General features: G+C 47.8%; 5 protein-coding genes and 2 pseudogenes across 10 annotated transcripts; 5 read left to right on the top strand and 2 right to left on the bottom strand.

Moving 5' to 3' along the window:
* Positions 1-11495: 11495 nt before the first annotated feature.
* Positions 11496-42190, bottom strand: SEC11A (SEC11 homolog A, signal peptidase complex subunit). Of its 2 annotated transcripts, XM_070400328.1 has the most exons (7): positions 41911-42190; positions 33697-33867; positions 31728-31837; positions 26274-26423; positions 18985-19104; positions 12504-12561; positions 11496-12016 (listed from the first exon to the last, which is right to left on the bottom strand). In XM_070400328.1, the coding sequence occupies exons 3-7, from the start codon at positions 31808-31810 to the stop codon at positions 11966-11968; spliced, it is 462 nt and encodes a 153-aa protein (XP_070256429.1). In that variant the 5' UTR covers positions 31811-31837; positions 33697-33867; positions 41911-42190; the 3' UTR covers positions 11496-11965. The 2 variants fall into 2 exon arrangements, with proteins under 2 accessions (XP_070256429.1, XP_070256427.1); XM_070400326.1 differs by lacking the exon at positions 33697-33867 and having other exon boundaries at positions 41911-42189.
* Positions 42191-70549: 28359 nt separating this feature from the next.
* On the top strand, positions 70550-121994 carry ZNF592 (zinc finger protein 592). Of its 2 annotated transcripts, XM_070400383.1 has the most exons (12): positions 70550-70619; positions 85141-85249; positions 91651-91733; positions 91984-92164; positions 100536-102816; positions 110880-111058; positions 116707-116883; positions 117158-117317; positions 117437-117724; positions 117928-118040; positions 118675-118810; positions 120680-121994. In XM_070400383.1, the coding sequence occupies exons 5-12, from the start codon at positions 100555-100557 to the stop codon at positions 121196-121198; spliced, it is 3834 nt and encodes a 1277-aa protein (XP_070256484.1). In that variant the 5' UTR covers positions 70550-70619; positions 85141-85249; positions 91651-91733; positions 91984-92164; positions 100536-100554; the 3' UTR covers positions 121199-121994. The 2 variants fall into 2 exon arrangements, with proteins under 2 accessions (XP_070256484.1, XP_070256482.1); XM_070400381.1 differs by lacking the exon at positions 91984-92164.
* A 6943-nt stretch (positions 121995-128937) lies between these two features.
* On the top strand, positions 128938-181263 carry ALPK3 (alpha kinase 3). Of its 2 annotated transcripts, XM_070400350.1 has the most exons (14): positions 128938-129122; positions 133756-133794; positions 137258-137379; positions 150445-150562; positions 151136-152366; positions 166027-168106; positions 169106-169253; positions 169631-169758; positions 169885-169920; positions 173482-173762; positions 174223-174311; positions 175040-175260; positions 177059-177107; positions 177710-181263. In XM_070400350.1, the coding sequence occupies exons 1-14, from the start codon at positions 128980-128982 to the stop codon at positions 178053-178055; spliced, it is 5031 nt and encodes a 1676-aa protein (XP_070256451.1). In that variant the 5' UTR covers positions 128938-128979; the 3' UTR covers positions 178056-181263. The 2 variants fall into 2 exon arrangements, with proteins under 2 accessions (XP_070256451.1, XP_070256452.1); XM_070400351.1 differs by lacking the exon at positions 133756-133794.
* Positions 178830-189634, bottom strand: LOC138998548 (pantothenate kinase 3 pseudogene; annotated as a pseudogene).
* A 3920-nt stretch (positions 189635-193554) lies between these two features.
* Positions 193555-236166, top strand: SLC28A1 (solute carrier family 28 member 1). Of its 3 annotated transcripts, none has more exons than XM_070400385.1 (18): positions 193555-194136; positions 195731-195818; positions 196652-196740; positions 197934-198025; positions 202130-202316; positions 203509-203650; positions 204354-204467; positions 205838-205915; positions 215478-215558; positions 216822-216902; positions 218511-218636; positions 224342-224472; positions 225910-226078; positions 226203-226400; positions 230361-230442; positions 231177-231275; positions 231405-231516; positions 231734-236166. In XM_070400385.1, exons 2-18 carry the CDS (start codon positions 195747-195749, stop codon positions 231795-231797), a joined length of 1917 nt encoding a protein of 638 aa, XP_070256486.1. In that variant the 5' UTR covers positions 193555-194136; positions 195731-195746; the 3' UTR covers positions 231798-236166. The 3 variants fall into 3 exon arrangements, with proteins under 3 accessions (XP_070256486.1, XP_070256487.1, XP_070256485.1); XM_070400386.1 differs by lacking the exon at positions 193555-194136 and adding an exon at positions 194143-194692 and having other exon boundaries at positions 197937-198025; XM_070400384.1 differs by lacking the exon at positions 193555-194136 and adding an exon at positions 194143-194692.
* Positions 236167-249674: 13508 nt separating this feature from the next.
* On the top strand, positions 249675-256187 carry LOC138998547 (uncharacterized). Its single transcript, XM_070400701.1, is given in 4 exon segments — positions 249675-249739; positions 251586-251727; positions 254368-254443; positions 254446-256187. Coding segments are annotated over 4 exon segments (2025 nt in total).
* Positions 252630-254198, top strand: LOC138998455 (uncharacterized; annotated as a pseudogene).
* Positions 256188-263795: the final 7608 nt, after the last annotated feature.

The raw sequence follows: 263795 nt of genomic DNA, 5'->3' as shown, positions 1-263795 counted from the left end.
TGAAGGAGGGGAAACAAAGATAATTACCTGGCCCAGCCACGGTGGCTCAGTGGTTGAGCATCGACCTATGAACCAGGAAGTCAGGGTTCTATTCCCAGTCAGGGCACATGCCCAGGTTGTGGGCTCATCCCCAGTGTGGGCGCGCAGGAGGCAGCCGATCAATGGTTCTCTCTCATCATTGATGTTTCTCTCTCTCTCCCTCTTCCTTCCTCTCTGAAATCAATAATAATAATTTTAAAAAAGATAATTCCCTTCTCCCAAGGGAGTCAACCATCTCATGGGAGAGACAAGTACACAGGAGGAGGGGGGTGCAGACCAACACCTGGACCCTGGATGCTTCCCTGAAACACTGCGCACTGTGGCTGTGACAGAACCTGCTCAATGATGACACTGCTGCCTGCTGGCTCTGTGAACCCCCCTGCTCCCCAAAGGGGAAGCATATATGAGAACCTGCTTGTCATGCTGAGCCCCCAGGAGCATGACACACAAGGCAGGGACACTCCACTTCTAACCCTGGCTTTCCCCCCCAGTCTCCTTGCTTCTCATCGCCCACCCTGGCATTTACACCTCTCGGCATTCTTGTCACTGCTTAGCCATGGTGTACAGACACAGCTCTTATCACCTCCCATAATAGTCATCCCCCTGCGGCCCCCTCCCTCTCATCAGCCACATGCCCACCCTATCTTCTCTGGTCCTCGGATGCAGTAATTGGTGGGCACACACAGGAGCTGGCAGAGTGCTTGAGGGAATCTTATCTGGTGGGTTTATTTCTCACGGTATAGCTGGAAACAGCTCAGGGGTTGAGCCACTCGCCCAGACATCACACTGGAATCAGACTTCGGGTCTGTCTGGACCTCTCACCCAGGACAGATGCAGCCTTGCCTAAACCATGCCCACTCTGTTTTACCATCTCAAGTTTAAACATCACGTTCCTTTAGACTTCCCAAGGGGAGAGGGAGCAGGCACTGAATTTCCAGTGTCACCTCTCCTCTGCAGGGGACCCTGGGATTCTGCTCTGACAGGTTCATGTACACTTAAGCCAAGCCTCCTCTGACACAGCCGGTTCACGGCTCCAACCACAGCCCTGAGACTGACCGCCGATGCCCTTGGGATCCTTTTGTCTGTCTGCCTAGAACAGGCAAGAAGGGCTCTGAGGACCCTGGAGAAAGCAGGGCGGCAGCTGCACAGCCAGCTACAAACACAGGAATGAGAAGCACCAGGCACAGCAGAGGGCGGCTTGGCCAAGACAGCACTTCTAAGTGGGATCTCCCGGTAGTACCAGGCTCTGGGTTTATTTTTTATTTATTTTCATTTTTTAAAAAACTTAAAAAAAATATTTTTATTGATTTCAGAGAGGAAAGGAGAGGAAGAGAGAGATAGACACCAGTGAGAGGGAATCATTGATCGGCTGCCTCCTGCATGTCCCCTACTGGGGATCGAGTCCACAACCCAGGCGTGTGCCCTTGATCGGACTCGAACCCAGGACCCTTCAGTCCACAGGCTGAGGCTCTATCCACTGGGCCAACCCGGCTAGGGCGAGGCTCTGGGTCTAGAACAAGGACGTCAGCTGCCCACAGCCTGTTCCCCAAGTCTACGATGATGGCAAGGGAAGTCCAAAGGCCTCCATCCATCCCACGGGGAAGACTGACAGTGAGTCACATGGAGGTGCAGGGGGAAGCTCTGAGCACTCTGGACCCTTCCCAGGTTTCTACAACATTCAAGGACATCCATGGACAATGCAAAGAAGATTCACAGGATAATCCAAGCTTCAAAAAAGGAGGAAAAGATACATGGCAAATCCCGTTATAACCGATAAAACATTTCAATTGCACCATGGCTATTTTTTGTTTTGTTTTGTTTAATCCTCACCTGAGGGTAGGTTCTTACTGATTTTTTTTGGGGGGGGGAGGGCATCGATTGGTTGCCTCTTGTAAGTGCCCCAACCAGGGACTGAACCCACAACCTAGTATGTGCCCTGACTGGGAATTAAGCCCCAAACATTTCAGTGTACGGCATGAGGCTCTACTAAATGAGCCGCCCGGCCAGGGTTGCACCATGGGTTTCAATCAAAGACTGCTTGAAATAAATGACATTTTTTGCTGTATTTTCATTACACTGGAATCCATTACAAGTAGCACCTTTCATAACTGAATCTTTGTTGCTTTCTAAAAGCACTTACACGCATGCTCCTTGGTCACCAACATGATTTTGATGTAGTAAAGACTACTACTGGGGTGGGGAGGGGGCAATGGGGGAATAAGGACACATATGTAATATCTTAATAAAGAAAAAAAAGACTACTATTATGCCCATTTTACAGATGAGTTAACTCATGCACAAGGCATTAATTGCAGAGTAACTAAACATATGGAGAAAACCAAAGTGTGGTGGTTTTCAAACACATGAAAGGTACAGAGGACAACAGAGAAAGTGAAAGCAGAAATTTTAAATTAGACATTTCTAATAAAAGAAATGACAACAAGCACAGAGCTGCTCAGAGTAGGGAAGTGTAAAGTCACTCTCCTGGCAAATTTCTGAGTACAGATCCCCATCTATGTGGGCTGGGGAGCTGGAGGGAGACATCCTGAGATATCTCAGGTCCTTCTCTTTAGTTTCAGAATAAGAAAGCCACTGTAGAGTCAGGAAAACAGCAGAATCTTTAAGGGAGGCTAAAGGGAGAATCAGGAATAGTTCATTCAGTTTCCCAGAGTCAGAGAGATTAGCTAGAAAATCAGAACATTAGTCATTAATAAGGGAATATTTCAGAAACTGAAACTGTCAAAATACTTTTTAAAAAATTTTTATTTTATTTTTTTACATGTTTTTATTGATTTCAGAGAGGAAGGGAAAGGGAGAAAGAGATAGAAACATCAATAATGATAAGAGAGAATCACTGATCGGCTGCCTCCTGCACCCCCCTACTAGGGATCAAGCCCACAACCCGGGCATGTGCCCCTGACTGGGAATCGAACCCGGAATCCTTCAGTCTGCAGGCTGATGCTCTATCCACTGAGCCAAACCAGCCAGGACCAAAATACTTATTTTTTTTAAAAAGGCAATATTCACAAAAGGAGAAAATATGGTCAGTGTGGCTTAGATGACTGAGTGTCGCCCCATGCTCCAAGAGGTCGCCCGTTCAATTCCCAGTCAGGGCACGTGCCAGGCTCAATCCTCTGTAGGGAGCCTGTTTCTCTCTCTCTCCCTCCCTCCCTCTCTCTTTAATGAGAAAGTGATGACAATCCTCATAGTGGCTAAGAAAGCTAAGCAGCTGCTCTCAGGGAAATGGCACAGATGGCTAGGGAAGGTATGGATATCTAAGGAAGCGAGATGCCCAGGCCCAGCCTTTGTAATTATTTGGGTTTGGGTATAATCGTCACGTGTTTCAGGAGGCATTTCAGTAGCTGAAGTAAATACTCTTTAAACCTCAAAGAGGTTTAAAGGCTTGGAAATCTGCCTGAGAATCTCACTATATCTAGATTGACTATTGTGAGCAAATCCAGAAAAGAACAACGCAGAGCCTCTACAGAACAACTCCCAGGGGCTTTGCAATGGTGGGGTTTATTCCAAATAAGAGTCTCAATAGACGCTCTAACAGTAGAAAATGGGTTACGACACCCAGCACTGTGACATGATAAAGAGACCGACTTCAAGCTCTGGCTCCATCTTCCACGAACCAGAAGATGCTGGGCAAAGCTCAACTTCCGGTTTCTCTTTTGTAAAATGGAGTTTATTTTGAGGACTAAATGAAAGAAAATATAAATCTATTATAAGCTCAAAAGCACTTAGCAGAGCACAGGGCAAATTCTACATCCTCAGTATTATTAGCTGGACCCCGGGGAAAGCAACGCCTGCTGTAAGCCTGAAGCCCGTTACGGGGCAAGGTTCCCTGGACAGCAGCGAAGGCCCTGGTGTTGACACAAAGTCAACAAAATGCCTTGGCAAATGCCTATTCACCATGAGCTTCTTGATAAACTAAAATGCTTGCATATCTACCTCTCTTTTGACCAATTCCAAGAAACAAGTTCTATACAAAGTTCTCTCTTTTTCACTTAACTAAGTTGCCAGGCTGACAGCTCTGATCAAACTTCATGCTAGTTGATTTAATTACTTGCCTGATGTAAGTCCTGAGAACAAATCCTTTAACTAGACTCCTGGAATTAAACGTGGAACCCAGCTAACCCATGTAAACAAACTGACCAACTGCAGGGAGGGCTCAAGAGAAATGATTCTTCATTGAGGCGTTCCAGAAACTCCCAAGGTTCGTAGAATAACAATCTACAGTTTAAGTCATATTCAATACAGTAACCTAATTGTATGGAAGAGGAATAACTGTTGTTTTATAACACAAACTTAAGAAAAAGCAGGACAAAATATTCTCAGCTGGTGAGGATAAGAGGTTGGCTGTAATAGACCTGAGGGGAATTTTATCAGAATGGAGAAGAGGTATGAAATGTTTATGTTTCTTAAAAGAGGCTATGAGTTTGAGAAGATTAGGAGCACTGCTTCACTGGAAAGCTAGAAGGCTCCTGGCTGATTAAGCGTGGAGCCGGTCTTCTGTCAGGTGGCTCTTGGCAGAGGCTGCAAACTATACCTACACTGAAGAAGCATCCTCTGAAACAGCTCAAACAAACATTAGGCTCAGTGGCTAGAGCATCGGCCTGAGGACTGACGAATCCCAGGTTCGATTCTGGTCAAGGGCATATGTCCGGGTTGTGGGTTCAATCCTAAGTAGGGAACATGCAGGAGGCAGCCGATCAATGACTCATCATCATTGATGTTTCTATCTCTCTCTCCCTCTCCCTTCCTCTCTGAAATCAATAAAAAATAATTAAAAAAACAAAACAAAACAGAACAAAAACAAACAAACATCAGGCTAATGAATACAGGGATTACAGAACAACAGCACACAGTGCCCTTGCAAGGAGGTCCCAGAAGAGAAATTTCTTGGTCCCCGATATCACTACAAGTTGTTGATTTTTAAAAAAAAAAAATATATATATTTTATTGATTTTTCACAGAGAGGAAAGGAAAGGGAGAGTTAGAAACATCGATCAGCTGCTTCCTGCACGCCCCCTACTGGGGATGTGCCTGCAACTGAGGTACATGCCCCTGACTGGAATCGAACCTGGGACCCTTCAGTCCGCAGGGTGACGCTCTAGCCACTGAGCCACACCGGTCAGGGCGAGCTGTTGATTTTCATTCATTGTGCCTATTCCATGAAGAACAGACATGATTATTTCCCTCTTTACATCAACCCCGAAGGAGCTGAGAACCAACCAGACAACAGAATCTTTCAACGTGTCTTACCAACTATGTTCTCATCCTTTCCTCTTCCCACACTATTTCAATCCCAAATGCTTCCATTATTTTATGTATCTCATCATATGCCTTATATATATAGCATCTTTGGGAGCCAGTCCAAATCCCTTTTGGAACAACGCAGGGTATAAATAAATCTAAACTGTGCAAAGCACTCTGACAAGGACCAGGGGACACACCAGGATAAATCAGAGGCTGGCCTAGCCTTAATGCCTGCAGGGAGCTGTCGGGAGACACACATCACACGGTATCACAGAGGAGCATGGACAAAGTCTGGCAGCACCGAGCAGGAAGCACTGTGCACTTGGGAGCTCAGCTGAGAAGAAAAGCACTGCTCTTTTGAGCTCCCCGTGCACCTCTCTACCACTGCACCTAGGATCCTATGTGGAAAAAATCTGTTTCGAGTTGCCTCTGTTAAGGCACTGGGTTCCTGGCAGAGGAGGGACCTGGTCTTACTCATTTTGCATCCCCAGGGCCTAGCCCAAAATCTGGCACAGAGTAGATGCGCAATAAATGTCTGCTGGATGAGAAAGCTTTTAGCAGGTAGAGCAGAGAGCTGACACTCCAGGGAAAACGACCAGCAGAAGCAAAGACTGGAGGGTCTGTACAAGTGAGACCAATGTCAAGGGTACAAGAGTATGGAATATGCTGAGAGCTGAGGGCTTAAGCATGACACTTTGGACACTTTAAGGCAATGTCTTCACTATTTTTTAAAAATATATTTTTACTGATTTCAGAGAGAAAGGGAGATGGAGAGATAGAAACATCAATGATCAGAGAGAATCATTGATTGGCTGCCTCTTGCACGCCCCCTCATGGAGGATCGAGCCTGCAACCCAGGCATGTGCCCCCGACCAGAATCGAACCTAGGACCCTTCGGTCCACAGGCTGATGCTGTATCCACTGAGCTAAACCGGCTAGGCTTCACTATTTTTTGATAGCACCTGCATATTCTAGTCTCTCACACTTCTTGGTCTGGGTACTCCTTACAGTCCTAGTAAACTAGAGAGGATAGTGACAGAGATAGACTCAGCCGGAAAAAAAAACCGCCTACACAGGCTGGCCCGACTGGAGGAGCACCTTGAGGGATGTGGACAATCCATTCAGCTGCTAGAATCAGCTAGATCATTTCTGAAGCTCAACAGAGTGACACGTGTCATAAGAAGGCTGCCTCAGATGCCGAGATACCCCAAGTTCTAAGGGGTCACTTGGACTTGAAAACAACTTGTGCAAATGACCAACAAATGCACTCAAGGATAACAGAGCCTTTATTCCAAGACCAGGTTCTCTCAGAAGCCTGAGACTCCCTAAGAAATCAAACCAGTACTCCTCCCATGGAGAAAGAGCACACAGAAGAGCCCATAGCACCACACAGAAGAAAACAGGATTAACATGAACAATTATGAGCAGGGAACATGCTGTTTAAACGGAACCATAGACAGGGAAAATTTTCAGATTCAAATTTGGCAAGACCAAGATAATGTATTTAGTAAATAACAGGGAAGTACAAATTGCTTTAATGATTCATATGCTCTGCCCCAGAATAACAGCTCAGTAATAATGCTACCCTAAGTTACTGCCTCTGGTTCCAACTCAATGTTATGCTGAACAGTTGGTCTATGCTGCTAGACGCTACAGGGAAAAAGAGAGCAGTATCTTAATATATATATATATATATATATATATATATATATATATATAAAAGATATATATATATATCTTTTATTGATTTCAGAGAGGAAGGGAGAGGGAGGGAAGGAGAAACATCCATTGTGAGAGACTGTCATTGACTGGCTGCCTCCTGCACGCCCCACACTGGGGATCGAGCCCGCAACCTGGGCATGTGCCCTGACTGGGAATCAAACCTGTGACCTCCTGGTTCATGGGTTGACGCTCAACCCCTGAGCCAGCCGGGTGAGAGCAGTATCTATAACAGTGATGGCGAACCTTTTGAGCTCGGCGTGTCAGCATTTTGAAAAACCCTAACTTAACTCTGGTGCTGTGTCACATATAGAAATGTTTTGATATTTGCAACCATAGTAAAACAAAGATTTATATTTTTGATATTTATTTTATATATTTGTTAAATGCCATTTAACAAAGAAAAATCAACCAAAAAAATGAGTTTGTGTGTTACCTCTGACACGCATGTCATAGGTTCGCCATCACTGATCTATAACATGCACTGGAGGAGCTCACAATGTGAGGGTGGAACTTGAGGCCATATCCAAAAACTTACTCCAGTAACACAGGCGGCAAATGCTGAGTGAGAGAGGAAGAACAACTGTGAAGAAAGCGAGACGCAGACAAGCAGAAATGAGAGTATGAGGTAAGTGGGAAAACAGCAGTACAGCCCAAGGGTGCTTCATGTTAGCTAAATTCCAAGTTTGAACTTCACACATAGGTAATACGTAGGGTAAACAAAATTTATAGTCCAAGTTTGGCTCAGTGGATAGAGTATCGGCCTGCAGTCCTGGGTTTGATTCCAGTCAAGGGCATGTACCTATGATGCAGGCTCCTCCCAGGCTCGGGCCCTGGTCGGGGCTCGTGCAGAAGGCAACCAATCGACGTATTTCTTTCACATTTATGTTTCTCTCTGTCTTTTCCTCGCTCTTCCACTCTCCCTAAAAACCAATGGAAAAATATTGAATGAGGATTAACAACAAAAAAGTATAGTCCAAAAGAGATACTTCTCAGAGTAATGGGGGTGCTGAAATAAAGTAACAGGTGGCAAAGGCCTAAAGGAGGCACAGACTGGCATGCTGCAGGGCAACAGTCACCCTAGTGACAGGGAGCCACTGGATGAGCTTCTGGATTAGGTGATGGCAGTGGCAATAGAAGGATGGGGGCAAATGCAGAACTAATAAGTGACTAAATGCAGTGGGAAAATGAAAACTCTATGTGAATGTGCCTTCAAAGAAAAGGTGAAATTGGCGGGGGAAGCTTGTAGGAACTGCTATGAGCGTAAGTTGAAAGATGGGCCAGTCAAGTGCAAATGACCAGTGCGACAGAGACCTGGGACCAGAACAGAGGACAGGCATTGAAAATACCATTTTGAGCCCTGGCTGGTTTGGCACAGTGGATAGAGCGCCGGTCTGAGGACTGAAAGGTCCCGGGTTCGATTCTGGTCAAGGGCACATGCCCGGGTTGCGAGCTCGATCCCCAGTAGGGGGTGTGCAGGAGGCAGCCGATCAATGATTCTCTCTCATCTTGATGTTTCTATCTTCCTCTCCCTTCCTCTTTGAAATCAATAAAAATATATTTAAAAAAATAAAATAAATAAAATACCATCTAGACCAGTGTTTCTCAACCTTCCTAATGCCATGACCCTTTAATACAGTTCCTCATGTTGTGGTGACCCCCAATTTCATTGTTACAAATTGAACATAATTAAAGCATAGTGACAAATCACAAAAACAATATGTAATTATATATGTGGTTTTTTTTTAGTTTTTTTTAAAATACATTTTATTGATTTTTTACAGAGAGGAAGGGAGAGAGACAGAGAGTCAGAAACATCGATGAGAGAGAAACATCGATCAGCTGCCTCCTGCACATCTCCCACTGGGTATGTGCCCGCAACCCAGGTACATGCCCTTGACCGGAATCGAACCTGGGACCCTTCAGTCTGCAGGCCGACGCTCTATCCACTGAGCCAAACCAGTCTCGGCTTATATATGTGTTTTCCGATGGTCTTAGGCGACCCCTGTGAAAGGGTCATTTGACCCCCAACGGGATCTTGACCCACAGGTGAGAACCACTGATCTAGACCCAATAGTTGGGGTGATGAAGTGGATGAGTAACAGCCAAGAGACGATCCCATTATCAAATTCTCATCTGAAGTTTTATCGATTCTTTTTTTTTTTATTAAAAATATATTTTATTGATTTTTTTTTACAGAGAGGAAGGGAGAGAGATAGAGAGTTAGAAACATCGATGAGAGAGAAACATCGATCAGCTGCCTCCTGCACATCTCCTACTGGGGATGTGCCCGCAACCCAGATACATGCCCTTCACCGGAATCGAACCTGGGACCCTTCAGTCCACAGGCCGACGCTCTATCCACTGAGCCAAACCGGTTTCGGCATATCGACTCTTATTCTTTTCAATTCTGTTCACTCGTAATGGATACTAATAAGCCTTCCCAGATCTCAGAGAACTTATAATTCCATTAAAACACTAAATTAAACATCTCTGGTAGTTCTTACATTTTCAAAGAGCTTTTACAATTCATTATACTTACAAATACAACCTCCCAGTTTTAAGTCCTATGCCTTAGCACTAAACTAGAGAATATAAAAACTGGGAAAAGAATACCTGTTGCCATACAAAAGATCTTTTTATTATTGGCTAGTAGAGCAATTCAAATATTAATACATGATTTGATTACTTTTCAGGGAAATGTAGTTGTTGCTTCCAACTACAGCATCCAGCAAAGGAGGAAAAACAGCCATTTCACAAAGCTGGGTGTGAAAGTATGCAAGTGAGAAAAAATATTAACGTTTTTTTCCCCATGAGTATATGAGGAGGAGAAAGCTGGATGGCTGAGGGTGAGAGGACAAGGTAGTTTACCCTCGGGCAGCTGGGGTCCCAGAGGAGTCCTTGGAGGGCTGGTTTGTAAACAGCCAGGGCACGAATGCTGGGAGCAGCTCCCCAGCCTCTGCAGGCCACAAGGAGGGAAAAGTGAGGGAAGTAGCCATTTTGTGCCATCCACACCCGGGGCTATTTTACGGCACTCTGCTCTGCTGGGCTCATGAGAAAACAGAAGCCTCCCAGACAGGTCCAAGGAAGCACTTGTTAGCTGCGACTTGCCAAGTTTCTCCCTCTGTTGGGCTCATTAAGAGCCCATATCCAAAGCTTGAAGGCTAAAGCCTTGTTAATGGCTTCAGGATGGCACTGTTCTCCACAGGGGAGGCCTTCAGAAGATCAATTGTCCCTATTCCCATTCCATTAGCATTCGAGTATGAACTGATTCCCACTTTAGTTGAACAAATAGAGAAAGAGTGCATTTAGCCCAACACAGAAAACTTGCTTACTTTGAGATTTCACATTAATATAAGAAGAAAACAAGGAGCCCTTAGCTGGTTTGGCTCAGTGGACAGAGCATCGGCCTGCAGACTAAAAGGTCCCAGGTTCGATTCCAGCCAAGGGCACATGCCTGGGTTGTGGGCTCAATCCCTCCCCAGTAGGGGGCATGCAGGAGGCAGCCACTCAATGATTCTCATCATTGATGTTTCTATCTCTATCTCTCTCCCTTCCTCTATGAAATCAGTAAATATATATATACTAGAGGCCCGGTGCACAAAATTCGTGCACAGGTAGGGTCCCTAGGCCTGGTCAGCAATTAGGGCCAATTGGGGCCTTCCTTCCCCAGCTGCCAGCTAGGGCCTTCCTTTGTTCCACGCCGCCCCCTGGTGGTCAGCGCACATCATAGCGAGTGATTGAACTCCTGGCCTTCCGGTCTAATAACTCCTGAGGGGACACTTTGCATATTAGCCTTTTATGTGTGTGTGTGTGTGTGTGTGTGTGTGTATATATATATATATATATATATATATATATATATATATATATAAAAGAATATTAAAAAAAAAGAGAAGAGAACAAGGAATTAAGAGTATTTTGTGATTCAAACACAATGGCTTACCCTACTCTAACTGCCTTGATAGTAAAAGAAGAAACATCTGGCTTTGCTTTCGATACTGGAAACCTTGCCTCCTGAGGTTTGCAGAGCAAAGCCAGGAACTTAAGGTCCAGGCAAATCCTGGTTTAAAGGAGACGTGCTTGCCCTCCAGCACCTCCCTCCTCCCGCCTCCCGCCTCCAGGCAGATAGGGCTGCAAATGTGTCAAGTGTGGAAAAGGTTAGGAGTCTACAGCAGAGTGAGACTTTCTGGACCTTTAAGCAGCACTAGCCGGGTTTACACCCGACTGAGTCACACCCCGGTGAAGAATTTTGTGACTAAGAGACTTCCTATGAACGTCAGTGGCCACTCTGACATCACAAAAACAAAAAGAAACACAACAAACAAAGAAACAGTTGGTAGTGTGAGGACAATCTTCATAGCGCAAGGACTGGTCACATGGCAGCCTTTATCTCCCCAGGGGGCGCTGGGAACCAGAACTGAAAGGCAAACTGCAGAAAGCTTTCCCGACAAACACAAGTCAGGGATAAAGGGTTCAATATGCAAAGTCTTTTATTTAACATTTTAAAACGTTAAAACTTCCGACCACCTCCGTATGCGCCATTCCCATTAGAAGGAGGAACGGTGGCTTCAAACTCGGGCAGAGCTGCGTGTTCCTTACAGACTCTGTAGGCACTTTAGAAGTGAAGCTTGGCTTCAAAATACAAACACTGGGGGCTTTGGCTCAACCTTTTAATATAAAAAATCCACTGATGTACAAAAATGCGAAAGTGGGACAATGACAACATATGAAATCCTGTGATTGAGAGTCCCCTGGAGAGCGCCCAGTGGGGCACGCACACCTGCCCATACAGACTCTGGGTGGGAACATAAACGAATGCAAACCAGTGGTACGAGGAGGGGCCAGCATGTGTGCACGCCACTCCGCCAGCCACAGGCCAACATCTACTGCAAACATCAGTAACACAAAGTACGGCACCTCCCAGGAACAGCAAGGCAGCTTCTTACTCACGATGAACCAGCACGAACAGGCCCAGCAGAAAGAGCACTGCATACTGGAAGAGAAACAGCCAGTCAGGGGAGCCTACGGGCTCACGAGTCCTCAGACCTAACAAATAAACTGGCCTTTGTGACCAGAATACAACATTCTACTACCCAATTAGTCGTCTCTTTTAAGGGTCCATTTAATTAGTTCCCAAAATTGAGCAAAAGATCACATTTTTAATGGAACATAAAGTACAGGATCTTTTTTTTTTTTGTCTTTATTGCTGAAAGTATTACAGACCCCTCTCCCCCGTTGACCTCTCCCAGCCCGCCCCTGGTCCCCACCCCAGGCCTTCACCCCCCAATTGTCTGTGTCCATGGGTTATGCATATATGCACACAAGTTCATTGGTTGATCTCTTCCCACCTGCCCTCCCTCCCCTGCGTTCCCTTTGAGGTTTGACAGTCTGTTCGATGCTTCTATGTCTCTAATCAACAACAACAACAAAAAAACCCCAAAACAAAAATAGATCCAGAGACATAAAGTACAGGGTCTTACCTTAAACTTAGGATAGTCGTTCATGAGGATTGTCACAATCCCAATATAAGGAACAAATCTAAACAAAGAAACAAACAAAAAATGATTGTCACAGAACTTCCGATGTAGTTATCATTTCCTGAGCATTCTCAGTATCTGCCACAGAAAATTACTTTTCAGTTCACAGAGTCCATTTGTATATACTGTCGTCCTATAGATCCTTTCAACAGCCCAGTGATAGGGAAGTTAGGAACATCGCCATTCTATAGATGAGGAAACAGGTGCTCAGGCCCACGGCACGTGGCTCCTGCCCAGAACCAGTACCGGATCCGAGTCTTAGACATCTATTTGGTGACTCTAATGCTACCTGCTGACTCAGTGCTGGGGGCTGGGTTGTCCTCATAACCTTTAGGGACTGTCCAACTAGTTGGGGAGACAAGGTAGATACAGCCAGAACATTACAAGGTACTTCGTGCTAAGTGTCCGGAAAGTGAGTGTAAGAGCCCTAGTCTAGTACTTACGATTTCCTCACCTCTCCTTTATTAACCACCTGTAATCTGGCTTTGGCTCTCTTAATCCTGGAACTTTCTAGAACAGCTAAAATCACTGTATGCAGCAGACCAGTCTCAGTTCCAACCTTCCTTTATTCTGCAGCATTTGACTCTGATGACCACAAACTTGCTGGGCAAGTTGATGTTTCTTTTATTTTTTAAAAAAAATATTTTATTGATTTTAGAGAGGAAGGGAGAGGGAGAGAGAGATAGAAACATCCATGATGAGAGAGAATCATGGATCGGCTGCCTCCTGCACGCCCCTACTGGAGATGGAGCCCGCAACCCAGGCATGTGCCCTTGGCCAGAATTGAATCTGGGACCCTTCAGTCCACAGGCCGACGCTCTATCCATTGAGCCAAACCAGCTAGGGCAAGTTGATGTTCCTTAAAACCTAGACTTCCTCTGTCGGAATCACTGGAATAGCTTGTTAAAAATGCAGATCATGCCCAGTCGGTGTGGCTCAGTGGTTGAGCGTCGACCTATGAACCAGGAGGGTCATGGTTTGATTCCGGGTCAGGGCATATGCCCGGGTTGCAGGCTTGATCCCAGTAGGGGGTGTGCAGGAGGCAGCCAATCATTGACGTTTCTATCTCTCTCACTTCCTCTCTCTGAAATCAATGAAAACATTAAACAATGCAGATCATTGTCTCTTTTCCAGATTTACTGAGTGGGAGCACCTCTGGAAGGTGGGCCCTGATGATGCCTCTGCACACCGAAGTACAAGAAGCATGTTCTAGCACATGACATGCATGGAACAGACATGTGGTGGCAAATATTATCCCCTAGGAGGGCCCACACTTTAGTTTGCACCCCTGGGACAACCTCTAAGAGCAGAAAATAACAGTCAGTACAGAATGGCACAGCTAAGCGAGAGGGCAGAGAGAGGGTCTCTGTATTTTTTTTAATATATTTTTTATTGATTTCAGAGAGGTAGGAAGAGGGAGAGAGACAGAAACATCCATGATGAGAGAGAATCATGGATCAGCTGCCTCCTGCAAGTCTCCCACTGGGGATCGAGCCCACAACCCGGGCATGTGCCCCTGACCGGAATTGAACCTGGGACCTTTCAGTTCGCAGGCCGACCCTCTATCCACTGAGCCAAACCGGCTAGGGCGGTTCTCTGTATTTTTAATGCACATTATTTTCTTTTCAATGTAACAACTCTTTAATGTAATCTCTTGTGTCTCATTTACAACACCTTCATGAAAGCAACAGCTCTCCGTAAAGGTAAATCACCTAATTTAAGAATGTAAAGGCAAATGCCTGATGGTAAAATGCAGATTAAAAGCAATAAAAGCATCTGTGATTCCTATGAAGACAGTATCAGGCTGCTAATTCTGATCCGATGATCAGTAAGCAACCATTCTCATGGGTAGAGACTTCCACTGTTATCTCCTTACAATAATACTGATGCTCAAACCACCACAACCTGTGGCTTCCAGTAATCACACAGTCTTGCCTGGGAGTTTTCCATGGACACATTCTTTCCCCTAAGGTTGGTTTCTCTTTGCCAGCCTGAGTGAAATGGAAGCACCTTGATCTTTGGGAGTCATATAACCAAACATAAGATAGCCTATGACAGGCAGTCCGAAGTCAAACAAAGGACTTAATGATCCGTATCACCGTTTCCCTCCGTGGACAGAGACAGCAAAGAGTGCTCAATGCTATCAGCAGTCACCTTCAATTCAAATCAGATGCACTTTTTTCCTCCCTGCACAGATAAAGTCTGCTAAAGCAGAGTTGGTAAAAAGCAGAAGAAGGTTTAATATAAGTAAACCAGATGCCACCCACGAGGCTACCTCCAACACCAGCCTGTGCCGAGTCGCCATCTAGAAGGCAGAGTGTAAAGATATGGAAGTCCTGGGTGCTGATCCCAGGAAGTAGCCTCAGAAGGAAGAAGAACCTGCTGAGGTTGTGGCAGAAGATACTTTTGTCAGATGTTACAAGGGATCTATATCTGGGAAGTCTGGACTACCATAGCTGACTTAAAAGGATTCACTGTTGCTACCCCAAAATAATCTGTTTCAAGTTAAGTATAGAGTATATTTCAAAAGCCTCATCCATGAAACTGAGTTCAGCCAATAGAGAGCTCAATTACTCTGTTCCTTCCTTATATTTTTATTCCTCTTTTCTATTTTTATTGATTTCAGAGAGGAAGGGAGAGGGAAAGAGAGATAGAAACATCAATGATAAGAAAGAATTGATCAGCTGCCTCCTGCACGCCCCCTACTGGGGATTGAGACCACAACCTGGGCATATGCCCTTGACCAGAATCGAACCCAGGACCTTTCAGTCCGCAGGCCAACGCTCTATCCACTGAGCCAAACCTGCTACGGCTATTCCTCTTTTCAATGTCAAGATCTCCCTATCCCCTGACCCACCAGCCTTCTCTCTTTCTCCTGTTGTTGTCAACTCTTCTTTGAGTAACAGGTCCTCTTGTGGTTTTCAACTCCCTCCCTGAATTTAGGAAGCATCACCCCTATTAAATACCTAGTTGGTTCAGTATTAATATCATTTTCTTTTTTGTTAATCCTCACCCAACGATATTTTTTCCACTGATTTTTAGACAGAGTGGAAGGAAGCGGGAGAGACAAAGAGAAACATCAATGTGAAAGACACATTGATTGATTGTCTCCTGCACAGGGATCCAGCCTGCAACCGAGGCACATGCCCTTGATTGGAATTGAACCCAGGACCCTTCAGTCGGCAGGCCGACACTCTAACCACTGGGCCAAATTGGCTAGGGCTGATTTCATTTTCTGAAATTGTTTTTACTACATGTTACAACATGAATGAAACTTGAAAATATTATGCTACGTGAAAGAAGCCAGACGTAAAAGACTGCCTAGTGTAAGATTAAGACTCTGTTTATATAAAATGTCCAGAACAGGCAAACCATAGAGACAGAAAGATTAGTGGTTGCCAGGGGCTGCAGGGAAAAGGGGATGCGGAGTGACTGCAAATGAGTTCAGAGTTTTCCTTCTGGATGTGGAAACGTTCTGGAATTAGACAGTGGTGATGGCTGTGCACACTTTGTGAATATAATGAAACCCAATGAATTGTACACTTTAAAATGATGAATTTTATGCCTCAACATATGGATTATATCTCAACAACGTTTTTTAAACTTGTTTTATTTGGGCCTTGGGCTTGAAAGTGTAAATTTTTTTGTGTGCAGGCAGCTGTTTGAAAAAGATATTGTTTTTAATGCATAAAGACATTTGTACCACAGTTACAGAATGATCTGCGAGAAAGCTCTAGCCTCAGGTCTGGGTACAGTGTGACTCTGAAATATCAGTTTAGGGTTTTATAAACACAATTTCCACAAAAGGAGGTGACATGCCCCCGTAAGTGTCAAGGTAAGTGGTGGCATAATCAGTGGAAAGTGAATTTGTGCAGTTAAGATCCTGTGCCCTGCTGCTCATGCCTCCCGGAAAGTTACTTACTTCAGAGAGTACCTGCTATTTCATTTTTTTTTTTATTAAAGCCACAGAGAGGTCTGTATCTTCAATGTTGGAATTTTAAGAAATAACACAGTGTATAGTTCAGGTAGGGTGATGCATCTTTTACGCAAACAGGGGCCCAAGTGAGCAGACAGCTGCATTAAGCACCTAATGATGAAGACCAGATAAAGGAACACTGTCATACTCGTAGGAGTACAAATAAGACGCTGTGGCAAAATTTATCAAAAGCCTTAGGCGTCACCTCTGAGAACTGACTGTGAAGAAATGACCGGGCAGAAGCACTGAAATATATGTAACAAGACTGCTCATCCTGCCCTGACAGGTTTGGCTCAGTGGATAGAGCGTCGGCCTGTGGACTGAAGGGTCCCAGGTTCAATTCCAGTCAAGGGCATATAGTACCTTGGTTGTGGGTACATCCTCAGTAGGGGGCGTGCAGGAGGCAGCTGATCGATGTTTCTCTCTCATCGATGTTTCTAACTCTCTATCCCTCTCCCTTCCACTCTGTAAAAAATCAATAAAATAAAAAAATAAAAAAGAATGCTCATCCTAACATCGTTCATAATTTTTAAAAACGGGAAAAAAAATCAAAGCGTCTAACAGCAGGAGACTGTCTAACTAAAAATGTGGTCTATCCACAGAGGAAAACCATACAGCTTTGAAAATGATGATATGGGAATAAACTTTATTTGTAAAGATACTGATAATTCTGGGGGGTGAAAAAAGGTTATAAACTGTGGCCATTCTTTGCCTGTACACAAACTGTTTTCAGTATGCGCGTGCACACATACACTAAGATCTACATCTTTATACAAAAAGGCTAAAAAATATATATCAAAAAGTTAAATATTTATGGAGGGGGAGCAGAAGAAAAGTGACTTTGCTTTTTGATGACTATTTTTTCCTTATGTTTCTACATGAATCTGTACATTTCAAATTAAAGTAAAAACAAAAAGACTCAAAGAGGTTGATGAGTGTGAATAACCGTAATAGCAGCGTCTTGGGAACAGAGAGACGAGGACAATGATTGCTCAGGAACACGGATGATCCTATGTGGATGGTAAAGGTACGCCTGGCTCTCCCGGGAACTGGCGGCATGCGGAAAGCCCCCAGCACTGCAGGTGCTTATTCTGATCAGATCTCTCTTCCCCAAACTGAGCAACCTCATGCTGCAACTGTGGCAGCTCTCACTTAATAACTCGCACTTAATTCTCTCTGGGACCCGAGCTCCTCAGTGTGGCGGCCTGTTCGACAGAGCAGCGATTTTCAAGTGGTGTGCTGCAAGAATTTTAAAAACATGCAATACCTGATTATTTAGTCAGAGGCATTGATCTCTTTGCCCTTAGACTGTCAAATAAAAAAATGACAACAGGGAACAATTCATTCCTTGTGAATGAGTCAAAATTATACCTATTTTTTTGTCAGATTGGCAAGAAATATGAAGTATTTTTGGGTGTGCCGCAGAATTCTATCGATTAGTTTGTGTGTGCCATGAGGTGGAAAGGTTGAAAATCGCTGCGCTAGAGGAACCACTCTGAGTTCGCACTGTCCGTCCCAGGTGAGAGGAGCAGGTGCTCTCACAGCGGTCAGAGTGTCACGTGGCCTCTGGACACTGCGAGCCAGCAGCTACCCGTTTCAGAGCTGTGATGCCTGTGATTCGGGTGCGATGGTTAAGAAAGTGGGCTCTGAGGTCGTCGGCCACTTACCACCAGGTTACCTCAGACAAGCAACCAACTCGCCTGTTTCCTCATCTACAGAATGGAAATGTTAGGGTTGTTCTGAGGTTAAAAAAAGGTAATACTTGCAAAGCACTTAGAATGAATCGCTGGCATATAGTAAGCCCTAAGAAATGTCAGTTATTGTTAATATTATTAAAAACATGAAGGTAGTTACAATCCCATACTTCCTCATACCAATCACTTACAATTCCTGTCCTCCACTGATTTGTTCTCCTGTTAAAATCTGAAATAAACAGGCTTAATATAACTTGTAAATTTCATGTGACCTCAATAATTTCAAGACCAGAAATAAAACAGTATGGTGTAAATTAATATGAACAAGTTAATTTAGATGAACGCTTTAAGTTGCTGATTCAGTAAATACTTAAGAAATGTAAGTTTCATGAAGCGGGATTAAAACCGCTGGGGATCCCCAGAGCCCAGCAGAGTACAAACATCAGAGTCCATGGGTGGTGCCCAATAACATTTCTTCACTGGATTAAACAAATGAATTTTTAACGCCGTCACTCCAATTCGTCATCTCATCCCTAATAGTCCATTCTTTTACTGCCCCTCTTCCCACCCCTCTGGAGCAGTATACCTGAAGCTTTAGATGCATTTAAGAAGCCCACCTTTTCAGAGGATACAAGGTGATTTGACAGAACCAGGACCCAACCATTATGTCAATTGTGTAGGATCAGCGATCCGATTGAGGGGGCCAGGTTTCAAGAGACACGAAAAACTTAGCAAGTGCTCCCTCTATACTTACCCCCTCGCTCTCCCCACAACATCTTTTTTCTCTAGCCAATGCTGTCCTTGTTTATAGAGGCCTCGGTCATCAACCGCGTTATTGTCTCCTTTGGTCAAAAACTTGATATGCCCATTTTGCCTTAAAAGAATAAGAGAAAACCGAGTCATCAAATACCTCGATGTCCTTTCAAAGCATAAAATTTGCTCTTGTTAATCAAAAATTCCTGTGGAACTGTGGTATTTTGATCACCATTCCCAAGATCAAAAAGAATTATTTATTTAGCTAAAAGGATGTTTATAGCCGTGTAGTTTATAATAGGGAAAAACTGGAAACAAGCTAAAAGTTTAACATTCAGGAGTTGAAATACTAAACAAGCATTAAGGACAATGTTACAGAAGACTATTTAATGCATTGAAGATCAAACAAATTGTATTAAGTGAAGAAAAGATTATAAAATAGTATATGCAGAATAATCTCACTTTTATATTAAAACAAAGACAAACCACCAATTTTTTTGAAATACACAGAGCAAAGGAACACATTAAACTACCCTACAGGCAAAATAAAGGTTATGTGAAACAGAACGACCCAGTTTCTTTAACCAATAAATTGCAAAGAACAAAATGTTGGAAAAGGAATTTACATATTAAATAAAAGACACTATAAAGCCATATCAACCAATTTCAATGGAGGACCTTTATCTGAATCTGGATTCAAACTGTTAAAAAAGCTCACTGATTATATTTCATAAATATTTACTAAAATATTTACCTATGACATGACAGGATATCTATGATTTGATTCAAAATAATACATGCAGGATAGGGGAAAAAGTGTTAGTGTAGGTGGGACAGAATTAGCCATAGATTAATAATTACTGGGCCCTAGCTGGTTTGGCTCAGTGGATAGAGTCCTGGGTTCGATTCCAGTCAAGGGCACATGCCCAGGTTGCTTGATCCCCACTAGGGGGCGTGCAGGAGGCAGCCAATCAATGATTTTCATCATCAATGTTTCTATCTCTCCCTCTTCCTCTCTGAAATCAATAAAACTGTATTTTAAAAAAATAATTATTGGGACTGGGTAACAGGCTTTTGGAAGCTCACTGTACTGTTCCGTCTACTTTTATGCATGTTAGAAATTATCCATATTAAAAAAAAAGAGCAAAAATAACAGTATCTTACTTAATCAGAAACTTACTAGTTTAATTCTTCTAAAGAACCATGCGGGCCTGGCCGGTGTGGCTCCATTGTTGCGCACTGACCTATGAACCAAGAGGTCATAGTTCGATCCCCAGTAGGAGGCCTGCAGGAGGCAGCCAATCAATGATTCTCTCTCATCATTTATGTTTCTATCTCTCTCCCTCTCCGAAATCAATAAAAATATATTAAAATAAAATAAACCATGAGGTTTCTAGTAACTTTACATTTTAACTGAAAGCAAAGTACATTTTATAGCTGATAAAAACCATCTTAAAATTAGTTCAAGTGCAATAATAGATACAGAGGCAGAGCTGCCTCAAACTGATTGTCAAACTGCAGTGGGAAGGCCAGAGAGAGTTGGGGGGCAGGAGGGAGGGGAGTAAGAGATCAACCGAAGGACTTGTATGCATGCATATAAGCATAACTAATGGACATAAGACACTGGGGGGTAAGGGAGGGTAGGGGTTTGTCAAGGGTGGGGGGGAAAAAAGGACACTTATGTAATACCCTTTGTAATACTTTAAGCGAAAAAAAAAAAAATAAAAAAAAAAAATTAGTTCAAGTGAGTGGGTTAGCCATCACACTAGAAAGAAGAAAATTAGCTCCCGACTCCGACTGACTAGTATTCACTTAGATGCTAAGCCAGAAACTGGCTCACTAGACACTAAATCTGCAGATGAAACTAAACTGGGAGGCGCTGCAAACACCAAAAACAGCGAGGTGCAAACAGCCACATTAAAAATGAGGTTCCGATAAGAAAAAACGCAAATGTATGCAGAGAAAAACAGCGTGCAGCTGACAACTCCGTAAAGGAAAGAGCGTCTGAGAAATGCTGGCGGGTGAAGGAGGACAGGTGCCAAGAGGGGCGAGCTGCAAGCGTGGACGCCAGGAGCCGCAGGAAGCGAGTCAGCTCAACCACGAAGAAAGCAACAGCACCGGGGCAGAAAAGTAAAACCAAATAGGAGAGGATGATTGGGACACGGGAGACTTCCCAGGAAGGGAAAGGGATGCCATGGGAGATGTGGGTTATTTCCAAATAGTTGATTTGCCAAGCAACCCACCAAGCAGACCCAATCTCCTCTGCCTCTGCCCGCTGCCCCGACACAGTCGGGAGAGACCACTATAGCTGCTCGCAAAAGGAAGGTCCCTTCATCTACTTAACGGTGTAACAAATGTTCTCTGGTGGCAACCAGCTCCTATTAGACCGACTCCAGTACCTCACAACTCACAGGCCCAAAATACTGGCCGACGATACATTAATATCAAACTTTCCCCTTGCCGGTACAGGGACCAAATATTTAACATTATCCACCTCTAAGGCGTGCAACACACTTACAATTTAATTTAACCATCATAATACTGCGATGGTAGGAAGGAGGAAATAATCACTTCATAGAAAGTTAAAGATAATCTATGCGTGTGGCCCTGGCTGGTTTGGCTCAGTGGATAGAGTGTGGCCTGCGGACTGAGGGGTCTCAGGTTCGATTCCGGTCAAGGGCACATGCCCAAGCTGTAGGCTCAATCCCCAGTGCGGGGCGTGCAGGAGGCAGCTGGTCTCTCATCACTGATGTTTCTCTGTCTCTCCCTCTCCCTTCCTCTCGGAAATCAATAAAAATATATTAAAAAACAAAACAAAAAACTATGCAGCGTGTTTATAAAACAAAAAGAGGTTTACCCCGAATTTAACATTATCTCTGGGTGCTAGGATTACATGTGATTTTGTTTTTTGTATTTTTTTAATGTACACAGCATCATGTATAACAATACACATGTAATAAGAATGTTCATAAGATGGAGATACATGAAAAAGAGCTTTATATGCTATTCACAGATTTGCAAAGGCACCTTACAGAAGAAGCAGGTGGGGGAGGAAGGGAGGAATAAACAGAAGAGAGAGGTCAGTTGAACAATTCCTACCTCTAGTCTTCTTAAAGCTCAGGATGTTATTGCTTCTGAAAGAAATGAACAACAGTGCAAAAACCAGCCTGAAAACACCCAGAACAGACTGACTACACAAGACTTAATCCAGTGTGTTTGTCATTGGGTCCTATATTTAAGAACAATGCCACTACCATTAAATCAGATGATTATTACAACCAGGTATTTTAGACTCTGTGAAACAAAGAAGGAAATGGGAAACTTTAGAATATTAATAGCATCTGCTTTTTAAACAGTCGCGCAAGTTGAAGGCATCTCAAGAGTCCGAAAGAAATCACCAAACCGCACAGATTACACAGTATGACACATCGTAAAATATTCAAAAATCTGCTAAAAATTACTTTTAAGGCCGGCAAGTGTGGCTCAATGGTTCAGTGTCAACCTATGAACTAGAGGTCACAGTTGGATTCCCAGTCAGGACACATGCCTGGATTGTGGGCTCCATCCCCAGTAGGGGGCGTGCAGGAAGCAGCTGATCCATGATTCTCTCTCATCATTGATGTTTCTCTCTCCCTCTCCCTTCCTTTCTGAAATCAATAAAAAAATAGTGTGTTTTTTAAATTACTTTTAAAATTTAAGGAATCTGTAGTTGATATAACATCTGTCAATGAACTTGCCCTGAAACAAGATGAACTGTTTTAAAATTTAAAAACTCACTGGAAAAAGGAGACATATGTAATATTATATGCAATACTTTAAACAACAAAGAATTAAAAAAAAAAAATCACTGGATTTCAAAGGATCACACATAAAAATGGAGAGTATTTGCTCTACCCACAGCAGGGCCACGGTTTAAACTGATTTTCTCTGATAAACTCAGGGGAAAGAAAGTTGGTTCAGCTTTGTCCACAACAGGCCGTGCTAAGAACAAACACCCCAAACTCAATTGAAGAATCTGGAAAATGCTACCCATACTGAATAAACCTTTGCAATTCCAAAAATCCAAAAAAATGTAGTTCGTCCTTCCTTGTTAACAATAGAATGCCATTTAAAAACTCTCTCTTTCAAAATACATACTCAATTCTGAAAAAAGAGCAGTCAGATCTTTATTCTACAGTGAAGAAAACTCTTCTAAACTGGGATGTTTATGGGGATTTGCAAAAACCAACAACTGACAGTTGCCTCGTCTTTAGGTGGAGAAGATAAACTCTGCTGGAGGTGGTCGAACAGGAACATTTATTTAGGGCTCCCTCATACTCAAGAACCTACAGGACCCCCACCATTTCACGTCCCCTCTGTGCATCCTCCAGGACACCTGCTTTTTCCTTCATTTCTTTCTTTCCTACCCTTCTCAAAAAGTTTTCCTGAACTAGAAATACCACAGATTTGAAGGCTTAGAACTCAGAGACCTCATAAAGCACTTTCCTAAAACTCTCAATATTACAGATCAGGAAACTGAGATCCAGAGGTGAAGTATTTGCTCATTCTTTTTTTTTTTTTTTTTTTTTTTTTTATTTTTTTTATTTTTTTTTTTTTTATTAAATCTTTATTGTTCAGATTATTACATTTGTTCCTCTTTTTTCCCCCCATAACTCCCCTCCTTCCAGCTCCCACCCCACCCTCCACCCTCACTCCCCACCCACTGTGTTCATCCATAGGTGCATGATTTTTGTCCAGTCACTTCCCGCATCTCCCACACCCCTTTTTCCCCCAAGAATAGTCAGTCCATTCCCTTTCTATGTCCCTGATTCTATTATAATCACCAGTTCATTCTGTACATCAGGTTATTTATTCACTTGATTCTTAGATTCATTTGTTGATAGATGCATGTTTGTTGTTCATAATTTGTATCTTTACCTTTTTCTTCTTCTTCCTCTTCTTAAAGGATACCTTTCAGCATTTCATATAATACTGGTTTGGCGGTGATGAACTCCTTTAGCTTTTCCTTATCTGTGAAGCTCTTTATCTGACCTTCAATTCTGAATGATAGCTTTGCTGGATAAAGTAATCTTGGTTGTAGGTTCTTGGTATTCAGCACTTTGAAAATTTCTTGCCATTCCCTTCTGGCCTGCAAAGTTTCTGTTGAGAAATCAGCTGACAGTCGTATGGGTATTCCCTTGTAGGTAATTGAGCCTCTTTCTCTTGCTGCTTTTAAGATTTTCTCTTTGTCTTTTGCTCTTGGCATTTTAATGATGATGTGTCTTGGTGTGGTCCTCTTTGGATTCCTTTTGTTTGGGGTTCTCTGCGCTTCTTGGACCTGTAAGTCCATTTCTTTCACCAGGTGGGGGAAGTTTTCTGCCATTATTTCTTGAAATAGGTTTTCAATATCTTGCTGTCTCTCATCTTCTGGCACTCCAATGACTCTGATATTAGACCGCTTAAAGCTGTCCCAGAGGCTCCTTACACTATCTTCACACTTTCGGATTCTTTTTTCATTTTGCTTTTCCAATTGGGTGTTTTTTGTCGAATCTTTGGTTTGATTATTGTACTCCTCTGGTCTGCTATTGGGTATAATATTCTTTATTTCAGTCCGTGTATGCTTACTTTCTAATTTCTTTATCGTAGCATCGAGGGTCTCATTAGTTTTCGTGAGGTTCTGCACAAATTTATGGCAAGCCCTCAAAATTGCGATTCTTAGCTCCATATCCTCCATTTCTGTCATGTTTTTTTGTCTCCGCATCTTTTATGCTTTCTTGGTGCACCCCCTTGTGGTCTCTGTGCGCAGTCTTGTTCTAGCCAAGCCTTAATTGTTGTAGTTAACACTAGGGGGATTTGACCCTCAGGCCGGCTGGCTATAGTAATCAGCTGTGCGGAAAACTCTGTCTTCTGGGGAGGCGCTAATCCAGCCTTTGCCTGAGGCGATCAGCAAATGGCTGTGCGCAGGCTTTGGGCGGGGCGGGATCAACAGGGCGGGCGGAGGGAGCAGTTATGGCCACGCTCAGTCCCGTTCCCAGAGGCTCTGCTTCTCAGAACCCCGGCAGCCGCTGCAAACCTCGGAGAGAAAGCTGCCCTCAGGTTCCAACTGATGCCGGGTAATCCCGCTTCTCCCGTTTGAGTCTGGGTCCCTAGAGACTCGCCCGGATCTGGAGCCCAGAGTCTGAGACTCAGTCCCGACAGAAAACGACAACCGCGCCCTCAGCCACCAGCCCGCTTTCGCGCGCACCTCGGTACCTTTGTATTTTCCACACTGCGCCGCCTCTGAGCCTCGATTTGCTGTTCTCTTTCCTTCTAGTTGTAGAGTCTCTCTTCAGCCAGCCTTCCTGTGGTTCTGGGTGATGTCCGTTCAGTCTTTTAGTTGTATTTTTGAAATGGTTGTTTGCGGCAGCGGTCTCCGGTGTTTACCTACGCCGCCATCTTGGTCGACCTCGTATTTGCTCATTCTTATGCTCCCCCTCAACCCCACGTGACTCTAAAGGTTTAACATACATCTTTTTTAATTCAAAAATGCAAGTATCTACATTTAAAAGAGCAACTTAGATTTTAGAAATTTTCTATGGAATTTGGAAAAGTTGGTATATTTACTCTTATTTGAAATGTCTGTTATACTGCCTTAAAAAATTTTTTTTTTAAAGATTGGGGCTTCCTCATTGATTATATCAGAAGATTCTATTTGGGGTTAACCTTTATGTCATATGGGGGAGGGGGTTATGTACATCACACACACACACACACACACACACACACACACAGAATAACACTACACTATTCTTGTGGCCTTTGTCTACCATGTGGACAACTGATATCACAAAAAGTGACAGCTGTGTTCCTCTATCCCCTCCGAGGCTTAGGGACCGTTCCGGAAGACAGGGGCATGTGAGATTATAAGAGCTGATCATGAGGGGTGGAGTGTTAGGCAAAATGATTTCTGGTGCTTGATGAGACTGATGCCATTTTAAGCAAGTTGCTCATAGTGACCGCCAGGCCCGCATCATCTGAAAGGAATGTTCTTATGTAGACAAATAGGCCCATTAAGCTGTTTACTGCTTTGAAATATACAGGGCTACTGATCTGGTTGGGAACCAAGAAAAACCTCCAGGGAAAGAAATGAATTAATAAGTAACAATTTCGTTTTCAAATATTCACCAAGCCTGCAGACATTCATAAAAATGAATTTAAAGAAGGACCTAGGAGTTTCCACCCTGTTTTAACCTTAAGGCTATCAAAATTAAATACCGTAAACACCAAAAGATAAAAATATTTTAAAACAAAAAATATATAGTTTGCACATACTTTTCATGAATCTTCAAGACTCGATGGACTATAGGAATCTCTCTTCCTTCTATTCTAAAAACAACAATTTCTCCCACTCGTATGGGATCTTCCACTCGATTTGTTAGGAAGAGAAGATCTCCTCTATGAAATGCAGGTTCCATGCTGCCACTGGGGGGGGGGACAGAAGAATACAGCAAAGAGGAAGTCAGAGATTAAATTTACTTTCAAAATTAGATATTCAACAAAATAATCTCAAGTATCACCTTTGAAATATACCCAATACCTTAACAAATATATTGACGACATAAATGCATACTGTTCTGAAAATATGGTTTCCTCAGACTAAGGAGTTATACTAAAGGTTTCTTTAGTTGTTAGCATTTATTAACTACTTCCATTTCCAGCATTACTATTCAGAGGAGCTTAAATCTTTGAAAAGGGCAATGCTACTGATTCTTTAACCTTTTAAAATTTCAAGTGACAAACAGAATGAACTTTATAATCACGGCTCTTATCCTCACTTCTTCTGAAAACAATAAACATATTCAAATATTCAAATGAGAACCTCTCCTGGCATTTATAAAGTTACAGACCAAGATGACCTTATGATTTCAAACCACGAAGAAGGAAGAGCTCAAGTCAAAGAACAGTCAGCTCCAGAGATAATGCTTGTGTTATCAACTTATTTATTTTAAAAAGAAAAACAAGAGAGAAAACCAAGGACAAGAGAAGAGATTTCTGCCTTAGAATTTCAGAAATGAGCAAAGCATTAATTTCCATAGAGGAAAAACTCATCTCTCACCAAGTGCTTCAAAGGTCCTAAGACATGTGCATTCACAAGGAACCTTTTCTTTCTATGAGGAAGAAGGCAATCAGTATTATTTTCAGAAACTCAAGCTCCAGTTTGCAATAATAATAGATTTAGTAAGAAGAAAATGGATAGACATGGGATAAAAATCAAGACAGTGTTCTCTGCTTGAAGACTCTGGACTCTACATAAGGAGACTGACTGAGGCTTAGGGAGGCCTGAAGTTATACATCAAGGCAATAATAAAGGAGAGATCTGAACCAAGGGAGTCCAATGAAATCCACTCTCACTGTGCCAAACTGCCTTGGTGCCACTCTAGAATTTTAAGCAAAAAATATCACAATAATATTTGCATTTAAGAACCATCACTTCAGAAGCTTTGGTTATACAGAAGTCATTCAAATATTTATTGAATTAATAAGTAGAATGGGCCTGCCCGGTTTGGCTCAGTGGATAGAGCGTCGGCCTGCGGACTGAAGGGTCCCGGGTTTGATTCCGGTCAAGGGCATGTACCTTGGTTGCGGGCACATCCCCAGTGGGAGGTGTGCAGGAGGCAGCTGATCAATGTTTCTCTCTCACTGATGTTTTTGACTCTCTATCCCTCTCCTTTCCTCTCTGTAAAAAATCAATAAAATATATTTTAAAAATAATAATAATTAGAATGGATGAGAAGGTAGATTTGGAGACCAGTTGTCCAGGCTATTACTTAGAATTCACATTTTGCAAATATTAAAAGTTTTATTTAAAAAATAGACACAGGAGAATAAGGGTAAAAATACAGAGAAAAGGATGTATATACAGAATTACCTCAATTATATAAGAAATACTACGTGAAAAAAGAGACCAGAGTGTTAACAATTATATCCCAGAGCTATGGGTGACTTAGTTTCTATTGTGTGTGTGTTTTCAACATTTCATATAATGAAAACATACTAACTTTTTTCCTGATTGTAAAAGCAGTTTTTTAAAGGTCACTGCAACAGCCCAGGCTGCTGAGGAGGAAATGGTGAGGGCCTGAAATAGAACAACAGCAGGGGGACGACTTATAAAGGGTAGAACAGAGATCAGGAAAAGAACAAACTTGATGGCCAACTAGATATGACAGAATGACTCCTAGGTTTTAACACTGGCAACTGAGTAGATGACAGTGATAGCCACAGAAAAATGAGGAAAAAGAACAGGGCTGTGAGAAAAGATGACCTTCACTTTTCATTACATGGGGTTCCAGGTGCCTGGTTAACGTGCAGGTGCAAGTGTCCAGTGTGGGGTGAAAACAGTCTAGATACCAGGGAAGAAAGGTAAGTGAGAGACAAACAGATTTAAAAGTTCAGCTATAGATGACAAACAGATAAGCCCTAGCTGGTTTGGCTCAGTAGATAGAGCGTCAGCCTGCAGACTGAAAGGTTCCAGGTTCGATTCTGGTCAAGGGCACATGCCTAGTTTGCGGGCTCGATCCCCAGTAGGGAGCGTGCAGGAGGCAGCCAGTCAATGATTCTCTCATCATTGATGTCTCTATCTCTCTCTCCCTGCCTCTCTGAGATCAATATATTAAAGAAAAACCACACACAAAGATAAAAGTGTGCAGTGAGAGGACCATTAAAGAAATATATCAGGGGAGCCCTAGCTGGGTGGCTCAGTTGGCTGGAGCATCAACCTGTACACCATAAGGTGTGCGTTCAGTTCCCAGTCAGGGTACATATCTAGGTTGCTGGTCTGATCCCCGTTCGGGTGTGTGTGTTGTGTGTGTCAGAGGCAACTGATCAATGTTTCTCACATCAATGATTCTCTCTCTCTTCCTTGCTGTCTAAAATCAGTAAAAATATATTCTCAGGTGAGGATTTAAAAAAGAAAGAAACCAGGAGAAAGTTATTTATTTTTATTATATTTGTATTAATTTTAGAGATAGAGAGGGGAGAGAAAGAGACAGAGAGAGAAAGGAAAATTGATCTGTAGTTCCATTTATTCATTTATCCATTGGGTGATTCTCGTATGTGCCCTGATCAGGAATAGAACTCACAACCTTGACATATTGGGATGATGCTCTAACCAACTGAGCTACCCGGCCAGGACCAGGGAAAACTTTTTAAACATTAAATAAATTATTAGTAACCTTCTTATATTTTTTGATTGAACTATACTTTTAAATTTAAACATCAATCATGAACAATTTTATAAGATGTTATGTATAAATTATTGAAATATTTTTAAATTGGCTTCAGCTCTGTAAAGAGAAAAGTTTTCAATGTTCCCTGAAACATGAGTTAAACAAGTATTTGTCTTTATCTCTAATGGCTTCACAAAGATCTTTTTTTTTTTTTTTAAATATATTTTATTGATTTTTTACAGAGAAGAAGGAAGAGGGACAGAGAGTTAGAAACATCAATGAGAGAGATCGATCAGCTGCCTCCTGCACGCCCCCTACTGGGGATGTGCCCGCAACCAAGGTACATGTCCCTGACCGGAATCGAACCTGGGACCCTTGAGTCCGCAGGCCGACGCTCTATCCACTGAGCCAAACCGGTTCGGCCACAAAGATCTTAAAAGTGGATTCTCAGCTGGTCTGAGCCTTCTGAGGCATATTTGATTCAGATAAAAATTATATTCCTTACAGTAACATGAAACCCTGGCCAGGCCACCCAATCACATGGATTGTCTTTCTCTAATGACTGCTCCTTCCAGCCCTGACTAGAGTTTCTTCTAAAATGACTTGGTCTCTTTTAATTTCTTTTTTAAAAATATGTTTTTATTGATTTTAGAGAGAGAGAAACATCAATGATGAGAGAGAATCATTGATCAGCTGCCTTCTGCGTGAGCCTACTGGGTATTGATCCTGCAATCTGGGCATGTGCCCCAACCGGGAATCAAACCAGTAACCTCTTGGTTCATAGGTCGACACTCAACCAGTGAGCCACACTGGCCAGGCTACTTTCTTAATTCCACATTAGCAATCAGAAAAGTTTAGTATATACATAACTTAGCTACCAAATAACTTATCTAACCACAAGTCCCTACTGATTACACATTTTCCAGCTATAGCAAAACTGGGCTACTTTCAGAACCATCAATGAACCAGTCCTTAGTCATTCGATTGTCTTTAAACATCTCCGCTGAAGGAAACTCAATCTGAAGTTATCCCAGAAGAGTATCCACACATACTTCCCTGGACCCTCTCCACACCTGTTCCCCACAGAGCCAATTCGTGTGGCTTCCCCGTCTGTCGGTGTTTGGACACCTCACCAACCGAAGTTCTCCCTGAATCCAGGACTGTCTGGGAACTTCAGGCCACATGATTTTAGAATTGGAAAGGTCTTCTGACATCATCTAGGTCCGGCCTTCAGTTCATTGATGAAACTTTGGTTCAGTGAATAAGTGACTTGCCCAATGGGGTAGTCAGACAATGAAAGAGACAGAGATCCAATTCTCTATACTTTCCCAGCTAATAAAACCCATACATTTCTGTGGCTCTCTAAAGTTACAGTTGCATTTAATTATTAATAAAAACAGAACTAAGGTAAAGTAAGACACTGGAGACCCAGTGCTTCCAACCACTTGTTGGAAGTATATCCTATACCAGTGGTCGCCAACTGGTGGTCCGAGGACCTCTGGTGGTCCGTGAGGTCTGAAAGGTTGGCGACCACTGTCCTATACAACAATGAAGGAATCAAATTCATCTGGTTGAGAGTAATGTACTATTAATTAGACTCTAGATAATGTTAATGATTCAGTTTATTTTATATTTATACTCCATTATCTCCAGAAAAGACTTGGGAGAGCTTTTTATAATTAAGCCCAAAATAGGACAGAACCATAATGACTCAATTAAGTAACCAAGTGGTAATTTTCCAAAAATGAGTAAGTTAAGTTTCTAAATCACTAACATTAGGAATACAAGGAGGGGGAAGAAGTACAGTGGAGAAAAAATTCAGTACTCTTTGTCACTTTAAGAGATGGCATTAGTAGCCCGGCCAGCATGGCTCAGTGGTTAACACTGACCTATGAATCAGGAGGGTTTGATTCCCGGTCAGGGCACATGCCTAGGTTGCGGGCTCAATCCCCAGTGTGGGGCGTGCAGGAGGCAGCCAATCAATGATTCTCTCTCATCATTGCTGTTTCTATCTCTCTCTCCCTCTCCCTTCCTCTCTGAAATCAATTAAAATATACTTTTTAAAAAAAGAGACGGCATTAGTATATTCAAGATTCCTGAAGTCTATTTAGAAGTGATATTTAAAGGTCAGCAGGAAACGGAAATAATTAGTGATGCTCCGCACCGGCACTGAGAACATGCTGCAGAAAAACAATTTCTTTGCAGATGATATAATATAGCAAACTCACAACTAAATGCCAGCTTAATGTATCAAAGGGAAGAGCAAGAAGACAGAACTTCAGGAAAATAAAGTACATTGAAACACCTTCTTAAGAGATGTGCTGAAGACAAAGCTCCCATAGTAAGTGTTTTGTAGAGAGGTCAGAAGCCCTTTGGGGTCTGAATGTGCAGAGTCTAACATGCTGAGAATTTCTCACAATTGAGAAACAGTAACGAATGTTCTTCCAGGCCCTCTTCTGGGAAGGAGTGGTTTCTAGAGGAATGGTACAACAGTTATTCAATGTCTCAATGCTTCTCCCAAGCAATGCCATGCAATGCCATGCCTTGAAAAGAAAATTACCTGAGCACCACTACAATTGGGCTTTCACTTCCAGTTACGACCATTAGCCCCTTCCAGATCATTAGTGCTGAGGAGACAATCATTCCAAAATTTAGGACTTGATAATACAGCTGTAAGAACAAAGGAGAGGAGATTAGACCTATGATTATCCCCACCCAGGCAAGAACTGAGAGTAGAATCAATTTAAAGGTTTCAAGTAGCACCATTACAGCAGCTGAAGTTCCCAAACAGTGTTTAAAACTCTGTACTATTAACACAATCAGCCATCTCTCTCTCACCCCAGGTGCCCTGCTCCATTTTGTTTACTAAAATACGTTACATTTATATAACTTATTACTTTCAGAACCTTTCACTTGTTATTTCATTTGTACGTTCACAACCATTCAGCTTAAATCCAATCACGTTCATGATACATACCAGCCAACAGTGACAAAGCTGTGCCTTTGAACTCCTCTAGTACTCACTTGTCTACAATATTTATCCCTTGATAATCATGGCTGTTCAATGACATTTAATCCCAGCCCTCATCTTACAGTTGAGGAAATTTAGTCTGAGAGAGAGGAAGTGACTTCGCCAAAGTCATACAATTTGCCAGTCACACAGTTAGGACTTGAAGGCCAGCCTTCTTTCTTTCTTAACACATTTGCACTACTTGACAAATTGTAAAACTCTATGACTTGAATAAGCAAACGCAATACTAGAGAGGCACTGTAAATGAGGGAAATAATCGGAGCTAATTGTGTTGGTGTAAGGCTGCATAATGGGTAAAAGTAGAGAGGATGACTGGACACCATGGTAAATGGTTCAAGAAATGAAAAGATGGTGTTGCCCTGACCGGTTTGGCTCAGTAGATAGAGCGTCAGCTTGAGAACTTGAGTTCTCAAGGGTCCCGGGTTCGATTCCGGTCAAGGGCATGTACCGGTTGCGGGCACATCCCCAGTGGGGAGTGTGCAGGAAGCAGCTGATGGATGTTTCTCTCTATCGATGTTTCTAACTCTCTATTCCTCTCCCTTCCTCTCTGTAAAAATCAAGAAAATATTTTAAAAAAAGAAAGAAAAGATGGTGTTGAAGAGTCCTGGGAGAATCTGAAAAAGCATATTATTAAGCTCAGATTACACACAACCTTGAATGTACTATTGAAAATGTGAACCTGAGAAGACATTCATAAGATGCTTTAAAGTGAAAAAACCCAAAAATTTCAAAAATATGCACAATGTAAGTTTGCTTTTGTTATTTTAAAAATATATGTGGCATGTGAACAATCCATAAGACAACTGTTCTAGTCCGAAAATTCAGTAACTAAACTGTTCTAGATTTAAAATAACTAAAGAGATATAACCGAGGACAGAAAATTCAGCAAAATAAAAGTGATGGTAACTTTAAATACTATCATTTAACAGGCCATGATCTGAAACTTATGTACTATTCATTTACCTATTATAGTTACCAAACATATCAATTATATTTCTATTCTTGTAAGAGATATCTGAAGTTCAACATATAGGATATTTTTATAGAAGTCAGACTTCCTAAAATATTAGGCAAAGACAGAAGTAACTGTGGAAGCAAAATGTGTAGAGCTACAAAATAGCAGCTGACCTGCCCTGGGTGGTGTTGCTCAATGGTTAGCGCGCCACCCTGTGCACCCAAGGGCTGTGGGTTCAATTCCGGTCAAGGGCACTCAAGGGCATGTACTACCTGAGTTGCAGGTCCGATCCCTGGCCCAGGTTGGGGTGCGTGTGGGAGGCAAATCAATTGAAGTGTGTCTGTCATATAGATATAAGTTTCTCTCCCCTCCCCGGCTCCCCACCTCCCTTCCAGTCTAAAAACCATTGGAAAAAAATATCCTCACTCCTACGGTGAAGATAAAAAAATAAATAAAATAGCAGTTGGCCTGAAGTCTTATCTTAGGACCTCAAACTAACAGACTCATAACCCATAACCACAATTTCCCTGCTTTCTAACTCACAGAAGTGATCAGAAGCTAGGGGATTGGAGGCAGGCACACTGACAGCAGCAAAATGTAAAACCGATGGCACTGGAAAACTGAAGCATGTTCAGATCAGACACTGTTACCATGGCCCAGTAAAGTCACCGCTTGTCCCAGCGAGAATCTTCAATGATAATGACAACAAAAATCCTGAATAGTCAAAACAGGCATAATATCAATAACAATAACACAAGTCTCATTTTAAAAAATCCATTAGACTGTTTTAAAATCTGACAAATGAAAACATGTCTATTCAATACACAGATGCAGTAACTTCATTCATAATAGCCTCAAATTGGTAAAAAACAAACAAACCACACAAATGTCGATCAACAGATGAATACACTGCTATATGTCCACACACTAGGATACTGTTCAGGAAGAGAAAGAATGAACTACTGATACATACAACACAGATGAATCTCAAAAATATGATGTTTAGGCCAAGTTGGACTAACGGGGACCAAAGTTACCTCCCTGCCTGAAATAACTAAGTAACGCTGGACAAAACACATGAAACAAAGGGTTTCAGACACTGAACACGTGACTGCATCCATGTAGCACAGGACTGTGATTGCTTAGAAAGGAGGAACTTGCCCCAACGGACAGACTGGAGTTTCTAGAACAAGGGCAAAGGGGAATGCAGACAGAGCCTGGAAGGCTCCTTGACTTGAGGAGGAAGAACCGGGAGTTTGAGGAGGCAAAGGTAGCTAGAGACCCGGGGAAGGATGGAAATGAGAGGGACACAAAGGTCTGCAGAGGATCTCTGCTCAAGTCCTCAGCAGAAAGACGACCAGCGATGATCAGCATATGCCTCTGCAGGAATTACCAAGGATGCAAAAGAACCATCTAAATGGGGCAGGGATAGCTTGAGCTCTTGAAATAACAGCAGACTGACTGAAAGTACTCAGAAAAAAACTATCAACCTAAAATTCTATACCCAGAGAAATTTCTTCCAAAAATGAAGGCAGTGCCCTGGCCAGTTTTGCTCAGTGGATAGAGCATTGGCCTGTGGACTGAAGGGTTCCAGGTTCAATTCTGGTCAAGCGCACATACCTCGGTGGCAGGCTTGATCAATTCCCAGCCCTGCTCAGGTGCATGTGGAAGGCAACCAACCGATGCCTCTCTCTCTCAGATCGATGTTTCTCTCTCTCCCCCCACCCTTCCACTCTCTCTAAAAATCAATAGAAAAATATCCTCAGGTGAGGATTAACAAACAAAAAGAAAGGCAAGGGGGGGACAAGTGTGGGATAGATGTGGTCAATGGGGGGGGGGGGGGGGGAGAAGGCATCTGTATGGCTCAGTTAGTTGGGCGTTGTCCTGTGCATCGAAAGGTTGTGGGTTCGATTCCCAGTCAGGGCACAAACCCCGGTTTCAGGCTTGATCCCAGGTACAAGGCATGAAGGAGGCAGCGGATCGACGGTTCCCTCTTACATCAATGTCTCTCTCTCTCTCTCTCTCTCTCTCTCTCGCTCTCCCCTCCCCCTTCATCTCTCTCTAAAAATCAATAAAAAACCTTTTTAAAGAATGGAGACATGCCTAGCCGGCATGGCTCAGTGGTTGAGCGTTGACCTATGAACCAGGAGGTCACAGTTCGATTTCAGGTCAGGGCACATGACCAAGTTGTGGGCTCCATCTCCAGTGGGGGCTGTGCAGGAGGCAGCCAATCAATGATTCTGTCTCATCATTGATGTTACTCTCTCTTCCTCTCTGAAATCAATAAAAGTATATTGAAAAAAAAAGAATGGAGACAAAATTAAACCTTTTCAAAGGCACAAAAACTCAAATATAATTCATCACAAGCAGACCTACATTACAAAAAGAAAAGTTTTTAAAAGTCCTCCAAGCAAAAAAAAATACCAAATGAAATCTGGGTTTACACATAGAAGTGAAGCATACTAGATATAGTATATGTTGGCAAACATATATTTTTTTCTTATTTGTGGGGATAAAAAAAAAAGTGTGTGGAAGATACCTAAAGTAGTACACAGAGGGAATTTTATAGCAATAAAGGCCTCAAATTATATGTTGTGCTTTTGTTTACACTCAGTTCAAATATTTTGTAATTTCCCTTGTGATTCTCCTTTGACCTATGGGTTCTTTAGAAATACACTGTTTAATTTACAAATATTTGTAGCTTTCCCAAAGTAAACTTCTACCTTCAAACACTAGGAAAAGCAAATGAAACCCAAAATAACACACAGAAAGGAAATACCATTAAAAAAAGAGGAGAGCCCTAGCCAGTTTGGCTCAGTGCATAGAGCGTTAGCCTGTGGACCGAAGGGTCCTGGGTTCGATTCCAATCAAGGGCACATACCTCGGTTGCAGATTCCCAGCCCCGCCAAGGGCGTGCGGGAAGCAACCAATCAATGTGTCTCTCTCACATCGGTGCTTCTCTGTCTCCCCCTCTTACTTCCACTCTCTCTAAAAATCAATGGAAAAAATAATGAGACAAAAGACAGAAAACAAAAAGAAAAACAATCAAATAAAAAATGAGCACTCTGAGTTCAATTAGCCAGACTAATCAGGAAAAAAAGAGAGAAGATATAAATTACTAATATCAGGCCCTGGCCAGCTAGCTCAGTTGGTTAGAGTGTCATTTCAATACACCAAGGTTGCAGGTTCAATTCCTTGTCAGGGCACATACGAGAATCAACCAATGAGTACATAAATAAGTGGAACAACAAACTGATGTTTCTCTCTCTTCCTCTCTAAAACAAATTTTAAAAAAAGAAGACTGTAACTGTTTAAAGAAAATACTAGCCCTAGCCGGCTTGGCTCAGTGGATGGAGCATCAGCCTGCGGACTGAAGGGTTGTGGGTTCGATTCCGGCCAAGGGCACATGCCTGGGTAGAGGGCTCAATCCCCAGTAAGGGATGTGCAGGAGGCAGCCGATCAATGATTCTCTCTCATCATTGATGTTTCTCTCTCTCTCTCTCCTTCTCCCTTCCTCTCTGAAATCAATAAAGAAATATATTTTAAAAAAATACTAATATCAGGAAGGAATGAGAGAGGTGACATCGCTAGAGTAACTACATATTAATTTGTACTGAAATACAATTATTAAAAGGATAAGTCTTATGAATATTATACCGATATATTACCAATTCCTTGAGACAAGCTAACAAAGCTCACTGAAGAAAAAATAGATAATAGACCTATATCTATTAAAGAAATGGGATCTATAGTTTAAAAGCCTCCCCACGAGGAAAAACACCAGGCTCAGATGGCATTCACTGGTGAACTCTATCAAGCATTTAATGAAAAATGAAAAAAAAAAAACCTTAACAATTCTACACCAACTCTTCCAGAAAAATGCAGAAGAAATACTTCCCAATTCATTCTATGATTTCTTTCTTCTGAGCGACACAAATGGCCTTTTGAGGACAGTATGGCACCAGCGAGGCACCAACAGCACTTGGTGGGGCTGGGATGTCTAACGCCCTCCAGTATGTGGGAAATGCTCTGAATCAGCAACCAGTCTATGGGTCATTTCTTCTACAGCAGGACTCACTCGTCTGGAATTAAAGGGTGAGAATAAGAGTGGCTGCTGTCACCCATCTTTACAACTCTGGGTTGCATGGGCTTACAAGTTTTCATTCCCAAAGGAGATGCCCTTCCACCAGGGGACACGCTGATTCCATTAGCCTGGATGCTGAGATTGCCACCTGACCACGTTGGGCTCCTCATGCCAGTGAACCAAAATGCAGAGGCCAGGGGGTTATTTACTGGTCAGGGTAATTGGTCCCGACCATCAGAGAGAAGTAATGAGGGAAGTATAACTGGAATACAGAGAATCCTCTGAGAAAAAACAACAATCCCATTCAAGCAGGACTACACATGACATTAACCCTTTAGTAATGGGGTCATAGAGGTGGGGGTCACTCCACTGGGCAAGATATTATGACCAACTTAGGTTCTTGCTGAGGGCTACAGGAATATGGAATGACTAATGGAAGAAAAAAATACAGCTATGACCATGTGGCCAAATATAACAACAAGGAATGGCTGCATATTAGACAGAAGCATAATTTTGCTTTTCTCTTTATTTAAAAAGTTAAACATGATTAAGAGGTGTGCATAGCCCGGCCAGCGTGGCTCAGTGGTTGAGCATCGCCCTATGAACCAGGAGGTCATGGTTCAATTCCCGGTCAGGGCACATGCCCAGGTTGTGGGCTTGACCCCCAGTGTGGGGCCTGCAGGAGGCAGCTGATCAATGACTCTCTATCATTGATATTTTTATCTTTCTCTCCCTCTTCTTTCTTCTCTGGAATCAATAAAATTATATTTAAAAAAAAAAAAAAGAGGTGTATAGATGCTGAGTAGATAAAGGATTGACTACAGTGGTTTTGTACTTTGCCAACTTGGCTAACAAAGCTTGAACTAGGTTTCCCCTAACCCCTTACCTGGTCTGGGTTGGTTGGCCAAAAGGAGAAATTCTGCCCAAGATCTGGAAAGTGAAAAGGGAACCAACTGCTATTTTGTTGAAGTTAACTGTGGTTAGAGATGGTAAGAGACATCATTAAGGGCCTGGCTTGTCCTCCCTCTCCCCTGCCCCATGTCCAGCGCATCCGACTAATAGAGACCAGTGTAGAGGCAACAGCCTCATGCTTCATCTATTCTCTTTTGGTGTGGTCCCATTCCATCAGGAAGATTTGAAATTCTGACCAACTCCATGGCAAGCATGGATTTGTCTACCCCTAACAGTGCTTTGGAAGAGGTAGCTGGTGATATTTTTCTGATTCTCCACCTCTCAGTTTTAGACTCTTCTTATCCAGCTTCTCCCACAATTGTGTAAGATCTCAGTCCTATAATAAATCCCTTAATTCCCCCAATATTTATAGTGGTTCTGTTTCCCAGACTAAACCCTGACCAATAAACGATGTTTTCCAGACAACACTTTCTGCCCCTGTGGACATCTTCTGTTTGGATACCATAGCTCACCTCCTTCCTTCAAGTCAGAAAAGAGAACTTTTGGGAGAGAAGTTATAATCACAATTTCTGCTTATGAGGAGCTCATTTTTATTGCTGTAGGTCTGTGCCATCTAGCCATGGAAATGAGTGATCATGCTTGTCTTTATGACCATGGAGAGGATATGATGAAGAAAAAAAAATACTAACTAAAAAATGACCTGTTGGCCCTGGCCAGGTACCTCAGTTGGTTGGAGTGCTGTTCCATACACCACAAAGGTGGCAGGTTCAATTCTCGGTCAGGCATATACAGGAGGCAACTGATCGATGTTTCTCTCTCTTCCTCCCTCTCTAACTCAAAAAAAAAAAAAATATATATGTATATCTTGGATGAGGATTTAAAAAGTTAATATAATTAAATTACATTAAAAATAAAGGTAATAAATACTCTAAAGTCACCGAGTTCCTAATTATTTCACTGCATTTTATTATTAATCTATGTTCTTGAGGTCATATTTTTTTCTCTATTGTATCCATAGGTGGAAATTACAGTTGCATGCTACCACATTTCTTCCTAATTCTACATTCAATGATGTCATGTTAGTAGCTTGAAATTAGCCGTTAACAGTATTTACACCACAGAAATAGGCACACTCTACAAATCTGGATTTCATAGATTAAGGAAAGTTTCAGGAAAATGGTGATCAGAAAGAATGCCAGGGGAGTTCTAAAGATAGTTAAATACACAAGGTTTGAATAGAACAATGTTCATAGAGACATTGATACAAAACAGGTAGGAAAGGTAGACTGGAACAAGACTAAAACAGTGAGAAACGGCAGACTGTAAAATGAATGGGACTTACAGCAAAGGCCTTTCTAAGACAATGGGGAGCTACTGAAGGTGTGAGGCAATAGTGTATAGGATGCAGGGAAGGAAGGTAATGAAACATTTTAGTTTTGAAAACTGTGAAGCAGACCCTAAAAAATTATATTACATATAATAAATAAGTCTTGAGTAAGGCATTAAAAATCCATTCTAACTCAAAGCTCCAAAGAATACATACTCTGTGATTCCATTTATATAAAATGCAAACCCATCTATACCGACCAAAAGCAAATCCGTGGTTGCCAAGTGCTAGTGGAGAGACGAACTACAAAGGGGCACAGGGATCTTGTACGGGATAGAAATGCTCTATTATCTTATTTTTTTTTCGAATTAAAGAGTCACATTTATTGCAATCCAGGACTATGAGGGGCCATTCCCCAAATCTCATAGCGATCAGATAGCCGTAACTTCAGGTTTATATAGGCAAAAATTACAAAGGTATTGATTACATCCCAGGGTTTGGAATGAGGAACCTGGTTCACAAAAAAGCAGTATACAGAAGCAGAAACAGCATGTTAATTATAGTTTTGGGTCTCGGGGTCACTGAATTGACAGAAATACATTATCTAGAGCCCTCGGGTCTGGAATGAGGAACCTAGTTTGCAAAAAGCAGTTTAAACAGCATGTTATATTATCTTGATTGTGATGGGTGTATGTAGCTGTAGGAACTTATCAAATAATACACTGAAATGGATGGAGTTCATTGTACTCAAGCATTCCTCTATGAACCTAAGGGGAAAAACACAGTTACAATTCAAACATATTAACCAGACATTTCATATGTATTTAGGTGTGAATGAAGAAGTTATGCAATGACAGCAGTTTTAGAGAAGCAAAAACAAAACTCATAGTTTCCTCTTTTCATGTGATGAGCTCCGTATCTATAAACACTATCAATTCTTTCCCCCAGAAGTTATGTACAGGCCAAACCTCATTTCATTATTTTCCCTCACCCCGTTCCCACACTATCCAACTCCTCCCATTTCCTCCTCATCGCCACTGGGAGGGTGTTCATTTTCTTAATCTCAGTAATGGGAAGAACGTTACCTACCTCAAATGCACATATAACACTTTACACATAGCAAAATAGCCTTAACTATTTTCTACACATTTATGCTCATGGAAGGCAGAGTCTGTCTTATGTATCTCTGCATTTCTCTCACTGTATTTAGCAGAAGGTACAATGAACAGTAGCCCCCCCCAAATAAGTACTTCTTCAGAGAAATGTCTGTAGTACCCAGAAATTCAGATATGGATGGGAAAGACAACACCACACAACATCAGGGAGAATCTGAAGAGTTACCTTCAAGACATAAATGTTCTGTGCAATTTGAAAAGAATGATCAGTTATGACTGAAGGAATTAACAAGCATGTCTAAGAGAAGGTGACACTGAGCTCGATAAAATCTGAAAGGGACTAAGGGGAGGTTGCATATCTACTTCCCTAACCGGTATTTGTAAACACTGCAAAATGCAAGTCCAAGAGGAAAATCTTTCATAGTGACACCAGGATAATTCTTAATAGTCAAATACTGTAAAAAGGCAAGCAAACGAGGCTCTAGAGACAGGCACTTGATGCAGAAGATGAAAAGGAGCAACTTTTTCCTAACGACTGCACAATCCCAACAGCATTCCCAATACCCTTTGACATACGATCTAGATAAATTCTAGAAGCTCAAGGCGGAGTAAGATTTAAGGACAAAATCAGATCTAAATATCAAGATCCCTGTGCCACTAACACTGGGCGTTATGGTATACCCGAGGATCCGGAGGGCTTGCCACCTTCATGCTAAACGGACTCTCGAGGGCAGGTATAGTAACTGTTCCGACTCCAAGTCAGACGTGGTCCAAGGAAAAGGCAGTGCAGGCCACTGGGGCCAACAGTCCTAGGAGGGCTGTGACCTGCTGAAAGCAGCAAAGCGGCGTTTGTGGGGCCTACAACCGCCTTCCCGAGCACCCCGGGTGCAGGGAGCTGCTCAGTCTAGCCTCCGGGTTGCATGGGAGTCGCTGCGATGGGAGGAACCCCGAGTTTGCCGCCTGGCGAAGTCTAACACAATGAGCAACCCCAACTCCCACTCACAAAGCGCGCTCGGGTTTCCATTCGCTCCTCAGCCTCATTGGGAGGAAGGGAAGGTGAAGACCGGCTTCCCGCGCCACCCCCAGCAGGCCCCAGATTAACTAGGGACTAATAATAATAATAATTAATAATAATAATAATAATACTAGGGTGGGCGGACCAAGCGATCTCTGGCCTCAGACTCTACAAAGAGAAGGTCCAGGCGTCAGCCCGGCTCAGGGGCTCAGGGGCGCAGGGGCCCGCAGGACCCGCAGGACCCGCAGTGGCAGCGCCCAAGGGACAAGAGGAGCCCGGGGAAACAGCGGGCGGCCAACCTCACCTGCCGCTTGTTCATCCGCCGCACATCGTCCAAAAAATCTAGAGACAGCATGGTGGGGCCGGTGAGGACGACACCGGCAGAAGAGAGGGCGCGATGTTACCGGCGGGCGGAACGACCGACGCCGGGCTGAGCTCGCACTGGACAGGACCCGCGGCGCCCTCACTTCCGCTTCCGGGGCGGCAACCGGCGCGGCCCGCCCCTTCGCTGCCCAGAGTGGACAAAGGGGCTCGCGACCTGCCTGATCCGGCCTTCCGGCCTGGCCTCGCTGTAGGAGGGCTCTCCCGCTCCGGATGTCGCCGGCTGAGAACCGACCGGGGCCCACTTCCGCGCTCGGCCCCGCGGCCCGTCGCGGAGGCCCCCACCCAGGGTTAGAAGGGAAGCCGCCTTGCCACTTCCGGGGGGCGGGCGCTCGTGCATGTCTGGCCAATAGGAAGAAACGTCTCCGGCGTCTGAGGCCAGAAGCGGCCCCTGAGTGGCTGGCGCGGTTAAGCCCGCCCCGGGTCCGGGTGTGGCACTAGACGTGTGGCCCCGCCGTGCGGTCTCAAGTAGGGGAGGGGCGGGGGCGGGGGAGGTCCTCCGGGAAACTGACAGCTGAGATGGTTTCAATAAGTGCTTTTCCCGTAAAGGTGGAGGATGCGAGAGACTTTGAAAGCACACCTGGATCTCTCAAATTTAAGAAACCCTTGGTTGGCGAGAAAACAACCCTGTTGATTAGAAAGTAACCAAACCGTGTAAGAGTGTGATGAGAAAACCAGGGGTGCGGGTAATCAGGGAGTCTCTTTCTCCCTGAACTTGACTTTGATAATGGAATCTGACTACCTCCTTGACCTCTACCTCCTGCACCTTGATGTGACCCTTCCCTCGCTGCCTTCTGTCACGCTGCACTATAAACAGCCTTTGCTTTGAGTAGCTGAAGCTCCTAATATGCATCTAGGGCAGTGGTTCTCAACCTTCCTAATGCCGCGACCCTTTAATACAGTTCCTCATGTTGTGGTGACCCCCAATTTCATTGTTACAAATTGAACATACTTAAAGCATAGTGATTAATCACAAAACAATATGTAATTATATATGTGTTTTCCGATGGTCTTAGGCGACCCCTGTGAAAGGGTCGTTCAACCCCCAAAGGGGTCGCGATCCACAGGTTGAGAACCGCTGATCTAGGGCTAGAAGGACCAGAGCTGGTCTCTTGCTATTATTTCTATCTTTTTGAAAATACTGTTTGTAGAAAAAAGAAAAGAAAAGAAAGAAGATACTGTTTGTCTCGCCTTGGGGCACACGGCCCTTCTTACCTTTTCACCCCCAGCATCTTACATGAAATAAACACTCAAAAAATTGTCAAGTGAATGAACGAAGGTCTTAAAACCCAGAAGGCCCAACCCTCCCCGACAGATGCATCCAGCAAGACGCTAAGGATGGGATTATCCTCACTCAACTCAATGAGGAGGTTGGCCCGGCAGTGCTTGCTCCAGGCTGAAAGAGGATTTATCAAATTAAATATCGGAAGTCATGCCCTGTCTGGTTTGGCTCAGTGGATAGAGCGTCGGCCTTTGGACTGAAAGGTCCCAAGTTCGATTTTGGTCAAGGGCATGTACCTTGTTACAGGCACGTCCCCAGTGGGGCAGTGGGGGGGGGGGGGGGGTGTGTGTGTGCAGGAGGCAGCTGATCGATGTTTCTAACTCTCTATTCCACTCTGTAAAAAATCAATAATATATATATTTTTTAAAAATCAGAAGTCATAGCCCTAGTCCTCAGAGAGCTTTCAGTATCAATTGCAGCAAGAAAAAAAAAAAAAGTGTCCTGAAAAGAGACAAGTTAAGGTATAACTGCTAGCCTCTACATTCTCTAGAAACACAGAGAAGTAAAGGAATATTCCAGGCATGGCCTTGGTCAAAGCAGACTTCTGAGGGAAGCTGGGCCACAGTTGGGCCAGCTTTGCATTATAAAAGAGGAAGCATACTGTCAAGCACAGATTAGAAATGGGGTTAGGTCTGGGGAGGTGGCTAACACTCAGGCTTCCTTTCTGGGTGCTTATAGTCTCGAGGACAGACTGAGTGAGAAATAATTGGAGTGAAAAGAATGCATTAGGGCCCTAGCCGGTTTGGCTCAGTGGATAGAGCGTTGGCCTTCGGACTGAAGGGTCCCAGGTTCGATTCCAGTCAAAGGGCATGTACCTTGGTTGCAGGCACATCCCCAGTGGGTGGTGTGCAGGAGGCAGCTGATCAATGCTTCTCTCTCATCGATGTTTCTAACTCTGTCCCTTTCCCTTCCTCTCTGTAAAAAATCAACAATATATATATATATTTTTAAAAAGAATGCATTAGGAAGGAATAGGACTGGGCGGGATTAATATAAACTGGATAGATCTGGAGAGGCTTAATGAGGTTTCCCTGTAGTGCTGGGGAGGAAACACTGTCTCTTATGAAAATAATTCAGATATTTAGGACAGGTGATTCCAGACTAGATAAAGACATAAGCCAAAGGAATTAAATTTTCCAAATGTGGGACTCTGACATGCTATTTTCTCTGCCCGCTGTGCTGCCAATTTTCCCAACACATAAGTCTTTTGGACTCCATCAGTCACAATGGCATGTCTGGTATTTTCCTTCATATATAGACTGCTGGCCTGCCTAAAGGAGGCACCTTATTATAGAGATTAAGTCAGATCCACTTGACTTTGAATCACAGATCAACCGCTCACTAGCTGTGTGATCTTGGGCCTATCAGTTAACTCTCTTTTTATCCTCACTTTTCTGGTGTGTAAAGTGGGAATAAAAAAATCATTTATATCGTTGGAAGATTAAACTAGATAGTACACATGAATACAGCTGTTGACACAATGGATGACAAATGGTGAGTGTACGATAAATGTTAGTAGTTATGATTAAAACAAGAAGTGGCTTCCACCTGATGTCCAAATGCTCAGGGCTAAGAAAGTCTGTCATTAGAGTTGAGCCCGGGCTAATTATTTCTGTACGAATTAAGGGTGTCTACCAGCAGAAGCAAAGTAGACTCCATTTTTAAATTTTTATTTATTTTAAAAATATATTTTATTGATTTTTTTTACAGAGAGGAAGGGAGAGAGATAGAGAGTTAGAAACATTGACGAGAGAAACATCAATTAGCTCCCTCCTGCACACTCCCTACTGGGGATGTGTCCGCAACCAAGGTACATGCCCTTGACCGGAATCGAACCTTGGGACCCTTGAGTCCTCAGGCTGACGCTCTATTCACTGAGCCAAACCGGTTAGGGCTAGACTCCATTTTTTAAAAGGTTACTCAAAATAACCATGACCTCACCAGTTTCTCCTTGTCCTTCTGCATGAAGGAAGTAGTGGGTGGAAGGAGAAGGTCCACTGTGACCCTGCTGGGAAAGGAAGTGGCCCGGGGTATATTAGGGCAAGCCACATCGGAAACTTAGCTCCTTCTGGCACCATCTCCCCAAAGGGAGGACCCATCCACCCAGCCTCCCCATCAACAGGCCAGGGACTGAAGAAATGGGGCTTTCTGTCTGCCTGCCAACCCATCAGAGACCATGTTTCTTTGTTTGTTTTTTGTTTTTTACGCAGCAGCTCTGTATAACATGGGGTGTCAGGAAAAAATCTCATTCCCCCAATCAAAAGTGCCTTCTGTGCACAGAGATTATTAGAGTCACTCAAGTCTCCCTGGAAGATTTTTGGAGCGCTCTCTTTAAAAAGGCCTGGACAGCTGCAGAGACAGCTGGGGAAGGAAGCACCAGCCTTCTGGGTTGGTATGTGTGTATACTGTGGTGGGGGGTCGGAGCTGCCAGTTTCCTGTTTGGCCAACAGGGGCCTTGCTGTTTGTTGTATAAGCTCTTACAGAGGAGAGGGCTGCGCTGTGAATCTGGGGGTCCTGTGGGTAAAGGGCCAAGAGTGGAGGCAACCTTAGCCTCTCCCTGTAACCTGGGCTCCACCTCCTGTCACTGGTTACTTGCCTTTTGGGATTTTGCCTTTTAGAGTTTAATGACAGGGGATTGGCTCTTCTTGTTAGCTTAAGGCAGTGGTTCTCAACCTTCTGGCCCTTTAAATACAGTTGCTCATGTTGTGACCCAACCATAAAATTATTTTCGTGGCTACTTCATCACTGTAATGTTGCTACTGTTATGAATCGTAATGTAAATATCTGATATGCAGGATGGTCTTAGGCGACCCCTGTGAAAGGGCCATTCGACCGCCAAAGGGGTCGCGACCCACAGGTTGAGAACCGCTGGCTTAAGGGCTCCTATGGGAATTTGTTGAGGAAGTGAATCCCTGCAGGAAACGTGGCTTGTGTAAATCTGTATTTGAATATAATGTTCTCTTAACGCAACCACATTCAAAGATATCATTAGCAATCATTTATATATGTAGTCAAGTAATAAAAAACTTTTACCTACAGGATGCTGGTGCGTGTGTTGACATGCATGATTTGGCCACTGAGTTTGATCCTGAAATTCCTAGCCAACCCCTCACCCTCCAATCCTGGGCAAACACAGTCCCAAGATAAGACAGAGGGGTTTATGAAGTGAGCTCTGAAGCCAAAATGCTCTATCCCTTACAGACTGTGACACTAGATAAGTTACATCTCCTTTCTGTACCTCAATTTCTTTATCTGAAAACAGGGATTGTGGTATCTAGGGGTTTTTATGGAGATCAAGTGTGGTAAGACTGTAAGCCACTAGATCAGTGATGGCGAACCTATGACACGCGTGTCAGAGGAGACACGAGAACTCATTTTTTTGGTTGATTTTTCTTTGTTAAATGGCATTTAAATATATAAAATAAATATCAAAAATATAAGTCCTTGTTTAACTATGGTTGCAAATACCAAAAAATTTCTCTATGTGACACGGCACCAGAGTTAAGTTGGGGTTTTTCAAAATGCTGACACGCTGAGCTCAAAAGGTTCGCCATCCCTGCGCGAGAATAAAGCCTGACACTTCCTATATAATAGAGAGCTAATATGCTAATTAGACCGGATGGTGGAACGACCTTCCAGAACGACCTTCCGGAATGACCAGTGGGCAGGGGGTGGGCCCAGGAGGCAGCTGGGACCACAAGGGCTGAGCCGCCTTGCACGAATTTTGTGCATCGGCCTCTAGTACTAAATAATGGTTATTATTATCAGAATGTCCTTCTGAATCAAGGGAACGGTGAAATTGAGACACAGAGTGATTCAAACTGGCTCCATCCAGCATCCCAACTCACCTTCCTCCTTCTCCCTTGCACAATCACTCCCTTAAGCCCTCAGGACAATGAGGCTTTGATCAGGATCAAATAATCTTAGGAGCAAAGCCTTGGGTATATTGACCACACGGACACAGTTTTGGTCACACTAGAGATAATATCTAGGCCTCAGTTGTGTTTCAGTGTTGTGGCCAAAGGTAAACTGAGTGGCGGGGGCGGGGGTGTGTGTGTGAAAGGATTAAGGAAAAGACAGACAAGGGAATAATAGCTGGGTCTCGGTGGGATGCTGCCTCCCTGATGAGGAGACAGCGCCAGCGCCCACAAGCCGTGTCTTTATTTTATAGCAGATGCCACGAGGCAAAGTAGGGGCGTGATCACATTGTTTACAGCATTCTCGTGAGTTTCAACCTCACTCAACTACATGCACCCGAACTCTATCACAAGGCACGTGGGGCCACGTGTTCAGACCATAGGTTCAAGCTTACAACCACAGCCGTTGGCTATGATTGTGCTGGGAGGGCCCTGCACGTGGCAATGAGAGGACCCTGTCCTTTCATTAGTCCGAGGCTTGAACCTGGCCAAAACACCGTAACCACGCCCCACATTTCAGCTCTAGGCCCAGAAAAGTAACAAAACCAGATGAAGCGAGTACACTGCGGGCTGACAGCAGGACCAGATGCAATGACCAATGACTCCCTCCCCTAGCACTGAACAATCAGTAGAGACCGCAACCCTGAAAGGACACACCAGGAAAGCTGACTTGTATTCTATTGAGAACCTCCTCTGAGAACTTCCCTAGAATTCCTGCCTTTAGAAAACAGATAAAAATCCTTAAGGCGAAGGACCCAGTGCATTCACCCTGTGCTCTCTCTAGAGCAGTGATGGTGAACCTTTTGAGCTCGGGCTGTCAGCATTTTGAAAAACCCTAACTTAACTCTGGTGCCGTGTCACATATAGAACTTTTTTGATGTTTGCAACCATAGTAAAACAAAGACTTATATATATTTTTAATATATTTTATTAATTTTTTACAGAGAGGAAGGGAGAGGGATAGAGTTAGAAACATCGATGAGAGAGAAACATCGATCAGCTGCCTCCTACACACCTCCCACTGGGGATGTGCCCGCAACTAAGGTACATGCCCTTGACTGGAATCAAACCTGGGACCCTTCAGTCTGCAGGCCGACGCTCTATCCACTGAGCCAAACCGGTTAGGGCAAGACTTATATTTTTGATATTTATTTTATATATTTAAATGCCATTTAACAAAGAAAAATCAACCAAAAAAATGAGTTCGCGTGTCACCTCTGACACGCGTGTCATAGGTTCGCCATCACTGCTCTAGAGCAGGCCGGCCCCTTTCCCCTCCTTCTTTCCTTAGTTGCATATCTTTGCTTCCTTTCTCCAAGGGCCTTTCTTTTGCCTCTGTAACTTTTTTCCTGAGCCCACGCAGCCCGGTTGGCTCACTTCTTCTGCCTCTGTGACTTCCTTTCGAAAGGGCCAAGGCAGCCATGCCTACGCTCACTCCTGTTGCTGTGATCTTGCCTCTTCTACCTGAAGCCCTTCCTTTCTTTCCCGGTCCCCAGCGTCTCCAGCTTTAATAGACGTGCTCTCAAAGTCACCTGGACTCGTGTTCTGAAATCTTTTCTGCCTGAAGTCCAGATCGGAGAGCCCACATCGCTGCTAACGCTTCCACCTGGAGGCCTGGCAACTCTAACTTCTTCTTTCAGACCCTGCTTAGGTGCCACCTTCTGTGTGACGCCCACCCTGACCTCCCCTGGGCAGAGTTATTATCCTTCCATTTGTTCTACTCCTGTAAGTCCTTTATTACATGGGACTTCAATCATGCTCCATTTTCTGAATCAAATAATAAGACATCAAGGCTTGACATGATCTGAAAAGAGAATTCTCACTCTACGAGATTCTTGCTTGGATAAAGAGCAGCTCACTCACCGGTTTGAGTCTGTTAACTAGTCACCTAGTAAACTTGCACTGAACTGGTGAGGGACTATTTTTGGGGTGGAGCACTTCCTGTGCCGGGCCTGCCTATTCCAGATTTGTCAACATCCTGCCGTCCAGCTCCTACTGTTAAGTAGGTTGCCAGAGAATAACGCAGGTCAGCCTTACCTCCCACCCTGGAGGCCCCAAAGGCTTCTGGGCCTCCCCTAAGCTGCTCTTTCTGCCTAGAGCATTGTTCCAGTCCTCCCTTCTCCCTTTCTTAGCCATTTTTTAAAAATTGTTATTATATAGGATTTTATTCCCATCACCATTTATCCTCTCTATGCCCTCTTCCACGTCCACCCACCCACCATCACCGCCATCAATGAGTTTTTAAAAAAATATATATATATTTTATTGATTTTTTTACAGAGAGGAAGGGAGAGAGACAGAGAGCTAGAAACATCGATCAGCTGCCCCCTGCACACCCCCCGCTGGGGATGTGCCCGCAACCCAGGTACATGCCCTCGACCGGAATTGAACCTGGGACCCCCCCCAGTCCGCAGGCCGACGCTCTATCCACTGAGCCAAACCGGCCTCAGTGCCATCAATGAGTTTTGAAATGATCCTGGGGACAAAGAGGAGCCACTGGAGGACTGAAGAAGAGGAGTCTGGCAACTGGATTGCATTTTATTTATTTATTTATTTATTTTTTAATATATTTTATTGATTTTTTATAGAGAGGAAGGGAGAGAGATAGAGAGTTAGAAACATCGATGAGAGAGAAACATCGATCAGTTGCCTCCTGCACATCTCCCACTGGGGATGTGCCCGCAACCCAGGCACATGCTCTCGACCGGAATCGAACCCGGGACCTTTCAGTCCGCAGGCCGACGCTCTATCCACTGAGCCAAACCGGTTCCAGCTGGATTTGCATTTTAGAAGACCACTCTGGCTACAACACGAGCAGATTGGGGAGGCCAGCATGAAGGCAGGAAGAGCAGCTGGGGGTCCATTTCAGAAATACAGGACTACTTCCTCGGAACTCAGGTCCCAGCAGCCGCTTTGGGAGAATCCAGGGACATACAGGGTGGAACTGCACTGTTTGGCATCAGGGTTCCTGCTTTCTCCCAGACAGCGGTGCTCGCAGGGGTCATTGTTCCTGTGCTGGGATCTCCACAATTCCAGTTAACTGGCAGTCATATCTGCATTTCCGTCCATGTGGCCAACACGGTCCACTCCACCATGATGATTCCTCCTTTCTTAGCCATTTTTAATTCAATCTTCATTCTCTTCCCCTCCCCCCCAAGCCTTTTCTTATCTCCCAAAATGGTGGTATTATCCTCCTAGGTAGCCACGTAGCCCCAATCACACTTACTACATTTCATTGTAATTATATGTCTCCTTTTCTGCTAAATTGTAGGGTTCAAAAGCCAGGGAATATGCCTATAAAACTAGCCCTAGGCACAGTCCCTGACCCTTAGTTGATGTTTAATAACTGTTGCTAAGAGAAGCAATGAGCCCTAGCCGGTTTGGCTCAGTGGCTAGAGTGTCGGCCTGCAGACCTGTGGACCAAAGGCTCCCGGGTTCGATTTCGGTCAAGGGTACATACCTCGGTTGCAGGCTCCTCCCCGGCCTGGGCCCTGGTCAGGGCACGTGCGTGCAGGAGGCAACCCATCCATGTGTTTCTCTCACATTGCTATTTCTGTCTTTCCCTCTCTCTTCCACTCTCTCTACAAATCAATGGAAAAATATCCTCAGGTGAGGATTTAAAAAAAGAAAAGAAAAAGAAACAATGAAATGAATAAATAGAATGATTAGGAGCAAGCACCTGCATTATATTCCCCCGCTTTTTAAAAAAAATATATTTTATTGATTTTTTACAAGGAGAAAGGGAGAAGGATAGAGAGTTAGAAATATCGATCAGAGAGAAACATTGATCAGCTGCCTCCTGCACACCACCACCCCCCCCGCCCCCACTGGGGACGTGCCCGCAACCAAGGTACATGCCCTTGACCAGAATTGAACCTGGGACCTTTCAGTCCACAGGCCGACGCTCTATCCACTGAGCCAAACCGGTGACGGCTTCCCCTGCTTTTTTATCTTCTCAAGGGATTCACCATGGGGAGAAAAAAGCCACCTCTTGGGCATAGAAAGAAAATTGCCTGGGAGAGATGGCCCTGAAATATTTAAAATTTCAAACTAGGGACTCTCAGAATGGGAGCGTTTTTCCTATTCCCTTCAAAATCCAGCCTTACCCAATTCAACATGTCTTGAAAGAAAGAGAAAAGTAAAGAAAAAATACAGACAAAACACCTCAATGTCAAAATAGCAATTATGTTCTAAGCCTGTGTTGTCCAACACAAAAGCCACTGAGCTCTTGCAATGGGGCTGATCTGAATTGAGATGTGCTATGAAATACAAGGGCCTAGCGGGTTTGGCTCAGTGGATAGAGCATCAGCCTGTGGACTGAAGGGTCCGAGGCATGATTCCCATCAAGGGCACATTCCTGAGTTGTGGGCTCGATCCCCAGTAGGGGGCGTGCAGGAGGCAGCTGATCACTGATTCTTTCTCATCATTGACGTTTCAATCTCTCCCTTTCCCTTCCTCTCTGAAATCAACAAAAATATATATTTTTAAATACACCCTAGATCTTGAAGATTTAGTATGAAAAAGGGAATGTAAACAGCTATTGGTCCTATCTACCTATCTATCTATCTATATATATAAAAGGCTAATATGCTAAGTGTCTGACAGTCGAGGTAATGACGTCATGTAGCAACGCCCGGCTTCCTCTCCCTAGCGACTAGCCTCCTTGGAGTTTTTTCAGCCCCGGAACATGACTTGCTTTATAGCCAGGTGGAAACATTTCACAATTTAACCAAATATTTGTGAAGCGTTTTCCCGTGCCTCATCTCATTTGATCCTCACAGAAGTCCCGGAGTAGGCAGATAGGAGACTCAGTAGAATCCAATTTTCTTTTCATTAGCTGGAAAGTGGAGATTTAGAAAGCTGAGAAACTTGACCCAACTGAAAAGAAGTAAGAAATGGTGGACCTTGAAAAATAACTTCAGGTTTTCTCGTTGCATAGAATATAGTCAAACACTGCTGCAGCTAAATATTTTACCCTTTGTTCTCCATGCGTGACCTACAATAATAATCTGCTTCGTGTTGATATTTACTGCTGTGTTGCTGACAATTACCTGAAAGAGAAGTTAGGGTGCTTCACTGGACTGGAAAAAGTTTAAATCAGAAAGCAGGTCTAATTAAGCAAGTTTATTCTATATCTATAAAAGGCTAAGTTGACTCACGAATGTGTGATACATATAAAGCTCTCGCTGGTGCCAATCGCACGTGTGTGTTTCGATCTGTCATTGTCGATCGTGAATTTGGTTGACACTTCTATTATAGAGAAAGGGCGAATAGCAATATTAAAATATTTCTTCTAATTAACTTCCTTTCAATGAGCACGAATTTGTGCACTGGGCCACTAGTTGATTATATATTGAAATAATACTTTGATACACTGAGTTAAAAAAATATATATTAAATTTACTTCCACCTGTCTCTTTTCTCTGTTTTCACTATGGCTACTAGATCATTTAAAATGTTTTTTTGTGGGCATGTGGAGGTTAATGTGCAAGCTGAGCTTGGTCAGGTGGCTACCTCCTTTCTGCTCAGATCTGCTTGTTCAGTCTCTCCCTGGTCAACTAGGTGCCCTTGAACCCTGGCATTTTCTGCACTGCCTTTGGTGTGATCTCTGGGGGCAGGACTTTGGTGTGGCAATAGGGTCTGACCCCTGTGTCCTGATCTTGGGTCCTGATTGCCCAGTTACTCTCCACAGCTCTCGGTTTCTGTCTCTGGTGCTAGCCCGGGACCTGACCATAACACTCCCAGTTCCCTTTGGCCTATGGTTTGGTTTTGGTTTTCTCTGTGTTCACTGCAGATGGGAGTTTGGCAAGAAGAGATGAGGTCTGTTCTTTATGCAGAGATTTTGAAGTCACCTATGGGAAAATATTGATGGACGAGGAATACATCACAAAATGCCTCCAGTTGATAATTGTAATAAACAACTTGTTAATATGTGCCAACTGTCTTCTCCTCCATCCCCTTGATTTAGGGGAAGACTGATTCTCCCCTGAAGCAACTGTTTGGGTGGAGGGTTGGGTGAATCAATTGGCCACACAACTGTCCTGAATCTTCAGCTGTAACTTTCTTGGCCATCTCCAATCAATTCTCTCACTACAGAAAGGCCAGCTCAGTGCTGTGACTGGAGTTTTCTTCTATGCAAAGTGACATTTTCCCAATCATGCCAACTTTATTTAATTTATTTTTTTAAATATATTTTTTATTTCAGAGAGGAAGGGAGAGGGAGAGAGAGATAGAAACATCAATGATGATAGGAAGGAAGAGGGAGAGAGAGATAAAAACATCAATAATGCCCTAACCCAGTGGTTCTCAACCTGTGGGTCGCGACCCCTTTGGGGGTTGAACGACCCTTTCACAGGGGTCGCCTAAGACCATCGGAAAACACATATATAATTACATATTGTTTTTGTGATTAATCACTATGCTTTCATTATGTTCAATTTGTAACACTGAAAATACATCCTGCATATCAGATATTTACATGACAATTCATAACAGTAGCAAAATTACAGTTATGAAGTAGCAACGAAAATAATTTTATGGTTGGGGTTCACCACAACATGAGGAACTGTATTAAAGGGTTGAGGCATTAGGAAGGTTGAGAACCACTGCTCTAACCAGTTTGGCTCAGTGGATAGAGCATTGGCCTGTGGATTGAAGGGTCTCAGGTTCGATTCCGGTCAAGGGCATGTAACTTGTCTGCGGGCACATCCCCAGTAGGGGGTGTGCAGGAGGCAGCTGATCAATGTTTCTCTCTCATCGATGTTTCTAACTCTCTATCCCTCTCCCTTCCTCTCTGTAAAAAAATCAATAAAAAATATATTTAAAAACAAAAACAAAAAAATCAATGATGAGAAAGAATCATTTATCAGCTACCTCCTGCACACCCCCTACTGGGGATAGAGCCTATAACCCGGGCACATGCCCTTAATCAGAATCGAACTCAAGACCCTTCAGTCCACAGGCTGACACTCTATCCACTGAGCCAAAATGGCTAAGGCAATCATGCCACTTTAAAAGTCCACATGCTAATATATGTGGGGGGGGGGGGGGGGGGAGGAGAATAATTCTAAATAAACACATATTTTTTAAAAATTTAATCCTCACCCAAGGATATTTTTCCATTGATTTTTAGGGAGAGTGGAAGAGGGAGAGACAGAGAGAAACATCCATGTGAGAGAGACACATTGATTGGTTGTCTCTGGCATGAGCCCGACCTGGGCCCGGGCCAGGGAGCAGCCTGCAATTGAGGAACGTGCACTTGACCGGAATCGAACCCAGGACCCTTCAGTCAGCAGGCCAGCGCTCTATCCACTGAGCCAAACCGGCTAGGGCTAAGTAAATGCAGATCATAAGCACAAACATCTCTTCCAATTCTTTCTTCCTTCACTCGGTGCCTACAGAAGTATTTATTCCTCATCCTCAATCGTGCCAGCTTCTCTGTCTGCCTGTGATATAGAAACACAACCAGATCTAGATCTCCTGACGTTTAGAAACAAATATACAAACAAAACCCTCACTTGACTCAGTCACTCTCTCTGGTTAGTGTTTTACTTTTCTCTTTCTTTTCGAAGGCAGTGTTCTCGGATTGCAGGTGCTGTACAGCCTCACCGTTCTTTTTTTTTTTTTAAATATATTTTATTGATTTTTTACAGAGAGGAAGGGAGAGAGATAGAGAGCTAGAAACATCGATGAGAGAGAAACATCGATCAGCTGCCTCCTGCACATCTCCTACTGGGGATGTGCCCGCAACCCAGGTACATGCCCTTGACCGGAATCGAACCTGGGACCTTTCAGTCCGCAAGCCGACGCTCTATCCACTGAGCCAAACCGGTTTCGGCAGCCTCACCGTTCTTTCTCTCTCTTCTTCTCTGCCGTGTGTCATCTGCTCTGACACTCCTGTGACCCTTGAGACACTACTTCAGCAATGACCGGGTCCGATGGCAAAACCAGCAGTCCCCTTCGTGTCCCCGTTCTTCCTGACTTCACCCCCATGACGTTCAGCACTCACCGCCCCTTTCCTGCTTCTCTCCTCCTGTGGCTCCCATCCCACCAGAAATTACGCAGCCAGGCAGACACATCAGTGTTCCTATAAATGCACTGGCGCTGGAGAATCCCTGGCAATGCCATCTCCTCCCTCCAGACACTGGCTGCCCCCTCTCTAAAATGGTATCTCAGCCGAAACCGGTTTGGCTCAGTGGATAGAGCGTCGGCCTGCGGACTGAAGGGTCCCAGGTTCGATTCCGGTCAAGGGCATGTACCTGGGTTGCGGGCACATCCCCAGTGGGAGATGTGCAGGAGGCAGCTGATCGATATCTCTCTCCCATCAATGTTTCTAACTATCAATCTCTCTCCCTTCCTCTCTGTAAAAAATCAATAAAATATATTAAAAAAAAAAATGGTATCTCACAAACTTACAGAACACAAGCCTAGCCTGTGAGTATTCAAAAATTAATTGAAAAGAGATTTTAAAAACTGCTCAGAACTGTGATCATCAGTATTTAAAAGCCTTTTAAAATGTATTTTCTTTGCAGTATATTTTTTAAACTAATTTAAGGTTATATCTGCAAGGTAGAAGATCTTCCTCTAGAATTATGTGATAACACAAATATCTCCTCTATGAATTTTACATCAACTTGCAAAGCTTTAATATCAGTGTTTTTGTTGTTCTCTTCCAAATTTAACTACCTCAGCTTGATTAAACATTATATTGAGAAAAATAAATAAATAAAATGGTATCTCATTGCCCAGCTGGTGTGGCTCAGTGGTTGAGCATCAGCCGATGAACCTGGAGGTCATGGTTCGATTACCGGTCAGGGCACACGCCTGGGTTGTGGGCTTGGATCCCCAGTGTGGGGCGTGCAGGAGGCAGTTGATCAATGACTCTCTCTCATTGATGTTTCTAGCTCTCTCTCCCTCTCCCTTATTGACTGATTGAAATCAATAAAAATATATTTTTTAAAATGGTATGTCACAACTTCTCTCTCCACCCCACCCCTCCCCCTCGGTGACATTCTTTCTCCTTTGCCTGTGGTTACTTCAGAAGCCAGCACCTGCAGCCACACCATGTTCTCCTCCTCCCCTCCAGCTCGCAAGCGGAAGTGGCTTCCTGGCGAAAGCCAGGCCCTCCACCTGTGCCCTAAAACCCTCCCTCCTGCCATCGGGGCACCGTTAGGGAAAAAGACAGACCATCATCGATGTGTCTTCAGCCTCTCCCACTCCACCCCGTCCTCCCTGTCAGCATTTAGGATCCCTTCCATCTTAAAAAGTAAATAAACCATCTTCCTTGCCCTCACTTCTCCTCGTCCCTGCCTGCGCTCTCCTCTTCCATTTCAGAGACCAGTCTCGAAATCATCAGCTCTCTGCTTCCTCCTCTTGTTTTCCACTCAGGTTTCTGCCTTCCGGCTCTGCAGAGAGCTCCCGGCATGCGCGTGCCATGAATGCTAAGTGCCTTCTGGGAATGGAGGGTTCCTTTAAAGCAGCGGTTCTCAACCTGTGGGTCGCGATCCCTTCGGCGATCGAACGACCCTTTCACAGGGGTCGCCCAAGACCATCCTGCATATCCGATATTTGCATGACGATTCATCACAGTAGCAACATTACAGTTGTGAAGTAGCCACGAAAATAATTTTATGGTTGGGTCACAACATGAGCAACTGTATTTAAAGGGCCAGAAGGTTGAGAACCACTGCCGTAAAGGCGAGGTGGTGATAGCACTGTCGCTCTAAAATACCTACGAAGTGCAGGTGGCTCTAGTGAGTCAGCCAAGCTCCCCTGGCAGGAGTTTGAAACCTGACAGCTGGGCTGAGAGTCTGTGCTTTTTTTTTTTTTTTTTTTTTTTTTAAGCCTTATTGAAACAAGGCCACCAAAAATTTTGGTTGCCTCACCACCCTAAAAATTGGGAGAGAGACAGATAACGTGCTCTTGACCACCATGCCATACCGTTTCCAATGCCCCACTGAATGGTGATTGTTCTCAGCACGGTGCCTTGCATACAGCTGGAGATCAATAACTGTGCCTGGATGAATGAGCACATATTGCCACCATGGTTCAGGCTTTTCTTCTCTCACGCTTAGAATAACCCACACTCAATGGGTTCTTAAAAAGTGCATGGGGCCCAGCTGGCGTGGCTCAGTGGTTGAGCATCGACCTATGAACGAGGAAGTCAGGGTTCGATTCCCGGTCAGGGCACAGGCCTAGGTTGCAGGCTCGATCCCCAGTGTGGGGCGTGCAGGAGGCAGCTGATCAATGATTCTCTCTCGTCATTGACGTTTCCATCTCTCTCCTCCTCTCCCTTCCTCTCTGAAATCAATAAGCAATATATATTTTTTTAAAAGTGCATGGGCTTGGGTTTATGTCTGTCTTTCTGAAAGAAGGTATTTTCATGAGTTTTCCGTAGGAGTCTGTGTCCAAAAAAGGTAACTTCTGGATTCATTCATTTTTCTGTCTTCAGTTTCATTTCCACCCACCTCCTCCCCGTGACGTCCTGTACATTGCCATAGATGACTAGGTTGTTAATATTTTGTTTTAATTCTGTGACTGGTAGGGACAAAGAACTCCCCTTCACCTAAAAAGTCTTGCCTGCCTCCCCGGCTGACTGCATCCAAGATAAAAATCAAACACTTTGCCTAACAGCTGGCACTTTCGATCATCAAGCCGCAGCGCGTGTTACCAGTACCACCACCCATTTTCCTCCTCTGTTCCAGTCAAACTGGTCTTCTTATAATTTCCGAACATCTGTTCTAACCCACCTTTCAGGAGTTCACTCAGTAACGTCTGTATTGCATTCCGGATCCCGGATCGAGGCCAGGCACTGTGCCTGGGGCTGAGAACACAGAGATGGATACGACACAGTTCTTTCCCTTGAGAAACTGTCAGTCCAATTTGGGGGAGAGACGTGAAAACAAAATCCCCCAAATATGGGATGACAAACTATTCACGGCAGTTATTCCTGCCTGGAGGTCGGATGGAGCCGGGAGTAAAGGAGACTTCCTCTTTCTAAGTTAAACGCGTCCATATGCTTTGTTTTATAACAGCGGTTCTCAACCTGTGGGTCGCGCCCCCTTTGGCGGTCGAACGACCCTTTCACAGGCGTCGCCTAAGACCATCCTGCATATCAGATATTTACATGACGATTCATAAAAGCAGCAACATGACAGTTATGAAGTAGCAACAAAAATAATTTTATGGTTGGGTCACAAGATGAGGAACTGTATTTAAAGGGCCAGAAGGTTGAGAACCGCTGTTTTATAACAAGCACGCAGTAATTTTGTAACAGGAAAGAAGTCACATCAGGTGGCCATTACACTAAGTTCAATTCTGACCACCTGCGTTTCAAGTGGGAAAAGCCATAACTGTCAAAGAACGAGCAAAACGAATGAGGAAAGAACAATCAACCAATAGAAAAACTGGCAAAAGCTATGAATAGACATTCCTCAGAAGATAAAACATTTATGGTCAATAAATATATGAAGACATGTTCCATCTCGCTAATCATCAAAAAGTATAAACTGAGGCTGCCATGTGATTCCATTTGATATCTGAGTGGTCAAAATGAAGAAATCTGACAATATCAAGTGTTGGCAAGGACGTGGATCAATGGGACTTCATATACAATGTCGCCAGAAGTGTACATTGGTAAAAACAACTTTGGCAAACAGTTTGGAATTATCTTGTAAAGTTGAAAGTTCCCATAGCCTCTGTCCCAGCAGTTCTACCCCTATGTAAACATGCAAGAGAAATTCTTGCACTTGTGCACTGGTGGGTTTTACACGAAGATTCCCCACCCCCCGTCATAGTAATAGGGATAATGACAGGAAATAAGTAGAGAGTGTTACCATGTTATCGCAATAGAAAATAATTAAAGAGTGTTATAGGAAATGTAGAAAAATTATTTTGTGTGAAATACTTGTGTGAAATATTAAAGAGCACAGGGAATGACCACTCTGGCCAAGCCCTAGCTGCACCAGATAGATAAGACCATAGCTGAATGCTACCCTTAGGAATGACGTCTGTAAACCTGATGGACACCTTCTGATGGACGCACTGTGATTGATAACCAGTTTATACTCTGATTAACACTTGTGTGATGACGTATGTAACTGATAGCCACCTGGACTGCTGTGAGCCAGAACAGTCTTAAAAATGGGTCCCCAACTTCAGACATCGATCATCCTCTTGATCCATGCTCCACGCTGCCTTGCTCCATGCTGGATGGCAGAAGGACGGCCGAACCTCTGATGGTGAGCCTTAGGTTGCCCTCCTCCCGCTGACTCGACCCAACCAGACGGCCAGCCACCCAAAGACGGATCCGCCGCTGCCCACAGAGGACGCCACTCCTCCCTGCAACCCTGTTAAGTCTGAGCCCACGAAACCAGGAATGTTATGGGTAATAAAGTGTGCTGTGTGATTTGCAACTGCATATTTTTGTGTGGCGTAATTCCTCCGGTGGTCTTAACCATATTAAAACTAGAGGCCCAGTGCACGAAATTCATGCACAGGTAGGGTCCCTAGGCCTGGCCAGCAATCAGGGCCGATTGGGGCCTTCTGGCTGCTGACTGGGGCCTTCCTTCCCCAACTGCCCCCTGGGGCCTTCCTTTGTTCCGAGCCGCCCCCTGGTGGTCAGCGCACATTATAGCAAGCGATCAAACTCCCTGTCTCCTGGTTAAACTCCCCAGGGGACAATTTGCATATTAGGCTTTTATATATATAGATAAGGTCAGATGACAATGCCTACCTTGGTCCTGCTTGCTCAGAGTAGTCTCTTCACTAGCACCTACTTAATGTCCAAATACCTGCACGGTTAAGTTTATCTCAAGGGATGCTTTGGATAACGCCCCATATACTCTACTCAGACACCCCCCTTCTGCTCATCCCCTCCCCCCTCTAATTGATCCTTAGAGAGTGTCGAAGGGAGGAAAGAGGGGGAGAGAAAGAGAGAGAAACATCAATGTGAGAGAGACATATTAATTGGTTGCCTCCTGCACAGGCCCCTGAGCCCTAAGGTATGTGCCCTTGACCGGTAATCGAACCCAAGACCCTTCAGTCCTTGGACTGACACTCTAATCGCTGAGAAAAACTGGCCAGGACTACACAAAGATTTTTAGAAGCACTTTGCAATAGCAAAAACCCGCAACACTCAAATGTTCATTATCAGGAAATTGGTTGGATTGCATGGGGTTCCCCAAAAGCAGAGCCTGGGACACGGACTTGGGTGCTGGTTGTTTATTTGGGAAGTGACCTCAGCACCAGGAGTGATGGAGGGAGGAAGAATGAGGCAGGGGAGAAGGAAAGGTCCATGTTAGGGGTGTGATTCCATGGAGACCTCTGTACAGAATGCCTCCCAGAATTGTCCAAATGAAGGATGGGAGCCTGGGGCATTTACCTCTTGGCTCACATCTCCCATTGGTTGAGGGTTAATGCTCTTTACCTTCAGGCTGCCCCTGGGAGAGGGCTGAGAAGGCACTTGTGGCTTTCCAGAAGGCAGGAATATGGAGAGGCCCAAGGCCTAGCACTTACAGTGGAAACTGTCAGTGGCTGGGAGCTCCCATGAAATCGGACACCACAGATTCAGCCAATTTCAGAGGTGGCCCAAAGGCAGGAACACAATGTACCAAGAGCTTTTGCTGCAAGGGACAAAGTAATATTAGCATATTCTACACTGGAGAAGTCTACAGCAGACATAATAAATAAAACTCAACCACGTGTAATAAGCCTGAGATAAAGCTGAGTGCTATAGCATAAATAGTCAAAGAGAAGTCCCAGGATAGTATGTGAGGAGTGATACTCTTTTTAAAAAACAAGACAAAACATCGTTTTTATTGATTTTTAGAGAGAGAGGGAGAGAGAGAAATAGATTGAAACATTGATGAGAGAGAATCATCAATTGGCTGCCTCCTGCACGCCCCCTACTGGGGATTGAGCCAGCAACATGGGCATGTGTCCCAATTGGGAATCAAACCAGTGACTTTTTGGTTCCTGAGTTGACACTCAGCCACTGAGCCACGGAAGCCGGGTGATAGGAATGGTACTCTTTTAATTAAAATTAATAATATGTGTTTTGGAAATATATGTACATGTCCATATACACACACATATACTTTTTTTAAATTTCTTTATTGGTTAAGGTATTACAAATGCACACATATACTTTTGTATGTATGTAAATACATATACATAAAATTTTGAAAATTACAATAACCTTTTTCTGTGTACTTGAATTCTAAGGAAAAACTGAAAAGGATTATTAAAAGAACATACTAAGAAATCTTGAAAATTAATAAGAAAAAGATAAACAACCAATAAAAAATGGGCAGAAAGATATGAATAGATATTTCAAAAAAGAAAAAATATATATAACTAATAAATATACATAAACACATTCAACCTCAACTTTATATTTTATTTTTAAAATATATTTTTATTGATTCCAGAGAGGAAGGGAGAGGGAGAGAGAGATAGAAACATCGATGATGAGAATCATTGGTTGCCTGCCTCCTGCACACCCCCTACCGAGATCAAGCTCGCAACCGGACACGTGTCCTTACTGGGAATCGAACTGTGACCTCCTGGTTCATAGGTCAACACTCAACCACTAAGCCACACCAGCCAGGCTAAAATATTTATTATTTTTAATAAAATATTTTTAAGAGCAAGAAAACCATAAGTACAAGCTTAAGCACTGGGGTGGGGGGAACGGGGGGGGGGAATGTGTACTTGTCAATTCTAAGGTTCAGGGTGAATTATGAGTAACAAAAGAGGGCTGCATATGAACCAAATGAACAGGGTCCTGACCCACGGATTACAGGTAATCCAATCCTGTACCCTTGAGGTCTAAGAGATAAGATTATATGGCATGATATAGACATGCTGACAACACAGAGGAAGAAGCTGGAAGATACTCCCTTATTCCTGGGAAGGTCAGGGACCCAAGAGGTGACAGTTCATTGGCATAGAAGAATGTGGAGAGGATTGCCAAATGGGAGGAGCAGAGGGTGTGGCCGCCCATTCCGGGTGGAAAGGTACTGAAATGAAGGACAGCATGGCCTGATCGATAGACCATAGATAATTAGTGTTGGTGGAAAAGGAGAATGAGAGTGATAGAGGCAAATGATGGACTCAGAAGATCAAAGGTGAGACACTGCACACCGTAAGAAAACAAGAGCACTGGGGGACTTGAAGGAGGGTGTTGTCAGGATTCACTTCAGGAAGAGTCTCACAGCAGAGGGAGGGACTGGTTGGAGGGTGCCGGAGGCAGGAAGATCAATTAGCACATAATGATCTTAGTCCAGGACAGAAATACTGAAGGCCTAATTTATGTAGATGCTCTGGTGTATGGGGGCCTGTGTGGTCTAAATCAAGAGGTTTTTAAGTAGAAAGATAATTTTGTTTTCTTATTCTCCTGTGCCTTTCTTTCTTTCTTTTTGTTTTGTTTGTGTGTGCCTTTCTTTTCTTTTAAAAAAAATATTTTTTGGGCCCTAGCTGGTGTGGCTCAGTGGATGGAGCATCGGCCGGCGGACTGAAGGGTCTCAGGTTCAATTCTGGCCAAGGGCACATGCCCGGTTGCGGACACGATCCCCAGTAGGGGGCGTGCAGGAGGCAGCCGATCAATGATTCTCTCTCATCACTGATGTTTCTATTTCTCTCTCCCTCTCCCTTCTTCTCTGAAATTAATAAAAATATATAAAAAATATTTTTTGGTGTGTATGTGTGCCTTTCTTTATAGCATTTATCACCCTAGGCATATTTACTTATCTGTGGTCTATTCCCCCCCGCCCCACCAGTATGTACACTCCATGCTGGAAAAGAGATGTTCATATTGTTCCCCTTAACCCCCAGGGAATGTCATAGGTACTAAACAATTGCTTGTACAAGGCATGAAGTTAAAGCTAGGAAGGAGAAATACAGGACGATATCCAAATAGGGGAAGTTGGCTAACGCTCCGTCTAATGTAGCTCGTACATATCCCCCACAATCTCTTCCTGAGCTCAGGCTCCAGCTTAGTACTTTGCTATCTTGGTCTCAGTCTGAGTTAACAATCATTCCTGCCCCTTTAACCTATCCTACCTGCTCTCTAGCTATCTCCACTTTGTACCCCTAGAAACCGTGGTTTTCAGGTTCCCTTAAGGTCCCAGTCACTTGCGTAGAGTAGACAGTTCTCACATTGTTATAGGGCAGTGATGGCGAACCTTCTGAGCTCGGCGTGTCAGCATTTTGAAAAACCCTAACTGGTGCCGTGTCACATATAGAAATTTTTTAAAAATATATTTTATTGATTTTTTGCAGAGAGGAAGGGAGAGGGATAGAGAGCTAGAAACATCGATGAGAGAGAAACATTGATCAGCTGCATCCTGTACACCCCTCCAATGGGGATGTGCCTGCAACCAAGGTACATGCCCTTGACCGGAGTTGAACCCGGGACCCTTCAGTCCGCAGGCCGACGCTCTATCCACTGAGCCAAACCAGCTAGGGCAATATATAGAAATTTTTTGATATTTGCAACTCTAGTAAAACAAAGACTTATATTTTTGATATTTATTTTATATATTTAAGTGCCATTTAACAAAGAAAAATCAACCAAAAAAATGAGTTCGCGTGTCACCTCTGACACGAGTGTCATAGGTTCGCCATCACTGTTATAGGATCACCTACTGCTGGATATTTCTGCCTTTGTTCATCCAGATTCTCTCTCCAACCTTCTCCAGGGCTGACCTTGAAGGACAGAATCACCTGGGCTCACGTGCCCTTAGTCCTCTTGGGTTCAGCCACTGGGAGGTACCACAGGAGGAGAGAGAGAGAGAGAGAGAGAGAGAGAGAGAGAGAGAGAGAGAGAAGAGAGGGCTGTATTCCTCCAAGTTGCTGTTGGCCCTCCCTCCCCTTCAACTATTCCTCTCACTGAGCACTGGTTACATCTCTTTGCCCCTTCAGGCCTAGGGTTGGTAATGGCTTCTTCTTCTTCTTTTTTAAAAAGGATATTTAAAAAATATTTATTTTTCTATTGATTTTTAGAGAGAGTGGAAGAGAGAGGGAAAGACAGAAACATCGATGTGAGAGAAACACATCGACTGGTTGCCTCCTGCATGCCCCTGATCAGGGCCTGGGCCAGGGAGGAGCCTGCAACCGAGGTATGTGCCCTTGACCAGAATTGAACCCGGACTCTTGGGTCCACAGACTGACCCTCTAACCCAGTGATGGCGAACCTATGACACGCGTGTCAGAGGTGACACACGAACTCATTTTTTTGGTTGATTTTTCTTTGTTAAATGGCATTTAAATATATAAAATAAATATCAAAAATAGAAGTCTTTGTTTTACTATGGTTGCAAATATCAAAAAATTTCTATATGTGACATGGCACCAGAGTTAAGTTAGGGTTTTTCAAAATGCTGACAGGCCGAGCTCAAAAGGTTCGCCATCACTGCTCTAACCATTGAGCCAAACCGGGTAGGGTGCTAATGGCTTTCCAGCAGATGCTAGCTTTGGGGTATTTCACTATCCCTTGTTGGTATCCCTCACCCCTGACTACAACTTTGTATGCTGTCCATTCATTAACTCTCCAGCTACACATTTTGAGCCAGCCATCTGTGTACTAGGACTCTGATGCTGATCTTGGCTGATACAAAAGCAAAAAGGCAGATTGTATCATTAAAAAAAAAATTAAGATATAAGTCACAAAATTCACTCTTTTAAAGTGCAGGATTCAGTGGTTCTTCATAAAGTTGAGCGACTTGTATCGTTTTTTCATTTAATATGTAATTAAGTGTTTTCCAAGTTACCAGTTGTCTGAGTACTCAATGGTAAGTTATACAATGTTGCTCAAGTTGAGTTAGATGCCTAACAAGAGTCTTGTTGTGTTTGATCCCAAACCTGCTTATGACAACTAATATGCCAGAATATAATTAATTTAATTAAAATTTACATAAACCGATGAAACGTAAGCATGAAAATAAAATCTCTGTGCAAGATCAGTTGATTGCTTTGGAAACATTAGCTAAAGACCAGCTGAAAATTACTATCAAACCAAATGTGGGTGAGGTGATTACAAAGGATTTAAAAATATATATTTTTATTGATTTCAGAGAGGAAGGGAGAGGGAGAGAGAGAGAGAAACATCAATGATGAGATAGAATCACTGATTGGCTGCCTCCTGCACACCTCACACTGGGGATGGAGCCCACAGCCCACAACCCAGGGATATGTCCTGAACCGGGAATTGAATCGTGACCTCCTGGTTCACAGGTCAATGCTAAACCACTGAGCCACACCAGCTGTTTTTTTTTTTTTTTTTCAATAAGGAGCCTCTACTTATATTGCTTTGCAAGAAACTTTAAGTCCTCAGTTAACCTTAAAGAAACAACTTGGAAAGCATTGAAAATACATCATGGATATGACTTAGGTAGGAAAGAGCACAAGAACTCTAATCAGCACTCTTGCTCCAAGAAAAGGTTTGGCCTCACACTGGAAATTTGGCAACTTGGTTTTCCTAATAGGTTTTAAGTGAATATGAAATGTTAAGATGTGTATATGTAATACACATAATTATTTTAAAAATAATTCACTGCTTTAATATACCTTTTAACCTAACTGACCTTTTTTGGGCTAGATTCTTTTTGCTTGGGAAGAGATAAATCCTTATTCACTAAACTCTTTATTTTCACAGGAGGGCAGATAGGGGAGAATTTGTCTTGGTTCTTCCAGAAGACTTACGTAATTGGTGAATTTGGGTCTGCCTGCCCTCAGAGAGAGAGAGTGCAGTCTTCTCTAATCAGATTCTCTAATTAGACTTCTCTAATAAGACATGGTTAAAGTTGCTAGACCTCTCCAAGGAGGAGGTTGGAGTTTTGGGGGAGCTAATTTTAATTCGGGGGATATGAAAAAGCCTATTGGTCATCATCCAAGCCCCATTCTTCAGTTCAGCTTTATGGGTAATAGAAGTTGATATTCTCATCTTTCCATTGGTTCCAAACTTGTAAGAAAGATGCTACTCACTGTCCCTGTGGATAAGATGGTCTCTATGTACTGTCACAATCCAAACACATTATTTTCCCTTTGATTTTAGTCCGTGATTCTGTTCATTCAAACAAAAGAGTTGTCTCTGGTTTGCAGGCGGTAGTCTAGCCTTGTACGAAGTCCAATCTGTATCTCAAGCTAGACAAAGAAAACACACACACACACACACACACACACACGCACACACACACACACACGCACACACACACACACACACACTATGGCTCCTGAGGAATACTGATATCAGGAAGTATTTACTGAGAAGGGAAGAGGAATCCAAACATTGCTTCTGCCAATCCTTCTCTCCCCTCCCCCACCACATCCTGAGAATCTTACTTGTCCTCCTGATTTCTGGAACAGGTAAACATGGCTAACTTAAGATCACAGTCTGTGTGGCTAAATGAGACCTAGCAAACATTGAAGGGAATCATCTACTAGTCTTTTAGTGAGTCATGAAATCAATGTAGTAGGTCCTGACCAGTATTTAAAAAGAAGTAAAAATAATAAAGTTGAAACTATTAGCATGCAATGGGTGTATAGAAGTCGAAACAAAAATTTACATTTTAAGTATATATGGTTTATTATAAGTCAAGCATACCTCAATAAAGCAATAAAAACACCTAAAAAGGCCATCTTAAAATAAAGATGAAGTAGAAAAAAACGTTAGCATGCATTGCATAAAATAAGGGTAATATTTCAGGAAGCTTCTTTTTCAGAGGTATGTGTTTCTGGGCACATGTGTGTATACATTTTGGGTTGAGAATTGGAATGTATTTCTTTTTATGGGGGGAGCACAGTCACAAAAGCTTGCAGAGAATATTATTTAGCTATAAGAAAGGAAATCCTGCCATTTTAAACACCATGGTTAGATCTTGAGGGCATTATGCTAAGTGAAATAAGTCAAGCAGAAAAAGACAAATACTGTATGATCTCACTTGCATATGGACTCTTAAAAAAGCATAACTCACCCCGCTGGCATGGCTCAGTGGTTGAGTGTCTACCTATGAACCAGGAGGTCACGGTTCAACTCCCGGTCAGAGCACATGCCCGGGTTGTGGGCTTGATCAAGCCCACCAATGATTCTCTCTCATCATTGATGTTTCTATCTCTCTCTCTCTCCCCTTTCCTCTCTGAAATCAATAAAAATATATTTTTTAAAAAAGCAGCCTTAGCCAGTCTGGCTCAGTGGATAGAGCATTGGTCTGTGGACTGAGCGGTCCCAGGTTCGATTCTGGTCAAGGGCACATGCCCGGGTTGCGGGTTTGATCCCCAGTAGGGGGCGTGCAGGAGACAGTTGATCAACTGTTCTCTCTCATCATTGACGTTTCTATCTCTCTCTCTCTTCTCCCTTCCTCTCTGAAATCAATAAAAATATACATTAAAAAAAGCAAAACTCATAGAAAGCTGTGAAAAAGCACTGGTTTGAGGTGCACATTTCATCTTCATGTTTGCTCTTTGCTAATTTGCTCTGAAACTGCTGCCTTTTGAATAAAACCTGTCAGTAACCATGAGAAGGGCCCATTCTCACTCTGTAAACAGCTGGCGTGCAAAAACTATTGCTCCTACCTCATTGCTCTGAGCCAAATGCCCAAGTATCATTAAGATTGAAGGGCAGGGATCTGGAACCTCATGAAGTAAGAGGTGACAGGAAAATTTACTGTAACGTTTACCTATGCAGTTCAATTTCCAGGGGTCCTTCCTCACCAGCAAATTACTAAAGGTTCAGGTTAGCGTTCAGGACCATAACCCCAGCTTACCTTTCCGACTGACTCACTCACACTTCTCCCACAGGAATCCTGTGCGCCAACCAAACTGGCTTCTTGGTGTTCCCAGAACACTCCTTCCAGTTCTCATTCTGTGTCCTTGATTGCAGTGTTCCTTCTGCCCCCTCAACTAGCCTGACTCTGCTTGCCAGTCCCATCCATCCTTCCAACATCCACTTCCAATTTCCTTGCTGGGTTCCTAATATCTTTCCTTTGAATTCCATAAATATCTTTTAAAGAAATACCTTTTGTCATGATAACTTTAATAATATATCTAAGAATACCATTGCCCTAGCCCAGTGGTCGGCAAACTGCGGCTGGGCAAACCGCGGCTCGAGAGCCACATGCGGCTCTTTGGCCCCTTGAGTGTGGCTCTTCCACAAAATACCGACTTCTGCGCATGGGCCATGAAGTTTCAATCACACTGTACGTGCGTGCCTGCGTGTGGTATTTTGTGGAAGAGCCACACTCAAGGGGCCAAAGAGCCGCATGTGGCTCTCGAGCTGCAGTTTGCCGACCACGGCTCTAGTCGATTTGGCTGTGGATAGAGCGTCAGCCTGTGGACTGAAGGGTCCTGGGTTCGATTCCAGTCAAGGGCATGTACTTTGGTTGGGGGCATACAGGAGGCAACCAATCGATGTGTTTCTCTCACATCAATATTTCTGTCTTTTTCTTTTTCTCGTTCTAAAAATCAATGGGAAAAAAAAATCATCAAGGGAAAAATATCCTCAGGTGAGGACTGAAAAAAAAAATACTATTTGTCCTGACATTGAGAAAAATGAATGTAGTATAAAAAATAAGAAAATACAGAAGTCACAGAAGAAAAAAAAAATCCCACTTTTTAATGTATGCATGGTACATAGATGTATATATATTACAAGATGGTACTATGTCATCTTTTTAAAAAATATATTCTTATTGATTTCAGAGAGGAAGGGAGAGGGAGAGAGAGATAGAAACATCAATGATGAGGGAGAATCATGGCTTGACTGCCTCCTGCACGGCCCCCACTGAGGATGGAGCCCACAACCCCGGCATGTTTCCTGATCAGGAATCGGACTGTGACCTCTTGATTCATAGGTGGATGCTCAACCACTGAGCCATGCCCACTGAGCTATGTCATCTTAATCAGTTTCTTCAACAGGACTTTTGATGGCTACAAATCAACTATAATTTACTTAACAATCATAGAACATTGGGCATTTAGCTTGTTTTTCACATCTGGGAGCATATATGGGGTAGTATAGAAGGAGCCCGAATTGGTCAGTGATAATTAGGAGAAATGTAAGTCAACCCCCAGGAATCTTTGGAGATATTTTAGAAATGATGGTTTCTCGCTTAAAGTGAAATAGGGGTTTGAACCAATTGCACTTAAAAAAAAATTTTTTTAAGCTTGCAACGCAGGTGTGCGCCCTTGACCGGAATCGAACCCGCGACCCTTCAGTCCGCAGGCCGATGCTCTACCCACTGCGCCACACCGGCCAGGCCCCCTCGCGCTGGTGTTGAAGGGCAGTAACCCCTGCGGAGGCCCGCGGATGACTCAGGACTCGGCGGAGGGGTCACCCGGGCAGCCGATCCACGGACACGCGCGGGTCGCAGGGCGCAGGGGCAGGCCAACCTTTACGCATCCCTTCAACCTCCCACCCCCATCTCGGGCTCCATTAACCATCTTATCTCTTATTCTCCCCCCTCCGCGCCTCCACCGGAGAGCTCCTCCTCGAACGGACACAAAACGAAACACCCGCCCCTTTGACTGTCGCTGCCCCCGGAGCCACAGGCCTCCTGTTCGCCTCCAAACTCGCGGAGAGCATCCCCGGGGACCGCACTCCTCGCCCCGGCGAGCGCTCGGCGCAGGGGCGGCAACCGGGCGCGCCCTCCCGCCAGCGGGGCCTCTCCGCCCGGCTCCGCACCCCGACCCGCCACCGCCACCGCCCCGCCGCGCGCGAACCGGGTGCGCCGGGGGCTTGGGGCGCCCCGCCGGCCCCCGCGCTGCCCTGCGACCGCCCTGCCAGTCACCCCGCGCGGGCCACGCTCCCAGGACGCAGACCCGTCCCGGTGGCCCCGTCCGTCGGCCACCGCGGCAGCCGGGCCGCGCCCCGCACCTCCAGGCCCGCGGGGACCAGCTTCCTGTCAGCGCCGCCCGCGGCCGGGCCGCCGTCCGGGCCCCCGAGGCGCGCGCGGCGAGACGCCGCCAGGCAGCGCCCGGCCCCCTAGCGGGCGCCTCGGCCCCGGCGGAGGCCTCGGGCCTGCCCCGCGGCGCCTCACAGGACGAGGCCCGGGTCGCGGGGAGCCGGACCGGGCCCTGAGCGGTGCTCGCCGGGCCGGAGGAGGGGCCCGGGGCCGGGCCTGGGGTCTGGGGTCCAGCCCTGCTCGCCGCCGTGGGGCTCGCGCCGCGCGGCCCGACTCGGGCGGGAGGAGGCGGTAGGCGGAGGCCGGGCCGGGCAGCCCCTCAGCCGCGCCGCGCTGGCCGGTGCCCAGGTCCGAGTCGCCTTCCGCCCGCGCCCCGCCCGCGGCCCCAGCCGGGTCCCGCCAGCCCGGCTCCCGCCCCCGCTCCGCCCCCGGAGCCGCGGCCCCGCCCGCCGCCGCCGTCGCCATGTTGGGGCTCCCGCAGCCGGCGCCGCGGACGCGCGCGGCCGAGCCCGGGGCCTGTCGCCGCCGCCGCCAGGTAAGCGCCCCCGCGGGCCGGGAGGGCCGGGGCCGGGGCCGGGGCCGCCGCCGAGGTGGCCCGAGCGCGGGCCGGGGGGGAGCGGGGCCGGGGGAGCGCGCGCGCCCGCGGCCGGGCCCTGCAGCTTCGGACCCTGCGCGCCGCCCCGGGCGCAGCCGCTGCCCCGCCGCCGCCTGGCGGCCCGGCCGCCTCCCACCCGCCCCCGCGCCCGCCGCCCGCGGGACACGCCGCTGCCCTCCCCGCGCGGGGCCCGGGCCGCCCCGGCGACAGCCCGCGGCCCCCGCCCGGGCACCGCTAACGGGGCACTTTCGCCGCCGGGACGCCTGTCAGCCGCCGTCCCCGCCGCCCGAGGAGCTGGCGCCGTCGGGAGGCGGACTCTGCGCGCGGCGACCCTTTCGGGCGCCCCCGCCCCCCCCCTCCACCGCCGCTCGAGTTCTGACCCCGGAGGACTCCTCGCGGGCGGACAGGTCCTCCCGCCCGGAGTGGGGTCCTGGGGGCGCCAGGCCCGCGGGTCCGCGTGGACATGTCCCTGCAGCGGCTCTTCCTGCCAAGCCGGGGGCGGCTCAATGTGACCCGCGGAGGACGGGAGCGCCCGCCGGACAGATGGCCTCCTGGCCGCGGGTCAGCGCGTGCGCGGGGGAGGGGTCCTGCGGCCCGAGGGGCGCCCGCTGCCGCTCACCCCGGGCCGTGGGAGCTGCCCAGGAATTTTTTACTTTTTTTTTTTTTTGGAGTAGGCCAGAGGTGGCGTGAAAAGTCCTGGATTGCAATCACCCCACAGGCCCATCCAGGGGAGCGCGTCTGGCACCCAGGACCCGCCTGCCATAGGACGGGCAGCAGGGGAATGGGACCCGGGGCTGCAAGATGGTGCGTGGCCCGGGGCCGGCCCGGCCCGGCCCCTCGCCTGCAGCCTGTGCTCACGCAGGGCCTGCTGCGAGCATCTGCCGGTGTGCGCCGGCAGCACACAGTGTGTCTGGCGCGCAGGGCCTGCTCCGAGCATCTGCAGGTGTGCGCCGGGGAGCACACAGTGTGTCTGGCGCGCAGGGCCTGCTCCGAGCATCCGCAGGTGTGCGCCGGGGGAGCACACAGTGTGTTTGATGCGCAGGGCCTGCTCCGAGCATCTGCAGGTGTGCACGGTGAGCACACAGTGTGTCTGGTGCGCAGGGCCTGCTCCGAGCATCTGCCGGTGTGCACCGGGAGCGCACAGTGTGGCCGCGCAGGCAGGATGTGGACAGACAGATGCCTGGCCTGGGAGGTGCTTGGCGGGATCGCAGGGGTCTGTTTCCTCAAACTCGCGGCAGGTCCACGGGGCAGCGAAAGAGGAAGTCCTGGTGCGGGAACGCACGTTCTGCCCATTTTCCCCTTTTCCTCAGCTGGGTCGCGGCTTTGATTCACGCGGGCCGTTTCTTTACTGAGCACTTACTATGTGCCAGGCGCGGGCCGCGGTGCTGGGAAGACCGTGGCCAACCAGAAAGGCGAGTTTGAGCTCGAGCCGGTCGCAGCCCTAGGGGGAAGGCCCGATCATGAACAGATAATCTCGAAATGACACCCAAACAACCGCGTATTTATTCGGAAGCATGGGCCAGGCCTTGTTTTAGATGCTGCGAAGAAAGCTAGCAAAACGTATCTGCCCCTGTGGAACTTTCATTTTCGTGGGGGGGTGGGGGTGGGGGTGGGGGGGGACAATAAAAGGAGATAATGTAACAAAGGATAGAGCCTGTTAGAAAAGTGCTAAGTGCGAAGGAGAAAAAGAAGATAGGGAAAGAGGATCTGAGATATCTTGGTGGGGGTTGCATTTATGTTCGCGTGGCCTGGGAAGGCCTCCCCAAGAAGGTTGCCTTTTGAGTAAGACTTGGGGTGAAACGAATCATTTCCAAATGCGATGTGTGCAAGGAAAACAAAACCAAACAAAAAAAGAGTTGTGAGAAAACAGAATGGGCCTTGATTTGAGTTGGGGGCTCGGGGAAGGAAGTGACGATGAATGAGCCCTGGAGGAGGGTTAGGAGTTAACCATGTGTGGAGCTGCAGCGAGCTGGGCCAGTTGAGGAAGTGAAAGAGGCCTGTGTGGCTGGAGGGGGGAAAGGAGAGGGGAGATAAGTCTGGGGAGAGGTGGGTGGGATCACGGGGGGCCCCTGGGGCCAGGCGCCTTAGTTCGGATGGTATCCCCAGTGTTGTTAGGAACCTGCGGAGGGTTTTGAGTCTGTGACATAATGACATTTACATTTGAAAAGGTCTCTGGCATCCGTGTGGGGAATGCACTCTGAGAGAAGCAGGTAAGGCAAGGCTGTCAGCGCTGAGTGGCCTAACTACTTGATCGCCTTGGGAAAGTCTCAGTCTAGCAGCCTGGGGGCGATCCCTTTCCTCCTGAGGCTATTTTGCCCAGCTTTTAGGAATTAGCATTTATGGAGCCGCATGCTGGTGGGGCAATCAGCGTTACAAGACTTTTCCTATTTAATCCCCTCTGCACCCTAACAGGAAGGGGTTGTCCTGCCCCTGGGCAGATAGAAGCCCAGAGGGGACAGAAAACAAGCCCCGAGGGGGGTAGACAACTTATCTAAAGCCACCTTTGTAACACAATCTGCTTTCAAACTCAGGTCTGCCTGATTCCAGAGCCGGGCATCTTGCTTCTACAGCTTGCTAACAGGATCGTCTTGAGCTGTGTAACCCCTCTTGTGCCTCAGTTTCCTGTTTGGGAAAGCCTCAAGCTTTCCCCAGGTTACCTAAAAAGAAAAAGGAACTACCTCATGAGGTTGTCATGCGGGTCACATGAACTAATCCATGTAAACATTGTAATGCATAGCTCAAATCTTAGTTGCTACTATTATTTAAACATTTTGTTTTTTATTTTTATTTTTTTTGGTATAGCAACGGTGGAGATTTATTGAAGAACAAGTACAGACTCCCACGTGGGGAGGGGAAAGTCTCCTTATTTAAACATTTTAATATCTTTTATTGATTTTTTTACAGAGAGGAAGAGAGAGGGATAGAGAGTTAGAAACATCGATGAGACAGAAACATCGATCAGCTGCTTCCTGCACACCTCCTACTGGGGATGTGCCCGAAACCAAGGTACATGCCCTTGACTGGAATCGAACCTGGGACCTTTCAGTCCGCAGGCCGACACTCTATCCACTGAGCCAAACCAGTTAGGGTCCTTATTTAAACATTTTAAACATCCATGCTGCCTCTCAGCATATTTTGGTCATTTTGGATGAGATTAAATATGTAGATAATTAAACTCTGGAATTTTGTGAGACCCCCGTGTTCCCTCCCTTTTCCTCTAAATAACTTAATGCCATGTTCCATGTGATCAATCATTCAACATTGATCTCCCATTTCCTTCCTGACACTGTGCTAGGATTTATGGATACAAAGTGACTCCCATCCCTGAAGAAGCTCAGGGGACCCAGGGGAGGTCAGATATTTTAAAAGATGAGCTACAATGTACTTAATAAGTTCTCTAATGCAGCTGTAATTAGAGACTTGTTGGGAGTAGTAAGAACTAAAGACATGGGGGCTTCGGGGAGGAGGTGACTTTTGAGCTGGCCTTCGGAGGAAGAATAGGAATTTTACAGGCACAACTGGGCAAAGCACATTCTAGGTAGAGAGAACCAAGTGTGAAAATATGGAATCATGAGAGGCTTGGTTTGGCAATGAGGTTGGAAAGCTGAGTTGGAGCTGCAAAAGGCAGGTCAGGAAGTTTGGATTTTAGCCCTAGCCGGTGTGGCTCAGTGGATAGAGCACCAGCCTGCGGACTGAAGGCTCCCGGGTTTGATTTTGGTCAAGGGCACATGCTCGGGTTGCCATCTTGATCCCCAGTGGGGGGTGTGCAGGAGGCAGCTGATCAATGATTGATCTCAGCATTGCTATTTCTATCTCTCCCTCTCCCTTCCTCTCTAAAATCAATAAAAATATATTTTAAAAAAAGTTTGGATTTTATTCTGCAAACCATGGGAGCTATCAGGGAATCTGAGATACTTCAGACACTTACAGGGATGAGTGCTGCAATTACAGAGACAGACGTCATACTGGAGGTGGCTTTAGATGGGTGGGGTCACCCTGCTTCAGGGTCTGGTTCCCAGTTTTGTAGACCCCAAATTCAGTTTTTGTAGGGCGCTCAGAGCTGATTGGGTCCCAGGAGACTGACTTACTAATCAAACTTGGAAGAGACTGATGCATAGACTCAGGGTATTAACTGGCCATGAGAAATGAAACTGCAGAATGACAGATGTTTTTGTCCTCTGGCCATTGCCTCCCCACCCCCACCCGTGTCAGACCAGGGCTGGGACATGCTAACAAACTCTTGCTCTTCAATTCCTGTTTGTTTTTCTCAGGCTCCATGAAAACTAACCCTTTCTGTTAACATAATTTTTTTCTCAAGCTCTGCAAACTGTAGTTCCCAATGATTATTAATTGGTAGAGTGAATGATTCCATATCAGTTGGGTAGGACCCTGTGTTTGTGACAGTTCAGGAAGAGGAGGAATAACTTTTTTAGAATTAAAATGGGAAAAAGGGGTTTCCTCGAATTGGGTTCCTGGAGGAGGTTTGCATTTATTTATTTATTGAATTTATTGGGGTGACATTGGTTAATAAAATTATATAGGTTTCAGTAGGCAATTCTATAATACATCATCTTTATATTGTATTGTGTTCATCATCCCAAGTGAGGTTTGCCAAGTTCTAAGTGGCATGGGTAATTTTGTGGCTACGGGCATGGGGTTGTGGACAGATACATTGGAAGTTGTTCTGGAAACAGAGTTCTGTGAACTTGAAGGTTTTTTTTAGTGTGTGTGTGTGTGTGTTTTTAATCCTTACCTGAGGATATTTTTTTCCAACTTTTAGAGAGTAGAAGGAAGGGAGGGGGAGAGAGAGAGAAAAACATGATGGGAGAGACACACTGATTGGTTGCCTCGGGGATCTAACCTGAAACCCAGGTACATGCCCTTGACTGGGAACTGAACCCATGACCTTTTGGTGCACGGGCCAATGCTCTAACTGCTGAGCCACTCCAGCCAGGGCAGGTGTTTCCATACACGTTGGAAACAGAAAGGAAAGTAGCCATTCCTGTCCCCTGTTCATCCTGAGCTTTCCTATTGGATTGCAGTTTTCATGAGGTTTGAGCCTCTTACACTCTTTCTGCTTCTGTGACACTGGGTAGAATGGTGGACAAGTTTTCAGTCTGTATTTTTTTACAGTGAAAAATGAAATCCAAATAGACCAACCGAGATTGTGGATTAATTTCTTTTCTTGTAAAACGGTAAAATTTTCTTTCCAGGAGTATTCATGCCGAAGCACTTAGGAATTGCAGATAGGTATACAAAGGAAATAAAACTAACCAGACCCGGAGCTACTGTCAACATTTGAATATTTAGTGTTTGTATTAGAACTGTATCTTTGGCTCTATCTTTATGTGTAAGTTTGTTTCAAGTTTATCTTTTCCTACAGAAGAATAGGAACATCCTGAAGAGGAGAGAGTTCTGAGTGTTGACGTCGGTGAGCTGGAGCAATTGCGTGCACCCCAAATCTGTGATACCCGTTAGCTAATGACTTTTGGGAAATGTTTTCAGGGGATCAGAGTGTTGCTTCAGCCAACCATTCACTTTTATTTGACAGTGGGAAGTGTGTGTGTGTGTGTGTGTGTGTGTGTGTTGAAGTGACATAGCTGATCCTTTTTATGACTCAAAGAAAAGTTAATGAACACCTTCCAAGTTTGGTATCACCACAGAGTCATTTCTCAAACCTGTTAGCACTGTGGGCTGTCCTCATTCACTGTGTGACTTTCGGTAAATCCTTTGCCTTCTCCAGTTCAGAATCTGAAGGTGTTGTATCAAGAGGTAATGGCGGCCCCCTTCCTCGCATTAACACACTCTAGGAGTCGAAAAGGATAAGGAAGCCTATATATGTGACTGATTGTGGAAAGACTGCCACAATGTTGAGTGAAAAAGTAATCTGTCGACTCCTAGTAGTCTGCTGACTAGTAGTTGAGTGAACAGATTAACTCCTGGCCTCCAGTCCGTATGTGTGTGGGGCAGGGTGCCTATATGACATTGTAATTTCTGCTTGTGAGAGCTTCAGAATCATTGGAGCCACTGAAAATTTTCTGAGTAGCCCAGAGGTGGCATGAAGGGTCTTCTGCAAAAATAAAGCCACAGACACCGCCCTAGCTGGTTTGGCTCAGTGGATAGAGCGGCGGCCTGCGGACTGAAGGGTCCCAGGTTTGATTCCAGTCAAGGGCGCATCCTCGGGTTGTGAGCTCGATCCGCAGTAGGGGGCGTGCAAGAGGCAGCCAATCAATGATTCTCATCATTGGTGTTTCTTTCTCTCCCTTTCTCTTCCTTTCTGAAATCAATAAAAATATATATTTAAAAAAAATGTCGCAGACCCCACACCCCAGGTTTAACTCAGAATAGCTCACTTCCTCTCTGCAGAGTTTACTGTGAGATTCCTTATCTCTGAATAGTGGGATTGGGGTGAGTTTTACTTTTTTCTTTGTTTTTTTTTATTCCCCATCATGACTTTTTCTATAGACTTACGTGTCTTTACAGAAGCAAACAAATAATCAGTAAGTCTGTTTTCATTTTAGAGACAGACAAACATTGAATGCCCTAAAGCAAAAACTCAAGCTGTCCAGAACTGTGTCCCTATGGAAGACACGTGCTGCTGCAGCTGGCCACCCCAATCTGGTCACATCTCAAAGACGATGCGCGTTTGTGAGAGACGTGGCAGACACAGCCCTTCCGGGCAGGTGGACGAGGCCAGGCCCTCCGACTGCGCTAGGCCCTGAACTCGGAGAGCAGGGCTGCACCTGTCTGGGAGGAGCCGATGAGTAGAGTCTGATTTGGCTTCTTTTTTCTTTTTTCGCTCAGCAGTTGAATGGTTAAAGTCATCATCTGAATGATTTGGCTTCCAGCTTCATTTGTTGGTTTTTTTTTCTGTGAGCGTGCTTTTAAAGAAATCACTCCTTTTGGGCGTGGTCCCGGGCCTTCTCGCTCGGACCACAGGGCTCAGTCTGCACATGGACCCGGAAGATGCCGGAGGTCTTGGTGTTACAACCTGGGGACCACCGGACTCTAAAGAGATGGGGTTCCTGTGTGGAAACCTCACTGGGCTTTCTCCCTTTCGGGGGCTCAGCCTTTCTTAGGGCTGAGGTCGGAGGCCATTCCTTCCTTATATCCACCCAGTCTTTGGGCATAGGAGCATTTTACCGCATTGCTCTTGGCAGTGGAGCTGAATATGGACCAGCGGAGTGACTCTTGCTCCACTTTGACTGCCCAGGTTTGCTGCTGTTGACAGCATTCTGCTGCTTTCTGCCAATTCAGTTCCTGAAGTTGAAGTTGTTCCTTTAGCGGGCTGGAGAGCAGAGTGGGACACGGGGCGGGGGGTTGGGGGGTTGGGTGGGAGGGAGGGGGCTTGAAGGTAGGTGTCGATTGACACGCAAGCCTCTCAGGGCTGTTCCAGGGCCTGCAGCACACCTGACTGAGGCAGTGCTTTGGCATTTTCAGGGGAGGGAGTCTAGGGGTGGGCAGCGAGCAGCTGTTTGGATTCTTCTGGGGTTTGGCCCAGTCCAGGCTCTGGTCTGTGTGGGCAAGGGCCGCCCCCTCCCTGCCTTCGCTTCCTTAGACAGACTCTCCAGACCTGACCTGAACTGGCTGGGGTGGTAAAAACCTCCGTACTATCTGATACTTCAGTAAGGCTGTACACCCTCAGGCACTTAAAAATATTAGATGTGTGATTAATGCTACTGTTAGTTTTTATTTATTTTTTTGTTAATGCTCAACCGAGGATATTTTTCCATTGATTTTTAGGGAGAGCGGAAGAGAGAGGGAAAGACAGAGAGAAACATCGATGTGAGAGAAACACATCGATTGATTGCCTCCTGCACGAACCCTGACCAGGGCCCAGGCCGGGGAGGAACCTGTAACGAAGGTACATGCCTTTGACCAGAATTGAACCTGGGACCCTTTGGTCTACAGGCTGATGCTCTAGTCACAGAGCCAAACTGGCTAGGGCGGTACTGTTATTGTTTTTATTTTATTTTATTTTTAATATATATTTTCATTGATTTCAGAGAGGAAGGGAGAGAGAGAGAGAGAGAGAGAGATAGAAACATCAATGATGAGAGAGAATTATTGATCAGCTGCCTCCTGCAGGTCTCACACTAGGGATTGAGCCTGAAACCTAGGCATGTGCCTTGACCAGGAATCAAATCGTGACCTCCTGGTACATAGGTCGATGCTCAACCACTGAGCCATGCCAACTGGGCAAGGTACTGTTATTTTTAATTAGAATGTTTACTTGTATGTAAGATTCTGTGGAGCCTTTTAGGAACTGGGCCATCACTGATCAGTAACCCACAGTTGCTATGAAAGGTCCACCTGGGCCCTTCCCTGTGGGACATAAAAGAATCCTGTGAGATGAACTTTGCCCTCAAGGGGTTCCCCCACAGAAAGCGATTAGAGAACACTTTGCTTCCAGACCAGAAGTGTCTTAAGGGGGCTCTTCTTTCTGAGGGGGGTGGTTACTTTCACACAGGTCACCCCTGAGATGGCTGGGGTTACCTCTGGGGAATATTCTATGGTGCTCACAATGGATCGAGTGGCCATTTGGGAGGAGGGAGGTGGTGGCAACGATGTAATCTCATCTTTCTTTCTTTTTTTAATCCTCACTCGAGGATATTTTTCCATTGATTTTTAGAGAGAGGGAAAGACAGAGAGAAATATCGATGTGAACCACATCGATTGGTTGCCTCCTGCAGGAGTTCGAACAGGACCCTCAACTGAGGTACGTGCCCTGGACTGGAATTGAACCCAGGACCTTTCAATCCGCAAGTGGACGCTCTATGCACTGAGCCAAACCAGCTAGGGCTCGTCTTTCCTTCCTTGTCTCCCTTTGGTACTGTTCCTCTGAGCACCAGTACTTTAGAAGGTCTAGACATTTGTCCACAAGTAATGAACCCTATCATGCCACCATTGTCGCTCCATTCCTCTGAGCCTAAGGCTTTTGCATTTCTACTTTAAAATATTTACACCCCTGGGAGAGGTCAGACTCTTAGCCGTTCACCACCAAACAATAGCTATAATTATCAGGAATTAATTAAGTCAACAGAGAGAAAGACCGGGGAACCCAGTCAGGCTCTTAGGGGCAAGATTGCCCAAAGGGACACACTCCCTCTGGGCAGGAGGGAAGTGAGGGCGGCCAGAGGAGCTCCAGGCTCAACAGCTGTTGCTGGGGGTGGTGCTGAGCCCAGCTCCTTGCTGACTCCAGGGCAGTGATGGCAAACCTTTGAGCTCCGCGTGTCAGCATTTGAAAAACCCTAACTTAACTCTGGTGCCATGTCACATATAGAAATTTTTTGATATTTGCAACTACAGTAAAACAAAGACTTCTATTTTTGATATTTATTTTATATATTTAAATGCCATTTAACAAAGAAAAATCAACCAAAAAAATGAGTTCGCGTGTCAGAGGTGACATAGGTGTCATAGGTTTGCCATCACTGCTCTAGGGCCACCCTGGGGTCCTGCTGGCGGAACCTAGGGTACAGCACTGGTACAGGGGGCCCTGAGGCAGAGGGGGAATTTGAACTGAGTCTTAGAGGGTTGGGGAGGTGGTTGTTATATGCGCAGTTTAAGAATGTTTGGAGCATTCAAGAAAAAAACAAGCCCTAGCCGGTTTGGCTCTGTGGATAGAGCATCAGCCTGTGGACCAAAGGGTCCCTGTTCGATTTTGGTCAAGGGCATGTACCATGGTTGCAGGCTCCTCCCTGGCCCGGGGCCCTGGTCAAGGCGTGTGCAGAAAGCAAGTCCAACTGTTTCTCTCACATCGATGTTTCTCTCTTTTCCTTTTCCCCTCTCTCTAAAAATCAATGGAAAAATACCCTCAGGTGAGGATTAACCAAAAAAAAGAGGAAAAAACCCCACAATCTTAGACCTTATGATAGACAGCAAAAGGGGAGTGGCCTAGGCCTAGATTCCCAAGGTTCTCAAAAGCCTGTCCAGGGGGTTGGAGCTCAGGCCTGGGGAAACTCTTAGGTTTGTGAGCAGAGAGAGTGACGTGATGAAAATGGTGTTTGGGGGAGATGGCTCTTAGGATGACCGTGGGGAGAAGGTGGGGAAAGAGGTAGCGAGGACAGGGCCATGGAGGGGGACATATGGCGTCGGTGAGACTTGGTCGAGGCGGGATGCTCTCCGGCCTCTGTGTGGCTGCCTTGACAACGGTTTCCAGCGCTCCCAACCTGGTGGGCATTCAAGTATTGCCTGTGGCTTTGGGCGGGGTGTCCGTAGGAGAAAGGGAGGGAAGGGGCCTCAGGTTCGTGGGTCTGGTGATGAGCTGGGTCAGAGCCTGCACTGGCCTGCGTCTCAGACCGTGACCCAGGCTGGAGCCTGTCTGTTCCCTGGTCTGTGCGAGGCGAGCGTAACTGTCAGTGTGCTCAGAGCGTTCCCCTGAGCCCGCACCTGAAACCCACGTGTTCCGTCACCTTCTTTCAACCTCATGTTCCGTCTCCAAAGTTTTATCTGTTTCTCGGAACCAGTTGTCTCTGATTCACAAACCCATTTGGATGGGAAATGCTTATTTCTAAATGGTTTCTGTTTCATTAGGCTTCTAGCCTGGTTTTAAAAAGGCTTTTGCCAGATGAGATTGGTGGAGAAGTGATTTCGACATAATCAGCTTCTTATGATCTTCTGGGATAAGTTATGTTTTGAGATTGGTGTCTCTGATGTATTCATTTCTAGAATAAGTATTTGAGTGCCCGTTACATGCCCGGCACTATTTCAGGCGTTGGGAATATAACAGGGAACAAAATAAAGAAAAATCTTACCTACATGGAGCTCCTATTCTAGTGTGTGTGGGCTTATAGACAATAAATAAAATATAAAGTATGAGAGATGGTGAAAGTATTTTGGAGGAAAACAAAGCAGGGATGGAGGACAGGGAGGCTCGGTGGGAGGGGAAGGCCGAGAAGCCTCACTGATAAAAAGACCTTTGAGCAGAGATCGGAGGGAGGTGAGAGGGAGCCAGGCCGTTATCTGAGGGAGGAGCCATCAGCGTGGAGAGAAAAGCAAGACAGCTAGTCCTTGATGCCAGAGAATGCTCGAGAGTTTGTGGAACAGCCAGGAAACCAGTGGCGGGGCTGAGTGAGGAGGGGAAAGGCCGGGAGAGGAGGCCGGCGACCCCACGTGGCTTGTAAGTCCCAGTGGGGCCCCGAGTGTGGGTGAGATGGGAGCCTGCGGGGCTGTGCAGAGCACAGTGGCCTCAGCCTCTTTTGGGAGGGTGCCCTGGCTGCTGGTGATGGAAGCAGGGGGGGCTTAGCTCTCCGCGAAGAGTGGGCATCAGAGTCGGATCTGGGAGCCTCTCCCAGGCCGGCTGCTCGGCCGCCCAGGACTCGGGGTCAGCTGGAGCACACGTGTGGCTTCCGGGACTCACTCTGCCCTTGTTCCTAACCGCTCAGTGACTGTCACGGCTTCGGACCCCTGGGGCCCACTCCACTCCCCAGTCAGTCTCCAGGTGGGCCCACGCGCCTGCATTGTTAAGCCTTTATGGGTGGTTTTTGAGGCCGGTGGTCCGTGGTCTAAAGACAGTTGTTTTCTATCCCAGACAGCATCAGTCACCTGGGTGACCCCCACCCCTAAAAATTCTGATTTAATTGGTCTGAGGTGAGGTTAGGCATTAGTATTGCTCCCTAGATGTGCATCCAAGGCTAGAATCGCTCTTGGAGGGTTACGTAAGCCTCATGCCTGGTATTTGATGGAGAGATTTCAATGGGTAACTGTGAGTAGGAGACCTCAGCCTGTCTGAGAAGGCGAGGGGAGGCCCGTTCCCTTGGCAGACATAAGAGGAGTCTTTCACAGCAATGAAAACTCTTCAGTGTATGTGCTTTATCTCATACTCACCTCTCTGGGCCTTCATTTTCTGTTTTTTTTTAAATATATTTTTATTGATTTCAGAGAGGAAGGGAGAGGGAGAGTTAGAAACATCGATGATGAGAGAAACACCGATCGGCTGCCTCCCGCACACCCCCCACTGGGGACTGAGTCCGCAACCCAGGCATGTGCCCTTGACCGGAATTGAACCCCTTAAGCCTACAGGCCGATGCTCTATCCACTGAGCCGAACTGGCTAGGGCTGGGCCTTCATTTTCTTGCTACAGTCAGTGACTTACATTGAATCGTTTCCCAGGGTCTCTGGCTCTGACGATTCTTAATTTTTCTGGTCCTAGAAGGACTTCTAATTTAGAACGATGTTCTAGGACAGCGGTCGCCAGCCGGTGGTCCGAGGACCACTGGTGGTCTGCGAGGTTTGAAAGGTTGGTGACCGCTGTTCTAGAACACTGTTTTCTAATCTTGGTCTTCCAGTACCCTCAGGTGTGTCATAATTATGGCAAAGGCTGTGGTGACTGCCTTTGTACCACCTATAACAGCACCTTGGGAAGGCGAGGGTGTTGGGAACCTGAAATGTGAAACCCGACCTCCTGGTTCAGAATCCTGAGGGGAAGGGCCGCTTGGTCCTTGGAGGCCTGAAGGAGTCTGGGCCCTGGTCTTGGCCCCGCCCCCCCACCGGCCAGTTCCTTGTGCCATGGGAATCATGTTTTGTAAACTGTAAAGCTCCTATAAATCAACGCGTGTCTAGGGGGTAGGGTGACCTGGGAGAAGCTTGGGCCAGTGAGGCCTGGTGCTCAGGTGTGCCAGCTCCTCTCTGCAGCCAAACCCTGTTAACTGGGTACAAGAGACGGTCCGGGTAACCTGGCAGAGGCCAGTGGCCTCGGGAGCCAAGGTTAACCTGGAATAAATCACCGGGCACGCTCGCTCATTGGAGAGGCTCAGAACTGACTCGGGACACCGCAGCCCCTGCCCCGGCCCCGGCCCCGGGCTCTGACTTTGGTCCTCATTTGGACAGCACAGTGTCTGCTTGTTAGTTTATATTTTGAAATGTGAAGGCCGCAATAAGAGGAGGAAAAAGTGTTTCTCTTTCTCTTCTGTAGAATTGGGATAATCGCTTTTTGTCCCTTCCCCTCTAGATTCTTCCGTTAATATTGTCTAGATCTCCATTTAGAATCCAAACTGAATCCTGGTTTGTCAAAGTTAAGACAGAAATGAAGTTCAGCGAGGAGTGCAGGAATAGGATTCGAGTGAGCAGAATTAGGAATGAGGCTTTTTCGTTTGACATTTGTGGGTCCAGGTACCCGATGGACCCTTAACAAGGTCTCCCCCAACACTGGCCGGTTAAACTGGAATCTGGGGCTGTGGCCAAGCTTCCGTTGTTTGCAAAGTGCCCGAGGTGACTCTGATGTTCAGCTAGAGTTGAGGACCACCTAGTTGTTGTTCTTTTTATTTTTTAGTTATTATTATTTTCTAATCCTCACCCGAGGATATTTTCTATTGATTTTTATAGAGAGTGGAAGAGAGAGGGAAAGGCAGAGAGAAACATCGATGTGAGAGAAACACATTGATTGGTTGCCTCCTGCACGCGCCCTGACCAGGGCCTGGGCCAGGGAAGAGCCTGCAACCAAGGTGGGTGCCCTTGACCGGAATCGAACCTGGGGCCCTTTGCTCTGCAGGCCAATGCTCCATCTACTGAGCCAAACCGCTGGGGCTAGTTGTTGTTGTTTTTTAAGTTTATTTATTGCTTTCAGAGAGAGAAGAAAGGAGGGAAACATCGATTTGTTGTTCTTGTTTATGCCTTCATTGGTTGATTCTTGTATGTGCCCTGACTGGGGATCGAACCCGCAACATTGATGGATGGGGACGGCCCTCTAACCACTGAACTACCCGGCCAGGGCAGAGGACCACCTCCTTTAAAAAATGGGGTCTGCCAGTTTTTCCCTTGTCTTCCCTCATTTGCCTCCCCTCCTCCGTGCTGTCCCCTCCTGCCTCTCCCCACCTGTGACGTTCCCCCGCTTACCTGGCCCTTGGTCCGTGCCCACTCCTTGACCCCGTGCTTCCTCTGCTTCAGCAGGCTTCTGAGCACTGGAGAGTGAGCTGTATGGCGCGGTCAGCGCCCCTCGTTTACCTTGTCCCTGTCCCTTGTGCATGCTTCCAGTCAGCCTGACAGTTAGGGGTTCGGCTGTCTGCTGGGGCACTCTGACAAACTGTCAGATAAACCTTGCTGGCCACTGAGGTTGGTGGCATAACAGTGAACAAACACGTGTCTGCTGCGTTTAAGACATTGTAGTAACAGCTTCACAGATGTTAACTCATTTAATCTCCATAACACTCGCTTATATGCGGGGGACACAGACACAGACGTGAAGAGACCTGCTCGAGGTCACGTGGCTAGAAGGTAGTTGATCCGGGATTTGAACCCAGGTTGAGGCTGCACTTCGAACCTCCACACTGGGAGGGGGAAGGAGGGGAAGCCTGGGGCTGGGACACCGTTTGTCTTTGGCTACATTTGGGGCCTGCATTGACCTGCATGGAGATTTTTCTCAGGGTTTGACTTACACTATTACTACTATCATCATCATCTTAACCTACTTTAACACTTACCTTCAGGCCTATTTAAAAGACTTTTTTTTTTCTTTCTGCAGGTGGTGTTTGGTCACTAAGCCATGTGCCTAGGTGGAAGTGACTCCTTTCTCCACGGCTCTGCACCCCCAGCAACGCTCACCACACCCTTGTTTGGAGAGCCTCACTGAGGTACGCAGTCCAGGCTGACCTGGGCCAGCCTTCAGGAGCTGAGAGTTTGGACACAAGTGATTTTGTTGTTGTTGTTGCTGTTCCTTGGTAGTTATTATTTTAAGTTATAATCAAACAGACATGACAGAGTTGAGCATTCTAACCGTTTTCAGCACGGTGCAGTGGCATTAAGAACATTCACATTGTTGTGAACCACCACACCACCATCCACTTCCATTACCATTTCATCGTCCCCAACATAAACCCTGAGCCCGTTGAACATGAACTCTCCCTGCCCTGGCCAGTGTGGCTCAGTTGGTCGAGTGGCATCCCATGCACCAAGAGGTCTCCAGTTCGATTCCTGGTCAGGGTATATGTCAGGGTTGCAGGCTCGATCCCTAGTTGGGGGCATGCGCGAGGCAGCCAATCGATGGTTCTCCCCCTGCCCATACTTCTCTATCGAAAATCAATAAAAACATATTCTTTAAAAAACTGCTCTCTCCCATTATACTCCCTGTCTGTGTGAATTTGACCACTCTACGTACCTCATGTAGGTGCAGTCCTACAGGACTTGCCCTTTTGTGACTGGCTTATTTCCCTTAGCAGAAGGTCCTGGAGGTTTACCCACAGTGTAGCATGTGTCAGATCTTTATTCCTTTTTAAGGTTGAATAATATTCCCCTGTCCATTTATAGCACACTGTTTACCCAGTCATTTTTTTAAAAATATATTTTATTGATTTTTTACAGAGAGGAAGGGAGAGAGATAGAGAGTTAGAAACATCGATCAGCTGCCTCCTGCACATCTCCTACTGGGGATGTGCCCGCAACCCAAGTACATGCCCTTGACCGGAATCGAACCTGGGACCCTTCAGTCCGCAGGCCGACGCTCTACCCACTGAGCCAAACCGGTTTTCGGCCCCAGTCATTTTTGGATGGACAGTCTGTTTGATCCCACCTTTTGTCTATTGTGATTAATGCCGCTCTGAATATGGTGTACAAATACCTCTGAGACCCTGCTTCCAGTGCTTTTGGGTCTATACCTGGAAGTGGAGTTGCTAGATCATGTGGTAAATTCTATGTTTAGTTTTTTTTTGAGAAACCACCATGCTGTTTTCCATAGTGTCCGAACCATTTAATATTCCCACCAGCAATGAATGGGGATTCCAATTTCTCCACAACTTCACTGACACTTGTTAGTTTCTGCTTTTTGTCTTTTAAATCTTCACCCGAGGATATTTTTTTCATTGATTTTTAGGGAGAGTGGAAGAGAGAGGGAAAGAGAGAGAAACATCGATGTGAGAGAAATATCGATTGATTGCCTCCTGCATGAACCCCAACCAGGGCCCGGGGAGGAGCCTGCAACCAATGTACGCGCCCTTGACCAGAATCAAACCCGGGACCCTTTGGTCAGCAGGCCGACGCTCTATCCACTGAGCCAAACCGGCCATTTTCTTTTTTGTCTTTTAAATAATAATAGTCATCCTAATGGGTGTGACCTTGGTGATTATCTGGATGGATTCATGGTGTCCACTAAACAAGGGTCTGGTGCCGGTTGTGCTTAAATGCACGAACGTAGAGAAGATAAGACGATAAACGCCCATGCACTCCTCACCCAGATCAGCGGTTATCAGCCCATGGCCAGTCCTGCTGCACTGGTGTCCTCCCTCCCCGCCCTCTTCCTCTCGCCCTGCGCTATTTTGAGGCAGTTGCCAGACATCACATTGTTTCATCTGCAAGCATTTCACCATGTGTCTTAAAAACACAAGGGCTTTCATACTCCATTTTGTCTGACGGTAGAAGGGCACTTAGGGCTGTTTCTTTGGATATTATTCCCTGTCATCCCCTAGGGTCACTGGGCACATACACAGTGGGCACACGTGTGGGCACCTATCTCCACTCTGGGTTGTTGGTAAAAGGCTGCCCGGCTGGGGCCCTGCTTTCCTGCAGAAGGCCGACTGCCCTGAGGTCTCAGCGACCATCATGAAAGAGCCCACCTGGGTCTCAGCTGAGAAGGGAAGGAGAGAAGAAGGAGGGAGAGAGGGATGAGAAAGAGGCTGAGAGAGAAGGAGGAGGGAGGGACGAGCAGGCATGGAGAAAGGGATGGGGACAGAAAGGCATGGGAAGGAGAAGTGTGTGGAGGTCTGAGAAAGAGAGAAAAAGAGAACACCTGAGAGAGAAACTCTTTTCTTTAAATCCTCACCCGAGGATATTTTTTCATTGATTTTCAGAGAGAGTGGGAGAGAGAGGGAAAGACAGAGAGAAATATCGATGTGAGAGAAACACATTGATTGGGTGCCTCCTGCACACGCCCTGACCAGGGCCCAGGCCAGGGAGGAGCCTGCAACCGAGGTACGTGCCCTTGACCGGAATCAAACCCAGGACTCTTTGGTCCACAGGCTGACGCTCTATCCCAGGGGTCCTCAAACTACGGCCCACGGGCCACATTCAAATACAAATATTGTATTTGTTCCCGTTTTGTTTTTTTACTTCAAAATAAGATATGTGCAGTGTGCATAGGAATTTGTTCATAGTTTTTTTTTTTAAACTATAGTCCGGCCCTCCAACGGTCTGAGGGACAGTGAACTGGCCCCCTGTTTAAAAAGTTTGAGGACCCCTGCTCTATCCACTGAGCCAAATTGGCTAGGGCTGGGAGAGAAACTCTACCAGCTGCTAAACTCCTGCTGAAGTCATCTACGGGAACCACAGAGATACCCAGGACTAATAGCATGTTCCGGGTGTCCCCTCACACCTTCGATTTTGGAATCTGGGAGTGTAGTTCACCTATGGTGATGAGACTGGTGGCACACTGGGCGGCACCAGACACCTGGGTGACAGCTGGGGACGGAGTGACCCCGTGGCACAGCCGCTTTCTCTTTGCTGGGTCCTTTGGTCAGGGAGTGGAGGCTTGGTTCCCAGCAGGCCCGAGGCTACTGGCTTCTTGCTTCAATTCAGGCCTCCCCACACTAAGAGATGATGCTTTTGCAGAGTTCAGTGGGAGAGGCTCTTCAGGGATGGTGTGGGAACAAGAGGTGTCCTGTCCCCTTTTTGTCTCAGGCTCTGGGTCTTGTTCCCCTCTAACAAAGTTCAGTGCCCAGTGAGTGCTGAGATCTGTTACCCAGTAATGAAAGGTGACGGAGGCACCGGTTATAGAGTGTCGGTCTATCTCTCCGTTTTCAGCTCTATTTACTTATTTATTTTTAAAGTAATGTCTTTTTAAAATATATATATATATATATATATATTAATTTCAGAGAGGAAGGATGAGGGAGAGAGAGATAGAAACATCAATGATGAGAGAGAATCATCGATTGGCTGCCTTCTGTGCACCCCATACTGGGGATTGAGCCCGCAACCCGGGCATGTGCCCTTGACTGGAATTGAACCTGGGACACTTCAGTCTGCAGGCTGATGCTCTATCCACTGAGCCAAATCAGCTAGGGCAGTGGTTCTCAACCTGGGGGTCGAACGACCCTTTCACAGGGGTTGCCTAAGACCATGGGAAAACACATATATAATTACATATTGTTTTTGTGATTAATCACTATGCTTTAATTATGTTCAATTTGTAACAATGAAAATACATCTTGCATATCAGATATTTACATTACGATGCACAACAGTAGCAAAATTACAGTTATGAAGTAGCAACGAAAATAATTTTATGGTTGGGGGTCACCACAACATGAGGAACTGTATTAAAGGGTCGCGGCATGAGGAAGGTTGAGAACTACTGGGCTAGGGCTTCTCAGCTCTATTTAAACTTTGTTGCCTGTACCTAGTTTCCACTTGCAGCAGCTCAGTCAGCTGTACAGTCCTATCCCCTTTTCTTCCTTTTTATCTATTTTAAAATATAATCACTCTATTGAGAGATAATTCACGTGGCATATAATTCAGTCATTTAGCGTGTACCATTCATTGGTGTTTAGTATATTCACAGAGTTGTATCCCCTTTTCTTAAGACCCAAGACCACCCCATGCCCTCTTCTTCCCGTGGCTCTCAGAGCCAGCCCTCTGTCTCCTCCGGCGTCACACAGATCCCATCCTCAAGACACATGGCCTTATTGTGGGACGTTGGCCAGCAGGCACTCTCCACCATGAAAGTATTGAACGTCATCACCCTGCAGGAGCCCAGCACTCACAGGCAGGTGCTCCCCAGGTAGCCCCCTTCCCGCTGGCAAGCCCCGTCACGACTCAAGGTCTCCTTATTTATAGCAACATCTTAAAGGCTAAACACAAATAACACTGCAAACTTGCCAGCTGCCTGCCTGGTGATGAACCTGCTCAGGACTCCGTGACTGTCCTTGAACAAGCTTAGTTTTGGACAGACGAGCCTGTCAAGCCACTGTCCCTTCCTCCTGGTGGGTTCCCTTCCAGCAAACACATGGGAGCTCCGAACAGACGACGAAATGAGCAATTACAGGGGAGGCGGGCAAAAGTAGGTTTACAGTGGTGAGTCCGTGAAACACAGAGTTTATTCTTGTATGATGATGTGTTCGTTATGGTATTATTTGAGCACTTACGAGATTGTACCTCAGTGCACTGTGCCACTGTGACATTCTTTTGAGTTATAAAGCTATTGTAATACAGTGGGGCCTTGATTTACGAGTGTCCCGACTAACGAGTTTTTCGAGATATGAGCCGTCTCTCGGCCGATTTTTTGCTTTGAGTTGCGAGCTAGAATTCGGGTTACGAGCCAGCTTCAGATACCCCGCCGCTAGTTGGCGCAGCGAACGCCACAACATCAACCCAGCATCACGTGTCTCACTCGTTCACTTTTTGATTTGACATACGAGTAATTTGAGTTATGAGCTCCGTCACGGAACGCATTAAACTCGTAAGTCAAGGCCCCACTGTATTCGTAACCTGCACATCTTTTTCCATACAAACAACGGTAAGCCTACTTCTGCCCACCCTGCATATAACAGGTCCGGCATGGTAAGTGCTGTGAAGAAAAATGAGGCGGATTAAAGGGGCAGAGGTTGACGGTGGGCTGGGGAGTGGTGTCTACGTACAGTGGTCAAAAGACCATAAGACCTGGTGATATCTGAGTGAAGACCTGAGGGAGCGAGGAGTGAGCCCGTGAGGCCTGCGGGGAAGGACTTCCCAAGCAGAGGGAGTATTAAGTGCAGGGGCTCTGAGCAGCTGCCCATGTGCCTGGGGAGCAGCAGGGGCCTGTGCACACCTGGAGCGGACGGGGTGACGGAGGGACCTGAGGGCCGTTAGATCACCCTCGGGCCGGGGTACAGACCGGGTGTATCTGTGTCACCCGGGGGAAGGGTTTGAAGGGTTTGAGGACAGGAAGAACATGGCCTGATGGGAGTTTAAAGGCAGCGCTCTGGCTGCTTTGTGGAGTGTGAAGAGAGGAGGCAGAGGTGGGGGCCCGGGGGCCAGCCCGCAGGCTGTCGGGGACCCAGGGGAGAGAAGGTGGTGGCAGAGCTCATTAGAAAGGGCTGGTTTGGATAATTTGAGGCGGTTTCAGAGGATTTGTGTGTGGATCAGATGACGGGTCCGGAGGAGAGAAAACTCAAGGATGTCAAGGTTTTGGCCTAAGCCACTGGAAGGAGGGAGTTGTCACTTCCTGAAATGAGGGATCCTGGGAGGAACTCGAGGGTTAGATTTTGAACATAGGTTTGAGATGCCTATCTGAGTAGAACTCCACGCCTAGAATCTTAGGGATACTAATTAATAATTTAGTGAGAGCCCGTGGAGGGGCTTATGAAATAGCAGACGGCAGAACGTTTTACTGAAATAACTGCAGTAAAGGTAGAAAACCACGCCGGGAGGAGGAATAAGTGAAGCAAGCACCAGGGAGGGTGAGGTGGCTTGTGCTGGGCAGGCAGAGGCCCCTCCCTCCAACCTGTGGGACGCCTGTGCCCCGGGCGGGGGGCCTTCCTGGCCCCGCAGATGTGTGGCTGTGGGTGTTCCCAGCAGGCTGGTGGGGACTGGAGAACAGGGTATGGGCCTTCCCTCTTGTCCTCAGTGCCAGGCGTCGGTCTTGGCACCTGGTAAAGGTTTGGTGGGTGACCCTCCCTTTCTGAGCCCCAGTTCTCCGTGTGTAAGATGCAGAGGTAGACTAGACCAGTGCACTGTGATCATCTGGGAAGCTTAAAAAATGCAGGCATCGCTGGGCCGGCGAGGCTCAGTGGTTGAGTGTCAACCTATGAACCAGGGGGTCACGGTTCGATTCCTGGTCAGGGCACATGCCCGGGTTGCAGGCTCGGTCCCCAGTGTGGGGTGTGCAGGAGGCAGCCGATCCATGATTCTCTCTCATCATTGATGTTTTTATCTCTCTCTCCCTCTCCTTCCTCCCTGAAATCAATAATTAAAAAAAAAAATGCAGGGGTCCATCCCAGACTTACTGAGTCAGAATTTCCCTCTGGGAGCTGGGACAGTATTTCAGTCACATGTTCTTCTTTTGCAGTCGGTGCAGCAGCAGCTCCCCAGACGCTGTCCGAGAGCCACCGGGCCAGATACCTCCCGAGGCCCCTGCAGCTCCAGCGTCCTGTGAGTCTCGTCAGAGTGCTCGCAGGATCACTCTGTTCTTGGGACGTGGGATTTTTGGTTGGGGTGGAAGGACCTGGAGGGGGAGAGGAGAAGCTGCCTCTGGGTGAAGGTGAAGGGCACCGGGGCAGGGGCATCAGCAGGGGTTGGGAGAGGCCTTAGGAGTGGACCTGGGAGGAATATGAGACCATTTTTTCCCCATGTCCTTTGGTCCAGCTAAAGTTTCTCCTTCCTCTCCCACCCACGGATGCAGTGTCTCTCTGTGGTCCGTGTTCAGCCACAGTCCAAACAGAAGCCCCTGCAGGTCGCAGGAGCGGCGCTGACCTCGTGCCTGCTCGCTCGGGCTCTTCCCCTCGCCAGCTTCCACTCCTGGAAGAAGCGCCTCCACCTGGCAGCCACCTCACGCACTTTCTTCCGGTCCCAGCTTCTGCTAAGTAATTTCTCTCCTTCCCTCCCTGCCTCCCTCCCTCCCTCCCGCCCTCTCTGTCCCTCTCCCTCACCCCATCTCTTTCTTTCCGTCTGTCTCTGTCTGTCTCTCACACTTGAGTTATTCTTTGTTCTCTTGCCCCTGCTATGTTTCTTCTTCTAAAATGCAAAGCTGATGGCAACTTCTCATTTACCCACTTTTTAATATGTATATATATTTCATTGATTTCAGAGAGGGAGAGAGAGAGAAGCATCAATGATGAGAGAGAATCATGGATCGGTTGCCTCCTGCATGTCCTCACATTGGGGATCGAGCCCACACCCAGGCATGTGTCCTGACTGGGAATCGAACCGTGACCTCCTGGTTCATAGGTTGATGCTCAACCACTGAGCCACACCGGCCCGGCTCATTTACCCATTTTAAAATCCTTAATCATTGAACCCAGATGATATACATGTATATAAGCCATATTCAGTTGGGGGAGCGGGGTAAAGAGTTCACCCACAGGTCCTAAAACACATGTACACGGGTCCTTTCTTCTAGTCCTGAGCCAACAAACAGTCGCCAGTTCAAGGAACCTTACTCGTGTTGTCTCATAGCCCAGGGCCCCTTCATCATGGCTCTTGCTTTCACAGTGTAGATCTGTGACAAGCTGTTTGCCTCCTTGTCTCAGTAAACAATATTCTCAGTACAGATCAGATTTTTCTTAATGCCTTCATGTCCAGTTACTGAAAGTTTATTAATCCACTGTTGCTGAACTTAATATTGCTAAGAAAAAAAAAAAAGAGACAACAACCAAGTTTAATGTGATTTAAACTTCAAAAGCTTCAATACTAAGGGAAAGAAAGCTCATCGGCGTAGTGACATTTCTTGTTCTTATTTCTTAAGAGCCTTTTATTATTTTTATTTCTAAATTTGAATAAGTGTGGACATTTTCATATTTATATCATTTATCTGTAACAACTTCCATATGTTTTCTGACTAGTGGATCAAGTTGTCTTTTGTCTGCATCTTTTATTTCAAACTTCAAGATGCTGCCCTCTTCTCTCTAGTATTTTGAGGTTTGATGAACAAACCTGTGCTTCGGTTATGCTCCCCCGTCCACTAAACCTTCATTTCTGCAGGATAAAATAGAGTTCTGTTTTTTAAGGCTCTCATCAGAAAGCTCTTCATCTACTTTATAGCCTCAGCATTTCTCAGACCCTCTTCCTGCTCTGGTGTGTCTTTCTCATGTTGTGGGGGCTGCAAACTGCACAGCACACTCAGGCACGGGCCCTGCGAGGTTTTGAATGAGGCAGGATCACAGGTTTCATGTTGTTTCCAGTGTCCTTTTTGGTGATGCCAATGTGTTCTGGGCCTTCTGTGATGAGACATGTAACATGGTGTCATCAGGAAACAGTCTGGGCTGATTGTAAAATAATTGTGTTATAAATAATCCTGTATAATAAAAGGCTAATATGCAAATGGACCTAATGGCGAAACGACTGGTCGCTATGACACGTGCTGACCACCAGGGGACAGACGCTCAACGCAGGAGCTGCCCCCTGGTGGTCAGTGCGCTCCCACAGCGGGAGCACCACTCAGCCAGAAGCCGGGCTCACGGCTGGCGAGCATAGTGGTAGTGGTGGGAGCCTCTCCTGACTCCGTGGCAGCGCTGAGGATGTCCGACTGTGGGCTTAGTCGGACATCCCCCGAGGGCTCCTGGACTGCAAGAGGGCACAGGCCAAGCTGAGGGACTCCCCGCACCCGCCCAGTGCACGAATTTCATGCACTGGGCCTCTAGTCCTGTGTAATCATCTTTGCCATGTGCATATCAACTTCCTTACGATAAGTGTCTGGAAGTGGAATTAGTGGGTCTTAAGTATGCATTACTAACTTGCTTTGTTTTTTTGCGGGGGGGTTTCAATAAGACTTTTTTTTTTTTTTTAAATATATGTTATTGATTTTTTACAGAGAGGAAGGGAGAGAGATAGAGAGTTAGAAACATCGATGAGAGAGAGAAACATCGATCAGCTGCCTCCTGCACACCTCCTACTGGGGATGTGCCCGCAACCCAGGTACATGCCCCTGACCGGAATCGAACCTGGGACCTTTCAGTCCGCAGGCCGACGCTCTATCCACTAAGCCAAACTGATTTCGGCCAATAAGACATTTTTTACTTAAAAATGAGGTCTCTCTGCGGCTGTCAACATGGATGTATGTGTCACATGATAAACCTAAGTTAAGGCATGAAACATGATTGACGTAAAATTAGTGCAGGAGCCCTGGCTGGGTGCCTCAGTTGGTTGGAGTGTCGTTCCATATGCCAGAAGGTTGTGGATTTGATTTCCAATCAGGGCCCATAGCTAGGTTATGGATTGATCCCCAGTCGGGGTCTCTGATTGATGTTTCTCTCTTTCTCCTTTCTCCTTTCCCCCTCCAAAATAAAAAGCCAAACAAACAAAAAAAAACCCACCATATCCTTGGTGAGAATTAAAAAAAAAAAAAGTTAGTGCTGAGAGTGCTTTGCAAGTGTTTTATAAGAAATAAATATTACTGTTTTAAGCCACAACAATTCTCTGCTGAGGTTGAATCCTGGGAAATGAAAAGCCCTGTGGGTCAGGGGAACATCTGGAAACCTTGGTCAATTTGGTGAGCCAAAAGTGGTTTCTCATTATTTTCATTTAAATTTTTCTAATTTTATTGATAGACTTTTTCTTGGTATTTTCTTTCTCTGCTTTTATAACAGGGTACATTTAAATATATATGTATATATATACACACACATATATACACATATATATATATATATAAACCAATATATATATATATATGTGTGTATATATATATATATATATAGATTTTAAAGAGGAAGGAAAAGGGAGAGAGAGAGAGAAACATCAATGATGAGAGAGAATCATTGATCCGCTGACTCCTGCACACCTCCTACTGGGGATCGAGCCCGCAACCTGGGCATGTGCCCTTGACCAGAATTGATCCTGGGACCCTTCAGTCTGCAGACTGATGCTCTATCCACTGAGCCAAACCGGCTAGGGCCAGGGTATATTTGATTGATTTCCATTTTCTACTTACAAACAGTATGATAGTTTACAGCAAGGCTTAAAGAAATACAAATACTGAGGTAGACATTGAGTCCCATCACTGTTATCGATGACTAGTGTTTTGGGTTTTCCTTATGAGGGCAAAACAGAAATCAGGACTGGATCTTAGGTTTTTAAAAGCATTAGCTTTGCCCTAGCCCCGTGGTCGGCAAACTGCGGTCGCGAGCCACATGCGGCTCTTTGGCCCCTTGAGTGTGGCTCTTCCTAAGCCTTAGGAGTACCCTAATTAAGTTAATAACAATGTACCTACCTATACAGTTTAAGTTTAAAAAATTTGGCTCTCAAAAGAAATTTCAATCGTTGTACTGTTGATATTTGGCTCTGTTGACTAATGAGTTTGCCGACCACTGCCCTAGCCGGTTTGGCTCAGTGGATAGAGCATCGGCCTGTGGACTGAAGGGCCCCAGGTTCGATGCCGGTCAAGGGCACATGCCTGGGTTGCGGGCTCAGTCCAACATGCAGGAGGCAGCCAATCAATGATTCTCTCTCATCATTGATGTTTTTATCTCTCTCTTCCTCTCTGAAATCAATAAAAAATATATATTAAAAAAAATAAAAGCATCAGCTTTGGTATTTAAAGTTCAGAGTTTATAAATGTTTTTCCTGTTGCTGATGTTGAGCTGCCACATCCTTTACTAGCTCTGATTTTCCTAGCAAAAGGCACCTTACCTCACCTCCGACTGCTTTGAGCCGGTGGCTGAGATTTCTCTGTGTGGAGAACATTGCTTTCTTCTGATGTAACACATCTCTGCTTCAAGAGTGAGACAATAGGAGGCTCCCTGCTATTTCCCTGCACACCGCCAACTACCCCTCCTCCCCACATGCTCTTCCCAGCTCCTTAAAGAGACCAGTCCCTCTGCCTTCCTCCTCAGTCTTTTTTCCTAGATAGTAAAAAAAAAAAGGGGGAGGGGGTGGGGAGTTGGGGGTGGGATAAGCTTATAAAGCAAATATCACACAGGTGTTTCCTTGGTATTGGGATGCCAAGTGCTTTCACTGATACCCAGTATCTTGCCCCTGGTTATGGGTTCCAATACTTACTAGTCCAGGCACAGACAGTCAGCAAGCTACTCTGCCAACCCATATTCAGTATAGACAATTCACTTTATTACTATCCACCATAACCAGGCGGCTTTCCAATGGGAGTGGTTTTTATTTCCTGTGAACTCTTGAGCAGGCAGATGTATTTTGTTGGTCGGAGGTTGGGAGGGGGGCAAGAACGCAAACCTGCAAACCTGTTGATCCCCCGGGGCGGTAACAGGTTTCCCTCCCCCACGCCACCTGCTTCCCTGCGGTTCTGAGTGTTTTGTCTTTATTTTCCCATTTAAAAGTTATAAAAGCAGTTTATCTGCACAAAAAAATCTTTTGGAAAAATAACCCACCAGTAATCCTAGCACCCTGTATAATTATTCTTCTCTTTCTTTTTATCTTGGCTCAAATGCAGACTTAGTTTCACATCGTTATAATCATAGTCTGACATGACAACACTTTGTATTCATTTTTTTTTTAACTTAGTACTACAAGTAACTTTCCGTGTTGCTATGTAGATGTCACAATTAGGATTTTAGGATTTTTAAACATTTAAATATATTTGGGTAACATTGGTTAATAACATTATATAAATTTCAGGTATAGAGCTTTATAATACAACATCGGTATATTGCATTGTGTGCCCCTCACCCAAAGTCTAGCCTCCTCCTGTTACCGTATATTTAACCCCCTATGCTCTCTTCATCCTCCCCCCACCTCTTCCCCTCTGGTAACCTCCATTCAGTTATCTGTATCTATGAATTTGTTTGTTGATTTTTTTTAAGAAAGAATTTATTTATTTAAAAAATATATAGTTTATTGATTTTTTGCAGAGAGGAAGGGAGAGGGATAGAGTTAGAAGCATCGATGAGAGAGAAACATCGATCAGCTGCCTCCTGCAACACCTCCTATTGGGGATGTGCCCGCAACCAAGGTATATGCCCTTGGCCAGAATTGAACCTGGAACCTTTCAGTACGCAGGCCAATGCTCTATCCACTGAGCCAAACCGGTTAGGGCAGAAAGAATTTATTTTATTTCATTTCAGAGAGGAAGGGAGGGGGAGAGAGAGAGAGAGAAACATCAACGATGAGAGAAAATCATTGATTGGCTGCCTCCTACACGCCCCCTACTGGGGATTGAGCCTGCAACCCGGGCATGTGCCTTGACCAGGAATTGAACCGTGACCTCTGGTTCATAGGTTGACGCTCAGCCACTGAGCCACGGAGGCCGGGCTGTTTGTTGCTTTTTGTTCCATATGCTCCATAGAAGTGAAATTGGGTTCTTGTCCTTTTGTGTCTTGTTTGTTTCACTTAGCACAGGACTCTCGTGGTCCATGCATGTTGTCACAAATGGCAATGTTTCTTTCATCTTTCTCTGGCCGAGTAGTAGTCCACTGTGTACATGTACCACGTCTTCCTTATCCAGTCATCTGTGGAAGGACACTTAGCATAATTAGAATTTAAAAAATAACTTAAACTGTACATGGATTTTGTTTGTTTGTTAATCTTCACCCGAGGATATTTTTCCCACTGATTTTTAGAGAGAGTGGAAAGGAGGGGGAGAGACAAAGAGAGAGAAACATCCATGTGAGAGAGACACGTTGATTGGTTGCCTCTCATGTGTGCCCTGACCGGGGTAGGGTTATTGAGCCTGCAACCGAGACACCTGCCCTTGACCGGAATCGAACCTGCAGCCCTTCAGTCTGCAGGCTGATGCTCTAACCACTGAGCAGCCGGCCAGGGCTGTACATGGACTTACATTTTAAAAAAAATTTCCCTAGCCGGTTTGCTCAGTGGTTAGAGCGTTGGCCTGCGGACTGTAGGGTTGCAGGTTCGATTCTGGTCAAGGGCAGGTGTCTCGGCGTCAGGCTCGATAACCCTGCCCTGGTCAGGGCACATATGGGAGGCAACCAATCAATGTGTCTCTCTCACATGGATGTTTCTCTCTCTTTGTCTCTCCCTCTCCTTTCCACTCTTTCTAAAAATGAATGGAAAAAATATCGTTGGGTGAGGATTAACAATAACAACAAAATTATTGTTACTATTATTTTGATTTTAGACAGAGAGAAAGGGAGAGGGAGAGAGAGAGAGGCATCGATTGTCTCCCACACAAGCCCCTGACCGGGAATTTAACTCACAACCTTTTGGCATATGGGACGACATTCCAAATAACTGAGCCACATCGGCCAGGGCATAATTAGAATTTTTAATGACTGCATAATAGTCTGTCAGTCAATCACTCTTCTTGGACTCTGTGTCTTTTATGTGTGTGTGTGTGTGTGTGTGTGTGTGTGTTTAGTCCTCACCTGAGGATATTTTTTCCATTGAATTTTAGAGAGAGTGAAGGGAGAGGGAGAGACAGAGAGAAACACCGATGTGAGAGGGACATATCTATTGGTTGTCTCCCACATGCCCCTAACCAGGGCCAGGGAGGAGCCTGCAACTGAGGTACATGCCCTTGACTGGAATTGAACCTGGGACCCTTCCATCTGCAGGCCGACGCTCTATCCACTGAACCAAACTGGCCAGGGCATTATGTGTGTGTTTTTTAAATATTTTTTTTTGTTTTTGATAGTATTACAGATATCGCCCATTTTTCTGTGTTGTTTTTAATAATGCTGCACACATTTGCATATGGCTTTTGGGAATATTTGTTCTTAGGATAAATTTCTGGCCATGGGCTTCTTGGACCCAAGGATTTTTCTCCTTATCTGGTTTTTGTGAGACAACTATACTACTTTCTAAAAGAATTGCGTCAGTCTGCATCCAGAAAAGTTTTCAGTATAAACGTGGTGTAAGAAGTATGTAAGCAAGTAAGGCTCTGAGATGCTGAAGCAGATGCAGGATTCAGAGGCTGAGCACGGGAGGCGGTGGGTTTTTCTTCTTCTTTCTGGCAGGTTTGAGCGAGCCAGCTCCAAGCTCCACTGAGTGGGAGTGTCATAGGGATTTCCTAACCTCTGTTGTGATAGTTCTGTAGCTCTGCTTCTCCAGATGATGAAGGAAACAGGTGGATTTTCTTTTCCTTGTATATTAAGTTAAAATAAAAGTCAAGGCTCCTCCAAAACCGTTCCTGGCTGATTTGATAACTACGTGGCACTTTTTTTTTTAAAAAAAAATATATATTTATTGATTTTTTACAGAGAGGAAGGGAGAAGGATAGAGAGTTAGAAACATCAATGAGAGAGAAACACCGATCAGCTGCCTCCTGCACACTCCCTACTGGGGATGTGTCCGCAATCCAGGTACATGCCCTTGATCGGAATTGAACCTGGGACCCTTCAGTCCGCAGGCTGACGCTCTTATCCACTGAGCCAAACCGGTTAGGGCACTACCTGTCTCTTTAAGAGTCACCCTGCCCCTCAGGTTCAGTGATCTGTTCACCAACCAATAACAGTTTTAGAGTGAAGAGGAAGGGATTAAGTAGATGCTGACTGGAATAAAAAAATACCAAGGGGATAATATAATTTTCCAGAGTGTACTTATGAGGCAGCATAAATCCTGGCAATAGCAAATCATTTTGAATTTGATTGAAATTTATGCAGCTGCCTAACTGGTTTGGCTCATGCGGACTCAAGGGTCCCAGGTTCGATTCCGGTCAAGGGCATGTACCTTGGTTGCGGGCGCGTCCCCAGTGGGGAGTGTGCAGGAGGCAGCTGATCGATGTTTCTCTCTCATCGATGTTTCTAACTCTCTATCCCTCTCCCTTCCTCTCTGTAAAAAATCAATAAAATACATTTAAAAAAAAAAAGAAATTTATGCAGCAAGAAGCCAGAGTTATACAAAGCCAATGATAACTACAAGTAAATTAGCAGAACTTACAGCCATGTCACATATATGAACCAGAAGGTTTCTGAAGAAGGGAGGGGCTGAGCCACGCCTTTTCTCCAGCTGAGTGATTGACTTGGCCAGTGCACATGGAGATGATGTTCCCCGACAGGTGGAGGGAGCGTGCTGCGCCTGCGCCTCTTGGCTGTGCAACCAGCCAGGAGTTTCTAGGTGTTGAGGTGTAAGCCTGCCAGGCTTGTCACTACGTATAAACACCCCCCCTCCTCGCCCCTCCCTCTGTGTCTCTAGCATTTTGGAAACCTGTTGGGGTGAAGCACAAGTGTGTGACTTCCCCTCGTGTGGGCGTCTGTGGGTAGGCATGCTGGCTGGGTGTGTGTTGGTGTGTTGGGTGTGCAATGGAGGTGACGCTGGGCCGAGTCCAGCAGGAGCCTGGTGATCAGATTCTCTTCTCTGTCTCTGTTATAGCCCTTGCCGGCGTCCAGCCATGGGGGATATGAAAACTCCAGATTTTGATGACCTTCTGGCTGCCTTTGACATCCCAGACCCCACCAGCCTCGATGCCAAGGAGGCGATCCAGACCCCCAGCGAGGAGAATGAGAATCCCCTCAAGCCTCCGGGCATGTGCATGGATGAGAGCGTGTCCCTGTCTCACTCGGGGTCGTCCTCAGACGTGCCTGCCGTGAGCGTCATTGTCAAGAACACCAGCCGCCAGGAGTCCTTCGAAGCGGAGAAAGACCACATCGCTCCCAGCCTCCTGCACAATGGGTTCCGGGGCCCGGACCTGCCTCCGGAGCCCCACGGCCTGGGCCACAACTGTGGGAAGTTTGACTCCGCTTTCATGAATGGAGACAGTGCCAGGAGTTTCCCGGGCAAGCTGGAGCCTTGCAAGTCAGAGCCACTCCCCACCTTCAGCCAGTTCAGTCCGATCTCCAGCCCAGAGTCCGAGGATGCCATCAAAGATAACGGCTTCGGGCTGAAGCCCAAGCACTCCGACAGCTACTTCGCACCCCCTCCCGGGTGCGGGCCTGTCGGGGGCCCAGTCCTGGAGGCTCTGTCTAAGTTTCCGGTCCCGGAGCTGCATATCTTCGATCACTTTTGCAAGAAAGAGCCCAAGCCCGAGCCCCTGCCCTTGGGAAGCCAGCAGGAACATGAGCGAGGGGCGCAGAAGGCGGCGGAGCCTCACAAGGAGCTGGATGCCAGTGGCTTGTTTGGGGACGCCTTGGACTTCAACAGCCACCCCAGCAACAGTATTGCAGAGCCCAAGGGGCTCGCCGCCGAGCTCGGATCCTGCTCCTCAGTGCCCCCGCGGCAGCGACTTAAGCCGGCGCATTCCAAGCTGTCCTCTTGTGTGGCAGCCTTGGTGGCCCTGCAGGCCAAAAGGGTCGCCAGTGTCGCCAAGGAGGACCATCCTGGCCACACCAAGGACCCCTCAGGGCCCACGAAAGAGGGCTCCAAAGGCAGCCCCAAAATGCCCAAGTCACCAAAGAGTCCCCGGAGCCCCCTGGAGGCGACTAGAAAAAGTATGAAGCCCTCGGACAGCCCCCGGAGCATCTGCAGCGACAGCAGCAGCAAGGGCTCCCCTTCGGTGGCCGCCAGCTCCCCACCAGCGATTCCCAGAGTCAGGATCAAAACCATTAAGACATCATCGGGGCAGATCAAACGGACTGTCACACGGATCCTGCCAGACCCGGACGATCCCACGAAGTCCCCTGCCGGGTCGCCTCTGGGGAGTGCCACTGCCGAGGCCCCCAGCGAGGTGCCCGAGGACGAGGTCACTGCCCTGCCTGCCGCCGAGCACTTTCCTGAGGGGGACACAAATGCAGGGAGCCCCCAGGGCGACAGGAAAGGGCTTGAGAGCGTGACCAAGGCCAGTGAACCTTCGTCTCCCGGCTGTGGCTCTGGGTCCCGGGCCCCGAAGGGGGCCGCCCCGGGCCCCCAGGCGGGCAAGAAGCAGCAGCAGAGCACCGCACCGCAGGCGTCCACCCCGGCCTCCGCCAACCTCCTGCCCAAAGCCGTGCACCTGGCCAACCTGAACCTGGTCCCCCACAGCGTGGCCGCCTCAGTGACGGCCAAGTCCTCCGCGCAGAGGCGGAGCCAGCCGCAGCCCACACAGATGTCCGTGCCCCTGGTCCACCAGGTGAAGAAGGCCGCCCCGCTGGTCGTGGAGGTCTTCAACAAGGTCCTCCACAGCTCCAACCCCGTGCCCCTCTACGCGCCCAACCTCAGCCCGCCCGCGGACAGCAGGATCCACGTGCCCGCCAGCGGGTACTGCTGCCTGGAGTGTGGGGACGCGTTTGCCTTAGAGAAGAGCCTGAGCCAGCACTACAACCGGCGGAGCGTCCACATCGAGGTGCTGTGCACGCTCTGCTCCCAGACGCTGCTCTTCTTCAACAAGTGCAGCCTGCTGCGGCACGCCCGCGACCACAAGAGCAAGGGGCTGGTCATGCAGTGCTCGCAGCTGCTCGTCAAGCCCATCTCCGCGGACCAAATGTTCGTGGCGGTCCCCGTGAACTCCTCGGCCCTGCTGGCCCCAGCCCCAGCCCCGGCCCCCCCTCCCTCCCCCTCCCCCAAACAAGGCCCCGCCTCGGACAGTGCCAGCTCCACCATTCCAGCTTTGCCGCTCTACCCAGACCCCGTGAGGCTCATCCGGCACGGGGTCAAGTGTCTCGAATGTCACAAGCAGATACGCGACCACACGGTCATGGCGGCACATTTCCAGAGGATGACGGAGAAAAGCGAGGGGCTGGTGAGTGGCCCTTCCTGGGGCGGGTGTCAGGCCCTGGTTCCCACGGGCTCATCGATGCGGGCAGTGGTGGCATCTTAGCAGTCCGAGAACAGGATGTTTGCTTGACTAGATGGTACTTGGTGTTGACTGAAAAGCATCCTGCCCTCAGCTGATGAGAGGCCCTGAAGATTGGGTGAGCGTTTATGTGGACGTGCCCCAAAGTCCACTCAGCTCCCACCCCCGTGGGCTGCCAGGGCCCCTGGTCAGGCCTGGGCTAGGTCTCTGCTGGCAGGTGTCCGGGCAGCCCTCCCAGGTGCCCGCAGGACTGGGGGCAGAAGTCGTGTGACACTGCTCTGCGCCTCGGCCTGTCCTTCTAAGAACCATCCTTTGCTGCGTGCTGCCTGCCGTGGCCTCAGCTCCTTGTGCAGAATCCTTTGTGGAAACTGCAGCCGGGCCCGTGTCAGGGCTGACGTGGAGGGAAGCACAGCAGGCTGACCTGTGGGCCTCTTCCTTCCTTCCTTCCTTGCTCTCAGCCCTCTAGGAAAGCAGCCGCGTTTATCTGCTCCCCGTTCTTGGTAATGTCTGAGAGATCTGGCTTTATTTCAAAGGAAAAAAAAAAAAGGCGTCTGTGCTGAGAATACCCTCTGGCGCCCTCTGTGCCCGTGGCTGTCTGAGGGAGCAGCGCCCTGTGAAGAATCGGGGCTCCAGACACTTCCAGAGGCTCTTTTTCTCCTCCTCCGCGTGGCGGGAGTCTCTCCTGACCTAGCCAAGCCCGCCCCTCACCAGCTTCCCTCAGCCGGGGCTGCAGAGCCTGGGGCAGAAGTACAGCAGCTTCTTTTTAAATTTATTTATTTTTATGTTTTTTTAAAAATATGTTTTTATTGGTTTTAGAGAGAGGAAGGGAGAGGGAGAGAGGGGTAGAAACATCAATGATGAGAGAGAATCATTGATTGGCTGTGTCCTGCATGCCCCACAATGGGGATCAAGCCTGCAACCCGGGCATGTGCCCTGACCCGGAATTGAACTGTGACCTCCTGGTTTATAGGTCGATGCTCAACCACTGAGTCACGCCGACTGATCCAGTAGCTCTTTTTATGTCAGTTCGACAGGGGCCTGCACACCTGCTGGGGCCTCTGAGCTTTGCACGTGTGTTCCTAGCTGAGCTCAGGGGTGCCAGCAAGAGGGAGTCGCGCTGTTCCTCCTGGAGCTCCCGGCGGCACAGCCAGCACAGAGCTCGCCACCCAAACAGCTGAGTGTGTGCAGACGCAGAGCCGGTTGGAACAGGCTTGTCAACATCGTTGCAGAAAGTGCCTCAGAGGGACAATTCACTGTGACGCCACACATGACGTTTGAGCGTGGAGGAGGGGAGAGGCAGGGCGTTCAGGTAGAGCGACAACAGTACGTGCAAATGCCACGTGTGTTTGAGAACAGGGAGCTGTCACGAGTGAGGCAGCCTCAGGAGTGTGGGGTAGAGGCAGGGGAGGAATTTGGGGGGACGGTGGGGCTTCTGCAGCTCCAAAAGGCACCAGCGGTGCCGAGGGGTCGCTGTTGCCTCTCATGTTCACCTCCGTGTCTGGATTTTCCTCCCGGTGAGTCAGGTGGAGTATGGCCTCTCCAGCCCCCTCCTTGGGGTTTCGTGTACCGGCAGGGTGGACTCCGTCCCGGATTGCATCTTCTGAGTCCCGTGACCAGAGCCATCGCCAGTGGAGGTCTGATGCCTGGGCCTCTTTTTCCCCCACACTGTTCCTCACTGGTGTCGTCTAACATGTGAGGGAAGCCTGGGTCAGGGATCCCCCCTGGTGACCTGCTTGTCCTGCCTCTTCTCTGGGTCATTCTCCTCTAATAGGAGCTGGACAGCAGGGCCCAGCCGAGAGGAGGGGAGGGACCACCAGGAGGCCTGTCAGGCCTCTCTCAGCCTCGTTCTAATCCCTTAAAATCTCATGCCTGTAAAAGTGGCCTCTGAGGCTCACAGAAAGGGTGAGGCTCGAGCTCTGGGGTCAAAACTGGCCTGGATGGCTGTTGGATCTGAGTTTCCCGGAACGAGTGCCCTAGCTTCAGGGTGTGTCTAGGGCAGGGGGTAGGCGGCGGGAGGGGGGGGTCCACTCTTCCACTCTGGGGTCGTTGAGTGACTGCAGGACAGCGTGTGTGGGCCTTCTGTGTTCTTCCTGGGAGACTGTCCCTGAACCCCATCTGCCTCCCTGTGCAGTGGTTGGGGGGGTCCTTCCCCTGACATTCCAAGCTACCCTCTTGGGTGGGATGTCAGCACAGAGAGACAGTTTCTTCTTGTTCTTTTTTTTTTTTTTTTTTAATATTTTTTATTGATTTTTTTTCACAGAGAGGAAGGGAGAAGGATAGAGAGTTAGAAACATCAATGAGAGAGAAACATTGATCAGCTGCCCCCTGCACACTCCCCACTGGGGATGTGCCCGCAACCAAGGTACATGCTCTTGACTGGAATCGAACCTGGGACCCTTGAGTCTGCAGGTTGACGCTCTATCCACTGAGCCAAACCAGTTAGGGCTCTTCTTGTTCTTAATGCCATTATCATATCTAACGAAATCAATAAGAATTCGTTAATATGTCCTAACACAAGGCCATATTCAGATTTTCCCATTTGTGACAAAACTTGTCTTTGAATCAGGATCCAAACAGGGACCACACTTTGCATTTGCTAATAAGCCTTTTGCACTTCTCGTCTAGAACAGTACCTTGTCCCATCCGCCCGATCGGACCCCCCTTTTTTCACGTCACTGGTTTGTTGAAGAAACTGGGCCATGTGTCCGGAGGGTTTTTCGCGACCGTCCTGCGTCTGATTGCTTCCTGAGAACTTTCCAGGATAATTTCGGCTTTGCCTGATTGCTTCCTCAGATAATTAACTTGTTCTTTTCCAATCCCACACTTTGTCTGTAGACTAGAAATTAGCAGTAAAGACTCCATTCGGTTCGGGGTCAGTGCCGAGGAGGGGAGTCCCGTGTCCTCCACATGTCATGGCGTCAGGGAGGTGCAAAGTATCTGATTGTCTGCGTCTTAGTGATGCAGACCTTAGGGGGGAATTTAGACAGTGGCTTTCTGATCCCTTCATTGTAAAGTTCCCTATCTTTTACCTAATGATTTTAATACCCAGTAACTGCTGCTTGAGTCACTAATATTAAGACTTGCAGACGGGTGTTTTTCTAATGTTATTCTTTCTTTTTGTTACTTAGTTCAGTAGCATTAAGTACATTCACGCTCTTTTGCAATCAGTTTCCAGAACTCTTCATCTTGCAAAACTGCAACTCTTTCCCCATTAAACAACATTTCCTCCTCCTTCCCCCTCCAGCCCTTGGCAACTTCCTATCTCGATGAATTTGACTACTCTAGGTACCTCATCTAAGTGGAAGCATACAGTATTTGTTTGTTTTGTTTGTGACTGGCTATTTTAGTTAGCATAATGTCCTCTATGTGTCAGAATCCCCTTCCTTTTTAAGGCTGAATAATGTTCCACTGTATGTAAAAACCACATTTAGTTTATTCCTTTGTTGATGGACACTTGGGTTGCTTCTGCCTTTTGGGTATTGCGAATAATGCCATGAACGTGCGTGTACAAATACCTTTTTTGAGACCCTGATTTCAATTCTTTCAGGTACATACTACCCGAAAGTGTAATTGCTGGATCATATGGGAGTTCTATATTTAACTTTTTGAGGAATAGCCATACTGTTTTTCAGAGTGGCCGCACAAATTTACAATCCCACCGACAGTGAACAGCGGTTTCAGTTTTGCCTCATTTCCACCAACATTTGTCACTTTCTTTTTTTTTTTTTTTTAAATAGTAGCCATCCTAATGGGTGTCAGCAACAGTCTGTTATTTTTAGTTTTAGTGTTATCATGAACTCATTCATTTTTAAAAAAATATGTTTCTTTAATTGATTTCAGAGAGGAAGGGAGAGGGGGAGAGAGGTAGAAACATCAATGACGAGAGAGAATCATGGATCGGCTGCCTCCTGCACACCCCGTACTGAGGATCGAGCCCACAACCCAGGCATGTGCCCTGACCAGGAATCAAATTGTGACCTCCTGGTACATAGGCCGATGCTCAATCACTGAGCCACACCAGCTGGGCTTTAGTCATACTTTTTGATGCTCCAGTTATCTTTGGTCCCTGGGAGCCTCTTCAAAGTGACTCCTGTGTCCCTTTTGGACACAAACCAGTTAAGCCTTGAGAAGCTTCATTCCTTTCAGCCCCAACAAGGTGCCCTGGTACATTTCTTGTGCCAAACCTAGAATCAGCCATTTCCCCAAGAAGCCAGATTTCTTTTACTGCAGAATGGTATTTAGAGGCCACATTCTGGGCAGCAGAGATGCTCATAGCTACTCGATATATCTTTGTTTCTAGGCCTTTTCAGTGGCGAGAGCTAAGAAATAGAAGTTTTTAAAAAGAGGAAAGAGCCTGTCGGGTGTGGGTCAGTGGTTGGGCGTTGACCCATGAACTAAGACAGTGACGGTGAACCTATGACACGCGTGTCAGAGGTGACACGCGAACTCATTTTTCTGGTTGATTTTTCTTTGTTAAATGGCATTTAAATATATAAAATAAACATAAAAAATATAAGTCTTTGTTTTTTTTTTTTTTTTCTTCTTTTTTTATTTATTTATTTTTTTATTGCTAAAAGCATTACAAAGGGTATTACATATGTATCCTTTTTCTCCCCCCACCCTTAAGTCTTTGTTTTACTTGGTTGCAAATATCAAAAAATTTCTATATGTGACACGGCACCAGAGTTAAGTTCGGGTTTTTCAAAATGCTGACACGCCGAGCTCAAAAGGTTCGCCATCACTGACCTAAGAGGTCATGGTTTGATTCCCGGTGGGCGCACATGCCCGGGTTCTGGGCTCGATCCCCAGTAGGGGGTGTGCAGGAGGCAGCTGATTGATGTTTCTCTCATGGGTGTTTCTATGTCTCTGTCCCTCTCCTTTCCTCTCTCTACAAAATCAATAAAGAAGTCATATTTTTTAAAAAAAGAGAAAAAAAAGACCATGAGTTTATGCTGGTATTCAGATGTAAGATTATAGAGTGCTTATGGAACTGATTTTACACTGAAAGTCTTGGTTCCTAAGATTTTCCTTTTACACACACACACACACACACACACACACACACACAATTTCAAAGTATCAAAACCAATATTATTTGTAACATGAAGACAACTACAGAAAGGTGAAGGTGTGTTCATAGGTCTTCCTGCCTCAGGATGTATCTCATTAAGGACATATTGGTCAAAATGTTGTATTTGAAAGGTTACTGGGAGTGCAGTAATCCTTTTTTCTATGTAGTTGATATAGTTATTGATGTTAGTTAGGTTATATGTTTCTGTTTTTCAATTTTTAGGGAATGCTTTTGGTTATTTAGTTTCATTTCATATTACTTAAAAACTATGTAAAGCATCTGATTCCGCCCTGGCCAGTTTGGCTCAGTGGATAGAGCCTCAGCCTGCAGACCGAAGGTTCCCAGGTTCAATTCTGGTCAAGGGCACACACCTCGGTTGCAGGCTCCTGGCCCTGGTCAGGGGTGTGTGGAAAGCAAACAGTCGATGTGTCTCTCTCACATCTGTGTTTCTCTCTGTCTCTCCCTCTCCCTTCCACTCTCTCTAAAATCCAATGGAAAAAGTTATCCTTGGGTGAGGATTAAAAAAAGACAAAACACACATTTGTTTCCAAAATTAAAACTATATAGCAGGGTACATTGAGAGAAGTCTTGCTTCCATCCCTGTCCTTTTAGCCCTGTTCCCTCCTTCCTTATAGGTAACCATTTTTATCACTTTTGGTTTGTCACTGCATTGCTCCTTTTTGGCAAACAAAAGCAGATAGGGGGGTGTGTGTGTGTGTGAGATAGTCTCCTCTTACACAAAAGAACATGTTCGTTTACTGTTCTTCGCCTAAAGTAATAATTTAAAAAAAAAAAAAACACACCCTTTTTATTATGGAATGTTCCAAACATTTACAAAAGTGGGAAGGATGGTTAATGAGCTCTCCTAATGGTATAATGAACAAGTACTAGCTCATGGCCCACCTTGTTTCATGTATTTTCTTTTTAAAATATATTTTATTGATTTTTTTACAGAGAGGAAGGGAGAGGGATAGAGAGTTAGAAACATTAATGAGAGAGAAACATCGATCAGCTGCCTCCTGCACACCCCACACTGGGGATGTGCCCACAACCAAGGTACATGCCCTTGACCAGAATCGAACCTGGGACCCTTCAGTCCGCAGGCCGACGCTCTATCCACTGAGCCAAACCGGTTAGGGCTTTCATGTATTTTCTTACTCACCCTTCCCTTTCCCTCCAACAGATTATGTTTAAATAAACCCAAACATCATTGTATCTGTAAATATTTCATGTGTCTCTAAAAGATAAGATTTCCCTTCCAAAATATCAACATAGTATCATTATTTCTTAAAGTTAATAATCTCTCATTATCAAATCTTAATATCAAGTGGCAAATTTCCCAATGTTATGCTTAAGTTAGTCTTTTTTTTAAATGATGTAGATACTTTTTTTTCTTTCAATTTTATTTTATATTGGTTTCAGGTGTACAGCTTAGTTTTTAGATAATCATATATCCAGAGTGCTCCAAGTTAGTGTTAAATACAATAATATAAAAATATAATAAAGGTAGTGTCTCATTCTTTTTTGCACTTGGCTAGCTTGAATTATTATCCAAATAAGTGCCATACACTGCAGTTATTGAAATTTCTCTTAAATCAAATCAAAAGTTCCCTTCCCTCTCTTTTTTCACCCCCTTGTAATTTATTTGTAGAAAGAGCTGGGTTTGTCCTGTAGAGGCCCCCCATTCTGGATTTTGCTGATTAAAGCAGAGACCCTTTTCTGTCCTCCCTAACGACTTGTCCTTCTGCAAACTCCTCGGACACAGGTCAGGCCCCCCCCCCCCTCCCCCGGGGGCAGCACAGTTGCCTCCTCTTTGCTAAGAAGGACTTCTCCAGATGTGGGCACCGCTCAGCCCGTTGCTCCTCCCTCTGGCTGTCTGGGCTCCGGCCTTTAGAACTTCCGTGAGTCTGGCTGTAGGACTCCTCTTCCCTTGGTTCCGCCCTTGCTCACCCAGAGTGGACAGACAGGGCTGAGGAAATGGAAGCTGGCAAGGCCCTCAGTCAGCGTGCCCTTGGGGCTTCTGCAGGCAGCCGGGCACGCTCCGGTCCCCGTAGGAAGTCACCGAACCCTCTGACAAGGTGTTGAGTAGGAACCACCTCTGCCAAGCCAGGGTGAGGACCTGGCGAGTGTGGCAGTGCAGTGAGATCTCAGACTTCAAGAAGGGCCTTAGGCCTCTGGAGAGGAAAGGCTGGCCCCCTCTGCTAAGCCAGAGGGAAGGAACCCTCACAGCCCTCGCACAGGACTAATCGGGAAAACAGGGTCTGGTCTGTCTGTGATTAACAAGGTAAGGCTTGCTTGGGTCAGTATCAACGCTTTTAAAAAACAGATGCTTTTTAAATTGATTTCAAAGAGAGGAAGGGGGGTGGGGGAGAGAGAGAGAGAGATAGATGAGCACTAGTGATAAGAGAGAATCAACGATCAGCTGCCTCCTGCACACCCCCTACCCGGGATCGAGGCCAAAACCCTGACTGGGAATGGAACCGTAACCTCCTAGCTCCATGGTCGGCAGCTGTGGCTCTCAAGCCACATGCGGATCTTTGGCCCCTTGAGTGTGGCTCTTCCACAAAATACCACATGCGGGCGTGCACGTACAGGGTGATTGAAACTTCATGGCCCATGCGCAGAAGTCGGTATTTTGTGGAAGAGCCACACTAAAGGGGCCAAAGAGCCGCATGTAGCTCGCGAGCCGCAGTTTGCTGAGCCGCGGTTTGCCAACCACTGTCCTAGCTCATGGGTTGATGCTCAACCCCTGAGCTACACCGGACGGGCGGTATCAACGCTCTCAATGAGGTCTAGGGTGTCAAGTGTCCTACGAGAGGATAGTGGCAGGGGTTGGAGGGCCGTTCTGACCTAGGCCCTGGGAAAGCCAGGCAGCTGTGGTTGGAGAGCCAGGGCCGGCGGCGCCTGCGTGAACCGTCTTCTCCGTGCTCTCTCCTAGACGTGCCCGGTGTGCCAGATGCTGCTGCCCAACCAGTGCAGTTTCTGTGCTCACCAGCGGATCCACACACACAAGTCCCCGTACTGCTGTCCGGAGTGTGGAGTCCTCTGTCGCTCCGCCTACTTCCAGACCCACGTGAAGGAGAACTGCCTGCACTATGCCCGCAAGGTGGGCTACAGGTGGGTGCTGCCTGGCTCGCTGTCCTGTCCGGGGGCTGCCCGGGGGCTGGTCCTTCTCCTGGCCCAGAACTTGCCGCTGAGCTTGGTCTTCGGAGCCCTGGGCTCCAGCCTAGTAAGACAAGCTGATGGGTATGTTTTCTAGACACCAAGAGGGGCAAGGGGGAGAAGAATACGAGTTCAAACAAAATTAAACATGAGCAAAAATCGCTTCGGAGGGGAAGGTATAACATTCGCTTTGTCAGCTTGGTTTTTTGAAAGATGCTAATTTAATTTGCTCACAGAGTTAGTGTGTTTGGCGTATTAAATGGAAAGCACGATTTCAACGGTAAATTTACTAACTGCAGCACTTTGAAATGTTCCCAATTCTCGTTAACAAACGGAGCTGCCAGACTCCAAACTCCGAGGGCGCTAGTGTCTCCGTGTTGATTCGTTTTTGTCAGTTTGTGAGAAGCAAGCAACACCTGAGAATGGAAAAAAATGGTCGGCCTCCGAGTAAGAACAAGAAAAGCCTATTTGAGACGGAATCTCCTCCAGTGTGCCAAACATATATAAGCAAGACGTCATTTTCAGGAAAAAGAAAAGGGGAAAACCCTCCAAAGCTCACTGATCTCTAACTTTCACATCGTCCCCATCAGGTCTTCTGGGCCGGTTTACTGCATTTGGGAGTTACTACATTTCATGGTTTATTTTATTACTTTCACTTCTGAAACTTAATTTTGCCCAAATTTAGTAAGGTTTTCTTCTCTTTGGTATTTAAAAAAAATTATTGTTTTAGTCCATTTAGCTTTAGTACTTATTATTGTCTTTAGCATTGTGCCAGACACTGAAGATATAAAAATGATTAAGACTCATTCCCTGAGCTCAAGGGGGCTTCAGTCTGGTCGGTTATAAACATGTACACAGAAGTTGTAACTTGGAGTGGTAAGTCCCATATGGAGGGATGGCCCAGGGAAACTTCAGAGAGGGAGTATAAGGAGGTTTTCAGACAAAAGAAAGGGAGAGTATGTCTGGAGCAAGGGTATGGGTGGGATACTAGCACAGACAACAGGGGTTATGGGAAGTTCAGCATTTCTGTAGAGGTGGGTCAGGGGGAATGGGGGGGAGAGGTGAGAAACGAGACCCGGAATTGGTGGAGGCCAGGCCTTGCATAACCTTGTATTCCTTGGTAGGCATTTGGTCTTTAGCCAGGGGACAGTGGGAAGCTATGGAAAGATGTGCAGTGGGGAGTGATTGGCTCGGTTGTTTCTGGGAAGCTGACACGTTATGCTAAGGAGGGTGGAGACTGGAGACTGTTTGAGAGGCAAGTTTGACGGTCCAGGTGAGATGCTGAGGGCTTCAGCTCAGGCATGGACTTGGGACGGAGGGAAGGTAGAGTTGAGAGAGATTCAGGAAGTGTAAGCGTTAGGGTTCGATGATAGCTTGTAGATGGGGGTGAGGACAGGGAGGGTTAGTGATGACTCCAGCTTTCTATCTTGCTATAAACACATCCAAATGTAGACTAATTTCGTTGCATGCTATGGAGAACAGAGAATCTGAAGTGCATGAGAAACGAAATGGCCAGACAGGGTTGGGTGAAGCCCTTGCCGCCATGTTGCAGAAGAGCAGGGCTTGGCAGCCTCCCAGGCTACATTTTAAGCCAAACGCCTGACGGGTGCTGTTACAGTGTCCTGTAACAAAACACCTTGCTAACGGTGACTGAAGCGTGTGCTGCTTCCGAGATCCAATCCAATAGACATGCAATCAACACTTAGATTTTTTAAAAAAATATATTTTATTGATTTTTTTTTACGGAGAGGAAGGGAGAGGGATAGAGAGTTAGAAACATCGGTGAGAAACATCGATCAGCTGCCTACTTCACACCCATTGGGGATGTGCCCGCAACCAAGGTACATGCCCTTGACCGGAATCGAACCTGGGACCCTTCAGTCCGCAGGCCGACGCTCTATCCACTGAGCCAAACCGGTCAGGGCAACACTTAGATTTTTAACTTTGAATCTATACAGGTGGATGAATAGAGTTTTTTGTTTTCTAATTATTTTATTTACTTTCTTATATAAGAGTAAAAGGAAACGGTTTCAAAAGCAGTTTAGCTTTTCAAGCCTTTTTGTAAGAAATGTCAGCTAAAATGTATTGTGACTCAGCTATACATTCTGGAAGGATTACTGAATGTATCAGACATTAAAATCTCCAGTGATCTGTTATTGCATTCCAAAGACGTACACACTAACACACTATTCATTACAGTTAAGACCTTCTATTATTAATATATTTTTTGGTAACAGCTTTATTCAGATATAACTTACATACCATACAATTCACCCACTTAAAGTGTACAATCTCATGGTTTTCAGTATATTCAGAGTTACATATTCACCTAAAAAATGTCTATATTTACCCGCAAAACCTCTATATTGACTATTCTCCCACCCCCCTCAGTCCAAAAACAACTAATTTACTCTCTGTCTTGTAGATGTATCTTGGACATTTCATATAAATGGATCATAAAATATGTGCTCTGAGCATTATATTTTCAAGATTCATCCATGTTGTAACACATATACAGTATTTCATTCTATTTTATGGCTGAACGATATCCTATTGGATGTATATACTACATATTGTTTATCCATTTGTCAGTTGATAGGCACCTGTTGGCTATTATGAAAAATGCTGCTAATGAATATTTATGTACGAGTTCTTGTGTGGATATATGTTTTCAGTTCTTGTGGGTACATACCTAGGAGTAGAATAGCTGGGTCATATGGTAACTCTAAGTTTAACTTAAAAAAAAAATTTGATTCTAGAGAGGGAGAATGGGGGGTAGGGGGGGTAGGAGGAGGAAAAAGAGAGAGAGAGACAGAGAGAGAGACATTGATACATTGATCAGTTTCCTCCCATATGCCCCTACTGGGGATTGAACCCAAAACCTAGGTATGTGCCCTGACTGGAAATCGAGCCCAAGACCTGCTGGTGCAGGGGACGATGCTCCAGTCAACTGAGTCACCTGGCCAGGACTCAGTTTAACTTTTTGAGCAACCGCCAGACTGTTTCCCAGAGCGGCTGTACCATGTTTACATTCTCACCAACAGTGCATGGGAGTTCTGCTTTCTCTACATCCTCGCCAACATTTGCTCCGACTTTTGATTCTAGCCGCCCTTGTGGGTGTAAGTGGTGTCTCATTATGGTTTTGATGTGGCTTTTCCTGATGGCTTGTGGCGTTGAGCATCTATTGGTATATCTTCTTTGGAGAAATGTCTACTCAGATCTTTTGCCCATTTTTAAACTGGGTTGTTTTATTATGGAGTCGTAAGGGTTCTTTGTATATTCCGGATACAAGTACCTTGTCAGATACATAATTTGCAAATATTTTCTCTTGTTCTGTAGGTATTAATATTTGAAAATAAATTCTCAAAAAGTACCTATGTTCCATTTCATTGAGCTTTAGTAGAATTTTACAATATTATTTTTTATATTACATTTGCTTTTACTTGAAGACAATGTAAAAAGCCTGTATACTTTATATTTTTATGTTTATGTATTCTATGTGCAATGTATATAGACATTATATATATATACATATATATATACACATATATATGTATATATTTAAAACTGTATAAATTATTCTGCTCTCTGTTGATAATTTGGAGAGTGGTCAATGATGTCATAAGGGAACAAATTTAGGCTGTCTTAAATAAGAAAATAATGTGTTATTTTCTTATTGTGATTGTTAGCAAAATCAAAATTATTATTGCTCTTTCTCTTTTCTAAACCTACATATCTCACAGCATATGATTCTATCCCTGTCTGTTTTCTCTTTTTTTCTTAACAATTTGGTGCAGACTTGTGTCATGGGGTTGGATTCTCTCTCTCTTCCACTGAGGCTGCTCGGCCTGCGTTTACCCCTTCACATTCTTACTCAGTGCGGTTTCTTTGAAGAGCGTGTCTACTGGGTAAATAGGATGTGTTTTCAGGCGAATTTTTGAAGTGGATATTTACATTGTTCCTGCAGGAGTTCGGTCCAACTACGCAAATAAGGCCACTTAGCAGCGTCTGTACACGTATCAGGTGTCCCTGGCCACTGTGGAGGAATCTGGAAATATGTGGATTTTTCCCCTCAGAATACCTGTGGTGTGGAAGTTACTCTGTGTGCTAGGGTTGGCCACTCTATTGTTTAACAGGAGAGAAAAATAAATATAACTAAGTAGTTGGTATAGAAACTCCGTGGCACGTGCAGGTGTAGTAGTAAGTGTTCATCGGTGTTCATTGCAGGCAGCTTTCTGGTTCTGCAGGCTGCTCCTCACTGCTCATACGTTTGCAAAGGTGATTCCGCCACCCCTGCCGCCTCCTCCAGTCACACACACACACACACACACACACACACACACACACACACGGAAGGAAAACAAAAACGCTGGTCGGGATTCTGTGATGGTTTCTGTAGATCGTGAAGGAGTTCTTAAGTGAAGGCGCGTCCTTTCCGCAGGGCAGCGGCAGCCCCTCTCCGAGAGCTCCCAGGGGTCACGGCTACGGGGCAGGCATGTGGCAGGCAGTGTTGCAGCAAGAGGGAGGTCGGAGGTGTTTTCTCCTGGAGGGAGACCTGTGTGTGTCCACGGGCAGGAGGAAGGACTGAGCACGAGTGGGTGTGACTCTGTGGGTTCAGGTTGGCAAGGAGGCAGGTCACATGCTCAAAGACGTTTATAGAGAGGTATCTGAAGTCAAAAGAAGAGTCCAACACAGGCTCCATTTCAGAAAAATGGTTGCAGACAGTTCATACATAATAAAATATGATATATCTGCTAAACAAAACGCAGAAAATAGCAATTAGTAGGGAGAAAGAGAAATGAAAAGTCATCCACCAAGGAGACATCACAGCACTGACGAGCTGCATGGTCCAGAATGGCACCAGCCACTTGAAATGCGGCCAGTGCATCTGGCCGTTCCATTTTATCAGTTTAAATTTGAAGAGCAACATGGACGTTGCAGCAGGGGACACTTCCATCATCAGAGCAAGTGCCACTGGACAGGGATGCTCCAGAGCAGCGGTCGCCAACCTTTCGGGCCTCAGGGACCGCTGCTCTAGAGCATTCCTGGGCTGGGGCCATTGGTTTTAATGTGGTTGTTACGGGGAGCTTAGCATTTCTTAACTGTTTCTTATTCGGTGGCCATCCCTGCTTACCGAGTACCAGCCTGTGGGAGGTACAGCCTCTTGAAATTCCTCTTGCGGTTGTACCACATTAAATGAATACTGTTTGTATCATTTTTTTGACCACTCCCTCCCTTCTCCACCCGCACCAACTTCTCTTAGCTGGGCCCAAGTTTTTAGTTTGCAGACGAATATCCTCTGGCCAATGAGGGGAGGAGAGGGTTTCTCCCCACTTCTCTACCAGGTGTGGCCTTGGGCTTGGGGGGCCCTGGGCGACCGCATTATGCCAGACAGCAGCAGGCAGGCCCTCAGATGTACGAGTGAAGGATGGAAAGTGCAGCCTCGGAACCGTAGGATAGTTCTGGGTGCACCCCCTTCTCAGATGAGTGGTGGTGTGACCATGAGTCCCAACACGGCTCTGTTCTTGTCCCCTATCCCTCCTTTTCCAGGACCACCTCTGGATCTAACCTCCGCTCCCCCCCCGCCCCCCCCTGTCATTCAGGTGCATCCACTGCGGGGTCGTCCACTTGTCCTTGGCCTTGCTGAAAAGCCACATCCAGGAGAAACACTGCCAGGTTTTCCACAAATGTGCTTTCTGCCCCATGGCCTTCAAGACTGCCAGCAGCACCGCGGACCACAGCGCCTCCCAGCACCCCACCCAGCCCCACAAACCCTCCCAGTGAGTGCAGCCTCGGGGCCAGCAGGCCTGGGGGCAGAGCCCAGGGGCCTGGGTGCTGTAGGGGAAGGTGTTGGGCCCGCCTGGGAGCCGGGGCTAGTGGCAGAGAGGTCTGGAGTCCACCGAAGACATCCCGAGGCCGGGGAGCAGCCACATTGGCTCAGAGTAGTGCTTTCCCAAGCCCGACCCTGGTTCAGAGAGCGGAGACGGGGTGGAGGGCTGCGTGGTTCTGCCAGCAGAGCCCTGGCCACCTCACGCCCTGGGGCTTGTCCCACAGGCTCATGTACAAGTGCTCCTGCGAGATGATCTTCAACAAGAAGAGGCACATGCAGCAGCATTTTTACCAGAATGCCAGCCAGGCACAGGTGGGCATCTTCAAGTGCCCCGAGTGCCCGCTCTTGTTCCCGCAGAAGCCGGAGCTGATGCAGCACGTCAAGGTGGGTGGCCTTCGGGGAGGAGGCTGGGAGGCGGGCGCATGCCTCGGGCCCGGGGGGGTCTGACTCTGTCTGTGCCCCTTTCCCTTTGCCCAGTCAGTAACCGCTCTCCCCATCCCCAGAGCACGCACGGTGTTCCCCGAAACGTGGAAGAGCTGTCAAGCCTCCAGTCTTCAGCAGACACGTCCTCCAGCCGCCCTGGTTCTCGAGTTTCCACGGAGCCCCCGGCCACGAGCGTGGCTGCTCGGGGCAGCTCCCTGCCGTCCGGCCGCTGGGGCAGGTCCGAGGCCCATCGCAGGGCTGAGGGCAAGCCCCGGCTGAGGAGCACTGGCTGGACCTGCCAGGAGTGCCAGGAGTGGGTTCCTGACCGGGAGAGCTATGTGTCCCACATGAAAAAGAGCCACGGTCGGGTAAGTGCAGTCTCAGGTCACAGGGCCGCGCCAGGGTCTCTGGACTTCTCTCCTGTGGGGTCAGCGGCCCCTTATGTGGCCGACCCCTTAGGATTCCTGGTCCTTTGAGGTCTGTGGGCATCCTTTCTGCCTGTGTCATCTGAGAAGGGGGCACGCCCAGAACTCCCCTGCAGTCCTGATGCTCCGCTTTCTGTGGCCTGCAGACACTGAAGCGGTACCCGTGTCGGCAGTGTGAGCAGTCCTTCCACACCCCCAGCAGCCTGCGCAAACACATCCGCAACAACCACGACACCGTCAAGAAAGTCTACACGTGTGGGTGAGTGTCCGCAGGGGGACGCCGGGAGGTCTGAGACCCAAAAAGACTGTCCATGGCGTTTCTCTACTCTGAGGTCAGCGATCAAAGGCAAGAGATCAGCACGTCTTTAAATGGAAAAGTGCTGTGACTAGTTCAGAAATCAGGGCAGGTCAGAACCAGCTCCCAGGCCCTGGGGGCTTCTGAGGCCTTCCCCCTCCCGCTCCCCTAACCCCGCTTGCACTGCCGGTCAGTGGTGAAGGGCCCTGCGGTTTACGAGGAGCGGTGGTGCGACCCTGAGCCCGGCAGCACCACCTGCCTGTGCTCCAGCACGTACACCGGCCTCATGCTGACCGCCAGCCCCGCACCCGGACCTCTGGGCAGTGATACCAGGCGGTGGAGGGTAAGCTCACGGCCGAGGGCCAGTGCACACATTCCGACCTGCTGTTGTCTGTCACCTCGGCTGGCTTGCTGCCTAGAGTGCTCTGAGGAGTGCCCAGCACTCCCCCGCCAGCCTGAGGACCACCCAGCCCGCTCTCTGTCTGCTCCAGACTCAGCCCTGGAGCCAGAAGCAGCGTCAACCTCTGCCTGCCTGCCTGGCTCCGCTGGGCGCTGCGGCCTGTCCTCTCACACCGTTTCGTTGGCCGTCCTTTCGCAGGTATTGCACGGAGGACAGCCCCAGCTTCCCGCGGCCCTCCCTCCTGGAGAGCCACATCAGCCTTATGCACGGCATCAGAAACCCTGATTTGAGCCAGACGTCCAAAGCCAGACCTCCGGGTGGACATTCCCCTCAGGTGCGTGTGGGGCCCTTGCCCACCAGAGCAGCTTGCTCAGTGAGGGCTGGTGCTGGAGGGGCACTGGGAAGGCCCCAGGGCACCCATTGGTCCTTGTGGCCAGGTCACAACAGCCCTGACAACTTCCCTCAAGGTGGGTCACTCTCGAGCCTGTGTGACCCACACCTGGGCCTGCACACGAGTAAAGGACAGGGACAGAGACCCGCGAGGCAGCCCATTGGCCTCTTTTTTAAAAAAAATATATTTTATTGATTTTTTACAGAGAGGAAGGGAGAGGGATAGAGAGCTAGAAACATCAATGAGAGAGAAACATCGATCAGCTGCCTCCTGCACACTCCCTACTGGGGATGTGCCCGCAACCAAGGTGCATGCCCTTGACCGGAATCGAACCTGGGACCCTTCAGTCCGCAGGCCAACGCTCTGTCTACTGAGCCAAACCAGTTAGGGCCCATTGGCCTCTTGGTCCTGCCGTTTCTTTGTCGCCGGGAGCCCTTCCTTCGGGGTGGGCTGCGCTCAGTGACGGGGGAGGTTTCACACACACCAGCCTGCTTCTGCCTCACTCAGTCCTAGGAGTGGGCGGGGGGCTGATTGTCAGGTGACGATGGCCAAGCTTGGCTGACCCCCACCCCCACTCCCACACCGGTTGTGGGAAGGGCCATACTCCAACACCTGCTCTCCTGGACCCTTGTTCTATGTTTTTTTGTTTGTGTACTTATTTATTTTTAAGTATTTTTTTTTATTGATTTCAGAGAGGAAGGGAGAAGGAGAGAGAGATAGAAACATCAACGATGAGAGAGAATCATTGATTGGCTGCCTCCTGCACGCCCCCTACTGGGGAAAGAGCCCACAACCCAAGCATGTGCCCTTGACCGGAATCGAACCTGGAACCCTTCAATCCACAGGCTGACACTCTGTCCACTGAGCCAAACCAGTTAGGGCTGGGTCCTTATCCTGTGACCTCATCCCTGTTCCAGGCCCGTTTCTGGTGAACTTCGGGGGCAGCCTGGCCTCCCTCTTCACTGTAGCCTCCTCCCACGCTGTGCCTCAGAGGGGCCCGGCACACCTGGGGAGCCGAGAGCTCCTGGAGGTCCAGGACCGCCCATCTGGGCTGTTTAGAGAAGGGCTCTCGCTGATCGGCAAAGGCCCTTGTCCACATAGCAGGTGGGGTGTCAGTTGGCATTTTGGCAACATCTGCCTGCAATTAAAATGCACCCCTTCCCCTGCCCTCCAAAAGCACACACCCTTCGATGCAGCAAGTTGTCTCCTTGGATTTATCTGTCCGGTGTCTTTGGCCTTGGGCACCAAGAAGTGTGTTCAAGGATGTTCACTGCAGCACCGTCTGCGTGACAGATGGAACGCGACTAAATGCCCGCCAGTGGGGACTGCCCATCCCCGCAGTGGGCCCGCATGCTGCTGTCAGGAGAGCGTGGCCTCTGTCTCAGCCTCATGGAGACAAGCGCCAGTCATGTTGTGTCGTGAAAAGAACAGGGCGGAGGAACGTGTGCGTGCAGCGCTATCACCGTGTGAAAGAGCAGCTTTGTTTTGTATACGTGTAGAATATCTCCTGGAGCAGCCCCAGAGCCCGGGCGATACCGCGATCTCTGGAGAGCAGGCCTGGGGCGTGGGCCGGAGGGGTGTAATCTCCATGCCCTTCCTGTATCTTTGGAATGTTGTGCCACAGCAGACGTCACATTTTAAAAAGCACATAAAAAACCCCCAGACAGACGGAAGTCAAACAAGCGTTCAGGGCCGGGGTGACCCTGGCCTGGGTGGAGGTTCTGCGAGGCCTTGGGCGGCACTGGTCGTGGGTGGGGCCTCCCGTGTCGGGCTCAGCTCGGCCTGGATCGGCTGACGCTGTGTCCTTTTCAGGTGAACCATCTGAAGAGACGGGTCAGCGGGGCGGAGGATGCTCCCGGCACCAACAATGGCGAGGCCGCCTCCTCTCTCAAGAGGCACAAGTCCCTTTTCCAGTGCGCGAAATGCAGCTTTGCCACAGACTCGGGGATCGAGTTTCAGAGCCACATACCTCAGCACCAGGTGGACAGCTCCACGGCCCAGTGCCCCTTCTGTGGCTTGTGCTACACCTCCACCGGCTCCCTCAGCCGCCACCTCTTCATCGTCCACAAGGTGAGAGACCAGGAGGACGAGGAGGAGGCGGCCGAGGCAGCAGAGGAGGCAGCGGAGCCAGAAGAAGGCTCTGGGGAGGAGGTATCCATGGAGACCAGGGAAAACGGACTGGAAGAATGTCCTGGCGAGCCTTTGTCAGCTGACCCAGAGGCCAGGAGGTCCCCGGGCCCGGCCCCTGAGGAGGACATTGTCCGAGACGCTCAGAGTCAACCACTGGCCTCTCAGGACCAGGACAGCCACGCACCGTCCCCTCAGGTGTGACCGGAGGTCGGGTGGTGCTGTGGGTGCTGCACCTGCCGTGTGGACAGTGGAAAACAGAAGGCTCTGCCCGGTGTGCGTGGCAGGCTGTGCCCTGGAGCAGTGTCTGCCCTGAGCTGCGGGGAGCCGGGTGTGCCCCGGCCCCAGGAGATGTGGGGTCGCCCGGGACCCTCACAGATCTGGATTCTGTTATTTATGGCTTTGTGCTGCTTCTCAGTACCCCAACTCCTGTCTGTATCCTTCCAGCCCCAGTGCTGTCCACTCCGCTTGAAACCCCTCAGCGGCTGTGCTCTTCCGGGAGGCTCCCCACTGCTGCCTGCTCTCTGGGCGGACAGAGCCTGAGAAGGGGGTTTGAGGGGGGCTGGCGCAGTTCCTGCTGGAGAGCTCTGCCCAGCCCGGCCTGACGAGGGCCTCGGCCACTTTGCCCGTCCTTCCTGCCTTCTCTGTTCTTTCCCCCAGAGTAGTCCCGGAGAATCGGCCGTCCCTCCGGCTCTCTGCGTGAGCGGGAGAAACTTCTGCAGCACCCCTGGTTGGGGTCCGGGGAGCAGCAGTGCGGCCCAGGCAGGCAGGCAGGCAGGCGCCGAGGGCAGACCCTTCAGAAGGAGTGTGCACCTCGTCCGCGGCCGCCCTGCCTCTCCTGACCAGGGGGCTTGGGGCCCACAGACGTTGGGATATTTGTATTCTTGCTCCTGTGCCATTAGAGAGGCTGCTGCCCCAGGCAGGCCAGCCCCTCCTCCTCCTGGCTACACTCATGTTGCTCAGACTATATTTCAAATAAAAATATTCTTCTTACCATGCAGGTAGGCTCTTGTATTCCTCTTCAGGTGAGCCTGGCCCCACCCTGCTCCCCCCGAGGGTCTTCCCAGACGCCGCCCATGTCCCATTGCTGCAGGAGAGCCGTGTCCCTCCTGTCCACGGCGTCCTCTAGACTCTGGAGCTGTGGTTAGGACACTGGGAGCCTGGGACTTCCTGACCCTCTAGAGCAGCGGTTCTCAACCTGTGGGTCGTGACCCCTTTGGCGGTGGAACGCCCCTTTCACAGGGGTCACCTAAGACCATCCTGCATATCAGATATTTACATGACGATTCATCACAGTAGCAACATGACAGTTATGAAGTAGCCACGAAAATAATGTTATGGTTGGGTCACAACATGAGGAACTGTACTTAAAGGGCCAGAAGGTTGAGAACCACTGCTCTAGAGACCTTCTGCAGGGGTGAGGGAGGGTCTTAATGCCGGTCAAGAGTCACCTTCAAGGTCTCCCCTGGGCTAGTGGCATTGGCTCTAGGGCCAATTGAAATTTTCTGGGCACCTCCATCTCTCCTCCAAATGGATTTTCAACCCACGAGAACCCTTTGCTGGAGGGAGGAATTCTGTCATGTCCTTGCACCGTCCAAGGGGCCTGGGATTGCCACAGCCACAGGGAACTTGGCTATGACAGACTTGGAATTAGGTATTCGAGGCTGGGCTGCCTTTTCACTCACTGATGGCAGAGTTAGGTCCCGACCCAGCACAAGGAACAGGCGGTGTGGGGGGTGTCCTCTGACCTCTGACCCTCTGACCCTCTGACGCCCGACAGGATCTAGCACAGCAAAGGGAAGTGAGTGCTGGCTGAGTTCTTAGGATCTTTCAAGGGCGGTATTGAATATCAAGCATACATTACGAAGTTAGATAAACACGCTCGACCTTTTCACAGTTGAAAACAGAAATCATTTTCTTCCGCTGTGAAATGCCCCATCTTCAGTGGAAATGCTGATGGCGCTGGGAAAGGTTGGTGCTGGCCTCAGTGTCAGAGAGACTCCGCAGTTCAGTGATTGCTATGACCAGCTCTCGACAAAGCCCCTCGCTGCACCGGCCCCACCCCTTCAAAACAGAGGGAGGCGTTCCCATCCAACTCGCTTCTCCGGCTTCTGTGAGATGATGAGTGTGAAGGCATTTTTATGAAACACTATATAAAAGTGAGGGATTCCTTTAAAAAAAAATATTTGTATTGATTTCCAAGAGGGATAGAAATAGAAACATCAATGACGAGCATCATTGATCGGCTGCCTCCTGCACGCCCTCCACTGGGGACCGAGCCTACAATCCGGGCATGGATTGGAACCATGATTCATAGGTCGACACTCAACCACTGAGCCACACCAGCCGGGCAAAAGTGAGGGATTCTTACTGTGACTTCAGAGCACCTCGCCTGCCATTCACACTTGGATGCCAATGGCCAGTTATGACCAATCTGGGACACCTCTCCCTTATTTAGTAATCCTGATGACAAGAGCACTTTAAGCCCTGCTCCCGTGCCCAGCATGTTGCTAAATACTTTCTAGCGAGCCTCCTAGTCCTCACGATGATGGATCCCGCAGTTATGCTTCATTTCACAGAGGAGAAAACGGGCGCAGAGAGGTTCAACAAGTTGCCGGGCCACCTGTACGGGAGGCTGCTGAGTCAGGCTTGTCTGGTTTCTTGAGGCCCTGGTGTCAGCCACTGTGCTGTCTTCGTGACCTGCTGCTTTGGCCGTAGGCCAGCTTGTCGGGTTTGCAGACATCCACATTCCTACCTCCCCTGCGGGTGGAGTGCCAGGTTCTCTTTGGAGTCAGTCTGCGCCTCGTCACCCCAAGGAGGGCCCTGCACATGACATTTGCTTGTGACAAGAGCACAGGCAGTGTCGCTATAACCTTGGATTCCCATCGGGATGAGGGGAGGGGGGCGTCCGTCCCAGAGGCGGCTGCCTAGCCCTGGCAGGGAGCCTGGTTCCCTCAGGGTCCAATACCTTTTGATCTTTTCTTCTTCAAGGTGTTTTTAATGGCCGTGCTATCATTTTTATCAGAAAAGGCTTGCCCTAAGCAGCACTTATCTGCACATTAGCTGGAGTGCTCTCCTGATGAAGTTAAACAGATAAAATCCCCACCCTCATAGAAACCCTCATAGAAACGACAATTTAACACATGCCGAGGCTTGACAAATGACTAGTATTTATTTTCCAACTGCTTTATCTCTGTAAAACGATATGCGGAGTGACTATAAAGCTCCTTGAGTGTGTAGAGAGAACTGTTCCCTTAACTTATGTAAACAGTCTGGGTTTTGAAAACTTAACACGTGTGGCTCTGCAAGTCCAACACACTTTGCCTTCCCGAAGCCTGGGGACCCTCCCCCACCCCCGCCTGCCCTCTCACCGCTGCGTATTCAGCACTGAGCACACCTTATTTTACTTGTTTTTAGAATGTTTGTGTGTTTTGAAAAATTAATACGTATACATGGTAAAGACATTCAAACAATACAAAAGAGTATACAATGGAAAAAAAGTAAGCTTCTTAATGGAGGCCAGCTTCCAGTTCCCTATTCCCTCTCCGGAGTTAATTGCTGTTACCTATATCTTGTGTATCCTTTCTGAGCAATTCTATGATTTTACAACTTTATACATATGTATATTTATATATCTATTTTTAATACAAACGGTAGCGTTCGACACGAAGTGTTCTGAAGCTTGCTTTTTTCAGTTATATAATGGAGATTGTTCCACATTCACCCTGTGGGTCAGCCTAATATTTTAAAAGTCCCTAGCACAGTTCCTTGCATTCAGTAGTGGTTCAAAGAGTGTTTGAGTAAGTGAATGAATGAATGCATGAATGGAAAAATCAGATTTTCTCAGGGTCTGATCTGAGCAAGACAGGATCTTCTAGATTCTAGAACATGCCCTCTCCAGCCTCCCCCCCCCCCCCCCCCCCCCGAGTCCCCCCTCCCCTGTCTTCTCTAAGTGAATCAGGTCATGTTGATCTTTTCTATCATCTGACGGCAGCCTTAGGAACTGGGGGGCATGGGCCCCAGGTCCCAAGGATGGGATTTCTTTGAGGTCCTTATTTAAAATTGCTTTTTCCTTTGGGAAATGATATAGAATTACTAGAAGAAGTAAAAAACAACCATGCACATTTATAATCCCATCTCACCTTTGCAGTTTTTTTTAAATTTTGTATATCACCTTTCAATCCTTGTTCAGTTAATAGCTAAATTTAAGGTATAATTATGCTAATGTCAGTGGTTAACAGCACATTTCTAAATGACAAACATTCTTCTTACATTCATCCTCTTATTCAGCCTCATGAGAATCCTCTGAGACAAATGCTGCTTTTATTCTTCTGGAGGTTCAGAGTGGTTGAGTGATTTCCCTAAAGCCACAGAGCGAGGAAAGGGGCAGAGCTGGGATTCACTCGGGTGTGAATGAATTCCATTTACTGCACTGCCCTGGATTTTGTACCCTGCTTTTTTACACTTAACATTAGGTCTGGACATTTCCATGTTTCTCCATAATCTTTTAATCACCATATTCAATAATTGTAATAATTTTCAGATCAACATAATTTACCCACTTCCAGTCCCACTTCATCACTGCAGGGAATGGAGCTGAGCATATAGCTTTTTCTGCAGAAGTATTTCCTCGGTATTTATCCCTATTTCTCATTTATTTATTTATTTATTAAATATATTTTTATTGATTTCAGAAAGGAAGGGAGAGGGGGGGAGAGAGAGATAGAAACATCAATGATGAGAGAGAATCATTGATCGGCTGCCTCCTGCATGCCTCCTACTGGGGATCGAGCCCGCAACCCGGGCATGTGCCCTTGACCGGAATCGAACCCGGGACCCTTCAGTCTGCAGGCTGATGCTCTATCCACTGAGCCAAACCAGCTGGGGCTATTTATTTATTTTTTATTTTTATTTTTTTGTGGTGGTTATACATATTTCCTTTTGTTTTTCATATCCCTATTCCTCTTAAATAAACTCACTGGCAGTGTGATAGAATGATGAAATCAGAAGCTAGGTTCCAGTCTGGGCTCTGAAACTAAGTCATTTGATCTCTCTTGGCCTCAGTTCTTGCATCTGTCAAATGGGGAAGGGGGGGGGTGAAATTTTTGGGAACCTAGAGTCTGGCTAGATTTTATCTTCTTGTATATGTTTATGGTAAAATAGGGGACATCTCAAAGGCAAGAACTCTCACTGAATTTCTTTTGTTGTCTTATTTATTTATTGGCCTAGATATATTCCCAAATGGAAAAGGTCCCTCCTACTCTGCCCCCTTCCCCCAAAGCAGTATCACTTTTAATTTGCACTTATTTGTATTTCAATTTTCATTAGATGTGTGCTTCTTCAGATAGAGGTTGAGCTCTTTTATGAACACCTATTTCTTTTGGCTTTTCTCAAGCCTTTCCAAGTTTGAACTGTTTACTTGATAATTCCCAAACATCTTCAAATCCTTCTGTTACCCAGGTCTCTGTTCAGTAGGGAGCTAGGTCCAGATTAAGGATGTCAAACTCGTGCCCTGTGGGCCACATGCCTCATTTATTTGGCCCGTGTTAGCCTTTGAGTTTGACATGCTTGGTCTGGATGAATTCTTGAGCGAGTTCAGTGGGTCATCCATTGTGGCCTTTTAAAATGCTCTGTTTAAAAAAAAAAATAACATTATTTGCAAATGGAATTTTTAGTGCACAAACACTAGCACATCAACACTCGTGTAACTGATTGCATGGAGAATGAAGCAGAAGGGTTTGATAAAGTCATTTAAGTCCCTTCTCACCGGGAAAAGGCCCCCATCCTGTGGGTCAGCAGCACCATCTCGTTTCATGGTGGGCATGGTGTTATATATCTATACAGATGTAGACAGAGCGTCCCAAATCTACCAGATGTTCTAAAGCAGGGGTGGGCAAACTTTTTGACTCGAGGGCCACAATGGGTTCTTAAACTGGACCGGAGGGCCGGAACAAAAGCATGGATGGAGTGTTTGTGTGAACTAATATAAATTCAAAGTAAACATCATTACATAAAAGGGTACGGGTTTTTTTTTTTTTTAGTTTTATTCATTTCAAACGGGCCGGATCCGGCCCGCGGGCCGTAGTTTGCCCACGGATGCCATAGCCTTTGCCTCTCTTTTCCGTGAAAATGGGGATAGTTGGTTTTGCCTTTGATGAGTGAAGGCGGGGATTAAGCTGCTTGAGAAACCTGGCTTTCACTGATGCGGGCAGCGCCTCTGTTTCTAGGCTCCCCTTTCGGCAGCCCAGGGCCCACTGTGCATACTTCCTGTTTTCCTCGGGGTTTTCTAGTCCTCGGATCATTTGCTTGGGGGAGACTCATTGTGCAGAGATGGACAGGGCTGAATGGCTTTGGTGTCTGAGGAGGAGGGTGGGCTCTGATTTCTAAGAAGCTCTTTGCCTGAGAAGAAGGCTTCTTATTTCTACCCTAGACTGGTTCTGAGGAGGGCTTTGAATATGATTTAAAAAAAAAAATTGATTTCAAAGAGGAAGGGAGAGGGAGAGAGAGAAACATTAATGATGAGAGAGAATCATGGGCTGGCGGCCTCCTGCACGCCCCCTACTGGGGATGGAGCCTATAACCCGGGCTTGTGCCCTTGACCGGAATCGAACCCGGGACCCTTCAGTCTGCAGGCGGAGGCTCTACCTACTGGGCCAAACCAGCCAGGACTGGATATTTTTTTTAAAAAATACATTTTTATTGATTTCAGAGAGGAAGGGAGAGGGAGAGAGAGATAGAGAAACATCAACCATGAAAATCATTGACCAGCTGCCTCCTGCACGCCCCACACTGGGGATGGAGCCTGCAACCCGGGCATGTGCCCTGACCTGGAATCGAACTGTGACCTCCTGGTTCATAGGTGGATGCTCAACCACTGAGCCCCGCTGCTGGGGCTGGATATGACGTTTGAATGGGGAAAAGGAGAGGGAGGACAGGTGCGGGGAGTGGGGAGGTGACGGTAAGGACAAGGGTAGAAAGTTGTGGAGAAAGGGCACTCAGAAATTGGCGAATGAGTGTTTTTTCCTGGGCTTTAGGATCAGCCCGTTTCCCGTCAGGTGCTGGGAAATGGAGGCTGAAGGGGTGGGAGCAGGAGGGTCACTGACTCCAGAAGCGTTTGTGGAGCCCCTCGTCTGTGCTGGGTAATGGAGGGAAGACACGGCCGGAGGACGTGCGGCCTCCCAGGGGGCCCAGGGCGCTGGCAGGGGAGCGGCTTTGTCCAAGGGCTGGACCCGCAGCCCCGGCGCCCGTCCCGCCCGCTCCCCGCTCTCCTGGCCTCTGGCCTCTGGCCTCGCACCCTCCACTCAGGCACCTTCCGCTCGCCCAGGCCCGGAGCCCGCGCCTCCACGTCTGCGAAGCTCCACGCCTGTGGGCCGGAAGGCGTTGGTCGCCAGGGTCACCAGAGCGCGCCCCTGCCCGACGCCGGGCGGCCCCGCGCACATCGGGCGTCGCTGAGGGAGCAGCCGCCGGAGTCTCCTGAGAGAGAGCGCGCCCCTGCCCCGACGCCGGGCGGCCCCGCGCACATCGGGCGTCGCTGAGGGAGCAGCCGCCGGAGTCTCCTGAGAGAGAGCGCGCCCCTGCCCCGACGCCGGGCGGCCCCGCGCACATCGGGCGTCGCTGAGGGAGCGGCCGCGGGTGGGGGGTCTCCAGAGCGCGCCCCTGCCCCGACGCCGGGCGGCCCCACGCACGTCGGGCGTCGCTGAGGGAGCAGCCGCGGGGGGTCTCCAGAGCGCGCCCCTGCCCCGACGCCGGGCGGCCCCGCGGTGGACGCCGCGCACGTCGGGAGCCGCTGAGGGAGCAGCCGCAGTGGCCCCTCAGGCCGGGCCCGCGCCCCCGCGCCTCAGGGCCGCCGGGGGAGGGACAGCGGCAGGTGACGGCCGCCGGGGCTATAAATAGGGGCGCGCGTCAGCCGCGGGTGGAGCGGGCGGCGCTGGGCCGGAGGGCGAGGGCGCGCGGGGCCAGGCGGGCGGCGGCGGTGGGGCAGCAGCATGGGCTCGCGGAGGGCCCCCAGCCGGGCCTGGGGCGCGGGCGGACGGGCCTGGGCCCGGGGCGACCGCGAGGACGACGGCCCCGTGTGGACGCCCAGCCCCACCAGCCGCAGTTACCTGCTGGGCGTGCGGCCGGAGACCAGGTGAGCGGCGCCCCGGGGGGCGGCGGGCGGTGCGGGAGGGGTGAGGTGGGGGGCACAGAGGCCGCGGCCAGGCCCTGGGTGGCGCCCGGGACCCTGGAGGCCTGAGCCTGGGGGCAGGGCCGGGCCTCTGGCCTTTACGCCCCTTCACGTCCCCTCAGGCCCCTCACAGTCCGTGGGCCTCACGCCTCTCGCTGCTCGAGGCTCCAGAGGAGAAAGGGCTTTCTTGGGGCGATGTCACAGGGGCCCGAAGGCGCCCTTATCGCCGCGGCATGACTCCCGCCCGTGGCCCCCCGCGCCCCACACTGGCTGCTCGGGCCTCGGATTCCACAGTGAGAGATAAGGAAGCCCGAGCGCCTGAAATTCCTCGGGCTGGAGGGAGGGGAGCGGACACCAGGTGGGGGGGGGGGGGGGGGTTCGGGAGCAGGGGGGGCGCTTAGCTGGGGCGGGGGTCACCGGGACGAAGGAAACCGAAGCCAGTGAGGTTCTTCCTATGGGCCCAGGGTTCTCGTCTCCCCGGGATCTTTGTGGGAGCTCGTGAGGTGAGGGGTGAGCTGGGACGCCGGCTGGCCCTGTGTGAAGATTGCCCTGCCCCGTTTGGGGGAGCAGGATGCTGAGGGAGGGGCCGGACCGCTGTGCCCTTTACTCCTTTTCAGGAGTCTCAGGGGTGTGGGTGCTTTAACAGTGGTTCTCAACCTTCTGGCCCTTTAAACACAGTTCCTCATGTTGTGACCCAACCATAAAGTTATTTTCGCTGCTACTTCATAACTGTAATGTTGCTACTGTGATGAATCGTCATGTAAATATCTGATATGCAGGATGGTCTTAGGCGACCCCTGTGAAAGGGGCGTTCCACCGCCAAAGGGGTCGCGACCCACAGGTTGAGAACCGCTGTTTTAGGACCTGTGTTATCCCAGGTAGAGAGACACAGGTAGGCAGTGGAGAAGCAGGCGGGCCGCAGAGGCAGCAGACACACAGGGATACGTGCATTGCCATGGAGATGACCCTTCCTGACCCCTCTGGGCAGCTCAGTTTCCCTCCCAATGGGGAGCATATTTTCCAGAGGGAATTGGGAAGGTTGGCCCCAGAACTTGGCTTGTGGGCGTGCAGAAAACAGCCACTCGGAGAAGCTGCCTGGTCACCTACCTCCCTCTGTCCTCAGTTCCTAAAACAGCACCAAAATAGGCACCAAGGACATTTAGGAAAAGTCCCAGGCACTTCCTCGTGAATTGGCTGAGTTCTGTTGACCTTGGAGTTGGAAAAGTTCAAATGTAACCGGAACCTGTTTCTGCATAAAAACTCGTCAAATGGTATCACATGTCTGGGGCAGGGCCGAGGGCTTGTGTTAGGGACTGAGTCAGACTGGACACGGCCCCTGGCTGCCAGGAAAGAATGCCCCTTGCTCCTAACTCCCGGCTCTACGGAAAAACTGGCATTCCAGTGTTCGGGGACGCCGACTGCCTTGTGGGAGCCTCACACTTGTCTCACACTTGTCACAGTGACTTATCTGAGCTTGGCCTCCCATGTCTGGCCTTTGTCAATACCCGTGGAACAAGTAGGAGGGAGAAGCAGGGTCTTTCTTGGAGACAGCAGCACTGGAGGGAGGGGAAAAAAGGTGGTTTCAAAACCAAGCGGAATGGGGGGGAGGGGGAAGCAAGGGTCTGGGCTGTTAGGGAAAAGGCTGGAGAGTGGACATCATGCTCACTTTCCAGCTGCCCGGCCAAGCAGGAGTCTTGGCCCAGGTCTAGAACTTGTCTCCCAGTACACACCTCCCCTCCCCGCACCCCATGGCCCTGGAAAGGTTTCTAGTCCATAGACAGCTCAAGGGTATTTCTAATGTCCCCTGGGGTCAGAGATCCAACATATAAATAGTCCCACCAAACTGTAGGCCCAGCCTCCTAGGGAGTCCAGCCTCTGGAACTTCAGCCCTATAGGCAGGTAGGGCTAGAGTAGGTTAGGAAACTGCCATTGGCTGGATGTAATCACAGCTACCTCATTTCTGAGGGACACTCAGAAGTCTCAGAAGTCCTTGCCCCCTCATTTCTTGGAGGCCCTGGTCCCACCAAGTGAGCTCAGAGGAGCAGCAGAACCTATGATGTTTGCTACAGATGACTCTGTAACACCTGTTTTGCTTAGGTCAGGCAGGTTGTTTAGGGCTTTCAGGTCAGGACTTCCCAAGGGCCTTTTATGGCCTCAAATATCTGAAAGCCAGAAGGATGGGAGACCTCCAGCTTCTGTGGCCAGGCCTGGTTCTCTCCAGGCCCAATTCTATCTTTATGAAGAGACATTTCCTTCCTGAGCCCCGAGTTTCCATTCTTTAAAATTAAAGTGACATTAAGAACTCTTTTAGGCCTTTCTGCCCCAACACTTGATGTCTCTGATTCTGACCCCTCAGAGCCAGTAAATGGGGAGTTCCCTGCCTGTGAGAGCCCTGAGCCTCATTCTGGCCCAGTCAGCAAGGCAGTCACATCTTCCACCTTCTGAAGACACGGTGCCTCCATCTCCCAGGATTCCTCCTGATCTGGCTGACATCTCTGGGTGGGGCCTAGAGAAAGGACAATGGGGCGAGGGAGCAGAGACTCCCAACCAGCCCTGGAGAGAGAACCGGGGAGGGTCACTCTCCCAGCTCAGTGCCTTACCCACTTGCAGGTGGAAGCTGTGGAACCTGTCAGTTTTCTCTGTAATTTAGCTGATTCTCTCCCTCTACTTCTCAGGGAAGAAATCCAGACTCAACAAAGGAGAAATCTCTCGATTCTGAGGAGAAAGGCAAAGGAAGTTGATGGTCAGGAAAGGATGGAGTTGGCCAGTGCCTTGGAACCATGGGAGGGTCCTCCCACGCTGTCTCGAGAGGATTTTTAAAGCTCTGAACAAAGACAGCTGCATTCTTGCTTTCTTCTTCCCATCTTTTCTGGAGCAGCAATTCCTTCTGGGAGGCAGGACCTTTCCTGTTTGAAAGATGCACTTCCCTTCCTTCCTTCCCTCCTCTTCCCTTTTTCTGTTTCTTTATTCCATGAAACAGTTGTTGAATACCAACCTTATGCCTAGCACTGTGCTAGGGGCTGTAGAAACCACAAAAAAATCTAGGTTTGAAGGCTGGGTGGGAAGGATTTAGTTGAGCAGAAGGAAAGAGGAAGGGCTTTCCAAGCATTGAGGACAAAAGTGAGAGCTCAGACTCCAGTAATGGATGTGTCATGCTAGTTAGGAGCAGGCCTGGTTACAGTAGAACCTGACTAAGTGTTGGAAATCAGAGAACCATGGCTGTAGCTGGAGTGGGAGTAGATCAGGGAGGGCCTTAAGTGCCCAGCCAAGGAGTAGAGACTCAATATAATATATGGTGGGGGGACTGTAGCATTATTTTTTCTGAGGAGGGGTGTGATATGAGGGGTGAAGGAGAAGGGGGTTGAGGTGGTCATCAGATATGGAGCCATGAGGGTCTAGATCAGAGCACAATAGCTGGAGTAGAGAGGGAGAAAGAAGGGCCAAGAAGTGTTGATTGACTGGACCTGGGAATTAGAAGGGTGAGAGGAGCCCAGAATGGCCAGGGTTAGAGCTCTGGAGTTTGGGTGAGTGCTGGTGGTATCCACAAACACACTGGAGGGAAAGCCAGGTTTTTTGGACCAAGAGGATGAGTTTGTTTTTTTGGTTATAAAGAGATAGCCTGTCAGTGGAGCTTTCTTGTAATGAAAGATGTACACACTGCGAGTGCCATTGAGCAGGCTAGGCTGCTGACAACGAAGGGAGAGCTATTCCCATGGTAGGGACAGCTGCAAGGAGTGAGTAGATGGGCTGGCCCCTGAGGTCTCCCAAAGAGCAGTGGGAGATGGTAGTCTTAGACTTCACTAGAGTTATTTGTGTTAGGAAGGAGGAGGGAGAGGTAAAAGTTGGCTCATATCTGATGGGCTGGATCTCTACGATGGGGCAGCCCTAGGTGGGTCCTCCTCACCCGCCAGTGGCCTACACAGCCCCTAGCTAGTGCCCACTCTCAGCTGCCCCGCGGCAGAGGGATGATCAAGGCTCTAGGCATAACGGGCCTTGTGCTGGTCTGACTGAACTGGGTGCCTCCTGGCTCCTGCTGAATTAACTGCTTTGTTTTTTTCCCTCTTCACTGTCCCAGCTGGTTTGCCTTGTGTGGCCTCTTTAACAGAACTTTAACACATTAATGGGTGTTCTTCATGCCACCTGAATCCTTCCCAGCCTATTAGGGGATTTCCAGGGATGGGGGCGTTTTCCCCCTCAAAAGGCTGAGGGTTGAAGCAGGAGCTGCCCCCAGGCTGCTATGCTGTGGGCTGGAGAAGCGTGCCAGGCAGCTCTAAGCCCTTTCTTGGGGGCAGTGACTGAAGTGCCTGGGACACACCTTTCTTAAAGCGCAGCCCTAATGGGCTTTCTTTCTGCCTAAGCCCTAACCATTTCCCCAGACTCTGCTGCATTTAATGAGCTCTTGGTTTCAGATAGACTGGTGTCCGATGGTGAGGCCACTTGCTAACCGGAACAGGCCAACTAAGACAGCTGGTCCCTTTTAATAGAAAGGCCTCTGGGCCCTAGATGGTGGCTGGTTAATACTTTGCAGACTGTTGATTTTGCCTCCTCCTCTCCTTGCTTTTTTGGCCTAATGATTCCATTTGCTGTTTTTGCTTAGCTTATCAAGCAGCCGGTTGTCTCTCCCCAGCTCTGGAAGGTAAATGCACATTGCATTACATTTCTCTGACTGCCTTTTTTCTTGGGTATGGACACTGAGGGGCCCTTGGGTGACTGCTTGTGCACTACTAACCAGGCTGCATGGAATGAGGGGAGGGCTGGAGGGTGGGTGGTGTAGGATGTGAGAGGTACTCGCGTGAGCATGGGTCTCACGGGCCACACATGATGCTTGCATGGACCATTTGAAAGGGGTGCAAGGACTCAGAAGTAGGCATGGGTTCTGAGATGCCTGCACTATATCTCTGTGCACTTGGGAGAGGCATCATGGAACCAGAACAGGGAGCCACCAGTCATGTGACCCACTTCTTCATCCTAGGTTTTCATGGTTTTTGTAACCACATATCTAGGTTTGACACCTCATTGTCTATCTCCTAACCATGGCTATTGCCTTACATTTTTTTTCTACAGTCACTTAAGGCCTCCTACCACCTCTCATTCTGAATTTCCCTTTCCTTTGGCTCCTCTCTACCCCTGCAGACTATGAACTCTGTGAGGTCAGGGGACACCATGTTAGTGTATTCCTACATTAGCTCATTCTCTGAATCTGCTGCAGAGCCAGGGCAGGGCCTGAACAGGCCACAGATGGGGTTTGCCCATTGAATGACTGCCTCCTGAGCTGGGGACAGCTCTTTACCCCTGACTATTATAATCCGAGTTGGGAGCATTTCTGGACTATTCCCACCACTTGGACCTCATCCCAGACTGGTAGATTGGGGGAGAGTTTGCTATAATTTCTTTAAACAGAGAAGGATTTTTAAGTAGCTAACTGGTCTCAATAGCTAATAATGTCTACAGATGTGATTAGTACTTACCATGTAATCTCTCCTTTGATGGGGAGAACAGTGAAGAACCTGGTACTGGATGGAAGAAAGGGTATTACAACTAGTTCAAAGTGGAGCATGGTCACTACTGAAAGAGACCATCATGGAAGTTCATTTAAAGCAGGGTAAAATAACCATACCTAAGGTCAAAGTTAGGTTCCTTTGAACATTATGTAAACCACTGATTCTGGTGTTCTCTAGGGCAGCGGTTGCCAACCAGTGGTCTGCGGACCACTGGTGGTCCGTGAGGTCTGAAAGATTGGCGACTGCTGCTCTAGGGAAAACATGATTAGGCTGTGATAGCTGTGTGAAGTCACAGAGTTGGAAGGACTTGGAGGTGTCAGGGTGGGAACAGACCACTTCCAGATGTGTGGACTTCCTGGCTTTCCAGGGGACTGTAAGCACACTGACTCCATCCCATGTCAGAGTGGTTAGGAAGATGGGGACAGAAAGCATGTGACCTTCAGTGGAACATGACAGTGTCTGCAGTTATTGTCTGACATGCATCCAGAGCCACTCCCCTGGAGGGCCTCATCCAGGCATGCCCTTCAGCAGTTCCTATGATTTTCCAATTTAAACATATTTTTTATAATATAGCTTAGGACCTAGTGTGGAAAGTTTGAGGAGATGTGTTTTTTTCCCCTTCAAAAAAAGTAATAACACAAAATGACTACCTGTTGTTGAATATCTAGCATGAGCGCTTGTCTCTGCAAATTTTCTTGAAGTTTGATTTCCATGTTTTCTTTCTTACCCAATAGTTGAAATTGTTTTCTTAGACTTGCTCAAGCAGCTTCATCCTAAGAGCCTAAGCTGAATATTACATCCAGGCTCATGTTCATGAGTAAGGTAGGATTCAAACTAAGCAGGGAGGACATAATTAGGAATGTTTTGAATTAGTTGCAAAATCATAGAAAGCTGATTGCTTTTGGCATGGCAGTTTCCTCTAGAAACTGTTGGTTGGGATTTAGTATTCCCCAAAGTCAGAAATTGCTGTTAGTACAAGAACAGCAAGAAACGTTTTCAGATGTTATATTTCCTGAGTGTCAGGGAGTTGATAGTCTAGGTCCTGATGGACCCTCTGTTTCTGAGTGGATTAAAGGGAAAGGAAAAGACACGGACAGAGGAGTTGTAGGTGAGAATGTTGCAGGGAGTATCTAACTGTGACTTCACTCAAGTGTTCAGTTATGTGCGAGGTCAGGATCCGCTTTCTTGGTAGTCTTTGGGGGTGGACTCCTGTCCTCCCTGAAGGCCTGAGCACCTGCATTCCTGTAGAGACACTATGGCTGCACCCATCAGTCTAGAAGTCTTACTTGATTTTAGATACTCTTCTTGGGATGCAGTCTTTCTCCTCAAACTCAAGTCCAGAATGATCTCCACGGAAAGGACAAATAGAATGTGGCAGGTGTAGGGTTGTAGTTCTTGTTTGCTTGTTCCCACAGACTCTCACCCTGCCCGCTCCTGGTGGAGAGATCACAGGGAGACACACACTGCCTGTGGGTGACCACCCCCTCCTCCGAGGCACAGAGAAAGGCAGCTTTGAATGATTTGTCTTTTTCATCACAGTTCTTACTGCTTCTCTTCACTTTACCCCTCACAGTCCTCCCTGCTGCTCATAATAGGGTGTGTGAATTTGGATGGGGAGGAAGGCTGGGCACAGCTTGTGCACCATACAACCTGGCTATGTGGTTACGCTTCACGCCTAGGGACGCATTGAGTCTCTGCTGGCCCATGAAAAGGTCTGGCATGGTGGTTTGCTTCCTGTGCCCAGGAAGGAGAGGACTGTAAATGCTGAACAGTGTTGGTGAGTCTGTGCTGGACGCAGTGAGCCCACAAATGCCTCTGAATTCTGGGAGTTGGATTGTCACAGGGAACTGAAAGTCCTCTTTGTAGTTTGGCAGTCCTGCTGGTTGGTTTTGGAGCTGCCAGCCATGTGTTCACTTGAGCATGTGGTCTCCAGGTATGGAACAGGGGGCCACAGCTGGCTTCCCACGACAGGTCCATAGCCCTGTTTAGGGTCAGAATTTATTTAAGTCTCTCTTTTCCAATACCCCTAGGAACCTGGGTCTAGACCCCTGGCATTGGCTGGCTTATTCTTTGTGTGCTATGGGTCTGTGCTTGCAAATGCAGGCTTTTTTTTTTCCCCTGAGCTCAAGCTTTAGAATAAGCTCCTGAGCTCCTAGGACCTATGTATCCTTGCGAGTTGGCCAGCTTTTCCCTCTCTGGCATGAGTGGAGGCTCTGCTATGCTGGGGTCTCCCTCTCTGAGGCTGGGTCTATACATGCACGAGCTTCCACGGAGGCGAAAGGTGGAGGGTGAAGCAAGGCCCCTAATGAGGATGGGGTGGGACGCCAGGCTGGGGTCTGGCATGCTCAGGAGTCTGGCCTGTGTTCAGAAGGCTTCCTATTGTAATGGGTCTGGGTCAGGATTCCATTTAGCCCTTGGTCCCATGGCTGTCCTCACCTGACTAAGAGGCCTAGGCTTCCTTGAAGAAAGACTTAGTCAAGTGCTGGCCATGGCCCCAGGATGACAGATGGAAATGGTAAGATTTAAGCTGCCTTGGACAACGCCAGGCTGTGGGATATTGGGGGGAGGCAGCTCTGAATAGTTCTTTGCCTTTCCTAGGAGCACCTTCTGCTCCATCATTGCTCAGCTAACAGAGGAGACCCAGCCAGTATTCGAGACCACTCTCAAGTCCCAAGCTGTGTCCAAGGACAGCGACGTCAGGTTCACCTGCATCATCACAGGTAATGAGGCCATCCACAGGCAGGGTCCAAGGGGGCTGTGGGGCGGACATGGAGGGGGATTGGCGTGTGCACAAAACTATGCACATTGACATTTGTTTTCTTAGTTTTCTCACCAGTTTAATCACCCTATGTCAGCTGGGGTCCCTTTCACCTCCCATTCTGGAGCCATATATACACTCTGCCCTTCTTCAAAACCCGTCTTCAATAAAGGTTCCTCACTTTCAAGCATATACATACACGACTGATGAATCTTAATTCTAAGGGAAGAGACAATTCAGTTGAAAGAAGTTTTTGAAACCATCTCTCCCCCAAAATCCCTGTTTTACAGTTGAGTAGTTTGAGGCTTGGGAGTCCCAAGCCTAGAGACTAATGTACAGTGATTCTGACTGCAGACCTTGGAGACAGACTGCCTGGCTTGGAATGCTGGCTTGCCCCCTTTTCAGTTATGTGATACTGAGTAGGTTACATAACCTCTCAGTGTCTCATCTGCAAAGTGGGGAATGATAATAGTATGAACTTTATAGTGTTATTATGAAACGAAACGCATTAATACCAGCAAAGCATTTGGAATAGTATCAGGCGTACAGTAAGTACCATGTAAGTGTTAGAATAGAAGGCCATTGTTATTTGCATTTCACTGAGCTCCCTGGTAGAATTCGAAGCAACAGGTTGGTAAAATAGGAAGCAAAGTGATGTTCCTTAGAAGGGGAGGGTAGAGGAGTGAGAGTACTGGAAAGCTGGACCAGGCATTGCCCCTCCTCAGACCTCTCAATAGAGTCTCCCGCTGTACCAAGCTGACCCACTTCAGGTCCGGCAGGACTCACCAATAGATGCCTACCCTTCCCAGCTGTGCAGGCAGCAGTTCAAGGGTTCTAGGTCAAGGTTTCCTCCACAAGCACGTATTTTATTATTATTTAATTTTTAAAATTTTTATTGTTAAAAGTATTACATATGTCCCGTTTTTTCTCCCATTGACCCCTTATAGCCTGTCCCCACCTCCCGCCCCAGGCCTTTATCCCCCTGTTGTCTGTGTCCGTGGGTTATGCCCATATGCATACAAGTTCTTTGGCTGACCTTTTCCCACCCACCTTTGCCTTCCCTCTGAGATTCTATAGTCTGTTTTGGCATGGCAGTTTCCTCTAGAAACTGTTGGTTGGGATTTAGTATTCCCCAGTGTCAGAAATTGCTGTTAGTACAAGAACAGCAAGAAACGTTTTCAGATGTTATATTTCCTTCTATGTCTCTGGATCTATTTTGTTCAACAGTTTATTTTGTTCATTAGGTTGCACATATGAGTGTGATCATGTGATACTTGTCTTTCTCTGACTGGCTTATTTCACTTAGCATAATACTCTCCAGGTCCCTCCATGATTTCTCAAAGGGTAAGAGATCCTTCTTTTTTATTGCACAAGCACATATTTTATATCAAGGGCCTTGGTAGTTTCCAGCTGTGATATGTCCTGATTCTGGGGGACTTGTCTGCTCTAGCCAGCTAAACCATTTCTCTGGGATTGGTTTCCCCTGGGCAGTTCTCACCCTTACCTAGAACCCTCTGAGCTCCAGTTTGAGAACACTGTCTATTCCAGGGGACACAGAGATGTGCCTGCTTCACATTTTGCAACATATATCTGTTTCCATAGTCATTGAATTCTTAACAAAACCCAGTGAAGTAAGTGCTATTATTTTACACAGAAGGAAACTAGAATAGTTGAGGTGATTTGCCAGAGCCTACAAAGCTGATTAGGAGGAGATACAGCTTTTGCTCTGCAGCTCCTGATGCTGTTTGCTTATGCCTGCTTCTCCTACCTTACTGTGGCACTGTTAATTGTGGCTCTCTCACAACTCCAGGCTTTTGCATATGATATTTTCCCTATATAGAAAATCCTTAATCCTTCTTTTTGAAGAAAATAAAATTTTATTTCATTTTACCAAAACAAATTTAACACATGCACATTGTTTAATACTTCAAATTATACTAACAGGCATATTATCAAAATATAGTAGTTCACCCCTTCCACCAAACTTATCTTCTTAGAAGCAACTGTTTTCAGCTTTTAGCTTCTTCTTCTGGTGTGCATACATTTCCATAAGACTAAGTAATATGTGAACACTGCTGACTTCTGAGTCTTCAAGTTTAGATGCTATCTTATCTTCCTTTTATGGTAGATGGGGAATTAGCTCTCTTTACCGTAATTTTCTCTGCTCCCCCTTACTTATTTTCTCAATATAGTTATAATTTTTGTTTAAATCAATATTTACTGTTTACTTTATTATGCCTATGCAATATTATTCATAATTAATGTTGTAGTATACTATGATTGTATTTCTTATTTTTCCTAAAGTTAGTACTTTCTTTAGTTTTTCACTTAATTAGTTTTTGGTACCTATTACTAATTTTTTTTACACTTTTTAATAGCCTTTAAAAAATTGATTTTAGAGAGTAGAAGGGAGGGAGGGGGAGAGAGAGAGAGAGAGACAGACAGACAGACAGACAGACATTGATATGGATCGGTTGCCTCCCACATGTGCCCCAACTGGGGATTGAACCCATAACCTAGGTATGTGTCCTGACTGGGAATTGAACCGGCAACTGTCCAGTGCATGGGACAGCGCTCCAACCAACTGAGCAACCCAGCCAGGCCCTAATAGCCTCTTAATATAATTTTCTGCTAAGTCATTGCCCTAAGTACTCTGTCAGTTACTTCCTTGGAGACATCTCTCTTGCAGATCTCTACTGTCTGAACTGATGGCCTCTTAGGTCTGATCCACTGGTGGCCTATTAGGCCTGGTCCACAGCTATTCTCCTGGGTCTTCTCTTTGCCTTTATCCTGGGTTGACTCAGTTTCCTGGGTCTCATATCTTCCTTTCTTATTTGATTTACTGTATGGCTTTATTGAACCACATCCTTCAGTAGTTTCAGTAGGTCCTAAAGATGGTGCAATAACAGGAGGCATTGTGATGACAGATCTCAACCTGTCTTTCCTATGATTCATTCTGCACCAATATGATTTAGTTGCTTTCTATGTCCGGTGCATGATTGACATCCTAGGATCTTACTTCACTGTCATCCTGTAGATTCCCTTTATTTCTCTCCTGTAAAGGATTTCCTGTGTTTTGTATTCCAGGTTTTTCTTTCTTGATTTACATTTTTGTTTTGGTAGCTTCCTAGGAGGAGTATATGGGAAGTAGATGTTAGACAACTTATATCTTAAAATGTCTTTTTCTTTACTCTTGATAGAGAGTTTGGCTGGGTATAGAAGTTGAAATTGAAAATAATTTCCCTTTAGAATTTTGACGAGATTTTTCCATTGCCTTCTTGCTCCTAATGTTGCTGTTTGGAGAAGGAGGAGAGTTTGGTTCCTAATCCTTTGCATGAGACCATCCGCACCCCCCCCCCCCCAACCCTTACCTCCCTATGGAAGCTTGTAAGAATGTTCTCTTTCATAATGATGTATTTTGATATGGGTCTCTTTTCATCCTGGGGCATGCTTGGGCACTTTCAACCTGGAAACTGAATGCCTTCAACTCTGAGAAACTTGATATTATTTTGATGTTGATTCTTCCTCCTGTCATGTGGACATTTGCTACCAAGGACTCATTCTCTTCTTTTCTGGACCTTTTTTTCCTTTCCATCTGGTTATCTTTCTGCTCTCCTTTCTGGGACATTTCCTCGGTGTTATCTTTCAACTCTTCTAAAATTTTTTAATTTCTAAGATGTCTTTGTAAATCCTTTTTTTTTTTTTTAAATCTTTATTGTTCAGATTATTACATTTGTTCCTCTTTTTTCCCCCCATAACTCCCCTCCTTCCAGCTCCCACCCCACCCTCCACCCTCACTCCCCACCCACTGTGTTCATCCATAGGTGCATGATTTTAGTCTAGTCACTTCCCGCATCTCCCACACCCCTTTTCCCCCCAAGAATAGTCAGTCTATTCCCTTTCTATGTCCCTGATTCTATTATAATCACCAGTTCATTCTGTACATCAGGTTATTTATTCACTTGATTCTTAGATTCATTTGTTGATAGATGCATGTTTGTTGTTCATAATTTGTATCTTTACCTTTTTCTTCTTCTTCCTCTTCTTAAAGGATACCTTTCAGCATTTCATATAATACTGGTTTGGCGGTGATGAACTCCTTTAGCTTTTCCTTATCTGTGAAGCTCTTTATCTGACCTTCAATTCTGAATGATAGCTTTGCTGGATAAAGTAATCTTGGTTGTAGGTTCTTGGTATTCAGCACTTTGAATATTTCTTGCCATTCCCTTCTGGCCTGCAAAGTTTCTGTTGAGAAATCAGCTGACAGTCGTATGGGTATTCCCTTGTAGGTAATTGAGCCTCTTTCTCTTGCTGCTTTTAAGATTTTCTCTTTGTCTTTTGCTCTTGGCATTTTAATGATGATGTGTCTTGGTGTGGTCCTCTTTGGATTCCTTTTGTTTGGGGTTCTCTGCGCTTCTTGGACCTGTAAGTCCATTTCTTTCTCCAGGTGGGGGAAGTTTTCTGCCATTATTTCTTGAAATAGGTTTTCAATATCTTGCTGTCTCTCATCTTCTGGCACTCCAATGACTCTGATATTAGACCGCTTAAAGCTGTCCCAGAGGCTCCTTACACTATCTTCACACTTTCGGATTCTTTTTTCATTTTGCTTTTCCAATTGGGTGTTTTTTGTCGAATCTTTGGTTTGATTCTTGTGCTCCTCTGGTCTGCTATTGGGTATAATATTCTTTATTTCAGTCCGTGTATGCTTACTTTCTAATTTCTTTATCGTAGCATCGAGGGTCTCATTAGTTTTCGTGAGGCTCTGCACAAATTTATGGCAAGCCCTCAAAATTGCGATTCTTAGCTCCATATCCTCCATTTCTGTCATGTTTTTTTGTCTCCGCATCTTTTATGCTTTCTTGGTGTACCCCCTTGTGGTCTCTGTGCGCAGTCTTGTTCTAGCCAAGCCTTAATTGTTGTAGTTAACACTAGAGGGATTTGACCACCAGGCCGACTGGCTGTAGGAATCAGCTGTTTGGAAAGCGTCTGTCTTCTGGGGAGGCGCTAGTCCAGCCCTTGCCTGAGGCGATCGGCAAATGGCTGTGCGCAGGGTTTGGGCGGGGCGGGCTCAACAGGGCGGGGGGAGGGAGCAGCTATGGCCGCTCTCAGTCCTGTCCCAGCAACCGCTGCAAACCTCGGAGGGGCCGTAGCCAGACAGTCCCGCTTCTCCCGTTTGAGTCTGGGTCCCTAGAGACTCGCCCGGATCTGTAGCCCAGAGTCTGAGACTCACTCCTGAGTGAAAATGACAACCGCGCCCTCAGCCACCAGCCTGCTTTGCGCGCGCACCGCCCCACCACCGTACCTTTAAATTTTCCACACTGCGCCTCCTCTGTGCGTCGGAATGCTGTTGTTTTTGCTTCTAGTTGAAGAGTCTCTCCTCAGCCAGCCTTCCTGTGGTTCTGGTTGATGTCCATTCTGACTTTTAGTTGTATTTTTGAAGTGGTTGTTTACGGCGGCAGTCTCCGGTGTTTACCTATGCTGCCATCTTTGATTCCTCTCTGTAAATCCTTTTGTTGTTGTTTTGTTTTGTTAATCTTCACAGGAGGATATTTTCCCCATTGCATCTTTAGAGAAAGTAGAAGGGCGGGAGGGAAGGAGAGAGAGAGGGGAAGAGAGAAAGGGGGAGAGAGAGAAAGAGAGAGAGAGAGAGAGAGAGAGAGAGAGAGAGAGAGAGAGAGAGAGAGAAACATCAATATGAGAGAGACGTATTGACTGGTTGTTTCCTGCATGGGCCACACTGGTGGCGGGGAGTGAACCTACAAGTCAGGTATGTGCCCTTGACTGGGAATCGAACCCAAGACCCTTCAGTGCACAGGCCATCGTTCTAACCACTAACCATTTCAGCCGTCCAGGGCTTAAATCCTTTTCTATAGCATCCTGTTCTTTTCATGAATGTAATATCTTCTCTTTATTCTCTGAAACTACTAATGATAGTTTTCTAAGAGTTTCCTTCTCCATGTATAGCTTGTGTTTCTTCCAGTTGACATTTTAAAAATTTGTTTGGTTCCATAATCATCTATTTACAGGCTTTCCTTAGATATCTAGGAGATGACTGGCCAGTAATGATTAAGAGTGGGAGACTAAAAAGCTGATTGGAAGTTCTTAGCAAGTAGGAGGGGCCTGAAAACTTGGGTCTTCTCTGTAGGGTGATTTGGGGGCCACTGTTGGGAACTGCCACTGTGTCTTTAGTCCTTTCCTCCTGGACCAGCAAGATTCCTCAGTGTGTAGTCTCCAGTATCTTGTCTAGAGGGTAAAAGTTTTATGGGAAACACACAGATTAAAGGGTTGGGTGGGCTCTCTATATAAAGCATTTATTTTATATGTATGATTATTACATTTTTTCCATTTTCCCCAGAATAGTCATGCCCTCTGTGGCTTATCCTCAGGGCTAAGTTTTTTCTTTCTAGTTATAAATCTCACCCTTGGCCATGGTGGGGAAGGAGCTGTCACCTAGTCATACAGAGTGGATAAAGGGACCCAGAGATCTGATTGTTTTTCAAGTAACTTTTTACCTTTCCAGCTCCTCCTATAGCCCCAATCTTAAAGGCACCTGTGACCAGTTCTTATGCCCTTTGGGGGTTTTCTAGTGTAGGAAGGGTGATTGTCAGTTTTCCTCATGCTGGAGTAGGGTCAGGCGGCCTTGGGTCTGCTAAGCAGTTTCTCCTTGTCCATCTGCTTTCCAACTTCCAGTGTTGTTGCTCTGAATACTCTCCTTGCCTGTTCTCCCCTTACTTGTGGTTTTATATTGTTAAGAAAAAATCTCTTTAGTGTAGTCTTAGTGGTTTGGGGGAGAGAGTGAAAATAATGATCTGCTTATTTGGCCTTTTTACCTAAAAGCCTACTACTTCTTTCCTGGCAAATTCCTTCTCATCTTTTAAGGCCCAGCTCAAATGGCTCATCTCCAGGGGGTCATCTTTAGTATTTGCATTTAAAGCTCTTGCTCTCTCCTCAATGGCACAGTTTGTTTATACATCTTTCTTCAACAAAACTGACATCTGTGAGGTTAGAGCACACACCTGACACATTGTGCCTCTTGGGAGAAGGCACAAAAAAGGTGCTCAGTATATATTTGCCCAGTGACCATGCTGTGAACAATATCCGTATCTTTTCCACTTTCCATGTTGCCTATACATTTCAGTTGCAGCTTCGGTGCCTTAGCAATAGCACCTGCTGTGGGGGCCTCTGGCCACTTGAGAGGTGCAGGCCTCAGGGATGGCTTTCCCTTCTCTCCTTTTGTCCTCTGTCCTTTGTAGCCATGGACTCTGAGAGCAACGTAGAGAGCCCAACATGAGTCTGACTTACAGAATCTTGGGACACTTTATTGAACACTTCCAATGTCATCAAGGAAGTAAGCTTTTCCCTGCTTCAAGCCCAACCTAAAGGGGCAAACTTGTCTCCCCTCAGTCTCCTGAGACCGGCTAGGGTTTTCTGTGCAGGAGCCCCTACCGTGCTGAGATCTACAACACTACCAACAAGGTTGTAAGATTTCCAGGATTCTGTATCTCTCACCTCCATACCCTTGTCCATTATTGTACCTAATTCTCTCTTCCCCCTCCTCACCTCCATGCATACAAACTATCTCAGGTTACCTGGGTTTTATGCAGCAGATTAGGAAAGAGTTCTCTGTGATCACCATAGTAAAACTGTAATTAAGCCATTTCCAGTTAGCAATGAGAAAAGAGAAAATGTAGACTGTAGGAGAGGGGGAAGGGTGATGCAGAAAGATCAGAGAACAAAAGAAACAGGGTTAGAAATCAGCTTTCCAAGAGGGAAGGGAGGTAGAAGTGAGTAAAGGGGGGATACATGTTGATGGAAGGAAACTTTACTTGGGGTAGTGAACACACACTACAATATACAGATGAATTTTATACCTGAAACCTATATAATTTTATTAACCTATGTCACCTCAATAAATTCAATTAAAAATATTGGCTCTCCACATATTGGAAAGATGGGTGGTGGTGGATGGGTGGATGGCCGAGATTGGTCTGTGTATGAGACTGGCATGGTAATCCTGGCTCGTTTCCATGGAGACAGTAATCACAGTTGCCTCTCTTCCTCCACCCTGCTGGTAGCATTTTTTATACTAGGCTGTGATGAGTCAGCCCCTGCCAGGAGCAAGTGATGCTTTCCTGGTGGGTCAGAACCTAATCCAGGTGAGAGAGGTGGCTGGGCTGGTTCCATGTGGGCTGACCTGTGAGGGATGCCCTTGGAGGCTCAGAGAGGAAAAGTTTTACCCTGAGATTCTTCTCTGTCAGAGTTAACACGTAGGAGGATAGTGGACCTTGACTGGTCCTTTTGCCTCCTGTCTCCCCCAGGAGCCCCTCAAGCCAGAATGCTACTGCCTTCCCTGAGGCTGTCTAGCCCATTGCTGTCTAGCATGGTGACCTCCTTCCCCACTCTCCTCAACACTGTTATAGATTCAATGTTGGGGTGTGTGTGAATGTGTGTGCGCATAGGTTGGGGCAAGAGGAAGAGGAAATACTAGCAGCAGGCTAGATGGATCGAGGGACTGAGCCTTTAGACAGAACCAAGTTCCTGAAGAAACTTATTAGAGATGTAAGTCTAAATAATGACTACTGATGCAGAAACTTGCATATTGGCCCCAGAATCACCAGTAGAAAGATCATTAGAAAAGGAAAAAGGAAACCAGGGCTTTGTCATGGGCCAGCTATGTGACCCTGAGTAAGTTTCTTAGTTTTTTCTGACTCTCATCTTTTTTTTTTTTTTGCATAAAATAAGGATTAAAACACCCGCCCTGTTTTATGGAAGAGAGGGATTTGAATTTTGGCTCTTCTACTTAGCAGCTGGATGAATTTGGGTAGGAGCCTTCATTTCATGGGCCTTGATTTTCTCTTCCTCAAATTAGGAATTAACATTCTTCACAGGATTTTTGTGAGGATTAGATGAGATAATACATGAAAAATGTTCAGCTCAGTGCTTGACTCAAAGTAAGTCATGAGTAAACATTAGCAGTTGTTTTCACAGGATTGTCCTGAGGGCCAAATGAAACTGTACTTGAAAGCTCTTTGAAAACTTGAAATTTACATTCATTATGACTCTTAAATCTGAGCTTCTCCAAATGGAATAGTTGGGAGGAGGCTGCAAGTTCCAAGTTGGGTTCCAGACTCGGGTCTGCTGGCTGTGAAGCAGAGGTCACAGGGTGTGACAGGAAAAGGGAAGGCCACCGGCTCCAGTGCCGCTGTGGGCACACACTTCGGCATGCACGTGTGTGCAGCAGGGAGGGAAGGATCTCGCCTGCTTTTGTCTGTTTTAGAATACAGTTCATATTATCCAGGGGACAAGCCATGTGGACAAGAATCAACTAAATTAAAGTTGTTTCCAAAACTCATGGTTGCCATGGAGCCCTAAGCTGTCAGGTCGGTCCCACTTTGTAAAGAGGCACAGTGGGTGGCATGGGGGCTTTGGCCCCAGCCTTGAGGCTGTGGCATTCAATCAGTGTCCATCTTCTTTCCCCATCCCTGCCCCCTTGCTCCACCCTGGATGGACTCAGATGCCCTGATGCCGAGGCCCTACTGATCAGGTCATGGGGCAGGGAGGCTCTGAGCCGGGCCCTTGTAGGGATGAGATCATCCCACAGGATGGTGAGGGCACCCGTGCTGGTCCTGGCCATATGCATAGTGATGTAACCAGGGGCTTTAGCTCACAGTGGAAACATGGGGTTCACTTTACAGTCAGGGCTGCCCAGAGTTTGTTCCTGGCCGACCTGGCTGCAGCCTTGCCTCTCTTGTTCCCAGCTTCTGTACACAGTTCCCAGGGTGCCCTATGCTTCCACCACTCTACTCTCCCCCCACCCCTACTCCACTGTTGTCAGGCATGCCCTTCCCGTCACCTCTGGTTTGTTTGTTCACTCATTCTCTTACTTACTCATATACTCACTTATCCAGCAGGTTTTATGAAGTGACTGCTGTGTACCAGGCACTGTCTTAGTTGGAGGGGATATAGCAGTAAGGAAGACATGATTCTTGTCCACATGGGACAAAGTCAAGGAGGGGAGGAAGACAAGGAAACAGTCAGTTACAGTGCTGTGAAGGGCAAGTGAAGAGGAGGTGGGATCTAGTGTGGGCGGCCCACGTTTCCTGGCCTACCCTTCAAAGCTAGTTCAAAAGCCACTCCTACCGTAAAGCTGTTCCTTATTCCCCAGCCAGGAGTGCTTGCTCCCTTCTCTGCACCCTGAACACTTAATGCATTGCTTCATTCATTCATGTATAAATATTCAATGAGCGATTCCATACCAGGCACTATTCTAGAAACTGGTGACACAACAGTGAATAACATAAGTCATGCAGCTGATATTTCCATGGGCAGCCTGGAGAGGATGGATGTAAACTAACAAAGTCATAGTGTATAATATGTCAGGTAGCCATGCATTCTGTGAAGAAAGATTAAACGGTAAGAGGATTAAGAAGTGCAGGAAGAGGCTTCTCTGAGGAGCTGATGTGAGGACAGACAAGGACTTGCAGTGCAATGTTCACATGGTGTGTGAGAAGGGAGCCTGCAGCCTCATGGGCTGGAGTGCGCTGGGCAAGGCCAAGTGGTAGGAGGTGAGGTCAGTGTGCTAATGGGCCCCAGATCAGGAGGCCTTAATGAAATGGGAGCTATTGGGGTGTTTCGAGCAGAGGGGCGTCATGGCCTGACGAGAGAGGAAGGGCGAAAGAGAGCGATAGAAACATCAGTGATGAAAAAGAGTTATTGATTGGCTGCCTCCTGCAGGCTCCCTTCTGGGGATCGAACTTGCAATCTGGGCATGGGCTCTTGACCGGAATTGAACCAGGGACCCTTCAGTCCACAGGCGGATGCTCCATCCACTGAGCCAAACCAGCTAGGGCCTGGCTTTATTTAAAAAGGCTCCCTCTGGTTGCTGTGCTGAGAATGGGTTGAAGAGACCCATGGAGGAGTAGTGAGACCAGAGAGGAGGTTATTGCAGAAATTGAGGTGTGAGATGATGGTGATAGACCAGATCGATGGTGAGAATGGCAAGAAGTGATCAATTCTGGTTATTCTGAAGGGAGGGCCCTTAGGTTTGTCTGATGGAGTCGACATGAGAAAAGGAAGGAATAAAGGATTACCTCTAGGCTTTGCCCTGAGCCAAAATAGAAGGGTAGAGTTGCCATTTACTGAGCTGTGTGGGAACTGGCTTGGGAGAGAGAATAAGGAACTTGGATATCAGGTGAGAAACAAGAACCAGGAGTTCAGGGGAGAGGTCTGGGCTACACATATAAATATGGGAGTCATGAACATATAGATGTTTAAAGGCCACAGGACGGGATTAGATCCCCTAAATTATATGGAGAAAGAATGGAAAATGGTTCTGAGGCCTGAGCCCTAGGACATCTCACATTTATAGGCCTAGGTGGTGAGGATGAAAGAGATTAGGAAGATCGGCCAGTGAAGCAGGAAGAGCCCTCGGAAGGACCAGGTGAGGAGAAGGTTTCAGGAGGGGTGGGTCAATGCTGATAGGTTGGGTAGATAAGGCATAAGAATTAGCAGTGGATTTGGCACTGTTTGAGTCACAGGTGACCTGGACAAGAGCAATTTTGGTGCAGTGGTGGGTACAAAAGCCAGATTGGAGGAGAGAATGGAAGATCAAGTACAGACAAGTCTTTCTAAGTTTTTTTTCTATAAAGGAGAGAACAGAGAAACAGGGGCAGGAGAAGAGGATGGGGGTCAAATGAAGTTCCTTTTCAGAAGGGAGACAGTGCAGCAGGCTGTGTGCTGATAGCAATAATATAGTAGAGAGGAAAAGTTTGGTGATACAGGAGAGAACAGAACAATTGTTGGAGAGATGTCCCTGATGAGACAGGAAGTGGGATCCAGTATGGGCAGCGTTAGCAAGGCATGTGGGCAGTTTATCCATAGACAGTAGGGCAGGGAGAGCAGGTGTGTAAGGACCTGTCTTATCTTGTTTTGCTGTGCAATAGGTTCCCTGAGAGCAGATACCCTGTCCGTCATGCTTCTCTGTCTTCATAACCCTCACTTGGCAGTCAGCACATAATATATGTATTTGAGGGGGTTGTACGTTAGGAGTCTTTGTTTTCTAGTAAGTATTGCAAATCAATTGTAGTTAGCTGAATTCATTGGTAAGGCTAGCCAGGTTTTTTTATGAAATTGACTGGAGGGCGGCCGTGCCCAGGCAAGGAATGGAGCCAGTATTTGGAAGGATGTTGGGACTCTTTCTCTGGCTCCGAGCTCTTATTCTATCCTGAACATTGAATTCATTTTTCCATCTCGCTACAGACCAGTTTAGTCTGCTTCTCAGTCCATGTGGCAGAGCATGGTTGTAACCCTTTGAAGTTATATTTCCAGACAACAAGGGAAGACTGTCTCTTGGTCCTAACTCCCAAATCCTAGGTCAGTGATTTGGATTAGATTAGCTGATTGGGTGTCTGTTAGTGGACCAGTCAGCTATGTGACTCTAATAGTTAGAATCTCTCCTTGTGGGTAGACCTGGAAGTCCCCAGAGAGGAGGGGCTGGGAAGACACTTCAGCCAGCCTCACAGCAGTAGGGTAGGTAGGTGTGGATGGTTTGGTGGGTGGATGGGTGAACGGATGGATGTTTTAGCCATGTCATCAAGTAATTGCTCAGGAACCTGGAATGCAAGAAGGAGGGCTCTTGGCAGTGGTGTTGAGGTGTTGGGGGAGATTTCTGAGGATAGAGCTATCATTACAGTTGAGGATGTGAACAGGCCACTGAAGAAAGGAAGCTTATTACTACCAGCCAAGGCTTTCTAGAAACTTCTTCCTTCTCTTCTTACCAGGAAGCTAGGAAGTTTCTCCTCCATATTTGCCTTCCAGATGCTGAAGAGGAGCAGTTTTCGTCTTTGACAGGGCCTAGATTCTAAAAATATGCTCAACCATATGATAGCCCTGTTCTGCCAGCAAGCCTGGGGCAAGTGTGACAGTCCAGGCTCTTCAGGTGGTTTGGGGGAGCCATGACATCCTGTTCTCTCATCTCACTCTTTTGAAATTGGTCTTACTGCAGCCCAGTCTCCTGTTTCCTTCTTAGGATACCCAGAGCCAGAGGTGACCTGGTACAAGGATGACACAGAATTGGACCGCTTCTGTGGCTTGCCAAAATATGAGATCACGCATCAGGGCAAACGCCACACACTGCAGCTCTACAGGTAAGGGAGCAGGGCTTGCTCTGACTCTGTCCTGTTGAGGGTTCTGTGGCCCAAGCCTGCCCTCAGCAATAGAGTCAGCTGGATGAAGATGTCCAGGCAGGCTGTCGGCCTGGAGCTGGGGTTGTGTTGTTGAGTTGAACCACCTGGTGAACTGTGTCTGCCTGCCAGTGTCTGGAATCTCCTAAGGCCAGGGTGGGAGTATTTGTGACAGCCAAAGAGCTGAGTGCAACAAGAGGAGGTCCTGACCCATGGAAACATTTTCCATGAGGTCTGCGGCCAAAAAAAGCTCCTGTGTCATCCTTCACAAGGGGCTGTGTGGGTCACCTGCTTCTGAAGGGAACTCTCCTGTGCCCCAAGTCTAATCCCCCTGGAACAGCATGATCTTGATCAGCTTCCATCCTCTTGCTGGCCTTCGTTTCCTCAACTATACTGAAGAGCGATGGGCGTGGCACTCAGAGCAGGACTTTTAGGGACTGGGGTAGCTTGCTCAACTCTGAGAGGCTCTGGCTGTGGGGAGTGGGGGCCTCTCACATCCCGGAAGGAAGAGTTGGCATCTAATGCTTCTGCCTCCAGGTGTCAAGAAGAAGATGCTGCCATCTACCAGGCCTCTGCCCGGAACACCAAGGGCATCGTGTCCTGCTCGGGGGTTCTGGAGGTGGGCACCATGACCGAGTACAAAATCCACCAGCGCTGGTTCGCCAAGCTGAAGTGCAAGGCCGAGGCAAAGATGCGTGAGATTGAGCAGAGCTGGAAGCGCGGGAAGGAGGTGGCGGGAGAGGCCGATACTCTGCGCAAGCTCAGCCCCGACCGTTTCCAGCGAAAGCGGCGGCTGAGTGGGGCTGAGATGCCAGTCCCCTCAGCCCCCACCAGGGAGGCTGAGGACAGGACCTCAGCAACTTGGCAGGAGCGGGAGACTGAGCCTGGTCAGCACCCAGGTTTAAGCCTGATCAACAGTTTTGCCCCCGGAGAGGTGACCACCAATGGAGATGCTGTCCCTGAGAATGGGGAGGACGGGGATCATGGCCTATTGACATACATCTGTGAGGCCATGGAGCTGGGGCCTCAGAGAGCCCCCCAAAAGGAGTCTGGGGCCAAGAAGAAAAAGAAAGTTGAGGAACCTAAGCCAGGCCTGCGGAAGCCAGAGTTAGAGAAGGCAGCTCGAGGTGACCGTTCTGAAAACTGCATCCCTAGTTCAGACAAGTCTGACTCCTGTGGGACACAGGGGCCCGTGGACGCAGAGCAAATTCAGAGCTGGTCCAGAGGCAGGGCTGCACGGGGGCCTGGGTCCTCAGGAGTAGAAAGCACCAGGAAGCCAGCCTCTGCCATGGGCTCTCCAGCCCAGGCCCAGAATGTCCCAGCCCCTGCCCCAGGCCCAGACCAGGAAGTGTATTTCTCCCTGAAGGACATGTATCTGGAGAGCACCCAGGCAGTCAGGCCTCAGGGGGAAGAAGGGTACCACACACAAAGTGGCAGGGAATCTAGAGAGATGCCCTCAGGGAAGGTGCCCAACGAGGCAAAAAGTGAGAAGGGGCCTCCCGCCCCTGACCAGCCGATACCCTCAGCCCCTCAGCCAACTAGGCCTTTCAACAGGAAGAGATTTGCCCCTCCGAAGCCCAAAGGAGAGCCCACCACCAACAGCAAGCCTGATTCATCCCTGAATCAAGCTCCAGAACCCGGAGCCCAGAGCTTAGGAAACGCTCCACCTCAGGCTTCTGCCCAGGTGCCTACACCTCCTGCCCGGCGGAGACACAGCACAAGGGACAGCCCCTTGCAGGGGCAAGCAGGCCGTAGGACTCCAGGAGAGGTAAGTGTGGGTGCTGGGTGCCTGGGGGTCGCTCTGGGAAGCTGACTTCATGGAAACTCTTGCTACAACAGCTAGGCAGCCAGTGAGCAGTGGGATATTTATAGAAGGGGTGGGGTAGGGATGGAGTGCCAGCCTGGAGCAGGGGACCTTGCCCCAGCCAGTCTCCAGATGCCAGGCATGTGGGCAACACAGCCTGACAGTGTGGGAGTTCACAGCCAAGGGGCCTGTGCCCCAGAGGGAGGTGGAGGAAGACGATATTTTTTGTTGAGAAAAAAGTCATTGGAGAGTTTTCTGTGGGCTTTTCCTTAGAGAACAGTTTCCTGGGGGAGACAGGAGCAGGAGTGTGCTGTAGTATGCAGTGGGGTCTCGACCTGGATGCTCATTAGAAGATTTAAAAAAGATCAGGTTTCCAGGAAATTCTGGTTTAATGTGGGTTTTTATCTAAGATTTTGGAGTCAGGTGTACCTGTGTACAAATCTGACTGTCCTTAACATTGTGTGATCTTGGGCAAGTTGTAACATCATCATCATCATAAGACATACTTCACAGGGCTGTTGCAAGAATTAGAGTGCTTAGCACAGGGCTTGGTACATATTAAGAACTAAGTAAATGGCAGGAGGTATAAAGTAGTACTCTGGTGGGAGACAGGTAGACTGTTTTACCTGGGAACAGGAGTGTTGTTGTTTTCTGGGGATCAGGTAGCCAACAGAAAAGGTGATGTGTTTTTTTAAAAGGTGATGTTTTGTGTGGAGACGGGCAGATGAATGACAACATTAAGGCACTTGATGGGGGTGGGACAACATTAAGGAGTTTAATGGGGGTGGGGAAAGGGGGGGGGCTGGGATTGAGAGGATGAACAGAAGGGAGTTTGTCCTGTGTGATCACTGCTTCATGTTTCAGGGGGCAGAGGGCAGGCAGTATTTCACAGGAGTTTAGGGAGGCAGTGTTTTATAGTGGGGCAGAAAGAAGGCAGTATTTCTTATGAGTGGCAGAAAAAAAAAGTGTTTCAAGAGTAGGGGTAGTGTGGATAAGAGAGATGGGATACACATACTGAGAAATTATTGGTTGTTTATCTGAAATACAAATTTAACCTGGTGTCTTGTGTTTCGTTTTGCTAAATCTGGCAACCTTAAGTGGAAACAGCATTTTGGCGGGAACTAAGATGAGACTGTTTCTTGGGATGGAGGGAGCAGAGCCTGGGCCCCAGGAAACAGGAGGAGCATCTGGAAGCAGTGCTTACAGGGGTCGGGCAGAGGACAGATGGCTTCTTGGAACTGGGAGGGAATCACGTGCGTGCGGTACAAGCTGCTACAGCACCTCAGAGAGGGCAAGGGGAAAGGGGTGCTTCATGGAGAGCAGAGAGGGCCTGCCTTTCCCATGGAGAGAACTTTTATGGGGGAAGGAGGGAGAGATCAGTTTCAAGGGTGAACAGGGGAAATGGTTTTCTTTCAGTGGATGCTGAAGTTAGACTGTGTGGACAGTTGTTCAGAGGGCGCTGGAGTACAGTGAATCTCAAACCAGTCTGTTTAGAATCTGTTTATGACCCTCATGTTTGGTCTCAGGAGACTTTAGCAGCTGGTTTGGTGAGTTCTAACGGCCCAGATGGGGCTGCCTCATGTACTTGACAGCACACAGGCTGGACAGCAGGGCTTTCGTGTAGGGATGGCCCTCATAGGGCCCTAGGGGTTTCATTTGGGAAGTGACCAGGCTGGCAGCCAGGTCTGGGAGTGAATCTGGCTCCTCCACCCACAGGGATGGGGAGCACCATAGCCAGGATCCTGGCAGGGTCCTCCTTGCCTCTCAAAGGTGAGAGGAGAGGGCTCAGGCCATGTGGGCACGGGAGAGGCTGGCTGCAGTGGTTCTGCTGTTCCTGCAAAAAGTGTGTGTGGCTTTTAGTTTTTTATACTTAAAAAAATGTGAAAAATGCATTTAACATCTGTGTAAATTTTGAAGCTGTTGCTTTTTAGTGGCTGAAGTTGACTGGTTTTTCATATTTTTACAGTACCAAATCTATTTAAAAAACACATTATATGTTGGATTATGAAAGAAACACATGGTAATAGTAGAAAATATGGGGCGAAGCCCTAAAAATTCACCTATAATTCTACCATACAGAGACGTCTTGGTATATCTACAAGTCTTCTTGCATATGTAGTTTATTAGTTTTTAAATTTAATTTGTGCTGTTATTCTGGGCATGGCACTCTACTTCTCATTATTTCATGAGCATTTTCTCATGGTTCCTAAAAATTAGTTGAAAAACTTCATTTTTAATGGTTGTATACGATGCCATAGTATGTATATTTTAACCATTTCCTCCATAGTGTTTATGCTTTCCTTCCCTATGTGAAGGTTAGTTAAATATTAATCTTTATTAAGAAAAATTTTATTGCTTGAATTACTTCATTTGATTTTTAAATTAATCTGGAATTGATTTGCGTGTATAGAAAAGCATCAGTCTCTAGATCAATTTTTGGTTAAGTGGGTAATTTCCCCAATTATCATTTGTTAATATTCAACCCTTACCTATTAGTTTGTGATTCTTTATATAATAATTTTTATAAACATTAAAGCCTATATATACACATCTGTCATAATCCATTCTGTTTGTTGGTTCTTACAACAGAATGATCTTGTTTTAATTATTATAGTTTCAATTTCTGGCGGAGCAACCCTCTTATACTTGTTTAAAAAATTTTTCTTAGCTCTTCTCTCTTGTTTATTCCTGTAGAAAAACTTTAGAATCATTGTTTGAAATTGTCCAAACTCCCATATATCATTTTTTGTTTTGTTTTTACCTTGTATCTTTATATTCACCATTATAAAAAAAAACCCACATTAAAAAAAAAGTGATGTATTGCTCTAAGAAAGTAAGCCTATAAAAAGGAAAAAAAAGTGATGAATTTTTAACAAGGTCAAAAACCTATTAAATACTTTCCTGGAAAATTAAAGTCAGATTTGCATTTTGGATGGTCTCTTAGTAAAACTTGCTAAATAATATATTTTTAAACAGCTTTATTGAGGTATAATTTATATACCATAACATTTACCTCTTCAAAGTATATAATTCAGTGTATACAATTCAGAGTTGTGCAGCCATTGCCACAATCCAGTTTTAGAACATTTCCATCATTATAAAAGGATCCCTCTTCTTTTTTGCTGTTAATCCTTGTTCCCACTCCCAGACCCAGGCACCAATTTATCTGCTTTCTGTCTCTATACCATTGGCATTTTGATTGGGATTGCGTTAAATATAAGAATTAATTTGGAAAAAAATCTATATATTAATATTTGTCTTTCTCATTTGGGAGCATGGTAGTTATTTCAATTATTCAGACCTTCTTATATCTTTTTAAGTTCTGTTGTCTGCTTCATATGGGTCCAGCATGTCTCTTGCTAGGGTTAAGTACTTTAAGGGTCTCTGCTTCTGGAATATGATGCCACTGCTCCTCCCTCCTGAAAATAAGGGTTATCTCTGGCAACTCAAGTTAGGCTTCCATCTTGGATATGGATGAGGAGCAGATGCCAGAACAGAGGCCTCTTGAGTTGTTAAGACTGTCCAGAGACCCTCCCTCCAGCCCAGCCATGCTGTTCAGACAGCTCTCTCCCTGGGCAGAAGCAACCTTGCCTACAGGTATTTGGTGAATGGAAACTGGCCATTAGTGTTCTCAAAGGCTGCTTTTTAGTGCTCTCGCATGGTACCTTCTCTGAGACTGCCTCAGTTCTCTGGAGCTGAGGTACAGCAGTGTGGGGACACCTTACCTCAGAGGGACAGTATAGCTCTGCTGAAAGCCTTGAGACCTGAGTGTTTCTTCTTTAAAAAAATTATTCTCAATTACAGTTGACATTCAATATTATTTTATCCTAGTTTCAGGTATACAGCATAATGGTTAGACAATTATATAATTTATGAAGTGATTCCCCCCAATAATTCAAGTACTCACTCACCTAGCACCATATCCACCTGGCATCATACCATGTCTCTTTTTTTATTTTAATTTTTAAAAATTTATTGATTTTTAGAGAGAGAGAGAGAGAGAGAGAGAGAGAGAGAAACACTGATTGATTTATTATTCCACTTATTTATGCATTCATTGGTTGATTCTTGTATGTGCCCAGACCAGGGATTGAATCCACAACCTTGGCATATCAGGACAATGCTCTAAACAACTGAGCTACCAGCCAGAGCTAGAGTGTCTCCTTTTAAAAGTATATGTATATATATATTATTGATTTCAGAGAGGAAGGGAGAGAGAGAAAGAGATAGAAGCATTAATGATGAGAGAGGATCATCAATTGGCTGCCTCCTGCACATCTCTACTGGGGATGGAGCCTGCAACTCAGACTGTGACTTCCTGGTTCATAGGTCAACACTCCATCACTGAGCCCCATCAGCCAGGTGAGAGTGTCTCTTGAAAAACCCTGTAAGTTCCGAGGATAATGATCCCAAAATGTGGACACTCCCCTCCCATAATAAGGGCTCTTTAGTTTTAGAGAATACGTGAATATAAGTATTTTATGAGAGCATTGAAGGGAGTGGAGGTTGAAGAGAGACATGATTCTTGCCTTAAGGGATTATCCAACCGATCAAGGGGACTAGACTTATACCAGATCAAAGTGCAGAGGATATGGACAAAATGCATTGTTTAATTATTTGATAACTTGGATAAGCAAATGGCAACACACAGATTGGGGGAGAAGACCAGAATTGAAAGTACTACTTAACTAGCAATGTACGCTGTTTTTATTTTTATTTTTTAAATAGGCCATAGGTGTCTCAATTTTATGAGAGGCAATGTTTCCCCTCCTTCAGAGGAGCTCTGGTCCCAAGAGGGTGGGATGAACCCCTGTTTTTGTTTTTGTTTGTTTGTTTGTTTTTAGTCCTGGGTCTCTTCCCAAGTATGTGACAGAGAGGGGTAAATGAAGACCCTGTTATGTGGCCAGAAAGTACAGGGGAGATCCTGGAGAGGGGGAAGTTTGGGAAAATGACTTCATAAGCTGTTTATAAAGTCCTGGACTTATTCCCAAACTGTTCACGCATGGATCTGGTTCTGAACAGCGTATCAAAAATGTTGAGACTGGAACTAAGAGACCATCATTCAAATCCCAGACCGGCCACTGGATGGCATACAGAGAGGACAGCACAGCAGAGGCTTTGAAAACAGAACTTGCATTGCAACTACAACCTCAGAGGCTGAAAGGAACTTACATCCTGACACAACCAAGTACATTTGCCATGGGTACATGGGGTAGGAAGCCACTAATTTTTGGGGGGGAAAGGGGAGAAGAGGAGTGAACTCATAAGTCTTCATAGAAGAAAAAAACTTGAATGAGGTCTTCAAGGAAGTGAAGAAGTCCTCCAGGTGAGCAAGGAAAAGGGTGAGAATGTCCAGCAGAGGAAAAACCAAAGCGGTTATAAAATAGCACTAACTCGCCCTAACCGGTTTGGCTCAGTGGATGGAACGTCGGCCTGCGGACTGAGGGGTACCGGGTTCGATTCCAGTCGGGGCCATGTGCCTTGGTTGCGGGCACGTCCCCGGTGGGAGGTGTGCAGGAGGCGGCTGATTGATGTTTCTCTCTCATCGATGTTTCTAACTCTCTGTCCCTCTCCCTTCTTCTCTGTAAAAAATCAATAAAAAATATATATATATATTTAAAAATATATATTTTATTGATTTTTTACAGAGAGGAAGGGAGAGAGATAGAGAGCTAGAAACATCGATGAGAGAGAAACATCGATAAGCTGCCTCCTGCACATCTGCCACTGGGGATGTGCCCGCAACCCAGGTACATGCCCTTGACCGGAATCGAACCTGGGACCCTTCAATTCGCAGGCTGACGCTCTATCCACTGAGCCAAACCAGCTTCAGCAATAAAATATATTTTAAAAAAAATAGCACTAACTTACTGTAGTTGGTACAGTAAGTTTGTGTTGGGTGGAGGAACCCAAGAGGTGAACTTAGAGAGATATACCTGCTGGGACCCTTGCTGATGGAAAGGCTTCGATGATCATAGAAGGGTTCATTTACTTATTTTCATTTTAATTTAATTTCATTGAGAATGTGTCATGCATGTGGTATAAAACTCAAAAAGTATAAAAGGTATTTGAGCCCTGACCAGTTTGGCTCAGTGGCTAGAGCGTCGGCCTGAGGACTGAAGAGTCCCAGGTTCGATTCCGGTCAAAAGGCATGTACCTTGGTTGCAGGTACATCCCCAGTAGGGGGCATGCAGGAGGCAGCTGATCGATGTTTCTCTCTCATCAATGTTTCTAACTCTCTATCCCCCTCCCTTCCTCTCTGTAAAAAATCAATAAAATATATATTTTTTAAAAAGGTATTGGAGGATATTAAATCTTCCCTCCTTCCTTATCCCCACCACCCAGTTCCTCTTCCTGAAGTCAGTCTTCATTACTGGTATCTTGAGCATTCTTCCAGAGCTATTTTCTGTGCATTTACATATATGTATGTGTATCTGTGTATTTTCTACATAAAGGTGGTATATGATACTTTCTAGCTCATACCTTGCTTTAGAATTTTTTTTATTGATTTCAGAGAGGAAGAAAGAGGTGGGGGGGGGAGAGAGAAACATTAAGAAGAGAGAATCATTGATTGACTGCCTCCTGCATGCCCCCTACTGGGGATCAAGCCCACAACCCGGGCATGTGCCCTGACAGGGAATCGAACCGTGACCTCCTGGTTCATAGGTCGATGCTCAATCACTGAGCCATGCTGGCCGGGCCAAACCTTGCTTCTTTTTTATTTCTATGTTTATTTTATTTATTTGTAATGGGGTTGTACCATAATTCATTGGATCAGTCCTGTGTTGATGGAATTTAGGTAATTTCTAATCTTTGGCTATTGTAAACTGCACTGCAATGAATATTGGCAGTAGAGACAGAGAGGGAACAGACGTTGAGAAACTGAGGAAGTGGGTTCAGTTGCACTCAGGGACTGATCAGCTAGGGCAGTGGTCGGCAAACTGCGGTTCGCGAGCCACATGCGGCTCTTTGGCCCCTTGAGTGTGGCTCTTCCACAAAATACCATGTGCGGGCGCACATGTACAGTGCGATTGAAACTTCGTGGCCCATGCGCAGAAGTCGGTATTTTGTGGAAGAGCCACACTCAAGGGGCCAAAAAGCTGCATGTGGCTCGCGAGCCACAGTTTGCTGACTACTGAGCTAGGGTGAGAGAAGTGAAGATAGCTTTAGCCAAAAGTTCTCTTTTCATGAGCCTTGAGTGCAAAGTCAGAATTTTCTTTGTAAATTATAGACTTCATGTCTATATTAATATATCCTAATCCTAGAATATCAGAAATTAAAGAAGTTTCTAATATATTACTAATTGCTATTTGTTGGCGCCAAGGTATTTTTGTCTGTTAATATCTTACTGATTATAAGAGAAGTTGGAGGAGTGTTTTCATTAAAATTCTTTGCTTAGTCAGACTTAACATTTGATGGCTCCTGATATTTACCAAACTCTTCTATTTTTCTCTACTCATATCATTCATTCAAAATTCTATATTCAGTAAAGTAACTGTAAATTTCCTAATTTATATTTTCATTATATATTTAAAAAATTATTATATGATCTGTTTGCTTTGGTGTTGTGTGTGGTTCTTCTGATACTTAGAAGTGTTTGTGTATAGTAATTTATAATTAAAATTTTGATGTTGTTGTTAATCCTCACCCGAAGATATTTTTTACATTAATTTTTTTTTAGTAAGAGGGGGTGGGAGGGGGAGAGAGAGAGAGAAACATCACTGAGAGAGAGACACATTGTTGACTGGATGCCTCCCACACATGCCCTGACTAGGTCCCAGGATCAAACTTACAACCCAGATACATGCCCTTGATGGGGAATCAAATCTACAACCCTTTGGTTCTTGGGCTGATGCTCTAACCCAGCAGTTCTCAACCTGTGGGTCGCGACCCCTTTGGTAGTCGAACGACCCTTTCACAGGGGTCGCCTAAGACCATCCTGCATATCAGATATTTACATGACGATTCATAACAGTAGCAACATTACAGTTATGAAGTAGCAACGAAAATAATTTTATGGTTGGGTCACAACATGAGGAACTGTATTTAAAGGGCCAGAAGGTTGAGAACCACTGCTTTAACCACTGAGAACACTGGCCAAGGCTGTAATTTAAATTTTATATATATCATGAATTATTTTATCTTTTCAGTCAGTGTCTTTTTAAATTTTTTTTTTTTTTTTTTTTTAAATTAAATCTTTATTGTTCAGATTATTACATTTGTTCCTCTTTTTTCCCCCCATAACTCCCCTCCTTCCAGCTCCCACCCCACCCTCCACCCTCACTCCCCACCCACTGTGTTCATCCATAGGTGCATGATTTTTGTCCAGTCACTTCCCGCATCTCCCACACCCCTTTTTCCCCCAAGAATAGTCAGTCTATTCCCTTTCTATGTCCCTGATTCTATTATAATCACCAGTTCATTCTGTACATCAGGTTATTTATTCACTTGATTCTTAGATTCATTTGTTGATAGATGCATGTTTGTTGTTCATAATTTGTATCTTTACCTTTTTCTTCTTCTTCCTCTTCTTAAAGGATACCTTTCAGCATTTCATATAATACTGGTTTGGCGGTGATGAACTCCTTTAGCTTTTCCTTATCTGTGAAGCTCTTTATCTGACCTTCAATTCTGAATGATAGCTTTGCTGGATAAAGTAATCTTGGTTGTAGGTTCTTGGTATTCAGCACTTTGAATATTTCTTGCCATTCCCTTCTGGCCTGCAAAGTTTCTGTTGAGAAATCAGCTGACAGTCGTATGGGTATTCCCTTGTAGGTAATTGAGCCTCTTTCTCTTGCTGCTTTTAAGATTTTCTCTTTGTCTTTTGCTCTTGGCATTTTAATGATGATGTGTCTTGGTGTGGTCCTCTTTGGATTCCTTTTGTTTGGGGTTCTCTGCGCTTCTTGGACCTGTAAGTCCATTTCTTTCACCAGGTGAGGGAAGTTTTCAGCCATTATTTCTTGAAATAGGTTTTCAATATCTTGCTGTCTCTCATCTTCTGGCACTCCAATGACTCTGATATTAGACCGCTTAAAGCTGTCCCAGAGGCTCCTTACACTATCTTCACATTTTCGGATTCTTTTTTCATTTTGCTTTTCCAATTGGGTGTTTTTTGTCGAATCTTTGGTTTGATTATTGTACTCCTCTGGTCTGCTATTGGGTATAATATTCTTTATTTCAGTCCGTGTATGCTTACTTTCTAATTTCTTTATCGTAGCATCGAGGGTCTCATTAGTTTTCGTGAGGTTCTGCACAAATTTATGGCAAGCCCTCAAAATTGCGATTCTTAGCTCCATATCCTCCATTTCTGTCATGTTTTTTTGTCTCCGCATCTTTTATGCTTTCTTGGTGCACCCCCTTGTGGTCTCTGTGCGCAGTCTTGTTCTAGCCAAGCCTTAATTGTTGTAGTTAACACTAGAGGGATTTGACCCTCAGGCCGACTGGCTATAGGAATCAGCTGTGCGGAAAACGTCTGTCTTCTGGGGAGGCGCTAATCCAGCCTTTGCCTGAGGCGATCGGCAAATGGCTGTGCGCAGGCTTTGGGCGGGGCGGGCTCAACAGGTCGGGCGGAGGGAGCAGTTATGGCCACGCTCAGTCCCGTTCCCAGAGGCTCTGCTTCTCAGAACCCCGGCAGCCGCTGCAAACCTCGGAGAGAAAGCTGCCCTCAGGTTCCAACTGATGCCGGATAATCCCGCTTCTCCCGTTTGAGTCTGGGTCCCTAGAGACTCGCCCGGATCTGGAGCCCAGAGTCTGAGACTCACTCCCGGCAGAAAACGACAACCGCGCCCTCAGCCACCAGCCCGCTTTCGCGCGCACCTCGGTACCTTTGTATTTTCCACACTGCGCCGCCTCTGAGCCTCGATTTGCTGTTCTCTTTCCTTCTAGTTGTAGAGTCTCTCTTCAGCCAGCCTTCCTGTGGTTCTGGGTGATGTCCGTTCAGTCTTTTAGTTGTATTTTTGAAATGGTTGTTTGCGGCAGCGGTCTCCGGTGTTTACCTACGCCGCCATCTTGGTCGACTCCTCTTTTTAAATTTTTTATAGTGGGCAAAGATAGTTTCCACTTCCTTCCCACCATTTTCTCCTTTTATTTTCCATCTCCTATTAGTCTAAAATTTTATTTCTAAGTGATTTTATTTGTATTATTTAAACATCTTCTATTTCCATATTACCTGGCTTTTTAGCTTTGAGTAATGTCTTTGGTTCCTGGCTTGTATAGGTCAGACATTTAAGGAATTTACTCCACTTGTCACCTTCCCCCTTCCCCTTTTGTGCTAGTTAAATAGTTTCTGTATTGTCAGGGCATAAAACATTGACATTCTGATCTGCCACTCCAAGCTCCTATGGTTTTAGTCTTGGTTCTACAGTTATATATTTCATTCTTATCAATTCTTTGGCTATGGTTTTTCTAATCACCTTTAATTGACTGAAGTTTGTTCTCTAGAAGTTTCCTCAAGCAGGGCACATATTCCTTAACTCCTTGTATGTTCAAAAATAATTTTCTTAGCTTAGCAATTTTCAGGAGGATTCTTCAGTAGTGTACTTTTAAAATTTTTATTTTTATTGATTTCAGAAAGGAAAGGAGAGAGAATCAATGATGAGAAGAATCACTGATTGGCCGCCTCCCACAGTTCCCCCACTGGGGATCAAGCCCGAACCCCGGCATGTGCCCTGACCAGGAATTGAACCGTGACCTCCTGGTTCATAGGCCGATGTTCAACCACTGAGCCACACCGGCTGGGCCGGTAGTGTACCTTTCCCTGTTTCCTCGGACACCTCCCTTATAGGTTTTCTGCTTGATTTCCACCCAGCCCTCCAGGATCCTATAGCTCTTGTAGGTGGAGTTTGGGGGCTTATCACCCTAGGATGAGTCCTTTATGTACAATAACTTTTGCTGCCATATTCTGAGACCTGCTGAACGGTTTCACTATTCACCTGCTGAGCTGTTTCACTGATTATTTCCTCCATACAGCTTTTGTTCCAGCTCAGCCGCCCAGTGTTGAATCTGTCCGCTTTTGACAATACTGGCTCATTTTTATTTTTTAGACTTTGAGTTTTATTTACCTCCAGTTTCATAACAGTAGAGTTTGTTTTTTTGTTTTTTTTAATTAAATCTTTATTGTTCAGATTACATTTGTTCCTCTTTTTTTCCCCATAACAACCCTTCTCCCAGTTCCCGCCCCACCCTCCGCCCTCACTCCTCACCCACTGTCCTCATCCATAGGTGCACGATTTTTGTCCAGTCTCTTCCCGTATCTCCCATTCCCCTTCCCCCCCCCAAGAATAGTCAGTCCATTCCCTTTCTATGTCCCTGATTCATTGTAATCACCAGTTCATTCTGTACATCAGATTATTTATTCACTTGATTCTTAGATTCACTTGTTGATAGATGCATGTTTGTTGTTCACAATTTGTATCTTTACCTTTTTCTTCTTCCTCTTCTTAAAGGATACCTTTCAGCATTTCGTATAATACTGGTTTAGTGGTGATGAACTCCTTTAGCTTTTCCTTATCTGTGAAGCTTTTTATCTGACCTTCAATTCTGAATGATAGCTTTGCTGGATAAAGTACTCTTGGTTGTAGGTTCTTGGTATTCAGTACTTTGAATATTTCTTGCCATTCCCTTCTGGCCTGCAAAGTTTCTGTTGAGAAATCAGCTGACAGTCGTATGGGTATTCCCTTGTAGGTAATTGAGTCTGTTTCTCTTGCTGCTTTTAAGATTCTCTCTTTGTCTTTTGCTCTTGGCATTTTAATGATGATGTGTCTTGGTGTGGTCCTCTTTGGATTCCTTTTGTTTGGGGTTCTCTGCACTTCTTGGACCTGTAAGTCCATTTCTTTCACCAGGTGGGGGAAGTTTTCTGCCATTATTTCTTCAAATAGGTTTTCAGTATCTTGCTGTCTCTCATCTTCTGGCACTCCTATTATTCTGATATTAGTCCGCTTGAAGCTGTCCCAGAGGCTCCTTACACTATCTTCACACTTTCGGATTCTTTTTTCATTTTGCTTTTCCAGTTGGGTGTTTTTTGCTTTCAAATCTTTGGTTTGATTCTTGTGCTCCTCTGGTCTGCTATTGGGTATAATATTCTTTATTTCAGTCCGTGTATGCTTACTTTCTAATTTCTTTATCGTAGCATCGAGGGTCTCATTAGTTTTCGTGAGGCTCTGCACAAATTTATGGCAAGCCCTCAAAATTGCGATTCTTAGCTCCATATCCTCCATTTCTGTCATGTTTTTTTGTCTCCGCATCTTTTATGCTTTCTTGGTGCACCCCCTTGTGGTCTTTGTGCACAGTCTTGTTCTAGTTAAGCCTTAATTGTTGTAGTTAATACTAGAGGGATTTGACCACCAGGCCGACTGGCTGTGAGAATCAGCTGTGGGAAAACTTCTGTCCTCTGGGGAGGTGCTAATCTAGCCTTTGCCTGAGGCGATCCGGCAAATGGCTCTGCGCAGGGCTTGGGCGGGGCAGGCTCAACGGGGGGGGGGGGGGGGGGGGGGGGAGGGAGCAGCTATGGCTGCTCTCAGTCTGTCCCCAGGGGCTCCGCCTCTCTGTCCCAGCAACCGCTGCAAACCTTGGAGGGACCGTAGCCAGACAGTCCCGCTTCTCCCGTTTGAGTCTGGGTCCCTAGAGACTCGCCCGGATCTGTAGCCCAGAGTCTGAGACTCCCTCCTGATTGAAAACGACAACCGCGCCCTCAGCCACCAGCCCGCTTTGCGCGCGCACCACCGTACCTTTAAATTTTCCACACTGCGCCTCTTCTGAGCCTCGTAATGCTGTTGTTTTTCCTTCTAGTTGAAGAGTCTCTCCTCAGCCAGCCTTCCTGTGGTTCTGGTTGATGTCCGTTCCGTCTTTTAGTTGTATTTTTGAAGTGGTTGTTGGTGGCAGCAGTCTCCAGTGTTTACCTACGCCGCCATCTTCGATTCTCGAGTACTCTTGTTTGTTTTCTTGTTTACTTTGTTGGTTTTGATGACATCCAGGAGGAAAGAGGCAGATTGCTATCTTTTACTACTGTTTATGTTTAAATAATAAATCCTTTAATTAGAACTTAAATGGGTGGCATTATAGTATAACAGCAAAGAACATGGGATTTGGAGCTAGGCACACCTGGCTTCTAAACTAAACTCTGCCATTTACTATCTGATAACGGACAAATGAGACCATCAGTGTTTTCATATCGAAAAGATTTTCACAAAGCTATCTCATATTGTTGTGAAGAGTGAGGTGATATATAGCCTCACTTCACCCATAATAAGTCTATCCAGGGCAATGAGGGACAGAAGGAATGTTCAGAAGCCCTGGGGACAACTCCCCTCCAAAGGCCAAGGGCCGGTGGGATACACACGAGCAGGGTCTTTCAGGAAAGGCAGGATTTCTTCAGGGAGAGGGGAGAAGGGCAAGGCTGGACCTGGGTGCTGGGGATTCCCTGGTCTAGATTCTGGGATCGGGAGTTGGGGTGGGCAGCTTTGGCACTTTGTCACGTAGCCTTTGCCTCCCAACCCCTGTGGCCCCAGAAACCAGGTGGCAGGATTCCCGTCAAGGCAGTTTGGATAAGGTCACAGGAGGCTGGGATGCCTGATTGCAGATCCTGAGGCCATGAGTTAAGTTTTTGCTTTTGTCCATGTGTTCTCAGGTCCTGGAGTCGCAGGCGACCATGGTTCCTACTGTATCGGCCAGCAGCAGCACTGGTAGAGCCTCTGCTGGTGGCAGCACCCCCAGAAGTCAGAGCATCATTGAGCCCATGGATACAGAAACCCAGGAGAGTAGAACATACGCTGACTGGAGACATGGAGGCATGAAGAATACAGAGGTGGATGGGAAGATGCAGGTGGACGGGAGGACACAGGCAGACAGGAAGACACAGATCGACATTGTGACACAAGAAAGTGAGAGGACAGAGTCAGACAGGAGTTCCCAGAAGGATGTGGTAGCACAGGGAAGGACAGGGACACAGGTGGAAAGGACACAGGAAGACAGAAAGACACAGGCAGGTGCGAAGATACAGGAAGACAGGATACAGGAAGGTAGGGGGACACAGTCAGAGGGGAGTGTACCCACAGCCGTTAAAGTTCAGTCAGAGAAGAAGTCAGTGACCAACCTCAGCCCACAGTCCAGAGCCCCTGAACCCTCACCTTCAGAGGGTTCCAGTTCCCAGATTATTGCATGTTTTGAGCAGAGCCCAGAAAGGTCCTCTGTCCCAGAAAAACCTGGCTTCATGCTCAGATCTGGAGAGGCAGCAGAAACGGCCTCTGGTAACCAAGAGGAAACGGAGCTGGGTCCCCTGTCAGGGGGCCTCAGGCTCCCAGCACAGCTGCTTCCTGAGGGTAGCTTGGAGCAGACGGGAGGAGGGAGATGTTGGGGGCCGGAGTGGTCAGGCCCGGTCAAGGACAAGCCAGAGGATAGCTTGTTCCAGTGCCCTAAGGAGGAGCAGCCGGGGGAGGTGCTTTCTGTGGATCTGGGAGGCTGTCCTCCCACCGGCCTGAGCCCAGATGTGCCCACTCTGCCTTCTCCTGCTGGTACTGGCCTGACCAACAGCTCACCGCAGGGGCTGCCCAGCACCCCCACTTCTCAGCACATGAGTGCAGCTGCCTTCTTGCCCTCTGGGGACCAGGCCTTGCTGAGTTCTGCACCCTCAGTGCACCTGGGGCCTGGGACCCCCACCCAGAATCACCCACCAGAAACCATAGCAGCCAGCAATGAGGGAGCCTGCGCCAAGATGTCAGATGTGGAAGGGAGGCCCTCAGGCACCCAGAGCTGTGACCCTGGTCTCATAGATTCCCTGAAGAACTACTTGCTTCTCCTGCTAAAGCTATCCAGCACAGAGACGAGTAGGGGCACAAAGTCCCAGGAAGGAGCTGCCCCCAGGGGTTTGGCACCCTCACCCACGCTGGCCCCCACTCTGGGAGTGGCTGGTCTGAGTCCGCAGACATCACGGCGCATCCTGGAGCGTGTGGAAAACGACCATCTGGTGCAGAGTGCACAGACGCTACTGCTCAGCCCCTGTACCTCCCGCCGCATCACTGGCCTCCTGGACCGTGAGGTGCAGGCTGGCCAGCAGGCCCTGGCTGCTGCCCGGAGCCCTGGCTCCAGCCCCCTCACCGTGCCTGCCATCGTGGTAGGCGAGGAGGAGGACCCTGGTCTGACCTCAGAAGGATCCAGTAAGGGTGACAGAGAGGTTCCCCTTGCGAGGTCTGGCCTCCTGGGAACCTCTCAGGAGAGCAGTGCGGGGCGTCTGCTCGGGGAGGCAGGTGGGCAGGCAGCCTCTGGTCAGGGACCCCTCTCAGCAGAGAGCAGAGTCCAGGATCCCTCCCGAGAGGAGGAGATCCCACAGGAGGCGCCAGCAGGTCTCCCTGCAGCCACCCCTGAGGAACTGGCTCTGGGGGCCCGGAGGAAGAGGTTTCTCCCAAAGGCCAGAGCAGCAGGGGATGGGGAGGCAACCAAGTCTGAGGAGAGGGAGAGCCCCACGGTTTCCCCCCGGGGACCCAGAAAGGGCCTGTCACCTGGGTCCCCAGGGACTCTAGGGCGGGAGAAGCGCTCTCCTACCCAGGGCCGAAAAGCAGGCCTGCTGGAGGTGCCACAGGCAGAAGAGGAGCAGGCAGCAGGAGACCTGGGCTCCAGCCCCAAGCCCAGTGGGCTGGATGCAGAGCCGACCTTGGATGAAAGCAAGCAGGAAACCCCGGGCAAGCCGAGGAAAGCCAAGGACCTGCTCAAAGGTGAGCAGTGGTGGGGACTGGGGTGTGGCTCCACAGAGAGGGCTGCCCAGCAAAGGACATTGCTGCAGCTGCTGGGGTGGCGCATGCCTGCCAGGGACTTACAGAGACCTCCTAAAGATATTCTTGCGTCCTAATCCCACAGGCTTTGCAATCAGGAAGGCCTTCTTCTCCTCCTGGCTCTGCCACTTGGAGATGGTAATAGAAGCAACTTTGTAACATTGCAAGGGGTTAAATAAAATAGAAGAAATCAAGTACTCGGCACAGAGATTGACATCCACGGCATCCTACCTCTGTCATCGTCATCACCATAATCCCCTCTTTCCAGACTTGTCCCATGAGTATAGAGTGGTAGGAACGGGGTTCAAATGCAGGTTCCTAGAGTTAGGGGCCTGGAATGCAAATGGAAGTTCCTCTTTTGTTTGTCTTTAATTCTCAACCGAGGATATTTTTTCCCATTGCATTTTAGAGTGAGTGGAAGGGAGGGAGAGAGGGAGGAAGAGAGAGATAGAGAAGGAGAGGAAGGCAAACATCGATGTGAGAGAGACACATCGATTGGTTGCTTCCCATACGAACCCCAACTAGGGGCTGGAGAACCTGCAACTCGGGTATGTGCCCTTGACCGGGAATTGAACCCGCCAGCACTTTCTTTGGTGCACGGCTGACACTCTCTCTACTGAGCTACACCGGCCAGGGCCAGAAGTTTCTCTTTCAACTTCTATCTGTATCCTCAGCTGGAAGGCTCGCCCTGGCTTGTGAAAGGGGTTTTAGAGTGGGTTCTTTCTAGCTAGGATGTGTGTTTTTGGGGTCAGGGAAGATGCTTCAGAGATAGAGGTGGGGCGCAGCTGGGCCTTGTGAAGGAATGGGCTTGTGTGGAGACTTGAATCCTGTTTTCTCTCAGCCTGTTCCAGCAGGGACACCCAGGGAAGCAGGGGCAGGGCCAGAGAGGGCACAAGATGGAGGGGAGGAGCTCAGTCCTCTTCCCTGGTCCCCTGCTCCCAGCCCCACAGGTAATTCGAAAGATTCGAGTGGAGCAGTTTCCTGATGCCTCGGGCAGCCTGAAGCTCTGGTGCCAGTTTTTCAACATTCTTAGTGACTCAGTCTTGACATGGGCCAAGGATCTGCACCCAGTGGGCGAAGTGGGCAGGAGGTAAGCTGTCTGGAGGCTAGCTCCCCTGACTGGCTCCCTAATTACAGCAATCATAAAATCATAATGTTGGGCATTGTCCTCATTTAGGTCTGTCACTCAACTCTCACAGTAACTGTACGAAGGAGATTCTATCATTCTCATAGTAGAGAGGGGGAAAATAGAGGCTCAGAGGTATTGAGTCACTTGACCAAAGTCACACAACTAGTGAGTGTCAGGACTGCAAACCAGACCTGTGTGATCTTAACCACAGTACCTTGCTGCCTGCCCCAGTGCTCCCAGCAGCCTGAGAGCCGGGTCTGAGGAGCCCCAGGACCTCCTTCTGGCCCTGGCTGTGCCGTGGTGATGGCTCTCACAGGAAGGGTCTCCACTTTCTGCAGTGCAGGGGACGAGGGGCCGGCGGCCTTGGCCATCGTGCAGGCGTCCCCTGGGGACTGTGGCATGTACCGATGCACCATCCACAATGAGCACGGCTCGGCCTCTACTGACTTCTGCCTCAGCCCCGAGGGTGAGTTTGCCCCGGGTCTGCCTGGCCTTGCTCCTGTGGGAGGGCAGCAGTCATCTGCAGAGATGGTGCTCTCCCTGGGCAGACCAATCTGAGGACAGCTGCTTTCTCTTCTTTTTCTCCACACAGTGTTGTCAGGATTCATCTCCAGAGAAGAAGGTGAAGGTACGGAGCACCTTGGGGGAGGAGTGGGTGGCCTTTATCCCTGCCCTGCCATCTGTAGGGGGACCTTCTCCAAGGACTTGCAACCTGTTCCAAATGTCATGTTTGCCTTCACAGACAGCTACTCTTTGCCTCCTAGTTCAGGAGATGCTTGAGGAGGAGGAGGATAGAGGAGGACAGCTATTTCAGAAGATGGAGGCAGAGGTGGCTAAGGGGACCCATTCCACAAGGAGTTAATTCAGCTTTGTGCCCTTTGCCTTTGTCAGAGTGCTTGACGAAGGGCAGGACAGGCCTCCAGGGCACATCTTACCCTGCCCAGCACCCTTCCCAGGATTTCTCACTGTGGTCTGTTCATTAGATTCACACAGGAACCTGGTGAAAATGCACTTTCTTAGGTCCCACTGCAGATCTCCTTAATCACTGTTTCTGGGGAAGGACCTAGGAAAATTGCATTTCTAGTAGGCGCCCTGGTGACTGTGATGTACCCCAACATTTGATAAGCATTTTAAAGGTCCAAACATGAGAGGAAGAGTCTGTGTTGCTCCTGCAAGAGACATACTAAGGATTAGACTGTGAAAGTTGCTGGTGATGGAAAGATTCCTAGAGCTTCATTGGCCAATTAAAACATTAATTCCTTCATTCATTCACTCATTTAATCACTCATTGATTCAACCAGTGGCTTCTGTTCAGTTATAAAATAAAAAAATAATATCAAATCTAACCTCATACCTAAAAACTCAGTACAGGCATACCTTCCTTTATTGTGCTCCAAAGATGTTGCATTTTTTACAAATTGAAGGCAAGACCCTCTACCAGCAAAAATATTATATTCCCTTTATTGCAATACTTGTTTTATCGCAGTGGTCTAGAGTCAAACGTGCAGTATCTCTGAGGTATGCCTGTAGTAATTCTTTAATATCATCAAATATACAATCCTATTTTCCTGGTTGTCTCACAAGTTTTGGTTTATTTGAATTAGAAACCACTCATTGTGTTGAGCTGACATATCTCATAAGTCTGTTAGATATGTAAGTTCTTTCATCCTCAATTTTTTTCTCTCCTTACTATTTATTTATTTATTTGTTTAAATATTTTTATTGATTCCAGAGAGGAAGGGAGAGAGAGATACAGCAATGGTGAGAGAGAATCATTGATTGGCTGCCTCCTGCACTCCCCTCACTGGAGATTGAGCTCGAAACCCAGGTGATATGCCCTGACCAGGAATCAAACTGTGACCCCCTGGTTCATAGGTTGAAGCTCAACCACTGAGCCACACCAGCCGGGCCCTCTTTGTTATTTATTTGTTGAAGCCATGTGCTGTGTAGAATTCTTACACTCTAGATTTTGTTGGTTATAAAATCATTGAACATGTTGCTCCATCCATGTGCTTCTCTAAAAGATCGAGAGGCTTGGTCAGAATCACGTATAATTGTTTTGGCAAGGCCACTTCACACGTGTGCAGTGTGTTTTCTTTTGCATCTTATCTGGACTCACATAACAACTGATTGTTTTACTTTTAGTAACGTTAAGATTGATTACTGGGTCCATTCAGGTGTTTTCTGCGTGATCCATCCCCTTTAAAAGTTAAAAAACTGTATCTGATACACCCATGTTGTTATCTAGGGGTTTTAATAGTCACTGATTATTGTCTAAATTCTTTACTTCATTAGAGTTTGCAACATGGAGTGTTTTAATTCTATCATTTCTTTTTCATTCATTAATTGTTTTTCTTCTGTAAAGGAGAAATGGTTATTTGGTTACCCTGAGTTGGTGCCCTGGCATCCTCCAAAGGTCACCAAAAAGACTTGTTTTGTGTTTGTTTGGTGCAAGGGGAGAGGGTTCAGTTATAATTGTGAACATAGGGATTTTTGATATATTTGATATGTTTAATACATTGCAGAAATTATTCATTTTTGTTGGTAAGATTGTCTAATTTTGGCGAGTGGAAGCCCCTTCAGAAGGTTGGTTCCTCTGTCCTTTTGACAGACCTTCAGTTGTTTTATTTAAAACACACACACACACACACACACACACATATACATATCCTATATAATAAAAAGGTAATATGCAAACTGACTCTAACAGCAGAATGACTGGGAATGACTGGTCACTATGACACACACTGACCACCAGAGGGCAGACGTTCAATGCAGGAAATGCCCCCTGGTGGTCAGTGCACTCCAACAGGGGGAGCTCTTCTCAGTCACCAGCAAGGCTGACGGCTGCTAGTACAGCGGCAGTGGTGGGAGCCTCTCCCGCCTCCTCAGCAGCACTAAGGATGTCAGACTGCAGCTTAGGCCTGCTCCCCGCTGGCAAGTGGACATCTCCCGAGGGCTCCTGGGCTGCCAGAGGGATGTCTGATTGCCAGCTTAGGCCCGATCCCCTGGGGAATGGGCCTAAGCCAGCAGGCGGTCATCCCCCAAGGGGTCCCAGATTGTGAGAGGGCACAGGCCAGGCTGAGGGACGCCCTCCACCCCGAGTGTACAAATATTTGTGATCAGGCCTCTAGTATATATATATGTATGTTAAGGGTGATCTTTTCCTTTTTTAAAAATATATTTTTATTGATTTCAGAGAGGAAGGGAGAGGGAGAGAGTGATAGAAACATCAATAATGAGAGAGAATCGATTGCCTGTCTCCTGCATGCCCCCTACTGGAGATTGAGCCCACAACGTGGGCATGTGCCCTGACCGGAATCGAACCATGACCTCTTGGTTCATAGGTCGATGCTCAACCACTGAGCCATGCTGGCCAGGCTCCAGTCATTTTCAATAGCTTCTTTCTTTTCTGGTCTGACAAGATGATTCAGGTCCATCCAGTAGATGTTCTGCCCTAGGCCTGGAATCAACCATTTCTTCAGGGAGCTCTGGTTCCTTTTAGTGGGAAATGGTATTTAGTGGTTACAATCTGAGCATGAGGGGGGTATCCTGCTACTGGATTGGTCCTGAAAACTTTTTGTTAGAGTCGAAGATGTTGCTTGAGATGGAATCAATTATTCATTTGATCAAAACACCTAATTCTAAAACAAAGTAATTCTGGTTTTTTGTATTGACTAGAGGCCTGATGCATGAAATTCATGCAAGAGTAGGCCTTTCTTTCCCCGGCTGCTGGCACCGGCTTCCCTCTGGCACCTGGGACCTGAGCTTCCCTCCAACCGCTGGCAGGCACCCAGGACCGGGCTTCCCTCGCAGCCCTGGCTTCGTCCAGAGGGTTGTCCAGAAGGATGTCCGGAAGGACATCTGGTCTAATTAGCATATCACGCTTTTATTATAGATTGCCACTTCCACAGAAAACCCCTGCCTTCCACACCACTAACCATGTTCTTACTATGTGATGGGCACTCTTGAGCACTTATACGACAGGCATGTATCAGATATAGTTTCTGCCCTCAGGAGCTCACAGTCTGGTAGGGGACCCATGGTGTACACCAAAGAGCAATAATGGACAGAGAGTGAGCACACCGGGTGGCGGGTGGGAGACCGTTCTAGCCTTTTCCTGCCCTATAGACCCCACATCTATGAGGCAGGAGCTTGTAGTTTCCATGTTTTTCCTGTTTCCCTTCAGTTGGAGAAGAGATTGAAATGACTCCCATGGTGTTTGCCAAGGGTCTGGCTGACTCCGGCTGCTGGGGGGACAAGCTCTTTGGGCGCCTGGTGAGCGAGGATCTACGAGGGGGTGGACATAGGTACAGCCTTCGGAAGGCCTCCCAGGCCAAGGTCATCTACGGGCTGGAGCCTATCTTTGAGTCGGGCCGCACGTGTGTCATCAAGGTGTCCAGCCCGCTGGTGTTTGGGCCCAGTAGTGAGACTTCCCTCCTGGGCAGAAACTACGATGTCACCATTCAGGTACTGTGTCCCATTCCCACAGCCGTCCTGCATTCTCTCCCCTCCTCCCTTTTCCCAGCCCGGGTCCTGTAGGAAAGCCCAGTACAGAGGCAGAAGCCATCTCAGCCTCAACCTGTGAGGGTCCTGGGATGATCTTTGAGAGCCTGAGGTGTAGCCTGAAGTTACATCTTTGGGGCCTTAGTTTTCAAACTAGATTTTTGCAGCAGAATCCTTTCCCACTGCCACCAGATACACTTACACAGAAGCCTTATATGAGAGATAAGAAGGGAGTGACTGTGTGGGTGGTCTGTGTTGTGCCCATTCAGCGGCCTCCTTGCTGTCCACAGTGTGGCCCTGGGGCACTGGCACTTATCGCAGGGCCCCCTGGCATCCTCTAGCAGATGGCCTTCCCACATGGAGCTGGGCATGAGAGGACAGGGAGCTTCCTTGCTGATCAGGATGTGTTCTCTGTAATCCACAGGGGTGCAAGATTCAGAACATGAGTCGGGAGTACTGCAAAATCTTTGCAGCTGAAGCCCGGGCTGCACCTGGCTTTGGGGAGGTGCCTGAGTAAGTGCACAAGGAGGGGGCGTGTAGTGATTTCACAGCTTCTCAGGGGCATCCTGAGTTATGACCACGTCCAGATGGGCCCACAACCAACTCTGTGCTCAGCTTGATGGTCCTACAAAATCTAGAAACAGAGACCCCAGGATTCACTGCCTGCTTTAGGAAAGCCTCTGCTCTTGTCTTCAGTCTCCTCTTAGCCACCCCAGTTCCCTATCCCATTGTCCAGTTCCTGCTAATTGCAAAATTTGAACATAGCAGGTTCTGGGCCTCTCTGAAGGTGGTAGGCACACTGGTCAGGATTCTTCTGTGGTAGCCGGCAGAGTCGTGTGGGTTTGTAGGAGTCGGCTCTAAAAGGTAATTATTTTCACTCGCCTACTCTTGAATATTGGGGTCTAGCTGACATTGAGCCACAGTCTGGTTGAATCTTCTCAGGAGGGGTTCCTTTCTGACACATGCTGGTCTCAGTTCCTCCCTTAAGCACAGAGTCCTCCTGTGTCCATAGCGTGGTCCAGTTCTACTCCCTCTGACCTCAGAGAATAGAGAGGACTCAGAAGTAAATGCCTTCATTTCCTTTCCTTAACTCAGGGCGGAGCTCCCCTCCCTTGTTGCCCTCCAGGCTCAGAGCTGGGACTTCTTTCTTGGAAGGGTCTTCCTTTTAGATCCAGTTGAGATGGAGGTGGGGGCTTTCTGCCACCCTACTTCCTGCTCACTGCAGGTGAAACTGTGTTTAGGATCATTCCACTGTATCTGATCTACCGGCCTGCAAACAATATCCCATATGCTACGCTGGAGGAGGACCTGGGCAAGCCCCTGGAGCCTTACTGTTCCCGGGAATGGGGCTGTGCTGCTGCACCAGCATCAGGCAGCTCGGAGGCCGTGCAGAAATGCCAGGCCTTCCAGCACTGGCTCTATCTGTGGACGAATGGCAGCTTCCTGGTCACAGATCTAGCAGGTATGAGGGTGTGAAGGTACATGGGCACGTGTGTGAGAGCAGGCCCAGGGTCAGAGGAGGGGGCTTGTGTACTAGTCTACAGCCCACTTTCTCACTTTCCTTTGCTGTTGGCAATAACCTGGCGAAGTAAATCAGACAGGCACCATTTTGTATGCAAGCTTAATACATACCAGGGCCTCCTGTAGCCCCGTCTGTAATCACGGTTGTATTTAAAGGCATGCACTCCAGGCTCCACTTAAAATTTTAAAAGAATTTGTTTAAAAAAAGTTACATGGGCTCTAATTCAAAACCCACAACCATTTTTTCAAAATCTCCCTTCCTCCCTTCCCTGCAGCTTTGCTCTGAACTTTCACTCTCCATACTACCCAAACTCGCTTCCACCCCAGCAGCGGAGCTTTACTGTCCCCTGCCTCCCTTTCCTCCTCCTCCATCCTCTTTAGCTTTCTTTTAATGTAACCAACATAATCTATCTGGCTTCTTCCTGTTTCTCCCATTACTCAGATTCTTCCCCAGCAAAAGAAGGCCAGCAAGCATGAATCCTCCCTCCTTCTCTGACCATCCTCTCCAGGCCTACTCTCTTTACACAACTGGGCAGGAAAGAGGAAAAGATAAAACTCTTTCTACAGTGGTTAGAGAGGAATGCTGGGAATATCACACATTGTTACATATAGCCCCTGGTGTAAATAAGTGAGGAAACCAAAGGCCAGAGAGAAAACTGGCTCAAATGTGCCTTTCAGTAAGGTTAAACTGTATAATAAATACCATTTTTATAACTCCATATATTTAGGGGTGGGGAGGCTAGTAGCACATTTAGCCATTGTCATTCACTGTATTTGTAAACTCTGAATTGATCCTTCCTTCCATCCATCCATCCATTTAACTTTACCAAGTATTGGAAAGGTAAAAGGTGAATTAGGAATGGTCATTGTCCTTAAGAAGCTGTGATCAGTATACGATTTCTATAATGAGTAACATCATGTAGTAGAAAGACTTAAGAGTTAAAGAAATTAGATTTAAGTCTAGACCTCATTGTTTTCTAGCTGGGTCTATGTTTTACAGAGAAGAAAACTGAAGCTCAGACAAGTTTGGTCATTTAATCTCTCTGAGCTGCAGTTTCCTTTCTCTCGGAATAATAATATTGTCCCTGTTAATTTGTTACAATTAACTGAGACCATCTTTGTGAAAGCCTTCTGCAAAATAAAATTCTGTGCAGGTGTAAGGGAGCATCATTATTATAATACAAAATGGAATGTGGTAAATGCTGAGACATCACAGAATTAATATTTATTGCATAACTACTGTGTTTCAGACACTAAATTGGAGTCCTACATGTTCTGATTTCCTCAATACCTCATCTACATGGAGATAGTGAGTGACTTGGCAAGTTCAAACAGCTCAAGTGACAGAGCTGAAATGTAAATCCAGGTCCATCTTGACTCTCAAGCCCACATTTATGCTGCCTATGGTACTCAGCCTTAGTGAGGGGCAGGTTTCAAGAAGAATACTATCAGACTGTTTGAAAATGCTCAGTTACGGAATGAATGAATGAATGAATGAATGAGACTTTGCTTGAGTCACTTAACTCTGAGCCTAGCTCCTCACCTGTAAAAACGGGAATGTTATTATTACTACTAATACAGAAATACACCACGCTGCCTGTGAGATAGGCCTGTGGTGATGACCCACTGACAGGATACCTTAAGATGTGCCCTGAAACCTGGCAAATTTCCATCTTGGAGACACGGGGGCCTAGAAACAGCCCTGGCTGCCAGAACTCAGCTTCCAACTTTCTTTCCAGGGGTTGACTGGAAGATGACTGATGTGCAGATTGCCACCAAGCTGCGAGGGTGAGTACTTCTCAAGGACAGAAGCCTCTGAGAGTCTTCTTAGGGTCTAACATGTCAAAGTTCTCCTGGTTCCTCATCCCTGAGGTGCTAGACCTATGGTCACATGGTCCTAGTTGCACCCCTGGCCATGTAGTAACACCCCAGGGGTTGCCAATCCCCACATGCTGTGCCCCTGCCCCAGACCAGGACCAGCAGCTCCTGACGCCCACACACAGGGTCACCTACAATTCTGGGCTCTGACTGTACCTGCTCCTCTTCCTTCTCACTCGAGAAAGCTCATCACGACACAGATGAGCAAGGGCCCGTGAGCAGAGTGATGCCCTAGAGACTGCTCTAATTTATATTAAAAAGGCAGATCGTCTTCACAACAGTTAGTGTCCCACATGATGAATTCCATGTGCCAGGGCATAATGAGACCTCAGTTTAGAATTGAGGTTTTAGATCTGCCACCTGAGGTAGTACCAGGTAGACTCGCCAGTACTGACTGGTAGGGTATATGTACCTTGGCCACAACACCCTGGCCATGGCCATCCCAAAGCCAGCCCCTCAAGGACCCTCAGTCTGGGTGGGTCTCCCACTCAGCTCTTACTGTTTGGCTTCAGATACCAAGGCCTCAAGGAGAGCTGTTTCCCTGCCCTGCTGGACCAGTTTGCTTCCTCCCACAAGTGCAACACCTTCTGTGAGATGCTGGGGCTGAAACCTCTCAAAGGCCCTGAGGCTGCCCACTCCCAAACCAAGGCCAAAGGCTCCAAGAGTCCATCTGCTGGCAGGAAGGGCCCTCAACTGAGTCCTCAGCCCCAGAAGAAAGGCCTCCCCAGTCCCCAGGGCTCCCGGAAGAGCACCCCAAGCTCCAAAGCCACTCCTCAGGCCTCAGGAGCAGTCGCCACTCAGTTATTGGGACAGCCTCCCAGCCAAGAGGGGGGCTCCAAGGCCCAGGGCACGCGGTAGCCCCTACAGGAGGCTGGGGGCCTCCACCCAGCAGCAGACCAACAAGGAAGCAGCTTGAACCGATGGAGACGTTCCCAATACAGACAAACCGGAGAAGGTGTACCGAGCAGGCACCACGTGGGGCCTCTGCGCAGCCTCTCCTCAGTCAGCTCCGCATCAGATGGCTTTGGTGCACGGCACACAGCCCAGTGGCCTCTCCTGGTGCAATGTCACCAGGACTCCCAGGCCTCACCTCCAAGTTTCCCAAGGGCTGAGGCCCTCCTTGAAGTTTACACTGGCCACTGCTGGAGGCTCCCTGAGTCCTCTGCATGAGTTCTGCACCCTGACCCCTTGCCCCAGCCAGACCCTGCCATGCAGGCCAGCACTTACCCTCCTCCCTTTGCTCGACCCTGATCTCTCCCTGACCTCAGGGCTCTAGGCTTCCTCTGCCGTGTGACTCTCAGGGTGTCTTCTCTTTCAGACTACTTTGCCTCATTCATCCCAGCTTACCCTGCAACTAACCTGTCCCTGTGCCCATTTGGGCCTCTTCAGTCCTATGCGGTGGTCTTTGGTGGCACGTGCTCTTGCTTTCTTCCCCCTTCACTCAGGCACTCACTTGCCTGCTTCCCGTGCTTTCTTGCACCCCATCCACCATCCCTGGCTTTGAGCGCAGTTGCAGCCTGCTGCCTGCCCTGCACTGACTCTGCTTGTCCCCTTGCCTGATGGCTTTTCTAGCCTGACCTACCCCCCTACCCACCAGGACCGTGGTAATGAGCAGACCCTCTGGCCTCTGGTCTACCCCATCCACTCCTCCCCTACTTTTCCCAGGCCCTCTGCCTGTGAGGTGAGAACTGGTACAGGGGCTGTGTCAGCAGCTGTGGCCAGAGGGAAAGTGTGGACTTTGTCGGCCTTGTGCTCCATATTGAAGGAGATGAAGGTGAATTTCACCTCCTCCTGGCTGGGGATGGAGAGCCGGGACTCTTCTCCACGGGGAAATGGCATGGGGGTTTTAGGAAGGATATAAACCATCTACCTGCTGTGAGGACTGTCTCTATGCCTGGGACTTAGGACCCCTACCCCCAACCATTAGCTCTTGATTCTGAAGCTCCAGCTCCGGGACCTCATATATGGGCTCCCAAGGAATTGCTGTGCTCAGCCCAGCACCCCGTGTCCTTCCTGAGAGCCCAACCTGGAAGCCCCCGATGGGGTGGGTCTGGAGCTAGCCTGCTCCCCTTGGAATGCAATAAAGGCAGCAACTGTGTTTCCTGCTCTCCCTCATCTCGTGTGGTTGTAGGTATATGGACTCAGGGCCCCCTCTCCCCAGGCAGGTTCTCCCTGGGCCGACTGGAAAAATGGATCCATGTTTTGGCTCTTGGATTGACATTTAGTCTCAGCCTTCTGTGGCCACAGCTAGACAGTCCATGCTGCTTATACAAGTGGGCTGATGGCTTGTGCTCCTTAGCAGGGTGTCTATGAATTTGAGGGCAGATTGGAATTGCTCCTTCATTTGGGAGAGGAACACAAAGAAGGAACCCGAGAGGGTAAAGCAGAGCTGGGGACTCTGGGGAAACGCCACTGTTGCTGGCTTCTTCCACTGCAGCCAAACCAGCTCCGGCGCCAGCCAGCGTCTGCCTCCCAGCCACTCTGACCACTTCCTGCCTCCCAAGCAGCAGAAGGCTTCTCATTCCCAGCCCATCCCCAACCCATTCCCTTCCCTCTGTGGTTTGGGATTTTCCTTGCCTGATGTTTGCCCTCTCCGTGCTGACATTTCTGACTTCTCTATCTCCTCCTATGACTTTCCCCACTTTTCCCTCTTGCCCCATTGTGCCCCAACTCTCCCACCTGCCTATCCCCGTTGGTCTGGTGAACTAGAGCTGGAATATTTTCCATTCATTTATGTATCCACTCATTCAGCAGACATATAGTGAGCACCTCCCTACTTTATGCCAGACTCTGAACTGACAGTTGTTGGGGATCAAAGACGCATGATGTAGTCTCAAAAGAGACCCTTTCCATTAGGTTTCTTGGATTTTTGAGCAACAGAAATGGACTTGGATCAACTTAAAGAAAAAAAGGTTCATGAGAAGAGTGTTGGGGTAGCTCACAGAGGAATAGCTGGACAGTTAGCCTTGAGAAACAGGGAGCCAGATAGCTCCAGAGCTTGCCTCCCAGGAGCTACTGCTGTTGTCAGGTGGACACCATCCAGCCATTGGTCCCAGTGGGTCTCCCTCCAAGGTTCACATTCCTGGCACGGGGCTCATGGAATGGGAGGAGGGCAGTTTCCAGAGGGTGGGGATTCTCACCAGAAGAATGGTGGAGAGTGGGAGGGTAGAAAAGGCTTGGTGGGCGACGACAAATGATACCCCAACACACACACACACTGTTCTTCCCATCTGATGTATAACGATTCTTCCACATATAACCAAACGCAAATTTCTCCCTGCTTAGGGAGACCATTCAGGGTCACATCCGATGACTGAATCCACGGGTAATGACTAAGTTACCATTCTCCAAAGTCCAGTGTCACTAGTAATACTCCACCCTCTTTGATCACAATCCCATTTTGAAATCTTGCAACCTGTGGATTAACTGGTAAAATTAACCATTTTCAACCAAAATAATATAACCTAGCAAGAAAGTAAGTATGGGTAAAGGCTACCATCCATTTCTCTGCCAGGTCGTGGGAACCTGTGTTTGTGACGGGATTTTTGCCTGTCGGAGTGTCCTAGGTCTTCAGTTCTGAAATCCAGCTCCTTAGTGGTCCTGCGGGGTCGCAGGCATTAACCACTGGATATGGCAGTACTAGGAACGCTCTAGGAATCCCCATGACCATCTGTGCCCCTTTCCCGTAGCAGCAAGCATACTTTTCCTTAATAGAGTTAATCATACTAGCTACTCCCACAACCTTTTGTGTGCTGCTCAGAGGTATAGGAGTCCGAAGTGGCCAGGTAGAATCCTTACTATGACTTTTTGAGGAGATGTTTCCTTGGGGACTAAAACCTCTACACCAGCCTGGTCCCAAACCTCACGTCTGAAAAAAGTATTGAGATTAGTGATAATAGACCCTCTCCTCTCAGCTTCCTAGCCTGTAGGAGAAATAGCATCATGAATTGGCTGCCAGTTCAGAGCTTATGCTATAAGCTGCAGGCCTGACCCAATCTTGCAAGGTATTGTTTCTCAGCTGGAGCTATAGCTGAGTTTTCAATAAACCATTTCATTATGCTGTCAAGCCAACTGCTTCTGGACTATGGGGATCAACCCATTACTTTAGTTGTGTTGCAAAGTGCATTCTCTGGTGATGTTTACAGCATTTCATAATTCCCTGGATATCGGTGGTAGAGGAGGTGATGGGTAAGGAAAACAAATCTAAACCCAGGAGGGTCCATAACAGGCAAAACAAATTCTTGTCCTCTTAAAGCCATGGGTGTAGACTGAGGGGAGCTCAGCAGTGGGGCAGGAGGAGGCATTGTGGGAGATGGAGTGAGCAATCCACATACATGGCTGTCCAGTGCCTTCAGAGACCTATTCTGGAGTGCCCACCCTATGATGGGGTGCTGCTGGCCATGCCTCACTTGTCTGGGTGGATCAAATGACCCCAGTGCACAGGGGTAGCTTAGCCACCTGGATGCTATAGCCAAGCATTTAGGCTTTCTCAGAGGCAAGCCAGAGGGCCATGTCTCAGAAAGGTGATCATTTTTTGTCCAGCGCATCACTTGGTTCCAAACCCTGGGTTCCCCTGCTGTATTTTTCTAGTCAGTACTTGCCACAAGCTTCATAGAGTATTCTGCTCCGTCTCAGGCTGTAAATGGCTCCCCAGAATGCTTCAGACAGACAGACGCCTCATACATCATGGAATCTGCCACTGGTGGCAGAACCCTTTCTACTAAAGGCTTTCCCAGCTGGAGAGCCTTCATTTGCTCTAGGCCCAACTCAAAGCTGGTAGCCTTTCTAGGTCAGTCAGTAAGCAGGTTGGAGCAAGATGCCCCAGAGTGACTTTTTTTTTTTTTTTTTACTAGAATTGGGTCTTAATGGTAAGGTATTCAAAGTACAATAATTTGTTCCACATATGGAAGAATATTCTGACCTCAACCCCTTGGCCCCCAGGAACTTATCAGGGTGTTAGGCTTTTGCACTTTAATCTGGTTTATCTCCCACCTCTGACTCACAAATGCCTTACCAAGGCTTCTAGGGAAACTGGAGATGCTATCAGTGTGATGGAACTTAGTGGTGATGAGGTCAAGGTCCCTGTGAGCCAGGTGGTGGCACAGTGCTAGACAGATAAGACATTCTATATGTCGAAGCCCGGACAGCAACAGAGTACTGCTTCCCTGCCAGATGAAGATGGCATGCTTCTGATGTTCTCTGTTCATCAAAATAGAGGGGAAAAAATGAGTTCACTAGATCAGAGGATTTGTACCGAATGCCAGGAGCCGGATGAATTTGCTTTAGCAAGAAGACCACTCTGAAGCAGCACCTGCAATTGGAGTCATCACTTTGGGAAGTTTACAGCAGACAAAGACCTCCTGGTGTCTTGCACTGGCCAAGCTGAACTGTGGTAGGAATCACTGTGACTTCACTCTCAAGACTTTGGTAGTAACACTACTGTTTACAGTTGCCCCAGGAATATGGTATTACTTTTGATTTACCATTTTGCTAGAGAGGGCAAATTCTAATGGCTTGCACTTGTCCTACTATAGTCACTCCTACCCCACAAACCAGAGAGCCATTGTGAGGTTTATACCTATAATATATCCATTTCAACTATACACTCAACCCCTGGTTGGCTTTGGGATTTCACTATAGCATAAAATTTGATCTGTGAATGACCTTCATTGATTGGCAGACCGCATGCTTTTCCATTGTTCCCAGAAACAATGGAAAAGCTTGGAGCCAGTGTCCTACAGTGTCCTCTCCCCAGGTTTGGGTGTTTACCCTCTCCTTCTATAGTCCCCAGACAAAGGCCCAAACAGATCCCTCTGGGAAGGCTGCAAAGAAGGGTTACAGTATTTCCTAAGTGCTAAAGTAAGGTTCTTCTTCAAAGATAATTGACTTCCTCTCCATTGAAGGTCTGGAAATTAAGAGATTTTGACTCTACTTTGGCATCTTGAGAAAGACCTGTTTTTCCACCCAGAAGTCTTCAGTCATAGCAATAACTAGGGACTATCTTAGGGGTTGTCTGGTCTTTTTCATTCCCAGGACCAGTGATTGATTAGCCACAGCTAGAGGTCTGGTTTTCATGCCTGTGTGCCTTACGATGACTCCCTACTTTGTTCCTTCCCCCTGTCTCTGCTGCTGAGACCAGGAGCTCATTTTCACAGCAGCTCCCAGGCCTGGAGAGGAAAGCCAGCAGAGCCTCGCCAGTTAATTTCTCGTGGCAAGGAGCGAGACCCGCGGGTCCTGCCAGAGGATAGTGAGAGGGTGGATGGACTGGATGCATGCCAAGGACCCAATAAAGCATTCTTGTCTCCTGAAATCTGTGAGTTCCTGCCGTTTTTGGATTTTTGGTCTTTTCACTTAATTTTGCATAGTCAACATTTGGTTCAGATTTGTATTATTTAACAACCCCCACTACCCCCAAAAACCTGGTAAGCAATGTACCTGACTGACGGAGCTTCTACTTTGAATGCAGAATCTCTGGTGAGTGAACATATAAACAAATATAAAATATAACCTGCACCAAAATTATGTTCTGCTACCTTGGTCAAATAGCCTTAAAGGAGTTCCCATAAAGTTTTCCTTTATTTTCTGACAATGTATCTAGTTCATACAGTTTCTTCTGGGTATAACTCTTCTTTTCCTGCTCTAATTCTGCCTCACATCCCCTGGGCTATGTTGAGTGTGGATTCTGATTACTAGCAGATCAACAGTGTAGCGTGGGGCAGGGTCCAGGTCTCCATTTTGCAACTCATGCTGTAGGTACCCCTGAGCTGATCAAATTCAGAGAGGCTGTCTCATTGATGACTAACTTACAAGAAAATGGAAATTGTACACCCAAAACCCACCACCTTGCTAATTTTTAATGAGAAATTTTAACCAGCCAGGAAGCTGACACTAGTGTTTACCTGACAAGTACATTCTTCCCTTTTTCTTCTGAGAGGGAAAGTTTAAGGGAAGCCGCATTATGAGAAAGTTGTTTGATGAGCATAGAACAAATTAGACAAACCTCAGTTCAAATCCAGTTTTACTAGCCATGTGAACTTAAACTTGTTGCTTAACCTCTCTGAACTGAGAATGCCTCTTTTATATTTTATTTATTTTTTAAAATAATTCTTTATTGAAAATATTAAGTATGTCCCCCTTTTCCCCCCACTGTCCCCCTCCAGCCCTTCCTACCCCCCACCCCAGGCCTTCACCACCCCATTGTCTGTGGCCATGGGCCATGGAGATGCCTCTTTTAAAAAAAACATATATTTTTAAAAATTGATTTCGGAGAGAAGAAGGGAGAGGGGGAGATAGAAACATCAATGATGAGAGAGAATTATTGATTGGCTGCCTCCTGCATGTCCCCTACTGGGCATCGAGTTCACAATCCAGGCATGTGACCTGACCAGGAATCGAACCATGACCTCCTGGTTCATGGGTCGATGCTCAACCTCTGAGCCAGGCCCTCATTTAAAAAATATCTTTTCACTAATATAGATCTATTATATGTGATTAGTATATGTCCTGGGTACATAATAGTGAACAAAACAGACATATACTCCTCCTTCATGGAGCTTACAGTCTAGGTGAAACAAACACACCAATACTTGTAAAATGGCAAATATAGTATTAAGTGCTACAAAGAGGGAAAATGGGAGGGAATACCAGCAGGGGATTGGACCTACATTAGACTGGGCTCTTAGAAGCTAGTGTAAGGGTGTGATACTTGACCTGAGATCTGAAGGACGTTGATCAGAGGATAGAGGAAACCACCTGTGCAATAGTACAGGACAGAATGGAAGCTTGGGTGGATAGTGTGGTAAACAAGAGGACTGTGGTATTGCACTGGGAGGTTCAGTCAGAGAGGGGCGGGGCCAGGCTCAATTTGCATTGAGCCCTAAGAGCAGGGATGTATCAGTTAGGATCAGCTACAAGTGGAAATAATAGAGAAGCCCTCAAGTGACAGTAGTCTTAAGCAAGAGAAAGCTGTTTCTTCTGTAGAAAGAATTCTGTAGGCAGCAGGAGAACTGGACGTGATCCATCTAAAGTGGGCATGGCAGTTGTAGAATGTCTTTGGAACCAAGGCTCCTCTCTGCTCTCTCCCGTCAACTCAAGCAACAGAAATGATTGATCCCAAGTACAACATCTTGAGTAGAACTAAAATAATGATACAGTTGTCAAACATCAGACAACTAAATTTTTGTTTGTATAGAGTCAACAGATAATGTCTATAGAAAAATAAAAAATAGTATCTATATTTATGTATCAGTTATCTATTTGTCCATCCTTCCATATACCCTATCATCTATTCATCTATCTATCTAACTATCTATCTATCTATTATCTATCTGTCTGTCTATCTATCTGACTGTCTATCTATCTATCTTTCATCTATGTATTTAAAGAGGTTACTACCAGAAGTGAAAAACAAGAACAGCTTGTTCGTAGTTGTCTGGGGTGGGGGTTGGGGAGATGGGACTGGTCTCCGGCTTTCTCAGCTCTGGTCCTCCTGAGACTGCCCAGTGGTGAGCTTCCATTGCCGGTCACTCATTTGGATTTTACTTGAAACAGAAAGGCCTCCAGAAAGACCCACCTCCTTCGGCTTCAGAAACTCCTATCAGAGATTGGATTGTATCCTATTCAACTGGCAAATTTGAGCTTCATTGTTAAGTTGCAAAGGCAAATACAAGATTGATGGAACTCAGCTAGACAGGAGTGTCTGTCATCAGGAGGCGGTGGTTATATGAATGGAGCTTGCCTGGGTAGGGGGCACCCAAAGGTCCTGGAACCCAGGAGGCGCCGTCCTCTGTCTTCAGATCTGATGTGGTTCAGAGGTGGCTCTTTCCTGTTATTTCCAAAGGGCTTCAAGGAGCAGCTACCAGACACTCAGCCTCAGGGGACACACCACACACGAGGATGACCCTGGCACTTGCAGCACATACCTGGATGGTAGAGTTATAACAGGACATGATTATATGGATTCCTGGCCTGAGGTAATGGTCTAGTCAATTCCTTTGGCCACTTTCTTAAAAAATTGATTTCAGAGAGAAAGGGAAAAGGAGAAAGAGAGAAACATCAATGATGAGAGAGAATCATGGATCAGCTGCCTCCTGCATGCCCCCTACTGGGGATTGAGCCACAACCCCAGGCATGTGCCCTTGACCAGAATTGAACCTGGGACCCTTCAGTCCACAGACCAATGCTCTATCCACTGAGCCAAAACAGTTAGGGCTGGCCACTGGTTTTTGATTATTTGAGTAGCACATCCAGGCCCAATATGGGACATGTCCCTGTGGATTAAAACTGACATTTCTTTTTTTTCCTCTTTGTATGTGTGAGAAAGCTCAACAATTAGAGGCTGTTTTGCATTTAAGGATTTAACACTGGCTATATACAGAAGGGACAGCATTTCAGTTAGAAATATTTCACCTGTTACCAAGTTCTCACTGTTAATATGGCAACATTTAGCATCTTACTATTTTGACATTTAAAAATCAGCAGGCATAATCCTACTCTTTTATCCTTTAGTTCCCAGTGACAAATAATGCAGTGATAAGGCCTGTGGTTTTCAGTTCCTCTTGAATGACATTTATTAGCAGAGAGAAACCTGATGCTTTAGCTGAAATTTGGCAGCCCAAGAAGTACACCAACTGCTCCACAGCACCCCATGCGCTAGGAACAATGCTTTCAGTTGACCTTCTGACCAGTAATCCAGTGGATATGCCAAAAGTTTCATTGAGAGAGTGTTGGCTCATAAAAAGTTTCCCACAGTGACAGCTCTGTTTATTTGCCCAATGAACAGCACACATTCCGGCCACACAACAAATGTTACTGGTGATAGTAACTAAAGTAGCTCTTGCTAGATCTTCTTTACTAACAGATCCTTGCTTCCCCTTATAAATCATATTGCCAATCATATTGCCAAAACCGGATGCTACAGCCCAGCCCAGCAGGCCAAATCTCCCACAGTCTCCTGCATATCTCAGCTTGTCAGCTGTCAGAATGGGTGCTGTCACCTTTGGATGCTATTTCACGAGCCACTTTAAAATGTTCACAGCCAGCCAATAAACCGCATAAGCCCAGAAAGGTACCCCCTCCAAGGCTTGTCCCAGTGCCTCGTTTATAGTTGTCTTCAGAAAGGACTGCTAAAACACTGAGTCCAAGCCAGTGTCCACGAAGGCATCTTTTGGCATCGCTCAGGTTCTGAGGCACTAGCACAGTAAGAGAACTCTGCTGCTATCTGTGTAGTGCCTGCTATATTATGTGTATAGCACTTCTGGCAGAATCTTTACACAGCAGGCCCTTTGCAAGACGGTCAAGTTCATCCAGTCTGTGCAGGCGTGAGCACCACCTCCTGTAGCACATTGCACCAGGTGTAATGTTGAGAAGTTTCCCCCTCCCATTTGGATAAAAGTAGACAGGTCCTGCCCTAACTGGTTTGGCTCAGTGGATAGAGGTCAGCCTGCAGACTGAAAGGTCCCAGGTTCGATTCCGGGCAAGGGCATGTACCTTGGTTGCAGGCACATCCCCAGTGGAGAGTGTGCAGGAGGCAGCTGATCGATGTTTCTCTCTCATCGATGTTTCTAACTATCCCTCTCCCTTCCTCTCTGTAAAAAATCAATAAAATGTATTTTAAAAAAAAGTAGACAGGTCTTGGTTTGGAAATCGATCAAGTGCAGGCTCCCTTCTGGGCAAAAAGTGTTAAATCCTTCAGTTCCAGGTGTACATCCCGAATACCAGTGGATCCACGTGCTACATTAGAAGTCCAATGTTTCAGGACACTTTCCAAGCTCGCAACTTCTTGTTCTTGCTCTACTGGGATATCAATAGGTTCAAAATATGAGAGCTTTACTAGAGTTGCCCCAGTGTCTGTGCAAAACCATGGGAAAGGGTTTTTTATTTTTGTTTGTGGCATCTTTGATCGTCATGGCAAGGCCTGAGGGGCAAGGGGCAGCCTGGGGTTGAGTGCACAGAGGGTGGTGGTACTCCAGGGGTAGCTGGGCCCTTTGAAGAGGAGGAGAGTGGGCCTAGGGTGGGGCAGTGGTGCCTGAGGTGAGGCTGGCTCAGGGGGTGGCCCTACAACCCCCAAAGTGGGAGCCAGGGCCAACCCAAGCTGGGGAAGGCTGCTTGCTGGCCTTCGCACCTGGCCCAGTAGGGGGGCCCTTCACCCCAGCAGTTGCCCCAAACGAAAGGCCCTAGTACCCCAGCCACCTCTGCATTCCCGACTGACCTTTCTGATCAAATTATACACCCGATTTCACATTAAGCCTCTTTGGTTCCACCAAACCTCCATGAGAATTCTCATGGTAACAAGGCCATGGACAAATGCAGGGTTCTCTCTCAGACTCCCCTGAGAGAGGCAGAGTATGGGAAGGAGACTGCTTTGGCCTGGCCCCTGCCTGGGGTAACCCCCAGCAGCCTGGGAGTGAGGGGTGCCAACAGAATGAATCAGTTTTCACCTGTAGCGGCAGCTGCTGGCGCCCTGCAGATGCCCTGTACCACGGGCACCCATCTCCCAGGTGCTATGTTAGTTAGGGCATCACTGCACCTTGTCTGAAGAATTGTCCTGAGTTGAATGGAAGCCACTTTACCTGGGAGGCAACGCCCCCTCCCAACCCCTTCCTTAGTCCTTGGCTCGCAACAGACTGGCCTGGCCTGGTCTCCGGGAGGGACTAACCTGTTGAAGAGTTTGTGTAGTGTTTGTGTTCCAGACTGAAGCTAAGCTCTTCCTAAGACGATGCTCTCGCTTCTTACCTCCACCCTATGCTACTTCCCTTCCTCCCTCGCTGCCCTTCAGAAATAATAGGAAAAAGCCACCTCTGAGCCACGTCAGATCCTGGGGTCACAGGACAGTGTCCGACGGGTTCTCAAGTAAATCACTTGGACAAAAATCCTCATCTCTGCTAAGGAATCTGCATAAGACGAATCAGGCACCCTGCTGTGTAGACTGTCACTGGGCAGAAATTTCACTGGGTCTCCTCTTTTATCAGGGCAAAATGGATGTTCTCGGACAAGTTGGAGTTGGACTTAGTATTCAGGTTATGTGGCTGGTTGCCCAGTAAATCAGCCCCTGCAGAATTTGTGCTGGGTCTTAGGAGGTCGTATCCATGATGTCATGGAGTCTGACCCGAGAACACAATTCATAGCCACCGGCTCTAAGGGTGGGCTCAGAATCCATCCTGCCTGCCAAGCAGCAGGTGAAGTGGAAACATGGGGTGGACACCTCAAGTGACAGTCACCTACAGTCTACCTCAGCCTGTTCATCTTCTCAATAGTTGCTCCATCTATGATGCTGGCTTCCCCATTACATACCTCCATGGAGGACAGGTGGGGGACATGGTGACCAGTGCCTAGCTCACTGATTATTAGGAGGGTTAATTGAGATACTGCAGGGAAAGTTCTTAGCACAGCCTGGCACATACCAAGCTCTCCGGCGTGAAGCTGTCAGCTGGTGCCATAGTTGTTACTGTCTCCTGGAACCACAGGCTCCATCTGAGGGCCCACTTGCACACTGCTCTTCTCCGGGCCAGGAGACCCCGGGGCTTGTCCCTTCGCTCAGATGAGGTGGCTAACCAGCATCTCTACTTCATCCCTGGAAGTGGTCTCATCCTGTGGGAAATAGCACTGCCTCCTGACCCACAAGCTGGCCAGTGTTTAGCTCCCGTGTTGGGTCATGTTCTCCACAAACTACCACTGTCATGGAGCTGAAGGGAATTGGATACAACCTTTGGAATAGTGACACTTGATTCTACAGGCATGGCGAAATGGAAAGGAGTGGTTCAATGGAAAGGAGTGGTTCAAAGGAAAGGAGTGGTTCAATGGAAAGGAGTGGTTCAGAATGAGCCATGGTGTATGGTTGTCATACACCAAGTGTTCCACACAGGAGGAACACTTGGCCCTAGCCTGAGGACAGGCAGAGATGAGGCCAGGCCTTTTGTCTTTGGCACAGTGTTACCAGTGGAATTCCCCCTGCTTGGAAGGAGCCAAGATATGCCTGGAAGGTTTCATTTTTCCTAACAATTTTGTTTACTTTGTGATGCCTCCCTTGTCAGCCCTTCCCTATGGACACTTCCTGTCTGTGGTAAATTTATTTTGCCAGCTCCTCCCAGGGAGGCCTGAAGTCCTCTTCATGCAAACTCTTGTAAAAAATTTCTGGCTTTGCTGTAAGGCTCAGTGGGTGCCCCACCAGACCACTTCTCTGACAGGGAGAGAAGACGGAGCAATCAAGGAATTATTTTTGCCTGTATAAATAACCAGCTTATCAGCTGGACTCAATGTCAAATTCTGAGCCAACAAGGCAATGGAAATCCAAATTAATAGTCCTACAGCCCTTCCCAGAGGCTGGAGGAAAATGGTGCACCTCAGATAGAGGATGTGGCCTAAAAGCCATAAATGATATGTTTGAACCCAAAGGGATGATGTGCATTAAGAACTACTTTGGTTTGTAGAACATCCTAACCTGGATCCAACTGAAAACAAAACATCTCAATCTCTTATGATATAAAAAGCTAATGAAATGGAGAAGAAAGAAGGATAGAAAGTGAAATAACAAAGGGAATATTCTTCACAAAATAGTAACCAGTTAAATATTTGGAAACAGTGATCTCCTACCTGCTTGGGGAAAACTCCCCTGCCTGGTGGCCTTGGGCCCTCTTGGATGTGGGACCAGGTGTCCTTATGTCCTTTTGTCACCAGCCCTTTCTTCCTTTCTTTCTTTCTTTCTTTCTTTCTTTCTTTCTTTCTTTCTTTCTTTCTTTCTTTCTTTCTTTCTTTCTTTCTTTCTTTCTTTCTTTCTTTCTTCTCCTTCCCTTCCCTTCCCTTCCCTTCCCTTCCCTTCCCTTCCCTTCCCTTCCCTTCTCTCCTTTCTTCCTTTCTTCCTTTTCTTTCTTTTCTTCCTTTTCTTTCTTTTCTTCCTTTTCTTTCTTTTCTTCCTTTTCTTCCTTTTCTTTCTTTTCTTTCTTTTCTTTCTTTTCTTTCTTTCTTTTCTTTCTTTTCTTTCTTTTCTTTCTTTTCTTTCCTTTCTTTCTTTCTTTCTTTCTTTCTTTCTTTCTTTCTTTCTTTCTTTCTTTCTTTCTTTCTTTCGGAACAGAGAGGGAGAGAGAGATAGAAACATCAATGATAAGAGAGACTCATTGATTGGCTGCCTCCTGCATGCCCCACACTGGGGATTAAGCCCACACCTGGGCATATGCCCTGACCAGGAATCAAACCATGACCTCCTGGTCATAGGTCAACGCTCAACCACTGACCCAGGTTGGCTGGGCACCAGCCCTTTCTTGTTGGCGGAGAACGAGATGAGCCCCAGACCCATTCTTTCATTTTGTATTAGATAATGGCCCTTTGTGCCCATCTGTTCTCTGTGAGCAGAGTCAAGGGGTGGACTATATCAGGGGACACTTGGATAGTCATGCCAAGTGGCCATTGCAGGGGTGTTTGACCTTTTAGGTATTGGAGAGAATGACAAGGTCATACTCCTGCAACTTTTTGTTCAGTGCTTGGACACACGAATCAATGCAATGAAAGAGACCTCACCTGTGAAGAGCCACGACATGAGTGTGGGCAAGATTGTGAGTAGAAAATAGATTGTTGAACACCCTTTCCCGATGATGGTTGCCTCTTACAGCCCTGAATGTTTCACTCACCACTTATAAAAATATCCTCTTTATTATATCAAAGCCTGGCAAGCAGAAGGGTTTCTTTCCTATGTCTTGGCCAAGAATTCCCCAGAAACAGAAGGTGGCCCCAAAGAACTAATCCCAGAAACAGGCAAGTGGTTGCCTCTAAAGGGTGGGACAGGCATGGGCAAGGTGGAGCAGCCTCTTCATTATAAATCCAAGCACTGTTTTGTTTTGGTTGGAAAGGAAATATATATGTATATTTATTCCTCGTCTTCCGCTGCCTGGCTCTGGCTCAGGCCCAGGCCTCACTCTACCATCTAGTGGGTGGGATAGGCCTCAGAGCTAAACATCTCAGGAACAGCCTCCTCAGGAAACAGGCCTCAGGGGGCAAGTGATGCCCTGAATGCTGGGGTCACACCGCTGGATGGGGCAGAGCCAGGACCCCTGCGGTCCCCCAGCTCTCCGTCTTTCCCTGGTGGCCTCAACTCAACCCACCTAGCCTCCTGACTGCCCAGCCTGTGGCTTTCAGCCGAATGCCACCTGAAAAGAGATCTGGTACCTGATCTCAGTGGCTCAGTGGTTGAGCGTCGACCTATGAACCAGGAGGTCACGGGTCAATTCCTGGTCAGGGCACATGCCAGGGTTGCAGCCTCGATCCCCAGTGTGGTGCGTGCAGGAGGCAGCTGATCAATGATTCTCTCTCATCATTGATGTTTCTATCTCTCCCTCTCCCTTCCTCTCTGAAATCAATAAAAATATATTTAAAAAATAAAAAAGAGCATCTGGTTTCTGGGGGCCAGGTCACTACGGTCACTCCTTCTTGAGTGGGGGCAGCAGAGGAGAAGCACAGGGTCTCCTGGCCTGGAGGAGGAGAATATGCCAAGACAGCTCGGAGGTGGGACTGTGGCAGTGATGACACCTGCCAGCCTGAGGGTGCCAGGCTGTCTGCCAAACACCCACCCAAATTAGCTCACTTAACCCTCATGAATATTTATTTAAGAGGCAGGTACTATTACCCACCCCCACTGTGTTACAGATGAGGAAACAGTTGCCTTTGAGAGACAGGAATGAATCCAGACCTTTAAGCTCCAAGCTCAGGATTTTATCTCATGACACACAGCCTATTAAGTCCTTGCTTTGGAGATTAGGGCACATGAAAAGGTCAAGATACCTGGCCGGTGTGGCTGAGTGGTTGAGCGTTGACCTATGAACCAGGAAATCATAGTTTGATTCCAGGCCAGGGCAACGTTTCTGGGTTTGGGGCTGGATCCCCAGTGTGGGATGTGCAGGAGGCAGTGGATCAATGATTCTCTCTCATCATTGATGTTTCTATCTCTCTCTCCCTCTCCCTTCCTCTCTCAAATCAATAAAAAAATATTTTTACAAAAGAGGTCAAGGTCGTAAGCTGCAATATAGGGAATGCTTTGAAAGAAGCTTGGCTGCTTCTGGATGTGTTGTGCTTCCAGGCTTTCGTCTGTCTGGACACCAAGAGAGGAGGGGAGAGGACAGGGAGGAAGGGAAGGAAGGGGGAGAGATTAGAAGGGGACCGAGGCAGAGAAGCAGGTTCAGACCCCTCTGCCTTGACTGCAGACTTACTTGATGAGGCCCCTGTGAGGGTAGCTCCGCCCACCCTTGTGGAGGTTGCACACAGAGGCAGGTGTCCCGCTCAGGATACACCAGGTGACAGCACGGGCACTGAGTTTACCGTTGACCTGAAACAAATAGGCAGCCAGATATTTCTCTAGCAAAATGGGTTTATTTGGGAAAAACAAAGAATTGCCATTCAGGACAATTGCTGCCTAGCCTAATAGCAAATCATTCGAAGTCCTAACAAAGGGAGGAAATTCTTTCGTAGAAGAGGAATTCTGGAAAGCTAAGATAAACAAAGACGTTTTCCTGCTGGGCTACAGGAACCCGCGTCCTCTTAAATGAGGTTCCTGTTTATTACTTTTTATAGAATCAAGACAGCACATTGGCTCCCCCCACAGAGTGGGCAGGGCAAAGTGTGGATTTGTGCCCAGAAAAGCAAGTTGCAAAAAAGCTGGTATAGTCTGAGCCCCTTTTGTAAAATGAATAACATTTAGTAGTATTCACTTAAGAAAAAGGTCTGGACAGAAAATGCCACAAACTCTGTGGTGGTCATCTCTGAAAGTTTCACATTAGGGGAATTTGTAGCTTCCTTTGTGGTGGGAAGCCCAACCTACGTCAAATCTGAACTCTGCCCCGGAATTCCCCTTAAAATGAGAACGCAGGCTAAAGTGAAAGCAGGTTGCACACAGCCTGTCTTCACAGAAAAACACGCTGCTGCCTGCCCCGGAGAGTGGCTTGTTTACTACAGATATGTGAGTAGGAAGAGGACCCTGCCTCCCTCCGTGCGGCTGTGTGTCTGTGACTGTGTGTGCATGAGTAGCTGGGCTTCCCCAGGCTCCACGTGTGGGTGCCCTTCCACAGCTGTTGCTGCTCTTGTGTGCACACCCCTGGGTCTGTGAGCTTCACCGGGCTGCTGTTTGGATAGTGTAGGTTGCCACCCAAGGGGAAGAAAAAAAGAGGGAAGATATGGGGAGATATGGGGTCTCAGGGCTCTTACTTACAGGTGAGTTTAAGCCTATGAACTGAGCTTCAGTTAAAAAAGAGAGAGAGAGAGAGAGAGAGAGAGAGAGAGAGAGAGAAAGGAAAAAAAGAAAGAAAGAAAGAAAGAAAGAAAGAAAGAAAGAAAGAAAGAAAGAAAGAAAGAAAAGGAAGAAAGAAAGAAAGGAAGAAAGGAAGGAGGAAAAGGACAATATTGGCTCTTGTAATCGAAAGATCAGACAGTGGCCGAAAACCAGGACTACAGGCTTTATTAAAGGAGAAGGACCTGCCGGGCTGTCTGGCAAGGGGAGGACAGCAACTCGTGCAGAGGTGAGCATGCCTTTTGAGGGGCAGAAAGGGAAGGAATGGGGGCTTAGTATACTCGGTGCGTGCTGATTGGTGGCTTAATGTATGTTCCATATAGGAACAAGGGCTTAGGGTATTTGGCAGGTGTTGATTGGTGGTTCAATGTATCGTCCATATAAGGTACTTGGTTAGTCGCTCAGGTATTTCCAGGCTGCAGGTTAAATCATACTCCGCCCACCATTTGGGGGAAGGGAGGATCTATCAGTAATTGCAAAGTCCCTCTGGGGTAGGGCTGATTTCAAGTACAGTTGGGTACAAGGACTAGAATGAAGTCTTCAGGATATTGTGTCTCCACCTTTTAGAGGTGGGACAGTACAATACAATGAAAATATCACTTAATGGCAATGGTGTGTTTTTTTATATATAATGTATTTTTATAGATTTCAGAGAGGCAGGGAGAGGGAGAGGGAGAGGGAGAGAGAGAGATGGAAACATCAATGATGAGAGAGAATGATTGACTGGCTGCCTCCTGCACGCCCCACACTGGGGATCGAGCCTGCAACCTGGGCTGTGCCCTTGACCAGGAATGGAACTGTGACCTTCCGGTTCATAGGTCAATGCTCAACCACTGAGCCACTTGGCTCCAGCTGGGCAATGGCAATGGTTTTAACCTATTGTGGGGAGCGTTGAAAGCTAGGGCCTCTCTTCACAAAAATACCTATATCAGGTACACCTACGTGTACGCAGAATTTCTTCCTTCTCTTCCCTGTGCAGGGGGGCAGACTTTCTTGGCTTCTGCCTGGACTTGGGGTTTCTGAGAACTTGCCTCTCACAGGTTCAGAAGTGAGCACAGGAAGGGATGCCTTCCTCTGTCCTTGGGGAATCATGGCCATGGCCCCCAGCCATGATGAGGGTTGAGTTCTGGGATGGTAGCAGCTATGCTAGTTGTCTGGTCCCCCCTGCCAGCCCTCTCCCTTCCCCTCCACCTCCCTTCCTCAGGCCCCTCCCCGGTTCCTGCCTGGCTTTCCCCCTTTCAGCTTTGGGCCTCACTCTGTCTTTCAGCTGGAAGATCTGTCACATGGAGGACGACACAACAAGATCCAAAGAGTCCGTCTCTCTCGCAGCCGTGGCCAACATGGGGGATGAGCCGGTCTGTCCCCTTCCGCAGTCCCATTTTGGTCCCCTAGTGGGAAGGGCCTTTGTTCACCATCTTCCTTCATTTCCTCCCCACCCCTCACCTCGTTACTTCAACAATTAGGATCCCCACACCCCTCCCCCCCCCACTCCCCTGTGTGCTGGCCTCCTCAGTGCAGAGCAGCCCCTTATTTCACTTCTTAAACACTTGTGTGCCCACCACATGCCAGTAGGGCCTGCCCTAGTCTGAAAGGTCAGGAAGGTCTCAACAAGGAGGAGCCGTCGGGCTGGGATTTAAAGGATGAGGAAGAGAAAGCATGTGGGGGTGGGAGTGGCGTGGGGGTGAGGGTCCCTGAGGAAGTTTCAGCCTTTGAGGAGCTGGCAGGCTTGTCCTTGCTGTGGAATGGCCAGGTTGGGGCCCACCACCCAGAACTCTGGAGCCTAAAATGACACCCTCTTCCCTCCCCTAGATCCCTCCCCTTCACCACACTGCACAACCCAGGGTGCACCTTTCACACCGTAATTTGCAAGAGTAACCCTCCTACATGTCAGAACCCAACTCCATAGACTGTGAGGTTATTGGTGTCCTGGGGCTGCGCGACCAGGAGGACCAGCCACAGCTCAGGCACAGCTGAGTGTCCCTCCCTAGCACAGAGCCCAGCACACAGTAGGTGCTCAATGCATGCTCTGCAGAATTTCAGTTGCCCTCTAATTACTTCCTGTGCAAAAGCCCAGCCCCCACCCCAGCCCACTCCTGGTGGCAGCCAGGGCCTCTCCCATTCTGGGCCCCCAGCTCCAGTTCTCACTTGGGGTGGCAGAGACACTGTGGTCACTCTCTGGTGGCTTTAGGAGGAAGGCCGGACCCCGGGCAGCGACTTGAACCATGCGGAGGACAGGAACAATTTGAACGAAGCCAGCCAGGAGCCCCTCTCAGGAAGGTAGGTGGTCTCCAGGAGGGGACGCAGGCCGGGTAGGGGAGGAGGCCACCACAGGGAGCAGGGGTGGGGAGCAGGGGTGGGAGCATGCTCTCTGCCAGGTAGAAAGGCAACTCCCTGTATCTTGGCTGAAGGAAGGAGAAAACACGATTTAGCAAATGAGTGCGCCAGGCCCGAGGCTCCCAACCTGCTTTGAAGCAGCCAGAGTGAAATCCCATTGGAAACCCCCAAATATGCTGCGGGGCTGCTCATGGTTTAACTTGGATGGGACCCCCAAACCAGACTGGCTCCCCTCTTAACCATTCAGTCTCTGGGCACCTTGGGGAACCTCGAGGCTTAGTTTGAAAACCCCTGGACTTGGTCAGGCCCTTCTTTTCACATGGGAAGGCTGAAGGAAGAGGATGGGCCCAGGCCACACAGGCAGCAGGTAGGAGCCTAGAACTAGGCCTCCCAATACCTAGGCCCACTGGGGTCCTCACTGGCCAGTCCAGAGTTGAGGAGAACAGGAGGCGGCGGTTCCATCTGTCTGTCTTGGAGCGAGATTGGGGAAGATGCACTTAGGAGGTGGGAGATGAGACAGAGAGAGGGAAGAGAGGGTCCTAAAAACAGCAGCTGATGCCTAATGAGCTCCGAGTGTGCAGCCTGTGGGACCACAGCGGCTATTCAGATTCCAGCCTCTACTGCAGGGCTAGGCCAGTGACCAAATGACCAGGCAAGAACTGGCATTGCACTGGGCCTGGAAGGCAGTGGGGTCACAGCTGGGGCATAAAGGGGGCTGTTCCCATGTCTCCGGAAGGACTACTGACTCAGCGAGGAGTGTCCCGGGTCCCAAGGGAGTAAATGCAGAGGTGGGAGCCTCTCCACCTTGCTCCATGGGACAGGAGGGAGGCAGCCGGCATGATCTGTGCATTGCATGTTGTTTGGTAGCTGGTTGCTGGTAAGTTCTTCCTGCTGGCAGGTCATTCCCCTCCAGCTCTGCAGGCAGGGTTATCACTGGGGTAGTGCTGAGTAGCCTGAGCCTTTCCTCCGTTTGTTCTGGGCTGGGGTTGCTCTTCCTCACTGTGGGATGTCAAGGTCAGTGCCTGGCTCACCCCATGTCACCATTTTATTGGAGCAGCTTCTACCTAGAGGTGCTGAGGATCCCCATGGGGACGGGAGTCTGGGGGCTACTTGTGGACCCTCTGGTCTTTCCCTAGTAGGACCCGGCAGGCCGCCCTGAGAGTGAGGTGGTTCCGCAGGGAGCACGCACAACTGTTCCGATGGATCTGCATAGGCCTGCTCTGCACTGGTGAGCCTGGGCCCCGCCCCGCCCCGCCCACCCCTCCCACCCATTTCCGCCATCTCCACCCCAGCCATCATGTCTCAGGGCAGGGTCGTTCACTTACCCAAGAATTCAACAGAGCTTTGTTGAGCAACAGCTCAGGGCGAGCTGCCATACCAGAAGTAGGGTCAGCAGAATTAAGGAAGACCGGATGTTGTTCCCAAGGCACTCTAATCAGTAAGGGAGAGGGAAACAACTATGTCTACATAGTGCAGCTTGCCATCTGGGAGCACAAAGGAAGGATGGGGGTGATCAGGGAGGACTTCCAGGAGGAGGTGGCATCTGAGTCTCACAGGTTGAGCAGGAGTTGGCCAGGTGGAGGGGAAGGACAACAAGGAGTGAGAGGCACTCCATGCAGAGGAACTCCAGGAGCAAAAGTGAAAAGGGACAGGATGTGAACAGGGAGCTGATCAACAGTCTAGTGTGGCCAGACGGTAATGTTCTAGACAAGGAGCCAGAGGATGAGGCTGGACAGATGAGAAAGGGCTGATATTGCATCGATGTAAGAACATCCAAACCTGTAGAGAGTTTTTATGATACTTTATTTGAGTCAAACAGAGGATATGCCTGCCTGCAAGCAAGATCTCCACGGACTGAGAAAAATACTTCTGAGACTAACAGTTTGCAGTTTCTTTTATGCATTTGAGATTAAGGAGGGAACGAAAGGACCATTACATAAATGTGGGAGAAAGCCAAGTGCAGACTCTCCAACTAGTCTGGTAGCAGAGGGGGTGGAGTAGAGCTTACACTCACAGTGTTTCATTTCACATCTTTTATCCAATGGAAAGGCTATGCGTATCTTCCCATTCTTTAAGAGCCCTGGCTTTTGAAACTCATAAGCCAGGGAGAGATATTTCCCCTCTATCTACTATCTACTATCTACTAACATATTCCTTTCTTTTTTTTAATTAAATCTTTATTGTTCAGATTATTACATTGGTTCCTCTCCCCCCGCCCCCATAACTCCCCTCCACCCAGTTCCCACCCCACCCGCCACCCTCACTCCCCACCCACTGTCCTTATCCATAGGTGCACGATTATTGTCCAATCTCTTCCCGAACCCCCAACACCCCTTTCCCCCCCAAGAATAGTCAGTCCATTCCCTTTCTATGTCCCTGATTCTATTATATTCACCAGTTTATACTGTTCATCAGATTATTTATTCACTTGATTTTTAGATTCACTTGTTGATAGATGTGTATTTGTTGTTCATAATTTCTATCTTTACCTTTTTCTTCTTCCTCTTCTTAAAGGATACCTTTCAGCATTTCATATAATACTGGTTTGGTGGTGATGAACTCCTTTAGCTTTTTCTTATCTGTGAAGCTCTTTATCTGACCTTCACTTCTGAATGATAGCTTTGCTGGATAAAGTAATCTTGGTTGTAGGTTCTTGCTATTCATCACTTTGAATATTTCTTGCCATTCCCTTCTGGCCTGCAAAGTTTCTGTTGAGAAATCAGCTGACAGTCGTATGGGTACTCCCTTGTAGGTACCTGATTTTCTTTCTCTTGCTGCTTTTAGGATTCTCTCTTTGTCTTTTGCTTTTGGCGTTTTAATTATGATGTGTCTTGGTGTGGTCCTCTTTGGATTCCTTTTGTTTGGGGTTCTCTGCGCTTCCTGAACTTGGAAGTCTATTTCTTTCACCAGGTAGGGGAAGTTTTCTGTCATTATTTCTTCAAATAGGTTTTCAATATCTTGCTCTCTCTCTTCTTCTGGCACCCCTATAATTCTGATGTTGGTATGCTTGAAGTTGTCCCAGAGGCTCCTTACACTACCTTTGTATTTTTGGATTCTTTTTTCATTTTGCTTTTCCGGTTGTGTGTTTTTTGCTTCTTCGTATTTCAAATCTTTGACTTGATTCTTGCGATCCTCTGGTCTGCTGTTGGGAGTCTGTATAATATTCTTTATTTCAGTCAGTGTATGCTTAATTTCTAGTTGGTCCTTTATCACAACATCGAGGGTTTCACTAGATTTCTTGAGGATCTCACTACATTTATCGGCGGTTTCTAGAAAATTCTTGAAAACCTAAAAAGTGTGGTTTTAAACTCTATATCCAGTAGTTTGCTTTACCCCATTTCTGTCATTTGTGTCCTGTTTCTTTGTCTCGGCATTTTTTTATGCTTCGCGGTGTCGATAGAGTGGCTCTCTGTGCTAAGTGTCCCAATTACCGGAGGTAGACACTCTTGGTGCACCCCCTTGTGGGCTTTGTGCACAGTCTTGTTGTAGTTAAGCCTTGATTGTTGTAGGTAATACTGGGAGGATTTGACCTCCAGGTCACTTGGCTGTGAGAATCAGCTGTGTCTATGGTGGGAGGACTTCTGTGCTGAAGACACCTTTATGGGGCAAGACTTGCTTCAGTGGGGCTTTGGTGCTCACTGAGTCTGCCCCCTGAGTGTGTCCCTTATAGACCTGAGGAGTTGTAATTGGATGGTCCCACTCTGACCACTGGGTACACTGGCTCTTGGATCTAAGGAGGTGCTAATCTAGCCTCTGCCTGAGGCTACCCAGCAGAAGCCAGCTGTAAAGCAATGCAAGTTGCCCTGGGGCCTTGGGGCAGCTGCAGTTTGTTAAGTTATTTTCAGATTACAAAGGGCCGGGCCTTTCATATGCAAAAGCCTCCGTGCAGGGCTTGGGCGGGGTGGGTCCCAGGGGATCAACAGGGCGGGCGGAGTGAGCAGAATGGCTGCTCTCAGTCCTGCCTTCTGCCTTCGAGTTCCGACTGATGCCAGACAGTCGTGCTTCTCCCGTATGAGTCAGGGTCCCCAGAGACTTGCCCAGAACTGGAGCTCAGAGCCTGAGACTCCCTCCCGATTGAGAAAGACAATCGTGTCCTCAGCTGCCAGCCCTCTCCGCATGCACCTCCGCACCTTTGTATTTTACTTCCGCACTGCACCTCCTCTGAGTCTCGGTATGCTTTTCTCTTTCCTTCTAGTTGTAGAATTTCCACTCAGCCAGCCTTCCTGTGGTTCTGGATGATGTCCGTTCCGTCTTTTAGTTGTATTTTTGAAGTGGTTGTTGGAGGCAGCAATCTCCGGTGTTGACCTAGGCCGCCACCTTGGTTTCTCCTATTCCTTTCTTTAAAAAAAATGTATTTTTATTCATTTCAGAGAGAAAGGAAGAGGAAGAGAGAGAGAGAAACATTAATGATGAGAGGGAATCATGGTTCGGCTGCCTCCTGCACGCCCCCTACTGGGGATCAAGCCTGCAATCCGGGCATGTGTCCTGACTGGGAATCAAACTGTGACCTCCTGGTTCACAGGTTGATGCTCAATCACTGAACCACACTGGCCGGGCTCATATTCCTTTCTGGAGGCATAGCACAGACTGGTTTAGCTCCTTGAAGGGGAGGAGGGCAAAGGGGGCAAAGGAAATTCCAGGAAGAAAATGTCACTGATTCATACTTCAGAAGGGAATCCTGGCACAAATAAGCGGACGCCTTCCAGGAGTATCTGACTCATTTACTCTGTCCTCATTGGAACCCAGTGAGCTCTGGGGCATAGCAGGCACTCTTTTGACGCTAGAAAAAGCCACACTGTCTAGCAGGCAATGATGGTGAACCTATGACACTCGTGTCAGAGGTGACACGCGAACTCATTTTTTGGGTTGATTTTTCTTTGTTAAATGGCATTTAAATATATGAAATAAATATCAAAAATATAAGTCTTTGTTTTACTATGGTTGCAAATATCAACAAATTTCTATATGTGACACAGCACCAGAGTTAAGTTAGGGTTTTTCAAAATGCTGACACGCTGAGCTCAAAAGGTTCGCCATCACTGGCTCTAGCTTCTTCCGAACACATCTCCTCGCTCACGTTTGGTCAGCACTTTGCAGTTTGCAGAGCCCTTATACACCACTCTATCAGTTACCTCGGTAACAACCCTCATCACAGGAGGGATGATTGTTGGCACTTCCAGGCGAGGAACTGAGGCTCAGAGGGGTTGGGTGAAGTTCCTGCCCTACAACTTCTGGATGGGGCAGTTGGAGCCAGAGGGCGGGGCTGCAGGGGCCTGCAGAGACCCATGTCATCACTGACCCCCCTTCTTGTACTTTCCCCTCCCACTACCAGCGTTCGCGGCCTTCCTGTTGACTGCTTGCATCCTGAATTTCCAGAAGGCCCTGCCCCTGTTTGTCCTCACCTGTGTGGTCCTGGCCTTCTTGGCCTACAGCCTGTTGAAGAGGCGGCTGGGACCAAACGCACTGAGGTGTGCCACGCCTTGGGGGCATTCCCCCCGCAGGAGCCTCTGGTTTAAGAGGTGAGTGAGCTCACAGCGCCCAGGTAGGGCGGGGTGAGAAGGAGTGGGGGCACATTGACTGAGGGCCTCTGAGTCAGCTCTGGGGGCACAGCCAGGGCTGGGTGAGCAGGGCCTCGGGCCATCCCACCAGCCAGTTCCTGTGCCATGGGGAGCGTACTCCACCCTGCTTGCCTTTTGGAAGCCCCAGCGCAAGCATAAAGGTGGCAGTAATCTTTGTGGACATTTGCCAGTTCCTGTCTGGTCTCTGCCCCAGTTACAACAGCTGACTGACAGCAGAGAACAGGACTCAGCAGTTTCCGGGCAGGGAGGGCCTATCAGATCATCCGGGACATGTGTGAGACATGTAGCTGCAGGGTGACCACCCTGGAGTCTGAATCAGCAGGCTGGGCTAGGGTCCAGGTGTCATTACTAAAAGGTAGCCTCCAGGGGATTTTGTTGTTGTTGTTAATAATCCTCACCCAAGGATATTTTTCCCATTGATTTTCAGAAACTAGAAAGGAGGGAAGGAGGGAAAGAGAGAGGGCGAAGGAAAGGGAGAGAGAAAGAGAAAGAAACATCGATGTAAGAGAGACACACACCCAACTGGGACCGGGGATCAAACCTGCAACCCATGTAGGTGCCCTTGACTATGAATCGAACCTGAGACCCTTCAGTCCGTGGGCCGATGCTCTAACTCATGAGCCACATCGGCCAGGGCAACAGAGAATTTTTTTAAAGTATATTTTTATTGATTTCAGAGAGGAAGGAAGAGGGAGAGAGAGATAAAAACATCAATGATGAGAGAGAATCATTGACCATCTGCCTCCTGCATGCCCCCTATTGGGGGTTGGGCCTGCAATCCAGGCATGTGCCCTAACTGGGAATCAAACCCTGACTTCCTGGTTCATAGGTCAGTACTCAACCACTGAGCCGTGCCGGCCAGGCCTAACAACATGTACAGAGTGTGTAATGGTGGGATGTGATCTCCCTGTATTTAGTATTTAGTCCTCTCCCAACCCTGAGAAATGGGGAGCCTTTGGCCTCCTTTTCCCAGTGAGGAAATTAGACTCAGAGAGGCTAGGTGGTTTTCCTGAGGTCACACAGCTCTCTCCTCCCACCAGCCCTGAGTGCGCTTTCCCTGGAGCCCAGGTGGTCTCCTGTGTGGGGTTGGGGAAGATGCTGAGGGTGATGTCTTTCTGCCTTTCCCCTGCAGGGGTATAGCCCTCGCTGCTTTCCTGGCCCTGGTCCTGTGGCTGGCTCTGGACACCTCCCAGCGGCCTGAGCAGCTGGTGTCCTTTGCAGGAATCTGCGTGTTCATCGGCATCCTCTTTGCCTGCTCAAAGCATCACCGCGCAGTGAGTGCTTAGTTGTCAGGTGTGAGTGGGGCTCAGCCCTTCCTCTCCCACTGCCTCCTTGGCAATGCAACCACCCCAATATCAGGACCCCTCCTGGTTTCACGGTGTGGCTAACACCTCACCTCCTCCCCACTCCCCACTCTCTCACCCCCGGCTCCAGCCAGGCCTCCCAGAGATCCTGATGCACACCTGAGTTTGGGGATCACCAATAAGGAATCATTAAATGCTGAGTGGCATCCAGCTCCCTGCTGCTGGAGTGAGAACATTGACAGAGGGAGATTAGGACAATGGGGTCCCTGCCTATGGAGGAGGAATGGGGGGAGGGTCCAGGCAGACGAAGGTTACACTGAGGCCCGACCCTGAGGCTACAATTCCACCCACCCAGCGATGACCCGGGACCAAGTGCCATGGCATGCCCAAGGCTGGTGAAGGCTTACATGGGTCCTCGGTTAGACCTGCCCACTCCTGCCTGCTGGCCCAGTCTCACTGCTGCCAAGGGTGTGGCCTATTATGAACTCCAGGAAGGATGTGACCACTGGCAATAGGTCCAACCTCTGGCTGGGTCCAGCCCTATCCTACAGGCAGGCTAAAGCGCCCGTAGCCCCTCAGAGCAGCCCCCTGGCCTCTGCTCTCACCCCACCCTGTCCCCGGTGGGTGCCCCCAGGGAGCTGAGCTCACCAGGACCTTTCTGTATCGCCGGCAGGTGTCTTGGCGGACCGTGTCCTGGGGCCTTGGGCTACAGTTTGTACTTGGCCTCTTTGTCATCAGAACAGAACCTGGATTTATTGCATTCCGGTGGCTGGGCGACCAGATCCAGGTGTGTACGTGGAGCCTGGCTTCCCAGGGCATCCTGGGTTGCCAGGGAATGAGACACCATTCTGTTGGGGGACAGTGGGAGGTGAGGCCTCAGAGAGGGATTCGGACCAAGATGGTTGGTGTGTAGTGGGCCCCAGACCAAGTGGGCAGCTGGGGGCTAGGCTGTGCAGCTGGTACTTCCCTCAGTCCTGGTGCTCCCAGACAGAGCGGTCCCCTCAGAGGCTGGGTCTGATACGGGAGAGAGGCATGCGGTCCTTGGCAGTCATCAGTGATGAGGAATGTATAATGGGAGTGCTTAGAAAATTGCAAATTATTTACTTTGTGTATGTGTGTATTTAAAGACAATGTTTAGTTTATTGAAGTTATACTTTCTAAATTTCATTTTTTATTGTAGTAAATACACGTAACAGTTACCAATTTAGCCATTTTTATTTTTTAAATATATTTTTATTTATTTCAGAGATTAAGGAAGAGGGAAAGAGAGCTAGAAACATCAATGATGAGAGAGAATCATTGATCGGCTGCCTCCTGCACGCCCCCTACTGGGGATTGAGCCTGCAACCCGGGCATGTACCTTGACGAGAATTGAACCCGGGACCCTCCAGTCCGCAGGCTGATGCTCTATCCCCTGAGCCAAACCAGCTAGGGCTCATTTTAACCATTTTTAAATGTCATTGAGTTTATTCACATTGTTGTGCAACCATCATGACTTACTTTGTAAAATATGAATTACGGAAGACAAAAGGTTAATCCTGTACTCAGCCCTGAAGGCACGCATTTCCACGTGCCCTGGAGGAGAAAGCCCTGCGTGTCCGGGCTCTGGCTCCGTGTGGGTGTTGGAGCAGAAGAGACAGAGCTGCTACTCCGGTCGTGTTCCCCATATTATAGATGGGGACGCTGAGGCCTGGATAGGAGAAGTGACTTGTCCCTGCAGCCACAATGCAAGTTCCGGACCTAAATCAGGTCTTTTGTGGAAGTGTGGCCAGATTCAAACACCAAAGCCAAGAGCCCGGGGCAGGGACAGATGGGGGCTGTGCCCTTGGTCAGGAGGGAGCGGGGAGCAGGCCGGCAGGTGAGGCAGCCCTTGACAGCCGTCTCACCTCTCACTGTTTGGCTCCCTTTGTTGTTTATTTATTCTCCAAATAACTCTCATCTCAGAGCATTTCTTTAAACTTTATTGAAAGGGTGTATCTTCTGGAGAGAGTGGCCATCAATGGGGCTTTAACGACGCACACTGCCACGTGGTGTCCAGCCCCTACAAGGCCAAGGCCTGGGGGCCTCGTCCTGGGACCAACCTGCCACTGTTTCCTCCCTCCTGGGTCCCTCATGGGCTCACTCTGGATTTCATTTTATTTTGTTTTCTCCTTTCAGACCTTCCTGAGCTACACCACGGCCGGCTCCAAGTTCGTGTTTGGGGAAGCTCTGATCAAGAATGTCTTTGCCTTTCAGGTCAGCTGACTGTTGGCCCACAAGGCCTTTAGCAGCCTCTTCCAGGCACCTCCAGCTAGTGGGGAGCCCGAGCCAGCTGTGTGGGCCAGGCCTGGGCGGGGGTTCTAGAAGCTATTGAAGTGAAGCCTTGGGTCCTGGGAGGGGCCCTGGCAGGAGGATGGCTTGGCTTAGCGGTTTGCTTTTAGTTCTGTTAGCTGCATCCTTTCTCTTTTCTCCCTTTCTGGAAGAATGTGCACAGACCTGCAACTTGCACCTCTCCCCTAAGCACCCTTCAGAACCATGAAGCCCATCAGGCTACGAGGATGCTCAGCGATTTTGGGCCTCCCTTTATGCTACAGGGGGTCACCCCAAGAGGAGCAGTGACCTGGCCACAGTGGCCCAGCAAGTCAGGGCAGAGCCAGGCCGAGAGCTGGGTCGTTGGACTTCCAGTCAAGTGATGTTTCCTCATATGCTAAGTAGAAGTCAGTGACGTCATGCCTCCCTTCCAAAGAGCATGCCTAATCGCAGTAGAAATACATTTAAATCATATTAATGGTTGCTAAAGATTTTGAGATTGGATGTTCTGTTAAGAGAGAAAAACCAAGGGAGGGAGGGAGGTTTATCATTAACCAGCCTCAGCATTTTCCTATCAAACAATAACTGTTTCCTGGCCGCTGTGAGGCCCTGTCCTTTGGACAGACTGTCAGTGGATTAGCCAGGGCTTTCTGAGCAAAGATGGGTCAGGTGAGGGAGGACTTCAGACAAATGCTCCTTGGCCCCAGAACTCCCTCTCTCACAAGATTTATGAGTCACAAATTTCCCTCCTCCCTGCATTATGCACACACACACATAAACACATACATGCACACATGCATACATGCACATGAACACACACATTTGAACACCCACACTTGCCAGGCTTGGGACTTATCCTCAGTGTAGGAGTGGCTTTGTGGCTGAGTCGAATAGAAGACTCACAAGCTTTCTTTTGGTTCTTTCCATGAATCATGTGGACCTGGTCCAAGGCCCTTGGCCCATGTCAGCCTGGGGAAGTTTTCTTTGGGCTCGCTCAGATTTTCAGAATCCAAGCTGCTTCCAGCTGGGCCACAGTCCAGCTCATCACTCCTCCAGGAATTGAGCCCCTGCGGGAGGCTCCTTCAGTCCCCACCGCCCCTGGCCTGGAGTCCAGCACAGTGGAGGTGGCAGCCTGGCTGGATCATTTTGACTAGTCATTCCATCTTGGCTCTATCTTCCTTCTGGTAACTTTCCACCCACATGATGGCTTCCCCCCAGGCTCCCACATCCTTCCTGGGTCTGGCTGAGCTGGAGCACATGTCCGCTCATCCCTTCACTAACACTCCGGCCTCTGGAATGTGCACCGCTTGCTAAGCTCAGCAGTGCTGCTCACATGGTCTTTCTGAGGAAGCCCTAGGGAAGTGGTTCTCAACCTTCCTAATGCCGCGACCCTTTCATACAGTTCCTCATGTTGTGGTGACCCCCAATTTCATTGTTACAAATTGAACATAATTAAAGCATAGTGATTAATCACAAAAACAATATGTAATTATATATGTGTTTTCCAATGGTCTTAGGCGACTCCTGTGAAAGGGTCGTTTGACCCCAAATGGGTCGAAACCCACAGATTGAGAACTGCTGCCCTAGGGAGAAGGAAATGTTCTCACTTCCCAGGGGTTTCAGGTGTCTGCCTGATGTAGCCTCTGCAATCCCCAATGGTCAGCAGTGCCACATTTTGGGGGGGAAAAAAAGATAGTAAGTAAGACAAGGACAAAAAATACCCCAAATAAAATAAGGACTGAAAGGTACCATTGGATTGCCCGACTGCTGTGGCTTAGTGGTTGAGGGTCGACCTAGGAACCAAGAAGTCATGGTTCAGTTCCCTGTCAGGGCAGGTACCAGGTTGTGGGGGTCTATCCCCAGTAGAGGGCATGCAGGAGGCAGCTGATTGATGGTGTTTCTCTCTCGTCAGTGTTTCTATCTCTCTATGCCTCTTCCTTCCCCCCCACCTCTCTAAAATAAATTTTAAAAGCATATTTTAAAAAAAGAGAAGGTACTGGAGAAACCAAGATGGCGGCATAGGTAAACACCTGAAATTGCTGCCTCGTACAACCACTTCAAAATTACAACTAAAGACAAAACAGACATCACCCAGAACCACAGGAAGGCTGGCTGAGTGGAAATTCTACAACTAGAAGGAAAGAGAAAAGCACACTGAGACTCAGGAGGTGCGGAAGTAAAGTGCAGAGGTACGGAGGCGCACGCAGCAAGGGCTGGCCACGGAGGATGCCAGTGTCTTTTTCAATCGGGAGGGAGTCTCAAGCTCCCGACAGCCCTGACTCCAGTTCCGGGCGAGTCTCTGGGGACCCAGACTCATACGGGGAGAAACTGGACTGTCTGGCAGCGGGTGGAACTTGAGGGCAGCTTTCTCAGAAGTGCTTGCAGCGATTACCGAGGGACACTTAGGGCAGGACTGAGGATCTGCCATAGCTATTTACTCCGCCCTGTTGATTCCCTGAGACCTCGCCCCACCCAAGCTGCAAGCAGAGGCTTTTGCATATGAATGGGCTGGCCCTTTGAGATCTAGAATTACCTAACAGACTGCAGCTGGGTCAGAGAGAACCAGAACATCCAAGAGAAGGCTCAAGGCCCCACAGCAGCTTGCATTGCTTCACAGCTGGGCCTCATCTGAGCACCTCCAAACCCCAAACAAGGAAGAGGAATCTGCAGATCTCTCCATAGCTCCTGCTGGGTAGCCTCAAGCAGAGGCTAAATTAGCACCTCCTTAGAGATCCAAGAGCCCGTGTACCTAGTGGTCAGAGTGGGACCATCCAGATTAGAACTCCTCAGATCCATAAGGGACACACTCAGGGGGCAGACTCAGTGAGCACCATAGCCCCACTGAAGCAAGTCTTGCCCCATGAGGGTGTCTTCAGCACAGAAGTTCTCCCACTGTAGACACAGCTGATTCTCATAGACAATTGGCCTGTAGGTCAATTCCTCCCAGTGATACCAACAACAATCAAGGCTTAACTACAACAAGACTGTGCACACAGCCCACAAAGGAGTGCACCAAGAGTGTCCACATCAGGTAATTGGGGAGGCTGAGCCACTGGGCCCTATAGGACACCTAGCACACAAGCCACTCTATCAACACAGGGAAGCAGCCAAAATGCGGAGACAAAGAAAAAGATCACAAATGACAGAAATGGAGGAAAGCAAACTACAGTGGGGCCTTCACTTACGGAGTTACGGAACTCGTAACTCAAATTACTCGTATGTCAAATCAAAAAGTGAACGAGTGAGACACGTAATGCTGGGCTGATGTGGCGTTCACTGTGATGTTCGCTGCGCCAACTAGCGGTGGGGTATCTGAAGCTGGCTTGTAACCCGAATTTTAGCTTGCAACTCAAAGCAAAAAATTGGCCGAGAGACGGCTCATATCTCGAAAAACTCGTTAGTCAGGACACTCGTAAGTCACGGCCCCACTGTACTGGATATAGAGTTCAAAACCACGGTTATAAGGTTTTTCAAGAATTTTCTAGAAACCACCAATAAATTTAGTGAGACCCTCGAGGATATGAAAAAGGACCAACTAGAAATTAAGCATACACTGACTGAAATAAAGAATAATATACAGAGATCCAACAGCAGACAAGAGGATCCCAAGAATCAAGTCAAAGATTTGAAATATGAAGAAGCAAAAGATACCCAACCGGAAAAGCAAAAAGAGAAAAGAATCCAAAAATATGAAGATAGTGTAAGGAGTCTCTGGGACAACTTCAAGCGTACCAACATCCAAATTATAGGGGTGCCAGAAGAAGAGAGAGAGCAAGATATTGAAAACCTATTTGAAGACATATGACAGAAAACTTTCCCTACCTGGTGAAAGAAATAGACTTACAAGTCCAGGAAGCACAGAGAACCCCAAACAAAAGGAATCCAAAGAGGACCACACCAAGACACATCATAATTAAAATGACAAGAGCAAAAGACAAAGAGAGAATCTTAAAAGTGGCAAGAGAAAGAAAATCAGGTACCTACAAGGGAGTACCCATATGACTGTCAGCTGATTTCTCAACAGAAACTATGCAGGCCAGAAGGGAGTGGCAAGAAATATTCAAAGTGATGAATAGCAAGAACCTACAACCAAGATTACTTTATCCAGCAAAGCTATCATTCAGAATTGAAGGTCAGATAAAGAGCTTCACTGATAAGAAAAAGCTAAAGGAGTTCATCACCACCAAACCAGTATTATATGAAATGCTGAAAGGTATCCTTTAAGAAGAAGAAGAAGAAGAAAAAGGTAAAGATACAAATTATGAACAACAAATACACATCTATCAACAAGTGAATCTAAAAATCAAGTGAATAAAAAATCTGATGAACAGAGTAAACTGGTGAATATAATAGAATCAGAGGCATAGAAAGGGAGTGGACTGACAATTCTTGGGGGGAAAGGGGTACAAGAAGAGACTGGACAAAAATCATACATCTATGGATGAGGACAGTGGGAGGGGTAAGGGCAGAGGGTGGGGAGGGAACTGGGTGGAGGAGAGCTATTGGGGGAAAAAAGAGGAACAACTGTAATAATCTGAACAATAAATTTTATTAAAAAATTTTAAAAAAGGGTACTATTGGATTTAGTAATTACCATTTTCAGGGGAGGGACTGGGAAATAAATGGAGACGAAGTTGGGATGCAAAGGAGGGAGTTGGGACCTCTGAACTAGGAGAGCTCTGAGAGAGTGTGGCGTCTGCAGGGGCCTCTGAAGGAGACTCTGACAGGCAGGGGCAGAGTAAGGAGTGGGGGTGAGGTCAGCAGGAAGTCAGGAGGCACGTCCATTTTAGTCCATTTTATCCGATTTTCTGTAAGTCGCTGGTGTTGCAGCAATCAGCCTGAGGCATCTTCTCACTTTGGTTCATTGTGGTTCCTCGTTGCCTGGGGCTGCAGTGCTTGGGCTTGGGGGCTTGGGGGCTTGGGGGCTGGGGGTGCAAGGTTTGCTCAGCTCCCTCCAGGGAGAAGAAGCAGCAGGGCTCTGTCCAAATGGGTTTAGTCCTGCCTTTGGAATCTGTTTCCCGGTGAGGACATGACATCTGCTCAGAGGCGTGGTTCTCAGAGGGCGGTGTCCAGATTAACAGCACCAGCAGTGTCTGGAGACGCCCACCTCGGACGGGGGGTGGGGGGTGGGGGGAGTGTTCCTCAGAAATTGCATTTCTAATGAATTCTCAGGTGTTGCTGCTGGTCCAGGGACCACACTTTGAGAACCACTTGCTGAGAAGAGCTAGAAGTACTTCTCCCTTGAGTTATGGGTGAATATTGGTACTAGCAGGCACAGCCTGCTCTGAGTATCCACAAAGCGGTGGTCAGGACTTACTGGGGCAGCTACACCCTGGGCTCAGGCTACCCTTGGAGGGGATGGGTGCTGCCCCCGAAACAGGGAAACGAGGCCCCAGGGCTGGCACAGAGCAGAGCTCCTCGGGGTCACGCAGGGTCTGGGCAAGCTGCTTGGTGGGCAGGGGCTACTCTGTCTCTTGGCAGGTGTGTGACCTTGGGCAGGTAACCAGCATCTCACAGCCTCAGTGTCCTAGTTGTGGAGTGAGGTTTCCTGGCTGGGAGGTCCTATTGGCCTCAGGGACCTTGTTTAGTATTAAATGTCCCACCTTAGAAAGATCAGGCCCATCTCTCTTCTCTCCCATGCATCTTCCCTCCCTAGACAGTCACCATTTAATCCAAAACACAGCCTCCCTTCCACCATCGATCCCCATCTCTCAGAGAGAAATGTCTCTGATTGCTGCCCCGAGAAAGCCATTCTGCAGTTGGGTCCAGCGCGCCCTGGGCACCCTCCTTCCTGGCTCCAGCCTTCTCCGCCGCCCTGCCAACCTGCAGAGCACTCGCCTCGCATGCTAAATTGGACAAGCTGTCTAGACAGTACGTGCTCCTCGGTGCGTTTTTACTCCAAGGGTACAGCAGAGTGATGTCAGCACCCCTCGTGCTGAGGGTGTGTCCAGCACCAGGCAGTCACAGGGAGTCACGGGGCAGGAAAGGGTTTATCCAGACAGTGCCTGTGTTCCCTGTCAGGCGACATCCCCCACGGCAGTGACGCCGGTGACAGATGCCAAGTGGAGCAGGTCCAGATAAATCCCACAGCCCCCTTGGGAAGGGAAGGGAAGGAAAACCCCTCATCTTGTCTGGTCTCCATGGGAGCTGCCCGGGGCAGTCTCTGTTCTCACAGGGCCATTCTGTCATCCCCGAGCATTTTGAAGCAGAGCCTGATTCTGATTGCTCAAGATTCTCTCTTCTTAAAAACAACAACAACCCTTCCTCCACCCCTCTCTGCTCCAGCCCCGCTTCCTTCCCACATAGCAAGCTTCTCCGCAGAGCTTTTCCCCTTGCTGTTTCTTTCTTCCCCTCCTCCTCTCCCTCCCCCTCCTCCTCCTCCTCCTCCTCCTCCTTCTCCTCCTTCTCCTTCTTCTTCCTCTTCCTCTTCCTCTTCTTCTTCTTCTTCTTCCTCTTCCTCTTCCTCTTCCTCTTCTTTTTTTAATCCTCACCCGAGGATATTTTTCCATTGATTTTCAGAGAGAATGGAAGAGAGAGAGAAAGACAGAGAGAAATATCGATTTGAGAGAAACACATCAAATGGGCCAGGGATGTGCCTGCAACTGAGGTACGTGTCCCCTTGATCGGAATCGAACCCCGGACCCTTCAGTCCGCAGGCTGACGCTCTATCCACTGAGCCAAACCACCTAGAGCTGTTTCTACTGCTTCCTGTCCTGCTCCTCCATGGTTCCCTGACGCCTGGCCTCTGTCCCCGCCCCTGGTCTGACACTTTCTCACCTAGGAACCAGGGGCCGCGGAATCGCTGTGCCAAGGGCCCACCTCAGTCCTTATTTTCCTAGAGTTCTCTGGTGCGTCTGGCCCATCTGACCGACCGTGCCTTCTGGAAAATCTGTCCTTACCTCCTGGGCTTCCTCCAACGTCTCTATTTCTTCTCGTCTCCTCCATGCACCCCTCCTTGCCCTGTCACCCTTTCATGAGGATGACCCCAGGGCCCTGGCCTTAGTTCCAGCCCTTCTCACTCAGGGCAATTTCCTCTGAATTACATCTGCCCCTAGGCCTCGACCTGTAGACCTGTACTTCTGTGCAGACGAGAGCCCCACCCACATGGAGGCCTGGCTCAGACCTCACCTGACCTTTTATCCCACTTGGATGTTCTGTAGGCATCTCAAACCCAGCATTCAAACCTGAACTGATGAGCTTTCCCCAGATCCTCCTCTGCCCATGCTCCCTCCCCTGAGACTGTCCACCTGGTATAGAAAATTGGAGAAGCAGCCCTGGCCGGTTTGACTCAGTGGGCAGAGCGTCGACCTGTAGACTAAAGGGTCTGGGTTCCATTCCGGTCAAGGGCCTGTATTTCGGTTGCAGACTCCTCCCCGGCCAGGCCTGATCGGGCACGCGTAGGAGGCAACCAATTCATGTGTCTCTCTCACATTGATGTTTCTCTCTCTCTGTCTCTCCCCCTCCCTTCATTCTCTCTAAAAAATCAGTGGAAAAATATCCTCGGGTCAGGATTAACAAAAAAAGAAAGAAAGAAAATTAGAGGAGCAGATGAGAAATTGGACATAGATAAAGAAGAAATCAAAGTGTCCACAGTCCCAGCACACAGAAGTCCCTCCTCCGACTGCTTGGGTGAACTGCTTTTTTTTTTATAATATATTTTTTTATTGATTTTTTACAGAGAGGATGGGAGAGAGATAGAGAGTTAGAAACATCAATGAGAGAGAAACATTGATCAGCCGCCTCCTGCACATCTCCTACTGGGGATGTGCCCGCAACCCAGGTACATGCCCTTGACCAGAATCGAACCTGGGACCTTTCAGTCCACAGGCCGATGCTCTATCCACTGAGCCAAACCGGTTTTGGCTGGGTGAACTGCTTTTAATGTTTTCAATGGTTGTGATATTCCAACTCTCCCACTTACCATTTCAGCATAAGAATGCTCCCGTGTTGTTACCAACTCTGCCTGACTTACTATTTTATTTTATTTATTTATTTTTTAAAAATATATTTTATTGATTTTTTACAGAGAGGAAGGGAGAGAGATAGAGAGTTAGAAACATCGATGAGAGAGAAACATCGATCAGCTGCCTCCTGCACATCTCCCACTGGGGATGTGCCCGCAACCCAGGTACATGCCCTTGACTGGAATCGAACCTGGGACCTTTCAGTCCGCAGGCCGACGCTCTATCCACCGAGCCAAACCGGTTTCGGCCGACTTACTATTTTAAACCTGTTTGGAACAGATCACACATTTCAACAGAACAAAAGAGGATATAGTAAAAAGTGGGTCTCCCTTCCACCCCACCCCCACCCCCGCCCCCAAGTCACCCAGTTCCCTCTGCAAGGCAGCTGCCATCCCAGGCACTCGCAGATCCTTCGAGTGATACTGCGTGCCCACACAGGAGCGCACACAATGCCACCCACCCTTTTCTACACATAGAACAGCACCCTGTTCTACACCTTCCCTTTTTATTTAACGACTCTCTTGGGAATGATTTCAGAGAGAGCTGCCTCGTTCTCACTTCCCAGCCTTCGTGCTCCACTGTGTGGCCGTACATCAGGTTATTAAACGCCCCCTCCCCCGAGACACATTTGCATTATTGCCTGTCCTGGTGACTAGAAATCAGCCTGCAGTGAGGCAGCCCTGGGGTGGGGCCCTGGCCAGGAGACGGGGTGATGGATGGGAAAGAAATTTTGAAGGAAGAATTGGTGAGGCTGAGAGTGAGAAAAGAGAAGTGACAAGCTTGGGAACAGGGAGCGAGGTGACAGGAGGAAACGCTGGTTGCAGGTCCATGAGGAGTCTCATTCTGAGCCAGATCAGGGGCTCCTAACTCAGGCCCAAAGCACAGGAGGGAGGCTGAGGCCAGAGTCATGGGCCAGGGAGTGAGCTCACAGCCAAGGACAGACACTGTGCAGAGAGAGAGAAAGAACACTAGCCAGTTTCGGCTCAGCAGATAGAACGTCGCCCTGAAGACCGAAGGGTCCTAGGTGTGATTCCAGACAAGGGCATGGACCTCGGTTGCAGGCTCCTCCCCAGCCCAGGCCCTGGTCAGGGCTCGTGCAGGAGGCAACCCATCGATGTGTTTCTCTCACATCTGTATTTCTCTCTGCCTTTCCCTCTCTCTTCCACTCTCTCTGAAAATCAATGGAAAAAATATCCTCAGGTGAGGATTTAAAAAAAATTTTAAAAAGCGAGAGAAAAACATCTTATGCACATTTTACAGGCCATAAAAAGTGGTGGGCTCTTTCCTGCCTCTCTACCCAACACAGGTGGTGAGGGGAGGAAGAGGGATGGCTGGGCAGATGGCCAATATTTAGAGGGGACAGACGTGCCTCTGGAGAGGCCACATATGTAATCCCATGCACTGAATTCAGAGCTGCTTCCCTGACCCTGTCAGGCCTCTGAGAGGCAAGGCCTTGGGTGGAGAGGCTGCCTGGTATCCCTGAGGCCCTGCCTGGTCCCAGCCACCCACCTGCCTCTCACCCGGGGCCTCCGCTCTTCCTGCAGGTTCTGCCCATCATTGTCTTCTTCAGCTGTGTCATGTCCATTCTCTACTACCTGGGCCTCATGCAGTGGCTGATCCTGAAGGTGAGTCCCCACACCGTGGCCTGGGCTCTCCCAGAGACACCTGCTCTGGGGGTTCACACTCTCCCAGAATGCCTTGCTCCCATGGCTCAAACCCTCCCCCAACCCCCTAGCCTTTCTCAAATCTACTGCTAACCAAATATCTTTTCACAGAGTCTGTTGTCATGATACTAGGCAGACATGGCGCCACAATCCAGGGTAGTCTTTGTGGGAGGGAAGTTTGTAGAATGGAGGTTGCATTGAGAAGAAATGTTAGAGGGGAAAAAAAATAATTCATACCAAAAAATCTTGTGAGACTGGAGCAGGGGCCACATTGGCCAGACTTAGCTGGTGTAAATGCCAAATCCTGTGCTTATGTTCCTAATATCTACTGCACAAAATCAAGATGCAGGAGACAGCATTGCACCAGGCCAAAGATTGTGAATTTTTAGCTGATTGAGCTCAGAATAAACCAATACCATCAGGTGACTGCCGGGAATGCAGAAACCACCTGCGGTTATGTTAAGAGTTCACAGAGTGTGGCATGAGGGAGGCAAAGATGCCTCAGTTTGGAGAATGCGTTTAACCAAGGGGCTATGACAAACTGAACCATCAGAGAGAGAGTGCAGGGCCGAACATACGCTCCACAGACTGGCTGGAGGAGGTAGGGATGATGGGCCTGGGAAAGAGAAGGCCCGGGTGGAGGAGGTTGTGGATAGGATAGCTGTCCCCAAACATGGAGGGAAGGGGCAGTTTAGGAGGTACCAGGAGTGAGGAGAAATTCCAGAGGAGCAGATTTCATCTTGATTGAAAGGAAGAACTTTCTAATATAGCGTTTCCAAAGCCTTATTCACGAAACTCTGGTTCCATAGCAGCTTAATAAATGCTTCTAGGTAAAGGGATCCCACAGTAAAATGGCTTTGTGGTGTTTTTTTTTTTGTTTGTTTGTTTTTGTTTTGTTTTTGATGCTAACAAATTTAAACAAGTCTTGTGCGGGACTTGTCAGAGCCTTTACTGAGCTAATATGTAGTAGTTATCTCCAAGGTGTGTGTGTGTGTGTGTGTGTGTACAGTAATTCTCAAATATATTTGACCAAGGAATCCTTTTTTCATGGATGGTAAGTCCCCATCAATGGAGGTTTGGAAGGGGAAGACGAATGGACCTTTTGGAGGACATGTAGGGGAGGGGGCTCCTGCGTGGGTTGGGAGTTGGAAGGAAGCCGCGTAAGGTAACTCCTGACTCTCTCTGCCTCTGGGACTTGCTGATGCCAGCCCTGCTTGCTCCTAGATTGCCTGGCTGATGCAGGTCACCATGCGCACCACCGCCCCTGAGACCCTGAGTGTGGCCGGAAACATCTTTGTGAGCCAGGTGGGTCCTGCGCCTCCTGCTGTCATGCCTGTCCGCAGCCTCCCCATGGAGACCAGCTGTCCTGGGTCCCTGGAGCTCTGATTTAGTCAGTAGAAGAGCCATTGAACCTTCTCCCAGGGTCACCAAAGACAGCTGCCCCAGGGATGCACATCTGGGTCATGCCAGGGAGGATGCTCTCTGGCACCTCTGGGCCTAGGCTGCCTTCATCAGCTTAGAGACTCACAAATCCTAGAGATGGAATCTAACGTTCCCCTTTTGTACACGAGGAAACCGAGGCTCAAGGGTAGGAATGACTGGCTAAGATCCAACAAGATAAGCCAGGACTTAGAATCCCATTTTTTTTAGTTCCTGACCAGGATTCTTTCTACTACATCCTTTTGTCTTCCTTTACTCCTTCCTCTTTCTGAAAATGTATTTTTCACAGTAAGTGTGACTCTGAAGGCACGGTTAGTGCTGAGTCACTCCCTTTCAGAAGGCCTGACCCTCCTGAGAGCGAGTCTCTGCAGACCATTCCAGGATCCAGGCCCATCTGTCACCAAAAGACATACTTGCTTTTCTTTCTGCAACCCCCAGGCTTCATTAAAAGCTCAGCCTGGCCGGCATGATTCAGTGGTTTAATCATCAACCTACGAACCAGGAGGTCACATTTCAATTCCCAGTCAGGGCACATGCCCAGTTTGTGGACTTGATCCCAAGTGTGGGACATGCAGGAGGCAGCCAATCAATGATTCTCTCTCATCATTGATGTCTCTCTCTCACTCTCTCTCTCTCTCTCTCCCTCTCCCTCTCCCTCTCCCTTTCTCTCTGAAATCAATAAAAATCCTATATAATAAAAGGGTGATATGCAAATTGACCCTATCAGCAGAACAACCAGAACAACTGCTGGACCAGTCACTCTGGGGTGCACTGACCACCTCTTGGTCCTTTTCCCCAGCCAGCAGGCTCCAACTGCATGCTGGCCACCTGTGGCAGGGGCAGGGCTGGCGAGTGGGTGGGAAAAACTGACCTCTTGGTTCCTTCCCCCAGCTGTAAGGCAACGATCACCTGATGGTGAATAGGGAACCGGGGGGGAGGGAGGGTGGCAGCGGGGGTCGGGACCGGCTGCGGGCAGCTGGGGAAGAGGCCCTGATCGCAGGCCTAGGGACTGTACCCGTGCATAAATTTCATGCACCGGGCCTCTAGTATATTTTAAAAAAACAAAAAGTTCAGACCCAAGTTACATCTGCTCCTGGCCCTTTGCATGAAAAGAGATCATTCTTTGAACCTCTCTTATCCTCTATTTGTTCTCCTGAAAAAAGGGAATGATGTCTTCCTTCTCAGAAGGTTGTGAGTAATAACTGTGAGGTGCTTGGACCTGGTAGAAGCTTGACACAGGAGCATTATCAGGCCAAGTGGCAGGGCTGGGGGTCCTTGTACAGAGCCAGTCTGACGCAGATGTTCAGAGTGATTCAGTCAAGTACAGACCACAGTCTTCACCCCACCTGCTATCTCTTCCCCTGCAACCCCCAGCACTCACTGGGAGCTGCCCACTCCAGTGGGGAGGGAACTCCCCAGGTTCCTGTGCTGGTCCGGCCAGTTCTGTTTGTCTGATACCTTTCCTGCTTGCAGACCGAGTCTCCTCTGCTGATCCGGCCCTACTTGGAGGACATGACGCTCTCTGAAATCCACGTTGTCATGACCGGAGGCTATGCCACCATTGCCGGCTCCCTGCTGGGTGCCTACATCTCCTTTGGGGTATGAACACACTCCTGAAAGGGAGTGTAATTTGCTGTCAGTTTTAAAATACTTCCCCTTGATCCAGTTAGGAATATCGGGATACAGAAATATTTTCACAAGTGGTCAAATATGCAAAATTCTACTATTATTTGCAATAGAAGAACAAAACAAAACAAGAAACGACCTACATGTCAAGCAGTGAGGGGATGAGTTGGGTAAATTTATCCACACAATGCCGTGCCACAAGCCCCTAGAGCAGCGGTTCTTAACCTGTGGGTCGCGACCCCTTTGGCAGTCGAACGACCCTTTCACAGGGGTCGCCTAAGACCATCCTGCATGTCAGATATTTACATGACAATTCATAACAGTAGCAACATGACAGTTATGAAGTAGCAATGGAAATAAACTGTATTTAAAGGGCCAGAAGGTTGAGAACCACTGCCCTAGAGTGAGGTGGGCCGTGGTCTGCCTTTTACTGTCCCTGATGCTGTGTATGTATGTGTCAAGAGATGACAGAATGACCTGCACTGTCCTCTTCTCTGGTCCCAAATTCCACCTCTCATCTCTGTCCTTGGGGGTGGCCAAGGGACAAGCCAGACTGCCCCTCAGCACTTTCTCCCTCAGGACACTGGGCTGCACTAGTCAGCTCAGCTCCACACCCCACAGAGCTGCCTGGGCAGAGAGGTGGCTCTGTGACCTCAAGAAGTTCTCTTGTCTTTGTCTTCCGGCCTGACACCCTCCCATCTAGAATTTTCGAGGTCACCTGTTTCACACTGAGGCTTAGGGAAGGTCCATCAGAGCTGGTGCACACCCCCACCCACTCCACCTCCAATTGATTTAGGAAGGCGTTTGATATTTCAAAACTGGAAACTCAAAACTGTTCCCGAAGCTTTTTTTTTAAAAAAATATATTTTATTGATTTTTTACAGAGAGGAAGGGAGAGAGAGAGTTAGAAACATCGATGAGAGAGAAACACCAATCAGCTGCCTCCTACACACCGCCCACTGGGGATATGCCCGCAACCAAGGTACATGCCCTTAACCGGAATCGAACCTGGGACCTTTCAGTCCGCAGGCCAACGCTCTATCCACTGAGCCAAAACGGTTACGGCACCGAAGCTTTTTTTCATGGTGGCATATTAGGGGCAGGAATGCCATAATATTTTCAGGACTCATAATATTTTCAGGACGTAGGGCCTTTGACTATCTTAACCTGGCTCTAGGTTTCACAGCCAGTTAAAAGAATGGTCTTCTTTCTGCTGCATCCATGTGGCTGCCCTTACTTCAGGCTAAAATCCTGGAAGAACTCTGTCCCTTTTCCACAACCTGCCTTACAACTCATCCTGCTCTCCTTCCCCTTCTCGGGCAGGAGTCCAGGGCGGCCCCAGGCAGCAGGGGCCTGGGTGCCCACTTGCCTGTAGCTCTACAGAATGTGCAGAGGCTGCCAGGACCAGCCAGATGACCAGGGTCTCCATTCACAGCCTGTATCTGGCAGTCCCCAGGCTAACCGCCCAGCTGGCCCAGGTGAAAAGCACCTACTAGAGAAGTCTGGTATCAGAGAAGCTCTCTTCTGCCCCCACCTGGCTCTTGGCCGCAACTGCAACAGCCTCGGACCTTCTCCCACAGCCCTGCCTTCTTCCCACCCTCTCCCCTCTCCTCCTCAAGGCACTTACTTCCTCACTGTATCCTTGCTCTGCCCTCAGCCTCTGACTTACAGGAAGATCCCTCTTGTTCTCTCCTCCTTTCTCATTGTTGCTCAGCTTCTGGATCCCTCTGCCCTGCACCTTCCTATTGCTAATATCTGGATATTTCTAGACCCACATTGTCCAACCCAGTAGCCATGAAGCCACACATGGCTGGCTATGGAGCACTTGAAGTGGGGCTGGTCTGAAATGAGATCTGCTCTGAGACTTAGTATGTAAAAAGTCCATATGTCGTATTAATAAGTTTAATATTGATGACATGGTGGAGAGAGAATATTTGGGATAGAGTGGGTTAAATAAAATGTATTATTAAAATTAATTTTACCTGTTTCTTTTTAATTGGCTACCAGAAACTTTAAAGTCAAAGATGTGGTTCTCATTGTATTTGCTTTGGACAGTGCTGCTCTAGACCTTCTCTCTGGTCTGGGACCATAGGGGTTCTTAACTGAATTCTTTCATGGTGGCCTGCACATGGTACATCTCCCTCTTCACCATATTTTCCAAAAGCTCTAATGCAGGCACCCACTCTCTTCACTAATCCTGGAAACCGGTCTCTCTACCCACCCCTCTGGTTCAGGAGCCACCGCGAGAGGAGATTAAGATGTGTGCCAGGTTTGGCTCAGTGAATAGAGCGTCGGCCTGCGGACTCAAGGGTCCCAGGTTCGATTCCGGTCAAGCGCATGTACCTTGGTTTCTGGCACATCCCCAGTTAGGGGGTGTGCAGGAGGCAGCTGATCGTTGTTTCTCTCTCATCGATGTTTCTAACTCTCTATCCCTCTCCCTTCCTCTCTGTAAAAATTCAATAAAATATATTAAAAAAAAAAAAAGATGTGTGCCAGGAGCTGTGGACACGCCAGGCAGGGTGACACTGAGGAGCGGGCAGTGTCACTGATGCTCCTTAGTGAGTTGTGCAAGAGTGGGGCACAGGTCAGCGGGGTCCTGAGTGAGGCCAAGTGGACATCCACTACTTAGTTTCAACATCTGTAAGATGGGCGAGATTACTGGCCACCGCACAGCAGCTTAAGAATTAAATGCAATATCATGCAATTAGCATGATATTGAAGACATGGTAGTTACTTCTCTGACATAGTAGGGTCAGAAATACCTCCTCCTGAAACAGGCCAGTGTCATGCTCTATAGTTGTCTGGATGTATTTTCTTTCTCAGTAAAGATCTTTCTTAAAAAATATATTTTTATTGATTCCAGAGAGGAAGGGAGAGGGAGGGAGTGATAGAAACATCAATGATGAGAGAGAACCATTGATTGGCTGCCTCCTGCACACCCCCGACTGTGGATCGAGCCTGCAACCCAGGCATGTGTATTTGGCCGGAATCGAACCTGGGACCCTTCAATCCCCCGGCTGACGCTCTATTTACTGAGCCAGGGCCTCAGTAAAGATCTTTTTGAAAATTCAAATGGAGAGCTCATGCCCTGTATCCCTCTCTGACCTGGGCCTTGGGGGCTTGGAACAGAAGGCATTCCTGACTGGGTGTCTGGGATGTCATGGCCCTGAGAAGCAGCTGGCCTGGCAGGGAGTGGGGGTGCAGGGGGGCAGGGGGGGGGAGCATGTATGGGCTGGCCCAGTGGCCCAGGGAGCCGGGCCTGGGCAGGACTCACCCCTATTCAAGATGAGCAGGACATGTCCACCTGGGGCCTTTGAGGCTGTGGCCACGACTGCCTCACAGCATTGCGGCTTAAATTTACCTCCCCTCCTTCTTGTCCTTTTTTTTTTTTTTTTTTTTTAATATATTTCATTGATTTTCCACAGAGAGGAAGGGAGAGAGACAGAGAGCCAGAAACATCGATGAGAGAGAAACGCCGATCAGCTGCCTCCCGCACATCCCCCACTGGGGACGCGCCCGCAACCCAGGCACATGCCCCCGACCGGAATCGAACCTGGGACCCCTCAGTCCGCAGGCCGACGCTCCATCCACTGAGCCAAACCAGCCTCGGCCTTCTTGTCCTTTTTATTTAAAATTTAAGAACTGCAGCCCTAGCCGGTTTGGCTCAGCAGATAGAGCATCGCCTGCCGACTTAAGGGTCCCGGGTTCGATTCCGGTCAAGGGCATGTACCTCGGTTCCAGGCTCTGGTGTTAGGCAACCAATTGATGTGTCTCTTTCACATCGATATTTCCCTCTCTCTCTGTCTCTCCCCCTTCCTTCCACTCTCTAAAAAAAATAATAAAATAAAATTTAAGAACTGCAGTTGACTTATTATAAAATTTAAAAAGAAGAAGTCTATTTTACTTTTCTGTTGATAAAAGCAATATATATCCTTGTGAAATTTTCAAAACACACAAAAAAGCAGAAAGAAAAGAAAATCACCCTTGGCTTTCCAGGGGCAGCGAAAACTGGTTGGCACTGTGGTGTCTTTCTTTCTGGTCTTATTAGCTCCGGAGCTTGCTTTCCCGCATCATTGAGGTTATGCTCTATATGCAATTTTGTGGTCATTTCCCCTGTGATCGTGAAGCTTTGGTAACCATTGTTTTCTATGGCAGCTTGACCATGCTTAGCCACTCCCCATTGTTATGTGTTTGGCTTGGCTCTAATTTCCCCATTTGGTAAATAACACAGTGGAAGAGAACAGGGAAGCAGAGGGGTTGGGGCCACCACGAGGATAGAAATCCAGGAAGGGACAGTCCTGGGGCTCAGGTGGCTCTGCCATCTTGCTGGGAAGGGTTTCGAAGCATGGCTCCAGAGACATCAGGACCCAGGGCCAAAGCGTGGCTGTGGTGGGAGGTAGATTTCCTGAGAAGAGCTCTCCAACCCAGGAGTGGGTGCGATGGGCTCCCTTGAAGAGGTGAGTATTCAAGAAGCGATCTTGCCGCCCTAACCGGTTTGGCTCAGTGGATAGAGTGTCGGCCTGCGGACTGAAGGGTCCCAGGTTTGATTCTGGTCAAGGGCATGTACCTTGGTTGCGGGCACATCCCCAGTAGGGGGTGTGCAGGAAGCAGCTGATCGATGTTTCTAACTCTCTACCCCTCTCCCTTCCTCTCTGTAAAAAGTGATCTTGCCTTAGTCAGTTTGGCTCAGTGGATAGAGCATTGGCCTGCAGATTGAAGAGTCCCAGGTTCGATTCCGGTCAAAGGTACATACCCAGGTTTCGGGCTCGATCCCCAGTAGAAGGCGTGCAGAAGGCAGCCAATCAATGATTCTTTCTCATCATTGATGTTTTTATCTCTCCCTCCCTCTCCCTTCCTCTCTCAAATCAATAAAAATATATTAAGAAGCGATCTTATATAGGGAGGACATTCCTACAGTCTGAGGTTGAATTAGGTCACCTCTTGGATCCATTTCAACTCTCATGTTCTGTGAACTTTGTCTGAAACCATCACAAACCCCTCCACCAGTGGTCAACCAGTCCTTGTATTAATGGTCAAAGGGAGACAGCCCAGAAGAGAAGGATGAACTTTGAACTTTGAGCCAAAAGGCCTGATGGGTTTTAATTCTTTGTCTTTCTCTATATTGGGCAAGTCAGACTTAATCCTTTGGGGACTCAGTTTCCTTCTTTATAAAATGGGGTAACACTACAGTTGTCTCTTGAACAGCATGAGTTTGAACAGTCTGGACCCACTTTGACAGGGATATTATTCAGTAAGTACTATATTTTCCCTTTTTCATGATTTTCTTTTCTCTATTGTAAGGATACAACATACAAAATATGTGTTAATTGACTGGTATTGGTAAGGCTTCCGGTCAACAGCAGGTTATGAGTAGTTAACTTTTGGAGGAGCCAGAAGTTATATGCAGATTTTTGACTATTTTTGACTGGTGTTTGGTGTCCCTGACCCCTGCTTTCTCAAGGGTCAACTGTACTCATCCGCCTGACTTACAGACACTCTGGGGGAAATATGAGCTCTGTACTATAGCCTGGGGCCCGCTGCACGTAAAAGGAATTATAATGGACAAAGGTGGCAGCAGTTCGGACAATAATGACAGCCCAGTGGGGCTGAGTACAGTGGCCCCGGGCAGCACTGCTTGGCCCCCACGTCCTCCTGTAACCCCCATCTCCCTCTTGCAGATCGACGCCGCCTCTTTGATTGCTGCCTCTGTGATGGCCGCGCCGTGCGCGTTGGCCCTCTCCAAGCTGGTCTACCCGGAGGTGGAGGAGTCCAGGTTCAGGAAACAGGAAGGAGTGCAGCTAAGCTCCGGGTGAGCACAGCAGGACTCATGCTGGTGGGGAGGTGGGGACAGGAGCAGAGGCAGGAGACAGCAGTGGGTCCCATGTTCTCTGCCCTTCCACCAAGCCCAGGCTCACCTCTTGCCTTAAACTGCCCCCTTTGTGGCTTCGCTTAGAAAAACGTGAACTCCAGTTCTTGCATCTTAATTTCCATCTTGGAACAGCAGGAAACAATGGGCTGGTCAAGGCATGGGAGAGTGGCCTGGGTCTTGTGTGGTGAGGAGGGTCTTGCCACCTTCTCCACAAACCTTGAGCTCTGACCACCAGTGTGTCAATCACATATTCACTTCCTGAGCGCTGTCCCGGATCTCACTCGCTTCCTAACATCTCTTCATCGTGTTCTTAACAGCTGCCGAGTAACATCTATCCTTTAAAAATGTTGAAAAGGGTCCTAGCCAGTTTGGCACGGTGGATAGAGCATTGGCCTGCAGACTGAAGGGTCCTGGCTTCTATTCCGGTCAAGGGTACATGCCCAGGTTGTGGGCTCAATCCCAAGTAGGGGGCCTGCAGGAGGCAGCCAATCAATGATTGTTTTTCATCACTGATGTTTCTATCTCTCTCTCCCTCTCCCTTCCTCTCTGAAATCCATCAAAATATATTTAAAAAATAAATAAAAATCTTGAAAAGATATCACTTTTGACAAATGAGCATGGGGATACAGTATGCTCACAATGCCATGAAGGTCGAGACCAGCACTGCTCTATAGAAATATGATTTAAAATTTTCTAGTCGCTGTCTTTTAAAAAGTAAAAAGAAGCAGGAGAGTTTAATAAAATACTTTATTAACCCAATATATCCAAAATATTATCTTCTCAACATTTTTATAAAATGATTTGTTTTCATATTGAATTTTTTGGTACTAAATCTCTAAAAACCTAGTGTGTGATTTCCACTTACCACACACCTCAGCTCTGAGCAGTCTCCTTTCAAGTGCTCCGAAGCCACATGTGGCTCGTGGTTCCTGTCGTGGGCTGCTCTGCCTTGGAAGCCTGGGTCTCCTCCTGGTGCTGGGACCAGCCCTTCTCTCTGTGTGTGTCAAAGGGCAAAAACAAGGACCTTCGGCTCTGAACTACATTGTCCAGGGTTCTTCTCTGACCCCATAGGACAGTGATGGCGAACCTATGACACGCGTGTCAGAGGTGACACGCGAACTCACTCTTTTTCGTTGATTTTTCTTTGTTAAATGGCATTTAAATATATAAAATAAATATCAAAAATATAAGTCTTTGTTTTACTATGGTTGCAAAGATCAAAAAATTTCTATATGTGACACGGCACCAGAGTTAAGTTAGGGTTTTTCAAAATGCTGACACGCCGAGCTCAAAAGGTTCGCCGTCACTGCCATAGGATGAGAGGCCTCGCTGTGTGTGGGGTCAGGTCAATAAGATGACTCTTGATCCCAACAACAGAGATGCTCAGAACATCTTAGAAGCCGCCAGCAGCGGGGCCGCCATCTCTGTGGTCGTCATTGCCAACATCGTGGCCAACCTGATCGCCTTCCTGGCTGTGCTGGACTTCATCAACGCTACCTTCTCCTGGCTGGGGGACATGGTGAACATCCAGGGGCTCAGCTTCCAGGTACAGCCCCGGCTGACCCGCACGGCCTGGGGAGGGGGCAGTCCTGGGCAGTGGGTGGTGGTGGACATTCAGCAGAGCCCAGGCCAGCCGGGGTCCCAGCAGCTCCCCTTGCCTTGTGTCTCAGCTCATCTGCTCCTACATCCTGCGGCCGGTGGCTTTCTTAATGGGAGTGGCCTGGGAGGACTGCCCGGTGGTGTCCGAGCTGCTGGGGATCAAGCTGTTTCTGAACGAGTTTGTGGCCTATGAGAAGCTCTCCAAGTACAAGCACCGCCGCCTTGCTGGGGTTGAGGAGTGGATCGATGGCGAGAAGCAGTGGATCTCTGTGAGTGTCCGGTCCCCTCCCTGAGGCAGGAGCATGACCCAGATGCTCTTCCTGCTCCCTGGGCCCTGCGTTCCACCTCCCACGTCCTACTGCCCTGGCCCCAAGACGGCTTCGGGCCTCACGGCCATCACCTTGGGTCCTCAGGAGGCTGAGGTGCGGGGAAGGAGCCTTGTTGGGGATGTGGGAGATCTGGCCATAGATGGGCTACCATCCTGTGTGGCCTTGGGCCAGCCGCTGCTCCTTGCCTCTCTAGAAAAACTGGTGTAACACCTGCTATATCTACCCCGAAGGAATAGGTATGAGCCTCCAGTGAGCCCTGAGGGTGAAGTAGGGAGACCTTACCACTATAGTCGCTGTCAGTACATGGCATTCAGTTCAGGGGTTGGCTCTTTCTGTTAAAATTTATTTTTAAAACTATAAAAGCTATAAAATGAACCTTTGTAAAAGAATTCAAACTCCATGTAACATCATCACGAATGAAAAAGTTACCAATCTCACACCAGCCTAAAATAATAGCTATTGTTGTATACAGTTTCTTCTATTCTTTTAAAGATAATTTGTATAGTTTTCATTTTAGTTTTCAAAGTCTATTGTAGCCAGCTTTTCTCACCTATTATGACATAAGCATCATTTAAAAAGTATGCTATATATTTTTTTGTATTGATTTCAGAGAGGAAGGGAGAGAGATAGAGAGAGATAGAAACATCAATGATGAGAGAGAATCATTGATTGCTACCTCCTGCACATCTCCTACTGGGGATTGAGCCTATAACCCGGGCATGTGCCCTGACCAGGAATCAAACCATGACCTCCTGGTTCATAGGTTAACACTCAACCACTGAGCCACACCGACTGGGCTAAGCTTCATTTAAAAAAAATTTTTTTTTTTATTGATTCAGAGAGGAAGGGAGAGGGAGAGAGGGATAGAAACATCAATGATGAGAGAGAATCATGGATCGGCTGCCTCCTGCACGTCCCCCGCTTGGAATTGAGCCCACAACCCAGGCATGTGCCCTTGACTGGAATTGAGTTAGGGACCCTTCAGTCCACAGGCCGACACTCTATCCACTGAGCCAAACGAGGTAGGGCTAAGCTTCATTTTTGATATCTGTATTCTCACACATTACACATATCAAAAATGATATTGATTTATCATCAGTCCAGGTGAATTCCGTTATTTGGCAATCATGCACAATGCTGAAGGTTTGTTTACAGAACTTTTCCCTGCTCTCGGATCATTTCCTCAGGAGCTTTTCCAGATGTGGGATGACTCAAGCCACGGGGCGTGAGTCCTCCTGTGGTTGCTGCCAGTAACTTTCCCAAAGGGTTGTAGCAACTGAAATCACCCCCAGCTGTGCCTGTGAGCAATGCCTTCACCACACACTGAACAGCACTGAGTCGCCTCTTAAAAAAAGAAGTTCTGCTAGTTGAATGGGCAAATAATAGCTCATGGTGTTCATTTATGTTTCTTGGGTTACTAGGAACTTTTAACATGAAATATTCTTTTTGTCTTTTAATTGTAAAGGAGTGTACTCTTTTAAAAAAAAAGTTTATATGGAGTAAAAAGCACAGATTCCCTCTCACTCCTCATCCTCAGCTCCTCTCTCACTCTCTTCTGTAGAGATAGTGGATGGTACACTCCTTCAGGACCATTTTAAAAAATCCTTACCCGAGGATATGTTTATTGATTTTTTGAGAGAGAAAGGGAGGGAGAGAAACATCGATGTGAGTGAGAAACATTGATCTGTTACCCCCCCCACACACACTCCCCTGACTGGGGATCGAACCTGCAACCTTTTGGTGTATGGTAAGTATGTACCCTGGTCGGGAATCAAACCCACAACCTTTTGGTGTATGGGACGATGCTCCAACCAACTGAGCCACCCAGCCAGAGCAGGGTCATTTTTTCATGAACTTCATTCCTTCAGCAAGTATTTGTTGAGACTTCTGAGGTGCCATGCATTCTGTGAGGTACCAGGAATAGAGAAATAGAGAGATAGAGAGAGATAGAAACATGTGCCCTTGATCAGAATCGAACCCGGGACCCTTCAGTCTACAGGCGGACACTCTATTCACTGAGTCAGACCAGCTAGGGCAGTGATGGTGAACCTATGACATGCGTGTCAGAGGTGACACGCAAACTCATTTTTTTGGTTGATTTTTCTTTGTTAAATGGCATTTAAATATATAAAATAAATATCAAAAATATAAGTCTTTGTTTTACTATGGTTGCAGACATCAAAAAATTTCTATATGTGACATGGCACCAGAGTTAAGTTAGGGTTTTTCAAAATGCTGACACGCCGAGCTCAAAAGGTTCGCCATCACTGACTGCTAGGGCTATATTTTTTATATTAATTTTAATAAACTCTTTATGGTATAAAGACATTAACCGTTTTCTGTCACATTGTCTACACATATTTTCCTCCCCCTCCCTTTATTTTGTATTCAGTGATTTTTCTTTTACCACACATTTTACACCAAATCTTTTCCTTTGGGAATTCTTCTAGTATTTTTAAACTTAGTTCTCTCCACTCCAGAAATCTGCTAAGTGTTAAATTTCTGGAACATCATGGTGTTGTTAAAAGCATGAGCTTTGAAGGCAGAACTGAGTTCAAAATCTGACACAGCCGCATTCTTGCTGTGTGAACTTCCTCAGTTACCTAACCACTCTGAGCCTCAGCTTTCCCCTCTCCAAAATGAGAGTAATAACACTACATTGTAACTATAATAATTATTCTATATTTTGCATTATTTGTTGTTTAAAATATCAATATTTATCTACTTCAATGATCTAGAATTGATTTTTTTATATGATATGAAGCATGGGTCTAAGCCAGCTGTGGGCAAATTACGGCCCACGGGCCGGATCCGGCCCGTTTGAAATGAATAAAACTAAAAAAAAAAAGACCATACCCTTTTATGTAATGATGTTTACTTTGAATTTATATTAGTTCACACAAACACTTTATCCATGCTTTTGTTCCGGCCCTCCGGTCCAGTTTAAGAACCCATTGTGACCCTCGAGTCAAAAAGTTTGGCCACCCCTGGTCTAAGCCAATCCCTGCCCCCTCCTCTCAAATTGTTGCATTTTGACTCGAAACACCTCTTTCCGGAAAATTAAGTAATTGTGCAGAGCAAAAGAGAAGAATTACTTTGCTTGAACTTGTACTGTGTGCCTGGTATTTCCCATAGATGATACGATCCTTGCAATAGCCCTTCCAAGCTGGTACTGTCTTCCCCACCCTCCAGATGGAGGAATGAAAACATAAAGAGGCTATTGACTTGCTCAACCTGATCATACCTGGGGACAAGCCTGGAATCCAAGTTGGTTGGGTTCCATGTCCCTCACTCTCTTCACTAGGCCACAATCCCTCCACCCTCAGAGTTCTCAGCAGAAGAGTCCACAGGAGACAGGAGTGCAAGACTGTAGAGTGTTGGGAAGGGGCCAGTCACCCAAGTGCCTCTGGGTGCGGAGCTTGGTAGGACTGAGCCCGCCTGAATCACATCCAGAAGGGCTGGTGATTAAGCTGAGCAGAGCGAAGGGCGCCTGAGGTGGTGCAGCTTGACCTGACTTAGAGGTGGGCGTGCAAGGCCTGGCGGGGCAGCACTGAGTGTTCCCAAGGTCAAAGACACACAACAGCCCAGCAGGTGTAACTCAGTGGCTGAGAATCCACCTATGAACTAGGAGGTCGAGGTTCCATTCCTGGTAGGGGCACATGCCAGGGTTGTGGGCTCAATCCCCAGTGTAGGGTGTGCAGGAGGCAGCCAATCAAAGATTCTCTCTCACCATTGACATTTTTATCTCTCTGTCTCCCTTCCTCTTTGAAATCAATAAAAATATATCTTAAAAAAACACACAGAGCAAGTGGGTGATGTGAAGGCCAGGGAGCTGGGTGGTGTAGGGTGCTCCCGTCCCGTCTGAGGGAGCCCCTCCTCACTCATCCTCTGTAATTCCAGGTCCGAGCAGAAATCCTCACGACATATGCCCTGTGTGGATTTGCCAACCTCAGCTCCATTGGCATCATGCTGGGAGGCCTGGGTGAGTCTTGGGGGGCATCCCGGGCGTCCTGGACTGTCGGGGACCTGGGCTCTAGTCCTGGCTATGAAACAACTTCCTGGGGACCTGTAGGCCTCAGTTCCCGCCTTTGTCTAAGGCGAGGCCTGAATGAGATGGCCATGGAGGTTCCTCCCAGCCCAGGAATTCCATGATTTCTTGGCTCTGGATGCAGCCCAGGCCGAGCCTGGCTCTGGGATCTGGGGAGGGACCGGAAGCACAGTGCTGGTCTCTCCCCTGAGACCCTGGCCTGCCATTTCCCACTCCCAGTGGACAGGCAGGCCTTGGGCACCCAGGGAGGCAGGCTCTGCCCAGCTCTCAGCTCTCTGCAGAAACCCCTTCCTTCCACTCTTCGCAGTCCCCCTGCCTGGGCTTGTAACCACCCCATTTTACAGAGGAGGACACTGATTCGTGGAGAAGTGAAGTGATAGCCCAAGTCCCACAGCTAGCCAATGGCTAGGCCTGTATTTAATCCCAGGTCCGCCTGACTCCAGACTCAGGTTCTTTTCCTACATCTGCCTCTGGTGATGTGTGTGGAGAGGTGTGGGGTGCTACCTAGTCAGGCCAAGGACTCCCAAACTCAGCCAGTGTCAGGAGGACAGTGTCCATCCCTGGCCACCTAGAAGAGAAAGGGGAGTCAGCAGATGCAGCCAGCGGTGCAGAGCGTGGGCAGAGAGGCCCTCGGCGTCCTGGCCCTGAGCATTCCTGTCCCCTTGCAGCCTCCATGGTCCCCCAACGGAAGAGCGACTTCTCCCAGATCGTGCTGCGGGCCCTCTTCACAGGGGCCTGTGTATCCCTGATGAACGCCTGTGTGGCAGGTGAGTCCCTGCCTGGCAGAGCCCTGATTTCTCGCTGGGCTGGGCGGTGGGGCTCTGGACTCTTTGGAAGTCCCTGAGGGTGGGAAGTGAGGGGATAGACCCTGCTTGCCATCTGCTTTCTCTGCATAGGGATCCTCTATGTGCCAAGGGAGGCCGAGGTCAACTGTACGAGCCTCCTGAACACGACCCTCAGCAGCACCAGCTTTGATGTGTACCAGTGCTGCCGCAAGGCCTTTCAGAGGTGAGGGCCAGGGGATGCCATGGGCACCTGGGCAAGGAATAGAAAGGTCTTGGTCGTGGTTGATGTGGCCAGGGGAGGAGGAAGTGGGACTTGAGGACCAAATTTGGGGAAGAAAGATGGACCAGAGACATGGAGCAACTTTTCCAGGGTTGCACAGCCTGTAGGGGCCAGCAGAGCCAGTGCTGGGGGTCAGACTGAAGCCTTTGCTTTCTTTCAGCACCAGCCCGGAGTTCAGCCTGGACAACTGCTGCCGATTTTACAACCACACAACCTGTCCATAGTGGGGCCGCATGCCTCGGTGCCTTCTGGGGGCTGTTCTTCCCCAGGAGGCAGCTGACCCCACCTTTCCCTCTCCAGGCCTGTCCTCGGGGAAGCCCACTGGGAGGGGGCGGTGGCGTGAGTGGGCGGAGGCTGAGAGAGTGTGTAAGTGAATGAAGAATGCTCCTCACTCCTCATTTCCCGCCTCCCAAATGTGAATTCCCAGGATCACAGCTGCCTTCTCTGTTCTCCCCTCCACAGCCAACAGTACCCTGGTCTTTTTAGTCCCCTTCCTACCATGGATCTCTCCCATGCACCCTTTCCTTCTCTTATGGCCCCTCGCCCCTAGCATCTAGGCCCCCTCCTTCCCTCTTCTCTGGCACTTGGGGCTTACTGAGGCTTACCCCTGCCCATGGTTTCTCCTGAAGGCCCCTTCCCCTACTTCAGGAGACTCCCGACTGCCTTCCTTCATTGCACTTCCCAAACTGGGGTCCCGTGGAACAGTCCCACAAGGTGTCCAGAACTTCCACGGTCCACTAGGTTTTGGAAACACTAGGCTAAAAAAAGTTAGACAGGTTGTTGTTTTTTTTAATGGTTTTATTGCTTAAAGTATTACAAAGAGTATTATATATGTCTCCTTTTTTTTTCTCCCCTTGACCTTCCCCTAACCTCCCATACCCCCCAGTGTCTTGTGTCCATTGGTTATGCTTATATGCATGCATACAAGTCCTTCGGTTAATCTCTTACCCACCCCGCCAACCCTCCCCGGCCTTCCTGCTGTAGTTTGACAGTCTATCTTGACTCCATTGTATGTTCTTGCCTTCTTTGTCAAATATTAATTGAGCATATTGGTTTGGGTCAATTTCTGGGCTCTCTATTCTATTTCATTGATCTATATGTCTGTTCTTGTGCCAGTACCAGGCAGTTTTGAGAACAGTGGCTTTGTAATACAGCTTGATATCTGGTATTGAGATCCCACCAACTTTGTTCTTCTTTCTCAGGATCACTGCAGCTATTCGGAGTCTTTTTTTTTATTCCAGATGAATTTTTGGAGACTTCGTTCTAGGTCTGTAAAACATGCCGTTGGTATTTTAATGGGAAGTGCATTGAGTTTATAGATTGCTTTGGATAGTATGGACATTTTAATGATGTTGATTCTACCAATCTGTAAGAGGTACTTGGCTTGCACCCCAGTTCTTGTGATCTAGGCAAGCAGACATTTTGTCATAGCAACTGTTTGTCATAGCAACTGTCAAACATAGATGGAACTAGACAAAGCTTGCCCAGTCTTGCCCAGCTTGTAACGATCTGCTACTTCCCTATGATAGGCCAGGCCCTAGCAGTGATCTATGAAGCATGACCAGCCACAGCTTAGCTATAAAACAGTGTGTGTAAAAAATAAAGTTGCTGGTGCTTTGTGCCAGTCCTCCTAAACCCCAGTCTCTGGTGCTTTCATCCCATGCTGCCATTACCCTACGGGACCTTTTGGGAGTGGGTCTCCACAATTGGCGCCCAACGTGGGGCTGAAGGTGGGCTGCGTGAGGACCCCGGAGTATCACTCGGCCAAGTCCATTAAGTAATAGTAAGTTTTGGGGAATTTGTGTTAATTAGGAATAAAACTGGGGCAATTAGAGACCAAAGAGTGCTCTCTGTATGCGCAGATGTTAAAGAACATGCTGCAGGCAAGAGGGGCTTGAGTAACTACCTCCCGACTCCAGCCGGGGGGCCACGACGGTGGCCATGCACTGGGTTTGTCTCTCTGGTGTTTGTTGTCTGGTATTTGTTGTCTTGGTATTTGTTATCAAAGAGTCGTCTGCTTCTGTGTGCACCCCGCTGCAATGTTTTTTGAAAAATTTTCAGGACTTCAAGGAGCGAGCTGCAGGTTCCAGACAACCTTAGGTTGCATTTGTCTGGTTTGTTTTGTCTTTGTTCTTTATTGTCTTTGTCTTTATCAAAATAGGTTAGGGTCAGTCATCTTCGTCGACCCCCTATCAGCCAGGCCCACTCCGAGTGAGTGGAAGAGGAGCTAGATCACCTCCCAGGAAGCTATAGAGCTCCCTCAGAAATTGGGAATTTGTTAGGAATTGGGTGGATTGTTTAAACTCTGAGTGAATGTCTGGTGAAAGTGTGTGAGTGTGGAGGGAGGGGGCCTGCCCTCTCCTCTCCTTTATGTGGCTCCACAACTTCGGTTACGGAGTCCGAGTGGGCCCCAACCTGCGGTTCCGCGATTCGTCATATGGCATAACGGTGACTCACCCCCATGTGGAGGTGACCAGGCCCGGGGTTTATACAGGTGCACCTTAGCTAAGACGAATCTAAGCTCCTAAGGGACGCGGCCAGGCGGGCATCTGCATGAGGATCTGTAAAAACAGGTCACCCCCTCCCTTGTCTGTCTTTCGCCACCGATCATCATGGGATGGGGACAAAGTAAACCCACTGTTAACTGGTCTGTGTGAAGTTAAAGCTACTTTGATTTATTCTGCTGTTCTGTTGATACGCTTGGCTGAACGTTTGGGCTGGACCTGTGGTAGTCTGCAAAAGTCTCTTGGCAGCTGCGAGAATTATTTTTCTCAGAGTCTTTTGCTCACTATTAAAGGGGAATCAGCCCACTTAGCTAATAAAGATTTCTGTCTATCAGTTGCTCTTACCTAGGTTGTAAATTTACTGTATTAAGTTAAAGTTCTAGGGTAGATTTAAGGGTTAAGATGTTAATGCTTTTGATTTGCAGAAATTCTGAACGGGAGTGGCCCACTTTCCAGGTGGGATGGCCAGACGTATAGGACTTATGATTTAACCACCGCTTTTCAGGTTCACCATGTTGTCTACGGTTGGCCGGGCCACCCCGACCAAATTCCCTATATTCAAGTGTAGGTCAATAGTTTAACTAAAGAAACGTGGCAGAAAGTTGGAAACAAATACGCCATCTGAGTCATTTGCTAAAACTTCCCCCAAAGCAGGATGTGGAGGAAAGGAAGAAGGGAGCACGTGGTGATCCAATATGGATGCCCCCTCCCCAAGTATTCTAATTTAAAATCTCCTTCTCGTAATTGAAAAGTTTTACAAAAATTTAAAAATGCATCTGGAATTTCTGTACACGTGTAAAGAGAAAAAATAGCTTGGAACTAATGCGCGCATCGTCCAATTTTGGACATTTAGATAGAGTTTTGAGCTAAAATCTCTTTACAAATGTACAAAATAAAACCCAAGACTAGTTATTTCCTAAGAAAAATGGCAAATTTAACCCATAGGAAAAAAGATGCTGGCTAGATTCTAGCAGCAGGATTGGCATTTCCATAATAAAGAACAGTCTTTAAATACTAATAAAGGGTGTTAAAAAGTTAACTTCAAGACCAAAAAGGAAATTCAGTAAAATTATCTTTATTACAAAAATGTACTAAAAAATATGCCTTAAAATAATAAATTAGATTTAAATCTTAAGAATTATTAAAATATATTAATTATAAAAATCTAAATAGCCCAGGTAAAAGACAGCTACGCCCTTTAATTAAGGCTGGCTTTCCAATGCGATTTCTAATAGAGGAAGGACTAGCCTTCCTTCCCCCAACAGAACAAGCAGGTAGGCCAAAAATTTCCTACCAGTGGCAACTTACCTACCATAAGAAGCCAGTATCTTTATAAGCACTCATATTACTGGCATCCCCTATAATCCCACTAGTCAGGGTATTGTAAAACGTGCCCATTCTACCTTAAAGGCTATATTGTTAAAACAAAAAAGGGGGAGTAGAGGAATGACCCCCAGAGATAGGCTAAATAGGGCACTGTACTTTTTAAATTTTTTAAATCAGCAGCATGGGGAAATGGCTGCTGAAAAACACTTTGTTCCTCAAGAACGTAAGCCCAATTCTAAAGTAATGTACCGGGATCAGGAATCCTCCTTTTAGAAAGGCCTGGTCGAGTTACTAACTTGGGGAAGAGGGTATGCTTGTGTTTAAGTTCTAGATACAGACCCCAATGACCGAGTTTGCGATCGGATCTCTGAGGAAGAGGCAGCGGAGGCGGAGGCGGAGGCGTCGTCGGCAGACCCTTCGGACGGAGATGGCCCCTCCTCACCTAGGGCTCTTTGAAGAGGCTGGATGCAGAAGCTCAAAGCATTCACTCGGAACTCTTCCTAGGAGTTAATTTTGGCTTTGATCGCCTTGACTGGACTCTTGCCAGTGACTTCAGCTGAGGTTCACTGGGCTCATATGATTGACTTGGAATGACCCTGATCCTCCTTTGACTACTAACGACTCGGACTATACTCAAGGAACTTGGGTGAGGCCTGATGGACATTTGGGGGACTCTCATTTTCAAGCATTGTTTAACAAGACCCTCAGCTAGAATGTATCCACTGTTCCTCTGTATATTCCTTAATAGCTTTTATTATGTCTACTATGGTAATTATTTCTTCTGCTGTAGCATCAGGATTTGCCTTGGAGACCTCTATCCTTACAGCCCAACAGGTAGATAGTGGATTACACAACCTCACCTCTAACTGGGAAACAGGGCAAGTTTATATTAGTAGCTAGAGCAACGGGGCAAAGTTGATTAATAAGTACCTTGGTAACAGGCATTATTGATTAATTATGGTTTTATGTAATTCACTTATGTTTTAGTAACTGCACTTAGCAACAATGATTGATTGTATAACTTTGAAACTGCATGAGGAAATTCAGGCTATAATGAGTGCAAAGGGACCTGAGCTTCCGCCTGCGGAGGTAGCAGCTAAGATTTTTAATGAGATTGAAAGTTGGTTTTCTTCTACCCAGTGGACCACATGATTAGGTTCCAGGATTATGCTACTTATATGCATAACCGTTCTGCTTTGTCTACTTCCAGTCTACATCCAAGCCATTGGAGGAAGCCTCCAATCCTTGCAAACCGCTGTACACGAACTGCGCCTAAAACACAAAGAAGGTGGAGATGTAAGAGGCCGTGGGGCTACAGGAAAGGCCTGACCCAACTCCAAGTCATGTAAAGGACATGAGCTTGGCTTGCACCCCAGTTCTTGTGATCTAGGCAAGCAGACATTTTGTCATAGCAACTGTCAAACATACATGGAACTAGACAAAGCTTGCCTAGTCTTGCCCAGCTTGTAACGATCTGCTACTTCCCTATGATAGGCCAGGCCCTAGCAGTGATCTATGAAGCATGACCAGCCACAGCTTAGCTATAAAACAGTGTGTGTAAAAAATAAAGTTGCTGGTGCTTTGTGCCAGTCCGCCTAAACCCCGGTCTCTGGTGCTTTCATCCCACGCCACCATTACCCTACGGGACCTTTTGGGAGCAGGTCTCCACACCAATCCATGAACATGGTATGTTCTTCCATCTGTTTATGTCTTCCTCTATCTCTTTTTTCAACGTCCTGTAGTTTTCTGAGTAGAGGTCTTTTACCTCTTTGGTTAAGTTTATTCCTAGGTATCTTAATTTTTTTGGTGCAATGGTAAATGGGATTGCTTTTTTAGTCTCTCTTTCTGTAAGTTCACTATTGGTGTATAGAAATGCCATAGATTTCTTGGCGTTAATTTTGTATCCTGCTACATTGCCGAATCATTTATTAAGTCTAATAGTTTTTTGATGGAGTCTTTAGGGTTTTATATGTACAATATCATGTCATCTGCGAATAAGGACAGTTTTACTTCTTCTTTTCCAATTTGGATGCCTTTTATTTCTTCTTCTTGTCTAATCGCAATGGCTAATACTTCCAGTACTATGTTGAACAGGAGTGGTGAGAGTGGGCATCCCTGTCTTGTTCCTGTTCTTAGGGGAAATGGTTTTAGTTTTTGTCCATTGAGTATGATGTTGGCTGTGGGTTTGTCATATATGGCTTTTATTATGTTGAGGTATGATCCTTCTATTCCCACCTTGCTGAGAGTTTTTATAAAAAATGGGTGTTGAATTTTGTCAAATGCTTTTTCTGCATCAATTGATATGACTATGTGGTTTTTTTCTTTCAATGTCTTTATGTGATGCATCACGTTTATTGATTTGTGGATATTGTACCATCCTTGCATCCCTGGGATAAATCCTACTTGGTCATGGTATATGATCTTTCTGATGTACTGCTGGATCCAATTTGCTAAGATTTTGTTGAGGATTTTGGCATCTATGTTCATGAGGGATATTGGCCTGTAATTCTCTTTCAATGTGTTGTCTTTACCTGGTTTTGGTATTAGGGTGATGCTGGCTTCATAGAATGATCTTGGAAGTGTTCCTTCTTCTTGAATTTTTTGTAGTAGTCTGAGGAGGATAGGTTTTAGTTCTTCCTTGAATGTTTGGTAAAACTCCCCTGTGAAGCCATCTGGCCCTGGGCTTTTGTTTGCTGGAAGCTTTTTGATGACTGCTTCAATTTCTTCCATAGTTATTGACCTATTGAGATTTTTAGATTCTTCCTGATTGAGTTTTGGAAGGTTGTATTTTTCTAGGAATATGTCCATTTCCTCCAGGTTGTCTAGTTTGTTGGAGAAGAGTTGTTCATAGTATTTTTTAACAATCATTTGTATTTCTGTGGGGTCTGTTGTTATTTCACCTCTATCATTTCTGATTTTGTTTATTTGGGTCCTCTCTCCTTGCTTCTTGGTGAGCCTGGCTAGAGGTTCGTCAATCTTGTTTATCCTTTCAAAGAACCAGCTCTTGGTTTCATTGATTTTATGTATTGTTTTTTTGGTTTCTATGTCGTTTATTTCTGCTCTAATCTTTATTATCTCCTTCCTTCTGCTCACTCTGGGCTTTTCTTGTTGCTCTCTTTCTAATTATTTGAGATGTAGAGTTAGATGATTTACTACCATTTTTTCTTGTTTTTTGAGATAGGCATGTAGAGCTATAAACTTCCCTCTCAGGACTGCTTTCATTGTGTCCCATGGGTTTTGGATTGTTGTGTTTTCATTGTCATTAGTTTCCAGGATGTTTTTATTTTCTTCTTTGATGTCATTGGTAACCCAATCAATATTTAATAACATGTTATTCAGCTTCCAAGTGTTTGTGTATTTTGAGTTGTTTTTATTGTAGTTTGTTTCTAATTTTATGCCTTTGTGGTCTGAGAAGATGCTTGGTATGATTTCAATCTTCTTGAATTTGGGGAAACTTTGCTTGTGACCCAATATGTGGTCTATTTTTAAAAATCTCCCATGTGCACTTGAGAAAAACATATATTCCGTGGCTTTGGGGTGAAATATTCTGAAGATGTCAATTAAGTCCATCTGATATAGTGAGTCATTTAGGATTGCTGTTTCTTTGCTGATTCTTTGTCTAGAGGATTTGTCTAGTGATGTCAGTGGTATATTAAAGTCCCCTACTGCCCTAACTGGTTTGGCTCAGTGGATAGAGCACAGCCTGTGGACTCAAGGGTCCCAGGTTCGATTCTGGCCAAGGGCATGTACCTTGGTTGTGGGCACATACCCAGTAGGGAGTGTGCAGGAGGCAGCTGATCGATGTTTCTCGCTCATCAATGTTTCTAACTCTCTATCCCTCTCCCTTCCTCTCTGTAAAAAAAAAATCAATAAAATATACTAAAAAATAAAGTAAAATAAAAAAAATAAAGTCCCCTACTATGATTGTATTGTTGTTGATCTCTCCCTTGATATCTTCCAGGAGTTTTTTTTTATGTATTTGGGTGCTCCTGCATTGGGTGCATATATGTTTATCAGGGTTATATCCTCTTGTTGTATTGATTCCTTTGGTATTATGAAGTGGCCTTCCTTATCTCTTGTTATGGCCTTCACTTTGAGGTCTATTTTGTCCGATATAAGTATTGCTACGCAAGCTTTTTTTTCCTTTCCATTTGCCTGAAAGATATTTTTCCATCCCTTCACTTTCAGTCTGTGTGAGTCCCTTATTCTGAGGTGGGTCTCTTGTAGACAGCAAATATATGGGTCATGTTTTTTTATCCATTCAGCCATTTACGTTTAAAGTTATTATTGTTAGGTACTAGTTTGTAGCCATTTCTATTTTTTGTGCCTGTTTTCTTTCTTAGCTTTTTATTTCTTCTTTTTACACCAGTTCCTTTAGCATTTCTTGCATTGCTGGCTTGGTGGTGATAAACTCCCTTAGCCGCAGAAACTGGGAAGACTGAGTCTCTGTGAGCTCCTCTCTTACCGGCACTGCATGGTCTGGTCAGCGCTTCAGGCTGCCCCCTCTGGGCTCAGTCTTCCATAATTATGGAACCCAGATCTCAAATCCGCCAGCGCCAACAGCCCTGCGATGTCCTTTCTCCAATCAGGGGCTGTGCCTGTCCCAAGGAACTCGGCTGGGTGCCTCACGGTCTCCCTCTGACCCTCTGGGCTCAGAAATCTGGCAAACTTTTCTGCCCAGATCCCTGGTTTTTACCTTTCTAGGAGAACTCTGCCCTTGCTGGCTGCAAACTGTCTCACCAGCTGAGTCTCCTTCGCCAATTTGGGGTAGATGTTATTTGTTTCAGCTGCTCATTCTATTTGCTCCAGGCCAAGCCTTGGGACGCGTCCGCTTATTCTGCCGCCATCTTGTCTCATCGACAGGTTTTTTGTTTTTTTTTTCTTCTTTCTTTCTTTAAAAAAAAAAAACACCCACTTTTATTTATTATTATTATTTTAATCCTCACCCGCAGATATTTTTTTCCCATTTACTTCTAGAGAGAGTGGAAGGAGGCGGGGGAGAGAGAGAGAAACATTGACATGAGAGAGATACATCCATTGGTTGCCTCCTGCACACACCCCTACTGGGGCTGGGGAACCTGCAATTGAGGTACAGATACATGCCCTTGACTGTGAATCGAACCCGGAACCCATTGATCCATGTGTGGGCTGATACTCTAACCACTGAGCAACTGATCAGGGCCTTTTTTTTTTTTTAAACTCCAGACATGTCCGAGTGTGTTGTGGATATGATAGAAGACATTTTCCAATTTTATTTAACTGTAAGAATCTTTTTGATAGAAACACCTCTTAGTTGAGGATTCCATGGAACACAATTCGAGAAATATTGATTAATGTGCAAATTACCTGAGTGTACTACTCACAAATGTTTACATAGCACCGTGTGCCAGGTCCTGCTCTCAGTGCTTCATAGATTCTAAGGCAACCTTTGCAACAACCCTGGGAAGACAGGGATTGTCATTATCCCCAGATGAAGCCCAGAGAGGTTAAGTAACTTGCCCCAAGTGGCACAGTTGGGGAGAGGAAGAGGCAGGATTTGAACCTAGGCCACCCCATTCCACAAGCTGTGACACTGAATATCTTTGCTGGGCTGCTAGCAACCAAGGAACTCTGTTGTATACTTGCCCTCACCTTCTTACCCCGCCTTTTCTCTCCACTCTACCCCTCTGACCAGGCTTCTGATGTGATTTCCCTGCCCTGAGCTTTTCTCTCTGGAGTCCCGTCATGCACCAGTCTCCTCCTTCTCCGCTTTGTCTCTGCTGCTCCATTTCAATTCTCAGTTCCCCAGCAGCTGTGGCTGTAGTGACCTGCGATGAACCTGTCCAGGGGTCACGGAGCCCTTTTTCCTCGCACCTCTGTCAGGTCAGGCTCCCCAGTTGTGGCCAGTGCTGACCTGGGGCAGAGGGAATATGGAGCCTGGTCAGCACTCACCTGCTCAGTCCCAGTCCGCCAGGTGCTGCTTCTGCTCCCTCAGTGTCAGTGTTTTACTGGACAACATTGGCTTTGCTCCTTGCAAGCCCCACAGGCTAGCCTGGGGTCCCTGACCTTAGGGTCGAAGTGCTTCCGCTTAGCTCTGTATAGTGGCGTCTGGGCCTGATTCTCATACCCCATGGCCAGATCCTTGCCTTGCTCTCTGCAGTCCCCCACTTTGCCTCTATCCTTCCCCAACTCCCCTCGGGCCGTCACGGGACATCCTGATGATGTGGACTGCGCAGCTGTCTCCCAGCATTGGACCCTGGTCCCTTTCCTGCATGATTGTGGGGTCATGAGCTGCCTAAGGGCCCCCTGCCCTCCTTCCCTGGACTCCCTGCTCACTCAGCACATGGCTGGTGTCATTCCCAGAAGACTGTAAGCCCCGGGAAGACAGGGCTCAGTACCCAGTACCCAGTACCTCTCACAGTACCCAGCCCAGTACTGGGCCCAGGAAATGTGCTGGGTAAATGCTCGTGGAATTGAATCCCACCTTCTCTCAGAGCCAACAGCGTATGCACCATCGTAGGAGACTGAGTGTAATATAGTGTTACAGGGAATCGAATTGTGTCCCCCCAAAAATATGTCCAAATCCTAACCTCGGTACCTGTGAATGTAAACTCACTTGGAAATAGGGTCTTACAGGTGCAGTTAAGCTAAGTATTGCAGGATGAGATTATCCTGAATGTAGGGGTGAGCCCTAAATCCAACAATTTCTAAGAGAAGGGAGTGGGCGGTTTGAGACAGGCACCGAGCGTACAATGAAGGCCATGAAGAGATGGAAGCAGAGACTGGAGTCATCCGCTCGAAGGCATAACTCCACGTGGGACGCCAGGAGCCGCCAGGAAGCTGGAGGAGATGTGGAAGGATTCAGATGGAGACCCCCTACAGGTTTTGGACTTCCGGCCTCCAGAATTGTGAGAGAATACATCTTGATTGTTTTAAGCCACTACGTTTGTGGTCATTTGTTCTGGCAGCCCTGGGAAACAGATATGGGTACTTTGAATGGGATCCTGAAATGGAAAAAAATTGACATCAGTGGAAAACTGATGAAATCCAAATTAAGTATGGCATTTAGTTAGTAACATATTCATATCGGTTTGTTAGTTGTGAGAGTGTACCATCGTCATGTAGGATATGAACAACGGAGGAAACTGGGTGTGGGCTATATAGAAACTGTGTATTATTGGCCCAGCCTATTGTAAATGTAAAACTATTCTAAAATTTAAAAGTTAATTTTAAAACTGCATGGGAAAAATCTGCATTGACACAGGTGGAGTGTAACTTGCAATGCAGCCAGTGGGTGGTTCTGTCCCACACACTGTGTGTCTCAGTAGACGACCTGCCAAGGCCTGTGAGTTGCCCAGTGGGCTACGTCGACTCCCTTCTCACCACTTTTTCCCATGGCCTTGCCCTCACCTCTCCTGTCCCCTTAATTTTTTTTTTTGAATCCTCACCCAAGGATATTTTTCCATTGATTTTTAGAGAGAGTGAAAAAGAGAGGGAAAAACAGAGAGAAACATCGATGTGAGGGAATCACATCGATTGGTTGCCTCCTGCACGCACCATGACCAGGGCCCGGGTTGGGGAGGAGCCTGCAACCAAGGTACATGCCTTTGACCAGAATCGAACCCGGGACCCTTTGGTCTGCAGGCCGATGCTCTATTCTCTGAACAAACCAGCTAGGGCTCCCGTCCCCTCACTTTAATTCAAGTGTTTGCCTTCAGCTGAATAGGAATCAGTCCTGACCTCTTTATAACCCCATGAAGAACATCGTCTGCTTGGAATTATTATTATTATTATTATTTTAGGTGAGAAGTACAGAAACTTTATTGCAAGCAGAAAAACTTTATTGTAAACAGATACTGTTGGGGTCCAACCCCAGCAGGTCCAGGGGTCCCCAAAGGTGTGGACGGAGTCGGCGAAGAAGGAGTGACACAGAGGCAGCGTTCAGGTGATGATCATAGTCAGGTTCTTCTTGTCTGGTTCTAGCCAGGTTCTCCAGCCAGGTTCTGTCCAGGTTCTCTTGCCATGTTCTCTCGCTAGGTTCTCCAGGTTCTCCAGCCAGGCTCGGTCGCCAGGTTCTGTCCAGGTTATGTTGCCATGTTCTCTCGCTTGGTTCTCCAGCCAGGTTCTGTCCAGGTTATGTTGCCATGTTCTCTCGCTTGGTTCTCCAGCCAGGTTCTGTAGCCAGGTTCTCCAGCCAAGTTCTGTAGCCAGGTTCTGTCCAGGATCTTTTGCCATGTTCTCCCGCTAGGTTCTATCTCTAGGTTCTGTCTGGAATTATTTTTGATTCAGAATGAGTGAGCCCTGAGTTTGGACAGGACCCTAACCATCATTTTGAGGGTGTCTGCCCCTCCCAACTTTTCTGAGAATTTTTTACCCCCACAGCATGGATGTCTCTGTCACCATGCTCCTATGTTTGAATCATGGGACTCCACCCCCATGACCACCACTGATTGAACCAGGACCGAACACCTGACTCAGACGAAGCCAAATTCAAAGTCTTGCCAATGGCCTTCCAGATTCTTGGGAAAGAATATGAACTAAAAAATGCCAGAATCAGAGCTGAGAGCTGAGTCACCACAGTGGGGCTGGCCTGGAGCTGATCTCATCCCCTCCCCACCCCTCCTTTCCGCAGCCAAGTTGCTTGGGTTTTCCTTGGGTCCAGTGAGAGCTGACTTCTCTCCAGAAACCTCACCCAACCTGAGCTGCGGCGAGAAGGTCACTCTTACTTTGTAACCTAAAGGACACTGGCTAGGAGAGCCACTCTGTTAAACTCCCCGTTCCGCTTGGGATCAGGTAGTTGTGGTTGTTCACCATTTGCTTGAATACCATCAAAACAAGAATCTCACTTCACCACGCAACCCGTTTCGTAGTGGACAGCTCCGCTTCTTAGATGGGTCTTTTTGATTTTGCTTCAAGAAGTGTTCCTCTTATTTAATCTGATATCTGCCTCAGTGACACTGAGGTGCTGATGAGAAAACTGAGGCTCAGAGAAGTTTAATAGTTTTCCAGAGTCACATAGCCAGTTATAAGTGGAAGGGCAGAGGTCTTCTGACTCCCAGTTCTATTAGCTTTCCACTTTCTCAACTGCTTTTGAAACGAGACACTGGCCTGGCTGGCGTAGCTCAGTGAGGGGCATGCAGGAGGCAGCCAATCAATGATTCTCTCTCATTATTGATGTTTCTGACTCTCTCTCCCTCTTCCTTCCTCTCTGAAATCAATAAAAATCCATATATTTTTTTAAAAAAAAGAAGTGTTCCTTTTCATTCCAGTTTTGCCATTCTGGGCCCTTTACAACAAGACCCATATTGTGTGTCTATCTTTATTGTTTTATTTTTTTATTTATCAAAGTAATACTTGCTCGTGGTTTTTAAAAAGTCAAATCTTACAGAAACCACCCTAGCTGGTTTGCCTCAATGGATAGGACATCCTCCTGCAGACTAAAGGGTCCCGGGTTTGATTCCTGTCAAGGCACATGCCTGGGTTGCAGGTTCGATCCCCAGTAGAGGGCCTTCAGGAGAAAGCCGATCCATGATTCTCTCTCATCATTGATGTTTCTCTCTCTCTCTCTCTCTCTCTCTCTCTCCCTCTCCCTTCCTCTCTGAAATCAATAGAAGTATATATTTTTTAAATCTTACAGAAACCTTGCACAGGCGTTCTAATCCCTTTCCCACATGACAGCCCTTCCAAGGTTTGACGACAGTGACCATGCAGCCTTCTCTCTGAGCTGGGAACCCTCAATTCTTTCCTCATTTCTCACTCAGTTCACAGTAATTCCAAATTTTGCCCCAGATCTGATTCTCAATTATTCTGCACTCAGTCAGAACCCAGGGAGGGGAATATGATCTCATGTGTGTATACTGAGATGTTGTGCTGAGACTAAAGATTGAATACTGCCAGGGAGGGTATTTGAAAGAGGCAGACCAACGAGGAAGAAGGAGTGTTAAGAAGCTGCATGCCTGCTTCAGGAGGCCTCAGAGCTGAGGGCTTGCATGTTAAGGTTGAACCATGAGGAAGAATTGTCACTGAGGGAGAGAATGAGAGAAAGTCCTGGCCCGGATCACAAAGGCGAACAGTGGTAGCATATGGCACGAAAGGAGTGGACGGGACCGTACCTTTTGGGACTTCTGCTCGGACTCCTGCTTACCCCCCATCCACAGCACAACAAGTGCCTGACTGGCCTGGGAGGTGCTTTCCATTCTCAGAGTGAAGGGAGATTTCTGCTTTGGACCCAGGCCAGACAGAGATGTGGGATGGTGGAGTGGACTAATCACGCCAACAGACGCTGTGCCTGGGAGTGAAGGGGCAGCTGGCACAGCCAGGCACTTGTTCTGCACTTGCAGACAAAGGCACTCAGGAAGCAGCCTCTGAGAGTCAGTCAGCTCTTGAGTGGAACTCTGGTTCTGATGTGGCAAAATATCCCAAGGAGGAAAGGAAAGCACAGGTGACAAAAGAAATCAACAAGCTGTAAATGGAGAGAACCAAGATGGTGGCATAGGTAAACACCGGAGTTTGCTGCCTCGCACAACCACTTCAAAAATACAACTAAAAGACGGGACGGACATCATCCAGAACCACAGGAAGGCTGGATGAGTGGAAATCCTACAACTAGAAGGAAAGAGAAAACCATACCGAGACTCAGAGGAGGCGCAGTGCGGAAGTAAAATACTGAGGTGCGGAGGTGCATGCGGAGCGGGCTGGCGGCTGAGGGCGCAGTTGTCGTTTTCAATCGGGAGGGAGTCTCAGGCTCTGAGCTCCAGATCTGGGCGAGTCTCTAGGGACCCAGACTCATGCGGGAGAAACGGGACTGTCTGGCATCGGTCAGAACTCGAGGGCAGCTTTCTCTCCGAGGGGCTTGCAGCGATTATCGGGACATTGAGAAGCAAACCTCTGAGGGCAGGACTCAGAGCAGCCATAACTGCTAGCCCCGCCCTGTTGATCCCGTGGGACCCACCCTGACCAAGCCCTGCTGGGAGGCTTTTGCTGAATAGCCGCAGGCAAAGGCTAGATTAGCACCTCCCTAGAGATCCAGGAGCCAGGAAGCCCAGAGGTCAGAGCGGGACCATCCAGTTTGCAGCTCCATGGAACCATAAAAGACACACTCAGGGGGCAGACTCAGCCAGCACCAAAGCCCCATTGAAGCAAGTCTTGCCCCAGAGGGGTGTCTCCAGCACAGAAGTTCTCCCACTGCAGACACAGCTGATTCTCACAGCCAATTGGCCTGGAGGTCAATTCCTCCCAGTGATAACTACAACAATCAAGGCGTAACTAATAACAAGCTGTAAAAGAACACAGGAACCTGGCTTATAAGCTCAGAATTTTAAAATAACAGGCCCCGCCCTAGCTGGTTTGGCTCAGTGGACACAAGTGTTGGCTTGCGGATTGAAGGGTCCTGGGTTCAATTCCGGTCAAGGGCACATGCCCAGATTGTGCGCTTGATCCCCAGTCGGGGACTTGCAGGAGGCAGCCAATCAAAAAGACAAGCCATTCAGGGATGGGACAGGAAACTCACTTTATAAATTAAAGATTGCTTTTATCTCCTGAAACTTAGTTTCACAATAAGATTCTTTTCTGCTTCTAGAGACATCACTCGCTCATATTCTAACCAAACTGTCTTGTTTTTAAAAGCCAGTATCTCAATTAGAGGAGAAATAAACTGTATTAAAGCACGCAGCTTTGCCGGGGATCTTTTCTTCGGCAGTGTGCCCGGGGCAAATCTCTCTCCTCTCCTCTCCTCTCTGTTTGGGCTTGGGGCCTGATGTTATTGCGATGTCAGCTGCTTTGAGCCAAAGTCAGAGGCTGGGACCAGCATCATCTCCGTAGGAAGAGAACCAGGTGAGAGACAGTCTAGTGCAGCCGTGGGCAAACTACGGCCCGTTTGAAATGAATAAAACTAAAAAAAAAAAAAAGACCGTACCCTTTTATGTAATGATGTTTACTTTGAATTTATATTAGTTCACACAAACACTCCATCCATGCTTTTGTTCCGGCCCTCCGGTCCAGTTTAAGAACCCATTGTGGCCCTCGAGTCAAAAAGTTTGCCCACCCCTGGTCTAGTGGCTGGTTTTCAGAAGGCCCTCCTCCTGAAAGTTTCCATCAGGGGGCTTAGGAGGAGAGGCGTGAATTGGCTCCTGTGTGTCAGCAGGGAGGGCAGGACAGCAGCTGCAGACCACAGGACCCAGGAGCTCCGCGGCTGCAGGACTCTCTGCTTCTCGGTGTGTTTGTGTCTTTCTGCATGGCGACCTTCCACTGAGTTGGCTTTCTCCGTCAGGTTGAGCTCATGGCCATCAGAAAATCATGGACTCACCTGGTAGTTCACGTCCCTGACAGCCAATTGAAAAGGAAAAAAAGAGCAGAACTCCAAGCGTGTGATTGATTCTCCAGAGTCATGTGCCTCCCCTAGACCAACCTTTAAGGCCCAGAAAGTGGGATGTGCTCTTTCTTTTATATATATATATATACACACACACACATACATACACACACTAGAGGCCCAGTGCATGGATTCATGCATGGGGGGTGGTCCCCAGCAACCTGGACTGTGCCCTCTCCAAACCGGGGCCCCTCGGGGCATGCACAAAGTGGCAGGCAGCCGGGGAAGAGCTGGAGCTGGGCTTGGCGCTCAGCGCTCGGTGCTTTAAACCACTCTCCGCTTGCTCCTTACCGCTTGCTCCTTACCGGTGCCACTGCCGCTGCCGCAGAGGCAGGAGAGGCTACCTGTGCTCACCAGCCATGAGCCCGGCTTCTGGGCTCCGGCTGTGGGAGTGCACTGACCACCAGGGGGCCCAGTCACACAATACCATGAACTCGGTTGCTAAAACAACAAGGCCAAGATCAAGGTGCTAGCTAGCTCAGTGTCTGTGAGAGCACTCCTCCGTGTTTTCAGAGAGCCACCTCACGTGGCAGGGAGGGAGGGAGCTCCAGTCTCTCTTCTATTTTTTTATTTTATTTTAAAATATATTTTATTGATTTTTTACGGAGAGAAAGGGAGAGGGATAGAGAGAAACATCAATCAGCTGCCTCCTGCACATCTCCTGCTGGGGATGTGCCCACAACCCAGGTACATGCCCTTGACCGGAATCGAACCTGGGACCTTTCAGTCCGCAGGCCAACGCTCTATCCACTGAGCCAAACCGGTTTCGGCTTATTTTATTTTTTAAATATTTTGCAAACAAGAGGGAGGGAATGAGGGAGGGAAAGAGGGAAGGAGGATTCATTCACAGCAGGACGTGATCAACCAGGAACAGCAGGGGGGAAGGGCATTCCTGCCACTCAGGCCTCCCGCCTGCTTGCAGGTGCTTCTGCCACAGCTGTTTGTCCAGGGTGGCCCGCAGGCGGAAGGGCACACGGCAGTGGGGGCACTCAAAGCGGGTTCCGCCGGGCCCCAGACCGTGTATGCGGCGGCTAAGCTTGCTTTTCTGGACACAGGCAAAGGAGCAGAGGTCGCAGGTATAGGGCCGCTCCCCGGTGTGTGAGCGCCGGTGCACAGTCAGGCTGCTGCTCTGGGCACAGGCGTAAGAGCACTACTGGTCACAGGCATAGGGCTGCTCGGCCGAGTTCAGGCACATGTGCACCCTGAGGCTGGTGAAGGAGCTGAAGGTCTTCAGGCACAAGGGGCAGGTGGGGTTCTGCCTGGGGGGGCTGTTCGCCCAGGAGCCCTCGGCCTCCACTTCCTGCCCCACCGCTGCTAACCTGGCTGCAGCCACCTCGGCCAGGCCCAGCAGCGGAGTCTCTGGGGCCTCGGGTTCCGTCTGGTAGATGGACAGTCCGTGGTCCCACTGGGCATGGCGCAGCATCTTCCGGGCCTCGGTGAACTGTCGGCCACAGTGGAGGCAAGTCAAGGCCTTCGGGTTCTCAAGTTCTGAGTCCGAGCCACGGCTGGGGCCGCACGAGGGCTGACAGCCCTGCTTCTTGTGGTCCACGAAAGCCGTGATGGCCTCCAGCGGGAAGGTCTGCAGGCAGAGGCCGCAGGTCAAGATATCGGGGTGTCTGTCAGTTCGGGGCTGGCGGTTGTAAGGATCAGGGACCAGAGAAGTCCACGGCGCCGGCGGCACCGACTGGTTCTGCAAGATCTGGGCGAGGAGGGAACGGGAGGGGGTGGGCACTGGGATAGAGGAGGAGCGGGGTGCGCCCCCGAGGCGGCCCGGCATGGGCACCTCCTCTGGGGGACCCCGCTGCAGCCCCGCGGCCTGTAGGGGCCACGGATGTGGCTCGGGCTTCACGTCGATGACCGGGTGCCCCATCTCTATCTCGTCGTCGGTGTGGGAGGTGGACTTGGGGTCTACTCGGCGGGACATGGTTCAGGGTGCGGATGATCTGGCGGGCTGGGTAGCTGGCGAGCTGGGTAGCTGGGTAGCTGGGTAGCTGGGTAGCTGGCGAGCTGGCGAGCTGGCGGGCTGGCGAGCTGGCGGGCTGGGTAGCTGGCGAGCTGGCGAGCTGGCGGGCTGGGTAGCTGGGTAGCTGGCGGGCTGGGTAGCTGGCGGGCTGGCGGGCGGAAGGTGCGCGAGGCGCGTGCGCTTGGGCTGCGATGCTCAAGTAATGACTGAGGCGCCTGGCCTTGAACTTTTATCTGTGCCGGCCTGGCCGTGGCTCCGCCCACCAGGGCGGGGCCTGATGGGAGCAGAAGGGGCTCCTGCAGGCACCTGGCTGGAGACAAAACTCAATCTGAGCCTTGCCCACGGGGATTGGCTTAAGGACTACACCTAAGGGCACCGAGCTCAAGCGGCCAGCATAGGAACGGCGACTTCAGATCCCTTTTTGGGGGGCTGCTGAAACTGAGGCACAGCATCCCCACAAACACCCAGGAGGGAGAAAATGGTAGGGGCTACGTTTCCCACTGTGCCCCTAACAGTTTCTTGGACTCTTTCAGTAAATACATAATAAAAATCCACTGGGCAAACCTCTATTGCGTGCCTATGGTGCACCAGGTACCGTTCTGAGCACTGGGGACATTGCAGCGAACCCAACAGACAATAATCCCTGGCCCCCGAGTTGACTGGTTCAGGGAGACTGGTTAAAGGTCAAGCAAAAGCAGTGATTCTTAAAATATATATATATATATTCAGTTTACTGGTTTACGCTCAACAAGGTAACTATGTGAGAGAGTGCCTTCCTGGGTGATCAGTGTCACCTGGAGCCAAACAAAGCTAGGAAGGGTTATAAAGGGGCGGGGTGAGTTGGTGCGGGAGGGGGGACTCAAATTTCTCCCCGCACCAAGGAAAGGTATGGGGGCGTTGAGACCTGAGGGATGTGAGGAGTCAGCCAGTCTCTGTTCAAGAATAACAAGGGGAGACAAGATGGGGGCGGAATAGGTGGATGCGTCCCAGGGCTTGTCCCTGAGCAAATAGAATGAGCAGCTGAAACCAATAACACCCACCCCGAATTGGCGAAGGAGACTCAGCTGGTGAGACAGTTTGCAGCCGGGAAGGGCAGAGTTCCCCTGGAAAGGTAAAAACCAGGGATCTGGGCAGGAAAGTCTGCCACACCTCTGAGCCCAGAGGGTCCGAGGGAGACTGCACGGCACCCAGCCGTGTCCCTTGGGACAGGCACAGCCCCTGACTGGGGGAAAGGAGATCCGAGAGGCTGTTGGCGCCGGGGGATTTGAGATCTGGGTTCCGTAATTATGGAGGACTGAGCCTAGAGCGGGCAGCCTGAAGCACTGACCAGACCATGTGTTATGGGGTAGGGGACTGAGTCATGAAAAAGTTACAGAATGTTACAATGTTATAGAGTAAAGGGTTACGGAATGTGTTGGGGGGGGGGAAATGAGACATGTAAATTGAATGTGCTCGGAGGGAGGGGGGGATGTAGGAGTAAGAAGTGCGTCAGGGTCAGTGGGAGAAGGATTGTTAGATTGTCTTAGAAAAACAATGTGTTATGATATGCTCCAGCCAGGTGTGACTCTGTTTAACCTTAATGGGATGCTATGTAGTTAATTTTTCTTAACACTGTCTTGCTATAAAGGATCATACTGCACCCTTGGTCTCTGCCACATGCCTCGAGGCTTCCCAGAGGGGGAAGGTACGGGCTATGGTCAGCTGGCCAGCTTAATAAAGGCTATTAAATTTAAATTCTGAGTCGGTGGTCTATCTCGTTGAGCCAACCCATAACATTTGGAGGCCCCAGCGAGATACCCGGCAGGGAGGAGAGGGACCCCTTATTTAAGCCTGGAGGCTCTCCCCTGGCAGGGGTGAGAGGGACCCCCTATTCAAGGCAGGAGGCTCTCCCCCACTTGTCGCCGGGCACTCAGCGAGATACCCCACACCTGTGGAGAACGACTACCAAGGAGGCCTCCAGTCCACCCAAAACTTTCAATTCGGAAACCGAGCCACCTGGACTCTCGAGAGAGGTAAGGACCGGTCGTTAAACAGGAATTGGGACGTCCCACGGAAGGACCTACATGGAGGGCTGGACGCAGCGGTACTCCTGGTCCTGACCCGCGGCCACGACGGTGGCCGGGGTCCCTGGTTCGTGCGGCTGTAGGCTGCACTGGGTTTGTCTGTTTGGTGTTTGTTGTCTTGGTGTTTGTCAAAATGGGTCAAGGGTCGTCGTCGTCTGCTTCTGTGTGCACCCCGCTGCAATGTTTTTTGAACAATTTTCAGGACTTCAAGAAGCGAGCTGAAGGATATGGTCATAATGTTAATGCTTTCGATTTGCAGAAATTCTGTGAAAGGGAGTGGCCCACTTTCCAGGTGGGATGGCCGGACGTAGGGACTGATGATTTAACCACTGCTCATCGGGTTCACCATGTTGTCTATGGCCGGCTGGGTCACCCCGACCAAATTCCCTATATTCAAGTGTGGGTCGATATTTTGACTGAAAAACCAAGGTGGTTACAGAGTTGTCAGGATAAAGAAAAGAAATTGGGACAGAGACAGACAGTCCTCTTGGCCTTAGCCAAGAAGGGCAAAACCCCCCCTGTTCTGCAGGATACGGGCGAGGAGGCACTCCCCAAGGTCAGGCCTCCCCCGTATGCTCCTCCCTCCACTGGTACCACGGTGGCAAGTGACCCCGGTCAGGAGCCCCGGCCTTCTCCACAGCCGGTTTCCGGTTTCCGTTCCTCCGGGAGCCCCAGTCCAGGGCCCGGCTCCGTTTTCCCCTTCTCTCACGAGGCGAGGGACAGCGTATGGAGAGAGAGAAGGAGGGGGGGAGAAGCTGCAGGACCCGGCGGCATCCACCAGTCCTGCAGCTCCCATATCGCCATCAAGGCCAGCAGGCCCTTTAGATTTAGGTCCAGACGGGCAGCCTTTCATGGTTTATGTCCCCTTTTCTACCAGTGACCTATATAATTGGAAGAACCAGACTCCTTCTTTCTCCCAGAATCCACAGGGGTTGATTTCTCTTTTAGAGTCTGTGTTTTTTACCCATCAACCTACCTGGGTTGATTGTCAACAGTTGATGCAAACTCTTTTCACTTCAGAGGAGAGAGAGAGAGTCAAGGCGGAGGGGAAGAGATTTGTGCTGGGTCCGGATGGGCAGCCTACCTCTGACTGAGATAGATTAGAGGCTGTGTCTCCCTCCAGGCGGCCTACCTGGAATCCAAATACTGAGAGGGGAAAGGAGGCTCTCGATCGGTATCGCCAGACTCTATTGGGGGCCATCCGAGCTGCTGCTCGGAGACCCACAAACCTTTCTAAGGTGACAGAGACAGTCCAGGGGCCTAATGAGAGCCCGGCGGCTTTCCTTGAGAGGCTGTGCGAGGCCTATCGGGTGTACATCCCCATTGACCCTGATGCCCCGGAAAATCGGAGGGCTGTCGTTGCTGCATTTGTTTCCTAGTCGGCCTCAGATATTAGAAAAAAATTACAGAAGTTAAAAGGCTTTGAGGGGAAATCAATTTCTGAGTTGGTTGAGGTGGCCCAGAAGGTTTTCAACAATCGGGAGGACCTGACGGCAGGTTTAAACACCCGGTTGGCCAAGGTCCTCCTGGCCTTAAACGAGGGAAAAGGCCCACGGGGCTGGAAAGACAATAAGGGCAAAAGAAAGCCTCCCGGAAAAAAAGAAGTCCGACCCCGGCTTGGGAAAAAATCAGTGTGCACTTTGCAAAAAGGAAGGACACTGGAGAAGGGAGCGCCCCGAAGGTGCGGGGGAGCCGAATCCCGTGCTGGTGGAGGAGATGGATTAGGGATGTCAGGGCTCAGCTGGCCCCCAAGAGCCCAGGATAACTCTGACAGTGGGGGGCCAAAAGGTGAACTTCCTTGTGGACACGGGAGCCACCTTCTCTGTCCTGCAACAGCCAGAGGGTCCGGTCTCTAAGGCTAAAATCCCCATCAATGGGGCAACTGGGAAAGTAAAATCCTACCCATGGACTAAAGGTCGGATCAGCGACCTAGGAAACGGCTCAGTGACTCACTCATTCCTAGTAATGCCAGAGTGCCCTTACCCTCTGCTAGGCGGGGATTTGCTGAATAAATTACGGGCCACAATTTCTTTTGAAGGGCCAGGGCCCGAGGTCAAATTGCAAGACCCAGGGACTGCGGGGATATATCTCCTGACATTGCCCTTACAGGAGGAATATTTACTACATGAGGAGGAGCCGGGGGAAGTCTCAGCAGATGCCTATCTCCAACAATTAAGGCAGGCTATCCCGGGAGTTTGGGCGGAGGACAATCCGCCAGGGCTAGCTAAACACCGGCCTCCAATTGTGGTCCAGCTGACCAGCAGCGCCACCCCAGTCAGAGTCCAGCAATACCCAATGAGCCAGAAGGCGAGAGCGGGAATCGCCAAGCACATGAAGAGGCTGAGAGAGGCTGGAATCTTGATTCCTTGCCAATCTGCTTGGAACACTCCCCTGTTGCCAGTACAAAAACCAGGGATTGAGGATTTCGGGCCGGTGCAGGACATAAGGGAAGTACATAAGAGAGTTGAGACTATCCATCCTATGGTTCCGAACCCTTACACTCTTCTCAGCCTCCTCAAGCCAGAACACCGGTTCTATAGTGTTTTAGACCTAAAGGATGCCTTTTTCTCCCTACCCCTGGCAAAGCAGAGTCAACCTATTTTCGCCTTCGAGTGGGTGGACCCGACAGAGGGAGAGTCCGGACAGTTAACTTGGACTAGGTTACCACAGGGTTTAAGAACTCGCCCACTCTGTTCGATGAGACCCTAAACCAAGACCTCCGTGAGTTCCGTCAGGACCATCCACAGGTAACTCTGCTCCAATATGTAGATGACCTCCTACTGGCCACGGAGGGGGAACAGGACTGTAGACAGGCCACTCGAGAATTGCTGACCACCCTAGATGATTTGGGGTATCGGGTCTCAGCCAAGAAAGCTCAGCTGTGCACTACCCGAGTGACATATTTGGGTTACAACATAGAAGCGGGTAGGCGAACTTTATCTTGCAGCAGAATAAAGGCCATCTTGTCAATCCCCAGGCCTACCACCAAAAGGCAAGTCCCGGAGTTCCTCGGGGCAGTGGGTTATTGCAGGCTATGGATATTAGGTTTTGCAGAAATTGCACGACCATTATACTCTGCAACGGGGGGGAAGGAGGCCTCCCTGGTCTGGACAGAAAAGGAAGAAGAGGCTTATAAGAGACTGAAAGAAGCGCTGGTAAGCACCCCGGCACTCGCCCTGCCAGACTTAACCAAGCCCTTCCAGTTAGATGTAGCTGAGAACAAAGGGGTGGCGAAAGGGGTCCTCACGCAACCCCTGGGACCGTGGAAACGCCCCGTAGCTTATCTCTCTAAGAGACTTGACCCAGTGGCATCGGGATGGCCCAACTGCTTGAGAGCCATTGCAGCCACCGCCCTGCTGGTAAAGGAAGCCTCAAAGCTGACCTTTGGCCAAAATCTCCAAGTAGTTGCCCCGCATGCAGTTGAGACCTTATTAAGGAGCCCCCCGGAGAGATGGATGTCTAATGCTCGCATTACCCAGTACCAGGTGTTGCTGCTAGACCCACCACGAGTCAGTTTCCTGAAAACAGCTGCCTTGAACCCGGCCACACTCCTCCTTGACGAGGAGGCAGAGCCTCCTTTGCATGACTGCGAGGAGACACTGACTGCCCTCACTTCCCTCCGAGAGGACCTCGTGGACCAGCCCCTGCAGAATCCGGATGAGACCCTCTACATGGACGATGGGAGCAGCTTTGTAGAAGGAGGTACCCGGTATGCGGGGGCGGCAGTAGTGACACAAAAGGAGATTCTCTGGGCACAGGCCTTAGGACGAGGCACCTCAGCCCAAAAGGCAGAACTCGTAGCACTCACTCAGGCTCTCCGGTGGGGAAAAGGAAAAAGAGTGAACATTTTCACGGACAGTCGGTATGCTTTTGCCACAGTACATGTGCATGGGGCCCTATATCAGGAAAGAGGTCTTTTGACATCAAGAGGAAAGGACATTAAAAACGCTTCTGAAATACTTAACCTCCTGGCAGCCATATGGGGGCCAAAGGAAGTGGCGGTAATCCACTGCCGGGGACACCAGAAGGGAAATAGTCCTGAAGCACAGGGAAGTCGATTTGCAGACCAAACCGCCAAGGAGGTGGCTAAAAGACCAGTAGGGCCCTTGGAGGTTCTCGTCGCCCTGCCAGCACGAAGGCTCCCAGAGAAGCCTACTCATCTGCCAGAGGAGCAGAGGCTAGCTGAGAAGCTGAGGGCCCGGAAAGGAGAGGCTGGATGGCTAATTCTGCCAGATGGGAGGCCTATAGTACCAGAAGCCCTGGGGCGGACTATCGCTTCCCAGACCCACCAAAGCACCCACCTGGGGGAACGAAGCTATCAGAATTACTGGGAAGAGAATTCTACATCCCAGGGCTCCAGAAAATATCCCAAGACTTGGCCAGAAGGTGCCAAGTATGTGCCCAGGTGAACCAAGGACCCCCTCTTGTGGCCGCGCCGGGACAGCGATTCCGAGGTCAGAACCCCGGAGAACACTGGGAAGTAGACTTCACGGAGATGCCAGGAGGACTAGGAGGGTATAAATACTTGCTGGTTTTCATTAATACCTTCTCTGGCTGGCCTGAGGCATACCCAACCAAGGCAGAGACAGCACAGGTAGTAGTTAGGAAACTCCTCTCTGAAATTGCCCCCCCGGTTTGGCCTGCCACTATATATGGGGTCTGATAATGGCCCGGCGTTTATCGCCAAAGTTACACAATCCATAGTTAAGGCCCTGAGAGTAACTTGGAAATTACATTGTGTTTATAGACCACAGAGTTCTGGACAGGTAGAGAGGATGAATCGGACCTTAAAGGAAACATTAACTAAATTAAAATTAGAGACTGGCGAAAACTGGGTAAGTCTCCTTCCTTTTGCTCTCCTCAGAGCTAGGTGTACCCCGTACATAAAAGGACTCACCCCTTTTGAAATTATGTTTGGCAGGCCGCCACCTCTTCTTCCCCGCCTAAGGGAGGAAGAAATTGCCCGGCCGTCTACCCAAAGTTTGCTTAAGTCCTTACAGGCTTTGCAGAGCAGCGCCACGTCGGCACAATGGGTGGTGAGAGCCGTACGAGAAGAGGACGCACCGAGAACCAGTCCGACGCAGCCTGCCTTCTCTCCGGGTGACCTCGTCTGGGTGAAAACGTCACGACCCTGGCAGCCTGGAACCTAGATGGGATGGACCCTACCAGGTGGTGCTGAGCACTCCAACCGCCATCCAAGTTGCAGGAAAAAGACACTGGATCCATCGTACACAGGTCAAGAAGGCGAACGACAGCGTCGAGGGATGGCGGGTCCAGAGGACCGGAGACCCGTTAAAGGTCAGGCTCACTCGGTGTTCATCCTGACTCTTCTCGTCTGCATGCAGCCGGGATTGGGAAATCCCCATTCAGCCAAGAATTACTCTTGGGAGGTCACACGGACTATTGATGGGACTGTTATAGGTTCTGTTGTAGGAGTAGGGGTGCCTGTCATCCGGACCGATCTCTGCAAACTGTTTGGAAAGAACTGGGGAAATTCCCATAGTCAATCCATGTCGACCAGGTATGGCTGGGGGGACCAACCCTGGGCCACCGGAAGCAAGAGTTATGGGTGCGGAACCTTGGCCCTAGAGCAAGGATTATGGTACACTGAACATTATGTCTGCCCCCGGGAAGGGGGGTAGTGACTGTGGAGGAGAGGACGACTTCTATTGTGCCTCTTGGGGCTGTGAGACCCTAGCCCTGTGGAAGAAACCTCCCACCGACAAGCTCCTCCAACTGACCAGAGAGATTCGACCTGGGGCCCCAAAGAAGAACTGCATTGTCGGAGATTGCAACCCCGTCATCCTCATGCCTCTTGCCTGGTGGACTGACCAATGGGAAGGGGGAAAGACGTGGGGGCTAAGACTCTATGTCAGCGGCCGAGTCCCTGGCCAGCTCTTCTTCACCATTCAGCGCCGGGCTCTTCCCCGGTGGCTCAATCCGATTGGCCCCTTACTTCCCCTAGACAAACAAAAGAGGCCGAGCTTGCCAACAGCACCCAGCCCCAGAAAAACCTCCTTGTTCCCCTGAGTCACAAAAACCTAGGAACCCCAGCCCTGCTCCATCTACAGAACAGCTTTTAGGAGCAGACGCAGGAAGACCAAACCAGCAGCTGCTGAGAACTCTGGACTTAATGTTTTCTTTCCTGAATCGCACCTCTCCAACCTGACCGCTGATTGCTGGCTGTGCCTTCACCCTGAACCCCCTTATTATGTTGGGATAGGGGCGGAGGCCAAGCTTGGGAGGGACGCCTCTGCCATCAGGAACCTTTCAGTAGGAAGTCTGCCGGACGGACTGTGTATATATATAAATATCACATGATCTCACTCATTTATGGAATATAATGAACAACATACTCTGATGAGCAAAAACAGATCCAGAAACAGAGAAGCATCGATCAGACCGTCAAACCTCAGAGGGAAGGTAGGGGAGGGTGGGGGTAAGGGGGAGAGATCAACCAAAGGACTTGTATGCATGCATATAGGCCTAACCAATGGACACAGATAATAGGGGGGTGAAGGCATGAGTGGGGGAGGGTCAGGGGTAATGGGGGGATAAGAACACATATGTAATAACTTAATCAATAAAGAAATTAAAAATATATATATTTGTATTGATTTCAGAGACAAAAGGAGAGGGAGAGAGAGATAGAAACCTCAATGATGAGAGAGAATCATTGACCAGCTGCCTCCTGCACGCCCCCTCCTGGGGATGGAGCCTGAAACCTGGGCCTGTGCCCTTGACCCAAATAGAACCTGGGACCCTTCAGTCCGCAGGCCGACAAAATAGTGCTTCTTCCCAGCAGGGAAGCTATTGCAAAAAGTACACGCAGCGTTGGGCTGCAATCTCTCTTCCTCCACCAGGTGGGGTGGATGCACTGGCCGCTGCCTCTGCGCGTTCCCGGTGGGAGCGGACCCGTGCCTCAGGACTGTGGATGACCTACCCCAGCTGGACCCCTGGCTCCACTTGGCTCCCAGGCTGCAGAGGGCAGAGCCCCAAGAGGTCAAAGGACGCCACAGCCTTGAAGGAAGGTAGGACCTGAAAAGGAAATTCTGACAGGGATCTGCATCCCACTGCAGGAGTCACGTGCCCCAGGACGCGAGCCCCTTCAGTCTAGAGCAGTGGTTCTCAACCTTCCTAATGCCGCGACCCTTTCATACAGTTCCTCATGTTGTGGTGACCCCCAACCATAAAATCATTTTCGTTGCTACTTCATCACTGTCATTTTGCTACTGTTATGAATCGTCATGTAAATATCTGATAGGCAGGATGTATTTTCATGGTTACAAGTTGAACATAATTAAAGCATAGTGATTCATCACAAAAACAATATGTAATGATATATGTGTTTTCCGATGGTCTTAGGCGACCCCTGTGAAAGGGTCGTTCAACCCCCAAAGGGGTCGAGACCCACAGGTTGAGAACCGCTGGGCTAGAGGGAGGAGGAGGGCAGGGTGGGTCTTGGAGAGCAGCCAGGAGGAAGGAGAGACCTCTGCTCCGGAGGGAAAGGGGTGGAGAGTAATGAGGCAGGAAGAGGGGAAGGTCCCAGGCCCTGCTCCCAGGTAGAGTCCAGGAGGTGACAAGGCTTGGGGTGGTGAGGTGGGGTGGGGGGTGGATCCCGGACACAGAGCTCACACCACTCCCCCACAACCCCCAGAGGAAAGGAAAGGTCAAGCTGAGCGTCCTTAGGGGAGGGTCCATGCCCTTCTGGGGTGAAGCCCTGGTTTGCCTGAGACTCTCCCGGTTTTATTTTAGTATTATTATTTTGTAATATATCTTTATTGATTCAGAAAGGAAATGAGAGGGAGAGGGAGAGACAGAAACATCAATGATGAGAGAGAATCATTGATCGGCTGCCTCCTGCACGCCCCCTACTGGGGACCGAACCTGAAACCCTGGCACGTGCCCTTAACCGGAATCGAACCCGGGACCCTTCAGTCCACAGGCCGACGCTCTATCCACTGAGCCAAACCAGCCAGGGCTATTTTATTTTTCAATTACAATTGTCATTCGATATTATGTTAGTTTCCAGTATACCGCTCACTGGTTAGACATTTATTAAGGTGCGAAGTGATGCAGTTTGAAAGCCCCTGCTTCTTTTTTTTTTTTTTTTAAAGATATTTTATTGATTTTTCACAGAGAGGAAGGGGGAGAGATAGAGAGTTAGAAACATCGATGAGAGAGAAACATTGATCAGCCGCCTCCTGCACATCTCCTACTGGGGATGTGCCCGCAACCCAGGTACATGCCCTTGACCGGAATCGAACCTGGGACCCCTCAGTCTGCAAGCCGACACTCTATCCACTGAGCCAAACCGGTTTCGGCAGAAAGCCCCTGCTTCTTAAAGGAGTGGTGACAGCCTGAGCCGCTGTCCTACTCTGATCCTCCCCTTCCCTGCTGTTTAGCCACTTCTCACCCTCTTACCTACGGACTGCACAGAATCCAGCCAGACACAGACAGGCTAATGAACATAGAGGCCAAAAAGAAAAGGGTTAAATCTTAGGAAAAGTTGCAGCCCTGGCCGGTTTGGCTCGGTGAATAGAGCATCAGCTTATGGACTAAAGGTCCTAGGTTCAGTTCCGGTCAAGGGCACATGCCCGGGTTGCAGGCTCGATCCCAAGTGTGGGGCGTGCTGAAGGCAGCCGATCTATGATTCTCTCTCATCATTGATGTTTCTCTCTCTCTTTCCTTCTTCCTTCCTCTCTGAAATAAAAAAATATATATGCTTTAAAAAGTTGCGCCAAAACCGGTTTGGCTCAGTGGATAGAGCGTCAGCCTGCGGACTGAAGGGTCCCGGGTTCGATTCCGGTCAGGGGCATGTACCTTGGTTGCGGGCACATCCCCAGTGGGAGGTGTGCAGGAGGCAGCTGATCGATGTTTCTCTCTCATCGATGTTTCTAACTATCTCTCTCCCTTCCTCCCGGTAAAAAATTAATAAAATATATTTTTTAAAAAGTTGCATAAGCCTAAGCCCTCAGGAGAGAGCTAGCACCAGCCGGTGTCGCTGGCAGCAATCCTGGGGGACTGGCTGCCTCAGGTCCCACTCCAGGGAGCAACCTTGGGAAGGAAACCTACTCCCGGGGGTGTTGCATCAGGCCCCACGTGGCCTTGTTTCTAACAAAGCATCGCTGTTCCTGGAAATACTGGCTTCAGCCACACCTGTGCAACCCAGGAACTGTCTGGGTTTGTGAGTTAGACTGAGGGTGGGGCTGAGGATACAAGGCAGGTTTGTGTACAGCAAGCATGTCAAACTCAAAGGCTAACACAGGCCAAATAAACAAGGTTTGAGTGTATGTGGGCCGAAAAAAAACAAAGGCTTCAATTTTCATAGAAACGTAGCTTTATTTCAATAGAGACGCGCTGAACACAAAGGGCTGAAATAAATGAGTCACCGTTAACATAAAATCATAGAACATTTTAATAAAAATTAATATTTTTTTCTTGAACATTCACTTACCAGACACTGAATCACTGCACAAATGAATAAGCGTAATGCAAGTAAACTTTTTTTTCTTGGTCTCTGAAAGCGAAATATTTCCTGTGGCGCACACCAAACAAGTCAGTCCAAGACTGATGATGTGGCCATCGGCTGCTAAAATATTCGCTGCTGGTATTAGTGGGGAGAAATGCGCGTAAGGTGCGTTAGGGAAATGAATGCAACACGATTATAGTAATCAGTCATTAGTGAACATTGTAGTTCATTATTAATAATTATGCTTAACAGGATATTGTAAAAATTAAGTTACAAAATTTTTATTGAAACAGTTTCTTACAGCCTTAGCTGGTTTGGCTCAGTTGGCCTGCAGACTGAAGGGTCCCAGGTTTGATTCCGGGCAAGGGCACATGCCTGGGTTGCTGGCTCGATCCCCAGTGCGGGGGGTGTGTAGGAGGCAACCGATCAATGATTCTCTGTCATCATTGATGTTTCTATCTGTCTCTTCCTTTCCTTTCCTCTCTGAAATCAATAAAAATATTTTTTTTAAAATAAAAAAAAACATTTCTTACATACTGTTACATTGGCGGGGTCACAAAAATATTCGTTGTGGGCTGCCTGCGGCCCGCGGGCTGCGAGTCTGACATGCTTGCTGTACAGACACAGATTGAGTGAACCCGGAAGCCACAGTTCCGCTCTGGCCCACTGTTGGGTGGTTTGGAGGTGGCAGCAGAGGCCTGTATAGGAATACCAGGGCCAAGGCACCCAGGGCAAATGGCATAGAATAGGGATTTTTGTTTATTTGTTTCTAATATATATTTTATTGATTTCAGAGAGGAGAGGAGAGAGAGAGAGAAAGAGATAGAGAGATAGAAACCTCAATGATGAGAGAAATCATTGATCAGCTGCCTCCTGCACGCCCCCTACTGGGGATTGAGCCCCGAACCCAGGCATGTGCCCTTGACCGGGACCCTTGAGTCCACAGGTCGACGCTCTATCCACTGAGCCAAACCAGCTAGGGCCCAAGTTCCTTTTTTGGCTTAAGGTAGCCAGAGATGATTCTCTGGCTGACAACCAGAACCCCTGGCTGATACACAGAGTAGGCCTGGGCTGTCGGCCTTGTTTAGGGAAGAGGGGGAGGGTGGGCTCTTGGACTGTCACTCTGAGCCCCACGGGTCTGACCTGGCCTTCCAGGATCCGAGCGCAAGACCCCGGAGAGGAGAGAGAGCCCGGTGTCAGCAGGCCCAAGGAGTCCTGGCGAGTTAAAAATAAAAACAGAGGAAGAGAAAGGCTCGCTGTTATGACATGACTGGCTCTGTCTGTGTCTCCGGCGAGCTCTGTGGCCAGCCGACTCTCCGTGGAGGAACTGAACTCTTCTTCTTCTTTCTCTCCTGACTAGACTTTCCTGCTGACTTTTGGGATTGGGCTCTTTCCAGCAGGAATCCCCAGGCTCTGTTCCTTGGATGGCCAGCAACCAGGAGAACCTCTGCCGTTTCCACCGGGGCCCGGGGCAACACCGAATTTACACTGTTCTCCGCCCAAAGGTAGGCCCGTCCAGCCGGTGTGGCTCAGTGGCTGAGCATCCACGTATGAACCAGGAGGTCACAGTGGGATTCCCGGTCAGGGCACGTGCCCGGGTTGCGGGCTCGGTCCCCAGTGTGGGGTGTGCATGAGGCAGACAATCAATGATTCTCTCTCATCATCGATTTTCTTTTCTTTTTTTTTTAATATATTTTATTGATTTTTTACAGAGAGGAAGGGAGAGATATAGAGAGTTAGAAACATCGATGAGAGAGAAACATCGATCAGCCGCCTTCTGCACATCTCCTACTGGGGATGTGCCCGCAACCCAGGCACATGCCCTTGACCGGAATCGAACCCGGGACCCTTCAGTCCGCAGGCCGATGCCCTATCCACGGAGCCAAACCGGTTTTGGCCGATTTTCTATCTCTCTCCCTCTCCCTTCTTCTCTGAAATCAATGAAAATATTATTTTAAAAAAGGTAGGCCAGGAAGCCCAGACTCACTGAGCTCTGCTGCCTTCGTGTGGGCACTGGCGGCCTCTCACATTCCAGAAGGACGAGAGCCTTTTGAACTCATCCCTTCTGATCCTCTGGCTCAGCTGTAGCTGGCCACATGGCAGCTGGGCGCCCACAGGCACTGGCACAGCCCCAGGCCGCGCATGCTAATTATGTGCTAGGGAAGGGCCCTGCCCCCACCCAGACTTCTGTATTCTGCTGGGCTCAAGGGCACGCGTGCCGAGGGGCAGGCTGCAGGGTGGGGAGTGGTCTAGGGCAGTGATGGCGAACCTATGACCCGCGTGTCAGAGGTGACACGCGAACTCATTTTTTGGGTTGATTTTTCTTTGCTAAATGGCATTTAAATATATAAATATACATCTTTGTTTTACTATGGTTGCAAATATCAAAAAATTTCTGTATGTGACACGGCACCGGAGTTAAGTTAGGGTTTTTCAAAATGCTGACTCGCCGACCTCAAAAGGTTCACCATCACGGGTCTAGGGTCACCTTCGTCCAATCCCGGACTCCCCTTCAACCAGGAAAAGTGTAGGTAAGTGGGACAAT

The sequence above is a fragment of the Myotis yumanensis genome, unplaced genomic scaffold (assembly GCF_028538775.1).
Source record: "Myotis yumanensis isolate MYYU_CA2020_CCGP unplaced genomic scaffold, mMyoYum1.0.hap1 SCAF_20, whole genome shotgun sequence".
NCBI classification, from domain to species: Eukaryota; Metazoa; Chordata; class Mammalia; order Chiroptera; family Vespertilionidae; genus Myotis; species Myotis yumanensis.
Note: the sequence above shows the minus strand (reverse complement) of the source record. Positions and strands in the feature narration are given on the sequence as shown.

Coding starts and splice junctions, on each gene's coding strand:
- SLC28A1 (XM_070400385.1), top strand. CDS start 195,747: ATGGAGGACGACACAACAAGATCCAAAGAGTCCGTCTCTCTCGCAGCC. Junction 198,026..202,129: donor CATAGGCCTGCTCTGCACTG/GTGAGCCTGGGC, acceptor TCCCACTACCAG/CGTTCGCGGCCTTCCTGTTG. Junction 218,637..224,341: donor GTGCCTACATCTCCTTTGGG/GTATGAACACAC, acceptor TCCCTCTTGCAG/ATCGACGCCGCCTCTTTGAT.
- ZNF592 (XM_070400381.1), top strand. CDS start 100,555: ATGGGGGATATGAAAACTCCAGATTTTGATGACCTTCTGGCTGCCTTT. Junction 111,059..116,706: donor GCCCGCAAGGTGGGCTACAG/GTGGGTGCTGCC, acceptor CCTGTCATTCAG/GTGCATCCACTGCGGGGTCG. Junction 118,041..118,674: donor AAGAAAGTCTACACGTGTGG/GTGAGTGTCCGC, acceptor GTCCTTTCGCAG/GTATTGCACGGAGGACAGCC.
- SEC11A (XM_070400326.1), bottom strand. CDS start 41,961: ATGCTGTCTCTAGATTTTTTGGACGATGTGCGGCGGATGAACAAGCGG. Junction 12,562..18,984: donor GTTGTGGGGAGAGCGAGGGG/GTAAGTATAGAG, acceptor TTCTTTGTTTAG/ATTTGTTCCTTATATTGGGA. Junction 12,017..12,503: donor ACGACTATCCTAAGTTTAAG/GTAAGACCCTGT, acceptor TTTCTCTTCCAG/TATGCAGTGCTCTTTCTGCT.
- ALPK3 (XM_070400350.1), top strand. CDS start 128,980: ATGGGCTCGCGGAGGGCCCCCAGCCGGGCCTGGGGCGCGGGCGGACGG. Junction 150,563..151,135: donor CACACACTGCAGCTCTACAG/GTAAGGGAGCAG, acceptor TTCTGCCTCCAG/GTGTCAAGAAGAAGATGCTG. Junction 174,312..175,039: donor GGCTTTGGGGAGGTGCCTGA/GTAAGTGCACAA, acceptor AACTGTGTTTAG/GATCATTCCACTGTATCTGA.